The sequence below is a fragment of the Hyla sarda genome, chromosome 1, assembly GCF_029499605.1.
Source record: "Hyla sarda isolate aHylSar1 chromosome 1, aHylSar1.hap1, whole genome shotgun sequence".
Lineage (NCBI taxonomy): Eukaryota > Metazoa > Chordata > Amphibia > Anura > Hylidae > Hyla > Hyla sarda.
In genome coordinates this window covers 264,478,760-264,722,552 of record NC_079189.1, presented here as the reverse complement: position 1 = coordinate 264,722,552, position 243,793 = coordinate 264,478,760, and the positions used below count along the sequence as shown (strand labels likewise).

The following is a 243,793-nucleotide window of genomic DNA, read 5'->3' as shown; positions in this document are numbered from 1 at the left end:
TGCAAAATCTGTGTTTCTGCTGAGCACTGCTTGAGAACAGGTAAGGAATTTGTTCAGTTGTTTGGTATTGTGTGTTTGCTAATAAGCCTAGCTCATTAAGGTGTTACATTTGTTTTTGGGGGAGGAGCTTGTTTTTACTTTTTTTTGTAAGAGACGAGGCAAGTGCTCTCTATCACCCAAAGTGCAAGAAAAAGTGCAAACGTGTCATACTAAAAAACATGCACAAAGGATGCGGTCTATCCCTAAGCCCTTCTCCAACTGGAGAGAGGCCCCCAACAAACCTACCCTTCATCTCCAGGCCAAAAGGCACCTGCAAGGATCCAGGTTCGATGCCCCTTTTTGCCAAAACTACTAAGATGCCGAAAATGCACCTGGCTACAACCTAGGCATTAACCAAGGTATCAGCCGAGTAGACGTATACTGAAGGTATCTTGACCAAAGCCAAGATGCCCAGGGGTTGCAGGGAGGTGAGGAACCTAATGGCCACTCACACCTCCCCTAGACCGCCAGGAGGGACACCCAGAAGGGCTACCACATCCTGACAATCCTGTGTACAAACAAAAACACGCAACGTAGCACGGTGACATACAAAAATAATAATTAAGTGAATGAGTGCAGATATACTGCCCGGTCATCCAGGATCGATAAAAATGACCCTGATCCTATCCAGAAGGCCGGGATACCAAGGGTGAGTGCCAAAGGTGAAGAGTATATGGTGCAGTGCGTTCACTCAGTGAGTTATAACATCCAGTGAGTTTCAGCACCTTAGGGTCACCACTCCCCGAGGCACAGAAGTGCCTCAGCTCTACACCCCCCAACCTCATGGCGAGACCTGGAGGACATAGGTGACATCAGGACAGCTGTTGAGCTGGTTACGTGGCACCTGCCCCCTACCATGCAGCACCCATGCCTACCAGCTCCATACTGGAGTTGTATGGCCAACCAGTATGAAACTGATAAGAACAGATACTACACTTGATCTTAGCCAAAAGGCTGAGAAGTGACAGTTGTTGTTGGGGAGGAGCTTGTGAGTGAGTGTGTGTATATATATAAGCTCTGACTCATTAGCTGGCCTGATTCAGTAGCTGCCATATTCATAGTGCTGTTGTTTCTAAGTGCATTGGAAAGATATTGCAGGAGACTGACTTGGAGATTTCAACTGCAACATCTGTGTTTCTGCTGACCACTGCTTGAGAACAGGTAAGGAATTTGTTCAGTTGTTTGGTATTGTGTGTTTGATAATGAGCCTAGCTTATTAAGGTGTTACATTTGTTGTTGGGGGAGAAGCTTGTGAGTGAGTGAGTGTATATCTATAAGCTCTGACTCATTAGGTGGCCTAATTCATTAGCTGCTATATTCAAGTGCTGCTGTTTCTAAGTGTATTGGAGAGATATTGCAGGAGACTGAATTGGAGATTTCAACTGCAACATCTGTAATTCTGCTGACCACTGCTTGAGAACAGGTAAGGAATTTGTTCAGGTGTTTGCTATTATGTGTTTGCTAATGAGCCTAGCTCATTAAGGTGTTACATTTATTGTTGGGGAAGGAACTTGTGAGTGTGTGTAAATATAAGCTCTGACTCATTAGCTGGCCTAATTCATTAGCTGCTATATTTAAGTGCTGCTGTTTCTAAGTGCATTGGAGAGATATTGCAGGAGACTGACTTGGAGTTTTCAACTGAAAAATCTGTATTTCTGCTTACCACTGCTTGAGAACAGGTAAGGAATTTGTTCAGGTTTTTGGTATTGTTTGCTTGCTAATGAGCCTAGCTCATTAAGATGTTTATTTGTTGTTGGGGAGGAGCTTGTGAATGAGTGTTTGTATATATATAGGCTCTGACTCATTAGCTGGCCTAATTCATTAGCTGCTATATTCAAGTGTTGCTGTTTCTAAGTGCATTGGAGAGATATTGCAGGAGACTAACTTGGAGTTTTCAACTGCAACATCTGTGTTTCTGCTGACCACTGCTTGAGAACAGGTAAGGAATTTGTTCAGGTTTTTGGTATTGTTTGCTTGCTAATGAGCCTAGCTCATTAAGATGTTTATTTGTTGTTGGGGAGGAGCTTGTGAATGAGTGTTTGTATATATAGGCTCTGACTCATTAGCTGGCCTAATTCATTAGCTGCTATATTCAAGTGTTGCTGTTTCTAAGTGCATTGGAGAGATATTGCAGGAGACTAACTTGGAGTTTTCAATTGCAACATCTGTGTTTCTGCTGACCACTGCTTGAGAACAGGTAAGGAATTTGTTCAGGTGTTTGGTATTGTGTGTTTGCTAATGAGGCTAGCTCATTAACCTGTTCAGGACACAGGGCGTACTTGTACGTCCTGACACCCTGGTACTTAAAGGGGTACTCCCACCCTAGACATCTTATCCCCTATCCAATTGGGGGCGGAGTCCTGACGTCACAGACTTCCTTTCCCGTAGTTGCGACTCAGACCCTCCAGCGCTTCCGCACAAACAGGTGGGTGCCGCATGCAATACCGCGGGGGTCCCCAGCGGCGGGACCCCCGAGATCAGACATCTTATCCCCTATCCTTTGGATAGGGGATAAGATGTCTAGGGTGGCAGTACCCCTTTAAGGACCCAGGACGTACCTGTATGCCTGTGGGAATTGTGGTCCCCACCGCGCAGGGCCTGGATCGGACCGGGGTGACTGCTAATATCGATCCGCAGGTACCCTGCGCAAATGCCCAGGGGGGGGATCATTACACCCCCCCCCATGTCGGCGATCGCGGCAAATCGCAAGTGAATTCACACGTGCGATTTGCGCAATCCTGGCTCATTATGGGTCTATGGTGACCCCGTGACCCGGAATATACCGGAATATAAGGGGGATCGCAGTTGTTCAAGACACCCACGATCCCCCTGAAGGGATTGGAGTGAGATGGCAGGGGTGCCGCCTCTCCTATCTCTGCTATTGGTCGTATAGCCGGGACAACCAATAGCAGATCAGGGGGGGGTTACTTTTTGTTTCCCCGTTCTGCCCACCCACAATAGGCGGGGCAGGACGGGGAAACCGACAGGGACCTGTGCAGAAGGTCACTTACCGATCTGCGGAGGCTGCGGGCGACGGTGATCGGTGGGCGGCGATGTCGTGCGGCTGGCTCCCTGGATCCTACGGAAGCCGGTGAGTAGCCTAGCAACATCTGGAGGGCTACAGTCTGAGACCACTATACAGTGGTCTCTAAACTATAGCCCTCCAGATGTTGCAAAACTACGACTACCAGAATGCCCAGACAGCTGTTTGGGCATGCTGGGAGTTGTAGTTTTGCAACCGCTGGAGGTCTATAATTTAGAGACCACTGCACAGTGATCTCCAAACTGTAGCCCTCTAGATCTTGCAAAACTACAACTCCTAGCCAGTGGCGTTGCTAGGGTTGGTGTCACCCGGTGCGGTAGAAAAGGGTGTCACCCCCATACCTACCCCCTCCCCCCAGTAAGTTTTTAGCCTGTTGTGACAGACACCACTGTTGTAGCGCATTGTGAGAAATTCCAGTATAATAATCAGATATACCAGTTGCCACAGAATAGGAAAGTGTTAAAGAAGTTTTCACCATTTAAATATACAGCTCCCAGAATTACTTAAAGGGATACTCCCCTGGAAAACATTTATTTTTAGATCAACTGGTGCCAGAAAGTTAAACAGATTTTTAAATTACTTCTATTTAAAATCTTAATCCTTACAGTATTTATAAGCTGCTGTATGCTCCACAGGAAGTTGTGTAGTTCTTTCCAGTCTGACCACAGTGTTATTTGCTGACACCTCAATATCAGGAACTGTCCAGAGCAGGATAGGTTTGCTATAGGGATTTGCTCCTACTATGGACAGTTCTTGACATGGACAGAGGTGTCAGCACAGAGCACTGTGGTCAAGAAAAGAAATTAAAAAGGAAAATAACTTCCTGTGAATCTCTTATACAGCAGATAATAAGTGCTGGAAGGATTAAGATTTTTAAATAGAAGTAATTTACAAATCTGTTTAACTTTGTAGCACCAGTTGATAAAAAAAAAATGTTTTCCAGTAGAGTACCCTTTGAGCAGTGCTGAGGTTATGCTGAGAGTTGTAGTTTCACTGACCTAACTGTAGAACTGACAAGCGACTACAGCTCTGATAGGACATAGTGAGGAGAATGCACAATGATATCAGTGACTACAGGTGACGTCTTCTCTATAGTGAGGAGAATACACAATGATATCAGTGACTACAGGTGACGTTTTCTCTATAGTGAGAAGAATACACAATGATATCAATGACTACAGGTGACGTCTTCTCTATAGTGAGGAGAATACACAATGATATCAGTGACTACAGGTAACGTCTTCTCTATAGTGAGAATACACAATGATATCAGTGACTACAAGTGACATCTTCTCTATAGTGAGGAGAATACACAATGATATCAGTGACTACAGGTGACGTCTTCTCTATAGTGAGGAGAATACACAATGATATCAGTGACTACAGGTGATGTCTTCTCTATAGTGAGGAGAATACACAATGATATCAGTGACTGCAGGTGACGTCTTCTCTATAGTGAGGAGAATACACAATGATATCAGTGACTACAGGTGACGTCTTCTCTATAGTGAGGAGAATACACAATGATATCATTGACTACAGGTGACGTCTTCTCTATAGTGAGGAGAATACACAATGATATCAGTGACTACAGGTGACGTCTTCTCTATAGCAGGGATGTGAAATTTCTATCGCCAGACGCCCGGGACTAGCAGTTTTGGGCGCCGGGCAGGTGAATTTGTCCGGCCCTTAGCCCGGCTTTGGGAAAGCAGGGCCGGACCTGACAAGTGCGGCGGCGGCGGCGATCTGCAGTCTGCATGGAGCGGGCACCAGACTCCTGCCCGCTCCATACTCTGCAGCCTGTGTAAGCCGAAGCAGAGCAGGGGAGATGAGAAGCTGTGTATGTCTCCTCTCCCCTGCTCTGCAGACGTGCGGGGGGAGATGAGGGGGCGTGGCTTCTTGCTCCCCGTGCAGACCTGCGTCCTTTGCCTTCACTCCCCCCAGCTGTAGCTTCGGAGAGCTGAGGGGAAGAGGCGCGTCTGCACGGGGAGATGCTTGCGACGCTCTGCAGTATGTATGGAGCAGGCTCAGGATTCCTGCCCGCTCCATACTCTGCAGACCCCCGGCTGTTCTCAGTAGCCGGGGGCCGCCGCTAATAGCCAGCATGCGGCGATCGCCGCGGCTGGCTATTAACCCTTTAGATCGCCGCTGTCAAAGCTGACAGCGGCGTCTAAAGGGAAATGTGAATGCTCCCTGGTGGGCTAGTGGGGTGGATCGCCCCCCCCCCCCCCCCGCAGCGCGATCGCAGGGGGGCGATCCACTATGGAGGTAGCCGGAGGACTTACCTCTGCTTCCTCCAGTCCCAGCTCTGTCATTGATAGATCCTGGCTGGACCAGGCTCTATCAATGGATCACAGAGCACACAGATTAATAGAGTTCAATAGAATCTATTCATCTGTCTGAGGAATCTAATGATTCCTCCTATAAGTGTAATAAAGTGTAAAGAAATAAATTAAAAAAGTTTTAATAAAAGTTTGAAAGACACACATTAACCTAGTTGTCTTCAAACTGTGCCCCTCCAGATGTTACAAAACTACAATTCCCAGCATGCCAGGACAGCCGTTGGCTGCGGAGTGTCTTGGTGTCACCCCATTAGGTTGGTGTCACCCGGTGCGGGCCGCACCCCCCGCACCCGGGTGGCAACGCCACTGCTCCTAGCATGCCCACACAGCAGTTTGCTGCCTGTGCATGCTGGGATTTGTAGTTTTGCAACATCTGGAGGACCACAGTTTGGAGATCACTGTGCACTGGTCTCTAAGCTCTAGCCCTTCAGATGTTGCAAAACTGCAAATCCCAGCATGCCCAAACAGAAAACAGCTGTCTCGGCATGCTGGGAGTTGTAGTTTCGTACCGCCAGCTGTTACATAACTACATCTCCCAGCATGTACTGATCGCCGAAGGGCATGCTGGGAGTTTTAGTTTTGCAACAGCTGGAGACACACTGGTTGGAAAACACTGAGTTAGGTAACAGAACCTAACTGAAGGTTTTCCAACCAGTGTGCCTCCAGCTGTTGCAAAAGTACAACTCCCAGCATGCACGGTCTGTCAGTATATGCTGGGAGTTGTAATTTTGAAACAGCTGGAGGTCTGCTCCCCCCCATGTGAGGTTTACAGTAAGTTTCCGGTTTGAGCTGTGGCAAATTTTTCGCTGCTGCGCAAACTCCTAGCGGGAAACTCACCGTAACCTGCCAGTGCGAATGTACACTAAAAACACTACACTACACTAACACATAATAAAGCTTAAAACACTACATATACACCCTCTTACACTTTCCCCCCAATAAAATTGAAAAACGTATTGTATGGCAGTGTTTCCAAAACGGAGCCTCCAGCTGTTGCAAAACAACAACTCAAAGCATTTCCGGACAGCCACTGACTGTCCAGACATGCTGGGAGTTTAGCAACAGCTGGAGGCACCCTGTTTGGGAATCACTGGCGTAGAATACCCCTATGTCCACCCCTATGCAATCCCTATGCAGTCCTCAAATGCCCATGGCGCTCTCTCGCTTCAGACCCTGTCATACTTCAAGGAAACAGTTTAGGGCCACATATGGGGTATCTCCGTACTCGGGAGAAATGGCAATACAACTTTTGGGGGGCTTTTTCTCCTTTTACCCCTTATGAAAAGGAAAAGTTGGGGGCTACAATTAAATTTTTTACACTAACATGCTGGTGTTGCCCCATACTTTTTGTTTTCACAAGTGGTAAAAGCAAAAAAAGACCCCCAAAATTAGTAACACAATTTCTCCTGAGTACGGAAATACCCCATATGTGGGCGTAAAATGCTCTGCGGACACGCAACAAGGCTCAGGAGTGAGAGTGCACAATGTACATTTTAGGCCTAAATTGGTGATTTGCACAGGGGTGGCTGATTTTACAGCAGTTCTGACATAAACGCAAAAAAAAAAAAAATACCCACATGTGACCCCATTTTGGAAACTACACCCCTCATGTAACGTAACAAGGGGTATAGTGAGCCCTAACACCCCACAGGTGTTTGACGAATTTTCATTAAAGTTGGATGGGAAAACGAAAATATAAAAGTTTTTTTCTCACTAAAATGCTGGTGTTACCCTAAATTTTTCATTTTCGCAAGGGAAAATAGGAAAAAAGCCCCCCAAATTTGTAACCCCATTTCTTCTGAGTAAGAACATACCACATATGTGGATGTAAAGTGCTCTGCGGGCCAACTACAATGCTCAGAAGAGGAGGAGCGCCATTGGGATTTTCAAGAGAACATTTGTCCGGAATTGAAGGCCACGTGTGTTTACAAAGCCCCCATAGTGCCAGATCATTGGACCCCTCCCACATGTGACCCCATTTTGGAAACTACACCCCTCATGTAATGTAATAAGGGGTACAGTGAGCATTTACCCCCCACAGGTGTCTGACAGATTTTTGGAACAGTGGTCCGTGAAAATGAAAAATTAAATATTTCATTTGCGCAGCCCACTGGTCCAAAGATCTGTCAAATGCCAGTGGGGTGTAAATACTCACTGCACCCCTTATTAAATTCTGTGACGGGTGTAGTTTGCAAAATGGGGTCACATGTGGGTGGTCCACTGTTCTGGCACCACCGGGGACTTTGTAAATGCACATGGCCCCCGATTTCAATTCCAAATAAATTCTCACTCTAAAAGCTCAATGGCGCTCCTTCTCTTCTGAGCATTGTAGTTCACCAGCAGAGCACTTGACATCCACACATGGGGTATTTCCATACTCAGAAGAAATGGGGTTACAAATCTTGGGGGGCATTTTGTCCTATTATCCCTTGTAAAGAGTTTAAATTTGAGGGAAAGCTAGCATTTTAGTTGTAAAAAAATCATTTACACATCAAACGAAAAGTCGTCAAACACCTGTGGGGTGTTAAGGCTCACTGGACCCCTTGTTACGTGCCTTGAGGGGTGTAGTTTTCAAAATAGTATACAACGTGTTTTTTTTTTTTTTGCTGTCCTGGCACCATAGGGGCTTCCTAAATGTGACATGCCCCCCAAAAACTATTTCAGAAAAACTCACTCTCCAAAATCCCACTGTCGCTCCTTCCCTTCTGAGCCCTCTACTGCGCCCGCCGAACACTTGACATACACATATGAGGTATTTTCTTACTCGAGTGAAATTGGGTTACACATTTTAGGAAGATTTCTCTCCTTTTACCCCTTGTAAAAATTCAATAAATGGGTCTACAAGAACATGCCAGTGTAAAAAATGAAGATTTTGAATTTTCTCCTTCAATTTGCTGCTATTCCTGTGAAACACCTAAAGGGTTACCAAAACCTTTTGAATGTCATTTTGAATACTTTGAGGGGGTGCAGTTTTTATAATTGGGTCATTTATGGGGTATTCCTAATATGAAAGCCCTTCAAATCCACTCCAAAACTGAACTGGTCCCTGAAACATTTCGATTTTGAAAATTTTTGAAAAATTGGAAAATTGCTGCTATACTTTGAAGCCCTCTGATGTTTTCCAAAAGTAAAAATATGTCAACTTTATGATGCAAACATAAAGAAGACATGTTGTATATGTGAATCAATATATAATTTATTTGTAATTTTCATTTTCCTTTTTAGCAGAGAGCTTCAAAGTAAAAAAAAAAATTCAAAATTAAAAAATTTTTCATCAAATTTTGGAATTGACAACATGTTACCACTAACATAAAGTAGAATATGTCACGAAAAAACAAATCTTGGAGTCAGAATGAAAGGTAGAATCATCCCAGAGTTATTAATGCTTAAAGTGAAAGTGGTCAGCTGTGCAAAAAATGGCCGGGCCCTACAGTGAAAATTGGCTGGGTCCTTAAGGGGTTAATAATAATACAAATAATACAAGATTTGGCAGTCAAATTGGATTGCGCAATATTCTGCAAACCTAGTTTTCTCAAAAATTGCTGGTCGTAAAAATTTGAAAATTAGCACACATGTTCGTGATCACTTTTTGTACCACATTTCATCACAAAATTTGGCTGCCCTATTGGATTGTGCAATATTCTGCATACATATTTTTATTTTAAATTACAGGTTGAAATGTGAAAATTAGCAGACATGTCCATGATCACCTTCTGGGGGTCACAGCAATCATGTGCAATAACCCAGCTGTGCCCCTTCGGCCACCTGTATTGCTGCTTGCAGTTATATTTTAATTAATTTAGTTAATATTTTAATTTTAAAAAAATGTCCATGTTGGTAAAAATAATGCAGAAATAACTCTTTATTGAAATGTGTTTTTTAATGTAAGGCTGTGATTTATTAATTTATTAATAATGATGAAACACATCTGTTTGCCGTAAACGTATACATTTTACATTTAGGAAAAACAAACATACTAAAATATCAGGATGATCACATTGCTGTGACTTTTGGCTCATCGTTTTCTTTTTTATCCCACTTGCCCATGGCTTTCATGTTTCCTTCATGTTCTTTTAGCTTGTTTTCAAATCCTTCTTCATCAAGTCCATCATTGTCATAGACATTCATTTGAGCTCTAGAAATGGTATACAACAATTGTTGTTTAAAAAGGACCAATGGACATGAGAAATGTAATTAATATTATACATATATATTTAGTGGTGTTGCTAGGATTGATGTCAGCCGGTGCTGTAGAAAAGGGTGTCACCTCATACCACCAAAGTAATTTTTCTGCCTGTTGTTACAGACGCCAGTGGTATAGCGCCTTGCAAAATTTTAATTGGCAAGTAAAGGGAAAGCACTAAAGATGTTTTTACCATGTAAAGCTACAGCTCCCAGTATGACCTAATTATAAGTAATGGTATGTTGGGAATTATTGTTTCACTCATCATTACTGCAAAACTTACAAGTGACTACAGCTCTGATGGGACATAGTAAGGCAGAATACAAAATGATATAAGTTCACACAAGGTAAAAAGAAATGCATGCTGCAACTCCCCCCATCTGGCGTGAAATATTCTCTTTATTCAGTAACTTGTGTACAAAAACTTTTTAAAACACTCTTGACACGAACAACAGACGCTGGGAGGTGAGAGGTGACGGCAGGGAAGCTTCTTTTGACCAGATAAAGCTTCTTTTGAAGAGAAACAGGCTGTCATCCCCTCCCAGCATCTTTTGTTCTGTTCGTGTCAAGAGTGTTTTAAAAAGTTTTTGTACACAGGCTACCGAATAAAGGTCATTTTTCACGCCAGATGGGTGAGTTGCAGCATGCATTTCTTTCTACCTTGTGTGAATAGTTATATTTCGAAGTTCTTGCCGCACGCTAGCACCACCCTGACGCGATTGAACTGTTGTTGAGGAAGTTAACCATTATCAGTACCGGCTGTGCTCAGGGTCCTTACCTCTATACTATACTTTGTTACAATGATATCAGTGACTATAGTGACGATATCTTCTATAGTCTTTCCTTATTTAATTAAGCTGGTACATACCCCCATGACTTGTTCCAGCTAAATCTCTCTGCAGAACTTTATGCCCAGATGACACTGGCTCCTCACTTTGTCAGTAGATTCTAATATTTTATTTGAAAACTATAAATAATATACTGCCACAAACTGCCCCCTATGAATATAATACTGCCACACACTGCCCCCTCTGAATATATTCTTGTCATACAGTGCATCCTCTGAATACAATACTGCAGCATACTGTAGCCCATAGAAACTGTACCAACCCAGAAATATTCACTATACCTATGTAATGTAAAAGTAAAACACACTGTGCCCCACAAATAATTATACACTAGTGCCTCCTCCATAAAATATACTGTGCCTCCATAGTACATACTGTGCCTCACACTTCACTTTATATACTGTGCCGTCACTGCCTCAGGCTTTATATTATATACGGTGTCTCATGACAACCTGCCCCCTCCCATTGCATATATTGTGCCTCAGGTCAGCCTCCCCCCGCCCATTACTCTGCCTACTGCCTCATTTCAGCATCTCAAACATCACAACCCTTACATTACTGTACCCCTGCCCCGCCTCAAGCACCCACAATACTGTGCCTCATGTCCACCTGCTCAAGACCCCACACACACAGCTATGCTATTTTTACTGCGCGCACACACACAAAGCTCTGCTACAATCACTGCAAACACACAGCTCTGCTACATGCACAAAGCATGCACTACACACACAGCTCGCTACATGCACTGTACACACGCACTGCTCTCTGCATGCACAACATCCACAGTAGTCAATACCTGTACACTTCCTAGAAGCTACTCACTCTCCTCAAAGAGTACCACAGCCTGACTCATCCCGCACGTGACTGATCACATGGTTGTAACTTCATGGAAGATCCTATAACACAGCAGCCTTTGCAGAGTTGTTCTCCTGCTGCTCTGAGTGTTGGTGATACAGGGTTGTCAGGTAGGAGAGTTCCGAGGTGAGCAGGGGTCAGGACGGTATGAGCGTAAGTATGATTATTCATTTCTGTGGTGATAGATGCGTGGGGTGGGGAAGCACCACCAGGGGGTGTCATCTGGTGTGGTTTCCCCCCCCCCCTGCACCTCCCTAGCAAGCCGCTGTATATAATTTCTCAAATATCTTATGTACTGACATCAGTAAGGAAAACAATAAAACAACTATGTTAACCTGTAATGGCTATATTTGTGCGAGAGGCATGGGTATAAAACATCCTCTGCACCCCTAGGTGGGGGTTTACATTGCTGGCAGAAGCTAGCATCAGGCATTCGAATCTCCTGCCACTTCAGAAGATCCGACAGATGCTCACACTCTCTGAGCCTCGCTGTTCTGGAGTCATTAGGTGACGCAGTCCTGATATTTTATGTAGTCCTCTGACTGTTGCAGCGAGATGCTTGGCTGCCTCCACCACTTTGGTAGCTCGCAGCATACCTACAGTGTTGAGGCTGCTGATGTATGGTTCAAGGAGGTACAAAGTGGGGGCCTGGGTTCGGGGAGGAGCAGGGAGGGGTGAAGGGACACTGCGCCCCTCCTAGTAGCTCAGTTTGCAGTTGGTCTAAGGGCAGTACATGCTCCCACATAATCGTCTGCCAAGAGCCAACTTTGGTTTAAATTCCTGACGGAGAGAGCTGTGCTTTGGGTGCTTGGAGGAGCCCCTGTATGTTTTGTCTCTAGCACCCAATATATCTTACCTTGATGTTCTATGAATAAAACCACCATCACTTTTGCAAAGAGCGGGGTGAGTGCTGCATTATTCTTACCTTTCTTAATGTACGGTTTTAGAATGTGTTGGTGCCATTTTCAGCTATGGGGTAAGCAAGCTCAGGCAAATTATCAGGTAGTTTTAATATAACTTACTTTTGTATTTACAACAGTCGGTTTTGGTATTTAGGTTGGTACGTTTTGGTTCTTGTATGCTAAGCTTGGGTTTGTTGATTTCTAGGCTGTTGCAATCTAGTACTATTTTGTTTCTACTATATTCAGTTTAGGTAAAATTTTAGATGGTCATCGATAGCATTTTCACGCTGGTATGCACACACATTCATGTCTTTGGGCTGTCACAATGTCATCACTGTCTGTCTATTTTTTCCAGGCCTGTTATACTCTGTTTAACCTTTATACTTGCATCACTTCTGCTGCTCAGGTTGTTTGTATTATTACTGTCACTTTTCGTCAGGTAGGGTAATCACGCCTGTACAGGCATGATGGTACCGCATAGACCTGTCATGTCACAGGCACAATGGTTACGCTTAAGACCTTTGACTCATACACGTATGATGGTTCTGCATAGATCTGTCACCCATACAAGCACAATGGTTAGGCAAAGACCTGTTATGTCTACAGGCACAATGGTTGCAAACAAAAAAAGACCTGTCACCCATACAGGCAAGATGGTTACACAAAGACCTCTCACCTGTACATATATCTGTTGCATCTACAGGCGTGATGGTTGTGCAAGGAGCTCTTACACAAAGGACTGTTATGTCTATAGACATATAAATTACATAGGATTTGTCATGTTGACAGGTGAGGTTGGTTAAAAAAAATCTGTTGTGTCTACAGGCGAACTTGCTGTAGAGTTTCAGAAAACAGACATTCTACAGGCAAACTGACTGTACTAAGATCTGTCTCTGTAGGTATAGGAATGAAGAAAAAATCCGGGTACCTGGCGCGATCCACTGTGGAAGGACTTAGTCTAAGCAGGTGATATTGAAAGATAACATTTATTAGCCTGTGAGCACAGACTCGTTTCGAGATGGCAACCTCTTTCTCAATGTGGTTATGGCATTACTTTTTTTGGGCGCAGGAAATAGCACGGTAATGGTAAATATAGACCTGATGTCTAGGTTGTGATAGGAGGCTGGATATGTAAATCGAGGAATAGACTCTTCCTTCTGTAGGGATGCATGCCCGTGGCGACATGTCTTCCCAGGGTCACTGAAAACATCTCCTACAGAGGGGTTATCTGTTCCCTTGTAGAGGAGTATAAGGCTGTCTCCTACTTTTGCTGACTCCTGTGTGATGAGTGATGGTGGTCATTTCAAAAGATAAATAGCTGACTGTTGATAAATGCATACTGGGGTATTGAATCCCGTAGGAAGAGAATACAGATGTTATAATGAGATGTGGTTAAATGCCTATGTTCTCCATGCATTCATTAAGTCTGGGAGGACTCAGTGTGTTAATTTTGAAGATCCAATAGTTTTCTCTTTTTTTGAGTCCATTGAACCTATCTTCTACTTCCTCTGGGGTTTGTTCAATGGCAGGGATTTTGAAATCCTTCATTTCACTGTTGTGAGAGATGGTGGCATGTCAGGATACGCTGTTCTTCGGAAAATTGTGTAGTATGTTGAACCTGTGTGTCAGGATTCGGCGGCTGGAGGTGGATCCTCTGTGTCAGAGAGGGATTGGCGTGGACCGTACCGGTGGACCGGTTCTAAGTTGCTACTGGTATTCACCAGAGCCTGCTGCAAAGCGGGATGGTCTTGCTGCGGCGGTAGCAACCAGGTCTTATCCACCGGTAACGGCTCAACCTCTCTGACTGCTGAGACAGGCGCGGTACAAAAGGACAAGGCAAGAGCAAGGTCGGACGTAGCAGAAGGTCAGGGCAGGCAGCAAGGGTCGTAGTCAGGGGCAACAGCAGAAGGTCTGAAACACAGGCTTGGGACATACACAAAACGCTTTCTCTGGCACAAGGCAACAAGATCCGGCAAGGCTGGGAAGGGGAAGTGAGGTTATGAGCAGGTGGAATCTAATTAGACTGATTGGGCCAGGCACCAATCATTGGTGCACTGGCCCTTTAAATCTTAGAGAGCTGGCGCGCGCGCCCTAGAGGGCGGAGCCGCGCGTGCCAGAACGTGACAGCCGGGGGCCGGGACAGGTAAGTGACTTGGAATGCGATTCGCGAGCAGGCGCGTCCCGCTATGCGAATCGCATCCCCGTCGTCAGTGTCAGTGCAGGGCTCCCGGTCAGCGGGTCTGACTGGGGCGCTGCAGAGAGGAGAACGCCGCGAGCGCTCCGGGGAGGAGCAGGGACCCGGAGCGCTCGGCGTAACACTGTGTTTATTGGTCCGACTCCAAAATGTCTGAATGGTTCGTCCTATGTACTGAAGTCCACAAGTACATTCCAGTAGATATATTATGTACGTGGACGAGCAATCCATTTAGTTTTTTATGGTAAAACTTACACCAGTTGTACGGCTTTTTTTTTTGTTTGCCTGGGTTGGTGTTAATACTTTTTTTTTTCTTTCAGGCGACTGGGGGCTAGGGTATTCTTGATAGTGGTAGCTCTCCTGAAGGTAATGTTGGGGTTCTGAGGGATATTATTTTTTAGGAAGGGGTCATGAAGAAGGATGTTCCAGTGTTTTTTCATGGTGTTTCGGACCACTTGGTGTGATGCCGTGTATCTTGTAATGAAATTGAGATGGTATGGATTTTGTTCTGGACCCTCATGGCGCATTGGGGAATTGGAAAGGGTTTTATTCCGTTTGTTCTTTGTAGGTTCTGTTTTCCTTTTGATGTTCAGGGCTTTTTGGTATGCTGCTTTAATAATTTTACTTAGGTAACCTTTATTTTTGAGACATGTCTTGATTATTTTGCTTTGTCTGATGTAGTCGCTGACTTTGGAGCAATTTCTTTGGATCCTGAAGAATTGTCCAAATGGGATATTAAAGCTTCCACTTTTTGTAGTGGTTGCTTTTGAAGTCCAGGAGACTATTGCAGTCTACTTCTTTGAAGTATGTGGTGGTAATAATTCTTTTGCCTTCAGAAGATAATTCCAGATCTAGATATTCAATTTTGGATGTTTAACATTTGCCTGTCAATATTATGTTCCATTTTTTCCTGTTCAGATGTTGATTGAAGTCTTTGAATGACTCTTCGGATCCGTTCCAGATGAAAATAAATCATCTATGTACCGTTTATACAGGATAACATTTTGTTGCCACGGGAGGTTGGTGTAAATGAATTGGTCCTCAAAGGCGCCCATATATAGATTTGCTAAAGAGGGCGCAAATCATATCCCCAGATTGCAGATATAGACCAGAGTTGAATTTGAAGTAGTTGTGGTGTAATATGAATTTTATGCTGTCCAATATAAATATCTTTTGTTCTGGTGGCATGTGAGGGTTAGTGTCCAAGGTGTTTTTAATGACATTCAGGCCCAATTGGTGCGGAATATTTGAGTTTCCCTTCTTCTTTTCCAAGAATATTGATAAGTGATTTAAGTTTGATGACATATTTTTGCAGTAAAATGTCAACATACTGTGATAAGTTGCTGGTGATAGATTGGATGCCAGATATTATTGGGCGGCCTTGGGGGTTCTTCTGATCTTTGTGAATTATGGGTAAATGGTAGAAAATAGGAGTTCTGGGATTCACAATCTTGAGATATTCTTTTTATTTTTCGGTAAGGATCCTGTAATTGAATGCTGTATCAATCAATCATTTTATGGCAGATTTCTGTGATTTTTTTTAGTGGGGTCTTCTTTTAGGCTGATGTAGTAGTCAGTGTTTGTGATGATATGTAGTGCTTCAGCTAGGTAGGTGTTACGGTCTTGAATAACAATGCCACCACCCTTGTCGGCGCTTCTGATAGCGATATTGATATTGTTGGCAAGTGTCTTGAGGGCTTTGGATTGTTCCTTGGACATGTTAGATTTGTGTTTCTCCCGGCTTCCTATATTCCTGAATTCTTCCGAAACCAGACTGTAGAATGTTTCGATATATTGCCCTTTCTGGTGTACTGGAAAAAAGGTGGAAGGGGGTTTGAGGTGACTTGGAATAGGTGGCGGTCCAATTCAACGGCCAAGCCAGTTTGTGGGGCTATTTCTTTGTTTAGGTGTTTATTCATGGCGAAGTGTCTGGCAAGGGTAAGTTTGCGTATGTATTTGTTCAGATTGACAAATAGTTCAAATTTGTTAATAGAGTCTGTAGGCCAAAAAGATAGACCTTTTTGCAGGACTTCTCTTTCAGATTGGGAGAGTATCTGTGTGTATAGTTTGAATATTTTTAGAACAGCTTTTTGTTCTTTTTGGTTTGTGGTTTCTGGGTTTGTCCCCCTTTTCCTCTTTCCTCTGCATCCTGCCTTTGTTCTTCTTCTTCTGGGTGCTTCCTCTTCTGTCTCGCCGGACTGTAATATTGGGTAATGAGTGTATTCTGGGGGTTAATTTTCGTATGATAAGAAGATGTTGGTGTGAGTGCTTGGGGTAGCCCTAAAAAATCCGGTGACTGTCTGGGATTGGAGGTGCAGACATGATGCTGTGGTGTTCCTATGGGGGTTTCCTGGATGTTATCCATATCCGTTGTGGTGGGTTCATATCTCTATGTGTCATAGACAGTGATGGTTGATATGTTAAACGGGGTCATGGGTGGTGACCCTTGTTCTATTATTGTGGTGGTCTCTTGGGTATCTCCAGGGTCAGGGTCATGCTTGGAAATAGAGTTGGGGGCAATGAGAGTGAAGTACACTCTCATGCTTGTTGCAATAAGATGTCAGGTCTTGGTCTGATTGTTCCAGGTCAGTTGCTAGAACCATGGTATTTGGGTGGTTGGCTTGTTCTTCGTTCCCTGTGGGTTTATCTTGTACGTTGTCTTGATATTTCCAGAGTTGCGTTGTTAGATCTGAGATTTTACTGTCCAGGTCCTTGCATAGTTGTTTTCTTTTTTTTTGCAGAGCTTCTGCATCATTCCCCTTCTTGTACAAATGTGGGATCATTTTTGAAGGTGGGTTCAGGGCGGAGACGGAGTCCCCTTGGTAGGATCTTTTAACCCCTTGGGGACGGAGGGTTTCCAGTCTTTGCCCTTTCGTTTTTTCCTCCTTACCTTTTAAAAATCTTAACCCTTTCAATTTTGAAGCTAAAAATTATGGCTTATCTTTTGCGCCACCAATTCTACTTTGTAATGACATCAGTCATTTTACCCAAAAATCGGCGGCGGAATGGGAAAAAAAAATCATTGTGCGACAAAATTGAAGAAAAAATCTCATTTTGTAAATTTGGGGTCTTCCGTTTCTATGCAGTAAATTTTTCGGTAAAAATGACACCTTATCTTTATTCTGTAGGTCCATATGATTAAAATGATGCCCTACTTATATAGGTCTGATTTTGTCATACTTCTGGAAAAAATCATAACTACATGCAGGAAAAATTATACATTTAAAATTGTCATCTTCTGACCCCTATAAAACTTTTTTATTTTTCTGCGTATGGAACAGTATGAGGGCTAATTTTTTGCGCCGTGATCTGAAGTTTTTAGCGGTACCATTTTTTGTACCATTTTTATGTATGGATAGGACTTTTTGATAACTTTTTATTAATTTTATATGGAATCTTTCTTGCACGTACGCCATTGACCATGGAGTTTAATAAACAATATATTTTTATAATTTAGACATTTCCACACATGGCGATACCACATATGTTTAATTTTATGTTTATTTACACAGTTTTTTTTTATTGGGAAAGGGTGATTCAAACTTTTATTAGGGAAGGGGTTAAATGATCTTTATTCACTTTTTTTTTGCAATGTTATAGCTCCCATAGGGGACTATAACACTGTACACTCTGATCTTTTGCATTGTTCAATGGTTTCTCATAGGAAACCATTGATCAATGATTCTGCCGCTTGACTGCTCATGCCTGGATCTCAGGCACTGAGCAGTCATTCGGCGATCGGACAGCGAGTAGGCAGGTAGGGACCCTCCAGCTGTCCTGTAAGCTGTTCGGGATGCCACGATTTCACCGCGGTGATCCCGAACAGCTCCCTGAGCTAACCGGCAGTGCTTTACTTTCACTTTAGATGCAGCGTCTAAAGGGTTAATAGAGCGCAACACATTTATTAGCCAGTGAGCACAGACGCGCTCGAGATGGCAACCTCTTTCTCAATGTGGTTATGGCATTACGTGATGCCATAACCACATTGAGAAAGAGGTTGTCACGTCGAAACGCATCTGTGCTCACTGGCTAAAAAATATTATCTTTCAATATCACCTGCTTGGATTAAGTCCTTCCACAGTGGATCACGCCAGGTACCCGGATTTTTTCCTCATTCCTATACCTACAGTCTACACTTCGGCCCGGAAGATCCGTGATGCCGACTACCGGGAGGCAGCACCACTAATATCTATGCGCTATAAGTTGTTGTGTCTTGGAAAACATAACAACTAAAGGTGAGCAGTTTATTCAATGTAATAACATCTGCATCACTTTTTTTTTTTTTTTTAACAATACTACTCTATGGGAAGCTCTGCTTATCTCTTTTACCTATAGCTCTCTATATTACATCGGCCTGCAAGTTGGTTACCGAACGGTTACAGCAGTGAACAGTCTAACCTGTCTGACTCCACCTAACTCCTGGATTTCAGATAGGACACCCAGCACTCTAAACTTAACAGTAAAGCATTGCAGCATCCCACAGGAATTAAAGTACTATTTCCCCCTCGTTCTTATCTCCATCTGCGCAGAAGATTGCGGTGACTTCCATCACGTCTACACACATTTTTGAGCGATCATTGGGAAAGTAACATTTCCACCACACAGAGACTTTTTGAATCTGGTTCACCATCACCTATTTTGACTAGAATACGCACTGTTTCTTTCCAGGTGATCTATTCATACAGAAGCCAACATCACTGTACATTTTTTTTTTATTGAGTTTTCACCTCAACAGATGCATATAATCAATGCTATATCTATGGGCAAATTGTATTAACTTTGTCTTATAGTAATAAGACAAAGTTAATACAATTTGCCGATAGATATAGCATCTATGTTTTTATTCAACCACAGTGCATTGCATTTATTGTATATATCTCGGTCGTCTCATATATGCATATCTAAAGTTGTTTATATGTTCCGACATGCGCCGGAATGCATTTGTGGTGAGCTGGGTGAGGCAATGATGTAGCAGGGTCTGGTGGTATTAACCCTTAGTTTGTCGTGACGCCAGGGTGGGGTTGTTTTGTATAGAAGGCCCTGCCGAAAACCGGTCCACAAACGGCAGGATAATAAATGGAGTGTCCACAGCAGAATTTACAAGATAACTGGAGGGTTTACTGAACTTCCTATGCAAACAGTCTTTATCAACATACAGTTTCTCTTGAGGTAACCAGGATGCAGGTTCCTCACAGGCTTTGCTGGGACTAGTAGTCTTTAGCTTTAAGCAGGCCACTGTGCTACTAATTGTATGAGTTGAGTTGAATAGTAGTCACAAGAATTTAGTAAACAGAGCTTTATAACTCACGGTTTTAGTGGCTGCTGGTTCTTTAGGCTTTGGCCTAGTTGCAATTGTGCTTGACATAGTATTGCTGAAGTGTACAGGATGATGAGCAGGAGCCAAGAGAGTGAATTTGGAGAATACAGCCCCTTACATACTAAGGAGGCTGGACTAATCCCATTGGCTGCAAAGCCTGTAGGTCCTGAACCCAGAGAACTCTGGGTACATCACATGACCCCGAAAGATCCTAAATATCTGTACAACCATTATAATTTATCACGTGACCTAGGTAGGTCCTATACATTTGTACACTATACAAAAATACATTTATATGAGGCAACCAAGGGGCAAGCCCTGCAGGAGAGCCCTGTGGAATGGAGGGACTCTAACTGAGGGGACTTTAGACAGGGACAGGACAAGGTCCTGTACCAGGACACCACAAACCCCCGAACTTAAGATGAGTCGTACTCGACGTAGGTCACCTGAGGTAGAGGGACGGAATGGCCATAGGGCCGGACGCAGTCCTGAAGCATTAATACAAATTTCCAAGTCCAGGCTGGTGATAATAGAAATGAACAAAAATATATATATAGAGTCTCTGTGCATTTAGGCAATGTCCATAAATGCTCTAAAGCTGATATACAAACAAGATTTGTTTGTGAGTTGACTCACGAGCAGGATAGCATTAATCCCTATTCATGGACAGGATGAACAGTATAGGATGAGCATCTTTTTTTATACCTTTGGGTATCTCCATTTTACCTAATTTTATGAGACTATGCATTCACTGACTAGGCATGAAATGTAATTATATACTAGCTATAACATCCGTCTATAACTGAAAATTTTATTGACAGTCACATAAGACTGTAAATTCCCTGGTTGGACTTGATGGACGTATGTCTTTTTTCAACCATACTAACTATGTAACTATGTAACATTTGATGGATGTCTGACATTTAATCCTGACTGACATATAGACTTGACTGGAAATATGTATAAGGCTTCTACATACTGTAATTAATCTCACTGTTATTTTTTTTCCATAAATTTGATACAATACCACATATTATTTCCATTTGTTATACACTGGTTGTGGATTGGATTGCCTGAGGATTTCTGCCCAATGCCTTAGCTACTAGGGTCTATCAGTACTACACACTTACCCCTAAAACTTTTTGACCTAGATAACAATTAAGCATACTGTTACCTTACTGGATACATGTATTTTTAGTTAGCTATCGGTATACCTTCTGGTCAGGAAGAGCATCCTGAACACGTAAAGACAAAAGAACATATTAGTGCATGACACTTGTGCATAACAGTGGTATGGACTGATATAGAACATTGTTACAGTCCCTAAGACTTAGTTTTGTATTTGATGTTGAGATATATTCATGTACCTATTTTTTTCTTTGTGAGCATAGGTTATTAGTGATGTGTACTGAACTTTCTGAATGTACACTACTGAATTATGTATGTGTATGGAGTCAGTCTTGATACCTGATTGGTATGTTTCCTTGTGTCGACCTTTGAGACCGACGTAACACCACCTCTTGGGTTTCAGGAGTGCTTTCTTCTGCCGGAACTGGACTGAGGGGATCCATGGGGATCAGTGAGGTTTGAGCTGGTCTTACAGGAGTTGCCACGGGAGACAGGCTTACAGTAGGCGAGGAGACCAGAGACGGCTGTGCTGGAGCTGGATAGGGCATTGCACAGAACACTGCAGGCTGATTGGACGAGAACATCGGAATGTCCATCAACTGATGGATCCCTTCTCCTGGGACATATTCCCTCACAGGTCTAGCAGCAATTGGAGCAGGAGTAGGAGGACGTTCCGATAAATACTCTGAGGCACAATTTGATCCGGTTCCGATAACCCACCTGCGGCTCAAATCCAGTCTTCTGGACTTTGTAAATGTCTGAATCTGGGTACGGCACAGCATTTATAGTATAAGGTTCCGTCTCCCAGATGGAATCTAAATTGTGTGTTCTGGGGAACTTCCTTAGCCTTACCCTGTCTCCCAGTTGTAACGGCTTAGCAGATGCGTGGCGGTTGTAGTCTCTCTGCTGACGTTCTTGGGCCTCGCCCATTTTCTTTCCAACAATCTCCTTAGCTTCCTGAATTCTCCTTTGATGATCAGAGACCCAGTCTTGTGAGGCTTGTGGAGAGTTGTTGAAGGGTGCTTGCAACCCAAATGCTCGGTCCTTGGGAAGTTGCCGATGTCGTCCCATCATTAGGAAGAAGGGAGTGTACCCCGTGGAACAATGGATGGCATTGTTGTATATCTCCAACAGTTCAGTAGCTGGGGCCACTCTTCGTGCTTGGACACTGACGCTGCTCGCAGCATATGCATGAAGACCTGGTTGATGCGTTCACACAATCCATTCGCCAGGGGGTGGTAGGCTGTAGTCTGGAACTTCTTACAGTTGTAAAACTGGCACAACTCTTGGAACAGTTGGGCTTCAAAAGCTGTTGCCCGGTCCGTGAGGACAGACTCCGGACATCCCAGGGTCTGGACCCAGCTGGAATAGAACATCTGCGCAGCAGTCTTCGCCATGAGGTCCTTGACAGGCACTACCACTACCCACTTGGAGTAGTGGTCTACCATGGAAAGGGCGTAGGTGTATCCAGACCATGTAGAGGACACCTTCACATGATCCAAGGCGAACAGCTGGTTGGGCTGGGATGAAGGGGTGCTTTCGTATCCTTGCGGAGATTCATGGTGACATTGCAGACAGTACAATCACCGCACCCCTTTTCAATGTCTCCTCTCATCCCTATCCAATAGAACCTCTGTCTGATGGTGGCTTCGGTTTTGTGGATCCCAAAGTGTCCCGACTGATCATGATAGGCATTTAGGACCATTGCAGCATCTCTTCTAGGAATCAGGATCTGATGGAGTCATTCACTAGAGACTGGATCCAGCGAGTTCCTGTACAGCAGCCCTGTGTGGATAAACAGTCGGTTTCTTTGCCGCCACAACCTCTTCAATTCATACTCACATTGAGACCGGCGCAGACGGGTTGGTACCTTTTTCAGGAGTAGGTAGACCAACAGATCCCCCATGACTCTACTTTCTTCCTGTGGAGTGTTCCATGTATAGAGGTCCTCAGGAACCTCGGTAGAGCCAGGTTCACTGTCTTCCTATGTAGTCAGGACATTCTGACTCATGAAGCTCTGATAGAATGGGGGCATCTCCCCGTATTCCCACTCTTCCTCAACAGGTGGTTCTTCGCCAGGGGCCATGTGGGACAGCATATCAGTGTGTTCACATTAGACTTGCCACTTCAGTATTTAATGTTGAAGTCGTAGTCGGACAGTCTGGAGGCCCAACACTGCTCAACGGCTCCCAATTTTGCTGTATTCAGATGTGTCAATGGGTTGTTGTCTGTGTACATGGTGAAAGGGGTGGCTAATAGATAGTCCTTAAACTTTTCGGTCACTGCTCAGACCAAGGCGAGGAGCTCCAGCTTGAAGGAACTGTAGTTGGAGTCGTTCTTCTCCGGCATAGGCTATCAACCTTTCTTTACCGTCTTGCACCTGGGATAAAACGGCTCCCAGGCCTTCGAAGCTTGCTTCTGTGTACAACCCGAAGGGCTGGCCATAATCAGAATATGCTAGGATAGGCGGCTCGGTGAGCAGGTACTTCAAAGCCCGGAACGCGGTTTCTTGTTCCTCAGCCCACTTGATCAGGAGTCTTCCGTTATAGTTCTCCTTCGCAGTACCCCTGAGAAGAGCTGTAAGGGGTCCAGCAATCTGTGCGAAGTGAGGGATGAAGTGCCGGTGGTGGCCAGCGAATCCCAGGAGGCTTCTGATGTCCCTCACTGTGCGGGGGTAGGCCAGTCCTTGACGACACTCACTTTTCCTGGGTCTGGCTGGACGCCCTCTGCGCTGACCAAATGGCCGAGATAATGGACCCGTGGCTTCAGTAGATGTCACTTAGAAGGTTTTGATCTTTAGTCCATGTTGGATCAGGACTTGAAACACCTACTTCAAATGGTCCAGATGTTCTTGATAAGTCTTGGAGTAGACAATGACATTGTCCAAATACAGTAATACACTCTGAAAGTTGAGATGTCCTAGGCATCGCTCCATTAGGCATTGAAAAGTGGCCGGGGCGTTGCACAGACCAAAGGGCATACTTTTGAATTCGAAAAGCCCCATCGGTGTCACAAACGCCGTCTTCTCACGATCTTCTGCCATTGGCACTTGCCAATATCCAAGTATAGAGTAGAGAAGTAGGCAGCTGATCCCAGGGCAGTCAGGGATTCTTCAATCCGAGGTAGAGGGTAGGCATCTTTGTGGGTGACGTTATTCAGCTTCCGGTAATCCACGCAGAAGCGGATGGTCCCATCTTTTTTCTTGACGAGGACCAAGGGAGCGGCCCAAGGACTTTGGTTCTCCCGGATGACGTCAGCCTCCTTCATCTCAGTCAGCATTTTTTTCACTGTCTGGTACATTAGGGGCCACTGGGCGATGCCTTTCCTTGATTGGAGGACTATCACCTGTTAGGATCCGATGTTGGATCATCGTGATCCGGCCAAAATCGGTGGGGTGCTTGCTGAAGGCCTCCTGATATTGTTTGGCCACTTGGATGACTCTGCCAACCTGATCACAGGGGGTATTCTCATCCCCTATCTGCAGCTGGGTCCACCATGGTTCTGGACAGCTGTTATCGGCTCCGTGAGTAGTCTGGGCAGTCCACTGTCGAGCTACTTGCGGCTTAGTCAGTACGTCCTTGGGCCCATGATGGTATAGCTGAGCAACAGGAGTATACTTGGGTAGCCTGGTGGCGACATCCGACAAGTTGACTACTCGGACCGGGAGCATTCCGTTAGACACAGTAACTAGGTTCCTCGCTGCACGGACCAAGGGGTAGTCTTCCAGCTGAATCGGCTCCAGCAAGGCCTGATAATCCTGGTTCTTCACCTCTGGTCGGGCACGGCACCAGATAATTATCTCTGTCTGTGGCTGGAGGGTCACAGACGGTATATCCTGAATCCTCACTCGGCAGATCTCCCCTTGGCGGTTGAGGAATTTCTGTTTGGCTTGCAGAGTCTTCCAATGGTGTTGTGCAGCTCGCCGGCCTGAGGGTGACATGTGAGGGAAAGATGCATTCAAGGACCCTACGATCTCCTCAAAACAATGCCTCATAATGGTCATTCCTAGGATGAACTCTGCTGCCCCTTTATCAATTACATTCGTTATAATGACACCTTGTCCACGGAGGACATACTCTCCCACTTGTATGGTGGGCTCTCAGTACCCATGCCTGGGTACTGGTTTCCCGTTCCCTGTCATCACTTTAAAGTCCACATCATCTGGTTCACACAATAATTCAGGCCCCCAATATCTATAAATCTTTAGGAATAGTGGATATGAGGGCCTCTAACTGCACCCCCTCCACAATAACCTTCAAGTAAGGGCATGGGGCGACATACAGGGAAAGTCCTGACTTGGTGCATGTTGCATCTGGACCTAGAGATGATGCTCCTGAGGGGCGGTCCTCGACTTCAGGGGGATTCCCATTTACAGCCCAACACTGACTTTTCCAATGCCGGTTTTATTGAAATGATTGCAGAAGGGTCTCAGAGTCCCTGGTGGCCTAACAGGGGGGTAATGAAGTGGATTGGCAGGATGGGGAGAAGGTTTTCTGGGTGGCAGTGTCTCTTGACCAGGTGGACTAGGCCTGCTCGCTAGTTCTTTAACGACCTTTGTTAACTGATCAATGTCCTGTCATCCACTCTGTAAGTCCACGGGCAGAGGGCTTGTAGGGGCAGGTATTGGCGCAGGAGCAGGTAGTGAGGGTTGTGCTGGCCTGGCAGAGGTTCTACTGTTTCAGTGGAAGGGGAACTAACTTCTTCTGCCTCAGACCCTGACTCAATGACTTTTATGGCCAATCTCTTAAAGGCAGGGAAAGATATGTCAGGGTTCTGCACCGCTACCATTCTAAGTTGGGCCTTGTCCCATTTATTTTGTGCCCCATCTATGAATCTATCCATGAGCACCTTGTTACCCTGCTCGGGTGTAATGCCATCTAACCTCTGTACAGTCTCTAACGCATTTTGCAACGCTACAGCATAGGGCCCGAATGGTCTCACCTGGTTTCTGACGTCTTTCGTACAGGCGTAGACGTACCTCAGATAGGGAGTGAGACTTGAACACTTGGTATAGTCCCTCAAAAATCTGCTCCACTGTGGCCTTGTCAGCGGCTGGCTAGGTGCGGACCTTTTCCAGTGCAGATCCCTGTAGCTCTCCCGTGAGTAACTGCACCTGCTGGTTAGGGGGAAAAGAACAGAAAACAAAAAGACTCTGTATCTTCTCCATGAAGTCTCGCAGGGTGAAAGGATCCCCATTATAGGTAGGGAGCACTGGGTGCCCCAAGAATACAGGTCCGGATACAGGAGCTCCCAGGTTGTAATGTTGGGTGAAGAAGGCAACATTCCCCTTGCAGACTGTGGTGGCCCCTCTGACGGGGTTGCAGGAGCACCACCATCCTGTGGGTCAGGTGGTGGTGGTGGTGTAGGCGCTGACATCGTGTAGATTTGATTGGGTATGCTGGCCCTTTAAGAGAAGTTTGAATGCGCTGATTTGAAGCTTGAGTGCACTGTCTTGAAGCTTGGTGCGCTGTCTTGAAGCCTGAGTGCGCTGTCTTGAAGCTTGAGTGTGTGGTCGCTCCTGGGCAATTAGGGTACGCTGGTCCTTTAAGATGGACCGCAATCTGTGTGACCGCAATCTGTGCGGCTTGCTTTTGCAGTTTCTGCTGACCGCTGTGCTGTCCGGACCCTCGTCCCGATGTCTGCAGAGTCTCCATAGCGGAGGTGCACTATAGCAATGCGGGCGCGGCTGCCAGAGCTTCCGGTTTAGTCTGGGCAAGAAGTCCTTCCCCTCAGCGACACGGAGGGGAACTTTTCTTTCCTTCCGGCCAGCACTGGAGGCATAACTGCGGAGGATCAGCGGGGTGGAGCCGCAGCTTTTCGCGCGCGCGGGAAGGCCCGGCACCGACTTTAACCCCTTCAGATATGACAGCAAACACACAGAATTCTTCACCTCCCCCCTTACTTTTTCTTGCACCCCGGCCAAGCACAACTTCAGCAATAAAGTCCCGTACACTTCTGGGCGCAATTTCGTGCGCAACTTGCGATGATCCCGGACGGTTCAGTATGCACAGTTCTGAATACGGGGAGGACTATGGCTCTTGCAATTATAGTATACACCTATTTTTTGTTGCGGGTGGTCAGGGTAACTGAAGTTATTAACCTCTTAAGGACCCATGACGTACACGTACGTCATGAGTCCGCTCCCGATCTATAAGGTGGGGCCACGGCGTGCCTGGCCTCTAACAACGGCCGGGACCCGTGGCTAATAGCGCGCGGCATTGATCGCGGTGCCGCATGCTATTAACCCTTTAGACGCTGCGTTCAAAGTTGAACGCCGCGTCTAAAGTGAAAGTGAAACCATGCCGGTTAGCTTAGGGAGCTGTTCGGGATGGCTGTGGTGAACAGCTTACAAGACAGCTGGAGGTTCCCTACCTGCCTCCTCGCTGTCCGATCGCCAAATGACTGCTCAGTGCCTGAGATCCAGGCATGAGCAGTCAAGCGGCAGAATCATTGATCAGTGGTTTCTTATGAGAAACCACTGATCAATGTAAAAGATCAGTGTGTGTGCAGTGTTATAGGTCCCTATGGGAGCTATAACACTGCAAAAAAAAGTGGAAAAAAAAGTGAATAAAGATTATTTAACACCTCCCCTATTAAAAGTTTGAATCACCACCCTTTTCCCATAAAGAAAAACAGTCTAAATAAAAATAAACATATGTGGTATCGTCGTGGGTGGAAATGTCCGAATTATAAAAATATATAGTTAATTAAACTGCACGGTCAATAGCGCACGCGCAAAAAAATTCCAAAGTCCAAAATAGTGCATTTTTGGTCACTTTTTATGTCCGATCAATGAAAAAAATTGTACCGCTAAAAACTTCAGATCACGGCGCAAAAAATTAGCCCACATACCGCCCTATATGCGGAAAAATAAAAAAAAGTTATAGGGATCAGAATATGACAATTTTAAACATATACATTTTCCTGCATGTAGTCCAGAAGTACGACAAAATCAAACCTATATAAGTAGGGTATCATTTTAATCGTATGGACCTACAGAATAAAGATAAGGTGTCATTTTTACCGAAAAAATGTACTGTGTAGACACGGAAGCCCTCAAAAGTTACAAAATGCCGTTTTTTTTTTCAATTTTGTCTCACAATTATTTTTTTTTCCATTTCGCTGTAGATTTTTGGGTAAAATGACTGACGTCATTAAAAAGTAGAATTGGTGGTGCAAAAAATAAGCCATCATGTGGATTTTTAGGTGCAAAATTGAAAGAGTTATGATTTTTTAAAGGTAAGGAGGAAAAAACGAAAATGCAATAACGGAAAAACCCCGGGTCCTTAAGGGGTTAAAGGCACACACCCGTATCCTGTTCGTAGGATGCCAAAAGCTATGTGGTGAGCTGGGTGAGACAATGATGTAGCAGGGTCTGGTGGTATTAACCCTTAGTTTGTCGTGACCCCAGGGTGAGGTTGTTTTGTATAGAAGGCCCTGCTGACAACTGGTCCACAAACGGCAGGATAATAAACGGAATGTCCACAGCAGAATTTACGAGATAACTGGAACTTTTACTGAACTTCTTATGCAAACAGTCTTTATCAACATACAGTTTCTCTTGAGGTAACCAGGATGCAGGTTCCTCACAGGCTTTGCTGGGACTAGTAGTCTTTAGCTTTAAGCAGGCCACTGTGCTACTAATTGTATGAGTTGAGTTGAATAGTAGTCACAAGGATTTTGCAAACAGAGCTCTATAACTCACAGTTTTAGTGCAACTAATATATCACATGACCTAGGTAGGTCCTATACATTTGTACACTATACAAAAATCCATTTATATGAGGCGACCAAGGGGCAAGCCCTCAGGAGAGCCCTGTGGAATGGAGGGACTCTAACTGAGGGGACTTTAGACAGGGACAGGACAAGGTCCTGTACCGGGATACCACACATTATATACTGTGACCAATTATTCCTACCAGCTATCATTGAACGACTGCCACTGACCCCCACAGGGCACTATACACGTCCAACCAACTCAATACCACTATTGTGGTCCCCGATATCACCCAAAAAAAACATCTCACACTCCCCCAACTTTTCTCTTTTCACTTCATCCCCACATACCTACCTACACTCTAGTCCTCTGTCAAGATGGACTATTACCTCAACAGGCTTGCCGAAAGAGAGAGGCTGATTGAACTGACGACAAAACCGATCATAACAGGTTTACCGTTCAGTCAGACCTCACCCACCAACATAAACACCAATGACTTGCTGGACCTCCCCAAATTATTTGTGGACTTGAACGTCTGCTGAAAAACGAAATAAAGCACCACTTGGATTTAAAATTCATGAGAATTTATATACAAGAAAATATCCTACCAAGGGGACTCCGTCTCCGCCCTGAACCCGCCTTCAAAAGTGATCCCACATTTGTACAAGAAGGGGAGCATATGATGCATGGATTCTCGATCAATATGATGAAGAAGCTCTGCAAAAAAAGAGGACAACTATGCAAGGACCTGGACAGTAAAATCTCAGATTTAACAACGCAACTCTGGAAATATCAAGACAAACGGGACTTTACAAGATCCGATAGACTACTCACCACTAGGATTCTGCATGCTGAGAAAGACACCTTGGAGAAGAAATCCTCCAAACTAAGCAGAGACAAATTGGACTACGAAACTAACAACATCAAGTACTAGCAAAAGGAATGGAAGGACGAGAACATGGACAGACAAAAGCGTGACACACCAAACCAACGTCCTCTAAGAAGCCCTCCAAGAATAACACACATCTGGCAGAAACCTGGTGGTCACAACAAGACTCCTAGTGATACCCATAATAACTAAAGGAATTTTGCAAACAGCAGGTTCCATAACCCAAGTGATACACTGGGACAAAGAACCCAACAACTAACTTCACATAATGTCAGAACCAACATACGGACACCTAGGAGCAAACCCACCGTTTCCAATCACAACCAGTCCAATAACGGCGATTTAGCAAAATACCCATTTTTGATGAAGAAACTATCAGACAACCTACAAGACAATCCCACAGGGAATGAAGAACAAGCCAACCCCCCAAATACCATGGTTCTAACAACTGACCTTGAACAATCAGACCAAGACCTGGACATCTTATTGCAACAAGCACGAGAGTGTACTTCACTCTCATTGCCCCAACTCTATTTCCAAGCATGACTCTGACCCTGGAAGATACCCAGGAGACCACCACAATAATAGAACAAGGGTCACCACCCATGACCCCGTTTAACATATCGGCCATCACTGTCTATGACACATAGAGATATGAACCCACCACAACGGATATGGATAACATCCAGGAAACCACCATAGGAACACCACAGCATCATGTCTGCACCTCCAATCCCAGACAGTCACTGGATTTTTTAGGTCTACCCCAAGCCCTCACATCAATATCTTCTTATCATATGAAAATTTACCCCCAGAATACACTCATTACCCAATATTACAGTCCGGCGAGGCAGAAGAGGAAGCACCCAAAAGAAGAAGAACAAAAAGAGGAGGCAGAGGAAAGAGGAAAAGGGGGACAAACCCAGAAACCACAAACCAAGAAGAACAAAAAGCTGTTCTAAAAATATTCAACCTATTCACACACATACTCTCCCAATCTGAAAGAGAAGTCCTGCAAAAACTATTCGAACTATTTGTCAATTTGGAACAAATACACACGCAAACTTACCCTTGCCAGACACTTTGCCATGAATAACCACCTAAACAAAGAAATAGCCCCACAAACTGGCTTGGCTGTTGAATTGGACCGCCACCTATTCCAAGTCACCTCAAACCCCCTTCCACCTTTTTTCCAGTACACCAGAAAGGACAATATATTGAAACATTCTACAGTCTGGTTTCGGAAGAATTCAGGAATATAGGCAGCTGGGAGAAACACAAACCTAACATGTCCAAGGAGCAATCGAAAGCCCTCAAGACACTTGCCAACAATATCAATATCATTATCAGAAGCGCAGATGTTACGCCGAGCGCTCTGGGTCCCTGCTCCTCCCCGGAGCGCTCGCGGCATTCTCCTCTCTGCAGCGCCCCGGTCAGACCCGCTGACCGGGAGCGCTGCACTGACACTGCCGGCGGGGATGCGATCCGCATAGCGGGACGTGCCGGCTCGCGGGTCGCATCCCAATGTACTTACCTGTCCCGTTCCCTGGCTGTGATGTCCTGGCGCGCGCGGCTCCGCTCTCTAGGGCGCGCGCGCGCCGGCTCTCTAAGATTTAAAGGGCCAGTGCACCACTAATTGGTGCCTGGCCCAATCAGTGTAATTAGCTCCCATCTGCTCCATGCCTATAAAAACTCTTCCCCCTTCCCGTCCTGGCCGGATCTTGTTGCCTTGTGCCAGTGAAAGCGTTTTCTGCGTTTGCCTTGCCAGTGTTACCAGACCTTCTGCCGTTGCCCTTGACTACGTACCTTGCCGCCTGCCCTGACCTTCTGCTACATCCGACCTTGCTCTTGCCTTGTCCTTCTGTACCACCCCAGTCTCAGCAGTCAGTGAGGTTGAGCCACTACCGGTGGACACGACCTGGTTGCTACCGCCGCAGCAAGACCATCCCGTTTTGTGGCGGGCTCTGGCGAATACCAGTAGCAACTTAGAACCGGTCCACTGGTACGGTCCACGCCAATCCCTCACTGACACAGAGGATCCACCACCAGCCTGCCGAATCCTAACAGCAGACAAGGGTGGTGGCATTGTTATTCAAGGCCGTGACACCTACCTAGCGGAAGCATTATGCATCATCACAAACACAGACTACTACATCAGCCTAAAAGAAGACCCCACTAAAAAAATTCACAGAAATCTGCCATAAAATGATTGATACAGCCTTCAATGACGGCATCCTTACCAAAAAAGAAAAAGAATATCTCAAGATTGTGATTCCCAGAACTCCTATTTTCTACCACTTACCCAAAATTCACAAGGATCAGAAGAACCCCCAGGCCCAGGCCGCCCAATAATATCTGGCATCCAATCCATCACCAGCAACTTATCACAGTATGCTGACATTTTACTGCAAAAATATGTAATCAAACTTCCATCCCACCTGAAAGATACACCATCACTTATCAATATTCTTGGAAAAGAAGAATGGAAACCAGGCTACAAGTGGGCCACCCTCGATGTTTCTGCCTTATACTCAAATATTCCACACCAATTGGGCCTGAATGTCATTAAAAACACCTTGGACACTAACCCTCACCGGAACAAAAGATATTTATATTGGACAGCATAAAATTCATATTACACCACAACTACTTCAAATTCAACTCTGGTCTATATCTGCAAACAACCGGTACTGCAATGGGGACACGATTGCGCCCTCTTTCGCAAATCTATATATGGGAGCCTTTGAGGACCAATTCATTTACACCAACCACCCATGGCAACAAAACATCATCCTGTATAAACGGTACATAGATGATTTACTTTTCATCTGGAACAGACCCGAAGAATCATTCAAAGACTTCAATCAACATCTGAACAGGAACAAATGGAACAGAATATTGACAGGCAAAATGCATACCATCTGAATTTCATTACAAGATAAACGACATCACACCAAGTGGTCCGAAACACCATGAAAAAACACTGGAACATCCTTCCTCATGATCCCTTCCTAAAAAATAATATCCCTCAGAACCCCAACATTACCTTCAGGAGAGCTACCACTATCAAGAATACCCTAGCCCCCAGTCATCTGAAAGAAAAAAAAGAGTATTAACACCAACCCAGGCAAACAAAAAAACCCTTGCAAGTTATGCCAGAACATCACCAATGGTACCACATCTATTACCAGCCGTACAACTGGTGAAAGTTTTACCATAAAAAACGAAAATGGATTGCTCCTCCACGTACATAATATATGTACTGGAATGCACTTGTGGACTTCAGTACATAGGATGAACCATTCAGACATTAAGGAGTCGGATCAATAAACACAGGTTCAACATACTACACAATTTTCTGAAGCACAGCGTATCCCGACATGCCACCATTTCTCACAACAGTGAAATGAAGGATTTCAAAATGACCGCCATTGAACAAATCCCAGAGGATATAAGTCTTGGAAAACACAACAACTAAAGGTGAACAGTTTATTCAATGTAATAACATCTGCATCACTTTTTTACAATACTACTCTATGGGAAGCTCTGCTTTTCTCTTTTACGTATAGCTCTCTAAGATCGGTCTCTGACACAGGAAAGGTTGCATTCCACTGGGCTTGTTTCTCGGAGCATCTATCTAGTAGCGTGAGTTTCACATTCTTCTCAAAAACACCATGAGATGAGTTCACCTCATGTGGACCTTCAGGTGGACAGATGACAAGCATGCGGGTGGATGCAGCCGGTGGGCGACGGTCCGTTATCGAGCCTTAGCGCTTTGTCAGGCCCTGACGAAGGGGGCCTGATGAAGCGCTAAGGCGTGTTAACGGACCGTCGCCCACCGGCTGCATCCACCCGCATGCTTGTCATCTGTCTACCTCCCTGCTATCTTGTGTACAGCAACATGTTCACACATCTCTTTGTTCATAATACGTTTGAAGTCTGCATTAGATTGTGAAGCACAACCTACACCAACAGGTGTCTCCTTCTGAGAGATACGTGAATCTATACAGTGCCAGGTCTATCTTGTTTTGAGATTTGTAAATTACTTCTATTAAAAAATCTTAATCCTTCCTGTACTTATTAGCTGCTGAATAATACAGTGGAAATTATTTTCCGTTTGAAACACAGAGCTGTCTGCTGACATCACGAGCACTGTTCATTTTAGGAAGTGTCCAGAGTAAAAGGAAATCCCCATAGCAAACATATGCTGTTCTGGACAGTTCCTAAAATGGACAGAGATGTCAGCAGAGAGCACTGTGCTCGTGATGTCAGCAGACAGCTCTGTGTTTCAAAAATAAAAGAATTTCCTCTGTAGTATTCAGCAGCTAATAAGTACATAAAGGATTAGGATTTTTTAATAGAAGTAATTTACAAATCTGTTTAACTTTCTGGCACCAGTTGATTTAAAAAAAAAAAAAAAAAAAGTTTTTCACCGGAGTACCCCTTTAACCCCTTAACGCCGCGATCCCGCATCATATCGCGTCGGTCCCGGCGCTCATCAACGGCCGGGACCCGCGGCTAATACCACACATCGCCGATCGCGGCGATGTGCGGTATTAACCCTTTAGAAGCGGCGGTCAAAGTTGACCGTCGCTTCTAAAGTGAAAGTGAAAGTGACCCGGCTGCTCAGTCGGGCTGTTCGGGATCGCCGCGGTGAAATTGCAGCGTCCCGAACAGCTGACAGGACACCGGGAGGGCCCTTACCTGCCTCCTCGGTGTCCGATCGGCGAATGACTGCTCCGTGCCTGAGATCCAGGCAGGAGCAGTCAAGCGCCGATAACACTGATCACAGGCGTGTTAATACACGCCTGTGATCTGTGTAAAAGATCAGTGTATGCAGTGTTATAGGTCCCTATGGGACCTATAACACTGCAAAAAATTTTTTTTTTAAAAAGTGTTAGTAAAGGTCATTTAACCCCTTCCCTAATAAAAGTTTGAATCACGCCCCTTTTCCCATAAAAAAAATAAAGCAGTGTAAAAAAAAAAAATAAATAAACATACGTGGTATCGTCGCGTGCGTAAATGTCCGAACTCTAAAAATATATCATTAATTAAACCGCAAGGTCAATGGCGTATGCGCAAAAAAATTCCAAAGTCCAAAAAAGCATATTTTGGTCACTTTTTATACCATTAAAAAATGAATAAAAAGTGATCAAAAAGTCCGATCAAAACAAAAATCATAGCGATAAAAACATCAGATCACGGCGCAAAAAATGAGCCCTCATACCGCCCTGTACGTGGAAAAATAAAAAAGTTATAGGGGTCAGAAAATGACATTTTTAAACTTATAAATTTTCCTGCATGTAGTTATGATTTTTTCCAGAAGTGCGACAAAATCAAACCTATATAAGTAGGGTATCATTTTAACCGTATGGACCTACAGAATAATGATAAGATGTAATTTTTACCGAAATATGCACTGCGTAGAAACGGAAGCCCCCAAAAGTTACAAAATAGCGTTTTTTCTTCGATTTTGTCGCACAATTATTTTTTTTTCCGTTTCGCCGTGCATTTTTGGGTAAAATGACTAATGTCACTGCAAAGTAGAATTGGCGACGCAAAAAATAAGCCATAATATGGATTTTTAGGTGGAAAATTGAAAGGGTTATGATTTTTAAAAGGTAAGGAGGAAAAAACGAAAGTGCAAAAACGGAAAAACCCTGAGTCCTAAAGGGGTTAAGGACACATCACGTACTGGAACGTCATGTGTCCGCTCCCGATCTATAACGCGTGGCCCATGGCGTGGCCCCGCGTCATAGCGGGTCGGGCCCAGCCTCTAACAACGGCCGGGACCCGTGGCTAATAGCGAGCGGCATTGATCGTGGTGCCGCACACTATTAACCCTTTAGACGCGGCGTTCAAAGTTGAACGCCGCGTCTAAAGTGAAAGTATGCCGGTTAGCTCAGTGGGCTGTTTGGGATAGCCGCGGCGAAATCGCGGCATCCCGAACAGCTTACAGGACAGCAGGAGGGTCCCTACCTGCCTCCTCGCTGTCCGATCGCCGAATGACTGCTCAGTGCCTGAGATCCAGTCATGAGCAGTCAAGCGCCAGAATCATTGATTCTCATAAGAAGCCAGTGATCAATGTAAAAGATCTGTGTGTACAGTGTTATAGGTCCCTATGGGAGCTATAACACTGCAAAAAAAAGTGGAAAAAAAAGTGAATAAAGATCATTTAAACCCTTCCCTATTAAAAGTTTGAATCACCCCCCTTTTCCCATAAAAAAAAAAACACAGTGTAAATAAAAATAAACATATATGGTATCGCCGCGCGCGGAAATGTCCGAATTATAAAAATATATCGTTAATTAAACCACACGATCAATGGTGTACGCGCAAAAAAATTCCAAAGTCCAAAATAGTGCATTTTTGGTCACTTTTTATATCATGAAAAAATTATCAATAAGTCCTATCAATGCAATAATGGTACCGTTAAAAACTTCAGATCACGGAGCAAAAAATTTGCCCTCAGACCGCCTCATACGCGGAAAAATAAAAAAAGTGAAAGGGGTCAGAAATGACAATTTTAAACGTATTAATTTTCCTGCATGAAGTTATGATTTTTTCCAGAAGTACGACCAAATCAAACCTATACAGTGACCCCCCCGACCTACGATGGCCCCGACACATGATCAAATCGACATACGATGGCCTCTCAGAGGCCATCGCATGTCGATGTCAGCATCGACATACGATGCTTTTTTATGTCGGGGCCATCGCAGTAAGTGCTATCCGGCAGCGCAAAATGCTTAAGCTGCTGCCGGATAGCAGCTTAATGTTCCCCGTGTGGTGCGGTAAGTTCTCCGGGTCCAGCGCTGGTCTTCCGGTGTCTTCTCGGCCCTCTCCAATGACGTCATTACGCTTCTGCGCACGTCATCCAATAAGAATGGTGTACGCAGCGGCGTAATGACGTCGCTACTCAGGCCCAGTAAGGCCTTGCGGAAGAGAGCGGAGGACCGGAGAAGACAGCAGAGGACTGGAGAAGACACTGGAGGACTGGAGATGACCAGGAGAGCCCAGCGGAGGCCCGGGGTCACCATCGGGAGCGGCGGGGACACCATCGCGAGCGGCAGGGACAGGTGAGTACAGCTTCCTATACTTTACATTGCACGAATCCCTCAACATAAGTGGTTATACAGTGGTTCCTCAACATACGATGGCAATTCGTTCCAAACGAGCCATTGTTTGTCGAATCCATCGTATGTTGAGGAACCACTGTATAAGTAGGGTATCATTTTAACCGTATGAACTTACAGAATAAATATCAGGTGTCATTTTTACCGAAAAATGTACTACGTAGAAACGGAAGCCCCCAAGTTACAAAACTGCGTTTTTTTTTCAATTTTGTCTCACAATGATTTTTTTTTCCGTTTCACCGTAGATTTTTGGGCAAAATGACTGACGTCATTACAAAGAAGAATTGGTGGTGCAAAAAATAAGCAATCATATGGATTTTTAGGTGCAAAATGGAAAGAGTTATGATTTTTTAAAGGCAGGGAGCAAAAAACAAAAATGCAAAAACGGAAAAAAACCTGGTCCTTAAGGGGTTAATGCTTCCAGCTCTTCAGCACTGGGAGTGTATATAAAGCCTCTTTAGGCGCTGCTCTGGGCTGGTAATTTCACCTGTTACTCTGACCATGTTTCTTTATGTACCTTTGTCTGTCTGAGCACATTTCCTGAGTTCGACCATGGTTATCTGTCCTGTCTGTTTTTGGATCGTGGATTTCCTAGGACAACAGCTTTATAATTCCTCAGGGAGTCAGGCCAACAGTCGCACCAGTAGTCTGTGCTTATGTCGCTCATTTGGTTGACAGCTGGTATACGCATTGCCTGTTGGCCTGACTCCTAGAGGAATTATAAGAGTACGTTCACACATATAGGATCCTGCGCAGATTTCATGCGCAGGATTTGTAACTGTCGATTAGAAGCTGTACTCAGTCATTTAGTTAAAAAATGAGTTTGATTACTGCAGCAGAAAATCCTGTGCATCAAATCTGCGTATGCATGAACATACCCTAAGGGTGCGTTCACATGTGCGTATTTTTGCTGCAGATCTTGCTGCTGCAGATTTTGATGCCCATTGACTTTAATGGGCAGCAAAATCTGCAGAAGCAAATCTGAAGCAGATCTGCAGCAAAAATACGCACATGTGAACGCACCCTAAAGCAGTTTTTTGTAAGTATAAGGCAGCTTAATTTATTTATAACAGTATGCCTATAATATGCTTGTGAAGCCCTGTGCACTGTGTGCAACTTCAAAAGTTTATCTTTGGTGACAATTGGGCTTTCATATATTGTCCTACTGGTTGTCTGTTTGATTCTGGCAAATGTTCAAAAATGTGAAGTAAGTGTACAACAACCTTGACCCACTGTATTCGATTGCTGCTCTCAGCCTTATCAAAACTGTAACCCAAACTGGCTCATGGAAGGAAGGGAGTTTCTCCTAATTGGGCATATAGATATGCCTTGTCTTTAAAGGAGTACTCTGATATAAAAAAAAATGGCACCATAGCGAAGTGCTCTTGAATACCTTTCATTAGAGGTACTGATCGGCAAAATCGGTCCAGCCGTTATCCTGCAATCCTTCCCGGTAATTTTGCTCACTTCCGGGTACTGTAAGCATGGCCTTGACGTCACCAATGACGTTTTCCCAGCATGCTTACTTCTCTTCTTCCGCTCCCAACCCCTCCCTCACTCCTGTTCCCTACCCTACAAATTATAATATGTAATGCCCCAAGCTGCCTCCCCTTCTTGCGATCCCCACCCCCTGCCGCTACGCCATCTCCTCCCACTCTGCCTCCGCCAATACTCCGCTGCAGTATTGGCGTAGGATGCTTTGTGAATATAACAGACAGTTACGGCGGCGTAACTATCTGTTATATTACTGGTTGAACAAAATCACATGTCCGGTCCTTCTGTGCTGGCGAGTGCGCATGCGCGCGACTCGCCAGATGATAGGTGGAAGGTTAAATAGACGTTTACTCAGCCCAGCGAATGCCGGCTGAGTAAACGTACAGCATTATGAATATGCAATTTGGGGCGTCACATAGGCGCACTGGATGGGGAGGGCTAACTGAGGGGAGGAAAGGAGAAACGATGACGTATCGTTTCAGAAATGGCCGCTGACACGCACATACTGTGGAACGAAAGTCATAATGCTGTGAGGGAGGCTGCACTTCCGGATACGCAGAAACACATGGATTCTTACACAGAAGGCAATGGAGGTAATTGGGAGTATTATATAACTTTGTAAATCCTAGCTAATGGTGTAAAAAAGATTTAGGTTAGAGTACTCCTTTAAGAGACACAACTTATTTCAGTAGAGCAACTTCTTATAGAGGTCATAAAAGTAATGGTGTAAAAAAAAAACAAAAAAAAACAAAGGGGAGTTTAAAACACTTTGAGGCTCAGTTTCCATTGAAAAGAAAAATCACAAAATTGCACGAAAATGAATTGACATTTTTTTCTGGCAAAATAACAAGTGGAAACCTAGCATAAAAGGGTTGTCCAGATAAACTTGATGCTCAGCTGGTTCCATGGTTCTCAATAATTAGAAAAAGAGAATATGCCTGGAAACCCTTTTACTACTATATATAGGGCCACATTTATTAAAATGGGGCTGCATTTTGAATAATAACACTAATTGTTTGTCACAACGTGCACTAAATTTTCAAACCAAAATCTTACCTGTTAATAAATTTACTGCATACAATTCGCTTTAAACTTCCCTGCATATACAACTGAGGGTATACTGCATTTTTTCAAATCAACTGGTGGCAAAAATTATGCCGATTTGTAAATTACTCCTGGAATCTCATGCTTCAGAGGAAGTTGTAGAGTTATTTCCAGTCTCCTGCTCTGGCCAGTTCTTGACACAAACAGAGGTGGCAGCAGAGAGCACTGTGGTCAGACTGGAAAGAACTATACAACTTTCTCTGGAGCATACAGCAGCTGATAAGTACTTATACTGGTTTAAGATTTTTAAATAGACGTATTTACAAATCTGTATAACTTTATGGCACCAGTCGATTTTAGGGGAGAAACTGAAAGAAGCATTTTTGTCTAATAAGATATATTACAAAGTTTTTTTTTATATTTTCTTGTGCAATTGGTTTATGCAAAGTTTGTTAAACGATAATGCTCACACCATGGATTTTTCATTTTGCATAGTGAAGGTTTTGCTGGAGTTTTGGATATGTATTTAGCCTCATATATGTCACTTACATTTTTCATACAGCACAGATTTCATAAAGCGCAATTCTTTAAAAAAACGTTTTTCTTTTCTTCTGAGGCTTTATACACCTTTTACCATGTGGTAAAAACAGCATATTAACTTTATTTTACTGGTCAGTATGATTACAGCAATATCACATTAATAAAGTTTTGTTATGTTTTACTACTTTACCTTTCTCTTTTATTGTCTTCCTCATCAATGTTACTCCTGTAAAATATTATGCAATCCATATTAGTTTAAGATGAACCAGTTTTAAGTACATTATTAAAATGCTAAAAATTGTGTTTGTGCACAACACTAACTTTTTTTCTGTGTGCAGTTTTGCTGCAAAAAACTTGCAGTATGGATTTATTGAGGATTCTGACTTCCCCACTGATCTGCTGCTTTATGGATTTTAGATTACATTTTCTATACAAGTATTCTGACATCTGCTAGGAACAAACTCTGGTATGATTATCAATGGCAAAGATAAAGGGGTTGCTGCACTCAATGATCTACACTCGAGACTATTTACTACAAAACAGTGCATTGTTGTGGTACAAATCCCATATGGCATATCTTATCTACTAATCTAAAAGAACATTACAAAACTACAACTGTTAATTGTCTAACAACCAATCTTTAGCAAACATAAAAATACCTTTGAAATGTAACAATAATAGTGAATAGGCTACCATGTTATTTTGACCACCTGCTGAGACCCTTTGGTATTACACTCTTATTTACAGGTGGCGCAGTCTACACTGCTTATCTTAGTATGTACACTATGGCTTCCGATTACCTAAACCCGAACCCATGGTGTGTCAAGGAGATAGCTGCAGTGTAGCACATAAGTAAGGGAAGATTGCTCCACAAAGGTAGATTACACACAGAGCTTTGCTGCAGATTGTGGCAGTTTTTCAAAAGTGGGACCAACGTCATTACTTTATATTTCCTGTCCTTTTAAATCTATTTCTGACTCAAAATTTTATAAAAACTGCCACCTCCTATCGTTTATAAAAATATATGGTGTAGATCGAGGACTCACACTATGAGGTAGAGTGAACCAAGGTTAACTGCTGGGAACTTATACCCCAAGGGGGAGATTTATCAAAACCTGTCCAGAGGAAAAGTTGCCCAGTTGCCTATAGCAACCAATCAGATCACTTCTTTCATTTTTAACAAGACCTCTGCAAAATGAAAGAAGCGATCTGATTGGTTGCTATGGGCAACTGGGCAACTTTTCCTTTGCACAGGTTTTGATAAATTTCCCCACAAGTGCCTGTCTTAGGGTGTGTGCACATGTGTGGATTTTTGCTGCAGATTTGCTGCTGCAGATTTTGCTGCACATTAACTTCAAAAACACACATGTAAACGCACCATAAAAGAGTAAAACTGGTTAAAAAGGTAGTGCAGTCCTCAGGTGTTCTACTATGGGATAAATGGAAAGCTGGGTGAGTGGAGAAAAGGAGGAAGGGGGGAGGGGGAAAGGTAAAAAAAAGAGGGTAAAGCTAAGGAAATTGAACAGGAACAAGAGAAGAGAGATAAAAAAGACAGAGGTATAACAATTGTGGTAAAAATTGTGGTAAAATTGGCAATATTTATTTAACCTATACAATGGTGGAATCAAGTGAAGGGAGTGTGCTGGGCCCTAGCGACCACCCACCTAAAAACCTATTACAATTATAAATAATAGAGATGAGCAAATCGAATCTGACTAATCCGAATTCATTACGAATTTCATGAAAAATTTGCAACGAATGCAAATATCGCAAATATCATTAAACTTCATTTCACTTCATCATCACTTCCAGGCTCCAGGGCATCTTAAATGGCGGATCCATGTGTGAGGGTAGGCGGGATGACCCTGAATCACATGCAGGATCAGCAGCCAGTCTGTGATGTCACAGCCCTATATAGTCAGCAGCGATATTCCAGCTAGTCACTTTATCCTTTCACTGCAGAGAGATAGGGCAGATAGCGCTGTTTGTTACACAGAAAAGCTTTTTCCAGCAGTTTTTCAGCTCCTAGTCACATCAGCGTTCTGTTGGACAGAGAGCAGTGCGTTTTTCCCAGAAAATAATCCCTCCCAGTCATTGTCTACAGCATTGTATTACAGAGAGGGGCAGAGAGCTATGTGTTGCCTCATACAAGCTGGCTCAGCTAGAGAAACGTTAGCAGAGAAGGGAGAGATACATTTTTAGCGCAACTCTGCGTCTTTGTTCCACAACAAATGGTCTGCTGGTTATACTAGTCTGTAGACGGTATAATACATACCCAGCAGTCCATTCCTAATAGTCTGAGAGAGAAAGTGCAATTTTGGGTTAAGAACACAGCAACTGTGTGCTGCAGCACTGTAGAGCATTTTTCTGCCCTCATAAGTGCATACCACATACCTACATCTAAGTAGTGTACTATTTTGTTCCTGATAAAGTCTTAAGGGTCTAGTTACTGTGTAAGGCAAGCCAAAAGTACACACCTGTTTCTGTTCTAGACAAATACTGTTTTAAAGCATAGTGAAGCGTATTGTACTCCCCTCATTTACACACTAAGTATGTCAGGAAGAGAAATGCCAGGATGTGCACAGAGAGTGGTAGAGGACTAAATTCATCAGGCGCAAACAGAGGTCGCAGCAGACTAGGGGCAAGCATTTGCCAGCCTTCAGGGTCCTGAAGCAGACACTGTTAAGGAACCCGAGGAGGACATCAGTGATGTGCAGATACAATTCGATGATGATGAAGCCGATTGCACTTGAGAGCCAGGTGCAGAAGGGGCTTCATCATCCTCAGGAAAAGAGGGTTACAGGTTGCCCTTGAGGCAGCAGCTGAGCCAGCAAGGTGGTAGCATGGTTGGCATTCAGCATGGTGGCAGAAGTGGAAAGCCTGGCGTCAAACTTGCCCAGGGGAGACCACCTGCTTCGCGGCAGCCTACCTTCCAATGAGGTAGTGGAAAAGGGGTTCCTGGAGATGGCGGCAGTAGCAGTCAATTAGTGCGGACTGTTGCAGTCAATTATATGCTCCTGCTCCTTCTTCTTTTAGTCAGTCATTCCGCCAGCAATCCATTGGCGAAGCCATGTCCAAGATACAGCAATATGCGCCCACTCATCCAACGGCACAGAAGCTGAATGTGCTCCTGTCCAAGTTGCTGGTGCTGCAGTCCCTCCCTTTTCAAGTGGTGGGCTCTGCATCTTTCAAAGAACTGATGGCTTGTGCCAAGCCGAGATGGAGCGTGCCAAGCAGTCATTTCTTTGCGATGAAGGCAATACCAGCCATGCAAAATTTTGTGGAAGAGAAGGTGGGCCGGTCCTTGAGCCTGTCGGTGTGTAACAAAGTGCACGGCAGCACCGACGTCTGGAGCTGTAACTATGGTCAGGGACAATACATGTCCATTACAGCCCACTGGGTGAATGTGGTTCCTGCACAGCCACAATACCAACTTGGACAGGTCACGCCGCTTCCTCCTCCACGCTCTCAGGCCGTTGGTCCTGTGACAGTGTGTGACTCCGCCTCCTCATCCTGCAACGTGTCCTCAACCTCCACTGCACGGACAAGCCTCAGTGCTCCTCCAGCATACCATGTGTGCAGGGCACGGCGGTGTCCCGCTGTTCTTCACGTGGTTTGCCTTGGCAAACTGAGTCACACAGGGGAGGAACTGCTAAAAGTCATTCATAAAGAAATCGGAGCATGGCTTACTCTATGAAAACTGGAAATGGGAACATTGTGACTTAAAATGGGAAGAGCATCTTGTCTGCGCTGCTACAAGGTAGGCTGAGCCATGCGCCCTGCATGGCACACATGTTCAATCTGGTTGTCAAGCTGTTCCTGAAGCGTTCCCCCCATTTGCAAGACATCCAACAATGGGAAGGAAACTTTGCACGCACTTCAGCCACTCATACACCACAAAGCACACCCTCCTTGAGCTTCAGCGTCATAACGGTATCCCCCAACATAGTCTGATTTGCGATGTTGCCACAGGTTGGAATTCCACCCTCCATATGTTGGACCAACTATACAAACAGAGAAAAGCCATTACAAATTTCTTGATGATCCAAGCAGATAGGGGTACTCCCCTGTGTAACTTCAATGTTAACCAGTGGCAGCTCATATGTGACACCTGCTGTTTGCTCAGGCCCTTTGAGGAAGCCACATTATTAGTCAGTCTCCAGGATTACAGGATGAATGACATCATTCCATTGCTTCATTTCATACAACACGTGTTGGAAACTATGGCTGGTAAGGGCACTGGATAGATTGCGCCTACATCTCATGGCCACATGAGCCCTGTGGGGCTGAACTGGAGGAGGAGGAGAGAAGGGGGAGGGGCACAGTGGAGCACAGTTTAGGTCTTGCGAAATGGGCGGTTTTTCTAGCCATCTGACAGGAGAGGAGGAGCAGGAGCAGCCAGAGGAGCTAGAGGGTTATGAGGAAGGCGAGACAGAGGCGGAAGATGGCGGAAGGGAGTCCCTCCCAGTCACTTGCACAAATGGCATGATGCGTGCTCAGTTGCTTGCGTAGTGACCGCCGAATTGTCACCATTCGGCAGCGGGATGACTTCTGGCAACTTATTGGACCCTCGCTTCTGGCACAAAAGGGGGGCCTTTTTTACACCCACTGAGAGGGAGGACAAACTTACCTACTACAGGGACATCCTATGTAGTCAATTGGCCGATGCCTAACGGTGCCATCATCCATCCTCTCGCAGGTCTAACTCAGGGGGCCCTCTGCGCTCACCTTCCACTTCCATGGCTGCTGGGGAGGGGTGGGGTTGCAGGAACAGTACCAGCTCCATCAGCAGCAGCCTGAGTCTACAGTTGATGATGAGTATCTTTCTACACCCGCATGGTGAAGCAACTCATCAGCAGCAGGTAGACCTGGAGCAGGAACTGAAACAGCAGGTGGTGGCATACCTTGACGCTTGACCGGCCAGTAGCGTGCCATCAGAGTGGGTGTTTATTGCAGCGGGGACCATATTCCCCCCCAAGGAGAATTCGTCTGTCCACGAAAATGTGGAGAGACTGACCTTTGTGAAGAATAATCAGGCATGGATCAGCCAGGATTTCCACCCACCAATGCCTGATGCATCAGAGCATATTGACCATGGTGCCACACCAACACTTCACAAATATGGATAGTGCCAAACAGATTTAAGGCGCTGCTCCCCAGTTACAAACATTCCTCTGCATCAGACCTTTTTTCACCCACCTTCATCACCGGGTACTGGTATTGCCACCCACCGCACCATTCTGTCACCGGGTCACTTTCAGGACTCCTGATGCTGCTGCCACCTCCAGGCTGTTTCATTCAGCCACTATTTTGTCTCCTTATGCTTCTGCCAACTCCAGGCTGTGCCATCCAGCTACTATATGGTCTCCTCATGCTGCCGCCACCTCCACGCTGTGTCATTTAGCCACTATATGTTCTACTCATGCTGCCGCCAACTCCAGGCTGTGCCATTTAGCCACTATATGTTCTCCTCATGCTGCCACCAACTCCAGGCTGTGCCATTCAGCCCCTATATGGTCTCCTCATGCTGTCGCCACCTGCACGCTGTGTCATTCAGCCACTATATGTTCTATGCATGCTGCCACCACCTCCAGGCTGTGCCATTCAGCCACTGTATGTTCTCCTCATGCTGCCGCCAACTCCAGGCTTTTCCATTCAGCCCCTATATGGTCTCTTCATGGTGTCGCTACCTCCATGCTGTGTCATTCAGTCACTATATGTTCTACTCATGCTGCCGCCAACTCCAGGCTGTGCCATTCAGCCACTATATGGTCTCCTCATGCTTCAGCCACCTCCGTGCTGTGTCATTTCAGCCACTATATGTTCTACTCATCTGCCGCCAACTCCAGGCTGTGCCATTCAGCCACTATATGTTCTAATCATGCTGCCGCCAATGCCATGCTGTGCCAGACAATATATGGTCTCCTCATGCTGCCACTACATCCACGCTGTGTCCTTCTGCCATTATATGTTCTACTCATGCTGCCGCCAACTCCAGTTTGTGCCATTCAGCCACTATTTGTTCTACTTTTGCTGCCGCCAACTCCAGGCTTTGTCAGTCAGCCGCTATATGGTCTCCTCCTGCTTCCGCCACCTCCAGGCTGTGTCATTCAGCCACTATATGGTCTCCTCATGCTCCTGCCACCTCCAGGCTGAGTCATTCAGCCACTATATGGTCTCCTCATGCTTCTGCCACCTCCAGGCTGAGTCATTCAGCCACTATATGGTTTACTGATGCTGTTGGACCTGGGACATTACCTAAGATTTTTTATGGTAGCACTAGCTACCATAAATCTTCAATTTAAATTTGAAAATTCATCTTTTGATCTAAGGGATTGTGAAGCCCTATTGTCTCCTCATGCTGCCGCCAGCTCCAGACTGTGTCATTCAGCCACTATATGGCTTACTGATGCTGCTGGGCCTGGTACATTACCTAAAACATTTTATGGTAGCACTAGCTACCATAAATCTTCAATTTATAATTGAAAATTCAACTTTCAGTCTTAGAGATTGTGAGGCCTTATGGTCTCCTCATGCTGCAACCAACTCCAGGCTGTGTCATTCAGCCACTGTGTGGTCTCCTCTTCCTGTCACCACTTCCAGGCTGTGTCATTCTGCCAGATTATGGTCTCCTCAGGCTGCTGCCATCCCTAGGTTCTGTCATTGTGCAGCCATGTGACTCCTTGCTAGGTTGGGTTTTGTGGTCATACAGTATTAGTTGAAAGTAAACACCGGGACATTAAACTTGAGAATTTTATATAAATCTTAATTATTATTTTTTTTTTAAATCGATGTAATATTTTCAAGACTGAGGCCCTATGATCGTCGACTTCATATCACCTGTGGAATTATCACAAGAATCCAAGGAACCATAACTGATTAAATTAAACATTCGCACTTTCACAGTCAAGAGGGCGCTGAGAGACAGGGGCTGGAACAGGCAGTATCTCGCCTGGCGGAGGACCGCCAGCTCGATGCTCACCAGAATGGGTATTCAAAAAATTTAAATAAATTAAATTAAAGTTACATAAAAAATCTGCCACATCCAGATGCTCTGTGGCAGTGATTCTAATGGCAATGCCTGTAATCTGCATGTCATACTGAATAACAGATTATTTCACTAACACAGCACACTCCCTATGCGTGTTAGGACAATGCAAAGTGTTCTACACCCCTATTAAGCCTTTCTGTAGGCCAGAAATAGGAGTTTTTAATAGTGATTTGCCGCAAATAAATTCGGTCCAAAAAGTTTTTTTCGGAAAATTCTGCGAATCGGCCGAATCGAATTTTTCAGAAATTCGCTCATCTCTAGTAATCTTTACAGTCTCTCGTGTTTAGTTTAAGACATACCTTTTATTGCACCAGAGTCTGTTTACAATCATTAAGATAAACACAATAAAAAGGAAGACAACCATGGCTGTAAGACCAAGCAACCATGGCTGAAGCCCACCGGAGTTTGAACTAGACGATTCTTGACGCACATCTGCAGGAGAAGAAAAATATATTAGACTTCCAAGAGAGAACAAAATAAGCAATTTACAAGGGAAGTCTACTACAGCAGTAGTCACTGATGTGTTAAGAAAAAAAATATTCAACTCAGGTATTGAGATTTACCATGACAGTTTTATTCAGTTTTATATTCCCAAAACATCCGAAAATTTGTATTTTTATGGCAACCGCATGTTCATAAACAAATCGTGTATGAACATTTGCTAAGTTTTAGGTATCAATATGTTGTTTTGGAATGCATGTGTATTTTTCCAATATTAACATTGTGTGTTTTACAAGTGCTTTACAAGTGCTTTTCCATGGGTGTGAGCTGTTGTATAACTATATCTCCAATCATGCCCTTCGGCATGAGTACATGCTGGGAGTTGTTGTTTTGAAACAGCTGGAGGCACACTGGTTGGAAAATACTAAGTTAGATAACAGTACTTAACTGAAGGTTTTCCAACCAGTGTGCCTCTAGCTGTTGCGAAAGTACAGCTCCTAGCATGCACGGTCTGTCAGTGTATGTTGGGAGTTGTAGTTTTGCAACAGCTGGATGTTTGCCCCCATCCCCATGGGAATGTACAGGGTACATTCACACGGGCGGGTTTACATTGAGTTTCTTGTTTCAAGATTGAGCTGCGGCAAATTTTCTGCCGCAGCGCAAACTCCTAGCGGGAAACTCACCGTAAACCCCAGCCTGTGTGAATGTACCCTAAAAACACTATACTAAACTAACACATAATAAAGGGTAAAACACTACATATACACCCCCTTACACTGTCACCCCCCAATAAAAATGAAAAACTTATCTAGGGCTGCAGCTAACGATTATTTTAATAATCGATAAGTTGTCGATTATTTCATCGATTAATCGGAAAAAATGTAAAAATGCCAAAAAAGGGGTTCAGCTGATTCTACTTAATTCTAAATTATGTACAATGGCCATATTAAAAGTTTCTAGCATGTGATGTGACCAAACAGCAGCAATCTTGGACTTTTTTTTTTTTTTTATGTTTATGCAGGTTGCTGTACAGGATCATTATTAATGATCCTGTACAGAAACCAGCGTAAATTTGATATTGCCGCATGGGTAACTATCTGAACTATTAAAATAAAATGTTAATGATTTACTAAAATTAAATATTAATAGTTCAGACAGTTAGCCATTATCAGATATGTAAAAACATTTTTTTTTTTTTTTTTTTGGATAGCAATAGGAAAAGGGGAAGCAAATTTTTATTGGTGGAGTTGTTTATTTACATTTATTTTTTTAAACTTTTTTTTATATAGCACTTCTAGACACATGGGGGTATGTGCAGACTGCAGGGCATTGTACCCGACCCATGTCTGTAGTACAGACTCTGTAGTACTACAAACACTAGGATGCAATGCTCTGCACATACTACCATGTGTATAGCAGTGTATATGTACTACATACACACTGCTTTACCTATGGGGCTATGTGCAGAGCATTGCACCCTTGTGTCTGTACTACAGGCACAAGGGTGCAATGCTCTGCACATACCCCCATGGGTAAAGCTGTGCGCACTGCACACACTTTAATAAGTAGGGCCATTATATAACCTCCCTCTGATGCCCCCTGTGCCATTATATAACCCCCCCTCTGATGCCCCCTGTGCCATTATATAACCCCCTGTGCCATTATACCCCCCCTCTGATGCCTCTTTCATTATATCCCCCCTCTTTCATTATATTGCCCCCTCTGATGCCCCCTCTTTCATTATATTCCCCCCTCTGATGCCCCCTGTGCCATTATATAACCCCCCCTCTGATGCCCCCTGTGCCATTATATTACCCCCTCTGATGCCCCCTTCATTATATCCCCCCTCTGATGCCCCCTCTTTCATTATATTCCCCCCTCCGATGCCCCCCTCTTTTATTATATTCCCCCCTCTGATGCCCCCTCTTTCATTATATTCCCCCCTCTAATGCCCCTTTTTTCATTATATTCCCCCCCCTCTGATGCCCCCTCTTTCATTATATTCCCCCCTCTGATGCCCCCTCTTTCATTATATTCCCCCCCTCTTATGCCCTGTGTCATTATACCCCTCCTCGGATGCCCCCTGTGTCATGATATTTCAGCCCAACCCCCTCCCCTCTCCTGTACCACATTATTACCAAACTTCCTCTGATCCCCTGCTACCTGTACTCCGGCCCCATGTGTGCTCCGACAGCCTCAGGGGCTCGGCGGTTATTGTCATTACTGGACCGCATCCTCGATCCGGATGGAGGTGTGCGCGATGAGTGACGTCATCACACGCACCTACGCCAGGACGCTGTCGTCCTGTGCGGTTCGCTATAGGCTGCAGCGCACCGCTGCAGCCTATAGGAGTTTAGTTACAGGGCAAAACCGATTGCCCCGTTATATGTGAATTCCTCAGGCATTTGGCCCTGCTTGCCCGAAGCAGGGCTAAATGCCTGAAGAATTCACCTGACTGGCACCCTGAACTGCATGTCCCGGACATCGGGCGATACAATTTCCACAGTGAATCACTGAGGCTGCTGCGGGATTTTCAGGACTCGCCCTGACAGCAGCAGTCTCCCGGCTGCAGACAACGAATCGGGCGATTATTCGATGATGGGATTCGTCGACAACGAATCCCGTTATCTAATTTAATCAATTTTATCGATTAATCGTTGCAGCTCTAAACGTATCGTATGGCAGGGTTTCCAAAACGGAGCCTCCAGCTCTTGCAAAACAACAACTCCCAGCATTTCCAGACAGCCACTGACTGTCCAGGCATGCTGGGAGCTTAGCAACAGCTGGAGGCACCCTGTTTGGGAATCACTGGCGTTGAATACCCCTATGTCCACCCCTATGCAATCCCTAATTTAGTCCTCAAATGCGCATGGCGCTCTCTCACTCCGGAGCCCTGTTGTATTTCAAGGAATCTCCGTACTCGGGAGAAATTGCACTACAAATTTTTAGGGCTTTTTCTCCTTTTACCCCTTATAAAAAGGAAAAGCTGGGGTCTACACCAGCCTGTTAGTGTAAAAAGATTTTAAAAAACTACACTAACATGCTGCTGTTGCCCCATACTTTTTATTTTCACAAGAGGTAAAAGGAAAAAAAAGACCCCCAAAATGTGTAACGCATTTTCTCCTATTACCCCTTGTAAAAAATTTCAATTTTGGGGAAAAACCAGCATTTTAGCGAAAAGTTGTCAAACACCTGTGGGATGGCTCACTGTACCCCTTGTTACGTTTCTTAAAGGGTGTAGTTTCCAAAATAGTGTGCCATGTGTTTGTTTTTTTTTTTGCTGTTCTGGCTTCCTAAATGGGACATGGCCCCCAAAAATCATTTAAGCAAAATTTGCTTTCCAAAAGCCAAATGTGACTCCTTCTCTTCTGAGCATTGTAGTGCGCCCGTAGTGTACTTGATGTCCACACATGGGGTATTTCCATACTCAGAAATGATGGGGTTACAAATTTTTGGGGACATTTTCTCCTATTACCCCTTGTAAAAATGTAAAGTTTGGGGGAAAACCAGCATTTTAGTGAAAAAAATAAAAAATTATTTACACATCCAACTTTAACGAAAAGTCGTCAAACATCTGTGGGGTGTTAAGGCTCACCGTACCTCTTTTTACGTTCACTTAGGGGTGTAGTTTCCAAAATGCCCCCCAAAAACCATTTCAGCTCTGGAATAAGGCTGACACTCAGAAAGCACTAATAAAGTTAAGGGAAGCAACATGCCTTTCAGACTGTTCTGGAACCATCAACCTTATGGTGCTTCTGTTGTGTTATACCAGATAGTACACACATCACACATATAAAATATGAATTAACCCCTAGATGGCATCTCACATAAATATATGTCCAGGTGGCTTGGTACTTAATGCACCATGACTTACAATTATGTCTTGAGGGGGCATTCCCATTATGAAGAGTGAAAAGGAGATGCAATCATTTCATAGATGGTGGGTCCCTGCTGATTGTGGACATCAGTGATTCCAGCCATTATACAGTAAACAGTAAAGCACCTTTCAGCAACAGATCTTGTGATTTCTGACTGGCAAAACAACTCTCCCAGTCAAGAATCCAGCTTTCCCATGTGGAGAAACATGTACTTGTACAATAGACCCCAAACCTCTAGAAGGAATCAGAGAAATCTAAGGAGCCTACAATTCTTATCTTTTTGTGCTCTGAAAAGTGTTGTTTCCTAGCGTCCCTCTGCAGCACAATATGGGGTGTTTACGCCCCTGTTAGCTAATTAAGACATAGGAATTTTTTATAAAATACAAAAAAGAACAGTCTTGGTACCTCCCCCAGTACCTATATAAAGGTCCTCATACACACAGACAGTGAGTTTTTTTTCTGTCCTGTGTGTGAGCTGTACTTGCTGTCCCCTGCTATCTGAGTATTATCCTGTTCCGCCAATACAAGGAAACAAATGGCGACTAATTATAGATCTCAGATACCTGAACAGACATGTGGTCAAGACTCGGTTCCACAAGTCCATAATACTCAGAGACGATTACATGACATCATTGGATCTCAAAGACACCTATTTCCATATCCCCATTCTGCAGTCTCACAGAAAGCTTCTTCGGGTGGCCGTTTACATAGACAGAGTTCTTCACCACCTTCAGTTCCGGGTCATACCCTTTGGCATAACATTGGTCCCCTTCATTTTTATGAAAGTGGTTTTATCCATGATGCCAATCCTGAGGGTTCATGGGATAAGAATCATACCATAACTAGATGAATGATTAATTCTAGACAGGTCCTTGAACAAGCTTCTTTCACATACAACACTTACTGTAATTAGGTTGTTAATAAACTGGGACAAATCTGTTTCAATCCAAGACAAAGACCTTTCTGTTTTTTTTTTTTTATAGATTCCCAGGAGATGAAATTTTACCTATCTCTGGCAAGTAAGGACACAATATCCAAGGGATATCAATTGCTTTGTGTCCCCCACAAGGTGTCTTTAAGGACCTTAATGAAGTTCATAGGCCTTCTATCCTCCTCTACGGAGGCAGTCCCTTGGGCACTCTTGCATCTAAGACTTCTTTAGTCAGAGGTACTCCAAGTATGGAAAAGAAGCGTTTCTTCTACGTACTCTATTCACAGATTGTCTCCTCCAGTTTGAAGATACGTTGCCTGGTGGGCTATTCCCCAGGACGGACTGTCTCTTCTGGATCCAGTCTGGCAAATTTTAACAACAAATTCCTCTGGATCTGGATGGGGAGCACATCTTCTAGGCAAGAAAGCATCAGGAAGATGGACTCAGGAGGAGGAGCTTCTGTCATCCAATGTCAGAGAACTGATCGCGATCTACTATGCTCTTCTCCATTTTTCTACTCTCTTGATAAGACAAGCAGTGAAGGTAAAAACCGACAACATGGCTTCAGTTTATTACAAGGGAGGACGAGATCTGTGACACGTCTTCATGAAGTGAGGAAGATCTTTTGTTGGGCAGAAGCCAGTATACCGATGTTATCCTCTGTCCACATAAAGGGAGCTCACAATATCCTAGAACAGGGGTACTCAACTTTTTTTAATAAGGGTCCGCTTATCCAGGTCTGCCATCCGGTGGAGGTCCGAGCTGAAAGCTAAGGCCTGGTTCACACCTAGCAGCCTCAGTGCTATGAAGGAAATAGCAAACGAGCAACTAAAGTGTGGAGGATGTATGACCTGAATACTGCCACACGCTGTAACCCTAAATATAATACCACCACAAACTTTGCCCCTGAATATAAAACTGCCACACACTCTGCCCCCGGTATATTAATGCCACACACTGTACCCCCTGTGGCAGTGTGGCAAGGAAAGGGTGTATTACCCTTGCTATCTCTGCAGAATGCTCCACCTGTGGCCTGATTAATGAGGTATCAGGAAGGGAAAAAGTGTGTTTAAAAGGAAAAGAAACAGAATAGTTGGGGCTCTCCTTGGGTAACAGCATGTCGCTGTAGGGGGAGACACACGGACCCTGTTGAGGAAACACACAGCGAACTGTGAGCGGTCCAAGAAGTGAAGAAGTGGTATGAACTGTGAGTAACAGGTTGCAGGGGCACATGTTTTATGCTGGCTGAGGGTAGCTCACCAGATAGTAGTCAGGGCATGCTGATATGTGTAGTCAGTGACCAGACGGTCTAGGTCTTTGGTTTGTTCCTGAGTTATGTTTTGTTTTACCTGCAACCTGTCTAAATAAAGCTGGCAAGGTGCCAGGCTTGCATGAATAACCGTTGTCTGCGGGTTTATTGAGTGGAAACGTGTCCCGTGGCAGTGTCCAGGACGATCCCGGAGCTAATCCCCAAGGAGGAATCCTTACAATTGGTGTCGGATGCGGGCAAACACGTTGCTATGAGCAACCAGTGGTAGAGTTGCAGTGAAGTTGTTGCCAAGAGAAAATAATCGTGCATGTTGCAAGTGGGAACTCTTTTTCTCAGAGAGGAGACAGTGGAACGAGCCCAGCTGTGGAGTACAAGAGCAGGACTGAGCCTGTGGTGAAGTTGTTGCTAAGGGCAACAGATCGCATCAAGCGAGTGGGCGCTCTTTCTCAAGTAAGGAGACAGGTGGACGGGCCACCTGCAGAGTGCAGGTTACGTTTTGAAACTGTGTATAAAGGCGTTGCCAGGGGCAACGGAAAATTTTGTTGGCAAGCGGCTGACATTTCGGCAGAGGACTGTGCTGTGCTTGCAAGGTTTGAAGTGTTGCAAGATGGATGTCCTGATAAGTGCTTTGTAGCAGACTGCTGCAGCGCAAGAGGAAGCAAGCTTTGCAGAGTTTGAAAAGATTGCTACGCATGAGGCATGGCCCAAGACACACTGGGGAAACTTGGTGTATGGATTCATTGGAGGAGAGGCCCAAAAAGTTCTTTGTGAACTGGATCCAAAGATCTTACGGGACTATGAGAAAGTCAAGACAGAGATCCTGACTCAAGTGGGAGTAAGCCAAGCTGCAAGACTACAGTGTGCACTGCAGCCTAACAGTGATGCTGGGTTTAAAGTTGCAGAGCTACTTAAAGAGCAAGTGGAGCGATGTTCTGCAGCAGAGAAGCTGGTGAGAGGTGTCCAGCGCCAGCCCTTAACCGATTGGACGGCAAGAGATTCTGGTAAGACTGTTCCAGGGGTTATGAGAGCCATGTTTAGAGACTATGAGACTGTACATAAGAATGATGGGACTGTGCATAAAAATGCTGAGGCGGAGGGTGGTGTTTCCCTAGTTGACTGTGTGAAGAGTGTTAAAGGTGGTACCAACCTATGTCCAGTTGCAAAATCATGTGAGGGTGGGGAACCCCTCATGAAGACTGATGGGACTGTTCACACTGTGCAGATCGGATTGAAAAAGTCTGGTGAACAGAAAATGTTAAATGCAGGACTGGGAAAAAATGTAACAAAACACACTTTGCCTGAGTTAGGTCCTAGTGCTATGAACTGTCCTGTAAATTTTGAACATGTACAATCTGATAATGTTTTTGTTGAAAAACTTATGTTGTGTTCAGATGTAAAGAGAACTGCTGCCACCTCTGACAGGACAAAAGAAAACATGTGTGAGCTGGAAATAGAAGGTAAAAAGATGACGGTTTTGTTAGACCCTAGATGTGTAATAAGTCTGGTAAAGTCCAGCAGGAGAAAGCCAGACCCCGCTATAGTGTCTATGCCGGCTGGTATTTGGGGTTATAAAACGGTTAATGTCTGTATTTCTACTCCCTATGGTACTATAGGTCACAAGGTTGCAATAGAGCCCTCCTTCGAGTATGATGTAGTACTGGGGACGGATTTTCAATTTTTTCAGCAATTATGGGAAGACTGTCGGGTAACTAGAGCAGGTACACTTGATAGGCCCACAACACTTGACTTGCACCACACACTAGTGGAGAGTTACTCAGCAGAAGCTGAGGACGGGGAGTGTCAGCAGTCACTAGATGTAGGTCAGATAGGGGTCTGCCAGACTGCTGGGGGAGCTGAAGACCAGACCGTGAGTCAAGTCCAAGAGGATCCAGCGACTCAAGTGACAAGTGTGCCTCTGACTGAAACAGAATCTTCAGTGAAACCAGAAACTGATCAGGTACAGGAACATGGGTTCCATCCGCCAGCTGAAGATGAGCCCAAGGTGGGGCTAGAGTTGCGCTGTCACCTGGAAGAAGTGAATGAGACTGTAAAAGAGGAAGCTATGCTGAACCTTGTAAATAAAGATGAGCCAAAAGGGGAGTTGAAATTGCGGGGTCATCTGGAAGAGGTGACTGGAAAAGAAGCTACAGAGATGTCTGTGGACAATGCAGAAGTACTGAAGAGAGTACATGTGGAGCTGGGTGCTGCGCTTACTGTCACAGACAGAGTCCTGAGTGAAGGAGATGTGACGTCTGGACCAGAGATGGATCGTGACCAGGAAGGTCGAACCACTGGACCAGATGTTGTTGCGGACGCAGGAGCCCTAGACCTTTCTGCTGGGCAGCAGAGAGACAGTGTTGAAGTGAAAGAGAAGTCTGCTAGTGAGCAGAGAGACAGTCCAGAGAGACTGTCCAGGAACTACCCAAGTGACCAAGACCCTTGAAAAGGGGGAGACTACTCCTAAAGGTGGAGAAGAGTCTGAACGAGTTGGCTTGAAGGAAGAGACAGGCCAAGGACAGGTGACTGTCAGAGGACAAGAGAATGTCACAAGGTCCAGCAGCGAGAGTAAGGAGACCGCTGTAAGTAAGAGATCTCGGGAAAAAAAGGGAGCAGATCCAGAACCTTGAAGAAACCTTACAGATGGTTTCTGCTGAATTGTCTCAAAAGGAAGAAGTAGTTCATCACCTGACAGAGGAGAAAGAAAAAAATGCTTGCAGACTTGAATAAAGAGCAGGAAGCGAAGCTTCAGCTGCAGAAAGATATGGAGCACCACAAAAGGGAGTTTGCGGCTCTGCAGGATGAACTGTCCCGCTCCCAGGGTCTTATGACCAGCAAGGAGAGAGAATTGGAGATTCTGGCCAAGCAGATCTCATTCAAGGACGAAGAAGTGAATGTCCTGTGTGGGGCATATCTGGCTCTACAAAGTGATCACAAGGCTAGAAAGTGGTAATGGCTCATAAGGTGCAGAGCCTGGAGGCGCAGAACGAAACGCATATTAAGTCTCGCGCAGCTGCCTTGGATTCACTGGGTACTCAGCTCTCTGAACAAGAGGCTCAGCTAAAAGTCTATGAGCAGAAAGTGTCCAAGATGGCGCAACTGAATAAAGACAATGAGCAGATGAGAGAACAACTGCTGTCCCTGGAGGATACTGTCAAAAACTTGACAGAATTGCTGGAAAGTGAGAAGAAGAACTCTGCTAAGCTCAAGAGTGAGCAGCAGAAATGTTTAAAGCTGGAAGGGGACATGAAGGTCCTAAAAGAAAGCCGTGACCAAGCTATAGTAGAACTGGCTAACGAGAGGTTAAAAGTGTCTCAGATGGAAACTGAGGCCAAAGCCACAGCCACAGCCACAGAAAAACTGCTTGTGGGGCAAAAGCTACTGGAGACAGGGATGCTTTCTCTAAAAAAGGCGGAGTCTGAACTATGGACGCAAGAAACAGTAGAGTCTGAAGACCATGAGGAGAAACCATATGGGAAGTCCTCTGAAGCTGAGACTGAGGTGAAACCATATGGGAAGTCCTCTGAAGCTGAGACTGAGGTGAAACCATATGGGAAGTCCTCTGAAGCTGCAGAGATATTGACATTGGATGGTGAAAATTCTGAGGCAGAGAAGTTCTCTGAGGTAGAAGTTAAACCAGAGATAACTGCAGAAGCTGCAAGTAAAGTCAGTGACACATCTGAAGGTGCAGGTGAAAAACTGCCTAAAGGAGCAAAGAGTTCTCAGCCTAAAAATGAGCCTGTGAAGGTTGGTGTCCCTAAAGAAAGGGCTAATAAGAAAGCAGAGTCCTTAAAAAGAGGTCACTGTGATAGAAGACTGGGTCGTGGTAGAATCCCTGAGAGGCGCTGGATTAGTTCCAGAAAACATCGGAAGAAAGTCCGCAGAAGTAGAATTTGGAGAAGAGTCCGTCTCAAGGAGAAGATGGACAGGTGCATTAAAGGGAAGCCTCCTGAAATTGTGGAGGATGACTTAGAAGACCTGCAAATGGGTGATACAGGCTCGGTTGGCCACCAGCAAAGTTTGTGCAATGGTCATACCAGTGACAGAAGAAGACAATGGCCTAGAGCATCTGCCTTGTCCGCACCTAGAGTCCAGAGCACTGCACAGACCAAGATGAAGAACCTGGTGTTAGAAAGGTGTGACATGAATGGAGCTTTTTACAAGGAATTTGTCAAAGGTGACCAAAAGTCTTGTGCTCGGTGGCTGATGAAAGTGCGAATAAAAGAAGGGTGCACCATTGAAGTGGTGCAGATAAAATCTACTGATGAAGGAAGCCAAGTGCCTCAAAACCTGTTGGACGTAGTTGTTCAAGGAAAAGGAAAGGCAGTTGGACTCTGCCTTTTGAATACAAGTGCTACTTCCCGGTGGTCTGAGCAGAGGGGGGGGGGGGGGGGGGGAAGATATGTGGCAGTGTGGCAAGGAAAGGGTGTATTTCCCTTGCTATCTCTGCAGAATGCTCCACCTGTGGCCTGATTAATGAGGAATCAGGAAGGGAAAGTGTGTTTAAAAGGAAAAGAAACAGAATAGTTGGGGCTCTCCCTGGGTAACAGCATGTCGCTGTAGGGGGAGACACACGGACCCTGTTAAGGAAACACACAGCGAACTGTGAGCAGTCCAAGAAGTGAAGAAGTGGTGTGAACTGTGAGTAACAGTTTGCAGGGGCGCATGTTTTATGCTGGCTGAGGGTAGCTCACCAGATAGTAGTCAGGGCATGCTGATATGTGTAGTCAGTGACCAGACGGTCTAGGTCTTTGGTTTGTTCCTGAGTTATGTTTTGTTTTACCTGCAACCTGTCTAAATAAAGCTGGCAAGGTGCCAGGCTTGCATGAATAACCGTTGTCTGCGGATTTATTGAGTGGAAACGTGTCCCATGGAAGTCCAGGACGATCCAGGAGCTAATCCCCAAGGAGGAATCCTTACACCCCTGAATATAATACTCCCACACACGGGGCCCCTGGTATATTACTGCCACTTACTATGCCCCTGTTATATTACTGCCACACACTATTTCCCTGCAATATACAGTGGGGATAAAAAGTTTGGGCACAAGAGGTAAAAATTTTTATTAATGTGCATAAAGAAGCCAAGGAAAGATGGCAAAATCTCCAAAAGGCATCAAATTACCGATTAGACATTCTTATAATATGTCACCAAAAGTTAGATTTTATTTCCATCATTTACACTTTCAAAATAACAGAAAAGTTTGGGAACCCTGCAGAGTTAATATCTTGTACTGCCCCCTTTGGCAAGTGTCACAGCTTGTAAACGCTTTTTGTAGCCAACCAAGAGTCTTTCAATTCTTGTTTGAGATATCTTTGCCCATTCTTCCTTACAAAAGTCTTCCAGTTCTTTGAGATTTCTGGGCTGTCTGTCACGCACGGCTCTTTTAAGGTCTATCTATAGATCTTCAATTATGTTGAGGTCAGGAGATTGTGAAGGCCATGGCAAAACCTTCAGTTTACTTGATGTAATCCCCCGTGGATTTCGGGGTGTGTTTAGGATCATTATGCATTTGTAGAAGCCATCCTCTCTTTAACTTCAGCTTTTTCACAGATGGCATCAAGTTAGCATCCAAAATTTGCTGAAATGTTATTGAATCCATTTTTTCTTCTACTCGTGAGATGTTCCCTGTGTCACTGGCTGCAATACAACCCCAAAGCATGATTGATCCACCCCCATGCTTAACAGTTGGACAGAGGTTCTGTTCATTAAATTCTGTTCCCCATCTTCTCCAAATGTACCTTTGCTCATTATGGGCAAAAAGTTAAATTTTAACCTCATGCATTAGGCTTGTCTATATGTTCATTTGCAAAGTTCAAATGCTGATTTTTGGGGCGAGGATGTAGAAGAGGTTTTCTTCTGATGACTCTTCCTTGAAGACCATACAGTAACTGCCACACGCTATGCCCCCAAATACATTTTCAACAAATACTGTGCCCTGTACCGACTAATTGTACCTCTGTGCCCCAAATAATTGATGACACTGTGCCCCCAGAATTCATGATGCTACTGTGCCCCAGAGTTATTTACACCACTGTTCCCCCAGAATTAATGATGCCACTGTGCCCCAGAGTTATTTATGCCACTGTGCCCCCCAGAATTAATGATGCCACTGTGCCCCAGAGTTATTTATGCCACTGTGCCCCCAGAATTCATTATGCAACTGTGCCCCAGAATTAATGATGCCACTGTGGCCCCAGAATTAATTATGCCACTATGCCCCCAGAATTAAGGATGCCACTGTGCTCCCAGAATTAACCCCTTAAGGACCAAGCCCATTTTGACCTTAAGGACCAGGCCAATTTCATTTTTGCATTTTAGTTTTTTCTTCCTCACCTTCTAAAATCCATAACTCTTTTATATTTCCATCTACAGACCCATATAAGGGCTTGTTTTTTGCGTGACCAATCGTACTTTGTAATGAAACCTCTCATTTTACAATAAAATGTACGGTGAATCCCAAAAAATATTTTTTAGGAAGGAAATTTAAATGAAAACCAAAATTTTGCACATTTTGGAGGGTTTTGTTTTCACACTGTACACTTTACGGTAAAAATGACATGTGTTATTTATTTAGTGGGTCAATACAATTAAAATGATACCCATGGCTAGATACTTTTATATTTTTGTACCGCAAAAAAAAATCTTAAACTTTTTGTACAAAATCAGTCATATAAAATCGCCATATTTTGACCACCTATAACTTTTTCATTTTTCTGCATATAGGGCGGTATGAGGGCTAATTTTTTGTGCCTTCATCTGTACTTTTTATTGATACCACATTTGCATATATAAAACTTTTAGATAATTTTGAAAAAAATTTGGGGGGAATAAAATGTGACAAAAAAAACGTAATTTTTTTATTTTTTACTTTATCTCATTCACTGTACGGGATCATTAACATTATATTTTGATAGTTCGGACATTTTAGCATGCGGTGATACCAAATATGTTTATTTAAAAAAATTACGCTTTTTGGGGGGGAAATGGAAAAAAAGGAAAATTTTCATTTTTATTTGGGGGGGGGGGGGGTTGTTATTTTTTTTTTTTTTACACTATCTATGGAAATCATTTGATTGCTAATGCTGTTCAGCTCCGATGCTCGCGGTCATACACAGGAAGTAAATATACATCCTGGTGCACGAAGTACCGCCAAACCAGGACGTACATTTACGTCCGTGGTCATTAGGGGGGTTAATGATGCCACGGTGCCCCCAGAATTAATGATGCCACCGTGCCGCACAAAAAGAATGTTGCCGATGTGACCCCAGAATTAGTGATACCCCTATGCCGCACAGAATTAGTGATACCACTGTGCCCCAAGAAGTAATTATGCCACTGTGCTACACAAAATGAATGATGCCGCTGTTTCCCCAAAATTAGTGATGCCACTTTGCCCCCAGAATTATGCCACTGTGCTCCAGAATAAATGATGCCACTGTACCCCCAGAATTAATTATGCCACTGTGCCCCCAGAATTAATGCCACTGTGCTCCAGAATTAATGATGCCACTGTTCCCCAGAATTAATTATGCCACTGTGCTCCTGAATTAATGATGCCACTGTTCCCCAGAATTCATTATGCCACTGTGCCCCCAGAGTCAACCCCTTAACAACTACAGACGTATATTTACGTCCGTGGCCGGCTCCCGATCTGTGAAGCGCGCTTATAAGCTGAGCGCGCTTCGTATCTGTGGGGTCCCAGTTGCTATCAGTAACCAGGACCCACGGCTAATACCAGACAACGCCGATCGGGCTGATGTCCAGTATTAACCCTTTAGACGCCAAAGTTGATCACAGCGTCTAAAACAGGAGAAATCTATACCGGCTAGCTCAGCGGAGCTGTTCGGGACCGCTGCAGTGAAATCGCGACATCCCAAACAGCTGAGAGGACAGCAGGAGGTGCCTTACCTTCTTCCCAGCTGTCTGATCGGCGTTTGAATGCTCCAAGCCTGAAATACAGGCTTGAGCAATCAAGTGCAGAAAACACTGATACTGCCTCTAATCAGTGTGTGCAATGTTATAGCCCCGGGGGGGGGGGGCTATAACACTGCATAAAAAAAGTTAATAAATGTGATTTAACCCCTTCCCTAATAAAAATAAGAATCACCCCCCTTTTCCCATTTTTAAATAAGTGTGTAAATAAAAATAAAAAACAAACATGTTGTATTGCCGTGTGCGTAAATGTCCGAACTATAAAAATATATCATTAATGAAACCTCATGGTGTACGCGCAAAAAAAATCCAAAATAGCGTATTTTTAGTAAATTTTTATGAATAAAAAGCGATTAAAAAGTTCGATCAAAACAGAATCAAAAAGTTGTAGGGGTCAGAAGATGACAATTTTAAACATATTAATTTTCCTGCATGAATTTATGATTTTTTCCAGAAGTTTGACAAAATCAAACCTATATAAGTAGGGTATCATTTTAATTGTATGGACCAACAGAATAAAGATAAGATGTCATTTTTACCGAAGAATCATTGCGTGGAAACAGAAGCCACCAAAAGTTACAAAATGGTGTTTTTTCTTCAATTTTGTCGCATACAGATTTTTTTTTCCATTTCTCTGTAGATTGAGTAAAATGACTAATTTAATTACAAAGTAGAATTGGTTGTGCAAAAAAAAAAAGCCATCATATGGATTTTTAGGTGCAAAATTGAAAGGCTTATGATTTTTAACATGTGGAGGAGGAAAAAATGAAAGTGCAAAAACTGAAAAACACTTGGAAGAAGATTTATCATTCTTTTCACATGTATTGCTTTTATATGACAATTTTTTTAACTTACATTTGCTTAGTCACACGACCTTGATAGATAAATCACACGTAAGAAAAAAACGGGAAACCCGCTTACAAAAGCATTTTTTAAATCAGAAAAGTTTTCCCTTATGTTAATAGCTGAAGTTCTTTATCTACCCTTTATTACCAGAAGCATTGCTAGAGAGTGCATGCCCACACAGCTAATTGACTGATAGTGGGTTGCGGGTGTCCGTGCAGAGGGACAGACCCAAAAACCAACTTGTGTGCGGCGCTTCTCTGGCGATTTTGGCAGAGATGCAGTGTAAACTTTTTATTTCTCAATGTACAGTGGTAACAAGAGAAATATAAGTTACACAGGTACAGGACAACGCATTTCTAGAGGAGAATCCTCTCTTCCTCAGGTCCATTTATTTTGTGTAAATTGAAAGTATTTATACAGTGTGGGGGCTTCAAACTTTTCAAATTTTGGCGGGTAGCTGAGGTCACTGGGAGCTGGTTTGTGACGTCAGTTCCCGTGACCTCAGCTATAAATGCTTAGGGCTTTAGCATGGTATATCTATAACCATTTAACCCAATTAAACCAATTAAGCCAATTTGACCTATTTAGGTCTATGGCAGAGCTGGCTGGCTTCACGTCGAAGTTGGGCAGCTTTAGGTCTGTCTAAGTCTTGGATGGAAGACCAGAGGAACACGGTGTTTGAATGGGATGTTTGTGGCTGCATTAGAACATTCAATTAATTGTGATTGACAGATGTGGGAAGTTATTTATAGACTTCAAGGTAACAGTAGATTAAAGTAATATGGGCAGGTTTAGAAGTGATGGAGTTGTAGTGATTGTATTTGACCAGTAAGGGCCGTTGTTGTATAAGTGAAATGGTGTGTTTAAAGGGGTACTCCGGTGCTTACACATGATTGCAGGAGTCCCGCAGGAGTCCCGCAGCTGGGGACCCCCGGGATCATGTGATAGCTAAGTAAGGACTGATTACAAACAGGGTCCCCAGCTGCGGGACTCCTGCGATCAGGCATCTTCTCCCCTATTCTTTGGCTAGGGGATAAGATCTGTAAGCACCGGAGTACTCCTTTAAATGGGTTTGTGTTGTATTGTGATGGGTTTGGGAGGTGGAATTTGTATTGATGTTTTATGTTCTTGGGATGGGAACTTTAGGACAGACTATGCCCATGATGGGAGTTATAGTCCATGGGCTTAGGTGCAGATTGCAGCAGGTCATTATCCAGAGACCCGCTACGATCTGCATTTATTAAGTTAACAAGCCGACGGTACATGCGGCTCCACTGTGCTGCCCGCCGACTCCTGTATACACAGCTCATAATTCACAATCCCCACCACTGGGAGAGGGGAGCTCTGATTGGTGAAAAGCTTTTAACCAAACAGAGCTACCAGCTATTACAGTTAATAAATTCTGATCGCAGCGCGTCTCTTGATAATGACTTGCTGCGATCTGCACCTAAGCCCATGGACTATAATTCCCTTCATGGACAGAGTCTGTCCATGATGGGAGTAGTAGTCCTAAAATGTGTGTTGGTCCCCCATGTCCCCTGCTGCGCTATCTGTGAAGTATACTATCAGCAGCACATCTGCTGGCCGGGAAGAGGGCGGCTTTGCGCTGCCTTCCCCGGCCAGCAGCATAACACACTGCTGGAAGTATACTTTACAGATAGCGCTGCAAGGGATACAGTGGTCCCTCAAGTTACAATATTAATTGGTTCCAGGACGACCATTGTATGTTGAAACCATTGTATGTTGAGAACATAACTCTATGGAAACCTGGTAATTGGTTCTGAAGCCCCAAAATGTCATCCAAAAATAGGAAAATGTGAGGATTAAAGAAAAATAAGTAGATAACTAATACAGATAAAGCAAGATTGTATATATAAAAGTAAGAAAGAGCTGCTGGGAGCTGTAAATCCCTGTCAGTGTTTCCCAACCAGGGTGCCTCCAGCTGTTGCAAAACTACAACTCCTGAGAGTTGTAGTTTTGCAACAGCTGGAGGCACCCTGGTTGGGAAATGCTGGTCTGTGTAGAGGACAGGAGCTTCTTCAGGGTTCTGTACAGAAGACACAATGTCCTAAAAATAACATGGAGCCGCCCTCACCTGGTGTCCAAAGGAGCAGCTAACCCTGGCACAGGTAAAAAGTAGTACAGAACATGTAGTACCTCCCTGTACTGTAGGCGCTACCAGACACCAGTCAGTGCATACACTTCAGTAATACAGGTGTTTTACAAGAAAATTGCCCATTCTGATTCGTCGGTTCTTCCAGCCATTGACATGTTTCAGAGATCTGGACTGTCTGTACATTGTATGTTGAGTCTGGTTTCAAGTTACAATGGTCCACAAAAGAACATTGTATGTTGAAACTATTGTATGTTGAGGCCATTGTAAGTTGAGGGATCACTGTATATGAATGCGCTCGCTGGGGGGGGCACATATAAGCACGACTGGGGGCAATATATATAGGTAGCGTAGCAGGTGTGGGCAATATATATAGGTAGCGCAGTGGGGAGTGTTAATTAAAGTGGGTGTTCATTTACTTTTCTGTAAGCCAGGTTGCGACCTGGAATACATATGCGACTTTTAATCTTTATAAATAGCGACTTTCGCATCTGATAAATACATGACCACTGCAAAGTATAAAAAAAAAAAAATTTACTATGTGAGCAAATTTCAGAAATGTGTGTTGGGATAAGAAAAAATCAAAACAGTCAAAGCATGTATAGGAAAGTCGCATGTGTGATTGACAAACTTTCGTTAAAGTGGGACGTAAAAATTAAAAATAAAACATTTTTCAATAAAATGCTGGTGTTACCCCAAATTTTTCATTTTTACAAGGGGTAATAGGAGAAAAAGCTCCCAAAAATGTGTAACCCCATTTCTTTAGAGTATGGAAATACCTCATATGTGGATATAAAGTGCTCTGCGGGCGAATTACAATGCTTTTGGAGAGAGAATTTGGTTGGAATGGAAGTCGGGGGCCATGTGCGTTTACAGAGCCCACATGGTACCAGAACAGTGGACCCCCCACATGTGACCCCATTTTGGAAACTACACCTCTCACGGAATGTAATAATGGGTGCAGTTAGCATTTACACCCCACTGGCGTTTGACAAAACTTTGGAACAGTGGGCTGTGCAAATGAATAATTTAATTTTTCCTTTTTACAGACGACTGTTCAAAAAATCTGTCAGACACCTGTGGGTGTAAATGCCCACTGCACTCCTTATTACATTCCGTGTTTTTTTTTTTTTTTGCGTTCATGTGAGAACTGCTGTAACTCAGCCACCTATGTGCAAATCAATTAGACCTCAAATGTACATGGGCTCTCTCACTCCTGAGCCTTGGTGTGCGTCCGCAGAGCATTATACGCCTACACATGGGGTATTTCCGTACTCGGAAGAAATTGCGTTACAAATTTTGGGGGTCTTTTTCTCCTTTTACCTCTTGTGAAAATGAAAAGTATGGGGCAACAACAGCATGTTCGAGTAAAATTTTTTATTTTTTTATACTCACAGGCTGGTGTAGCCCCCAACTTTTCCTTTTCAAAACGGGTAAAAGGAGAAAAATCCCCCCAAAATATGTAACGCAATTTCTCCCGAGACATATTGGGGGACATTTACTAATCTAGTCTATTCTGGGTATGCTTATAGACCAGCGTATGTGGTAGTCTATTGTACTCCTAATTTATCAAAGGTCTCACAGCCCTTGATAAATTCTGTGCTCAGACTTCAGGGTCTACAGCTTAAACTGCATTTAGACCTGCTCCAACATGGTCTGACATTTCAGCGTATTTTGGGCAGATGCGACTTGTCACACATGAGGCGCACTTGATAAATTCAGCACTAATGCATTTTCCAATGCATTTCTGTCTAAAATAGACTTGCATGCATCATGTTCCAAAAATCCTCTACAGCAAAAGTCGCAGAAAAGTCGCACATATTTAGACTGCGACTTTCTGTGCGACAAATTTAGACAGGAAAAACCAGTCTAAATCGTTTGATAAATCTCCCCCATTGTATTTGTGAAATAATGTATAATTTATGTTGAATATACATTTTCCTTACAAGTAGAGAGTTTCAAAATTAAAAAAATGAAATTTTGGGATTTTTCACCAAGAAAGAATGCAAGTATCGCCTAAAATTTACCACTATGTCCATGTTAGGAGCTGTCCAGAGTAGAAGCAGTAGTTTTGGTCCGTATTCTATTTAATATATTTAATAATGGCCTTGGTCAAGGGATTGTATAGTAAAGTAACAATCTTTGCAGATGATACTAAGCTCTGTAAAGTAGTTAACACAAAAGAGGACAGTGCACTGTAACAAATAGATCTGCATAGGTTTGAGGTTTGGGCTGAGATGAGGGTCAACACTAATAAATGTAAGGTAATGCACATGGGGAGGATTTATGTATTACATTTATTAAATGGGAGCACACTTGGGACTAGTGACATAGAAAAGGACATAGGAGTCTTAGTTAAAAGGGTACTCCGGTGGAAAACATTTTTTCTAATCAACTGGTGCCAGAAAGTTAAACAGATTTGTAAATTATTTCTATTTTAAAATTGTAATCTTCCAGTACTTATCAGCTGCTGTATGCTACAGAGGAAATTGTATTGTTCTTTTCTGTCTGACCACAGTGCTCTGTTTACACCTCTGTCCATGTCAGGAACTGTCCAGAGTAGAAGTTTGCTATGGGGATTTGTTCCTGCTTTGGACAGGTATAAGTATATCAGGGGGCAGTACAGATATCTCTCCCATGACCTATTTATACCCAGAACTGTATCTATAATAAGGGGACATCCTCTACGTTTAGAGGAAAGAAGGCTTCCACACCAGCAAATACGTTTTTTTTTTGTTCTTTTTACTGTAAGAGCAGTGAGACTGTGGAACTCTCCTCCTCTGGAGGTAGTCATGGTGAACTCTGTAAAAGAGTTCATAAGTGGCCTGAGTGCATTTCTGGAGAGTAATAACATTACAGGTTATGGATACCAGATTTATGGGGACAGAATGTTTATCCAGGGATTTATTCTGACTGCCATATTTGGAGTCGGAAAGGAATTTTATCCCTAGTATATGGGTTTTTGTCTTCCTATGGATGAACTCAGCAGGGACTTAATAGGGATTTAGGTTGAACTTGATGGGCTCCGGTCTTTTTTCAACCTTATGAACTATGTTACTATGTTATCTCAGGAACGTTATATATGTATATCTAATATAGCTCACAAAAATGAGTAACTTAATAAGATTTTAGTTAATTAATGTTCTATTTGTCGATATTGTTATCCCTCATCCACTTTTTCCTAAAATATGGCAAATGAACAAGCTAATAGAAAGCCAGGGCCGACCTTTCTGAGGCAGCAAAGGAATATGAATTCCTTAATGAAGAACATTTTCAGAATATTCCGAACCAGTCTGTAAATTAAACTGTCCAGTCTGCAATACGGACTGCAATATCTTCTATGCAGGACTTCATTGTCAGGTCAGTAGCTTTATCCATCTCACAAGCAGGGTCCCCATACCCCTTTGGACCTTTTCTGATCCCCTAAGGATTCTACCTCACAATTAGTTAGGAAACCTGGGAAGGTCACCCAGAAGAGGCATTATTTTGCTTTGACGATTCCTTTATCAAGGAAGTTAGCAAATGCGTGAGCTTATTCATTAGACAAAGCCCAAACCTCACAAAAAAAAGTTTAAAAAGAAAATAAATAAGATACTTTTCAATCCACTCCTTTCTTCCCATCATGAGGACATCCATGGAGGGCCAAAAGTAACCATGGATATTCTAAATCCAGACCCTCTAGAGGTTAATTCAATACCCCCCTTTTCCTCTTTGTCCAAAGGCCGCACAGATGGGTTATTTAATCCCCCAGACCCCACCCTAGACCATCCACCTAGCAAGATAAATCAATAAATTAGCATAGTTATTGCTGACCTGATAAGAACCCTCTCCTACAGATCACCCATGTTTTTAATTTTGTCCTTGTTCCACCAGCAGAAGATGTTACTCACCTGCTCCTGTCCGCCGTTGCTTTTCCTTTTGTTTTGGCTGTTTCTGGACTTACAGCTCTTCTGTCCAGTCTTGAAAGGTCCTGGCTGCAACTATATTATGGTGCCAGTGGGTGTCCCTGGCCATGACCTGGTTTCAGAGTATGTTCTGAGCTTCATGCCTTACCAGCTCATAGTCCTGGTAATACCTGTGCCAGAGTCCTCTTAAGAGTCATATGTCATAGTTTGTCCTGGCCAACTCATACTGGTTCCGTAAGTATAACCAGTATATGGCACCTGTTTACAGTATATCCAGTTTGGGGTTCCTGGTGAATACTGAGTCGCGCCTCATGCCTCCTACCACAGTTTATCCAGTGCGGGGCCTGGTGAATACTGGAGATTTCCATGAGGAGCAAATTCTTCATACACTTTGCTGGCATCAGGTATGTTTCATGCTTTGAGCGGTTTCCTGACATTACATATGTGGGTGGTATGTAAATAAAATTGCATTATCAAGTGCATCACATGCCACGCGGTCCTTGCAGCAAATATGTTTCACACCTTTGCAGTCTTCACTGACCAGAATTATTACTATAGCCCCTGTATTACTTTAATACCTGACATATGCAATATGTTTTTTCACTGCCTCAAGGGTACCACTCTGTGGGTCGAATGCCAAGGGCCAAGTCCACAGAGTCTAAGGAGGAAAGGAATGATGTATAGGATATACATATACAGGGTGCAGAGCATCACTGCTTACCTCCGCTAGCTGAATAGTGTACAGGGGTGCATAGTGTACCCATGTATACTATACAGGAGCCCAGCAAGGAAAAAGTTAACCCACGCTTCTGCTAAGCAGTTCTGGGTTAAAGGGGTACTCCTGTGGAAAACTTTTTGTTTTCTTTTAATCAACTGGTGCCAGAAAGTTAAACAGATTTGTAAATTACTTCTATAAAAAAATCTTAATCCTTCAAGTACTTATTAGCTGATGAATACTACAGAGGAAATTGTTTTCTTTTTGGAACACAGAGCTCTCTGCTAACATCATGACCACAGTGCTCTCTGCTGACATCTCTGTCCTTTTTAAGAACTGTCCAGAGCAGGAGAAAATCCCCATAGGAAACATATGCTGCTCTGGACAGTTCCTAAAATGGACAGAGATGTCAGCAGAGAGCACTGTGGCCATGATGTCAGCAGAGAGCTCTGAGTTCCAAAAAGAAAACCATTTCCTCTGTAGTATACAGACCCTAAAAAGTACTGAAAGGATTAAGATTTTTTGATAGAAATGCTTTACAAATCTGTTTAACTTTCTGGCACCAGTTGATTAAAAGGAAAAAAAAAAAAGTTTGCCACGGGAGTACCCCTTTAAGTCTTTGTGTGCTACCCTGCATATACAGCTGTCTACAGATGACTGTATATACAGAATACAGTAGGCAGACAACAATTGGAGGCTCCCTGTTTAGGAACACCCCAGGGGAGAGCGCCAAAAATGTAATGTATTGTATATCATTTCAGATACGTGAATGTGGAGGACTACGTCAAATTTGGTGGACTGCAACGATGACCAGCTGTTTTTTAAATGTCAATAAAAGAGTTAATGAGGGCCGTGGGGGAGTGTTTTTTTTATAAACATTTTTTTTCAATGTGTCGTGTTTTTTTTATAATTGAATTTTCAGGCTTAGTAGTGGTAGCCGTCTTGTTGACAGAATCCATTACTAAGCCAGGCTTAGCGTTAGCCCCAAAATCAGCTAGCACTAACCCCCAATTATTACCTCGGTACCCACCGCCAAAGGGGTGTCAGGAAGAGCCGGTACCAACAGGCCAGGAGCGTAAAAAATGGCGCTCCTGGGCCTAGGTGGTAACAGGCTGGCGTTATTTATGCTGGGGAGGGCTAGTAACAATGGTCAGGGTGTTGTGCTTGGTTGGTATCTGGCTGATGCTGAAAATTGGGGGAGCCACAAACGTTTTTTTATTTATTTACAAAAAAAAAATGCATAGGGTTCCCCCTATTTTCAGTATCAGCCAGATACCAACCAAGCAGCAACAGCCTGTCATTACCAAGGACCATTGTTACTGGCCCTCCCCAGCCTAAATAATGCTAGCCTAATACCGCCTGGGCCCAGGAGCGCCATTTTTGATGCTCCGGGCCTGTTGGTACCGGCTCTTCCCGCCACCCCTGTGGCAGTGGGTACCTGGGTAATAATTGGGGGTTAGCACTAGCTGTTTTTGGGGCTAACGCTGAGCCCCATCTGTCTACAAGACGGCTTCCACTACTAAGCCTCAAAATTAAATTATAAAAAACACGACACATTGAAAAAAATGTATATAAAAAACACCCCCCCATAGCCCTCGTTAATCTTTTTATTCAAATAAAAAAAAAACGCTGATCATCGTCGCAGTCCACTGATAATGACGTAGTCCTTTGCATTCACGTATCTGAAATGAGAAGAAAAGACAAACCACAAATATGGGTTAGTACACATATTGTGCTCTCCCCTGGGGAAAGCGCACATAATGCAGCATGTTCTTAAACAGGGAGCCTCTAATTGTTGCTAAGCTACAACTCCCATCATGGGGGGGCTGTAGTTAAGCAACAGCTAGAGTCTCCCTGTTTGGGAACACACTACCAGAAAGGCTCTGTTCCCATTATGCGAAACGCATAATGAGAAAAGAGCCACACTTACCACCCTGGCTTCAGGCTTGGACGGTTTAGCTCCACCCCTAATGAGGTCATCACTAGGGAGCAGAGCAGTAAAGGTCGCAGGGGGTCTAAGGTGTGAGACCTGTCCCTTTACCCTTGGACTACTACTCCCATCATGGGACAGAGTCTGTCCCATGATGGGAGTAGTTGAAGTACCGAACACAACAGAATTATCCAGCACTTGTGTCGGTTAATTCACGTGGATTTATTAAACAGATTCAAAGATAGGTACAGACCAGGTGACGCGTTTCGGCTGCTAGTTCTCAGCCTTAGTCATACAAAGGATAAAACACACTGAGGTTACTTAAATAGGAAGGGAAGGGGAGTAGACAATGATAGGTAATACATTGCACCTGTCACAGGTGTAAAACAATCCTCCACTTCTCAGCCTTCTTCCTGTGGTATTAACATTCAGAGATATAACAGAAAATACAAGGTATAGTTCACAGAAATTGAAAACACATAAAATCAGCAGATAAAAAAAACAGAATAAAATGATTATCTTGTATGGGGAGGTGGCAGTATATTACGGGCAACAGCATTTGCAAAAATAGGTGCAAAGAATAACAATAGTAATAATAATGGCACCTAAAAATAGAGAGAAATATATAAACCCCGGGAAATTATGTCAGTTGCCTAAAAAAATGTACACAGAGTTTCAGCTGTAGTCACTAGCAACTAGAAAAGATGTTTATAATATGACTCCATTGCATAAAATATCTTGATTTGGAATGTAAAATTAGTGTTCAATGTCACACATCCTGTGTATATATAATCATTAACAGTCATCTATGTCTCAATAGTGCAGGATGACATCCTGCCTACGATTGAGACCATCCGGAAATCTGTTTTTTAACTTTATAATCCAGAAGATTTCCCTATCTAATAGTTTTTGTTTGGCATTCCCACCTCTAACCGGGGGAGCAACTCTCTCAATACCCTGTATATAAAGTGTGGAGAATTTCCCAGACATTTCTCACTTTTCTTCCCGTCATGTCTCTATGGCAACGAGGCATTGTGCCGAGAAACATGATGGGAAGAAAAATAAGGAATGTCCAATAAATGTTTTCCAATTCTTGTCTTTAGGGTATTGATGGTACAGCCCACGTATTGGACACAGCATTCTTGACAAGTAATTAGATAAATAACATTTGCAGTGTTGCAGTTAATGAACTGTTTCACTGCAAATGTTTCTCTAGAAACACAAGAGGTGAATGAGTTGGTAATTTTCATAACAGAACAATAGGTGCAGCGAAGGTGTTTGCACTTAAAATTTCCCACAGTAGTAAGCCATGTTTTGGGTTTCTCTATTCGGTCAGTAAATAGACTTAGGGAGACTCTCTGACCTATTGTCTTGGCCCGCCTCGAGACACATTTCTATCCCCCCTCAAATACCCCTCTGTATGCAGAATCACGTATTACCATGGGTAAAAAAATGTGTATAATGGAGGAAATATGCTTGAACTCCCAACTATAGGGTGTTGAGAACACTATAGGTTTGATGACATCATCTTTTTTGGGGTATGTTTGCCGAAAATAAGAGTGTTACAGTCCCTTTGTTCACTAATGGTTCTGGCCCTATTAATGGACCATTGTTGGTATCCCAGTTTTCTTAACCTAGAACCAATTAGCTCCGTCTCATGTAAAAAAAATCTTCCTGTCAGGTACAATTTCTATGCGCTTGTATAATTTCCCCAACAGGGAGATTTTTTATAACATGTGGTGGATGACATGATGTGGCTTCCAGGATCGAATTAACGGCCATTTTCTTTCTAAAAGTTTTGTTATATATATTCCCCAAGGTGCTATCCTGTGATGTCACAGCCCTATATAATCGGGCTCCTCACTTCATTACAATACACTGCAGAAGGATCATAGGATGCAGAGCCTGTGTGTGCTACAGCAGAGAAAAGCGTATCCCAGCAGCGTTTAACATCCTCCTAGTCACATCAGCGTTCTCGTGAACGGAGAGCATAGTTTTTTTCAATGAAAAGGATTTTTACTGAAGCTGCAGGCATTAACCTCCCAATCACTTTCTTGAGCATAGTATTACAGAGAGGGGCACATAGCTGTGTGTTGCCTCATACATTTCAACAAGCTGCCTCAACTTCATAAACCTTAGCAGAGGAGGCAGGAATAATTTTTTCAGTGCAATTCAGTGTCTTTGTTCCACAAAAAATCATCTACTGGTTATACTAGTCTGTAGACGGTACAATACCCAGCAGTCCATTCCTAATAGTCTTTGACAGAGTGCAATTTTGTGTTTAATACACAGCTTTTTTTGGCTGCAGCACTGTTGTGTACTGCTGGTGTTTTACAAAAATATATATTTTTTAAGGGTACTGTAGCGTATTTTTCTGCCCTCATCAGTGCATACCACATACGTACATCTAAGTAGCGTACTACTTTGTACCTGTTAATCTGTCAAGGACCTACATACTGTGAAAGGACAGACAAAAGTAATCACCGGCTAGTGTTTATAAAAATACAGAGTTTTTAGGTGTACTGTAGCGCATTTTTCAGCCCTCCTCAGTGCATACAGCATATGTACATCTAAGTAGTGTATACTATGTTGAGGGGCCTCCAGGGCGGTATGACGTTATCCGCACTACTCCCGTCTCTCCGGCCCCTCCCCTCACTGCCTCCTCCCTCCCCCAGGCTGAATGTTGGGTGAATGCCCGCTTCTGGTGCCGACCCTGCTGGACTTACCAGACCTCTTGGCGATGCCGGGAATGAGAAGAGGAGCTAATTAAACCACAAAAGCCCCCAGGAGGTGCCAGGGCTACAAATATGTCACAACAACTTTAGGAAAAACCCCCAAAGAGGTGCCCTAAACTAGGTCCCTCCCGACTAAAATATAACTTTTATTATTATGAATTAAAATTGAATGTAAACTATTAAGGTGCAGTTAGCAAAAATGTCCACTCGATGTCAGGACCACTCAGTGATTAAAAACACAGCCCCAGTCCTCTAATAGTGTAACTGAAAACCACACTGTTAGTATCGGGTGCTCTATAGTAGTCTGGCCCCTTCTTATATTAGCGCTATTGTTGGTTGTGAGTGAGGAAACTGTAGTGCTGCAATTTAAAACCTAATATAGCCTATGCCTTAAAGGGGTAGTCCAGTGGTGAAAAACTTATCCTCTATCCTAAGGATAGGGGATAAGTTTGAGATCGCAGGGGGTCCGACCGCTGGGGCCCCCTGCGACCTCTCTGTACGGGTGCCAGGCTCTCCGGCCAGATAGCGGGTGTCGACCTCCGCACGAAGCGGCGGCCGACATGCCCCCTCAATACATCTCTATGGCAGAGCCGGAGATTGCCGAAGGCAGCGCTTCGGCTCTGCCATAGAGTTGTATTGAGGGGGCGTGTTGGCCGCCGCTTCATGCGGAGGTGCACACGCCCACTTCCCGCGGGCTGTCGGGGCCCCGTACAGGAGATCGCAGGGGGCCCCAGCGGTCGGACCCCCTGCAATCTCAAACTTATTCCCTATCCTCATGATAGGGGATAAGTTGTTCACCACTGGGTTAACCACTGGACTACTCCTTTAATGTTTCACTGGAACCCCAGCTTCATCAGAAAGGTCTATGTGGTCCTGACATCTAGTGGACATTTTTTGGTAACTGCACCTTAATAGTTTACATTCAATTTTAATTCATAATTGTTACGCCGAGCGCTCCTGGTCCCCGCTCCTCCCACTCGCAGCGCCCCGGTCAGACCCGCTGACCGGTAGCACTGCGATAGTGTCTCTAGCAGGGATGCGATCCGCGATGCGGGACGCGCCCGCTCGCGGTTCGCATCCCAGCCTGCTTACCAGACCCGTCCTCCGTCTGTCCAGTCCCGGCGCGCGCTGCCCAGCTCCCTAGGGCGCGCGCGCGCCGGCTCTCTGTGATTTAAAGGGCCAGTGCGCCGCTGATTGGCGTCTGGCCCAAATTAGTTATTTCACCTGTGCACTGGTCTATATTACCTCACTTCCCCTTCCCTGTATTGCCGGAACTTGTTGCCATTGTGCCAGTGAAAGCGTTCCTTGTATGTCCCAAGCCAGTGTTCCAGACCTCCTGCAGTTGCCCCTGACTACGATCCTTGCTGCCTGCCCTGACCTTCTGCTACGTCCGACCTTGCTCTTGCCTAATCCCTATCTCAGCAGTCAGTCGGGGTTGAGTCGCTATCGGGTGGAACGACCTGGGGGTTACCTGCTGCAGCAAGTCCATCCCGCTTTGCGGCGGGCTCTGGTGAATACCAGTAACCCCTTAGACTCCATTCCCTTGGTACGGCCCACGTCATCACCCCACTGACACAGAGGATCCACCACCAGTGTCCTCTCAGTACCCGGATCCTGACAATAATAATAAAAGTTATATTTTAGTCAGGAGGGACCTAGTTTAGGGCACCCCTTTGGGGGGTTTCCCTAAAGTTGTTGAGAAGAGGAGCTGACTCACATGAAGGGGGCAGGGTGGTGGATGCTGCCGGAGAACCCTGTGGGCTTTGTGGAGCTATGCTGAAGCGATGGCTGGGGATGTGGGATGGGTGGGGGAGAGCCTTGAGAAGTATGGAGCTACCTGTTGGTGAAACGCTGTAGCCTTGGGAGATGGTCAGCTATGGTTGAAGCTGTGAGCTGACAGGCAGCATTTGAGGGTTTAATGCAGTTGCTCCTCCTGGCTCCTGGACTGAATGCTGTGCATAATCTTTAGCCGACCAGGAATTACGGCTGGGGATGCTGGGAACTGACTGTTGAAGGCAGTGGCGTACCAAGGGGGGGGGCCCGGGTGCCACTCACAAGGGGGGTGCCAGGGGTGGACTGACACTCAGCAGATCTGGGACACCCCAGTAGACAGCGCTGCCTTCTCCTGTATGTGCGTGTATCGCGTGTAAGGCGTCCCCTCTGTGTGATCCGCATCTGCAGCTTACACAGAGGAGACGTGACCTCCGCCCTCACGCAGCACGCAGTACAGGCGCCGGTGACGTCACTCATCGGCGTCTGTACTGTGGAGGGGAGAAGACGCGGGCCCTGCAGCTGAGGAGATCGCTGCGTGGGATATCAGGTGAGCATCCTTTTTTTCCCCCCCCCCTCAACTCTGCCTATACCTATGGGGGGGGGGGGGTTACTCTCCATATACCTATGGGCAAGAGGGGGGTGGTTACTCTCCATATACCTATGGGGAAGAGGAGGGGGGTTATTCTGCATATACTTATGGGGAAGAGGGGGTGGTGGTGGTGGTTACGATCCATATACCTATGGGGAAGAGGGGGGGGGGGGTTACTCTACATATACATTTGGGGAAGAGGGGGGGTATTCTGCCTATACATTTGGGGAAGGGGGGGGGTTACTCTGCATATACCTATGGGGAAGAGGGGGGAGGGTTACTCTGCATATACCTATGGGGAAGAGGGGGGGTTTACTCTGCATATACCTATGGGGAAGAGGGGGGTTACTCTGCATATACCTATGGGGAAGAGGGGGGAGGTTATTCTGCATTTACCTATGGGGAAGAGGGGGGCTTACTCTGCATATACCTATGGGGAAGAGGGGGGGGGGTTACTCTGCATATACCTATGGGGAAGAGGGGGGGGGGTTACTCTACATATACCTATGGGGAAGAGGGAGGGGGGTTACTCTGCATATACCTATGGGGAAGAGGGAGGGGGGGTGAAACTGCATATACCTATGGGAAAGAGGGGGGTGTAACTGCATATACCTATGGGAAAGAGGGGGGGGGTGTAACTGCATATACCTATGGGAAAGAGCGGGGGGTGTAACTGCATATACCTATGGGAAAGAGAGGGGGGTGTAACTGCATATACCTATGGGAAAGAGAGGGGTGTAACTCTGCATATACCTATGGGAAAGAGGGGGTTAACTGCATATACCTATGGGAAAGAGGGGGGGTGTAACTGCATATACCTATGGGAAAGAGGGGGGGTGAAACTGCATATACCTATGGGAAAGAGGGGGTGTAACTGCATATACCTATGGGAAAGAGGGGGTGTAACTCTGCATATACCTATAGGAAAGAGGGGGGGTGTAACTCTGCATATAACAATGGGGAAAGGGGAGGAAAGGGGAGTGGGGTAACTCTGCCTATACCAATGGGGAAAGGGGGGGGGAACTCTGCATATTCCTATGGGGAAAGGGGGAGTTAACTCTACCTTTACCTACAGGAAAAAAGGGGTTTAACTCTGCTTATACCTATGGGGAACGGGGGGGGGGGGGGAAGGGGGGTTGACTCTCTGTTCCTATACCTATTGGGAAGGGGGTTTAACTCTGCTGCCTATACCTTTGGGGAAGGGGGGGTTAACCCTGCAGCCTATACCTACAGGGAAGGGGGGCTACCTAACTTTATACCTGGATGCCTAACTGCTTACCTACATACCCAGCTACCCGACTATGTACATACCTGGCCTTCATACATGGCTGCCTAACTACCTAGCTAGCTCCCTACCTACCTAACTTGTCACCTACCTACGGAGGGAGGGGTTAGAATAGTTAATAGGAATAGGCTTCATAGGAAAATAAAACTTACACCCTTGAATCCCATTAACCCCAATAACAAAGGATGGAAATGTAAAGTGTATGTTCACAAATGCCAGAAGCCTAGCAAATAAAATTGGGGAGCTTGAGGCCTTGATACTGGAGGAACATATTGATATAGTTGGGGTCACTGAGACATGGCTGGACTCCTCGCATGACTGGGCTGTCAATCTGCAGGGGTTTACATTGTTTCGCAAGGATAGAATGACCAGAAAAGGTGGTGGAGTCTGTCTGTATGTAAGAAGTGGTATGAAAGTCAGTGTGAACGAGGCCATAGTGTGTGATGATTCTGAGGAGGTGGAATCACTGTGGGTAGAATTACAAAAGGAGGGAAATACTGAAAAAATAGTATTTGGTGTAATCTACAGACCCCCTAATATCACTGAAGAGATAGAAGTTTGGCTTCATAAACAAATAGTGAGGGCCGCCCGGGCAGGTACAGTGGTAATAATGGGAGATTTTAACTATCCAGATATAGATTGGGGTCCGGGGTTGGCTAAAACTACAAAGGGGCGACAATTCCTAAATTTATTGCAGGATAATTTTATGGGCCAGTTTGTGGAGGACCCAACAAGAAGTAATGCCTTGTTGGATCTGATCATTTCCAACAACGCAGAGCTGGTTGGTAATGTAACTGTGCGGGAAAACCTTGGTAATAGCGACCACAATATAGTTACTTTTGACTTAAAATGTAGAAAACAAAGACAGGCGGGGAAGGCAAAAACATATAACTTTAAAAAGGCAAACTTCCCTGGGCTGAGGGCTGCACTACAGGACATAGACTGGGGGGAGGTGTTGTCAAATACTGATACAGAAGGTAAATGGGACATCTTTAAATCAACTCTAAATAACTATACAGCTAAATATATACCAAAGGGGAACAAATATAAACAACAAACTAAATCCTACATGGCTGACAAATGATGTTAAAAGAGCAATAAACAACAAAAAAATTGCCTTCAAAAAATTCAAATCGGATGGGTCAGCTATAACATTTAAACAGTACAAAGAGCTTAATAAAATCTGTAAAAATGTAATAAAAAAAGCAAAAATTCATAACGAGAGACAGGTGGCCAAAGAAAGCAAAACTAATCCTAAATATTTTTTTAGATATATAAATGCAAAAAAAACAAGGACAGAGCATGTAGGACCCCTTAATAATGATAATGGGGAGGTTGTCACGGGCGATCAAGAGAAGGCGGAGCTACTGAATGGTGTCTGGTATTGTGCCAAGGGACTGGCGCAAGGCGAATGTGGTGCCAATCTTCAAAAAGGGCTCTAGGTCTTCCCCAGGAAACTATAGACCGGTAAGTTTAACGTGCATTGTGGGTAAATTGTTTGAAGGACTTATAAGGGATTACATACAGGAATACATAGGGGATAATTGTATTATAAGTGACAACCAGCATGGGTTTACTAAGGATAGAAGTTGTCAAACCAATCTAATTTGCTTTTATGAAGAGGTGAGTAGAAGCCTTGATAGAGGAATGGCTGTGGATATAGTGTTTCTGGATTTTGCTAAAGCGTTTGATACTGTCCCTCATAGACGTCTGACAGGTAAGTTAAGGTCTTTGGGTTTGGAAATTTTAGTTTGTAACTGGATTGAACACTGGCTCATGGATCGTACCCAGAGAGTGGTGGTCAATGATTCGTACTCTGATTGGTCCCCGGTAATTAGTGGTGTACCCCAAGGTTCTGTACTGGGCCCGCTGTTTAATTTATTTATCAATGATATAGAGGATGGCATTAACAGCTCTGTTTCTATCTTTGCAGATGACACCAAGCTTTGTAGCACGGTACAGTCTATAGAGGATGTGTGTAGGTTACAAGATGACTTGGATAGACTAAGTGTCTGGGCATCCACTTGACAAATGAGGTTCAATGTGGATAAATGTAAAAAGTTATGCATCTGGGTACTTATAACCTGCATGCGTCGTATGTCTTAGGGGGGATTAAACTGGCAGAGTCACTGGTAGAGAAGGATCTGGGTGTACTTGTGGATCATAGACTTCAGAATAGCATGCAATGTCAGGCTGCTGCTTCCAAAGCCGGCAGGATATTGTCATGTATCAAAAGAGGCATGGACTCTAGGGACAGGGACATAATACTCCCCCTTTATAAAGCATTGGTACGGCCTCACCTGGAATATGCTGTTCAGTTTTGGTCGCCTGTACATAAAAGGGACACTGTGGAGCTGGAAAGGGTGCAGAGACGCGCGACTAAACTAATATGGGGCATGGAACATCTTAGCTATGAGGAGCGATTAAAGGAGTTACAATTGTTTAGTCTTGAGAAGAGACGTTTAAGGGGGGATATGATAAACGTATATAAGTATATTAATGGCCCATACAAAAAATATGGAGAAAAACTGTTCCAGGTTAAACCGCCCCAAAGGACGAGGGGGCACTCCCTCCGTCTGGAGAAGAAAAAGTTTAGTCTCAAGGGGCGACACGCCTTCTTTACCATGAGAACTGTGAGCTTATGGAACAGTCTACCTCAGGAACTGGTCACAGCAGGAAAAATTAACAGCTTTAAAACAGGATTAGATACATTCCTGGAACAAAATAACGTTAATGCTTATGAAGAAATATAAAATCCCATCCCTTCCCCAATATCGCGCCACACCCCTACCCCTTAATTCCCTGGTTGAACTTGATGGACATATGTCTTTTTTCGACCGTACTAACTATGTAACTATATCTGGCTTCCTGATCTACCTACCTAGTTACCTATTTACCTGACTACCTACCTACCTGCCCTTTTACGGTGCAGGACACCAAGGAGGGCATTATTACAGTTTGTGGGCCTATAGATGAAAAAATTATGTAGAGGAGGGGAGAGCACTGGAAAAAATGCAGTCTGACATGTTTTTCCTGCAGATGTTAAGAGATCCACATGGTGGTCTTATCCGGATGGAGAAGAAAAGGAAAGAGGACGCCACTGATCCAAAAATACGTAATTGTGAGTCCCAAAATGTAACTGTAATCGCTTATATTGTATACACATCCCGTGTACAGCTGATATCTACCGCCATATGGTCCTGTATATAATCACTTATATTGTATACAGATCCTTTATAGTATACTGGTCTGTGTATAGTGGTTTTTTTCAATACAGTATGACGGTATTATCCAGTTATTGTGTGGTGGTATATATTTACTCCTTGTATACCAGTATTATTGGTCATGGAAATTTACCTACGTTAAAGTGTTTCTTACATATATACATTTTAGTTTATTGTGTGTGGGGGATTTGGGTGGAATAGGGGCGTGGCAGAAGATTGACAAGCTGCAGAGCCTAGCAGGGTCCCTTGCCTTCTTTTGGTCCGAGGGCCCCGAGGTCAAGTGGCAGGTAACTTCTTGGGGAAGAGCATAAACTCTGTTGTGTAAATAGTGCCAGCCACTAGCAAAGTAAAAAGGGCTGATAAGAACAAGAGCTCCCCTGCATAATCTGAGATCTAGGAGAATCCTTTAGCAACAAGGTCAGCTGTTATGGGGTTGGATGTTTTTATTCTGCATCTACAATATTTGAAGGCGGATACAGACTGTAACTAAATGATAAAAGACTGCAATTTTTACAGCTATTTAATTTTTTATGATACAATGTCTGCAAAAGTACATATGGACTGAAGTGAAGTTTACTGTTTATTGCTTTTTTTTTGTAGATATGATTTTGTGACTTCCCGCCTGTTTTACTTTATGACAGAGGCAATTTAAGATGGCGCAGTTATATTCAACTGCAATTTCTTGTTGAGGTCTTCTTAGACAGGAGAGTTAGAGACAGTTACTTCATCTGGGTCGAATGTGGAACTGTCTTTTTGCTCCTGACTCAAGTAAGGCTGCATTCACACCACGTTTTTGCAATACAGTTCCCGTATCAGGTTTTTGAGGAAAAACGGATTCTTCAAAACCTGACTAAACTGAATCAAAACGTGTGTACAAATTTTAACCCGTATACAGTTAAAAACCGTATATGGTTTGAAAAATGACATCTGGTTGCATCCATTTTTAAGAAAAAAACGTATACGTTTTTAACTTCTCACTCAATTTTGAATAAAGTTTTACTAGTTTGATTGAAATTCCAAGAAAAAAACTGTGCAAAGTCAAAAACCGTATGATGAAAACCGGATGGAACTGTATGCACATACAGTTCTGTACGGTTCCCATTGACTCCCATGTTTAAAAAAAACGTATACGGTTTAATACAGTTTTTCAACCGGACCTAAAACTGTGGTAGACTGTGGTTTTGGGTACAGGAAAAAAAACTGACAGAACCGTACAGGTCGCCAAACGGACACAACCTGATGCATCTTTTGGCATACGGTTTTCAATGGAGAGTCAATGCATACGTTTTCCAATACAGTTCCATACGGTTTTCACATAGAAAACGTATACGGGAACTGTATTGCAAAAACATGCTGTGAATACACCCTAATATAGTTTTAACTGGGGAGATATAACTGTAAGCAAAATGGGGCCAAAAAACAGAAAAAGTATGTCTTGGGGAGGAGGAGTCAGCGGAGCTGGAAAGGAATAAAAACATCAATACCAATATACTGAAGGAGACACAGCTTTGTAACGCAGGTTTGAAGGAGCTAAAATTACAAGTTGGAGGCCTTTCTACGGATATTATGCTAATGCATGAAGACATGAATACTTTGCGTGCCAGAGTGGTGGCAACGGAGAAAGCTATCCCCGATATTAGTCAGGACTTGATCAAACTTAAACAAGAGGTGATGAAGACAAAGCAGGAAATGTCCTTCCTAAAGCAGAAGTTGATGGACTCAGAGGATCGATCAAGGAGATAAAATGTCTGTATTTTAGGTCTCCCTGAGGGTACTGAGGGGGGCTGACCCGTTGGAATTTATCAATAAATGGCTGCTGGACAAGTTTAATCATTTAGGTCTATCGCCATTTTTACCCATCGAGAGGGCACATCGGATTTCAGGAAAATCTCTCCCTCCGGCCCTCTACCTTTAAAAAAATCATAACTCTTTCAATTTTTCACCTAAAAATCCATATGATGACTTATTTTTTGCGCCACCAATTCTACTTTGTAATGACATCAGTCATTTTACCCACAAATCTACGGCAAAACGGGAAAAAAAAATTATTGTGAGACAAAATTGGAAAAAAAAAACGCCATTTTGTAAATTTTGGGGGCTTCCGTTTCTACACAGTACATTTTTTTGGTAAAAATGACACCTTTTCTTTATTCTGTAGGTCCATATGATTAAAATGATACCCTACTTTTGTAGGTTTGATTTTGTCGTACTTGTGGAAAAAATCATAACTACATGCAGGAAAATGTATATGTCTAAAATTGTCAACTTCTGACTCCTATAAAAACTATTTAATTTTTCCGCGTATGGGGCGGTATGAGGGCTCATTTTTTGCGCCGTGATCTGAAGTTTTTAGCGGTACCATTTTTGCATTGATAGGACTTATTAATCATCATATTGATAATTTTTTCATGATATAAAAAGTTACCAAAAATACACTATTTTGTACTTTGGAATTTTTGTTGCCATTGACCATGTGGTTTAATTAAGGATATTTTTTATAATTCGGAAATTTCCGCACGTGGCGATACCACATATGTTTATTTTTATTTACACAGGTTTTTTTTTAAATGGGAAAAGGTGGGTGATTCAAACTTTTATTAGGGAAGGGGTTAAATGATCTTTAATCACTTTTTTTTCACTTTTTTTTTTTTTTTTGCAATGCTATAGCTCCCATATGGGGCTATAACACTGCACACACTGATCTTTTACATTGATCAATGGTTTCTCATAGGAAACCATTGATCAATGATTCTGCCGCTTGACTGCTCATGCCTGGATCTCAGGCACTGAGCAGTCTTTCAGCGATCGGACAACAGGAGGCAAGGTAAGGGACCCTCCTGCTGTGTCACAGCTGTTTGGAATGCTGCGATTTTGCCGCGGACATCCTGAACAGCCCCCTGAGCTAACCGGCAATGATTTACTTTCACTTTACAGTTTCAACTTAATTCCTTGGGGAATAAATCCCCTCAGGGATAACCCTGACTAAAGACTCCCAAAATTATACTTAAAACGTAACTTTTATTGTTACAAATGATAAGAATTTGTGCTCTGTGACCACTAGGCGACAGTAACATTTTAAAATTACAGCACTGTGTGTACGTTTTTTCACATTTGTAAGTTACACTATGTAGTGTGCATAGATTGAATAGCTTGTTGTATTGGATGTTATTAGCTGGCTTGGAAGAGCCAGTATATTCACTTTTTATTCAAACCATGCATCCATCTATCTGGCTTATTGATTATTCATCTTTTCTGGCCAGCTAACTAACCAGCATTCTCTAGGCTATTCCTGAACCATATCTCACAGTGCTGAGCTAAAATAAGAACCCTCTGTCAGGATCCGGATACTGTGAGGATACTGGTGGTGAATTCTCTGCGTCAGTGGGGTGATGATGTGGGCCGTACATACAGGCTTGGGACATACAAGGAAACGCTTTCACTGGCACAAGGCAACAAGATCCGGCAATACTGGAAAGGGGAAGTGAAGTTATATAGAGAGGACACAAGTGTGAGCACTAATTGGGCCAGGCGCCAATCAGTGGTGCACTGGCCCTTTAAAATCGCAGAGAGCCCGTGCGCCCTAGGGAGCGGGGCCGCGCGCGCCGGGACTGAGCAGTCGGGGAACAGGACAGGTGAGGAGACCAGGATGCGAGCCGCGAGCGGGCGCGTCCCGCTACGCGGGTCGCATCCCCGCCGGTATCATTAATGCAGCGCTCCCGGGCAGCGGGTCTGACCGGGGCGCTGCAAGAAGTTGAACGCCGCGAGCGTAACACCCTCCTTGCTGACGTTTTGCCATTAAATGGCTTCATCAAAGCGCGAGGTTGTCTGGGATACGGACTTTGCGCTTATTTATAGATACGTAGCTTATTTCTAAATTGTTCAGCGTCTTTCGCATCCAATCTGCTTTTGAGGATCTCAGGTGACATCATTTACCTATGCCCATTGGTGCATCTGACATCTGAGATGCACCAATGAGAGCTGCATCTCCCCGCATGTCAGTGGACTTAAGAGTCAGAATAGATTTACTTATTTGTATGGGCGTGCGCCTTTAGCTGCGCTTGCGCAGTGCGCATTTATGATAGCATATCTGCGCTTGTGCTTTAGAACTCGGAGATCAATAAGATCTATTCTAATGTGTGCATGTGCCTTTTTCAGTGCATGCGCTATACATATTTGGTTGCCTTCTGTGCATGCGCTGTGTGTTATGTTTATGTTTTAACTGGTACCTGTTTTAGTTAGTACTGCGCATGCTCACCATTTCGCGCATGTCTTTAGATTTAGATTCTGACATAGTGTTACCGCATGATCTGCGCATGTTTTTGAACTTAGAAAAATTTCCTCTGTTGTCATTATCTCTCAACTGCAACGACTGTGTTTGGAGGCTGAGCGTTTCAAAGCATCCAGACTATGTATCTCACTTATGTCCATATATTCAAGTTTCTCACTCTGTGGTCAGTGTTTTTCAATTAAGGCCATATATACAAATTTCTGGCATGTATACACTTATGTTTGTATCCTAGCCCAGCATACAAATATTTGTAATCATGATTCATACATATACGTATATATGTGTATACTTACACATCATATCCTGGAGCCCCAGGTGTAGAATTATTTTAATAGGAAATATCCTGATAGAAATATACACATGCTTAAGTTTAAGTCCTGATATATGTTTATACTTTATTTTCTAGCCTATATGTTGTATATTTAAAAAATTTTATTCATGTCCTGGAGCTTCTGGGTTAAAATGGTTGTTAATAATGTGAATTACCCTGGTAATGATGCATAATGACTCATATAATCAATACACATTACTAAATACATTTTCCTTGTAGGTCCACAAGAGACCTCACCCTATGGCTCTCCACATCCATCATTCTTCATAAGTAAGTGCTATTATTTATTTTGTTTTATGCGTATACCGTATATACTCGAGTATAAGCCGACCCGAATATAAGCAGAGGCCCCTAATTTCACCCCAAAAACCAAGGAAAAGTTATTGACTCGAGTATAAGCCTAGGGTGGGAAATGCATCATCCCCCCTGTCATCATCCAGACCCCCGTCATTAACACCCTCATCATCATCACCCCGTCATCATCCCCCCTTCATCATCACCCCATCATCATCCCCCCCTTCATCATCACCCCGTCATCATCCCCCCCTTCATCATTACCCTGTCATCATCCCCCCTTCATCATCATTACCCTGTCATCATCCCCTGTGCGTCATCGTCAAGGCAACGCCATTATTCGGGGGCCGGGCCCGAAGCGCGGAGAAAAGGCACCCCCGGTGAAGATGGACAGCCCGGAACGACTATCCCCCCCCCCCCCCACCGGACGGTTCCTGCAGCACAGATGGCCCGGACAAGCTCACCCTAACGTCCCGCCGAGCGGAGGTGAGTACAAAACTAAAGGGGGGGGGGGAGGGGGTCTGGATGACGACAAAGGCCCGGGCAGTGGTCTTCAATCTGCGGACCTCCAGATGTTTCAAAACTACAACTGTCCGGGCTTGCTGGGAGTTGTAGTTTTGAAACATCTCGAGGTCCGCAGGTTGAAGACCACTGAGGGCGGAGAGTTCACTCGAGTATAAGCCAAGGGGGGTGTTTTCAGCACGAAAAATCGTGCTGAAAAACTCGGCTTATACTCGAGTATATACGGTACTTATACTCAATACTCCAAACACCAATCGATACTATGGCCCTCATTTACTATTCTAAACCCGACTTGTTTTGTCAGGTTTTTTTGGTGCATCTTTGTCTGCGACATGTCGCAGACATCGTGCGCCAGTCTGAGACACGATGCAAAATTTTTTCCCGACGGACCCGATGTGGATTCTCCCAAACCCGAAAAAGGGGCGTAACCCAACATTTCTGAGCTTTCCCACGTATTTATAAAGGTTTCCAACACAAATTTGTTGAATTGTTGTGGATTTTTTCCCGACAACTCAGAGGAGTTGGAAACCAAAACCAACAAAACCCACGTGCGACAAACAGGATGCAACATAATAATAATAAATACCAGGGGAAAAAAGCAGTCGGGTAAGAAAGCAAGATAGACTTACAACCCGATTTTCTAAGTAAATGAGGGCCTATGTGTGTTATTGCTTTGATGACATGAACATTTTTAACCCCTTGGGGACGGAGCCCATTATGACCCTAAGGACGGGAGCATTTTTTGCAAATCTGACCACTGTCACTTTAAGCATTAATAACTCTGGAATGCTTTTACTTATAAATTTGATTCCGAGATTGTTTTTTCGTGACATATTCTACTTTATGTTAGTGGTAAATTTTCGGCGATAATTTCATCCTTTCTAGGTGAAAAATGCAAAAATTTCATGAAAAATTAGAAAATTTTGCATTTTTCTAACTTTGAAGCTCTCTACTTATAAGGAATATGGATATTCCAAATAAATTATGTATTGATTCACATATACAATATATCTACTTTATGTTTGCATCATAAAGTTGACATGTTTTTACTTTTGGAAAACATCAGAGGGCTTCAAAGTTCAGCAGCAATTTTCCAATTTTTCGCAAAATTTTCAAAATCGAAATTTTTCAGGGACCAGTTCAGGTTTGAAGTGGATTTGAAGGGTCTTCTGGTTAGAAATACCTGATAAATGACCCCATTATAAAAACTGCACCCCTCAAAGTATTCAAAATGACAATCAGTAAGTGTGTTAACCCTTTAGGTGTTTCACAGGAATAGCAGCAAAGTGAAGGAGAAAATTCAAAATCTTAATTTTTTACACTGGCATGTTCTTTTGAATTTTTACAAGGGAAAAAAATCCTCTCAAAATTTGTAACCCAATTTCTCTCGAGTAAGAAAATACCTCATATGTGTATGTCAACTGTTCGGCCGGTCCACTAGAGGGCTCAGAAGGGAAGGAGCAACAATGGGATTTAGGAGAGTGAGTTTTTCTGAAATGGTTTTTGGGGGGCATGTCCCATTTAGGAAGCCCCTATGGTGCCAGGACAGCAAAAAACCCCACATCGCACACTATTATGGAAACGACACCCCTCAAGGAACGTAACAAGGGGTACGGTGAGCCTTAACACCCCACAGGTGTTTGACAACTTTTTGTTAAAGTCGGATGTGTAAATGAAAAAAAAATATTTTTCCACTAAAATGCTGGTTTTTCCCCAAATTTTACTTTTTTACAAAGGGTAATAGGAGAAAATGCCCCCCAAAATTTGTAACCCCATTTCTTCTGAGTATGGGAATACCCCATATGTGGACGTCAAGTGCACTGTGAGCGAACTACAATGCTCAGAAGAGAAGGAGCACCATTGAGCTTTTAGAGAGATAATTTGTTTGGAATGGAAGTCGGGGGCCATGTGCATTTACAAAGCCCCCCGTGGTGCCAGAACAGTGGACCCCCCACATGTGACCCCATTTTGGAAACTACACCCCTCACGGAATGTAATAAGGGGTGCAGTGAGCATTTACACCCCACTGGCATTTGACAGATCTTTGGAACAGTGGGCTGTGCAAACAAAAAAATAACATTTTTCATTTTCACAGACCACTATTCCAAAAATCTGTCAGACCCCTGTGGGGCGTAAATGCTCACTGTACCCCTTATTACATTCCGTGAGGGGTGTAGTTTCCAAAATGGGGTCACATGTGGGTATTTATTATTTAGCATTTATGTCAGAACCGCTGTAAAATCAGCCACCCCTGTGCAAATCACCAATTTCGGCCTCAAATGTACATGGTACGCTCTCACTCCTGAGCCTTGTTATGCGCCCGCAGAGCATTTTACGCCCACATATGGGGTATTTCCGTACTCAGCAGAAATTGCGTTACAAATTTTGGGGGTCTTTTTTTCCTTTTACCTCTTGTGAAAATAAAAAGTAAAGGGCAACACCAGCATGTTAGTGTAAAAATATTTTTTTTTTTACACTAACAGGCTGGTGTAGACCCCAACTTTTCCTTTTCATAAGGGGTAAAAGGAGAAAAAGCCCCCCAAAATTTGTAGTGCAATTTCTCCCGAGTACAGAAATACCCCATATGTGGCCCTAAACGGTTTCCTTGAAATACGACAGGGCTCCAAAGTGAGAGAGCACATGCGCATTTGAGGACTAAATTAGGGATTGCACAGGGGTGGACATAGGGGTATTCTACGCCAGTGATTCCCAAACAGGGTGCCTCCAGCTGTTGCTAAACTCCCAGCATGCCTGGACAATTAGTGGCTGTCCGGAAATGCTGGGAGTTGTTGTTTTGCAACAGCTGGAGGCTCCGTTTTGGAAACACTGCTGTACAATACGTTTTTTATTTTTATTGGGGGGGGGGGGGGGGGACAGTGTAAGGGGGTGTATATGTAGTGTTTTACTCTTTATTAGGTGGTAGTGTAGTGTAGTGTAGTGTTTTTAGGGTACATTCACACTGGCGGGTTACGGTGAGTTTCCCGCTAGGAATTTTCACTGCGGCAAAAAATTTGCCGCAGCTCATACTTGAAGCAGGAAACTTGCTGTAAACCCGCCCGTGTGAATGTACCCTGTACGTTCACATTGGGGGGTGGGGGGGGGGGGGCAAACCTCCAGCTGTTTCAAAACTACAACTCCCAGCATGCACGGTCTGTCAGTACATGCTGGGAGTTGTAGTTTTGAAACAGCTGGAGGCACACTGGTTGGAAAATACTGAGTTGGGTTCTGTTACCTAACTCAGTATTTTCCAACCAGTGTGCCTCCAGCTGTTGCAAAACTACAACTCCCAGCATGCACGGTCTGTCAGTACATGCTGGGAGTTGTAGTTTTGAAACAGCTGGAGGCACACTGGTTGGAAAATACTGAGTTGGGTTCTGTTACCTAACTCAGTATTTTCCAACCAGTGTGCCTCCAGCTGTTGCAAAACTACAATTCCCAGCATGTCTGATCACAGAAGGGCATGCTGGGAGATGTAGTTATGCAACAGCTGGAGGTACGCAACTACAACTCCCAGCATGCCGAGACAGCCGTTTGCCGTGTGGGCATGCTGGAATTTGTAGTTTTGCAACATCTGGAGTGCTACAATTTAGAGACCACTGAACAGTGATCTCCAAACTGTGGACCTCCAGATGTTGCAAAACTACAACTCCCAGCATGCCCAGACAGCAAACAGCTGTGTGGGCATGCTGGGAGTTGTAGTTTTGCAAGATCTAGAGGGCAGTATAGAGATCACTGTGCAGTGGTCTCTAAACTGCAGACCTCCAGCTGTTGCAAAACTACAAATTCCAGCATGCCCACACAGCAAACAGCTGTGTGGGCATGCTGGGAGTTGTAGTTTTGCAACATCTGGAGGGCTACAGTCTAGAGACCACTATAGTGGTCTCAGACTGTAGCCCTCTAGATGTTGCTATGCAACTACTCACCGGCTTCTGTCGCATCCGGGAGCCGTCCTCTTCTGCCGCACGCCGCCGCAGATCTCAGTCGCCGCCGCCGATCCCCGTCGCTCCGCTGCCTCCGGAGGGGTAAGTGGACTCCGGCGCCCGCTCCTCTTCGTTTTCCCCGTTCTGCCCCGCCTATTGTGGGAGGGCAGGACGGGGAAAACGAAAGTAAACCCATGCCACCTCACTCCTATCGCTTTAGGGGGATCGTGGGTGTCTTAGACACCCGCGATCCCCCTTCTATTCCGGGTCACCGGGTCACCATAGACCCGTAATCGGCGCAAATCGCAAGTGTGAATTCACTTGCGATTTGCGCCGATCGCCGACATGGGGGGGTCTAATGACCCCCCTGGGCATTTGCACGGGGTGCCTGCTGATAGATATCAGCAGTCACCCCGGCCCGGTCCCCGCGCGGCGGAGGCCGAAATTCCCACGGGCGTATGGATACGCCCTTCGTCCTTAAGTACCAGGACGCAACGGCGTAGGGAGTTAGGGTTTTGGAGCTTGGGGGGGGGGGGTCAAGGAGTGGATAGGAGGATGGCTAAGAGTCTTGGAACTAGATATTCTATGTCTAGGACAGCTTGGATTGGTGGATTGAGGGGAGGATGTCCGACTCTCGGGGGGGGGGGGGGGGGGGCATTTTTTTTTTCTTTTCTCTCTCTCTCTTTTACTAATTAAATGATTACATTTCTTTCTTGGAATGTGAGAGGTCTGGGTGACAGGGTTAAGAGATTTTCAGTATTCCAACAGATATTCATACACTTGCCAGCAATAGTGGGGTTTACTGAGATGCATTTCTCCAAAGACACCAGTGGACTGCAGACAAAGCAATGGGCCGGTTTCCAACTACATGCGTCATACTCCGCATATTCAAGGGGGGTATCGCTGTTTATTTATTGACAAATTTCGTTTGTGTTGGATAGGAAATGTATAGATCAATTTGGTAGGTACATTTTTATACATGGAGTATTGGAACGGGTGGAAGTTATTATTGCATATGTTTATGTCCCGTAGAGTTGCATAGATCTGCTGGGCGATCTAATGGGTCTTCCAGCGGCACGCAGCTATCTAAATTTATTGCAGTGGTGCAGTTGCTTGACGTCTGGAGAGAAAAATTTGAGCCAAGGGAGGGATATACATGTTTTAATACGTCAAATAAATCTGCCTCGAGGATTGATATGTGCGTGACTAACTTGACAGATAGCAGACTGGTAACGTGTATTAAATACGAATCTCAAATCAGTATCCGATCATGTTATGTAGGAACTGGAGGTAGATTTGACTGGTAGTAAGCCCACAGGTAGAAGGAGTTTTAGGTTAAACTCTCACTGGTTAAATATAATGGATAAAGATGAGGGGCTGGTGGTGGATATTAGTGCTGGGCGGTATGACAAAAAATACATATCACAGTATTTTTGTAAATTATGACGGTTCCATGGTATTTAACGATATCCCTCCCCCTCCTCCTCCCTGGGGAACTAATCATGTGTGACTATGGCGCTGCTCTGAGATGTCGGCCGCATGCGCTATAAATGGTTAACGTGCTGGCTGCATGCGCTATAAATTAATAAGATTCCGGCTGCTTGCGCTATAAATGGTTAAGATACCATCCGCCTGCGCTATAAATGGTTAAGATGCCAGCCGCCTGTGCTATAAATGGTTAAGATGCCGGCCGCCTGCGCTATAAATGGTTAAGATGCCGGCCGCATGCGCTATAAATGGTTAAGATGCCGGCCGCATGCGCTATAAATGGTTAAGATGCCGGCCGCATGCGCTATAAATGGTTAAGATGCCGGCCGCATGCACTATGAATGGTTAAGCTGCGCTCGTGGCGCTGGAAATGATTAAAAGAAAACGGTCAGATATTTTCTCCCGCACTATCCTGGTGGATAGTGCGGGAGACGCCGATTCCAACGAGCCCTACCTTACCCAGATCCGCCCAGCCGTTCTCCCGCAATTGTAGTTTTATTCTACGTGTATATCTTGCTGTAACTGGCACAGGCGGGGCTTCTGCAGGTTAACTGGCACTGACGTCAGTGCCCCTTATGAATATTCATCCCCCCTCCCTCCAGTTAGGAGCGGTGAAGAGAGGGAGAACTGGAGGAAGGGGGGGGATGAATATACATAAGGGGCACTGATGTCAGTGCCAGTTAACCTGCAGAAGCCCCGCCTGTGCCAGTTACAGCAAGATATACACATAGAATAAAACTACAATTGCGGGAGAACGGCCAGGCTGATCTGGGTAAGGTAGGGCTTGTTTTAATTAGCGTCTCCCGCAATATCCACCAGGATAGTGCGGGAGAAAATATCTGACAGTTTTCCTTTAAGTTGCGAGCGGAAAGCTGTCAGCTCCCCATGCAAGCGCTAAAATCCAGGCTTTCAGCGCTTGCAGGGGTAGATGACAGCTTGCCGCGGCCACAACTTATTAATTTAAAGCGCGGGCGGCTCACAGGATTATGATGATTATTATTTCTCCGATGTGAGGACAGCTGCTGTGGCTGATAATTCATTCATTTGAGGGGGAGAGGCCCAACCGGTATTGCAGTATGGGAAAAATTCATATCGGCCAGGGGAAAAAAATTCGGTATTCAGTATGAACGGTATACCGCCCAGCCCTAGTAGATACATCCCAATTCTGGAGGATAAACTTAGGATCGGCAAGTACAATTGTGGTCTGGGACACTCTAAAAGCCTATATAAATAGGGGTTCTGTTTAAAGATATATCATATCGGAAAAAGGGGTTAAGGGCAAGGGAAACCTTGCTGCTGGGAAAAGTGGAGTCACAGAGGAAGGTATATGAAAGTGTGAAAAATGAGGAGAATTTTGTTCTGCTGAAATGGTCACTGTCAGATACAAAAACTTTTGATATGTTGTAAAGCATGCAAAACCAATAGGTTTTGCAATTGCTTTCATTAGAAAATTCACAGTATTTCATACTGAAAAAGAGAGTCAAACAACTGTCCCCCTGCCTGCTTGGACACATACTAGTCCTGCTGTGTCCATGCATCATCACCTATGTCATGGACACACTTCGTTGATTGACAGCTGTGAGCGCACTGTCAGCTTGTGTGCCGCCACTGTCAGTGAGGACAAGCTGGGAGTTGTAGTTTTGCTAATGCTAGGAGAGATGTGAGCAGACAGCATACTGAGGGAGGGGGTGAAGAACTGCACAGTGAGGCCACGCCCCCTCCGTTTGAGAGGAATGCAGACTACGGTAGTGAGCTAAATTAAAAGTGTAATAAAAAAAGAAATAAAGGTGCTACACACATAAAATACATGGTCAGGATTAGGTACTGAATGATATATTTAAAAAAAAGTTTTTTGTTGGATCTGACGGGTGCGCTTTAATGATGCACAAGATGAACTTGCTAGGCATCAGGTAGAAAGAGCGCAGAACCGGCTGTTTTTCTTGGGGCAGAAACAATTCGCTGAGAATTGTAAGCCCTTAGCACTTTTGGCAACCGTGATCAAAACTCAAGGGGAGAGATCTGGATTAGATAGTATTATGAACCACAGGGGACAAGTAATTAATGATCCCCAGCAGATACAACAAACGGTTGTCTCATTTTCTCAAATCTATATACCTCAGAGTTGCAAGCATCAGAGAAGGAAATTGAGGAACACTTAGATCGCATTGCTCTTCCCAGGCTTACTCAGTCCGTGAGAGCGTATTTGAACCTACCTATCAAATTAGAAGAAATAGTTGAAGTTATTAGATCTTCTCCTTTAGGTTCAGCGTCTGGACCAGATGGGCTCCCATTTGAGCTATATAAAAGATTGGGAGAGGTCCTTGGGCCCCTATTGTGGGAGGCAAAGGGAGAATCTGTGAGGGTAAGCTGCCACGCTCCATGTTAGAAGCTAAAACTGTTCTGATTCTCAAAAAGAATAAAGATCCCCTCAAGATAGAAAACTATAGGCCAATATCTTTGTTGAATGTAGACGCCAAGATTTTTGCGAAAGTCTTGGCAAACAGGTTAAAGCGGGTAGTCGCCCGCCTTTGCCTGGTAGGCAAAGGTAGGGTTTTTGCCTGGTAGGCGGCTTTTTGATAATTTTGAACAGACTTCTATTTATATAGTCTGGTGTAGACGACCTCCGCTCCATCCTGTCACTGAACGCCACAAAAGCGTTTGACAGGGTGGAGTGGAGGTTCCTCTGGATTTTGTTAGGTAAATTTGGGTTTGGCCCAGGTTATGTGGGTGTGGTTAAACTGCTGTATTCTCACCCGTCTACTAGACTGTTGTTGGGTAGGGACTTAACGATGCCATTTGAGCTTTTTAGGGGTACCTGACAGGGCCTCTATATTGAACTGCATATCTCTCAATATCTCAGTGAGCGGGAGTTGAGGGGGGTTTGGGAGTCGGGGGGGGAGGACAAGATTGCGTTATGTGCAGACGACTTGTTGTTATACGTACAGGATCCGATGAGCACTGTACCTACATTGAAACAAGTTTTTCAGGAGTTTGGAGGGTGATCGGGCTTGGAAATAAATAGGCAACTGAGGGATAAGGTTTGTTATAAACTCCTGACATTCAATCCACTCAACAAATACAAAGAGGAATTGGCTGTTATTTTAGAACAAACAGTGGAAAAGGGATTGCTCACTAGGAAGCAATTCAGGTGTCTTTTGCCCGAACATCCTACGGTTGCTACTTTATATTTGTTACCGAAAGGGCACAAAGCATTGGAACAACCACCGGGAAGTCCTATTGTCTCAGGCAACAATTAATTATCTGAACCGCTATGTCGGTATATAGACTATTCTTTGAAACCGATTGTTGAGTCTTGCGAAGTGGAAGCACTCTATACCTCCATTCTATGATGGACCTGGACCCGGAACTATGTAAGTTCATTATGCAATTGCTCTAGCGACGACCAATAGCAGATCAGGGACGGGGGGGGGGGGGTGTTAACTTTCGCTTTCCCCGTCCTGCCGACCCACAATAGGCGGGGCAGAACGGGGAAACAGAAGAGGACCGACGGCAAGAGATCCACTTACCCATCCGGAGGCACCGGGCGGCGGTGATCGGCGGGTGGCGATGTCGTGTGGCAGAAGAGTACGGCTCCCTGGATCCTACGGAAGACGGTAAGTTGTCTAGCAACATCTGGAGGGCTACAGTCTAACCTGTAGCACTCCAGATGTTGCAAAGCTACAACTTCCAGCATGCCCAGACAGCTGTTTGGGCATGCTGGAATATGTAGTTTTGCAACAGCCGGAGGGCTACAGTTTGAGATAACTATACAGTGGTCTCTAAACTGTATCCCTCCAGATCTTGCAAAACTACAACTCATAGCATGCCCAAACAGCTGTTTGGGCATGCTGGGATTTGTAGTTTTGCAACACCTGGAGGGCCACAGTTTGGAGATCACTGTGCAGTGGGTTATAAACTGTAGCCCTCCAGATGTTGCAAAACTGCAAATCCCAGCATGCCCAAACAGGGAGTTTTAGTTGCGTACCTCCAGCTGTAGCATGCCCTTCGGCGATCAGTACATGCTGGCAGTTGTAGTTTTGCAACAGCTGGAGGCACACTGGTTGGAAAATACTGAGTTAGGTAACAGAACCTAACTGAAGGGTTTCCAACCATTGTGCCTCCAGCTGTTGCAAAAGTACAACTCCCAGCATGCACGGTCTGTCAGTACATGCTGGGAGTTGTAGTTTTGAAACAGCTAGGGGTTTGCCTCCCCATGTGAATGTACAGGTACATTCACACGGGCAGGTTTACAGTAAGTTTCCTGCTTCAAGTTTGGGCTGCGGCAAATTTTTCACTGCAGCGCAAGCTCCTAGCGGGAAAGTCACCGTAACACGCCAGTGCGAATGTACCCTAAAAACACTGCACTAACACACAATAAAGGGTAAAACACTACATAAACACTCCCTTACACTGTCCCCCCCCAATAAAAATGAAAAACATATTGTACGGCAGTGTTTCCAAAACGGAGCATCCAGCTGTTGCAAAACACAACTCTCAGCATTTCTGGACAGCCACTGACTGTCTAGGCATGCTGGGAGTTTAGCAACAGCTGGAGGCACCCTGTTTGGGAATCACTGGCGTAGAATACCCCTATGTCCACCCCTTTGCAATCCATAATTTAGTCCTCAAATGCGCATGGCGCTCTCTCATTTCGGAGCCCTGTCATTTTTCAAGGAAACAGTTTAGGGCCACATATGGGGTATTTCCGACTCGGGAGAAATTGCACTACAAATTTTGGGGGGGCTTTTTCTCCTTTTACCCCTTATGAAAAGGAAAAGTTGGGGGCTAGACCAGCCTGTTAGTGTAAAAAAATAAAAAAAAAATTACACTAACATGCTGGTGTTGCCCCATACTTTTTATTTTCACAAGCAGTAAAATGAAAAAAAGACCCCCAAAATCTGTAATGCAGTTTCTCCTGAGTACGGAAATACCCCATATGTGGACGTAAAATGCTCTGCGTGAGAGCGCACCATGTACATGTGAGGCCTAAATTGGTGATTTGCACAGGAGTGGCTGATTTTACATCGGTTCTGACATAAACGCAAAAACATAAATACCCACATGTGACCCCATTTTGGAAACTACACCCCTCACGGAACGTGACAAGGGGTATAGTGAGACTTAACACCCCACAGGTGTTTGACGAATTTTCATTAAATTTGGATGGGAAAATGAAAATAAAATCTTTTTCACAAAAATGCTGGTGTTACCCTAAATTTTTCATTTTCACAAGGGTAAATAGGATAAAAGCCCCCCAAAATTTGTAACCCCATTTCTTCTGAGTAAGAAAATACCCCATATGTGGATGTAAAGTACTCTGCGGGCGAACTACAATGCTTCGAAAAGAAGGAGCACCATTGGGATTTTGAAGAGAAAATTTTTCCGGAATTGAAGGCCCTGTGTGTTTACAAAGCCCCTATAGTGCCAGAACAATGGACCCCACCACATGTGACACCATTTTGGAAACTACACCCCTCATGTTATGTATTGAGGGGTGCAGTGAGCATTTACGCCCCACAGGTGTCTGACAGATTTTTGGAACAGTGGTCTGTCTAAATGAAAAATGGAATTTTTCATTTGCACAGCCCACTGTTCCAAAGATCTGTCAAACGCCCGTGGGGTGTAAATAGTCCCTGCACCCCTTATTAAATTCTGTGAGGGGTGTAGTTTCCAAAATGGGGTCAAATGTGGGGAAGTCCACTGTTCTGGCACCACGGGGGGCTTTGTAAATGCACATGGCCTCTGACTACCATTCCAAACGAATTCTCTTTCCAAAAGCTCAATGGCGCTCCTTCTCTTCTGAGTATTTTACGTGCTAACATGGGGTATTTCCATACTTAGAAGAGATGGGGGTTACAAATTTGGATGTCATTTTCTCCCATTAACCTTTGTAAAAATAGTAAATTTGGGGAAAAATGAACTTTAGTGAAAGATTTTTTTTTTCATTTACACATCCGATTTTAACGAAAAGTCGTCAAACACCTGTGGGGTGTTAAGGCTAACTGGACCCTTGTTACGTGCCTTGAGGGGTGTAGTTTCCAAAATGGTATGCCATGTGGGGTTTTCTGCTGTTCTGGCACCATAGGGGCTTTCTAAATGTGACATGCCCCTCAAAAACCATTTCAACAAAATTCACTCTCCAAAATCCCATTGTTGCTCCTTCCCTTCTGAGCCCTCTACTGCGCCCGCCGAACACTTTACATACACAGATGAGGTATTTCCTTACTCGAGAGAAATTGGGTTACAAATTTTGGGGTGCTTTTTCTCTACAACAACATGAGAGTGTAGAAAATGAAGATTTTGAATTTTCTCCTTCACTTTGCTGGTAACATAGTTCATAAGGTTGAAAAAAAGACCATAGTCCATCAAGTTCAACCTATAACCCTAATAAGTCCCTACTGAGTTGAGTTGATCCAGAGGAAGGCAAAAAAAACTACTCATACTAGAGGTAAAAATTCCTTCCTGACTCCAAATATGGCAGTCAGAACAAATCCCTGGATCAACGTTCTGTCCCTATAAATCTAGAATCCATAACCAGTGATGTTATTATTCTCCAAAAATGCATCCAGACCCCTTTTATATTCTTTTACAGAGTTTACCATGACCACCTCCTCCGGGAGAGAATTCCACAGTCTCACTGCTCTTACAGTAAAGAACCCCCGTCTGTGCTGGTGTAGAAACCTTCTTTCCTCTAAACGTAGAGGATACTGTAATAGATACAGTCCTGGGTATAAATAGATCATGGGAACGATCTCTGTACTGTCCCCTGATATATTTATACATAGTTATTAGGTCTCCCCTAAGCCTTCTTTTTTCCAAACTAAATAATCTTTCTTGTACACTGGTGCCCTGTACTGTACACAGTATTCCATGTGTGGTCTGACTAATGATTTGTACAGTGGTAGAATTATTTCCTTTTCATAGTCATCTATGCTCCTATGGATGCACCCAATGATTTTATTTGCCTTGGCAGCAGCTGCCCGACACTGGTCACTACAGCTAAATTTACTGTTAACTAAGACTCCTAAGTCCTTTTCCACGTCAGTCGTCCCAAGTGTGCTCCCATTTAATACATAATCCCAGCTCGGATTTTACTTTCCCATGTGCATTACCTTACATTTATCAGTGTTGAACCTCATCTGCCACTTCCCAGCCCAAACCTCCAACCTATCCAGATCCATTTGTAACAGTGCACTATCCTCTATTGTGTTTACCCCTTTACAGAGTTTAGTATCATCTGCAAAGATTGTTACTTTACTATTCAACCCCTCTACAAAGGTCATTAATAAATATATTAAATAGGACAGGACCCAATACTAACCCCTGTGGTACCCCACTAGTAACAGTCACCCAATCAGAATACGTACCATTAAATAACAACCCTCTGTTTCCTATCACTGAGCCAGTTACTTACCCACTTACACACATTCTCCCCCAGCCCAATCCCTCTCATTTTATGCACCAACCTTTTATGTGGAACCGTATCAAATGCTTTGGAAAAATCCAGATATACGACATCCAGCGATTGCCCCTGGTCCAGTCTGGAGCTCACCTCCTCATAAAAGCTGATCAGGTTAGTTTGACACGACTGATCCCTCATAAATCCATGCTGATACGGAGTCATACATTTATTTTTATCAAGATATTCCAAAATAGCATCTCTTAGAAAACCCTCAAACAATTTACATACAAACGAGGTTAAACTCGGTAAAACACCTAAAGGGTTAACACACTTACTGAATGTCATTTTGGATACTTTGAGGGGTGCAGTTTTTATAATTGGGTCATCTGTGGGGTATTTCTAATATGAAGGCCCTTCAAATCCACTTCAAATCTTAACTGGTCCCTGAAAAATTCCGATTTTGAAAATTGTGTGAAAAATTGGAAAATTGCTGCTGAACTTTGAAGCCCTCTGATGTCTTCCAAAAGTAAAAACATGTCAACTTTATGCTGCAAATATAAAGTAGACATATTGTGTATGTGAATCAATATATAATTTATTTAAAATGTCTATTTTCCTTAAAAGCAGAGAGCTTCAAAGTTGGAAAAATGCTAAATTTTCACATTTTTCACCAAGAAATGATGCAAGTATCTACAAATATTTACCACTACCATAAAGTAGAATATGTCACGAAAAAAAACTCTCGGAATCAAATTTATAAGTAAAAGCATCCCAGAGTTATTAATGATTAAAGTGACAGTGGTCAGATTTGCTAAATGCTCCCGTCCTTAGGGTCATAATGGGCTCCGTCCCCAAGGCGTTAAAGGGGTTATCCAGGCAAAAACTTTTTTATATATATCAACTGGCTCCGGAAAGTTAACCCCTTAAGGACCAATGCAAATAAACCTGTACGCCCCTGAAAGACCAGGCCTGTTTTTTTCAAATTTGGGATGTCTGTCTTTATTAGAGAATAACTGGTAAAGTTTTGCCAATCACGATAATTCTGACATTGTTTTTTTGTCACAAGTTGTCCTTCATGTACATAGTAAAAGTAAGCCGATATCATTTGTAGTTTTTTTTTACAATGCAAAAAATCATGAAATTTTTACAAAAAATTAAAATTTTTTGCTATTTTAACACTAATTGGTTGCATATATTTATACTTACTGACCAAATAGTTTATGAAACTTATACTTTCAGATGTCTACTTTATTTTGACGTCATTTTTTTAGTTTTTAATTAACATTTTAAATTACCGTATATACTCGAGTATAAGCCGACCCGAGTATAAGCCGAGACCCCTAATTTCAACCCAAAATCCCAGGAAAAGTTATTGACTCGAGTATAAGCCTAGGGTGGGAAATACCTCATCCCCCCCTGTCATCATCCAGACCCGTCATTAACATCCTCATCATCATCCCCTTGTCATCATCCCACACATCCCCCCTTCATCATCCCCTTATCATCCCGCACATCCCCCCTTCATCATCCCCTTGTCATCATCCCACACATCCCCCCTTCATCATCCCCTTATCATCCCGCACATCCCCCCTTCATCATCCCCTTGTCATCATCCCACACATCCCCCCTTCATCATCCCCTTGTCATCATCCCACACATCCCCCCTTCATCATCCCCTTATCATCCCACACATCCCCCTTCATCATCCCCTTGTCATCATCCCACACATCCCCCCTTCATCATCCCCTTATCATCCCACACATCCCCCCTTCATCATCCCCTTGTAATCATCCCACCCCCCTTCATCATCCCCACACCCCCCCTTCATCATCCTCTTCTCATCATTCGCCCTCAGTGGTCTTCAACCTGCGGACCTCCAGAGGTTTCAAAACTACAACTCCCAGCAAGCCCGGGCAGCCATCGGCTGTCCGGGCTTGCTGGGAGTTGTAGTTTTGAAACCTCCGGAGGTCCGCAGGTTGAAGACCACTGCGGCCTTCAACATCATCCAGCCCCCTCTCACCCCCTTTAGTTCTGAGTACTCACCTCCGCTCGGCGCTGGTCCGGTCCTGCAGGGCTGTCCGGAGAGGAGGTGGTCCGGTGAGGAGGTGGTCCGGGCTGCTATCTTCACCGGGGGCGCCTCTTCTCCGCGCTTCCGGCCCGGAATAGATGCGTTGCCTTGACAATGACGCAAATGACGCACCTCTGCGTCGTTGTCACGGCAACGTGACTATTCTGAGGCCGGGCCCGAAGCGCTTAGAAGAGGCCTCCCCGGTGAAGATAGCAGCCCGGAACCACTATCCCACCGGACCACCTCCTCACCGGACAGTCCTGCAGGACCGGACCAGCGCCGAGCGGAGGTGAGTACTCAGAACTAAAGGGGGTGAGAGGGGGCTGGATGATGTTGAAGGCCGCAGTGGTCTTCAACCTGCGGACCTCCGGAGGTTTCAAAACTACAACTCCCAGCAAGCCCGGACAGCCGATGGCTGCCCGGGCTTGCTGGGAGTTGTAGTTTTGAAACCTCTGGAGGTCCGCAGGTTGAAGACCACTGCGGGTGGGGGAGTTCACTCGAGTATAAGCCGAGGGGGGTGTTTTCAGCACGAAAAATCGTGCTGAAAAACTCGGCTTATACTCGAGTATATACGGTAGTTAGAACCCTAACAATTTAACTTGAAATTTTGAAAATTTTGAATATTTGAAAAGTACATCTTTTTTTATGTGCTATGCAAGGTTTGCAGAAATTTAAAGGTAGTAGAATATAGGAACACCCCCCCAAATGACCCCATTTTAAAAACTAGACCCCTCAAGGTATTCGCTAGGGGGTACAGTGAGTATTTTAACACCATAGTTTTTTGGCAGGAATTATTACAAAGTCAGTGTTAAAAATTAGAAAATTGCAACTTTTCACAAATGCATCATTTGGGGGGCATATTTTTTGTACATCACTTCTGATATTGAAAGAAATGCACCCTATATTTTATTTAGCTGCTTGTCCCATGTTCGGAAATACCCCCGCTTTGGCCATATATGGTTCCTTGGCCGTGTGGTAGGACTCAGAAGGAGAGGAGCGCCATTTGGCTTTCAGGGCAGAACAGTACCCCCACCCCCACAAGTGACCCCATTTATATACCGCACCCCTACAAGTTATTGGCTGGTCGGCTGGCAGTATAACGCGTCTGTCTGTGACAGTTAAGGCTCCTGATGGATATATCCGCCATGTTGTGGGAATAAGCACCCGTTCATGGCGAATATATCCATTACTGCTGCGGCTGGGTAGCTCAGTGTGTCCGCTCATGACTGCTGGCGGGAAATCCGCCGCTATGAGTGGACGCACAAAGCTACCCAGCTGCAGCAGCGAGCTCATTACCGTGACTGCTGCATAATGTGTGGGATCACATGGTGGACATCCGCAGCATATTACATGCTGGGGATGTCCGCCAATGCGATCTTACACATTATGCATTTTTTTTATTAGATTCATTTAATAAATGTATTTTTAATATATATATATTTTTTACACTTTTATTACATTTGTATTTATTTTTACACTTTTATTTTATTTATTTATTTATTTTTACACTTTTTAATGCTTTGGAATACTTAGTATTCCAAAGCATTGCAGTTATATGCTGCCTGCCAGTTTTCACTAGCAGGCAGCATATCAGGGACAGGCAATACCCAGGGCAGACCTGGGGGTCTTTGTAGGACCCCCGGCAGCCCAGGTATGCAGCAGACCCCGCGATGCTCCGGGGTGCTGCAGGAGAGACAGAGGGAGCCCCCTCCCTCTGTCAGAACTCCTTACAGCGCGCGGTCACTTCTGACCGCGGCTGTAAGGGTTAAACTGCCGGGAGTGAAGTGAACTTCACTCCCGGCAGTGCGGCAGGCCCCGGCCAGCCGCGTATTACACTCAGCACTCAGGTGCTGCAGAGGAGACAGAGGGAGCTCCCTCTGTCATAACACTTACAGCCCGCGGTCACTTCCGACCGCGGCTGTAAGGGTTAAAACTGCTGGGACCGAAGTTTACTTCGGTCCTGGCAGTGCAGCAGGGTCCCGGCTGTGTGTTACAGCCGAGTCCCTGCCGCGATCTCGTGGGTGCACTGAGCAGCACCCACGAGAAGAATGGACGAGTATAGACGTCCAGCTGCGGGAACGCCCGCCAACCTGGACGTCTATACTCGTCCATGGTCGTTATCGGGTTAAACAGATTTGTAAATTACTTCTATTAAAAAATCTGAATCCTTCCAATAGTTATTAGCTTCTGAAGTTTTCTGTCTAACTGCTCAATGATGATGTCACGTCCCAGGAGCTGTGCATGATGGGAGAATATCCCCATAGGAACTGCACAGCTCCCGGGATGTGACATCATCATTGAGCAGTTAGACAGAAAACAACAACTCAACTTCAGAAGCTAATAACTATTGGAAGGATTCAGATTTTTTAATAGAAGTAATTTACAAATCTGTTTAACTTTCCGTAGCCAGTTGATAGATAGATAGATAGATAGATAGATATATATATATATATATATATATATATATATATAAAAAATTTGGCCTGGAATACCCCTTTAGGACGCAGGACGTAAATGTACTTAACGCACCAGGACGTACATTTACGTCCTAAGCATAACCGCGGGCATCGGAGCGAGGCCCGTGTCATGCGCGGCTGATCCCGGCTGCTGATCGCAGCCAGGGACCCGCCGGCAATGGCCGACGCCCGCGATCTCGCGGGCGTCCGCCATTAACCCCTCAGGTGCCGGGATCAATACAGATCCCGGCATCTGCGGCAGAGCGCTGCTGCGGGGATCCGATCATTCATAACACCGCACGGAGGTCCCCTCTCCTTCCTCCGTGCGGCTCCCGGCGTCTCCTGCTCTGGTCTGTGATCGAGCAGACCAGAGCAGAAGATCACCGAAAACACTGATCTGTTCTATGTCCTATACATAGAACAGATCAGTATTAGCAATCATGGTATTGCTATGAATAGTCCCCTATGGGGACTATTCAAGTGTAAAAAAAAAATGTAAAAAAAATGTAAAAGTAAAAGTAAAAAAAAAAGTGAAAAATCCCCTCCCCCAATAAAAAAGTAAAACGTCCGTTTTTTCCTATTTTACCCCCAAAAAGCGTAAAAATTTTTTTTTATAGACATATTTGGTATCGCCATGTGCGTAAATGTCCGAACTATTAAAATAAAATGTAATGATCCCGTACGGTTAACGTCGTGAACGAAAAAAAAAAAAAAAAAAAGGCCAAAATTCCTACTTTTTTAATACATTTTATTAAAAAAAAATTATAAAAAATGTATTAAAAGTTTTTTATATGCAAATGTGGTATCAAAAAAAAGTACAGATCATGGTGCAAAAAATGAGCCCCCATATCGCCGCTTATACGGAAAAATAAAAAAGTTATAGGTCATCAAAATAAAGGAATTATAAACGTAATAATTTGGTTAAAATGTTTGTGATTTTTTTTAAGCGCAACAATAATATAAAAGTATGTAATAATGGGTATCATTTTAATCGTATTGACCCTCAGAATAAAGAACACATGTCATTTTTACCATAAATTGTACAGCGTGAAAACGAAACCTTCCAAAATTAGCAAAATTGCGTTTTTCGTTTTAATTTCCCCATAAAAATAGTGTTTTTTGGTTGCGCCATACATTTTATGATATAATACGTTATGTCATTACAAAGGACAACTGGTCGTGCAAAAAACAAGCCCTCATACTAGTCTGTGGATGAAAATATAAAAGAGTTATGATTTTTAGAAGGCGAGGAGGAAAAAATGAAAACGTAAAAATTTAATTGTCTGAGTCCTTAAGGCCAAAATGGGCTGAGTCCTTAAGGGGTTAAGGATAAGGAAGATTTGGTATGGTTGGAGAAGAGAATAGAGAGAGAAATAAATGAATAAATATGAATCCTGAAATTTCCTATGCAAAATTTACAAATGTTTATTTATTTTTTGTCCTTCCCGGGAGTCAGTTTTATGGGGCGGATAGTTGGGGTGGGGAGTGTAATGGGCTAAAGATTTTGGATTATTCTGTGTGTCCTTTTGTATATGGATTAAATATGTTGTTGAAAATAAAGATTTAATAAAAAAAATAATATAAAAAAAATGAATAAGAAAATACCACACCCCAGTTTTTAGTGACATGTTCGAGTCCGAGTGGGAGGAACTTCTAACGGACTCATCCATCAGATTCATGAAGTTAATGATTAAACATGAAGAACATCAAAATCCAGGACTTACTAGCCTCCGTTGCAAAATTTGAATCACACCCTGCATTTATTGAAATGGATTACGGATAATCTGGCCAAACTAAAAAATGCCATTTGCGAAATTAAGGCGAAAAAATTCCTCTGTGACTTACAGGAGTATAAGTAGATAATGTTTATGAATGGCAAAACACCACCAAAGGCCCTACAACACCACGTTCCATCCTCAAGAGTAACCACAAAAAATAATAAATATAATTAGAGATGAGCAAATCGAAGCAGACGAACCTGAATTCGTTGCGAATTTCAGGAAATATTTGATTTGCAACGAATGCGAATTTTGCCAGTATTCTATCGTGCAAATCGCTTCATTAAACTCCCTTTTACAGCGTTCCAGGGTCCAGGACACCTAAAATGGCGGATCCACATGTCAGTACAGGGGGCAGGGGATGCTGGGATGGCGGGAAGGCAATGCGGGAAGGGAGGTAGGCGGGATGACCCTGAATCACATGCAAGATACAGCCTATCAGCATTCAGTTACCCCTGTGATGTCACAGCCCTATATAATCGGCAGCCATTTTGCAGCTGCTCATTTCATGCCATACACTGCAGAGGGATAGGATGGACTGCGTGTCTCTGTGTTACACAGACACGCTGAATTGATCATAGCTCAGCGTTCCACTTCCAACTGCTATTCCCATCAGCATTGTGGACAGAGAGCAGTGCAGTGCTTTGCTTGTTCTCACTGAGAAGGATTTTTACACCAGCCATTAACCTCCCAGTCACTTTATTCAGGATTTTATCAGAGAGGGGCAGACAGCTTTTCGTTGCCTCATACATTTCAACAAGCTGCCTCAACTTCATGAACCTTAGCAGAGGAGGAAGGAATGATTTTTCAGTGCAATTCTGTGTATTTTTCCACAAGAAATCATCTGCTGCTTATACTAGTCTGTAGACGGTATAATAACCAGCAGTTCACTCCATTCTTAATACTCTTTGACAGAGTGCAATTTTGGGTTTAACCCCTTAAAAAGACGTTGATGCATTTTCATTTTTCCTCATCACCTTCTAAAAATCATAACGCTTAAAATTTTGCATATAAAATTCCATATGTGGCTAATTTTTTGCACCACCAATTCTACTTTGCAGTCACATTAGAAAATTTTACCCAAAAATCCACAGCGAAACGGAAAAAAAATCATTGTGAGTAAAAATTTAAGAAAAAAATGCCATTTTGTAACTTTGAGGCTTCCATTTCTACGCAGCCAATTTTTCAGTAAAAATGACATGTTATCTTTAGTCTGTAGGTCCATACGGTTAAAATGATACCCTACTTATATAGTTTTGATTTTGTCGTACTTCTGAAAAAAAACCCATCATAAATACATGCAGGAAAATGTATACGGTAAAAATTCTCATCTTCTGACCCCTATAACTTTTTTTTTACTTTTCCATGTAAGGGCCGGTATAAGGCTCATTTTTTTTGCGCCGTGATCTGAAGTATTTATTGGTACCATTTTTGTATTGATCGGACTTTTTGATCGTGTTTTATTCAATATATGCTATTTTAGACTTAGGAATTAATTTTTTTGCGCATAAGCCATTGACCGTGCAGTTTAATTAACCATATATTTTTATCATTCAGACGTCTCTGCACGCGGCAATACCACATATGTTTATTTTTACTTTAATTTACACAGTTTTTTTAATGGGAAAAGTGGGTGCTGTTTCAAATTTTTATTAGGGAACTAATTCCACTTTTTTTTTTGCAGTGTTATAGCTCCCATAGGGGGCTATAAGACTGCACACACTGATCTTTTACACTGATCACTGTAAAGCCATAGCTTTGCATTGATCAGTGTTATAGGCGTCGTGAATCTCAGTCTTGGAGTAATCAATCGCCGATCGGACGCGAGGCAGACAGGTGAGGGGACCTCCGCTTGCGTGCTAGCTGATTGGGCCATCGTGATCTGACTGAGCTGCCGGGAAGCTTTTACTTTAATTTTAAACATGGCGATCAACTTTGATCGCCGAGTCTAAAGGGTTAATAATGCGATGAGGAAAGTGACGTGGGAAGCGGTGTTGCCAGGGTTCAGTGTCCTGAAGAAGACACTGTTGAGGAATCTGAGGAGGACATCAGTGACATGCAGACAAAACTCGATGATGAATTCCATCGCAATTGGGAGCCAGGTGCAGAAGGGGCTTCATCATCATCAGGAGAAGAGAGTTGCAGGTTGCCCTTGAGGCAGCAGCGGAACCAGCAAGGCGGTAGCATGGTTGGCAGTCAGCGTGGTGGCAGAAGTGGAAATTCTGGAGTCAAACAAGCCCGGGGGAGACCACCTGCTTCGCGGCAGCCTACCTTCCCGGGAGGTAGTGGAACAGGAGTTCCTGGAGATGGCGGCAGTAGCAGTCAATTAGTGCAGACTGTTGGTGGGCTATTAGCTACTCGGCGGTGTGGCAGCTTTTCGTCAAGCATCCAGAGGAAGTTCACATAGCCACATGCAAGATATGTCAGCAGAAGGTGAAGCGTGGCAAGGGTCCCAATGTTGGCACCACTACCCTGTGTTATCACATGCTTCGCCACCATAAAGCGGCCTGGGAGAACCGTGGCTCCAGCCTACTTCATCACCCAGTGGCATTCCACTCCCACTTTCAGCCAGCCAAAGCTCCACCACCTCAGCCGAAGGGAGGTGTGTCTTACCCTCCTTCTGTGACTCCAGATGCTTCTGCTCCTCCCACTTTTAATAAGCCATTCCACCAACAATCCATCTGCGAAGCCATGTCCAAGAGACAACAGAATGCGCCCACTCATCCAATGGCGCAGAAGCTGAATGTGCTCCTGTCTAAGTTGCTGGTGCTGCAGTCCCTCCCTTTTCAAGTGGTGGACTCTGCACCTTTCAGAGAACTGATGGTTTGTGCCGAGCCGAGGTGGAGAGTGCCAAGCCGTCATTTCTTTGCGAAGAAGGCAGTATCAGCCCTGCACAATTTTGTTGAAGAGAAGGGGGGCCACTCCTGGAGCCTGTCAGTGTTTACCAAAGTGCACTGCAGTGCCGAGGTCTGGAGCTGTAACTATGGTCAGGGACAATACATGTCCTTTACGGCTCACTGGGTGAATGTGGCTTCTGCACAGCCACAACCCCAATTTGGACAGCCTGTTGGTCCTGTGACAGTGTGCAACCACGCCTCCTCATCCTCCACCGTGTCCTCAGCCTCCACTGCCCGGACAAGTCTCAGTGGCCCTTCAGCATACCATGTGTGCAGGGCACGGCGGTGCCACGCTGTTCTTCACATGGTTTGCCTTGGTGAAAAGAGTCACACAGGGGAGGAATTGTTAATGTCATTCATAAAGAAATCAGAGCATGGCTCCCCCCATTTGCGAGACATTCTATGAATGGTAAGGAAACTTTGCATGCACTTCAGCCACTCATACACCGCAAAGCACACCTTCCTTGAGCTGCAGCATCAGAATAGTATCCCCCAACATACTCTGATTTGTGACTCTCCATATGTTGGACCGACTGTATGAACAGAGAAAGGCCATCGCCGATTTCTTGATGATCCAATCGTATAGGCGTACTCTCCTGTGTAACTTCAATGTGAACCAATGGCAGCTCATACATGACACCTGCCGTTTGTTCAGACCCTTTGAGGAAGCCACATTATACGTAAGTCGCCAGGATTGCGGGATGAACGACGTCATTCCACTGCTTCATTTCCTGCAACAAGTGTTGGAAACGATGGCTGGTAAGGGCAATGGAGACTTGTGCCTACATCTCATGGCCACATGAGCACCGTGGGGGCTGAACTGGAGGAGGGGCACAGTGGAGAAGTTTAGGTTTGATGAGATGGGTGGTGTTTCTAGTCATCTGACAGGATAGGAGGAGCAAGATCAACTAGAGGAGCTAGAGGGTTACGATGAAGGCGAGACAGAGGACCCAGACACACCGTGGCAGTATCCAGTGAAGCAACTCATCAGCAGCAGGCAGACATGGAGCAGGACCTGAACCAGCAGGTGGTGGCATACCTTGACATGGCCATGCCAACAAACATTGAAGATCCGCTGGACTTCTGGGCAGCCAAACTTGATTTATGACCACCACTAGCAGAGTTTGACCTGGAAAAGCTGTCCTTCCCAGCCAGTAGTGTGGCATCAGAGCGGGTGTTTAGTGCTGCGCGGGCCATAGTCACCCCAAGGAGAACTCGTCTGTCCACGAAAAGTGTGGAGAGACTGACCTTTGTGAAGATGAATCAGGCATTGATCAGCCTGGATTTACAGCTACCAATGCCTGATGCATCAGAGTATATTGACCATGGTGCTACACCAACACTTCACAAATATGGATAGTGCCAAACCGATTTAAGGTGCTGCTCCCCAGTTACAATCATTCCAGCCACCTTCATCACTGGGTACTAGTATTGCCACTCACCGCACCACTCCGTCACCGGGTCAATTTCAGGACTCCTGATGCTGCTGTTGCCACCTCCAGGCTGTTTCATTCAGCCACTATTTTGTCTACTTATGCTTCTGCCAACTCCAGGCTGTGCCATTCAGCCACTATATGGTCTACTCATGCTTCAGCCAACTCCAGGCTGTACCATTCAGACACTATATGGGCTCCTTATGCTTTCCCCACTTCCAGGCTGTGTCATTCAGCCAACATATTGTTTTCTGATGCTGCTGGGACTGTCTTGGCTATTACCTACAATTTTTTTTATGTTAGCACTAGCAAACATACATGCTCAATCATGAGTTCAACATTGATCTTTTAATGTTAGGGGTTGTGAAGCCCTCTTATGTACGCATCCTGCGGCCTGATTCAGGATGTGTGTTTCAGGAACTACTTGGCTTATTGTTGCTGCTGGGTAGACTTGGGCACGACCAAAATTTTCGCTTCGCTTCGTTTTTTTAGGATAAAATTTTTTCGGTTCTGTTAAACCTTCGGGATACAGTAAATCGTTTTATTCTGTTTTCGGACGCACTAGTATATTTTTTTCAGTTTTATTGAGAAACTGTTCGGCTGTATTAGTTATTTTGGATCTATTCGTTATATATATATATATATATATATATATATATATATATATATATATATATATATATATATATCTCATTCTTTTCACCTTTGTTTTCGGACAATTTCGTTATTCGTTAGCTTATTTCTAACGCTTATTTCTAACGCAGGCCTTACTGATCCTCTCTTGTTAAAAATAGCAGGTGTTACCTTAGCTTGTTTTGCAGTTGTCTCTGTGCCAAAAGCCAAATTTTCCTCAGGTAAACTGTCCATTTCTGCAAATCCAGTGACTCCACACTCCAGTAACACCAGGCAAACTCTCATAGGACTACCTCACAACTAATTAAAACAGCCTTACGGTCCGTGATACAGTAGGGATTGACTTGGATAAGCTAATTGGCTAAAAAGTATCATGTAACAATGAACTCTGATCATGTGACCTCCCAAGGACCAATTGAAACAAATTGAATTATTTACTTTCGTTTTATGTTTAACGAATGCATTCACTATCTTACATTAATCTGATGTTCGTATTATCGTGGTTATTCAGAAATGCTCCAAATATTTTTTCGTGCGTTCGGATCACTCCGAATGCCCGAAAACGGTAACATTTGTAGAAATTAGCATTCGTGCCGAAACGAATTGCACATGTCTACTGCTGGGCCTGTGCCTAAAATTTTTTGATGTTAGCACTAGCTAACATACATCTTCTATACAGATTTCAAAATTCACCTTTTGAAGTAAGGGGTTATTAAGCCCTCTTGTGTACTTCTGCTACTGCCTGATCCAGACTGTGTGTTTCAGCAACTATATTGTTTAGTGATGCTGCTGGGCCTGTGTCTAAAAATTTTTGATGTTAACACTAGATAACATACACCTTGTACACAGATTTCAAACATTAACATTTTATTGTTAGGGGTTGTGAAGCCCTCTTGTGAACTCATGCTGATGCCTGCTTCAGGCTGTGTGTTTCAGTAACTACTGTGCTTAGTGATGCTGCTGGGCTTGGGCCTTAAATTCTTTGATGATAGCACGAGGAAACATATCTCTTCAATAGAGATTTCAACATTGATCTTTCAATCTTAGGGGTTATGAAACCCTCTTGAGTAATGCTGCTGACTGCTCCTGACTGTGTGTTTCAGGAACTACTTTGCTTACTGATGCTGCTGGGCTTGGGCCTTAAATTTTGGGATGGTAGCACTAGCCAACATGCATCTTCAATAGAGAATTCAACATTCACCTTTTAATGTTAAGGGTGGTGAACACCTCTTGTGTACTCATGCTGCTGCCTGCTCCTGTCTGTGTAATGACAACTACATGGTTTAGTGATGCTGCTGGGCCTAGGACATTACCTATATATGCTTATGGTAGCACTAGGTACCATACATCTTCAATGGAAATTAAAAAATTAATCTTTTATTCTTAGAGATTGTGAGGCCCTATTGTCTCCTAATCTGCTGCCAACTCCAGGCTGTGCCATTCAGCCACTATATGGTCTCCTCCTACTGATGCCACCTCCAGGCTCTGCCATTGTGCTTCCATGCGACATGTGACTCCTTGTTAGATTTGGCCCTTTGTACCCACATGCCAGGGCCGGGACACTAAAACTTGGGAGTTAAAAGTTCAATTTCAAAATCCTTAATTTAAATTTCAAAATCATACATTTCAATTGTCTCCTCATGCTTCTGCCAACTCCAGGCTGTGGTCATTCAGCCAATATATGGTTTACTGATGCTGCTGGGCCTGGGTCTGGGCCTAAAAATGTTGGTTTATATTTCAAACTTCCTCTGTTTTTTCTTAGGGATTGTGAAGCCCTGGGGTCTCCTCATGTTTCAGCCAACTCCAGGCTGTGTAATTCAGGCAATATATGGTTTACTGATACTGCAGCACTAGCCACCCAAAATCTTTGGCTTAAATTTCAGAATTAATTTTATCTTAGGGATTGTGAAGGCCTAGTGTCTACTTATGCTGCTGCCAACTCCAGGCTGTGCCATTCAGCCACTATATGGTCTCCTCATGCTTCAGCCAACCCCAGGCTGTGTCATTCAGGGAATATATGGTTTACTGATGCTGCTGGGCCTGGGTATAAAAATTTTATTATGGTAGCACTAGCTACCCAAAATCTTCGGTTTAAATTACAGAATTTTGTAATCTTAGGGATTGTGAAGGCCTCCTGCCAACTCCAGGCTGTGTCATTCAGCCACTATAAGTCTTCACATGCTGCCAACAACTCCATGCTGTGTCATTCAGCCACTAAATGGTCTCCTCATGCTGCCAACACCTCCACGCTGTGTCATTCAGCCACTATATGGTCTCCTCATGCTGCCAACACCTCCACGTTGCGTCAGCCACTATATGGTCTCCTCATGCTGCCAACACCTCCACGCTGTGCCATTCAGCCACTATATGGTCTCCTCATGCTGCCAACAACTCCACGCTGTGTCATTCAGCCACTATATGGTCTCCTCATACTGATGCCACCTCCAGGCTCTGTCATTGTGCTGCTCTGTGGCAGTGATTCTAAAAGCAATGCCGGAAATCTGCATGTCATTCTAAATAACAGTATTATTTCACTAACCCAGCACACTCCATATGCGTGTTAGAACACAGCAAAGTGTTCTACACCCCTATTGAGGCTCTCTGTAGCCCAGAAATAAAGGTTTTTTATATAGATTCGCAGCAAATAAATTTGGATCGAAACAAATTTTTTTGAAAAATTCGGCAAATCATCCGAATCAAATTTTTCAAAAGTTCTTTCATCTCTAAATATAACAGAAAACCTTCTAAAGTCAGCTTCAATGACACAGATCCAGAAATGGAATACAGAGAACCTTCATCCTGTCCATTTTCTCGGGAGGCCATGTCTTCCCCTCTTGCCAAACAAAAAACTCCCAGCAAGAAGTATGCGTCATCAAAAAACGATGCGCAGGACGCAAACACCGGTAAACCCAGGAGAACCACGAGACACACACCAACTCGGAAATATCCACCATCTTCAATCTGTCCGCCTCCATTTTGACAACATCCCAGATCACCATCTTGTCCACAGGTTTGTCATTTTCACCTTCTTGTCATTTTGATTTTTACAAAACCATGTTGGATATCAATATGTTTTGCATTCTATAACTGTACGCAAACATTTTCTAAAGATACAAGAGCTGGAACGTAATGAAAGACAGACTCTTTCCTATAATCTGGACTCTGGATATTGACACTGAGGGTAATACTTTGGACATTAATGCTTTGCTTGATTTGTCTGTTAATGATAATGTGAAGGATCATATAAATGCTCTGCATAATAATTTACAAGTGTCTGATGTCATAAATAATGATAATATTTCAGCTGGTACATGTTTCACATTCCGTGAACTCACAGTTCTATCAGAGCTGCAAATGAACCAGACTATTTCAAGTTAAACAGTGATGCCTAGATTTAACACGATTAACAGTTATGTTCAGGACCCCGGTACTTGATCAATTTCAGGAATATGCAGAACAGGAGTTGATCCACCTTTCACAGCGACATTCTGCCCCAGTAACGCCATTAAAGAATTTGAATGTGCTAGGCACATTGTTATAAGGGGAGCGGACAAAGGTGGGGGCGTAGTGGGGTTAGATAGCGGTCTGTACTGCAAATTGAATGAAGAGATATTATTAGATGCCAGTACCTACAGACAATTTGCTAAAAATCCTACCAGTGTTTTTCAGGCTCAACTTAAATCTATTGTGGACTCGGGAGTGAGTGGAGGAGTCCTAACTAAAAAGGAAGCAGAGTTTATATCTGTTAGGGATCCTATAATTCCTATTTTCCACTCACTCCCCACAAAATTCACAAAAATCTATTTCCCTTGTTAAATATTTATACCGGTCATAGTTTATGACACGGTCACCATTAGAGGAATAAGTGAGCAACTTGCTTGTATATAAAACATACATTTATTTGTAAGCTTCTAGACATCATGACAGACAGAATAAAACAAGAAATGTTATGTAAAAACAGTCCTTGCATAAGTAGTACAGTAGGAAGGGTAGGCATGTCCTCACAATTGTCTCACCAACTGAGGTTTATGTGAGCTGGATCAATCTTGGGAAGTCCTAAAGGTAGATACCTCTGTTAGCATCCTTCATCAGGCTGGCTTGGTCTGGTCTGCTTGGCCCCGCCTTCCTTCCTCCTTGGTTTCTTCTGTTAGCCTAGCCTCTTCATTAGCTTCTTCCTATATAATGTAACTATGGGTGTGTTTACTATGATTGAAGTGTGTCCTTCACATATGAGGGTGTGTTCATCCTAAGTAAACCTGTGTCTTCTATCCATAAATATACCTATATAGTATATATCTTCTCCTAGTGGGTTGGCTTGAATATATCTTTAACTTATGTAATGATTACCTTGTTATCTGATTGGATACTATTAACCTTACATATATGGTACTTCTAGTCTCAACCTTGACTACGTGACTATTCTCCAAATAGTATATAGTATGTCATGAGATTCCTCTTGCTTAGCTATTTCTATCTATAGGATACAACTAGCTCAATTGAACTCTTCCTAAATGTCAGGTCAGCCATGTTATTTTGTATATCCTTAGCTCAATACCTTGACCCACAGATTACACATTGTATATTAAAAATACATAATATTTTACATCCCCACAAAACGGGACCCGTAGTTGCTGGCATTGTTTCATTAAATGAGTGTTTAGAAGAATGGGTGGATGCATATCTAAAACCCCTTGTCCCCTTGTCTTCCGGCAGCAGAAATTATGAAATGTGTCCCTCACCAATCAGAGCTCCCGTCTCCTGGTGGCGGGGATTATGAAATGTGAGAGCTGTATACAGGAGCCGTCAGGGAGCGCAGTGAAGCCGAATGTGCAGCCGCCTTGCATTGTTAATAAATGCGGATCGCAGCAGGTCTCTGGAGAATGACCTGCTGCGATCTGCCCCTCAGCCCCTGGACTATAACTCCCATCATGGGCAGAGTCTGTTCATGATGGGAATAGTAGTCCTAACTGTCCCAAAAGAGTCCCACAGCAGGGGGATGTGCAAGTGCCGTCCCTCAGCGCTGCAGTACTACAACTACTCCCATCATGGGACAGACTCTGTCCCATGATGGTAGTAGTTTAAGTTTAGCAGTGTTGAGGGACAGCTCCTGCATCCCCCAGCTGTCTCAGTAGAACACGTTCCTACTTTTCGATGGTGTATTTTTGCATTAAAAAAAAAAACAAGCACATGATAAATTAGTATCCAAATGCAACATGCATTCCACAATCCACAAAAAAATAGACCACTTGCTTTTTGCTCAAAAAAGACGCAAAATAACTCACTGCGCAAAAATTTTCGTTACATATAGAAAAGAAAAAGCTTCTACCACTAAGGATAAATTCCCCCCATAGTCTGCATATAGGGGGACATGTATCATTAGGTGTCTATTGTAGACACAGATCTACCCCTTTACACTGCTTGTCTAATTTACACTATTGCTCAAGATTTATTAAAGTTGTGCACTCCTTTAATAAATTTTGTACAAATACAGAACCCCCCCCCCCCCCCCCCTCGCTCTACTGTGCACTCCTTCTCTACCGCACACTTCAGAGCTGTGGCATTTTCCTGCTGTACACTGCTCACATAGCTAGAAGTGCCGGAGCAGCAGTGTGGGCCGAACAAAACTCTGCACAATAGTGAAATCATAAATCTTTATAAAGTACACAGAGGGGGAGATTCTCAAAGAATTTTGCTCCCCCAAAAAAATAAATTTATTTTGGCGCGAATCGACCACATATTCAAAGAGCTTTGTGCCGCAGTTTACACTGTTCATGTCAGTTTTGTCTGCTTTACATGATATTTTCAAAGGGGTGAGAGTCCATAATTTCACACCAGTTTTTGATGGTGTAGAAATCACAGAAATGGTTTTAGTTTTATTATTTTGTGTTTTTTTTTCCCACCTTTTTTTTATTTTTTTTTGGGGGGGGGGGGGGGGGGTTATGTAAGTAATTATTAAAAAGAAAAAATGTTAAAAAAAAAAAAAAAAATATTATATATATACACATACCGTATTTATCGGCGTATAACACACTTTTTAGGCTAAAATTTTTAGCCTAAAGTCTATGTGCATGTTATACGCCGATACACCCCCAGGAAAGGCAGGGGGAGAGAGGCCGTCGCTGCCCGCTTCGCTCCCCCTGCCTTTCCTGGGGTCTAGAGCGCTGCTGCCGGCCCTTCTCTCCCCCTGGCTATCGGCGCCGCTGCCCGTTCTGTCCCCCTGACTATCGGTACCGGCGCCCCATTGCTGGCGCCGATAGCCAGGGGGAGAGAAGCGGCGCCGACAGCCAGGGGGAGAGAAAGGGCAGCGGCACCCATTGCCGGCGCCGCTGCCCTGTTGCCTCCCCCCATCCCTGGTGGCATAATTACCTGGGTCGGGTCCGCGCTGCTGCAGGCCTCCGGCGTGCGTCCCCGGCGTCGTTGCTATGCGCTGCGCACTGACGTCACGCGCCGTGCATAGCAACGACGCAGGGGACGCGCGCCGGAGGCCTGCAGCAGCGCGGACCCGACCCAGGTAATTATGCCACCGGGGATGGGGGGAGGCAACGGGGCAGCGGCGCCGGCAATGGGTGCCGCTGCCCTTCTCTCCCCCTGGCAATGGGGCGCCTGCACCGATAGTCAGTGGGACAGAACGGGCAGCGGTGCCGATAGCCAGGGGATGAGAAGGGCCGGCAGCAGCGCTCTAGACCCCAGGAAAGGCAGGGGGAGAGAAGCGGGCAGCGACGGCCTCTCTCCCCCTGCCTTTCCTGGGGGTTTATCGGGGTATACACGCGCACACACACACCCTCATTTTACCATGGATATTTGGGTAAAAAACTTTTTTTTACCCAAATATCCTTGGTAAAATGAGGGTGCGTGTTATAGGCCGGTGCGTGGTATACCCCGATAAAATATGGTATGTATGTATATATATATATATATATATATATATATATATATATATATATATATTTGTTTGTTAATTTTTTTTCTTGGTCACTGCACCTGCACTCACATTTAAGCTCAGGAATGTTTTATTTATACAGTTATCTCTTGTGTGGGCACTAGGAACCATGGAATATGCAAAAATCGACAATTTTGGCACAAAAACTTCAGGTTTTTGGCGCAAAGAAAAACCAATATGGCTGAAACAAGAAAAAAATTTTGGTGTAAAAAATAAAAAAGTGGTGCAAAGATGAATTTTCACATATTTTCAAAAAACAGCAAAACAGACCTTTGCAAATGTGAGGAGAAAAAAAAAAAGGTGTGAATAATATCGCTGGAACAGAAATTACTGCAGTTTTTGAGAATCTCCCCAGAATGTCTGGGTTTAAAAAATATGTAATTTTGCTGAACAATTTCTCCCCTTACCTCTATATAAGTGTTTACCAACCAGAATGCCTCCCAAGTGTTGCAAAACTTGGCATGCTGGGAGTTGCAGTTTTGCAAAAGCTGGAAGCACCCTGGTAGCAGAAATTAGTGTGCCACATGGGTATGCAGCAGAGATGAATGTGTGATTCTGTGTAAGCATAACCACGCACACACTCAACTCTGCTACATACACCTGATCACACACTCATCTCTGCTACATACACCTGATCATATACTAAGCTCTGCTACATATACACACCCACACTCAAATCTGCTACATGCACACTCAACTCTGCTACATATACACACACACTCAGCTCTGCTACATATACACACATTCAAACACTCAACACTGCTACATACACACATTCACACACTCAGCTCTGCTAAATACACACTCACACACTCAACCCTGCTACATACACACAACACACTCAACCCTGCTGCATACACAGACTCTGCTCTGCTACATACACACACACACTCAACTCTGCAACATCTACACACACACTCAGCTCTGCTACATATATACACACACACACACACACACACACACACAACTCTGCTACATACACACATTCACACACTCAGCCCTGCTACATACACACATACACTCAACGCTGCTGCATACACAAACACAGACCTAACAGCTGTACCTTCTTTTCCCTCCCTGCACATTACAGTGGTATATTCTTAGCTGTACGGTCACCATGGTTACACTATACAGGTGCAATCTCCTGCTCTCATCAAAAACAGCGGGGAGTTTGAATTTTACAAAGTCGAAGTATGAACTGTGTCGGGAAGTATTTCACCCACACTATAACCAGGTGTATTATCCCGGTGTATGGGGTTAGACTGCGGGTGAAGGGTGATCACAAGCAGTCCATAAATATTGCATTGTTTTTAAAAAAGGTACATGGAAAGGTTTTAAGTATCCCAGAGATAATCTGACTGGTGGCAGAGGTATAGTAATCTCCTTGGAATCAATGATTTAGATCATCTTGCTACCTGCAGTCCAAGAAGGCTTATATTTGCATTTAAAATATGGTCATTGCGCAAGATTTTTGCGGGTAAATGAAATGTATGCAGTTAATAAATTTGTGTGTATTAAATATGTCACTCCAAGGTACATCGAAACCTACACATCTGGAGGAGATGCTCCACCAGAATGTGCTAAAAAAAGAGACACAAAAAAAACAGTTTGTGCAAAATTTTGCGCGGAAATTTTACACACAAAACAGGGGTAAAATCTTTGATACATATCCCCCATAGTGTGTAATGTAACACTTCTGAATACAAGATAATGGCAGGCATTTATCATTAAAAGTGTACTGTACTCTTTTTCTAACGCTTTTTTTTCCTTCTAAATTATTGTGTATCAGCATGTAATTTATCATCTATGTCTACCCTCCTTAATGAATTCCCCGCCGATGTACACGTTTTTTTAATGCTCTAACTTACACCGTCTTTTCCTCAGAATCCCGCACTCTCGTGTGGTTTTATACACCACCCCCAACTTTCGCGGGTTTAGTCAGTCTGCCCGCCAGACAGTCTGGTGCCATATCCACTCCCAGCACGTTCGGTAAAATGCCCCGACCGTCATGTGAAGAGGTCCTAGTCCCCAACACAGAAGAAATAGTAGATCCCCCAGAAACATCGGAAAGCCTCCCGATGTCCCGAAAGCGTGGCCGCAAGAAGAAAAATTTCTCAGAAGGCGAAACCGAAATTATAGTTGATGAGGTAAGTTAACCCCTTACACCACCGCTGTCAAAAATGACAGCGGGGTCTAACGGCACTTTAAAGTCTCCTTGGTGGTCGAGTGGTGTGCATTGTCCCCCCCCCCCCCCCGTAGCCATTGCGCTTACCTCCTCCCCGACGACTGTCCCTGCTCTGATTGATATAGCCTGGCTTAACCAGGCTTTATCAATCATGTGCAGAGCATTATCCACACCCATTAATTATAAAAAAAATAAATGTGCCTCCAGCTGTTGCAAAACTACAACTCCCAGCATGCACAATATGACAGTGCATGCTGGGAGTTGTAGTTTTGCAACAGCTGGGGGTACACTTTTTGGAGAACCTTCACTTAGTTTCTGTTAGAGTACTTTTCCTCTGGACAGGTTTGGTAATTCTCCCCCCTTGTTTTGCAAAGGGTAGAGTGGTTTGGTACGTGTCCTATTGGTATGCGTACTAATGCGCCCGGAATTCGGAGTTAGCGCAATAATTAGCGACTTTTAGTAAAAGTCGCATATGATAAATAAGGGTGCAGTGCATGTCTAAAACAGAAAACGGTGTACTGATACACCAAACGCTCGGAAACTTCTATTGCAAAAGTCGCATATAAGTCGCTATTTTTCCTTATCTGCGACATTCAAGCGACAAGGATAGACGGAAAAAAACGTCTATATTGAATGATAAATGTCCCTCATTTGTTCTCTGTTGTGAGCCATATAGTCTGCATATAATGTGTAATGCTTGTGATGACAAGCTATTGCTCTTTTTGTCAGTCATATAGGGGGAGATTTATCAAAACCTGTGCAGAGGAAGAGTGGTGCAGTTGCCCATAGCAACCAATCAGATCGCTTCTTTCATTTTCCACAGGCCTCTAAAGAGGCCTGTGGAAAATGAAAGAAGCAATCTGATTGGTTGCTATGGGCAACTGCACCACTCTTCCTCTGCACAGGTTTTGATAAATCTCCCCAATAGTCTGCAAAAAGCCCTGTATTGCTTGGAAATATAAGCTTTTGCTCTCTGTCGTTAGCCATATAAACATTTAGTACTAGTATGTAGTGCTTGTGTATATCAGCTATTGTTCTGTTAGCCATATAGTCTGCATATAACATTTAGTACTAGTATGTAGTGCTTGTGTATATCAGCTATTGTTCTGTTAGCCATATAGTCTGCATATAACATTTAGTACTAGTATGTAGTGCTTGTGTATATCAGCTATTGTTCTGTTAGCAATATAGTCTGCATATAACATTTAGTTCTAGTATGTAGTGCTTGTGTATATCAGCTATTGTTCTGTTAGCCATATAGTCTGCATATAACATTTAGTACTAGTATGTAGTGCTTGTGTATATCAGCTATTGTTCTGTTAGCAATATAGTCTGCATATAACATTTAGTACTAGTATGTAGTGCTTGTGTATATCAGCTATTGTTCTGTTAGCAATATAGTCTGCATATAACATTTAGTACTAGTATGTAGTGCTTGTGTATATCAGCTATTGTTCTGTTAGCAATATAGTCTGCATATAACATTTAGTACTAGTATGTAGTGCTTGTGTATATCAGCTATTGTTCTGTTAGCCATATAGTCTGCATATAACATTTAGTACTAGTATGTAGTGCTTGTGTATATCAGCTATTGTTCTGTTAGCCATATAGTCTGCATATAACATTTAGTACTAGTATGTAGTGCTTGTGTATATCAGCTATTGTTCTGTTAGCCATATAGTCTGCATATAACATTTAGTACTAGTATGTAGTGCTTGTGTATATCAGCTATTGTTCTGTTAGCAATATAGTCTGCATATAACATTTAGTACTAGTATGTAGTGCTTGTGTATATCAGCTATTGTTCTGTTAGCAATATAGTCTGCATATAACATTTAGTACTAGTATGTAGTGCTTGTGTATATCAGCTATTGTTCTGTTAGCAATATAGTCTGCATATAACATTTAGTACTAGTATGTAGTGCTTGTGTATATCAGCTATTGTTCTGTTAGCCATATAGTCTGCATATAACATTTAGTACTAGTATGTAGTGCTTGTGTATATCAGCTATTGTTCTGTTAGCAATATAGTCTGCATATAACATTTAGTACTAGTATGTAGTGCTTGTGTATATCAGCTATTGTTCTGTTAGCAATATAGTCTGCATATAACATTTAGTACTAGTATGTAGTGCTTGTGTATATCAGCTATTGTTCTGTTAGCAATATAGTCTGCATATAACATTTAGTACTAGTATGTAGTGCTTGTGTATATCAGCTATTGTTCTGTTAGCAATATAGTCTGCATATAACATTTAGTACTAGTATGTAGTGCTTGTGTATATCAGCTATTGTTCTGTTAGCAATATAGTCTGCATATAACATTTAGTACTAGTATGTAGTGCTTGTGTATATCAGCTATTCTGTTAGCAATATAGTCTGCATATAACATTTAGTACTAGTATGTAGTGCTCGTGTATATCAGCTATTGTTCTGTTAGCCATATAGTCTGCATATAACATTTAGTACTAGTATGTAGTGCTTGTGTATATCAGCTATTGTTCTGTTAGCAATATAGTCTGCATATAACATTTAGTACTAGTATGTAGTGCTTGTGTATATCAGCTATTGTTCTGTTAGCCATATAGTCTGCATATAACATTTAGTACTGGTATGTAGTGCTTGTGTATATCAGCTATTGTTCTGTTAGCAATATAGTCTGCATATAACATTTAGTACTGGTATGTAGTGCTTGTGTATATCAGCTATTGTTCTGTTAGCAATATAGTCTGCATATAACATTTAGTACTAGTATGTAGTGCTTGTGTATATCAGCTATTGTTCTGTTAGCCATATAGTCTGCATATAACATTTAGTACTGGTATGTAGTGATTGTGTATATCAGCTATTGTTCTGTTAGCAATATAGTCTGCATATAACATTTAGTACTAGTATGTAGTGCTTGTGTATATCAGCTATTGTTCTGTTAGCAATATAGTCTGCATATAACATTTAGTACTAGTATGTAGTGCTTGTGTATATCAGCTATTGTTCTGTTAGCAATATAGTCTGCATATAACATTTAGTACTAGTATGTAGTGCTTGTGTATATCAGCTATTGTTCTGTTAGCAATATAGTCTGCATATAACATTTAGTACTAGTATGTAGTGCTTGTGTATATCAGCTATTCTGTTAGCAATATAGTCTGCATATAACATTTAGTACTAGTATGTAGTGCTTGTGTATATCAGCTATTGTTCTGTTAGCCATATAGTCTGCATATAACATTTAGTACTAGTATGTAGTGCTTGTGTATATCAGCTATTGTTCTGTTAGCAATATAGTCTGCATATAACATTTAGTACTAGTATGTAGTGCTTGTGTATATCAGCTATTCTGTTAGCAATATAGTCTGCATATAACATTTAGTACTAGTATGTAGTGCTTGTGTATATCAGCTATTGTTCTGTTAGCAATATAGTCTGCATAAAGCCTGTTGTACTTGTGAATATAAGCTATTGCTATCTGTTATCAGCCATATAGTCTGCATAAAGCCGTAGTGCTTGTAAAGGCAAGCTTTTGCTGCCTGTTGTTATTCATGGACTGCAGAAAGCCTTTAGTGCTTGTGAATACAACCTATTGCTCCCTGTTAGGCTGGGTTCACACCACATATTTGCAATTTGAAAACTGTACAGAACCGTATTGAAAACCATATGCAGGGGGTCGTGGCCTGCTGCTGGAGAGAGCGGATTCAGGCTAAGGCTCTCTCCCCTGCACCCTGCCTTTAGCGGCTCATACCGGCTATTTGTCCACTAGAAAACACTTTTTGCTACCCACCAAAGCACCCTGCAGATTGAGAGGCACATTTTGATACCTCCTGTGCCCAGCTCCAGATCCTAAGCACCACGAGGGCGCCGGCGCCATTTCCCCTCCACAAAGAAGGCTGCAGAGTCCACCGCTTCATGCACCACCAGCGCACTTTATGACAGCAGTGGCACCCGTGGCAGGGAAGATCCCGGGCTCCCACCATTACAAGTTCACTGACCTGAGGTAGGACTTTGCTTCAGTCTCCTCCCCGGCCCCTGCCGCCATCCAGGAGCCTTATCTGGGTCAGCTCACCTCCTGTTCAGCTGTGCAGTAGCTGGGTCCTGGCCCCTGCATCTCCCCCGCTCCTGACACCAGCACTAAGTGGAGAATTAACCCCTGCATCTCCCAAAGAAATCTAATTGCTCAAAACCTGTTTCTTCACCTGCAATTTTATGTGCAAAACACTAGATGTGCAGCAGAGACACGGTCTCTATATAACACTGCAAGGAGCACTGAAAGGTTGTAGCAGGGCATGCTGTGAGTTGTAGTTAGTGAAAGGTTGTATCAGGGCATGCTGTGAGTTGTAGTTAGTGAAAGGCTGCACTAGAGTTCTCCTTTATTATTGTTTTATTCTCTTTCTTTCTTATCTCCTTCTTCTCGTTCTCAGTCTCCTCAAGGTCGTGTTCCTAATAAGTTACATTTCCTGTAACTAAAGTTGCTTGCTAAAGAATTTCACTATCTGCTAATTGGCGCTATGTACCCTGGGAAGAAGTGTGTAAAATCAAAACAATTATATCACCTTTTAGATGTGTCCACATTTTTATTGGTCAATGTAAATACGCTTTTTATCCATGTCTACATTTTTATTGGTCAATGTAAATACGCTTTTTATTCGTGTCTACATTTTAATTGGTCAATGTTAAATACGCCCTTTGCCTTTTTATACTGATGCTTAATGCAATAAACTAGAGTTTTTCCCTCATAATTTTTTCTTTTTGTCTGTTATCTTTTCCTATGAGGGATACACTCTCCTGGTACCAGAGAAGGTTACACAAACCAAGGTAGAACAAAGGCGCTATATGCCAGGGGTATATAGTGAGGAGTTGCAGATCCTTTCAAGCACCATTACAGCAAACCCTTATCCCTGGTGTGGCACTACAACATCCAGCAAACCAGCTTCTCAGCACCCTGTTGTCTTATCTCAGTGCCCTGTGAACATTGTGCACACAGCTGTTGAACTATAGGAATTTCTACATGAATACAACTTCTGTGGACTTTTATTTTTTCTACTGCATAAAATAAATTAAGGGGGACCCCCTGATAGAGACAAGGCCACCTCTGGCTCCACATGCTATTTTGCTTTCTTACTTATTTTGCCGCCTTTCCCATAATATCCTACACCTTCCTACACCAGTAATTTCCAGTGTGAGTTGCCTTATCCAGTCTCACCACCAGAGGGCAGCATTGCTCCACTGCAGCCTTATATGTCAGTACACTGGCACTAGTTCTCGATCTACACTACCAATCTACTTTAAAATGGACTTTCCATGTTTCAAAGGAGTTGTACGCTTCTATTTTCACTAATTGGTGTACTAAATTATGTCAAGTAGACGCTCAAAGAGACAACAACATCTTAAATTGACGGAGTTCTATTCCCTCAGAAACAAGTTATCTCCTGCGTATTCACCAACTGAAGAGGTACTTCCTACTCCGCTTAACTCTACTGATCAGACTGAGGGATTGCCCGTTTCTTCCTCCCTTGCAGACTCTCGCTCATATTCGGAGTGTTTGAAAGCCCCTGTGAAAATCTCTTGAGCTCCGGGAGCAACTACTTTACCTGATACTATATCCTTGCAGAGTTCGGACAAGGACAACCCTGCTGGCAAAGCAAAAACACCATCCAACACTCTGTTCTCTTTTAAAAGAATTTTAAGAATCTCTCCAACACAATTTTATGTCCTCCTTGAGTGCATTAACCAAAGAGGTTAATCAGCTAGGTGAACGAACCATCCACCTGGAAGATAAAATGGAGAAGTTCACGGTGGCCCACAACGGTGGCCCCAGAACGAAACCGCTGATGACTTGTTTTCTGTACAATTGAAGTTGGCAGACCTAGAGGACAGGTCCAGAAGGAATAACATTTGCTTCAGAGGCATACCTTGAGTCCGTGTCCAGTTCGGACCTTCGGAGAATTCCTTACGGACTATTTCAGCGTCCTTCTCCCTCAAGCTGACCAGAGAGACTTGCTAATAGCAGAGACAGAGTCCACAGACTCCCGAAACCTCCTCAACTTCCTCGCGAAGTTCCCAGGGATATCCTGGCGCGGCTTCACTTCTACCATTTTAAAGAAGATATTCTCAGAGCAGTGAAAAAACCTCCACACCTTCCAGAACGGTTCTCCAACATAACTCTCTTTGCTGACTTGTCAGCCGCTACCCTGTGGAGATGAGAGGCATTTTCTACATCTACTGGAATTCTGAGAGAAGAAGCGATACCATATAGGTTGGGATTCCCAGTAAAATTGCTAGTGACTAAAAATGGTGCCACTCAAGCTTTCCTTACACCTAAAGAAGATCTCCATGCAATTAGCAAGTGGTTCCCTGATCTAGTTAAGTCCTCCATGCTGGAATCTCCCAAAAAGAAGCCTGTCACCTTGCATCAGGAATGGACCACTGTTCGAACCAATTCACCAAGATCCTCCACTAAAAGTCCAAGCGGATCTCAGCCTCGATCAAGATACATACAACACATCAAAAAAATAGTTTGGATTTGGTCAGAACTGAAGTTATCTGCTCCATAACAAGACGATGCCTTGATTGAAGCTTCCCACCTTCATACTTGTTTCTTTTTTCTCCTCCCCCTTCTCCTCTTCTTTTACCCTTTACTCCCTCTCCCCCTCTCTTTTTTTCTCCCCATATTCCCATCCCTTTGCCCTTTTCTTCTTTTCTTCTCACACCACCCTACCTCTTAGATCTTCTATCTGAAAGGGCAATGTTGTAGTTTTTGTATGCAAGCAACTTTTCTATTTTTCCCAAGAACTTCCCAAGATGTCGGCTGGGAATTGCCTTGTGCTCTTGAATTGTTCAATGATTGGTTAGTAATGGGCTCATACTATAGTCAGGGTGAGATAAATGTACATTCCTATATCTATTTAGCCTTCTGAAACTATGAGCATATTTAGTATAACCAACCCCTCAATAGCCATTGGGAACCTTTTGTGTTCAGGCTTGTTCTATTAGAACAGAACTGTTTAGTATTTGTTATATATTTTCTGTTTGTTTTGCACCAAGCATGTATGATAAGTGGATAAATGAGGTTCATCCTACTGCACAGCTCATCTCACAAATCTATCTGTGCGTCGTGCTTAGGCAGCAAACTCTTATACCTTTGGGTTATGGTACTTAAAATCTCTACATTGAATGTAAAGGGTCTGAATAGCCCTTTTAAACGCAGTTTATTTTGGAGAGAATGTCGCAAATTGAATTGTGATATCATCTGCGCACAGGAGACGCATCTGCTGGAGTCAGACACACATAGAGTTAAACACAGAATGTTCCCTCATATTTTCTTTACCCCTAACATACACAAAAAGAAAGGTGTCTTTATAGCTATCATAAATATGACAGCGTTTAAAGTGATTGATGTTATATACGACCAGGGCCGGCGTTAGGGCGGGGCAACCTAGGCAATTGCCTAGGGGCCCCATCTCCAAAGGGGCCCCCGTGTCAGGAGCGGACTCCATCTTCATAAGGGCCCCTGTGTCACGCCGCCTTTGCTGCCTGTCCTCATTGAAAGCAAGCTGTCAGGCACAGCAAAGCACAGCAGCAGTGATAGGAAGAGGGTAAAGCCGCTCCTCCTATTCACTGTGCTGTGCAGAAACAACTGCAGCAGGGACCGACACGCGCACTGTCAGTGGCTTCTTTCTCCCCTACCCGTCCCCTCCCCATCCCCCTTCAATCCCTACATACTTGCTCTGACTGCTTCTCACTCTGATGTTCTGGCCCCTCCTCCTCCAGATGATAATGTTCCCTGAGCTCCGTCCTGTCACCACAGCACAGACTCAGTGGTGTAAAGCAGACGCAGTGCGGCCTCAGGGAGCATCAGTCAGCAGAGCCAGGTCAGGCTGGTGGTCCAGCAGTATCAGGAAGCCAGTGGCAGTTCAGGGACATTACAAGGTAAGTGTTACAGTAAAAAAATAAATAAAAGGTTATAGGGGTCAGAAGGACAATTTTATTTATACAAATTTTCTCACAAAAAGTTATCATTTTTAACCCCTTAACGACAACGGATGTAAATGTACGTCCTGATGCGCTGGTACTTAAAGGGGTATTCCAGGCAAAAAAAACATTTTTATGTATCAACTGGCTCCAGAAAGTTAAACAGATTTGTAAATTGCTTCTATTAAAAAATCTTAATCCTTCCAATAATTATCAGCTGCTGAAGTTGAGTTGTTCTTTTCTATCTGGTAACAGTGCTTTCTGCTGACATCTCTGCTTTTCTCGGGAACTGCACAGAGTAGAAGAGGTTTGCTATGGGGATTTGCTTCTACTCTGGACAGTTCCCAATACAGGTGTCATCAGAAAGCACTTAGACAGAAAAGAACAACTCAACTACAGCAGCTCATAAGTACTGAAAGGATTGATTTTTTTAATATTTTTTTAATAATTTTTTAAGTAATTTACAAATCTGTTTAACTTTCTGTAGCAAGTTGATATATAAAGAAAAAGTTTTTTCCTGGATAACCCCTTTAACGCACCAGGATGTACATTTACATCCTGTACAAGAAGCGAGCACCAGATCATGCATGCTCGCTATATGCATGGTGGGTCGCAGCTGGTATCAGCAGCCAGGGACGCGTCGGTAATGGGGGACATCAGTGATCGTGCTGATGCCCGCCATTAACCCCTCAGATGTCGTGATCAATAAAGATCACGGCATCTGCCGCAGTGCGGCACTTTGAAGAGCTGATTGAATCACCTACAGCACTGCTGCGGGGATCCTATCAGCTAAGATGGCGGCTGGAGGTCCCCTCACCTGCCTCCGCTGCCTTCCTGGGGTTTTTGAGGCGATTGCACGAATCAGTGTTATGCCTATGCATAGCACTGATCTGTATTAGCAATCAAGTTATTGCTATAAATAGTCCCCTAATGGGACTATATATAAGTGTAAAAAAAAGTTTTAAAAAATGAATAAGCCCCTTCCTCCCCCTTTTTTTTTTTTTTTTACAAAAAAAGGTTTAAGTTAAATAAATAAACATATGTGATATTGCCGGGTGCGTTAATGTCCTAACTTTAAAAATATAATGTTAAAGATCCCTTACGGTGAATGGCAAAAATGTAAAAAATATATATATATATAGCCAAGATTGCTGCTTTTTGTCACATCACATCAAAATTTATTAAAAAGTGATAAAAAAAAGTCACATATACGCATAAGTGGAACAAAAAAAAAAAATTACAGATCATGGGCCAAAAAATGACCCTCATACAGCCTATTCTGACCAAGTTATAGGGTGTCAGAATAGGGCAATTTGAAACATACTATTATTATTGGAAAAGTTAGATTTTTTTTTTTAAGTGGTAAAACATGTAATCATGGGTAACATTTTAATCATATTGAACCACAGAATAAAGAGAACATGTAAAGTGTAAGTGTAAAGTGTACTGCATCAAAACGAAATCCTCCAAAACGTGCAAAATTTAGTTTTTTTCTTTTCAATTTCCCCACAAAATAATATTTTTTTGGGTTGCGCAGTACATTTATGGTAAAATAAAAGGTGTCATCACAAAGTACAATTGGTCACGCAAAAAACAAGCCCTCATATGGGTCTGTAGATGGAAAAGTTGAAAAATGGAAAAAATTATGGATTTTAGAAGGCGAGGAGGAAAAAACAAACAAAAAAAAACGTAAAAATGAAACTGGGTGCGTTATTAAAGGTCAAAATGGGCTCAGTCCTTAAGGTGTTAAATGTAAAATAAAACAAAACCTATATGAATCGGGTATCGTTGTAATCGTATGGGCCACATTTTTAATTGGTCGAATATTAATATTTGGGGCCCCATTTTTAGGTTTGCCTAGGGTCACACTTTGTCTAAAACCGGCCCTGTATACGACACTTATTGTACATATATACTGTTAAATTGTGATCTAAACTCGGTGAAGTACACAATTGTAGCGCTTTATGCCCCTAATAGGAAACAGGGTAGATTTCTCTCACATGTTCTACACGTTGTCTCTAAAAACCACTATGGAACCTTGGTACTCGCTGGAGACTTTAATAAGGCGTTATCACCCCGATATCACCTATATGATTCACGGAGGGCCCTAAATGCGAATGACAAAGATTACACATTTTTTCCCCACTCCCACCATATGTACTTGCGTATTACATAGTTACATATAGTTAGTACGATCGAAAAAAGACATATGTCCATCAAGTTCAACCAGGGAATTGAAGGGTAAGGGTGTGGCGCGATATTGGGGAAGGGATGGGATTTTATATTTCTTCATAAGCATTAATGTTATTTTGTTCCAGGAATGTATCTAATCCTGTTTTAAAGCTGTAAATTTTTCCTGCTGTGACCAGTTCCTGAGGTAGACTGTTCCTTAAGTTCACAGTTCTCATGGTAAAGAAAGTGTGTCGCCCCTTGAGACTAAACTTTTTCTTCTCCAGACGGAGGGAGTGCCCCCTCGTCCTTTGGGGGGGTTTAACCTGGAACAGTTTTTCTCCATATTTTTTGTATGAGCCATTAATATACTTATATACGTTTATCATATCCCCCCTTAAACGTCTCTTCTCAAGACTAAACAATTGTAACTCCTTTAATCGCTCCTCATAGCTAAGATGTTCCATGCACCATATTAGTTTAGTCGTGTGTCTCTGCACCCTTTCCAGCTCCACAGTGTCCCTTTTATGGACAGGTGACCAAAACTGAACAGCATATTCCAGGTGAGGCCGTACCAATGCTTTATAAAGGGGGAGTATTATGTCCCTGTCCCTTGAGTCCATGCCTCTTTTGATACATGACAATATCCTGTCGGCCTTGGAAGCAGCAGCCTGACATTGCATGCTATTCTGAAGTCTTTGATCTACAAGTACACCCAGATCCTTCTCTACCAGTGACTCTGCCAGTTTAATCCCCCCTAAGACATATGACGCATGCAGGTTATTAGTACCCAGATGCATAACTTTACATTTATCCACATTGAACCTCATTTGTCAAGTGGATGCCCAGACACTTAGTCTATCCAAGTCATCTTGTAACCTTTACACCTCCTCTATAGACTGTACCGTGCTACAAAGCTTGGTGTCATTTGCAAAGATAGAAACAGAGCTGCTAATGCCATCCTCTATATCATTGATAAATAAATTAAACAACAGTGGTCCCAGTACAGAACCTTGGGGTACACCACTAATTACCGGGGACCAATCAGAGTACGAATCATTGACCACCACTCTCTGGGTACGATCCATGAGCCAGTGTTCAATCCAGTTACAAACTAAAATTTCCAAATCCAAAGACCTTAACTTGCCTGTCAGACGTCTATGAGGGACAGTATCAAACGCTTTGGCAAAATCCAGAAACACTAAATCCACAGCCATTCCTCTGTCGAGGCTTCAACTCACCTCTTCATAAAAGCAAATTAGATTGGTTTGACAACTTCTATCCTTAGTAAACCCATGCTGGCTATCACTTATAATACAATTATCCCCTATGTATTCCTGTATGTAATCCCTTATAAGTCCTTCAAACAATTTACCCACAATGCACGTTAGACTTACCGGTCTATAGTTTCCTGGGGAAGACCTAGAGCCCTTTTTGAAGATTGGCACCACATTCGCCTTGCGCCAGTCCCTTGGCACAATACCAGACACCAGTGAATCTCTAAATATCATGAACAGGGGTACAGATATTACTGAACTTACCTCTCTAAGAACTCTTGGGTGCAATCCATCTGGCCCTGGAGATTTGCTTACATTTATATTACTTAACTTACCTTGTACCATCTCTACATTAAGCCAGTTCAGTACATTACATGATGTGTTACCAGCACTGACCTGTCCAATGTCAGCTCCTTCTTCCTTAGTATATACAGAACTAAAGAACCCATTCAGTAGCTCCGCTTTCTCTTTGTCGCCTGTGACAACCTTCCCATTATCATTATTAAGGGGTTCTCCATGCTCTGTCCTTGGTTTTTTTGCATTTATATATCTAAAAAAATATTTAGGATTAGTTTTGCTTTCTTTGGCCACCTGTCTCTCATTTTGAATTTTTGATGTTTTTATTACATTTTTACAGATTTTATTAAGCTCTTTGTACTGTTTAAATGTTATAGGTGACCCATCAGATTTGAATTTTTTGAAGGCTATTTTTTTGGTTGTTTATTGTTCTTTTAACATCATTTGTCAGCCATGTAGGATTGAGTTTTAATCGTTTATATTTGTTCCCCTTTGGTATATATTTAGCTGTATAGTTATTTAGAGTTGATTTAAAGATGTCCCATTTACCTTCTGTATCAGTATTTGAGAACACCTCCCCCCCCAGTCTATGTCCTGTAGTGCAGCTCTCAGCCCAGGGAAGTTTGCCTTTTTAAAGTTATATGTTTTTGCCTTCCCCGCCTGTCTTTGTTTTCTATATTTTAAGTAAAAAGTAACTATATTGTGGTCGCTATTACCAAGGTTTTCCTGCACAGTTACATTACCAACCAGCTCTGCGTTGTTGGAAATGATCAGATCCAACAAGGCATCACTTCTTGTTGGGTCCTCCACAAACTGTCCCATAAAATTATCCTGCAATAAATGTAGGAATTGTCGCCCCTTTGTAGTTTTAGCCAACCCCGGACCCCAATCTATATCTGGATAGTTAAAATCTCCCATTATTACCACTGTACCTGCCCGGGCGGCCCTCTCTATTTGTTTATGCAGCCGACCTTCTATCTCTTCAGTGATATTAGGGGGTCTGTAGATTACACCAAGTATTATTTTTACAGTATTTCCCTCCTTTTGTAATTCTACCCACAGTGATTCCACATCCTCAGAATCATCACACACTATGGCATCATTCACACTGACTTTCATACCACTTCTAACATACAGACAGACTCCACCACCCTTTCTGTTACATAGTTAGTATGGTTGAAAAAAGACATACATCCATCAAGTCCAACCAGGGACTGTTCATTCTATCTTTGCGAAACAATGTAAACTCCTGCAGATTGACAGCCCAGTCATGCGAGGAGTCCAGCCATGTCTCAGTGACCCCAATTATATCAATATGTTCCTTCAGTATCAAGGCCTCAAGCTCCCCAATTTTATTTGCTAGACTTCTGGCATTTGTGAACATACACTTTACATTTCCATCCTTTATGTTATTGGGGTTAATGGGATTCAAGGGTGTAAGTTTTATTTTCCTATGAAGCCTATTCCTATTAACTATTCTAACCCCTCCCTATGATCCACCCCCAGGTACATTTATAATTCCCACCTCTCTATCTACACTATCTTCCCCCTCTTTGCTGTAGGTTCCCTCCCCCCCAAGTCCCTAGTTTAAACACTCCTCCACCCTTCTAGCCATCTTCTCCCCAAGCACAGCTGCACCCTCCCCATTGAGGTGCAGCCCGTCCCTACGGTAGAGCCGGTAACCGACAGCGAAGTCAGCCCAGTTCTCCATGAACCCAAACCCTTCCTTCCTACACCAGCTTCTGAGCCACTTGTTTACCTCCCTCATCTCCCGCTGCCTCTCTGGTGCGGCTCGTGGTACTGGTAGTATTTCAGAAAATACTACATTGGAAGTCCCTGAAATCATTTTTAAGGACACTCCACATACCTCTTACTTTGTCATTGGTGCCAATATGTACCATGACTGCTGGGTCCTCTCCAGCCCCACCCAGCAACCTGTCAACCCGATCCACGATGTGCCGAACTCGTGCGCCAGGCAGACAACACGCTGTTCGGCGATCCCGGTCTTTGTGACAGATCGTCCTGTCTGTCCCCCTAATAATTGAGTCCCCTACCACTAGTACCTGTCTGGCCTGCCCTGTACTCCTCCCTCCCTCCTTACTGGAGCAGACACCCCCCTGGCGGTCAGAGGCAGTATCCTGCTGCAGTTCTGCTAGCTCTGTAATGGCAGCCCCCTCATCTGCCAAGCGCGCAAACTTGTTGGGGTGTGGCAGTTCAGGACTAGCCTCCCTGACACTTTTTCCCCTACCCCACTTTCTAACTGTAACCCAGCTAACTGCCTGACTGTCCTGCAACTCCGTCCCACTGTAATCCCCCACCTCTACTCCCGAGAGTGCCTGCTCAGTAAGCAGGAAACTCCTCTCCATGTTGTTAAGGATTCTCATTGATTCCAGTCGCCCCTCTAGATGCAGGATCTGGGCTTCCAAACTGACAACTAGCACACATCTCGCACAACAATATGCACCCTCAAACTGTTGTTCAAGGATTGCATACATTGAACAGGGTGTACATTGGACTGCATTTTTCAACATGGAGGCCATCTAGTTATGGGGATTTCACAAATGTATAGGCAAAAACAGACAGTCAAAATTACACTTCAAATTTTTTGTAGGCCTTGTGGGTTCAGAAATTAACACTCACAGCGATCTCAACCTCCTGCTTTCAAACTCCTGTTTTTGAAACTCCTCTTTCACGCCCCCTCTTATACAGCAACACTCAGAAGAGCAAGCTCTCAATAAGAGTCCCAAGCTAAGATTTATACACCTGTGCCCAATCTACTCCTCCTCCCCCTAGTCTGTGAGTATTGAAGATCCTCCTAAACTTAAGAGACACATTGATAAAATTATTGCTGTTAAGAGGTATTCCCATTCTGCAGGTGCAGGCGTGGTTGGGGCATGACTGAGGGTGTGGTTAGGGGTGTGGGTGTGAATGTGGTCAGGGGTGTGGCTTGTCTCTCTTTGCTCTCAACAAAAGTTGGAAGGTTAGCATCTGGCCTGTGTACTATCTCTAGGTAAGCGTATGATCTATGGGAAAATGCAGGGTGTACATTCTTCTGGGGCAGTGTGTATCCTCCTGATAATCATCCACCAGGTTTACCTACAGGTGTCATGTATCAAGGGGGGTTTAACTAGAGGGGGCAGGGTTACATACAGGGGGAAGCTATCTGTGGGGGAGGTCTGCATACAGGGGGCAGCTATCTAGGGTGATCTACCTACTCGGGGCACATATGTGATGGGGGAAACTAGAAGAAGGGACCTGTCTACCTACAGGAGCAATCTAACTATCTAATGGGAGGGACTCTTCCCCAACCCATTTATCTACCCACTCTACTATGAGGGACACAAAGGGGGTTATTATTACTGCTTGGAGCACTATAGGTGCTGGAAAAGTGTGGAGCCTAAACTGTTCATCTGGCAGGTTCTGTGGAGATATTGTGGTTGGAATAAATCATCATGACGGTCTGGGCTGGATGGAGAAGAAAAAGGAAAGTGAACAACTTCAATTAGAGAAGACGTCACCTCTAAGTTACCCATTGTAACTTTATGTAATCACTTATATGGTCTGTCGTGGTGATGATGATGATGGGAGTTGTTGTCAGTCTGTCAGTTTATGAGGTCCTCCTAAACTCAGGTGACAGGCTGACAGCATAATTGTTAAAGAAGTATTCCCATTCTGCATGTACGATGTATTATAAACAGCAGTGGAAGAATATTTAAGGAGGCTGGGCATGGTTAGGGTGTATTTATGGGGGTGGATAAGGGCATGGTTAGGGGGGTGATTGAGGGCGTGGCTTGTCTCTCTTTGCTGTAAGCAAAAGTTGGGAGGTATGCTTTGATATGCCAGCCGCCTCCTGTTGGCATAAAGACTTCAAGAAAATGGCGGCTGACTCCCCTTTTATTTTAAATAGCCTGTGTTATGCATGGGTCCAATAAGCAGTCTATGCTTCCCTTAATAGATCAATGCAATTTAATGACACCTTTTTTTTAAACTTTAAAGCGTACCTGTCAAATCCCACAAAAAAAAAACTGTTATATGTTGCTCAGTACATATCAATACATATCATGTACATATCATTTTTATTTCTCTTTCACTGATATTTCACTGAAAAATTGCATTATACAACTGTTCAATGTCTTTTCAAATGTCTCGAAGGGAAGGGGCATGTCCTTCTCATGCCTGCACTGTGATGACTCTTCCCCCCTCTCTCTTTGCTGACTCATTGCTTTTGGAGGAGCATGGCAGCCCTGCTCAGTAACCCTTTCCGCTCTGTTTCATGCTGTATACACACATACACACACAATGATTAATCCTAGTTCAGCAGAACACCTGGCACTGCTTCAAATGGTTAATTCAGCATGTGCTGCTGTCAACAGGTACTGCGCTCATTCACATCAGTTAGGTTATCGGTGGTGCTCAGGCTAGCAACGTTCAATGAAACAAATATTCCAACAAGAGAGAAAGAAGTAGGCGGATCACTCACCGGTCCGATGCTGTGCTCTTTATTTGAAAAAGCGATTACATTGGCTATATACAGATAGATGAAACATAGTAACATAGTTCATAAAGTTGAAAAAAAGACCAGAGTCCATCAAGTTCAACCTATATCCCTAATGAGTCCCTACTGAGTTAATCCAGAGGAAGGCAAAAACCCTCATACTAGAGGTAAAAATTCCTTCCCGACTCCAAATATGGCAGTCAGAATAAATCCCTGGATCAATGTTCTGTCCCTATAATTCTAATATACATAACCAGCAATGTTCTTACTCTCCAAAAATGCATCCAGACCCCTTTTAAATTCTTTTACAGAGTTCACCATGACCACCTCCTCCGGGAGAGAATTCCACAGTCTCACTGCTCTTAGAGTAAAGAGCTCCCCCCCGTCTGTGCTGGTGTAGAAACCTTCTTTCTTCTAAACATAGAGGATGCCCCCTTGTTATAGATACAGTCCTGGGTATAAATAGATGGTAGTCCTTGGTCAATTCTGGGCCTGAAGAAACGGCCAGAGGGCATGAAACGGTGCCGTCGCTTCGGATGGGGCCCTGTAACACCTCCTGCCCTGCTGTTCCATCTATCTGTATATAGCCAATGTAATCACTTTTTTGAATAAAGAGCACAGCATCGGAATGGTGAGTGATCTGCCTTCTTCTTTCTCTCTTGTTGGAATATTTGCACACAGAATGATTATTGGAGATTGCCTGTACTTTACCGCCAAAGACAATATGGTGAGTGTATAACTTACATCTTCATATTTCATTCATGTGTGTCATTCTTACACAGCCCTGTAATGCTGGGACTGGTAGTTTTGGAATAGTTGGTGGTACAGTGTTTGGATAACTTTTTTTTTACAGCAGTATTGCCTTCAGATGTGTGCCTACAGCTTTTGCAAAACTACAACTCCCAGGATGCCCCTTTGAGGATGATCCTTTGACTGTACAGGCATGCTTGGAGGTGTAGTTTTGCTATAGCTGGAGGCACATGTTTGGTAAAACTCTGTTACAGTAGTGTTGCTGCAGGCTGCATTCCTCCTGCACCCTTGTCAATCAGCCATCTCGTGTCCATGACCTTTGGACACACTTATGCTGCTGTGGGACTCATCAGTGTTCCAAAAGGTATGGGGATAGTTTTCTTTACTAAAATTCAAAAAAATTTTGATATATTAGAAAAACTATTGGCTTGCCAAGATGTGCAACATATAAAAAGTTTTTTTTATATCTGACAGTGCCTGTTTAAGGGGTTAAGTACACAGAAAGGATCAGCACCAGTTAAAGAGTAAGTCAGGGTCTTTTTTTATTAATTTTTTTTTTTATTATTATTAATCTTGTTACAGTTACACTTAAAGTGCAATGCAACACTCTCCACTACCTGATACATATTATGCATAATGCAAACCTTTTACTCTCAGCCACTGGAACATACAGGTGTGCCTTGGATGCCTGGTACTTGGTGCACCAGAGCATACATGTACATCCCAAGAGGCATCTGGACTATAAAGCGAGCGCAGGAACATTGCTAGTTTCACCAACCATGGGTCCTTGGCTACTATCAGCAGCTGGGGACCCGCAGCTAATGGCAGACATCAGCAATCATGCTGATGCCTGCAATTAACCCTTCAGATGCCATGATTAATACTGATTGCAGCATCTGAAGGATTAGGGGAACTTTCTGAGATGGATTGGACCAACTGTAGTGCGATTTTACAAATATAGTTTAAAAAAAAAAAAGTAAACATCTATGGTATTGCCGCGTGCGTAAATGTCAGAACTATTCAAATATAATGTTAATGATACTTCATGGTGAACAGTGTAAAAGCAAGAAAATACCAAAGCAGTAATACAAAGAACCATTGGTCCTCCCATAGGTCTGTGGATAGAAATATCAGAGAATTATGGCTCTTAACAAGCGAGAAGATCTGCCAACATGGGCTGTATCCTAAAAGGGATTAACCTCTTAAGGACCTGGGCGTATGGATACGCCCTCACACCCTGGGCCTTAAGGACCCAGGGCGTATCCATACGCCCTGGCATTTTCCGGTCTCTGCCGCGCGCCGGGCAGAGATTGGAACTGGATGCCTGCTGAAATCTTTCAGCAGGTATCCAGGGCAAGCGCCGAGAGGGGCCATGTAGGCCCCCCATGTCGGCAATCGCCGCAAATCGCAAGGGAAATCGCCCTTGCGATCTGCGGCGATACCGGGCTGATCGGGTCTCTTGGACCCGACCGCCAGGTAATTTCGCATGATCCTGGCTGTCACAGACAGCCAGGACCATGCTAACGTATAGGAGCGAGGTGGCAAGCCTGCCACCTCCTCCTATACCCTGCGATTCTTCGGTTAGTTAACCGACCAATCGCAGGGGGGGGGGGGGGGGGGGTATGGGGGGCGGTTACTTCCTCCCGCCCTGCCCGGCCCCTGAAAGTCCGGAGAGGACGGGAGGAAGACCGGAGGACGCGGCGGGGGACGGGGGAGTGCTGGGGACCGGCCCCGGTACTTACCTCGTCCCTGAAGACCCGAATCCCGGCGTGAAGATGGCGGCGGCGACAGGTGAGTGGATCTTCAGCCGCGGTCGGGCCCTTTACAGCAATGCACGTCGCCGTAAAGTGACATACATTGCTGTAATGGGACCCTGTAAACTACAACTCCCAGCATGCCCAGACAGCCCTTGGCGTCTGGGCATGCTGGGAGTTGCAGTTTTGCAACATCTGGAGGTCCACAGTTTGAAGACCACTGTGCCCTTCCAGATGTTGCAAAACTACACATCCTAAGCATGCCCTTACTGTCCAGGCATGCTGGGAGTTGTAGTTCTGTAACATCTGGCCCTTCAGATGTTGCAGAACTACAACTCCCAGCATGCCTGGACAGTTTTGGCATACTGGGAGTTGTAGTTTTGCAACATCTGGAAGGGCACAGATTGGGAGCCACTGTATTAGTGGTCTGCAAACTGTAGTCCTCCAGATGTTGCAAAACTACAACTCCAAGCATGCTGGGAATTGTAGTACGGCAACATCTGGCTCTAAAGATGTTGCCGAACTACTACTCCCAGCATACCTGAGAATTTTTGGGAGTTGTGGTTTTGCAACAGCTGGAGGCACACTGGTTGGGAAACATTGTCTGTTTCCTATCTCAGTGTTTCCCAACCCGTGTGCCTCCAGCTGTTGCAAAACTATAACTACCAGCATGCACTGATAGACTGTGCATGCTGGGAGTTGTAGTTTTGCAACAGCTGGAGGTCCCCCCTGTGAATGTACAGGGTACATTCACATGGGCAGGGGGCTTACAGTGAGTATCAGGCTGCAAGTTTGCGATGCAGCAAATTTTGCTCGGCAGCTCAAACTCGCAGCGGGAAACTGTAACCCCCCGCCCATGTGACTGTACCCTAAAAACACTACACTACACTACACTAACACAAAATAAAAAGTAAAAAAAACACTAGATATACACATAAAAATGAAAAACGTCTGGTACGCCACTGTTTCCAAAATGGAGCCTCCAACTGTTGGAAAACAACAACTCCCAGTATTGCTGGACAGCTGTTGACTGTCCAAGCATGCTGGGAGATTTGCAACAGCTGGAGGCACCCTGTTTGGGAATCACTGGCGTAGAATACCCCTATGTCCACCCCTATGCAAATCCCTAATTTAGGCCTCAAATGCGCATGGCGCTCTCACTTTGGAGCCCTGTCGTATTTGAAGGCAACAGTTTAGGGTCACATATGGGGTATCGCCGTACTCGGGAGAAATTGCCTAACATATTTTGGGGCTTTTTCTCCTTTCACCCCTTATGAAAATGTGAAGTTGGGGTCTACACCAGCATGTTAGTGTAAAAAAATAAATTTTTTACACTAACATGCTGGTGTTGCCCTATACTTTTCATTTTGACAAGAGGTAAAAGGGAAAAAAGCCCCCCAAAATTTTTAATGCAATTTCTCCCGAGTATGGAGATACCCCATATGTGGGCGTGAAGTCCTCTGGGGGCGCACAACAAGGCCCAGAAGGGAGAGTGCGCCATGTACATTTGAGGTGATTTGCACAGGGGTGGCTGATTGCTACAGCGGTTTTGACAAACGCAAAAAAAAAAAAAAAACCACATGTGACCCCATTTCGGAAACTACACCCCTCACGGAATGTAATGAGGGGTGCAGTGAGAATTTACACCCCACTGGTGTCTGACAGATCTTTGGAACAGTGGGCTGTGCAAATTAAAAATGTTGTACAGACCACTGTTCCAAAGATCTGACAGACACCAGTGGGGGTAAATGCTCACTGTACCCCTTGTTACGTTCCTCAAGGGGTCTAGTTTCCAAAATGGTATGCCATGTGGGGGTTATTTTACTGTCCTGGCACCATAGGGGCTTCCTAAATGCGACATGCCCCCCGAGCAAAATTTGCTCTCAAAAAGCCAAATATTACTCCTTCTCTTCTGAGCATTGTAGTTTGCCCGTAGTGCACTTCAGGTCAACTTATGGGGTACCTCCATACTCAGAAGAGATGGGGTTTCAAATTTTTTGGGGGATTTTTTGCTATTAACCCTTGCAAAAATGTGAAATTTGGGGGGAATATTCTCAAGCTTTTAATCATGTTACATTATTGACTATATTACTGAAATTTCTCCCTTTTTCCCCTATAGATCTATGCACAGATGAAGGACGACACCACCAAAAGTTTCAATTCATTTATTAAGATTTTTTTTATTCAGGACATCAACATGGAGAGACCAATGTTTTATGTTCATGTTCACACCTGTGCGATTCTAGTGCGGTTCCAGTGCGGTTTCTTTTAATACAATAGAGCTCGGTTACGGCCACTGTCCCGGAGTTGTGTGATGGCCCACCCCCCGACGAGCGATCTATGGACGGCTACACTGCCCACGGTCCGGATCGGAGTGACAGTTGCCTGGGACAACGCCGGTTCCCTGTGGTGCCCTGGGCTAACTTTGTGGCTGCCATTCACACAGAGGGACTTGCTGCGGCTGGGGCTTCTATACGAACATTGCTTTGCCCTTTTCCTGCACTCGGTAACAATGCACTTTGCCCTATACCAAGATGGTGTCCGTGACTTTCCTTTTCAAAATGCGCATGTGCTTGGGTATGGACGCTTTGACATCACGCTACATGCACTCATTATCTCTCCTGATGTGTATTGTCCTGTATTGTGCGACGGCCCACGTGGGTCGCAGTGCCCTCGTTAGTGTGCCGGGACGCTGTTTTTCCATTTTGGTGAGTGCATCCTAGGCATAATTATGTTTTTAATACACCTGATATTAATTATGTTTTGTACTCATATAGCACTGTTGTCACTTTACTGTACAGATCCATATGTACCTTATATGATGCACTTTATTATGATTACGTCACTGTCTCCCTTTTGCTGCATGGGAGTTTTACTGTATTCACATTATGATGCTTTTTATATTAATTGTCATTGATTGCACTTTTCTGTACCACCCCCCTATATATATGTTGCACATTCACTGTGTTGTCATGCTTGAAAATGGTCGCATGTGGCGAGCGAAACATCGCATTTTGGATGGAATAAAACCACTCTAAGTTTTTTCACCTGAACCTTGAGTGCTGCAATCTTCTTTGTATATATCTCCAATTGTAGTAGTGACCCGGCTTTTTTGGATTGCGTGCACCTGCATCTATTCACATTGGTAGTGCTGCTCTAGAACCTCTTTGCTATATATATATATATATATATATATATATATATATATATATATATATTTATTTAATTTTTAAGTCCAGCCCAGATCCCATCTGTAAAATGCACAAAACCTATATTAACATACAATTGTAGTCATTCTAATCTAGAATTTGTTTTCTGATCGAACACTATTATGACATTGAAGCATAAACACCTTACAGAAGGTACTTAACCATCTTAAAGGAGATGTCCGGTGCTCACTTTTCTTATTTTATCCGTTCCGGGCTGAAAAAGAAAAGAAAACAAACTTTCTCTTACCTGCCTAGGCTCCCCCGGTGCTTCAGTACAGGTGTTCGGTCCCCGGGCTGTATTCTTCTTACTTCCTGTTAGCCCAGCACATCACACGGAGCTTCAACCTATCACAGGCCGCAGCGATGTCCCGCCTCGGCCAGTGATAGGCTGAAGCTCCGTGTGACATGCCGGGCTAACAGGAAGTAAGAAGAATACAGCCCGGGGACCGAACGCCTGTACCGGAGCACCGGGGGAGCGTAGGCAGGCAAGAGAAAGCTTATTTTCTTCTTTTTTGTAGCCCGGAACGGATACAATAAGAAAAGTGAGCACCGGACATGTCCTTTAATCTCATGCCTGAATATCATGTACAACCTAGAAAATGTTTGTATAAAATCGCTGCCACCCACATCACATTTTTTGTGTACTTTTGGAATTACAGAAATTAAAGGGGTACTCCGCCCCTAGACATCTTATCCCCAATCCAAAGGATAGGGGATAAGATGTCAGATTGCCGGGGTCCCGCTGCTGGGGACCCCGGGGATCGCTGCTGCAGCACCCCGCTATCATTACTGCGCAGAGCGAGATCGCTCTGCACGTAATGACGGGCAATACAGGGGCCGGAGCATCGTTACGTCACGGCTCCACCCCTCACGATGTCACGGCCCGCCCTCGTCAATACAAGTCTATGGGAGGGGGCGTGGTGGTTGTCACGCCCCCTGCCATAGACTTGCATTAAAGGGATGGGCCGTGATGTCATGAGGGGCGAGCCATGACGTCACGCTGCTCCGGCCCCTGTATCGCCTGTCATTACGCACAGAGCGAACTCGCTCTGTGCAGTAATGATGGCGGGGTGCCGCAGCGGCGATCCCCGGGGTCCCCAGCAGCGGGAGCGCGGCGATTTAACATCTTATCCCCTATCCTTTGGATAGGGGATAAGATGCCAGGGGCGGAGTACCCCTTTAAGGACTATGTTGAGCCATAGAAGAGGGCAATTGCCTTACATGTTGAGGCTCATATACATTCTTCAGATATGCTGAACACTGGAAAAATAGAAAACCTGTTATTATATAGCTGAAAAGCTTTGAATGTCCAAATGTTGTCATCATTCTCAAAGATTACTTATGGCAAGAACTACAAGTTTCTTTCTTTCCTGTAGTGTTTATGATGATACATTTTGTTGAATACATAGCAGATAATATCTATGTATAAACAGTTGCACATGTACAATTAATAATTGGTAAGTAAAGGTGTATTATGTTGCGGCCAGAAGAAACAAATTGAAAGAATATAATGTGACCAAAAATAAATATAATAGGTAATGTTTTTAATGTATTTTCATCCTATCTGCAATACAATAGTCTATTCATCTCCAAACAGATCTCCAACTGTTAATCCACACACTTAAAGTTACTTACATCTGTTACACAAGACTTACCTTGCTGTGCATTTGTAGATATAAAAAACAGCAAAGCAACAATCATTTTGCATGCGGTGGTCATAGTGAAGAATTGTTGAAAAAGGTAATTCTTTGGAGAAACCTTCAGCTTGAAAGCAGTAATCCAACTGGCTGTTGTCTGTTTTGATCCACACACAGAATATATTCCTTGTTCTGCCTCTTTCTTAATACACCATTAGTCACTCAGTTATCTGCATTTTATGGCGGCTCTGGGGGTAAAAGCCACTAACTTTGAGTTCTGTAACATGATATTCCATCTCCTCCCAGACTTATGTAACAAAGCAAGTTCACTACAGATTCAACCACAATTAACACATTAAAATAACATAACACTGCAGGAGTTGGATGTGGGACTCACTGTTTATTATAATAGGCATTTACGGAAAGTACACACTATAATAAGCTATATGTACATTTAATATTTATTATGGAGTACACCTACATTTTAAGCACCAATATGAAACGTACCACAGGGCTCACTATATGACAATATGATGCTACCTAACTCTATAATATTTAGCTCAGTCCCTTATGTGAAGGCCTAAGACTACTATTTATCCTGTATTTTCTGTAATATTGTAACAACTTATTATATGGTTAGTTATGCCAGGCTGTCCACAGGCTGCATTTACTGCTGCTATAAACCGATTAAAGATTTCATTGTTGGACTTTGCCTGGTAAGTTACTGATTTCTGCCGTGAGCATTTTAAAGTGTAAGCCAGTATTATGCAGTAATCTTTTCTTATATGTGGCTTCTTCTGTTTACCTGCTTGGGTAAAAGCATGCTTTTGTGCTTAACATCTGTGCTCTTCCTTCTTTTTCTTCCCATTTGTTACTGTTATTGGATAGTTTGTTACTATTTTGGTTCTAATAACTAATAATATTTATTGATGTTACTTTTTTACATTCAGGAGTTACATTGTATTTTACATTCAGGAGTGTGTTCAGTATTACATTAAATAAAATTCCAAATCATATTCCATCATGTTTTTTTATGGTTCTTGAAGCCTTCCAGAGTTCTTTTACTAGTGCATATCAGAAGAGCTTGCTGCGGCTGACTTCTTTAAAGGTGATCAGAGAAGGCCGGTGGGCTGAATGTGCAGGTAATGGATCTCTATCCAAGAATGGTAGGTCTCCAAATTGTATTTCCCCTCCATCCATGCTTAGTGTAAACTCACCAGCATGTCTTTCACTCTCATCTTTGAAGCCTCTTTCCCCAGGTTTCTGGTCCTCTATCTTTGGTCCAAATGCCCAATCTACAGAATAAATAAAAAAGCCAAAATACTTTATTGTCATGTACATAATGAATGCTAAATGGATAGATGTTTTACGCCCCACTCTCCTCCTGCCAAGGCCAGCTTGACTCACACCCTGAGTGCAGGGAGAAGCCCTGTCAGGCTGTAAGGTTGTCTTTAACCTCTTCCCATCGCATCTTATTTTTTCCCTTTGCATTATAAAGCCATAACTTCCCTATCTTTCTATCCGCAGAGCCATGTTGTTGTTTTTTGCGGGAATAATTGTACTTTCTAACAACAACTTTTATGTGTTTTAATGCTATGCAAGTTATGGTAAAGCTGAAATGTTATCTGTATTCTGTGGGTCAGTACAATTACAATGACATCCAATTTATAAAGCTCTTGTTTTATTTTACTACTAAATTTATAAAACTCTTTCTTAAAGTGTACCGGTCGTTAACAAAAACTTTATATGTAGCTAATACCATTATATGTATATTTATAATATACAGTGCATAATGAAAATATGTGCTCTGTGCAGTGAGGACAAGCACGACTCTGTGCACTGAGGACAAGCAGGGCTCTGTGCACTGAGGACAAGCAGGGCTCTGTGCACTGAGGACAAGCAGGGCTCTGTGCAGTGAGGACAAGCAGGGCTCTGTGCAGTGAGGACAAGCAGGGCTCTGTGCAGTGAGGACAAGCAGGGCTCTGTGCAGTGAGGACAAGCAGGGCTCTGTGCAGTGAGGACAAGCAGGGCTGTGTGCACTGAGGACAAGCAGGGCTGTGTGCACTGAGGACAAGCAGGGCTGTGTGCACTGAGGACAAGCAGGGCTGTGTGCAGTGAGGACAAGCAGGGCTCTGTGCAGTGAGGACAAGCAGGGCTCTGTGCAGTGAGGACAAGCAGGGCTCTGTGCAGTGAGGACAAGCAGGGCTCTGTGCAGTGAGGACAAGCAGGGCTCTGTGCAGTGAGGACAAGCAGGGCTCTGTGCAGTGAGGACAAGCAGGGCTCTGTGCAGTGAGGACAAGCAGGGCTCTGTGCAGTGAGGACAAGCAGGGCTCGGTGCACTGAGGACAAGCAGGGCTCGGTGCACTGGGGACAAGCAAGCTCTGTGCACTGAGGACAAGCAGGGCTCTGTGCACTGAGGACAAGCAGGGCTCTGTGCACTGAGGACAAGCAAGCTCTGTATAGTGAGGCTCTGTGACATGACCCCGGCTCACACAGCAGGATGATTGACAAGCGAGGAGCCTGTACAAGGCAAGGCTTGAAATTGCCCTATTCTGACCCACAACTTTTTCATTCATTCTTCTGTCTATAAGGATGTATAAGAGCTGTCATTTATAGATTTTATCTGTATCATTTTGATTAAGTGGGACTTTTTGATCTCTTTTTATTTATTTTATCCTGATACATGATGTGACCAAATGTATGTAATTATGGTGTTTGATGTTTTTGTTTTGTTTTCTCTGTTCACAGTGCAGGATGAATCATTTTAATAGTTCAGACAATACTACATGCAGCAATACCAAATAGGTTTCTTTTTTGTTTTATGTTTCTTTTTTGTTTTGTTTACATTTTGTATTTCGAAAATGGGAAAGGGGTGGGGGGTGACATACATTTTTATAAGGGAAAGGGCAATTTTTTTTTATATTTTCAAAAATGTTTTAGATTTTTTTTACACTTTTTAAGCCCTTCATAAGATCATCGCTCAGTTAAATGTGCTCTTTTCTGAGGCAGGCTCTACAAGCAATCTTCTATTAAAGGCCTCTGGCTTCCATAGTAACTGATTGGCAGCCCACAATCACCTTATGGTGTTGCTGATTGGACACCCTACAACTGTCATTTTACTATTTAAATGCTGCAGCATTGCAGTATTCACCAATGTGGGTCATTAGAGGTGAGCGCTGGCTGCTGATAGCAGACGTTACTTACAGCTTTACTTACAGCTAAACCTGTTCAAATTGTGAGGGTGCTTTATACACTCCAGCCCACATCCCGATGTATCAGGAACGATTGATTTCATCCCATCAATGGAATGTCTGTTATGTGTCTAACCGGTTTCATTCACCTTGTGCTTACTTGAGTATAGAATTGGACAATGTTTCCAAAAGTTGTCCTTAAGGGGAATGTGTCATCAGAAAATGACCTATTGTTTAGGTTGAGTTTTAAAAATTACAACTTACAGTGGTCCCCCGACATATGATACTTTCAACATACGACGGCCTCTCAGAGCCCATTGCATGTTGAAGGCAGCATCAACATACAATGCTTCTGTGTGTCGGGGTCATCGCATAAATGGCTATCCTGCAGCACTGACTGCTTCAAAGGATACAGCAACCAGTGTATGGCCATGCCGGCTGGCTTCCAGCTGATTCCTGTAGCTGGGTGCTGGGGTAATTAGCAGACATGCGGTGATTGCCACGGTCAAATATTAACCCTTTAGATCACTGATGTCAAAGCTGACACCAGCGTCTAAAGGGACATGTAACATAGTAATATAGTAACATAGTTCATAAGGTCCAGAGTCCATCACGTTCAACCTATAACCCTAATGAATCCCTACTGAGTCGATCCAGAGGAAGGCAAAGAACCCTCATACTATCAAAAACCCATTGCTCAAAACGCATGCAAAAAAATGATAAAACTAAACCCTATAGATTCTGCTTTGTCTTTCAACACAGCCCTCTGTTCAATACCATCAATCAAACAATAGAAAAAAACTGGTATTTCATCCAAAATGACCCCGCCTTGGCAGATTACAGTGCACAAAAACCTATTGTTGCATTCAAATGGGTCCCTAATTTGGGAGATATCTTAACCAAGAGTAAGTACTGTGAAAAGAAAAATGAGAATTGGCTAAAAAAGTCCCTACCTAATGGTAACCACAAATGTGGTAATTGCAAGTGGTGTTATCAGTTAGATGCCAGACCCAATTACACTTTAGGAGGTGTAGATATTACAGTTAGGGATTTTATTTGCTGCCACACCAGTTTTGTAGTTTACGCAATGGTGTGTAAGTGTGGGCGATTTTATGTGGGCAGCACCACTCGCCCTATGCACACACGGTTCCGTGAGCACTTATATTCATTGAAATCAATGAAGGGTTCCCCCCGTGTGATTCAACATCTACATCACACTGAGAAAATCCTGCATCCCTAAAGTTTTTTGGTCTGGAAAAAAACCCAGTAATAGAAGGTATGGATAGAAAAAAACGTTTGCTTAAAGCCGAAGCGGTCTGGATACTCCGCACCATGGCCCAGGGTCCCCTGGGCCTTAACGATAAGATTGATTTTGGAGTTTTTTGTAATTAATACATTTTTGTAACTACTATACTGTTCTGCATTAACTGTGCTAATGTTTTTATCATGGTTTTAATCACATGATCTCTTTGTAACACCTGATCAGTGACGTAACACGGGCGGGTATTTTACCTGTCCTGGCGTCATTGACAGGTGTGGTCTGAAAAAGCCCACATGCGCGGGTGAAACGGCTGTTACCGTCACGCCTGCGGCGTCCTGCACCCTGTGCCCTCCACACGCTGTTTTTATGTCTCTTCACCGGCCCTGAATAAATAAGAAAGTTTGTACTTGCTACTGCGGTGAGTGCATCATTTTTCCTACCACTATTACATGATTTACAAATCTGTTTAATTTTCTGGAGCCGTTTTTTTCCCCTGGAATACCCCTTTAACCCCTTTTTTTATGTGCATTTTTTGCACATCTGACCACTGTCACTTTAAGCATTAATAACTCTGGGATGCTTTTACTTAAGAATTTGATTCAGAGATTATTTTTTCATGACATATTCTACTTTAACATAGTGGTAAATTTTCGTCGATACTTGCATCATTTCTTGGTGCAAAATTTCACGAAAAATTTCAAAATTTGGTATTTTTCGAACTTTGAAGCTCTCTATTTCTAAGGAAAATAACCAATATAAAATGTATTTAAAATGTGTAACATATACAATATGTCTACTTCATGTTGGAATCATAAAGTTGACATGTTTTTACTTTTGAAGACATCAGAGGGCTTCAAAGTTCAGCAGCAATTTTCCAATTTTTTACAAAATTTTCAAAATCTCGACGTAAAATGATCTGTGGGCGAACTACAATGCCCAGAAGAGGAGGAGTCACATTTGGCTTTTGAAAAGCAAATTTAGCTGAAATGTTTTTGGGGGCATGTCACATTTAGGAATCCCCTATGGTGCCAGAACAGCAAAAAAAAAAAAAAAAAAAAAAAAAAAAAGTGAGCCTTAACACATCACAGGTGTTTGATGACTTTTTGTTAAAGTCGGATGTGTAACTGAAAAATATATTTTTTTTTACATTTTCACAAGGGGTAATAGGAGAAAATGCCCCCAAAATTTGTAACCCCATTTCTTGGAGTGTGGAAATACCTCATATGTAAAGTGCTCTGCGGACGAACTACAATGCTCAGAAGAGGAGGAGCGCCATTGAGCTTTTGGAGAGAGAATTTTTTTGGCGTTTGACAGATCTTTTGAAAAAAATAAAATTTTTAATTTTCACGGACCACGGTTCCAAATATCTGTCAGACACCTGTGAGGCGTAAATGCTCACTGTACCCCTTTTTACATTACCTGAGGGGTTTAGTTTCCAAAATGGGGTCACATGTGGGGGGGGTTCCATTGTTCTGGCACCATGGGGGCTTTGTAAACACACGTGGCATTCAATTCCGGACAAATGGCGCTCCTTCTCTTCTGAGAATTGTTGTGCACCCACAGAGCACTTTACATCCACATATGGGGTATGTTCTTACTCAGAAGAAATGGGGTTACAAATTTTGGGGAGGCTTTTTTTCCCTATTTTCCCTTGTGAAAATGAAAATTTAGGGTAACACCAGCATTTTAGTAAAAAATTTAAAAAAATTTCATTTCTGAAAAATTCATCAAACACCTGTAGGGTGTTAAGGCTCACTATACCCCTTGTTACATTCCATGAGGGTTGTAGTTTCCAAAATGGGGTCACACGTGGGTATTTATTTTATTGCGTTTATGTCAGAACCACTGTAAAATCAGACACCCCTGTGCAAATCACCATTTTAGGTCTCAAATGTACATAATGTGCTCTTACTCCTGAGCCTTGTTGTGTGTCCACAGAGCAATTTACGCCCACATATGGGGTATTTCCGTACTCAGGAGAAATTGTGTTAGAAATTTTGGGGGTCTTTTTTTGCTTTTACCTCTTTTGAAAATAAAAAGTATGGGGCAACACCAGCATGTTAGTGTAAAAATGTACATTTTTTTTACACTAACAGGCTGGTGTAAACCCCAAATTTTCCATTTCATAAGGGGTAAAAGGAGAAAAAGACCCCCAAAATTTGTAGTGCAATTGCTTCCGTGTACGGAAATACCCCATATGTGGCCCTAAACTGTTTCCTTGAAATACGACAGGGCTCCGAAGTGAGAAAGCGCTGTGCGCATTTGAGGACTAAATTTGGAATTGCATAGGGGTATTCTATACCAGCGATTTCCAAACAGGGTGCATCAAGCTGTTGCTAAACTCGCAGCATGCCTGGAAAGTCAGTGGCTGGGAGTTTTTGTTTTGCAACAGCTGGAGGCTCAGTTTTGGAAACACTGCTGTACGATACGTTTTTAACTTTTATTGGGGGGGAGGTGGGGCAGTGTAAGGGGGTGTATATGTAGTGTTTCACCCTTTATTTTGTGTTAGTGTAGTGTAGTGTTTTTAGGGTACATTCATACAGGTGGGGATTTACGGTGAGTTTCCTGCTAAGCAGAAAACTCACTGTAAACCCACCCGTGTGAACCTGTACATTCACATGTGGGGAGGGGGGGGGCAACCTCCAGCTGTTGCAAAACAAAAACTCCCAGCATGCACTGACAGACTGTGCATGCTGGGAGTTGTACTTTTGCAAGAGCTGGAGGCACAATGGTTGGAAAACCTTCAGTAAGGTTTCGTTACCTAACTCAGTATTTTCCAACCAGTGTGCCTCCAGCTGTTGCAAAACTACAACTCCCAGCATGTACTGATCACCAAAGGACATGCTGGGAGATGTAGTTATGCAACAGCTGGAGTTATGCAACTACAACTCCCAGCATGCAGAGACAGCAGTTTGCTGTTAGTGCATGCTAGGAGTTGTAGTTTTGCAAGATGTGAAGGGTCACAGTTTAGAGACCACCGCACAGTGATCTCGAAACTGTGGCCCTTCAGATGTTGCAAAACTACAAATCCTAGCATGCCCGGACCGCAAACTGCTGTGTGGGCATGCTGGGAGTAGTAGTTTTGCAAGATCTAGAGGGCCACAGTTTAGAGACCACTGCACAGTGATCTCCAAACTGTAGCCCTCCAGCTGTTGCAAAACTACAAATCCCAGCATGCCGAACAGCAAACAGCTGTCTCTAATATGTAGCCCTCCAGATGTTCCAAAACTACAACTGTATAGTGGTCTCCAAACTGTAGCCCTCCAGATGTTGCAAGGCAACAACTCACCGCCTTCCATAGGATCACCGCACCAGGGAGCCGCATCGACATCCTTTGCCGCCCGCCGCTGGTAAGTCACCTCTGGCGCCGGTCACATCACGATTCCCTTGCTCTACAGTGGGTGGGCAGAGTGAGGAACCAAACTTTAACCCCCCCATCCCCGATCTGCTATTGGTCGATCGCTTCTGACCGACCAATAGCAGGTATACGAGGGGTGGACAACCCCAATCCCCCTTATTTTCCGGGTCACCGGTGATCCGTATCACCAGGAATCGCTGCAGATCGCCGGTCTGAAGGTGTCATGGAGGTGTCTCAGGACCTCCCCAGGGGATTGCACAGGGTGACTGCTGAATGATTTCATCAAGCATCCCGGTCTGGTCCCCGCCCGGTGGGCGGCGGGGACCGGAATTCCCACAGGCGTACAGGTATGCCTGTATACAAGGGAGCCAGGGCGAACCCTTGGTCCCTAAAAGGGTACTCCCATGGAAAACTTTTGTATTTAAAATCAACTGGTGCCAGAAAATTAAACAGATTTGTAAATTAAAATTTACAAAAAAAAAAATGTGAAAAAAAGTTAAAATATTTACAGATGTGGTATCGCCGGATGCACAAATGTCCAAACTATAAAAATATATAGTTTAATTAAACTGCACAGTCAATGGCATATACATAAAAAAAAATACTAAAGTCCAAAATTGCTTATTTTTGGTCCCTTTGTATACCCTAAAAAAATTATAAAAAGCGATCAAAAAGTTCCATCAGAACTAAAATGGTACAGATAAAAACTACAGACTACAGCGTAAAAAATTAGCCCTCACACATCCCCATATCCAGAAAAATAAAAAAGTTATAGGGGTCAGAAGATGATCATTTTAAACATATAAATTTTTGTGAAAACAGTTAAATTTTTTTAACAGAACTAAAGTAATATCAACCTATATAACGTGGGTATCATTTTAATGGTATGGACCTACAAACACTCAACATCGTCCCGGAACCAATTATCAGTTTTCTATAGACATATGTACTCAACATACAATGGTTTCAACATACAATGGTCCTCCTGGCACAAATTAATATCGTATGTTGAGGGACCACTGTATCTTTTTTATGTAAGTCCATATGTTGTGGCCCAGTACAGGAGTTGCACCCCTGTACCCTTGCTGTCCTGTCAGGCAGACTCTATTGCAGTGACCCGAGTCCTCCCTTAAGCTGAATAGTGCAAATGGTTAATAAGTGCCTATGTTATCTATTGTAATGTATATACTGTTATGTGCCTTTAAATACTGTTAACAAGTGTTGTAACTAAGGAAGGTGCCAGTTAGAGAGGATCGCACTTAGAGTGATTCGATTTGTCACAAACTTCTCGGCTCAGCGTTTGCTGACTTTAGCCTGCATAAATTAGTTCAGCTTTCAGGTGCTCCGGTGGGTTGGAGACTCTCTCCTAGGACTGTATCCACCTTTTCCAGCCCACTGGAACACCTGAAAGCTGAACTAATTTATGCAGGCTAAAGTCAGGTGACGAATCGAATCACTGTAACTTCGCTCATCTCTATCAGCAACTGCCGAGCCGAGAAGTTTGTGACGAATCGAATCACTGTAAGTTCGCTCATTTTTAATACCAGTGATTACGTGACTTATAGGTTGACCTATGGGACCCCTCCAGAGTCTTCTCCATATGAACCCTGGGAGGAGCTAGTTAGTCAGATTAGATTAGAGTTTGCTGAAGATCAGTAAAGTCAAGTCCTGAGGAGACCCAAGGCCTACCACACAGCCATGCTTCCACTAATCCAGTACTCCAGGTGAATGTCAAAATCTGGTAAGCTACATACAGGGTGAAGTAAGTCAAGTCAGTCAAGATCAGTCTGTATACAGTCAGTGTGGGCCTGCAGCAAAGTGTCCAAATCCACTACAAGTCACTGGTCACCTCCTTGGGCCTAACTTATACTATTACACCTGTCTACCTCAGCAAAGCTGCCGTTGTTCCGTAACTTGGCATCGGAGTCATTATTTGCCCCAAGCCTAGCCTAGGATACAGCGATCATACCTTCGGGTGGTTTAGAGGTTGAACCACACCCTGACATCACGAATACAAAGGGTTCATGCCATCTGGCCTCATCACACCCTCACCACACATACAATTAAAACAATATCCAATTTATATAGATTTTGTTTTATTTTACTACTTTTAAAAAATTCTAACTTTTTGCATGAAAATTTGTGTGCATAACATAGTCATCTTCTGACACCTATAACACTTTACTTTTTCTGTATACTAAGCTGGATGAGGGCTCATTTTTGTTCCCAAATCTATTGTTTTTATCAGACTTCTTGATCGCTTTTAACAATGGTACATTTTAACCCCTTAAGGACCCTTGACGTACGCGTACGTCATGACACCCTGGTACTTAAGGACCCATGACGTACGCGTACGTAATGGACAATTCCGGTCCCCGCTGGGCGGGGATTTGACTGGCATGCCTGCTGAAATCATTTGCACAGGGGGGTCATTAGACCCCCCCCATGTCGGCGATCGCAAAAAACTGCAAGCGAATTCACACTTGTGCCTTGAGGGGTGTAGTTTCCAAAATAGTATGCTATGTTTTTTTTTTTGTTTGTTTTTTTTTTTTTTTTGCTGTTCTGGCACCATAGGGGCTTCCCAAATGTGACATGCCCCCCAAAAACAATTTCAGAAAAACTAACTCTCCAAAATCCCACTGTTGCTCATTCCCTTCTGAGCACTCTACTGCACCCGCTGAACACTTGACATACACATATGAGGTATTTCATTACTCGAGAGAAATTGGGTTACACATTTTAGGAAGATTTCTCTCCTTTTACTCCTTGTAAAAATTCAAAAACTGGGTCTATAAGAACATGCCAGTTTAAAATAGGGTAATTTGTGGGGCATTTCTAATATGAAGGCCCTTCAAATCCACTTCAAAACAGAACTGGTCCCTGAAAAATTTTAGATTTTGAAAATTTTGTGGAAAATTGCTGCTATACTTTGAAGCCCTCTGATGTCTTCCAAAAGTAAAAACATGTCAACTTTATGATGCAAATATAAAGTAGACATATTGTATATGTGAATCAATATATAATTTATTTGGAATGTCCATTTTCCTTATAAGAGCTTCAAAATAAATAAAAATGCAAAATTTTCACCAAGAAATGATGCAAGTATCGACAAAATTTTACCACTAACATAAAGTAGAATATGTCATGAAAAAGCAATCTCGGAATCAGAATTAAAGGTAAAAGCATCCCAGAGTTATTAATGCTTAAAGTGACAGTGGTCAGATGTGTAAAAAATGGCCGTGTCCTACACTGACAATTGACTGGGCCCTTAAGGGGTTAAAAGTTCAGACAATTACGTACAACACATTACTAAATATGTTGATCTTTACTCCCCACCTACTCCCTGCCCAGGGACGTGCACACAGAGCAGAAAGGGGGCTCTTTTGATGCCTTCTCCTTCAGGTGCCCTTTTTCTGCAGGTGTGACGGACAATGACCTGATGATGCACAGGAGTGTATGGAGGCAGGGCTGGTACATGAGGTGACTTAGAAGAACCAGTAGCAGCAGTGACAGTGAGTGATCATCAGCAGAGTCTGTCAGGCTGCCGAGTACTGTAGGGAGGATGGACTGTGTGAGGGCCCCTGCTGAAGCTGCAGCCTGGCTTCCTCTGTACAAGCAGCGTCATTAAAATATAGTGGTTTATTTATTTATTTAGTTACTTTTTTTAAAACTTATTTATCATGCTATACACAATGTGGGAGATTTATCTTTTCTGTTAGAGCATTTTTTTTTGTCCATGTTTTGGCGCAGTTCAGGTGCAAGCAGCATATTTAGAGACTTTCATGCGTGTTTTGATATTGACAGTTTCACTCTTTTTTTCCTACTCGTTGAACTTTTTCTTTTTGACCATGCAGTGGTCACGTATTTATAATTTGCGACTTTTTGTCAAAAGTCGCTATTTTGTGTGCAAAGGTACTTTTTTTTAGGCGCAAAGCTACACCACCTACCAGTAGGCATGAGAATCACTTCTATCTTCCACAATTCAACCTTTAACCTCTTGTGGACGACAGCGTCCCACTCCCCTTCTATAACACATGCTCAGGAGCTGATAGCGGGTCATAGCTGGGTGGTCCTGGTGGCTATCTGCCACCAGGACTCATCTCTAATGCCAGATATCACTAATCACAGTGATGCCCGGCTTAAATCCGATTAGACACCACAATCAAATTTGATTGTAGCGTCTAAAATGCAAGTAAAAATGTCTCGGAAGCTCTTTGAAATTAAGTAAAAACATCTAACCTTCCAAATTCAGGACCGGGGAAAGGGTCTACTTCCCTCCCTCACAAGCGTCTAGTAAAAGTGTATGTGGTAGAGCATTTCCCACCACAGCAGAGCTGCGCAAAATTCATCATCCTGCTGCACCTTCTTGATAAATAAAATGCACGCTAGTCACACCTACCACCCAAATAAACGTGGGGAAATAGCTCTACCAGACATTCTTTGATAAATCTGGGCCAATGTGTCCCACTACCTACTTTACCTGAAAAGCTCAATCCAGGATAGTTGTCCTTTCCCTCCTTATAAATCAATAATGTTACCCACCTGGGCCCCCATAATGCAATTCTAACATCTGTATCTTCCCTGGCTTTGTTCCCCACATTATTAGTCCCCACAATCTTTATATTCAAGGATTTTACAAGACAATAACTTTTTGAGTTATTTAGAGGCTATATTGGTATTGACTCTGTATAATAGTTATTTGTCATTAATAGTGGAGTTGCACTTTAAATGTAAACACAAAAATGCAGAGTGAATCCAGCCATAGGCGTTTTGCTGCAGATTTTTTGTTGCACAACTTATGCAGATTTGAAGTTGCTAATTTTACAAAACAATCAGTTTATTAGTATGATAATCAAAATACAGAAGAATTGCCTTGTAAAATCCACATTTGCAGATCCACAAATGCATATTTCACAACTTCAAATCTGCAGGTGATCTGGTGTGTGTAAATGCACCATGTGGTTCACACTTGCATATTTTGCTGCAGAATTTCTGCTGGTAAGTCAGTGACAAAATCCACATTATAAAATCTGCAGCAAAATCCCTATGGTTGGATTCACACTGCATCTGTGTTTACATTTAAAGCACAACTCCGGTTTTTATGATAAATGTGTGCTGTCCCGGTACAGGTTATCATCCTACAGTCCCATCAGGCTGAGTCCCTGTACATCCTCAGGGCTCACCTGCAGTGTTCCCCCATAAGGTTGTATATAAAGTGTAAAGGACCTTTGAGACCTTTCATATGGTCATATGATTGTTAGTCACATGATAATGGTGGTCACATGTTTAAGTCATATGTTTTGTTACAAGGAGAGCACCAGGTGACCCGCAGTTAGCCTATGGGCTCCTTGCTCAGCCCCCCTTTTTAAGAGGGGGAGGTACTAAAATCTCTCTCTTGTGTTTCACTTTCTGCTTTGGTCAAGTCCAGTCCATCTGGAGGCCTCAAGCCAAAATTGCAGAAGTCAGTAAGTCAAGTCAAGTCAATATATTATCTGTCATCATCTTCAGTCAAGTGAATTGTAGTCAGCGTTGCCTTCACCTATAGTCTGTCAAGTCACTGCAAGTCCCAGCAAGCTGTGAGGTCCCCCATGTTACTGATAACCTCTTTGGGAACCCTACTGCCCTGTAAAGACTGTTATATCTGTTGAACCTCAGTAAAAGTTACCGTTAATCTTAACCTGGCCTAGGACTATTATTTACCCCTGCCTAACCTTGGGCTAATGGGATTACCTTCGAGTGGTTACATAGGCAAACCACGCCCTGGTGTCACAAACACGAAGGGGTTAATACCATCTGCTCCTTACGCCTCACACCATGACACTACAAATGACTATTGTGCAGAACCAATTCAACTTCTAAATACCTTAACAGGGCTCCTTTCTCCCCACTTCTGGAACTGTCCACTGCTCATAACTGAGCAAAAGTCCATATGCAGCTCATGCAGCACAAGACCCAATATGGGGTGTGGACAGCACTGGGAGCAGGAAGAAAGCAGCCTGAAGCTAGGATTCCACTGAGGTTTTTTCCCACCAGCAAAAATGCCAGGAAAAACTGCCTTAGCAGGTACCACTCTGTGGGTCGTATGCTGAGCACCCGGTCCACAGAATGTAAGGAGATGAGGAGTGATGTATAGCATCACTACTCACCTCCCCAGGCCATATAGTATACAGGATGTATAGTGTACTCGTGTATACTATACAGGAGCCGGGAATCCCCTCACCAGACTGACAGGACTCCCTGCTCCTATAGCCCCTTTGGGCGGTATACAGAATATACAGCTATCTATAGATAGCTGTATATAGTGTATACAGAAGACTAGGTCCGCTTACCACCCTTGCTCCCTGTCTCCGCCAGGTCAGTGTAGCTCCGCCCCCTAGTGATAACATCATTAGGGGCGGCGCTACAGGCAGGAGCCAGGCTGGTAAGGGTGTGAAGCTCTGTTCACATTGTACATTTTGCATAATGTGAACAGACCCTTCTGCCAGTGTCTTCCCAGAGAGGGAGACTCCAGCTGTTGCTAAATGAGAACTCCCAGCATGCCCAGACAGCTAAAGGCTGTCTGGGCATGCTGGGAGTTGTAGTTTTGCAACAATTGGAGGCTCTCTGTTTAGGAAGACATTGCATTATGGGCGCTCTCCCCAGTGGAGAGTGCCACAAATGTCCTAATCCATTTTTTGTGTTTCTTTTTTATTCTCGTTTCAGATCCGTGTATGCAGAGGATTACGGCGGATTCAGAGGACTACTGCGTATGAACTGGATTTTATTTCCTTTTAATAAAATGGCTAACGAGGGCTGTGGGGGAGTGTTTTTTTAAATAATTTTTCCAATGTGTCATTTTTTTAATTTATTTTTATTGAATTTTCAGGAAGCTGCCTTATTGACGGAATCCATTCTAAGTCGGGGCTTAGAGTCAGCCCCAAAAACAGCTAGCGCTAACCCCCAATTATTACTCTGGTACCCACCGCCATAAGGCCAGTAACAATGGCCCTGGTAACATCAGGTTGTTGCTGCTTGGATGGTATCTGGCTAAAAATATGGGGAACCCTATGCATTTTTTTTAAATGTATTTATTTATGAAAAAAAAACACATAGGGTTCCCCGTATTTTCATTCACAGTCAGATACCAACCAAGCAGCAACAGCCTGACGCTACCAGGGTGGGCTAGGACCATTGTTACTGGCCCTCCCCCGCCTAAATAATGCCTGCCTGTTACCGCCTAGGCCCAGGAGTGCCATTTTTGACGCTCCGGGCCTGTTGTTACCGGCTCTTCCCGACACCCCTGTGGCAGTGGGTACCGGGGTAATAATTAGGGGTTAGTGCAAGCTGTTTTTGGGGCTAATGCTAAACCCCGGCTTAGTAATGGATTTCGTCAATAAGACAGCTTCCACTACAAAGCCTGAAAATACAACAACAACAAAAACGACACATTGGGAACATTTTTTTTTTTAAATGCTCCCCCACAACCCTCGTTAGCCATGTTATAAAAAGGAAAAATAATCCAGTTCATCCGCAGTAGTCCTCCGAATCTGCCGTAATCCTCAGCATACATGGAACTGAAACCAGGAGAAAAAAGAAACACAAAAAATTGGTTAGGACATTTTTTTGGCGCTCTCCGCTGGGGAGAGCGCCCATATTGCAATGTCTTCCCAAACAGGGAGCCTCCAATTGTTGCAAAACTAAAACACCCAGCATGCCCACACAGCCTTACCCTACAAAATTTAACAAAAAAGGTATCTCCATCACTTTTTTGGATCACTAAAGTCCAAAAAAAGAATAAAAACCACTTGTAAAAATACCAAAGTTAAAACCCACATGGCATTTTTCACATGGCAAGATTTTCCCCCCAAAAATGCCATACTCTGAATTTGAGGACGAATTTGAAAACCAGCCCAAAAGAGCTGAAAAATTACCAAAGGATTAAAAAAAACGACAAAATGAAAAACGCCAAGTGGATCTGGCATTTTGCAGTTCACTATTGACTAGCAGCTAACAAACGCTGTGTGGAAAAATGGGCATTTTTATCTGTGTTTTTTACATGAAAAACCTCAGTGTAATTCTAGCCTTAGGCTTCTTTTTTTTTCTGTCCCCCCCCCCCCTCCCCAAAAAAAAAAAAAAAAAAAAAAAACGCAAGAAAAAATGGCAGGAAAAAAAGCCACAACATTTTCCTGCATTTGGCATTTTTTTTCTTGTGTTTTTTTCTGCCATTTTTGCCTTTGCCTATTTTTATTTAAAATTTTTAGGTAGTACTACTACTCCCAGCATGGAACAGAATGTTCCATGATGGGAGTAGTAGTACCTGTACTAATAGACAGATCGCCGCGGGTGTCACTTCTGACACCCACTGCGATCCTCCTATTTAATGTATAGAAGCAGGCAGCACTGTATTCTGCGATGTGAAGTTATCTTCACATCACAGATTCATATTTCCTGCAGAGAGCAGTGATTGGCGGGATGGTTTCAGCCAATCACAACTCTCAGCGGCAAATATGAATAGGTATATATACAGCATATACTACAGTGCAGGCGACCAGAAAAGAGCCGCCTTATCACCCGCATCTATACATTATACACGACGATCGCAGCGGGTGTCAGAAGTGACACCCACTGTGATCTGTCCTTAACCCCTTAAGGACCAAGCATTTATCTGTTTTTGCACTTTAGTTTTTTCCTCCTTACCTTTTAAAAATCATAACCCTTTCAATTTTGCACCTAAAAATCGATAAATCCATATGAGGGCTTATTTTTTGCACCACCAATTCTACTTTGCAATGACATCAGTTATTTTACCAAAAATCTGTGGCGAAATGGAAAAAAAAATCATTGTGCGACAAAATTGAAGAAAAAACACCATTTTGTAAATTGTGGGGGCTTCTGTTTCTACACCATACATTTTTCAGTAAAAATGACACTTTATCTTTATTCTGTAGGTCCATACGATTAAAATGATACCCTACTTATATAGGTTTGATTTTGCTGTACTATTGAAAAAAATCCTAACTACATGCACGAAAATGTATACATTTTAAATTGTCCGCTTCTGACCCCTATAACTTTTTTATTTTTCAGCATACAGGGTGGTATGAGAGCTAATTTTTTGCACCGTGATCTGTAGTTGTTATCGGTACCATTTTTGTTTTATCAGACTTTTTGATCACTTTTTATTCCTTTTTTATGGTATGAAAAGTGACCAAAAATACGCAATTTTGGACTTTGGAATTTTTTTGCGAGTACAGCATTGACTGTGCGGTTTAATTTACAACACAGTTTTATAGTTCAGACATTTACTCACGCAGCGATACCATATTTGTTTATTTTTATTATGTTTATATATTTTTATATTGAATTTGGGAAAAGGGGGTGATTTAAACTTTTAATAAGGAAGGGGTTAATGTGCTTGTTTTTAAACTTTTATTTAACTTTTTTTTTACACTTTTAGTCCCCTTAGGGGACTTATAGGAGGAATCATTTGATTCCTCATACAGATCAATGGGACTACATACAATCCCATTGATCTGTGTGCTCTGCACTCGATTGATAAAGCGGCGATCTAAAGGGTTAATAGCTGCCCGCGGCAATTAACGCCGGTCCCCAGCTACAAGAATCAGCTGGGGGCCAGCTGGTATGACGCAGGCTCCTGACTCGAGTAATGGCCATTGGACGTTACCCCGGTGTCAGGCCCAGGCCTGAGTATTAAATCATATATGTGTTTTATAATTGCATCTATGTATAAACTAAGACCTGAGGGGTGAGGGGTCATTCAGATGGTGTATCGTTTGTTTTGGTGTATTGCAGTCAATTGGGGCCTGTCTGCTGTTTTCCTCTTTTGAAGTCAAAGGCCCTTTGAAGTAGCAGGATGTAAGGGGTCTCTGGTCCCATATATGAGATAAGAGATGCCCCCCCTGGTGGGACCAGAGGGGAGGGGGGAATGGAGTCCCTCCAAAAAGGAGATAGATATATTTAAAAACAATGCTAGACTCAGGTTGTTAAGATCTGTGCCCCAAGCTGACAAGACCATCCTAAGAGCAGCTGGAGACTCACTCTCATGCACTGTTATACTATTACACTGTAAGAACTTCATTTTTGCTTTCTGAACTTGCTAAACTCTTTTATATATTTTTGTAACTGTATGTCATTTTTTTCTGTATTTTTATATAGTCAGCACTGTGATACCTTTTATCAGATTAATGTGATTAATTAATGTTTAATTAATCAGCTCTGGTCTTTGATCTCTAAATATATGAGCTCACCTTTCTGAAGGCAGCTCGGGTGAAACACGTTTATCTAAGGGTTAATTTGGTGACTTGCTGGGACTAGTAGTGGATACCCAGAGGTCTGGCGGCTTTAACCCTTGCACCATCACACTCTCTCTAGCGTCTTGGCTGGACCGATGGGGTGTGATCGTGACACCCGGTAATGGCCATTGGACGAGCATTGCAAGCCTCTCTGATAAAGAAATGACTAGTCATGAACAATTGATTAAAAGCAATACACTCCCTTTACGAGAAAGACGTGTAGAGGAAGATGCAAGGGAGGAAATAGAAAGAAAAACGCATCACAAAATGGAAGAATATAACATGGAGACTATAGATGACATTAACGTTATAAATCTAACTAATGACATACTCGCCCCAGAATGTATTAGTGCTCTTTATCTAAAGGATAAAATTTCGGCTTGTTGGAATCTTTTGATTACATACAATTTGAAATAGATCTATTCAAATCATTACAAAAAATGTATTTGTTTAAGTTTTTTTTCAAAATAAAGACAAGAAATTTGACAATATAAAACAAAAAATTACACAATCAGAAAATCAATGCAAGATAGGTCCTCTTAGGTTAAGTGTTTTACATGGGTGCACCACACAAGACTGGGATAATGTGAAAATATTAGCTAATTTGACAGATAGCAAAGACATTAACCCCTTAAGGACGCAGGACGTAAATTTACGTCCTGGCGAGGTGGTACTTAACGCACCAGGACGTACATTTACGTCCTATGCATAACTGCGGGCATCGGAGCGATGCCCGTGTCATGCGCGGCTGATCCCGGCTGCTGATCGCAGCCAGGGACCCGCCGGCAATGGCCGACGCCCGCGATCTCGCGGGCGTCCGCCATTAACCCCTCAGGTGCCGGGATCAATACAGATCCCGGCATCTGCGGCAGTTTGCGATTTGAATGAATGATCGGATCGCCCGCAGCGCTGCTGCGGGGATCCGATCATTCATAACGCCGCACGGAGGTCCCCTCTCCTTCCTCCGTGCGGCTCCAGGCGTCTCCTGCTCTGGTCTGTGATCGAGCAGACCAGAGCAGAAGATGACCGATAATACTGATCTGTTCTATGTCCTATACATAGAACAGATCAGTATTAGCAATCATGGTATTGCTATGAATAGTCCCCTATGGGGACTATTCAAGTGTAAAAAAAAATGTAAAAAAAATGTAAAAGTAAAAGTAAAAAAAAGTGAAAAATCCCCTCCCACAATAAAAAAGTAAAACATCCGTTTTTTCCTATTTTACCCCCAAAAAGCGTAATTTTTTTTTATAGACATATTTGGTATCGCCGCGTGTGTAAATGTCCGAACTATTAAAATAAAATGTTAATGATCCCGTACGGTGAACGGCGTGAACGAAAAAAAAAAAAAAAGTCCAAAATTCCTACTTTTGTAATGCATTTTATTAAAAAAAAAATTTAATTAAAAGTTTTTCATATGCAAATGTGGTATCAAAAAAAAGTACAGATCATGGTGCAAAAAATGAGCCCCCATACCGCCGCTTATACGTAAAAATAAAAATGTTAGAGGTCATCAAAATAAAGGGATTATAAACGTACTAATTTGGTTAAAAAGTTTGTGATTTTTTTTAAGCGCAACAATAATAGAAAAGTACGTAATAATGGGTATCATTTTAATTGTATTGACCCTCAGAATAAAGAACACACGTCATTTTTACCATAAATTGTACGGCGTGAAAACGAAACCTTTCAAAATTAGCATAATTGCGTTTTTCGTTTTAATTTCCCCACAAAAATAGTGTTTTTTGGTTGCGCCATACATTTTATGATATAATGAGTGATGTCATTACAAAGGACAACTGGTCGCGCAAAAAACAAGCCCTCATACTAGTCTGTGGATGAAAATATAAAAGAGTTATGATTTTTAGAAGGCGAGGAGGAAAAAATGAAAACGTAAAAATTAAATTGTCTGAGTCCTTAAGGCCAAAATGGGCTGAGTCCTTAAGGGGTTAATCCTTATCAAGAAGAAGAAATTACAGAAATTTTCACGGGAGGGATACCATCTAAATGTAACCCCGCACTTTTGCCAGGAGGAGCTATTGAATCCTTTAGTCGAGCTGTACTAAAGGATTTAAAATGTTTAATTTACCCAGAAACCAAAAAGAATTTGCCCGAAAAAGAAAAACAAGCTTTAAAATGGTTAGCTGAACAGGAACATTTATTGGTCAGCCGAGCCGACAAGGGAGGCAGTATCGTAGTATGGAATAAAACACAATATAAAGAAGAAGTGGATAGACAATTAAATGACCCCACAGTATATGAGAAAATTTTAAAAGATCCAACCAGCGTGGTATTATCAAGACTATGTACCCTCCTAAGGAAAAATATAGAGAGGGGAGTCATCAGCGAAAAAATGGCAGACCGTCTATTACCGTCCAACCCGGCCAAACCAAATTGGTATTTAGTGCCTAAGGTGCACAAGTCGCAGAGTCGCCCCCCTGGACGCCCTATTGTGGCGGTGGTCGACTCTGCGACAGTGCACCTATCTAGGTACATAGATTGGATGTTACATCCTCTATTAAAAGTAATGCCATCCTATTTAAAGGACACAGGGGATGTGGTCAATTTTTTTGAGGACTTCTGCTGGCAGAAAACATACACATTGGCATCTGTAGATATTGAGAGCCTGTACAGGCCATCAGAACCCTGCCAGCATGCCAGGAGTTGTAGTTTTGCAACATCTGGAGGTCCACAGGTTGAAGACCACTGGTATAGGAGGTAATAATAACATTTCCCCGCCGCTCCGGACCCGTCACCGCTTGTCACTGCTGCCCTGGATGTCGCCCTCCATCACTGTCGCTGTGTCCCCGGGGTGTCCCCGTCACTCCGGAACATCTCTGCTGCCCGTATCCTCACTCTCAGTCGCCGCCATCACGTCGCTACGCACGTCGCTCCTATTGGATGACGGGACGGGACGGCACGCGTGATGACGACGAAGGAGAGCGTCTGCCATGCAGGGGATCCCGGCACGGAGCAGACATCGAGGAGGCAGGTAAGGTCCCTCCCGATGTCCTGTAAGCTGTTTGGGACACGTCTGAAGAGTTAATACAGGGCATCACCGCGATTGGTGATGTCCTGTATGAGCCACGGGTCCCGTCCATTGATGGCCGCAGGGACCGCCACGATAGGACAGGGTTTTAATGTGTATTTGCCGTATAAGACGCACCAACTTTTCCCACCCAGTTTTGGGGAAGAAAAAGTGCGTCTTATACGGCAAAAAATACGGTATTCTTGGCAATGATAGAAAAGAAATGTATCTATTCAACAGAAAATCCTGTTGTAAGTAAAATAAAAATATACCACAGATACGTGGATGATGCACTCATTGTATGGGAGGGAACAAAACAGGACTTTGCGTCTTTTGTAGAGTACCTTAATAGAGAAAATAACGTTAATATGTTTTTTACCTATGTCTATGGCCATAAAGAATTGGAGTTTTTGGACATTAAATTAATAGCAGATAACAAATCAATAGCAGATAATAATCAAAATCCAAGGATACAGGAAAATAATAGCGAAAAACTGATTGTTACATTACTCCAGCTCCCATCCTGTACATGTAAGAAACGGAATTCCATTAAGCCAGCTCATACGATTAAAAAGAAATAACAGCAATCATGAACAATATTTCATACAAGCGGATGATTTGAAAAAACGCCTGGAAAAAAGGGGGTATCCCACACCCATTATTGAGTTGGCTTATGAGGAAGTTAGTAAAATGCCCAGATCAGATTTAATAAAAGGTTCAAAGAAAAAACATGAAAAAACGGAAAAAAAAGATGAATTTTCTAATTTAAAAATACTCAAATGAATTGTTCAATAAATACAGTAATAAGAAAACATTGGCATTTAATAGAACAGGATCCAGAACTAAAAGAAATAGCAGATCGTAAACCAATCATTACATACAGGAAAAATACAACCATAAAAGATTTTATAAAGAAGACAGCTGAATAATACAAATAAGAAAGAAAATTGGTTAACAAAAAACTTTCCAAAAGGAAATAAAAAATGTGGACACTGCAATGTATGCCGCTACAATGTGAACGAGAGCATATGTACATTGGGAGGAGTACATCATGAAATCAAAGAACTCATTACCTGCAAATCAAATGACGTGGTCGATTACATCATATGCCCGTGCCAGAAATATTATATTGGTAAAACAATAAGGCAACTTTAAAGAACACATGCATTCAGTTAAAACAGGTATAGGAGCAGCCCGCCTTATAGACCATGTCAGAAAAGAACATGAAAAAAAAACAGAGGTACTAAAGTTTGGAGGGTTGGAAAGAGAGAGTTCCACCTAGTGGCGATCGACATAGCCTCCTGTTAGAAAGGGAGGCTAGATGGATCCTTAAATTAGACTCACAAGGGCCGGCCGGTCTAAACGATAGGATCGATTTAATGCCCCTATTATAAAAACATAACTAGGTCCTCAATGTTCATCAAAGTAAATCACAACAAGATGTTTTCTATTAATCTTAATTTAATATATTGAAATTTAATAAAGTACAAACTTGTCTTTTTATAACACGCCTACCTGGTTGACGATGTTCAAAAGGTGCAGTGACGTTAGTGAGGCCGGAAGAAGCGCACGGCTGTGCGTGAAAAAGGCTGTTAGCCTCTGAGCACCCTCATCCAGTCGTCTCCCAGCACTACGGAAATATCCGAAATACAGACTACCACAGGATCGGTGAGTCCGAGTCTCCTTGTTACTGCATATATATATATATATATATATATATATATATATATATATATATATAAAATATATCCAGTATATATGAGGAAGCAGCACAACCTCCAAGGTATTATATTCACAGGCTGGTCAGTCTAGCCAGGTAGAGAAGAAAATGTCCAACAGCACTTGCACTGAAGAGACTTTAAGTCGAGAAGGTCTACTAAATCCCCATAACAAGTATGGCCTCCATGTTGGAAAATGTTGTCCGGTGTACATCCTGTTCAATGTATGCAATCCTTGAACAGCAGTTTGAGGGTGCATATTGTTGTGTGAGATGTGTGCTAATTGTTCGTCTGGAAGCCCAGATCCTGGATCTAGAGGAGCGACTGGCAACATTGAGAAGCACTGAAAACATGGAGAGGAGTCTCCTGCTCACTGAACAAGTACTCTCTGGGGTAGAGGTGGGGGAGGATAGTGGGTCAGAGGTTCAGGACAGTCAGGCAGTTAGCTGGGTTACAGTTAGAAAACAGGGTAGAGGGAAAAGTGACAGGGAGGCTTGTCCTAAACTGGCACAACCCAACAAGTTTTCCCTGTTGGCGGATGAGGGGGATGCCATTTCAGAGCTAGCAGTACTGCAGCAGGACTCTGCCTCTGACCACCAGGGGGGTGTCTGCACCAGTAAGGAGGGAAGGAGGAGTGCAGGGCAGGCTAGACAGGTACTGGTAGTGGGGGACTCAATTATTAGGGGGACAGACAGGGCGATCTGTCACAAAGACCAGGATCGCCGAACAGTGTGTTGTCTTCCTGGTGCTCAAGTTTGGCACATCGCGGATCGGGTTGACAGGTTGCTGGGTGGGGCTGGAGAGGACCCAGCAGTCATGGTACATATTGGCACCAATGACAAAGTAAGAGGTAGGTGGAGTGTCCTAAAAAATGATTTCAGGGACTTAGGCCGCAAGCTTAAGGCAAGGACCTCCAAGGTAGTATTTTCTGAAATACTACCAGTACCACGAGCCACACCAGAGAGGCAGCGGGAGATCAGGGAGGTAAACAAGTGGCTCAGAAGCTGGTGTAGGAAGGAGGGGTTTGGGTTCATGGAGAACTGGGCCGACTTCACTGTCTGTTACCGGCTCTACCGCAGGGACGGGCTGCACCTCAATGGAGAGGGTGCAGCTGTGCTCGGGGAGAAGATGGCTGGAAGGGTGGAGGAGTGTTTAAACTAGGGACTGGGGGGGAGGGAACCTGTAACATAGAGAGGGAAGACAGTGTAGATAGAGAGGAGGGGACTTAGTAATGTACCTGGGGTGGAGCGGAGGGGGGGGCGAGGTTAGAATAGTTAATAGGGATAGGCTTCATAAGAAGAAAAAACATACACCATTGAATTGCATGATGACTAATGCCAGAAGTCTCTCCAATAAAACTGACAAACTGACAAATTGGAAAATTATGACATAGCGGGTATACCAGAGACTTGGTTGGATGATAGCTGTGACTAAGCGGTCAACATACAGGGTTACAGTCTATTCAGGAAGGATCGGACAAAACAGAAAGGGGGAGGAGTTTGTCTGTATGTGAAATCAAGTCTGAAGACCGCGGGAGGATATATGGGAGGGAGACGATAATGTGGAGGCATTATGGGTAGAAATATATGGAGATAAATATAAAAAAAATTCTGATAGGGGTTTGTTATAAGCCACCAAACATAATGGAAGAGGCAGAAGATCAATTACTGAGGCAAATAAACAAAGCAGCAAATTAAAATGATGTGATAATAATGGGGGACTTTAACTCCTGATATAAACTGGGAGACTGAGACCTGCCAATCTCATAAAGGAAACAGGTTTCTGACTATAGCTAAAGACAATTATCTGTCCTAAATGGTGCAGAGTCCGCCCAGAGGGGATGCCCTACTAGACTTAATATTAACCAACAGACCTGACAGAGTAACTAATGTGCAGGTAAAAGGACTCCTGGGAAATAGTGATCATAATATAATACATTATAACTTAGTCTTCAATAAGGGAATCACTCGATGGGCCACAAAAACAAAGAACTTTAGGAAGGCAAAGTTTGATCAGCTCAAAGAAGCCCTTAACAATATAAAATTGGATATTGTCCTCAAAAACAAGAATACTGACACTAAATAGGAGACTTTTAAAGATATCTTAAATTATCACTGTAATAAATATATACCTTATGGGAATAAAAGTGTCAGAAATAAAATAAAACTAATATGGATAAATAAAAACATTAAAGGGGCAATAAAGGACAAAAATAAAGCATTTAAAATACTAAAACAGGACGGCAGTAAAGAAGCATTACAAAGCTATAGAGAAAAATGTAAAATAAAAAAAAAATAAAACAGATAAAAGCCTCAAAAATATAGACAGAAAGACTCATTGTCAAAGAGCGTAAAACTAACCCCAAAATGTTCTTTAACTATATAAATCGCAAAAAGGTCAAAAATAAAAGTGTGGGCTCCTTAAAAAATGATGAGGAAGAAATTATAAAAAAGGGATCCCTTATAAAAGGGATCAGGAAAAAGCAAATATATTAAACAAATTCTTCTCCACTGTGTTCACTGATGAAAATGAAATGCCAGGGGAAATACAGTGTGATAAGGTAAACTCCCCAGTACAGGTCACCTGTCTAACCCAGGAAGAAGTACAGTGCCGCCTATAAAAAAATCAAAACAGACAAATCACCAGGTCCAGATGGCATTCACCACCGTGTTCTAAAGGAATTAAGTAATGTTATAGACAGACCCCTATTTTAATATTCCGGGACTCTATAGTAACAGGGACTGTTCCCCAGGACTGGCACATAGCAAATGTGGTACCAATATTTAAAAAGGGAACAAAAGGTGACCCAGGGAATTATAGGCCTGTTAGTTTAACCTCCATTGTATGTAAATTGTTTGAGGGTTTTCTAAGAGATGCTATTTTGGAGTATATTAATAAAAATAAACGTATGACCCCATATCAGCATGGCTTTATGAGGGATCGGTCCTGTCAAACTAACCTGATCAGCTTCTATGAGGAGGTGAGCTCCAGACTGGACCAGGGGCAATCGCTGGATGTCATATATCTGGATTTTTCCAAAGCATTTGATACGGTGCCTCATAAAAGGTTGGTGCATAAAATGAGAAGGATGGGGCTGGGGGAGAATGTGTGTAAGTGGGTAAGTAACTTGCTCAGTGATAGGAAACAGAGGGTGGTTATTAACGGTACTTATTCTGATTGGGTGACTGTTACTAGTGGGGTACCTGGGTCCTGTTCTGTTTAATATATTTATTAATGACCTTGTAGAGGGGTTGAATAGTAAAGTAACAATCTTTGCAGATGATACTAAACTCTGTATAGCGGTAAACACTATAGAAGACAGTGCACTGTTACAAATGGATCTGGATAGGTTGGAGGTTTGGGCTGGGAAGTGGCAAATGAGGTTCAACACTGATAAATGTAAGGTAATGCACATGGGGAGGAAAAATCCGGGCTGGGGTTATGTATTAAATGGGAGAACACTTGGGACGACTGACATGGAAAAGGACTTAGGAGTCTTAGTTAACAGTAAATTTAGCTGTAGTGACCAGTGTCCGGCAGCTGCTGCCAAGGCTAATAAATAAAATAATTCTACCGCTGTACAAATCACTAATCAGACCACACATGGCAAACTGTGTACAGTACTGGGCACCAATGTACAAGAAAGATGTAATGGAGCTGGAGAGGGTTCAAAGATGCCAGAGTAATACAGGGAATGGGAGGACTACAGTACCCAGAAAGATTATCAGAATTAGGGTTATTTAGTTTAGAAAAAAGAAGGCTTAGGGGAGACCTAATAACTATGTATAAATATATCAGGGGACGGTACAGAGATCTCTCCCATGATCTATTTATACCCAGGACTGTATCTATAACAAGGAAACATCCTCTACGTTTAGAGGAAAGAAGGTTTCTACACCAGCACAGACGGGGGTTCTTTACTGTAAGGGCAGTGAGACTGTGGAATTCTCTGCCTGATGAGGTGGTCATGGTGAACTCTGTAAAAGAGTTAAAAACAGGTCTGGATGCATTCTTGGAGAGTAATAACATTGCTGGTTATGTATACTAGATTTATAAGGACAGAACATTGATCCAGGGATTTATTCTGATTGCCATATTTGGAGTCAGGAAGGAATTTTTACCTCTAGTATGAGTTTTTTTTTTTTGCCTTCCTCTGGATCAACTCAGTAGGGACTGAGGTTGAACTTGATGGACTCTGGTCTATTTTCAACCTCATGAAATATGTTACTATTTTGCTATGTTACCTGCCACCAACTAAACTTTTAATATATTGTTCCTTATGTAATTATAAGACACTTTGCTACTTACTTGCTATTAAAATTCTTAACCTTTATGTGTTTTTAATGTGATTGAAAAAACAGCCACTAGGTGGCCCTGTTATGTTCCATGCTGCAAATCTAACAGCTAGTTTGGTCTCCTCGTGACCTGGCAGTGAGCATCCGGCGGCCCAGGTGATTTCAGTAGCTGGGGGCTGCCGCTAATAGCTGATATTGCAGCGATTGCCATGGGCGGCTATTAACACTTCAGATCGCGCTGTCAAAGATTGTGGCATTTGAAGGGACCTTTAATCTGTCCCTGGTGGGCTAGTGGAGTGGAACAACCCCCCCCCCACCCCCCCAGCCAGGCTCTATCAAATGCAGAGCTGGGACCAGCAAGAAAAGAGAGGTAAGCCCTCCGGCTACCTCCACAGTGGATCACCCCTCTGCGATCCACTGTGGAGGTAGCCGGAGGGCATACCTCTCCTTTCTTCCTGGTCCCAGCTCTGCTTTTGATAGAGCCTAGCTGGACCTGGCTCTACCAAATGAGCACAGAGCACACACATCAATGTAGTTCTATGGAACTACATTGATCTGCATGTGGAATCTAATTATTCCTCCTAAAAATCCCCTAAGGCACCAGTAAAGTGTAAAAAAAAAGTTAAAGGTTTAAAAAAAACACCCATAAAAGTTTGAATCACCCCCTTTTCCCATTTTCCAAATAAAAAACACGTCAGGAAAATAAAAATGAACATATTAGGTATCCCCACATGCTTAATTATTTGATCTATCATAATATAACATTATCTATCCCTTACGGTAAATTACGTAAACGTAAAAAAATACTAAACCCCAGAATAGGATTTTTTGATCATGCCACATTCCAGAAAAAAAGTAAGGTAAAAAGCGATCGAAAAGTCAGATCAATACCAGAATGGTAGCGTTAAAAACAACAGATTATGGCGCCTTCATACAGTGCGGTATACAAAAAAATAAGAAAGTATAGGGGTCAGGAGAGGAAAATTTTATGCATATTAATTTTCATACAAAAAGTTCTAATTTGTTAAAAGTAGCAAAATAAAGCAAAACCTATATAAAAAGGTATTGTTTTAATCATACGGACCTACAGAATAGAGATAATGTGTCATTTTTACCGAAAAGTGCACTGTGTAGAAAAGGAAGCCCCCAAAAGTTTACAAATGGCAGTTTTTTCGTTCAATTTTTCCCCACAAATCTTTATAAAAAATAAAGATTTGTGGGGAAAAATTGAACGAAAAAACTGCCATTTGTAAACTTTTGGGGGCTTCCTTTTCTACACAGTGCACTTTTCGGTAAAAATGACACATTATCTCACTGTAAATTTTGTAGTAAATGAGTGATGTCTTAATATAATTTGTGGTGCAAAAAACAAGTCCTCATGTGGATCTGTAGGTGGAAAAATGAAAGCATTGTGGCTATTAGAAGGCAAGGAGGAAAAACCAAAAGTGCAAAAATTTTAAATCCCTTTTTCCTTGAGGGGTTAAAGCCACCGCTTCTGGTGAGTGGTGTGCCATGCTGCATGCAGGCACGCCAGAGGACGCTAGCCCATCGCAGTGATGTCACGTTTTGTTTGCCACCGCCGCCGACAAGGAGCAGAGCACTAGCTGCCGCATTGTTCCACAACCATGGTGCCCCAGATGTTGCAAACTCCCAGCATGCCAAAGGCTTGCAACAGCTTAAGGTACATTGGTTGGGGAACACTGCCATAGCTGGGAGCTGCTACCCCTCTATAGTAAAGCTGGCGGTGAGGAGGTACAGGTGTGCCTTGGTGCGTTAAGTCTTAGATGGAAAACATGTACCTGTACCTCCTGCATTCTGTGCCAGAGCTCTGCTACGCCCCCCCCCCCTAGTGACGTCACATCATGTCCCCTCCATTTGTGTCTATGGGAGGGAACATGCTGGGGGCTGCACCAAGATCGTGGGGGTCCCCTTTGGATAGGAGATAAGAGGTATAAAGCTACAATACCCCTTTAATGCACCAGAGCGTACCTGTACCACCTCACCGCCATCTTTTCTCCCTCTGTAGCTTCCAAGGCAGTGTTCCACAGCCAATGTGCCTCCAGATGTTGCTAAACTACAGGCTTCCCAGTTATAGTGTTACTAGTCAGTGGTAATGGGGGTGGTGGTCATGGTATGGCGGTATTATTTGTCCTTACTGGTAACACACAAAACTAGCAGTGTGCATGATGTTTTTGTACTAGTAATATTGGTAATACTGGTCTTAGTTTTGGTTAGATATGATCCGTAACAGTATGGCGGTAATATGTATGGTGATAATATTCACCCTAGTATACTGGTATTGTTGGATCTATAATATTCTGATATATTGATCGCTATATCTATACTCATATGCCTTTGCTAAATGCTATATGCTATTGCTAAAATATTGCAGAAAAACTTTGTTTTCCTTAATTCAAAACATTTCAGCTTGCTCTTTGCCTGTAATTAAGATGAGAACCTTGGATGGGGCCAAGATACAAGAAGTAAGCAGTTGAAGTCAAAACATTGGGCTTTTGTGGAAGGATGGAAAAATCTCAAGATAGAGAAGATGCAACATGAGTGACCTATGCTATGCCATGCTCAAATGACCAATCAGCATATAAAAGGATGATTTAATGCGATAGTTTTACCCTCCCCTTTTTGTCAATTGTAAAAACGAATGTGATTTTCTAATAAAGGGCAGAGCTCCTTGGGAGTCAGTGCTGGGAAGGGGATATATACCAACATTGTCAGGTGTGAATTTGCTTATGTCGACACTCAGCAAAATAGCACAGCAGTAGTCACTCACAGTTTAAGGTCACACCTTTAGGCATCCTTTACAGTATTATTGGTAATATTGGTCTCAGTATACAGGATTTGGTAAGTAACAATATGCTGGTAATATGTATGGTGATAATATTCACACTTGTATACTGGTATTATTGGTAATATGGTCTTAGTATACAGGATTTGGTTAGTAACAGTACGGCGGTAATATGTATGGTGATAATATTCACCCTTGTATACTCGTATTATTGGTAATATTGGTCTTAGTATACAGGATTTGGTTAGTAACAGTATGGTGGTGGTAGTAGTGTGATTGCTGCAACCACACTGTACAGTTGCCTGCTTGTAATAGGGAGTATATCGAAGGAGGAAGCTGTGCGCAATTGGGCTTGAATGAGGGTGTGGTTAGGGGCATTACTGGGGTGGGGCTAGGGGCGTGGCTTGGGCTATGGGCTCTAGACCTAGCAATGCCCCTGCCTTTACTGAGACACACACACACACACACATATATTTGGTATCCCCACATTTATAATGACCTACAGTCATGGCCATAAATGTTGGCACCCCTGAGATTTTTCAAGAAAATTAAGTATTTCTCACAGAAAAGGATTGCAGTAACACATGTTTTGCTATACACATGTTTATTCCATTCCCTTTGTATGTATTGGAACCAAACCAAAAAAGGGAGGAAAAAAAGCAAATTGGACATAATGTCCCACCAAACTCCAAAAATGGGCTGGACAAAATTATTGGCAAAATTGTGGAAAAATAAGATTGTTTCAAGCACGTGATGCACCTTTAAACTGACCTGGGGCAATACAAAGATCCCACACTAAGCATGGACAACAAAAAGAGGAGAAGAGAACTGTCTGAGGACTTGAGAACCAAAATTGTGAAAAAATATCAACAGACTCAAGGTTACAAGTCCATCTCCAGAGATCTAGATTTGCCTTTGTGTGCAACATTATCAAGAAGTTTGCAACCCATCACATTGTAGCTAATCTCCCCGGGCGCGGACAGAAGAGAAAAATTTATGAAATGTGTCAACGCAGGATACTCCGGATGGTGGATAAGCAGCCCTAAACAAGTTCCAAAGATTTTCAAGCTGTCCAGCAGGCTCAGGGAGAATGAGTGTCGACATTTAAATGAAATGAAACGCTATGGCAGGAGACCCAGCAGGACCCCACTGCTGACACAGAGACATAAAAAAGCAAGACTACGTTTTGCCAAAATGAACTTGAGTAAGCCAAAATCCTTCTGGGAAAACGTCTTCTGGACAGTTGAGACCAAGATAGAGCTTTTTGGTAAAGCACGTCATTCTACTGTTTACCAAAAACGGAATGAGGCCTACAAAGAAAAGAACACAGTACCTACAGTGAAATATGGTGGAGGTTCAATGATGTTTTTGGGTTGTTTTGCTGCCTCTGGAACTGGGTGCCTTTAATATGTGCAAAGCATCATGAAATCTAAGGATTACCAATGGATTTTGGGTTGCACTGCACAGCCCAGTGTCAGAAAGCTGGGTTTGCGTCTGAGATCTTGGGTCTTCCAGCAGGACAATGACTCCAAACATACATCAAAAAGCACCCAGAAATGGATGGTAACAAAGTGCTGGAGAGTGGAAGTGGACACAATGTGGAAGTATATATGTTACAACTTATTCCATTCTATGTATGATGAACAATAGACAGACAAAAAGCACATAGCAAGCAGGTTTAGGATATATATAATGGTACATACCGTATATACTCGAGTCTAAGCCGACCCGAGTATAAGCCGAGACCCCTAATTTCAACCCAGGAAAAGTTATTGACTCGAGTATAAGCCTAGGGTGGGAAATACATCATCCCCCCCTGTCATCAATCCAGACCCGTCATTAACATCCTCATCATCATCCCCTTGTCATCATCCCACACATCCCCCCTTCATCATCCCCTTATCATCCCACACATCCCCCCTTCATCATCCCCTTGTCATCATCCCACACATCCCCCCTTCATCATCCCCTTATCATCCCGCACATCCCCCCTTCATCATCCCCTTGTCAACATCCCACACATCCCCCCTTCATCATCCCCTTGTCATCATCCCACACATCCCCCCTTCATCATCCCCTTGTCATCATCCAACACATCCCCCCTTCATCATCCCCTTGTCATCATCCCACACATCCCCCCTTCATCATCCCACCCCCCCCTTCATCATCCTCTTGTCATCATCCCACACCCCCCCTTCATCATCCTCTTCTCATCATTCGCCCTCAGTGGTCTTCAACCTGCGGACCTCCAGAGGTTTCAAAACTACAACTCCCAGCAAGCCCGGGCAGCCATCGGCTGTCCTGGTTTGCTGGGAGTTGTAGTTTTGAAATCTCCGGAGGTCCGCAGGTTGAAGACCACTGCGGCCTTCGACATCATCCAGCCCCCTCTCACCCCCTTTAGTTCTGAGTACTCACCTCCGCTCGGCGCTGGTCCGGTCCTGCAGGGCTGTCCGGAGAGGAGGTGGTCCGGTGGGATAGTGGTTCCGGGCTGCTATCTTCACCGGGGGCGCCTCTTCTCCGTGCTTCCGGCCCGGAATAGAGGCGTTGCCTTGACAATGACGTAGAAAGTACGTTGGCAATGAACGCACCTCTGCGTCGTTGTCAAGGCAACGTGACTATTCTGAGGCCGGGCCCGAAGCACTTAGAATAGGCCTCCCCGGTGAAGATAGCAGCCCGGAACCACTATCCCACCGGACCACCTCCTCACCCGCCGAGCGGAGGTGAGTACTGTACAGAACTAAAGGGGGGTGAGAGGGGGCTGGATGATGTCGAAGGCCGCAGTGGTCTTCAACCTGCGGACCTCCGGAGGTTTCAAAACTACAACTCCCAGCAAGCCCGGACAGCCGATGGCTGCCCGGGCTTGCTGGGAGTTGTAGTTTTGAAACCTCTGGAGGTCTGCAGGTTGAAGACCACTGCGGGTGGGGGAGTTCACTCGAGTATAAGCCGAGGGGGGTGTTTTCAGCACGAAAAATCGTGCTGAAAAATTCGGCTTATACTCGAGTATATACGTTATGTAGATTCCTTCTTTGTTGGAGGTCTCCAAAGATGTATTCGGCATCCAAGAAACCCTAGGAGGTTGAGGTATACTCTCCAGGGGTAATTTTAAAATCTAAAATGCAAAAGCAAAAAACAGGAGAAGGCAGGTGGACAAACACATGTTAACATATAAAGCATAACAGACAAACTAAACTAAGCAAAGCAAGCCAGGACACATTTAAAATTATCCCTGGAGAGTACACATCAACCTCCTAGGGTTTCTTGGATGCCGAATACATCTTTGGAGACCTCCCACAAAGAAGGAATCTACATATGTACCATTATATATATCCTAAACCTGTTTGCTATGTGCTTTTTGTCTGTCTATTGTTCATCATACATAGAATGGAATAAGTTGTAACATATCTGCCTCCACAATGTGTCCTGGGCTTAAGTTGTAACCCCTGATGAACCATAGATTTATTTAACCTAGGGGGAAACGCGTTGGGTATAAAGAGGGTGTAAAATAGGGGATTGACCCTGGGTAGAGTCTTCTTACTTTGAGACCCATGACTCTGTATTCATTTTATAGTGATTTTGTTATAGGTTTTAATATGTCTTCAATAAAAGTTGTACATTTCTAGCTATTCTTGGTTGGTTTTCAGAGTTCTGAAGTGGCCAGCAATAAGTCCAGATCTAAACCCCATTGAACACCTGTGGAGAGATCTTAAAATTACTGTTGGGAAAAGGCGCCCTTTCAATGAGAGAGACCTGGAGCAGTTTGAAAAGGAAAAGTGGTTTTTTTGGCTGAGAGGTGTAAGAAGCTTATTGATGGTTATAGGAAGCAAATGATTTCAGTATTTTTTTTCCAAAGGGTGTGCAACCAAACATTAAGTTAAGGGTGGCAATAATTTTGTCCAGCCCATTTTTGGAGTTTGGTGTGACATTATGTCAGATTTTCTTTTTTTCTCTCCCTTTTTTGGTTTAGTTCCAATAAACGGAAAGGGAATAAACATGTGTATAGCAAAACATGTGTTACTGCAATCCTTTTCTGTGAGAAATACTTAATTTCCTTGAAACATTTCAGGGGTGCCAACATTTATGGCCATGACTGTATAATGGCCTATGAAATCAAATGAAAAGTAATAAAAAAAACATTACATATACCCAACAATAGCACCACTTCATCAATTCATCCTGCAATATATAAAAAAAAATAAAAAAAAATTGCACATCTCTGTTGGTGAATAAATAAGTAGTTATGGCTCTCAGAACATGGTAACACAAAAACAATATTTTTTACAAATTTTTTTTTAGAGCGAAGATGTAATAAACCATAAAAAAGTATATAAATTAGGTATCGCCATAGGCATACCAACATGCCAAATTAAAGGGGTACTCTGCCCATAGACATCTTATCCCCTATCCAAATAAGATGCCCCGCTGCTGGGGATGTGGGGTGGAGACTCACTGCCACACCCCCTCAATGCAAATTTATGAGAGGGGTGTGTCAGTTATACAGCATGAATTCATTGATTTTTTTTCTTCATTTCACCTGATGGAATGGAACCATAATCGACAAATGTCATATGTACTCCAGTATGATACCAATGAAAACATCAACTTGTCCTGCAAAATTATTTTGCCACCCCAAGACTTCATCAACTTGGGGTGACAAAATGACCTAAATAAAAGAAAGCCCCAAAAATTTTCAGATGCTCCTTCGTGCTTGAGGCCTGAGTTTAAGTCGTGTAGTAGTCTAGGGCCATATATGGGTATTTCTAAATTCTTCAGAATTAGGGCAATAAATATTGAGTTCTCTGTCAAACCCTGCTCTGTTACTGCTGTGTTACATAAAAAATGGACTAAAATGGAAAAAAAATGTTTTATTTCACCTCCACTTTTATTTCTGTGAAACACCTACTGTAAATGGTTCTAATGGGGGTTGGTTACATACAACCCTTTTAAATCCACTTCAGAACTGGTTTTGAAATGTTATTGAAAATTTGGAAAATAGTTTACTACTTTCACAAAAAAATAGAATAAATAATGACAACATATAGTATGCATGTGAATTATTTTAATATGGTGTGATTACCCTTTTAAACAAGTAGAGAGTTCCAGATTTACAAAATTGCTAATTTTTCATGAAATTTTAGAGTGAGACAAATACCTCTAAAACATAGAATGTGTTGGCAGATAAGAACCATTTGGCCCATCTAGTCTGCCCAATAATCTGAATACTATGAATAGTCCCTGGCCCTATCTTATATGAAGGATAGCCTTATGCTTATCCCATGCATGCTTAAACTCCTTCACTGTATTTGCAGGGACCACTTCTGCAGGAAGGCTATTCCATGCCTCCACTACTCTCTCAGTAAAGTAATACTTCCTGATATTACTTTTAAACCTTTGCCCCTCTAATTTAAAACTATGTCCTCATAGAAACATAACCAGTAACGACTACATTGGACCTCATTTACTAAGCTGAAACTGACCAGTTTTTGCCTGGTTATTTTGGTGCAGAGTGTCTGAGACATGTCTGCGCCAGTTTGCGAAGGTGTGCGCCTGGAAAATCCAACAAACCCGACATTGCACTATGAAAAGCTGAAACGGGGGCGTGGTCTGTCACAAAGGGGGCGTGGTTGGCCCAAAAAGGGATGTGGTTTCACAACCCGACCGATTTACTATTGAATTCACAGAAATTCCTGTGGGTAAATGGCTGGAAATATTCACCTAGAAAAAGCTGGTCAGAAAATGTAATAGTAAATAGAGAGGAATCCTGCATGTCTGAAACAACTTTTCCCACTAGTAAAAACCCGAAACTCTTAGTAAAGGAGGCCCATTGTGTCTCAAAAAAAGCTCTCTCAGAATAACTTAAGTAAATTATAAGCAATATAAAGCTATAACAACATGAAGATACTCATGTCAAATCTGAAGAACAGAGCCCCTTTGTTATTAAAAAAAAAAAAAAAAGATGGCAAGGGGTTAATAATAGTCTCAGATAAGGCTGACATACCATCCTTCCTTTAACTGGGATGAGTCAAGCTATTAAAATAGAAACATACATCTGTTGTTGAGCTATTATTTGCACATAATATCAGTTTTTGGGTTGTCTTTTACTTTTAAGTAAGAAGGGTCCTAACCGTGATCCACAAATAGTTTTTATGGGCTAAGCCTTTGTAAGTAGATAGATAGATTAATAGATATCATACATAATAATAAAAATAATTTTTTAAAAAATAACTCACTCTTTGCCATCCACAGTTTTCTATTTTATGGAATATCTCTATAATAAATACCAGAATAAATAATGTTTTTTAATGTAATCTATCGTTACTTAGCACATTTTTACTTTTATCCAATGTTGTTTATTTGTCAGATTTAAATATATATATATATATATATATATATATATATATAACAAAACCTCTAGTTTAATACAAAGGTCAGGTAAATGTTTAAACAGAGTAATGTGTTGCTTACCTGCAAAATCATGTAGAAGGTCTTTCATTAAATGGCCCACAATTGCATATGCGACCACAATAACTACAAGCGCTGCCATCAACAAATATAGGACATATTTTGGCAACTGGATAGCATCCAATGCTGGTGGTTTGTAGTCTTGATACAATGGTTCTTCTGTTTCTTCCTCCATAGAGTAGTATGTCAGCATTTGAACTTCCATTTTCCAAAGCCTCACTGCTTCAATATGTTGCTACTCTGATTCAAAGCTCCGTCCTTCAAGCATTTCATTTCTCTGCTGAGAAGTGTGCTGCGATTCATATTAAACATTCTTCTCTATTCAGGATTTTATACGAAATCCCAGTTTCTTTGGCGCAGCTTTATTTAGCTTACATCAATATTCCTCCATCTACTGGATTGTTTTTGAAATGTGTGCTTCCTTATGTCTCATATGTCCAGATTGTGATGCCAAGCTGTTCCCAGTGTTCCTACAAATCATAAGATATGTTAATACCCTTCTTAATATCTAAGCAGGTGTTTCTTCTTATCATGTTGTAACTGTCAACTTCATAACAACCATATTTCTATTCTACAGTAGCCTCCTCTTAACCCAGACTCTGAGCAGATGATCCCATGACATAACCAGTGCCTACTGTGCATACATTAAGGTTAATACCTTAATGTATCAAAAAGCATCAGCTTTTTTTTTTTTTTTCTTTTTTAAAGGAAATCCCGTGCAGAAAAGCTGAATAAGGAATCTGGATGTATAAGGAATGCTTAGCAATGTTTGGTAATACAAGGATTTTTTAATCTTAATAACAAGCAAAACACTACAATACTGTAAAAGGGCTCTACTTATAAACCCAGTACCATATAGCTTTAAACTTAACAATTTCTTTCAAGAAATTGTAAGAAATCATTGTATCATAAAAAATAGCCTTACTGTGTACAAGCAAATAGAAATAGGTCTATAATATACAGCAGGATATAAAAAAATAAAAATAAAAAAGAAGCCTTGCCTGTACCAGTGTTGCCTTCACAGAAGAAGCCAAGTAGTTAACAAAACATTGGTAGGATATGAGGGGATTGTTAATCATATAAGAGGATTAGGGCAGAGAGAAAAGGGGATTGGTGAAGGTGACGTTCGGCATCAGGTAGACTTTTCAAGCCGCACAGACATACTAGAGATAGGGTTTTATAGAGAGGTCATGCTCTAATATTTTATATTAGATTTTTATGTAAAATATTTTAACCAGCGTTAACATTTTACACTGTTTCTTCAAGAAAGATTTCTTAATACAAAAAATTAATAAAACTAGTAGAGTAACTTATCATCTTTGAGGCAAAGGATTTCCTAAAACATCTCTCAGCACAATTTAACTTACACTGTGCATTGACATTATATGGCTATCTCCACCAAAAACAGACATTAAAGGGGTTCTCCCTTGTTTATACTGTTTTTGTTATTATGTTTGTGTGTTATGTGTGTATAAGTATGTGTTTTTTTATGTGTGTTGTGATTATGTATATATGTATTTTCTTACCTTTTGTGAAGATCCGGAAGCTGGCCCCTTTTTCTTCCATTGGCTTGCTGTGTACCTCGGCCTCCGCCATGTTGTGTTCAGTAAGTGGGATGTCGGGGGGTGTGTTCTTGCTTCTGTCCTTCCTATCTTCTGACGTCCATGGCGAATCTTTTCTTCTTGTTTCTTCCGTGGCTCAGCGACGAATCTGCAGCCTCTTCCGTCACATGCGCAGGTATTTTTTTTTTTTACCAATAAAGTTTTTTTTGCCTAATTGAAAAACTGTCTGCGCATGCGCGAGTACGCAAGTGCTACGCTAATAGTGTAGCGTACATCAGGTCTACGCTTATAGTGTAGCTTCGCGCAAGCGCAGACAGTTTGTCAATTAGACAAAAAAATCTTTATTGGTAAAAAAATAAAAAACAAACTACCTGCGCATGCGCCGGAAGAGGCCGCAGATTCGTCGCTGAGCCATGGAAGAAACAGGAAGAAAAGATTCGCCTCGGACGTCAGAAGATAGGAAGGACAGAAGCAATAACACACCCCTCGACATTCCACTTACCGAAAACAACATGGCGGAGGCCGAGGTACACAGCAAGCCAATGGAAGAAAAAGGGGCCAGCTTCCGGATCTTCACAAAAGGTAAGAAAATACATATATACATAATCACAACACACATAAAAAAACACATACTTATACACTAACACACAAACATAATAACAAAAAAACAGTATAAACAAGGGAGAACCCCTTTCACTTATTCTCCTCCTCCCACCCCCACCTCCCATAAAAGAACATGAATGTTTAGAGGGAGATTGCATAAATAGCTATCTAATGGCCAGTATTGGGGTCAAAACTCTATAGAATAATTTGCATTTACAAGGACAACAGAGGAATGGGAGTTTTAAATCCAAAATTAGTGAGCTGTGTTTCCCCTGACCTTGGATGACTCTTTGCTTCCAAAGATCCTTGACCAGTCCAGCAGGAAAAATAAATCTACTGTCTTAGGACAGCTATATTTTTTTTTATAATTTTGTGACAGGTAGGTGTAGTGGCAGCCCCCTTTAGGTATATATATATATATATATATATATATATATATATATATATATAGAGGTAGCCCTCTTTAGGTACAAGTAGTAGCAGACCCTTTAAGGTATATGTAATTGAAGCCCCCTTTAGGTAGAGGTAGTGGAAGCCCCTTTAGGTAGATGTAGAGGCAGACCCCTTCAAGTAGATGTAGTGGCAGCCCCCTTTATGTTGTTGTAGTGATAGCCCCCTTTAAGTAGATGTAGTAGCAGCCTCTTTTAGATAGGTGTAGTGGAAGCCTCATTTAGGTAGTTGTAGTAGAATCCTCTTTTAGATAGATTTAGTGGAAGCCCCCCTTTATGTACTTGTAGTGGCAGCCCCCTTTAGGTAAATGCAGTGGCAGATCATTTTAGGTAAATATTGTAGCAGACCCCTTTAGGTAGATGTAGAAGTAGCCCTCTTTAGGTTGATGTAGTGGCAGCACCTATTGTTTAAAAAAAATAAAAATAAATAAAAATAAAACACAACATACTGCCTCCCATAGTTCACAGCACAGCCGGAGCACAGAGGAAGGATGTTTGGCCTCTTATGGCTGTCTGCATAATGCGGGCGGCCACATGAGTGATTGACAGAGACAAGGGTTCTCCGCTCTGTCAAACAGAGCCACATTTAACTATAAACAACATAAGATCGCTAATCATCAATCATTAATACCTTCTTTTTTTTTTTTTTTTTTTTTTATATCCCCACCCTAAAACATAATGTTTATTTGTGTTTCAGAAACAGTACTGGTATAACCAAAAATTAAAAACACCTGTGTCACCAGTCACTGATAGCTATGTAATATCACTGCATTTGCTGTATTTGCACTTGGTTTCAAAGCCCATAGACATAGAAAATTTACTTTTACATCATATATAATCCTTTTTGGCTGCAGTCCAAACAACAGATGATAAAAATGGCTAGCAACAATGGCTTATTAAAAGCTCAGACACATAGCCACCTGACATGTTTCACTCCTGAGAGCTTCATCAGAGGTCTGGACTAATGGCACTACTGCTGTTATTACATAAAGGGGGCTCCTGCTATCACTACTACCTTTATGGGACTGCTCCTGTTACTACATAAAGGGGGCTCCCGCTATCATTGCTACCTTTATGGGACTGCTGCTGTTACTACATAAAGGGGACTCCTGCTATCACTACTACCTTTAGGGCACTGCTGCTGTTATTACATAAAGGGGGCTCCCACTATCACTACTACCTTTATGGCACTGCTCCTGTTACTTCATAAAAAGGGCTCCTGCTATCACTACTACCTTTATGTGACTGCTGCTGTTACTAAATAAAGGGGGCTCCCGCTATCACTATTACCTTTATGGTACTGCAGCTGTTACTACATAAAGGGGGCTCCTGCTATCACTACTACCTTTATGGGACTGCTGCTGTTACTATATAAAGGGGGCTCCTGCTATCACTACTATCTTTAGGGCACTGCTGCTGTTACTCTGTTACTACATAAAGGGGACTCCTGCTATCACTACTACCTTTATGGCACTTCTGCTGTTACTACATAAAGGGGGCTCCTGCTATCACTCCTACCTTTATGGGACTGCTGCTGTTACTACATAAAGGGGGTTCCTGCTATCACTACTACCTTTGTGGCACTGCTGCTGTTACTCTGTTACTACATAAAGGGGACTCCTGCTATCACTACTACCTTTATGGCACTGCTGCTGTTACTACATAAAGGGGGCTCCTGCTATCACTACTACCTTTATGGCACTGCTGCTGTTACTACATAAAGGGGACTCCCGCTATCATTGCTACCTTTATGGGACTGCTGCTGTTACTACATAAAGGGGACTCCTGCTATTACTACTACCTTTACGGCACTGCTGCTGTTTTTACATAAAGGGGGCTCCTGCTATCACTACTACCTTTATGGCACTGCTGCTGTTACTACATAAAGGGGGCTCCTGCTATCACTACTACCTTTATGGGACTGCTGCTGTTACTACATAAAGGGGGCTCCTGCTATCCCTACTACCTTTATGGGACTGCTGCTGTTACTGCATAAAGGGGGCTCCTGCTATCACTACTACCTTTATGGGACTGCTGCTGTTACTACATAAAGGGGGCTCCTGCTATCCCTACTACCTTTATGGGACTGCTGCTGTTACTGCATAAAGGGGGTTCCTGCTATCCCTACTACCTTTATGGGACTGCTGCTGTTACTGCATAAAGGGGGCTCCTGCTATCACTACTACCTTTATGGGACTGCTGCTGTTACTACATAAAGGGGGCTCCTGCTATCACTACTACCTTTATGGCACTGCTGCTGTTTCTTGTTAGAAATATCAGAATCAAGAAAACACTTCTTATCTACAATGGAGAAATTATCATGCCAGGCTTCTATATAAAAAGTGGATTATTTATTAACTAATGAGTAAATATGGCACTTACAGTATTTTTCGCACTTTTTCTTCCCCAAAACTGTGGGGAAAAAGTCGGTGCGTCTTATACGGCGAATACACCCCTATCGCGGCGGTCCCTGTGGCCATCAACGGCCGGGACCCGCGGCTAATACAGGACATCACCGATCGCGGTGATGCCCTGTATTAACCCTTCAGACGCGGCGATCAAAGATGAAGGGAAAGTGACACTAACCCGGCTGTTCAGTCGGGCTGTTCGGGACCACCGCGATTTCACTGTGGCGGTCCCGAACAGCCCGACTGAATAGCCGGGTTAGTGCTTACAGGACACCGGGAGGGACCTTACCTGCCTCCTCGGTGTCTTCTCCATTCAGGGATCCCCTGTATGGCCGGCGTTCTCCTTCCTCGTCATCACGTTGTCGTGTACGTGCATCGGCGTTGCAAAACTACAACTCCCAGCATGGTTGAAGACCACTATTGGGTTCAAAATCTTTATTTTTTTAGATTTTGCACCTATAAATTGGGTGCGTCTTTTATGCCGGTGCATCCTATAGGGCGAAAAATACGGTATACATGCATAGATATACTATATCTTATTACAATGATTAGTTTATATACTATGTAGGAGTTTTCTTAGGAATGGTAGAAGTGAATGTCAGGATAATCCTATCTCACCATCTCAGGCCAAGTCAGTCCATACAAAATAATGAATTCATCTTGCTTCCTTGTCTAAGATGGCCGCCTTCTTCTCCCATCTGGTCAGATGTCCTAGCATCTTCATCCATGCCTCCTCCAGGTTGGCTTGGTCTCCTGAGTTTCCTTCCTCCGTGCACCCGTTGGCTTTCTCTGGAGCCACTTATGCTCAGATGATGGGTGTGTTTATGATGACTGAAGGAGTGTCCTTTATAAATGTGGGTGTGTTTATCCTAATTCAGGATGTATTCCCTATCTATAATTATACATATATGGTTTACCTTGTGGGTTTGTTAAGTGATAAGCCTATCTGGCTGTGTTTTGAGAGGGGCGTGGAATACTCAACGCATGCCCCCCGTCACATCAGGTGTGTGCATGTTTATGGGAGGGGCCTTGTATATTTAAACGCACTCTTCCTGTCTCACAGCTACGGGCTTGGCGTTTGGCGAAATGGGTTACCGGGCAACGCTGTTAGTCTGTACGGTCCCCTCTTGGAGTCCGTGGTCTCTGTGACAGAGTCTTTCGGGCGTTTGTATCCAGTGTACGGGTGGTAAGTGCCGGTATCCGGCGAGGAGAATTGGTCATTTCGTTATGCGAGTATGCGTTACCAGTACGGTGGGTGGGCCGGGAGCAGTGGGCTACAGCGCTGCCGAGCGTTGCTGCGGGGGCCTTGAAGGACTGAAGTGGTTTGGGGATTTTGGGTTGCCAGCTACATGTGCAATGTTTCCTTGCCGGTCACTTACCGGGTGCGGCAGTTTCACGGCATCCCGGGAGTTGGGCAGCTGCGGGTCTTGGTGAGGTGTCAGTGCGGCTGGCCAACTGCAGTACACGGGCGCCGACATCAGATTGTGCTGCGGACGCACGTGTGTTGACAGTCGGTTAGTTCACATAAAGTAAAAAATAAAAAATAAAGAGGAAGAGATGGATGTGGGTATAAGTTTATGTATATATGTGTATGTAGGTTTATATGTATATATGATAGGTGTGCAAGGGTATCCAGATGTGTGTATGTATGTGTATATATATATATATATATATATATATATATATATATATGTGGTAGCGTTAGGGGATAAAGCCTTGTGGGGTGTAGGGTAGTTAGGGTGTTGCTGTTCAGGATAATAAAGGGCGCTGTTAACCCTTGTCACTCATGACGCCAGGGTAAGGGTTAAATACTGTAGTCTTGATATTGCCACCCTTCCCAAGAGCAATAGGTGATGCAGAAATAAAGGATTGTCCACAACCACTGTTAACTGAAAACTTGCAGGAACTTTTACTGAAGAATTTCTGTACATGCAGCAATAGTAACAGTCCAGATAACAGAGTCTCTACAGATATAGCTGAGCAGCGATTGACAGTTGGTTGGGATCAGATAAGCTCAATTTATCTTCTTAGGGATTGTGTAGCATAGATCCGCTAGATTTAAGGATGCGTTTAGGTCCAGTGATCTTGTGGAGGGTAGCGGAGAATTGTTTAGTATATCCGCTTTGATATAGGCCGAGGCTGCAAGCCTTTTGCCTAGTAAATCGTCTTGTAAGCTTCGGAGGTCCTACCTCACCCAGAATCAGCAACCCAAGAGAGCGATCAAGATGGCGCAGCTCCCTTATATGGGCAGGGGCTGGCCGTTTTGGATTGGTCCATAACAACTGTCACTCACCGTTACATTGCATTGTGGATGAACACGTCATGGGAACCTCCAAAGATCCTGTAGCAAAACTATAAATTTCTAAGCCTAATCACGTGACCCGCAGGTCCTGCTATGCTGAACAGGTAGGCAACAAAATATATACATATTTATACGTATATAAATTTCTATACAGATATAGATTAACTGAGGGGTGACAAAGGGATAACTACAAAAGAGGGACCCGACGTTCCTAGGGACTCTGACTATGGGGACCTCTATAAAGGTAGCGTATGAAATACGGTACCGGGACACCACATATGTATAAAATATTTGTCAATAATAAAAAATAAATTATGTATTTGAAAAAAAAAATGTGTATATAGTTTTATATATAGGGGAGGTGGTGAGTAGCATTAGCAGGTATCAATCGAAGTATATGTATGTATTGGCCCTGGTCTATTATAGAGATACCCGCTTAGGTCAGGTGTTAGTTCCTTGGTCTGTAGGCCTTACACGGTACATTCGTTCAATATTGTACATTGCTTAGTTATAGTTCCTTCCACAGTACAGTCATTAGTGTCATGTGCGGTACGTACAGGCATTGTGTGTATACGGTAGTTATATTGTTGTTTGTATGGGCAGCGTTGTATACATATATTATGACTGTGTTCGCTGGTACAACGTTGTACATGGTACATGCGCACAGGGCTATATGTAGAGTATGCGGTTATGGGTATGCTTTCATTCCATAAGTTCATAGCAATTCGTACGGTATTACGGTTATAACAGTACATTAGGCAGACAGGGTATTGTATTATAGCACGTTTTTGCTCATCTATAGGTGGCTTTTACTGTTATAGCAAACATAAGGTATTTTCATGGTAGCATTTACAGTGCGTAAGGGTCATTTATTCAGTTTATATGGGATACTGTTACAGTGCACTTACCTTTTGTAGATACATTGTCGTATTGCTGTGCAATGCATCATTTTCACACCTTTCCCTTTTTTTTTTTGTTTCAAGTTATCTTATGTTCTTGTTACTATTTATTTTTCATGGTGGATATATGTATTATTATATGTTTTTTGTATCCAACATATTGGTGTGGTTTTTTTAGTATGCATTATGTTGTTAATCTGTCTCTGTGTAGGGGGGTGGCTCCACCCTCATCCACTCAGGTGTTTTCACCTGGTGGGGGGTGGGGCTTCTATCCCCTATAGAGACCAGAAGGATCTTAACATTTCTTTGTACGATTAAGGCGAGAGAGTTTGCCGAAACGCGTCCCCCTGTGATCCCCGTTATGTGTCCGTGTGTCATTATACAATAAAGCATCTTCCTTGCTTTGGACCTGCAGTGCTGGATTCTCCTTGTTTATGTCTGCACCTACACGTGTAGTCCACAAGTTTCCGTGCACTGGAATCAGGAGTGGTGAGCTGAACACTGGTGGAGTGTGTTTATATATGTCTGTAGTGTGTCTGTAAGTGTATGTCTGTAGTGTGTGTATGTAAGTGTATGTCTCTATTGTGTATCTGTAAGTGTATGTCTGTAGTGTATGTCTGTAAGTGTATGTCTGTAGTGTGTGTATGTCTGTAGTGTGTCTGTAAGTATATGTCTCTAGTGTGTATCTGTCTGTAGTGTGTGTCTGTAAGTGCGTGTCTGTAAGTGCGCGTCAGTAGTGTGCGTCTGTAAGTGTATGTCTGTAGTGTGCGTCTGTAAGTGTATGTCTGTAGTGTGTTTCTGCAAGTGTATGTCTGTAGTGTGTTTCTGCAAGTGTATGTCTGTAGTGTGTGTCTGCAAGTGTATCTGTCTGTAGTGTGTGTCTGCAAGTGTATCTGTCTGTAGTGTGTGTCTGTAAGTGTGTGTCTGTAAGTGCGCGTCTGTAAGTGCGCGTCTGTAAGTGCGCGTCTGTAAGTGCGCGTCTGTAAGTGTATGTGTCTGTAGTGTGTGTCTGTAGTGTGTGTCTGCAAGTGTATCTGTCTGTAGTGTGTGTCTGTAAGTGCGTGTCTGTAAGTGCGCTTCTGTAGTGTGCATGTCTGTAGTGTGCGTCTGTAAGTGTATGTCTGTAGTGTGTGTCTGCAAGTGTATCTGTCTGTAGTGTGTGTCTGTAAGTGTGTATCTGTAAGTGCGCGTCTGTAAGTGCGCATCTGTAAGTGTATGTCTGTAGTGTGTGTCTGCAAGTGTATCTGTCTGTAGTGTGTGTCTGAAAGTGCGCGTCTGAAAGTGCGCGTCTGAAAGTGCGCGTCTGAAAGTGCGCGTCTGAAAGTGCGCGTCTGAAAGTGCGCGTCTGAAAGTGCGCGTCTGAAAGTGCGCGTCTGAAAGTGCGCGTCTGTAGTGCGCGTCTGTAGTGCGCGTCTGCAGTGCGCGTCTGCAAGTGTATGTGTCTGTAGTGTGTGTCTGTAAGTGTATCTGTCTGTAGTGTGTGTCTGCAAGTGTATCTGTCTGTAGTGTGTGTCTGTAAGTGCGCGTCTGTAAGTGCGCGTCTGTAAGTGCGCGTCTGTAAGTGCGTGTCTGTAAGTGTATGTCTGTAGTGTGTGTCTAAGTGTGTGTGTCTGTAAGTGTATCTGTCTGTAGTGTGTCTGTGTGTGTCTGTAGTGTGTGTCATTAAGTGTGTGTCTGCAAGTGTATGTCTGTAGTTTGTGTCTGTAAGTTAATCTGTCTGTAGTGTGTGTCTCTAGTGTATGTCTGCAAGTGTGTCTGTAAGTGTATGTCTGTAGTGTGTGTCTGTAGTGTATGTCTGTAAGTGTATCTGTCTGTATTGTGTGTCTGTAGTGTGTGTCAGTAAGTGAGTGTGTCTGTAAGTGTATCTGTCTGTATGTCTCTAGTGTGTGTCTGTAAGTTTATATCTGTAGTGTGTGTTTGTAGTGTGTGTGTCTGTAAGTGTGTGTCTAAGTGTATGTCTGTAGTGTGTGTGTGTCTAAGTGGATCTGTCTGCAGTGTGTGTCTTTAGTGTATGTCTGTAGTGTGTGTCTGTTAGTGTATGTCTGTAAGTGTATGTCTGTAGTGTGGGTGTCTGTAAGTGTATGTCTTTAGTGTGTGTCTGTAAGTGTATGTCTTTAGTGTGTGTCTGTAAGTGTTTCTGTCTGTAGTGTGTGTCTGTAGTGTGTGTCAGTAAGTGTGTGTGTCTGTAAGTGTATCTGTCTGTATGTCTGTAGTGTGTCTGTAAGTTTATATCTGTAGTGTGTGTTTGTAGTGTGTGTGTCTGTAGTGTGTGTCAGTAAGTGTGTGTGTCTTTAAGTGTATCTGTCTGTATGTCTGTAGTGTGTGTCTGTAAGTTTATATCTGTAGTGTGTGTTTGTAGTGTTTATGTCTGTAGTGTGTGTGTGTGTGTGTGTGTGTGTGTGTGTCTAAGTGTATCTGTCTGCAGTGTGTGTCTTTAGTGTATGTCTGTAGTGTGTGTCTGTTAGTGTAAGTCTGAAAGTGTAGCTGTCTGTAGTCTGGGCGTCTATAAGTGCATGTCCATAGTGTGTGTCTGAAAGTGCATGTCTGTAGTGTATGTCTGTAGAGTGTGTCTGAAAGTGTATGTCTGTAGTATGTGTCTGTAAGTGTATATCTGTAGTGTGTGTCTGTAAGTGTATGTCTGTAGCGTGTGTATGTAAGTGTGTGTCTTTAGTCTGGGTGTCTGTAAGTGCATGTCCGTAGTGTGTGTCTGTAAGTGCATGTCTAAGTGTGTGTCTGTAGTGTGTGTGTCTGTAAGTGTATCTGTCTGTAGTGTGTGTCTAGTGTATTTTTGTAGTGTGTGTGTGTCTGTAAGTGTATCTGTCTGTAGTGTGTGTGTCTGTAAGTGTATCTGTCTGTAGTGTGTGTGTCTGTAAGTGTATCTGTCTGTAGTGTGTGTCTAGTGTATTTTTGTAGTGTGTGTGTCTGTAGTGTGTGTGTGTCTGTAAGTGTATCTGTCTGTAGTGTGTGTGTCTGTAGTGTGTGTGTCTGTAGTGTGTGTGTCTGTAAGTGTATCTGTCTGTAGTGTGTGTCTAGTGTATTTTTGTAGTGTGTGTGTCTGTAGTGTGTGTGTGTCTGTAGTGTGTGTGTGTATGTAAGTGTGTGTATCTGTGTATGTCTTTGGTCTGGGTCCTTTTATATTTAATCGAAAATTGTTCACCTGTATGAGTACTGGAAAACGTTTTTTTTTTTTTTGTGTTCTATTGTTGAGCAGCACAAACAGCGTAGCCTTTTACATCTATAAGCCCCTATATTGGAAGATATACAATTATAAGATGGAATGTCTTTTGTCATTTTTCTACTGCGACTGGGTGCGATAATATTCCGCAAGGATGGTGCCCTCCGGAAAGTTAGGTAATACTAGAAAAAAATGGGTCAGCCTTTAAAATACCCCAGTATTTGTTTAGAATATTTCTGATCTGCTGCTGATGTTTTCTGTGATATTTTTGGGTTTTCTTTATTTCCTTTTTTCACTGTTACTTCTCCTCCCGATATTGACTCTAATGTGTCAAGGGTAACAGAAGACAGGCAAGCATCCTGAGTGAGTAGTGTTGTTTTAAAAAGGGCATCCTCTACTAACTTTTTTGGGTATCTTTTCTCCAAAAAACAGGTTTTTAAAACTTCGGCTTGTTGTAAAAAAGTAGACGTAAATACTTGAATAAGAAATTGACTTGTTGTTCAGGGATCTGTTGGTCAGTTTCTAAGGTGACCTGTGTGCTTCTAATGCCAAGATGGTGTTTAATATTGCTGTAAAGAGCTATAACATCTAGGGTAAAAATATCAGGCCTTCTTCCCATGTCATGTCTTTCAGGATCACAATTAATTAGTCTGAATTTTTCAAATAACTTGGCAGCTTTTGTAAGTTGGTCTGTAATATTATATGAAGGTATTGAGAAATATTGCCAGTGGCACTATTAATACCCGAAATGATGGGTCATCTAGGGGGGTGATGTTCATTCTTATGAACCTTTGGAAGATGATAATAAAAAGGAACTGCAGGATTTGGAATTAATAAATATTTTTTCTCTTTTTTTGGAACCGATTTTTTGGGTGAAACCTTCATGTAGGAGGGATATTATGTCTTTTTGCAGCTGTGGAAAAGGGTCATAGTTAATCTTTCTGTAATATTCAGTGTCTCCCAGGATTTCGCATGCTTCACTGTGGTAATCTAAATGATCCTGGATAACTATGCCCCCCCCCCCCTTGTCAGCGGGGCGAATTATAATCTCTTCGTTGCCTCTGAGAGAGAGGACAGCTTCTCTTTTGTCAGATGACCTTCCTTGGTGGTATTCGGAAAATGGTTTGGAAGGTTTCTAAACTCATTAGCGACCAATTCGTCAAACGTTTTTATACAATGGCCCTGGCTATCCACAGGATAGAATTTAGACTTGTATTTAAGCTCGGGGTGTAGCCCTGGTAGTGTTTTTTCTTGAAAAACAGAAAGAGGTTGGGTATTGGGTAACGAAGTGGCGCTTTAGGGTTAACCGGAGGGTAAATTGATGTAGATCTAAATCTAGAGATTTTTTGTTCCCCAGGATTTCAGATGACGTAATTCTGGGTGAAATCTCAGGAGGGGTGATCATTAATTTTTCTTTGGGATTTTTCCGTTTGTGAGAATGGGTTCCCCCTCTCTGGCCTCTTCTCGTCTTCTTTTTAGGGATTTTTTGGGGGATGAAAAAAATCTGTTATAGTCTTCAATTTGATGGGAGGAGATGGACGGCCCCCTAAAAAAGATAGTTGGGATGAGGTAGGAGGAGTGGAGAGTGCTGGGAGATGAGACTCATTGTTGGTTTTGGTATAAATAGATATTGCCCCGCCAGGACTTGTCACCTCATTCGTGGACTGGACTGGATATCTCAGGAGAGGCTGGTTGGTATATCCATGCTTGAACTGTAAAACAGCACTTATTAACAGTGAGGGGTTTTAAAAATGGAACTGACACTTCAGTTCCTGCTTCTGTATTATCAATAATAATGGAAGATCCGTTCTGGTTTGGTGAGTTATCCTGACCATTATCCTGTATGGTGAATAACGTATTATTCAACAAAGTATTGGACTGTTTGATGGGTGAAGGAGATAGATATAATGACGCGGATGTGGTGTAATCCACGTCAAATATGTTTCATTTTAATTTTGCCTTCAAGCGTTGAACGGTATTCCTCAGGTCTCCCAAAGGATCAACGATGGTCAGATGAGTGTCTGAAATGTAGTGCTCAAGGAAATGTTTTCAGCTGGGAAAGCTAAGGTTTCTAAAGATCCGATAGGACTCGAATCCTTTAACCATGGGGTACCTCGGGGGATGTTGGCCATAGCGATGGTGGAGGTCCTCGTAGGTACAGTGGGGTTCATGTCTTTTATCCTTGGAGGAAGGGGTTCTGATGTGGAGCTTGGAATTTTCTTAGGAGGTAGCCTTACATTTTCCTAGACCCTTTGATTTTCCTAGTACATATTTGGAGTTCCGCCAGGTGTTGGAAGGATTATATCGGCGATGGGTTGAATCCGTCCTGGTTGCATAATCAGGCCCTCTATTGGGGTAGGAGTGTTTCCGTGTTTTCCAATGAGAAAAGTTTTGATTGGCTGGATATGGATTTGTGTCAGGTGCAGTGGTTATGCTGGCCGCTGCAGAATCAGGGATCTCTCCCTGGTTTGCCACATTGTTGTACGTTTTTTTATTATTAGGTTTTTTATTTTTCTGCCAAGTTCTGTAGATACCATTAGTTTTGTCACTCCTATCTCTCCTCAATTTGTATGCCTTTTTCATGATAAGTTCTTTTTGTGTTTTCTGTATGCAGAAATTCTCGTACGCAGTGGGTGCGGCATATGGCCCTAGTTTTTGTATCAAATTATTCTGTAATGACTCTCTTAACCATGATGTGTGAAATCAACATGTGAGAATATTTACTCAATAAGTCAACCCATTCCTTTACATAAATCTCGTCATTTTGAAAGGTAGGGTCCATGGTTAGTCTGAGACCCCGTGGGGCTAGGTTTTCATTAATATAAACCTGTAAAAAGTCCACATCTACACTATGTTTGAGTTCTAGATCATTAAACTATTTTGTTTAAATTTTCTTTACAATGTACCTCCAATGATATGCGGTCAGTCTCTGGATCACATCTTGGATCACAGGCAGTGAGTACCATCATAAGTCCATTCGGTTTAGCAGATCGTCTGCTAAAATATTCAATGATGGACGGCAAAGTGCAGAAGATGTCTGCCTGGAACAAGTCCAAAGTTCCCATTCCTAAGATCGATAGGCCGGTCTGTATAAATGTAGAAAGTAAAACAAAAAGACAGCAAAAGCACAGCAATGTGCCGTTATCATACATAATAATGGTGAGGATAACTCTCCATACCAGAGCGGATCTTCAATTATTATTGATAATACTGAATCGGGAACTGAAGTGTCAGTTCCATTTTTAAAAACCCTCTCTGTCAATAAGCGCTGTTTTACAGTTCAAGCACAGATACACCAACCAGCCTCTGCTGATATATTCGCAGTCCAGTCCAAGGATGAGGTGACATGTCCTGGCGGGGCAATATCTATTTATACCAAAACCAACAATGAGTCTCATCTCCCAGCACTTTCCACTCCTTCTACCTCGTCCCAACTATCTTTTTTAGGGGCCGTCCATCTCCTCCCATCAAATTGAGCCATAACAGATTTTTTTCCTCCCAAAAAATCACTAAAAAGAAGATGAGAAGAGGCCAGAGAGGGGAAACCCATTCTCACAAATGGAAAAATACCAAAGAAAAATTAAATGATCATCCCTCCTGAGATTTCACCCAGAATTACGTCATCTGAAATTCTGGGGAACAAAAAATCTACTATTAAGATTTTTAACCTTTCTTAACACACTCTTAATAGGGGAGAAATCTCCTTATTTCAAAAGGGCTTGACCTATTGCCCTCATTACCAACCTAAAAAATTTGATGTCTTTTTAGATCTACATCACTTTACCCGCCGGTTAACCCAAAAGTGCCACTTTGCATTACCCAATACCCAACCTCTTTCTGTATTTCAAGAAAAAAACACTACCAGGGGTTCACCCCGAGCTTAAATACAAGTCTAAATTCTATCCTGTGGATAGCCAGGGCCATTGTCTAAAAATGTTTCACGAATTGGTCGCTAATGTATTTAGAAACCTTCCAAACCATTTTCCGAATACCACCAAGGAAGGTCATCTGACAAAAGAGAAGCTGTCCTCTCTCTCAGAGGCAACGAAGAGATTATAATTCGCCCCGCTGACAAGGGGGGGGGGGGGCATAGTTATCCAGGATCATTTAGATTACCACAGTGAAGCATGCGAAATCCTGGGAGACACTGAATATTACAGAAAGATTAACTATGACCCTTTTCCACAGCTGCAAAAAGACATAATATCTCTCCTACATGAAGGTTTCACCCAAAAAATCGGTTCCAAAAAAAGAGAAAAAATATTTATTAATTCCAAATCCTGCAGTTCCTTTTTATTATCATCTTCCAAAGGTTCACAAGAATGAACATCACCCCCCTAGATGACCCATCATTTCGGGTATTAATAGTGCCACTGGCAATATTTCTCAATACCTTCATATAATATTACAGACCAACTTACAAAAGCTGCCAAGTTATTTGAAAAATTCAGACTAACTAATTTTGATCCTGAAAGACATGACATGGGAAGAAGGCCTGATATTTTTACCCTAGATGTTACAGCTCTTTACAGCAATATTAAACACCATCTTGGCATTAGAAGCACGCAGGTCACCTTAGAAACTGACCAACAGATCCCTGAACAACAAGTCAATTTCTTATTAAATTGTTTACGTCTGATCTTAGAAAATAACTTTTTTTTGTATATAATGAGACCACCTTCCATCAAATGAGAGGGACAGCGATAGGGACCCGTATGGCCCCATCGTATGCCAACCTCTTTATGGGGCAGTTTGAAGATAATTTTATCACATGTAACCCCCTGTTTATAAAAGATATATTGACGATCTGTTCCTGCAATGGCAAGGCACTACTGAACAAATTGATTCACTAAGTCAACAAATTAACAGTATTGACTGGGGTATTTCCCTCACCCCTAACTATTCCACAGAGTCCATAGAATTTTTGGACTTGGTCATTGGACATGAAGATTACCAAATTATCACATCTACATATTTAAATACTTTTTTACAACAATCCGAAGTTTTAAAAACCTGTTTTTTGGAGAAAGGATACCCCAAAAAATTTGTAGAGGATGCCCTTTCTAAACAACACTACTCACTCAGGATGCTTGCCTGTCTTCTGTTACCCTTGACACATTAGCGTCAACATCGGGAGAATTAACAGTGAAAAAAGGAAATAAAGAAAACCCAAAAATATCGCAGAAAACATCAGTAGCCAAAAAATGTGGATAGAAATATGATACCAATTTTATAACCACCTACTCAGGGGGCCACCACAAGATCAGAAATATTCTAAACAAATACTGGGATATTTTAACTCCTTGGGGACAGAGCCCATTATAACCCTAGGGACAGGAGCATTTTTTGCAATTCTGACCACTGTCACTTAAAGCATTAATAACTCTTGGATGCTTTTACTTTTCATTCTGATTCCGATAATGTTTTTTTGTGACATATTCTACTTCATGTTAGTGGTAAATTTTTGTCGATACTTGCATCATTTCTTGGTGAAAAATTCCAAAATGTTATGAAAAAATAGAAAACTTAGCATTTTGAACTTTGAAGCTCTCTGCTTATAAGGAAAACAGACATTCCAAATAAATGATATATTGATTCACAAATACAATATGTCTACTTTATGTTTGCATCATAAAGTTGACATGTTTTTACTTTGGAAGACATCAGAGGGTTTCAAAGTTCAGCAGCAATTTTCCAATTTTTCACAAAATTTACAAAATCGGAATTTTTCAGGGACCAGTTCAGTTTTGAAGTGGATTTGAAGGGCCTTCATATTAGAAATACCCCATAAATGACCTCATTATAAAAACTGCACCCCTCAAAGTATTCAAAATAACATTCAGAAAGTTTGTTAACCCTTTGCGCTGCATATCGAGGGATGCTGCGAGCGCTCCGGGGAGGCAGTGGGACCCGGAGCGCTCGGCGTTACACATATGATAGAAACATATAATGAAATGTACAATAAAAATACAATATAAGTTATAATACAAGAAAGCTATCGAAAATAGAAATCTAAAAGTAAAGATGAAAAAATGAAATAAAAAAAATAATAAATATGCAGTATAAATAATAATGTAAAAAATATTATTAAATAAGAAAAAGAACAAAAAAGAACAAGAGAAAAGAGGACGGTCGTATAATCAATGAGCATTCTCTATGGTCTCATTCAGACCATGCAGTATTAATGTGGATAGAGTAAAAATCCAATATGATTCTCGGTTAATTAAATATTCAAAACGGTTAGGTTTAGTGGGGGGGAATAGATTCTAAAATAGTTATGTCGTTTTTATGAACAAGAGTAAAATGATGGGACACACTATGAAGTGTGAATTTGTTCTTAATGTTAGACAGATGTTTAGACATGCGACTGTTTGAATCGTGCGTCCATCATATTGTAAATTACAGCTACATGAAAGCAGGTATATTGCATATTGAGTATTACAATTCAAACATTGGTTAATATTAAAAGATTTTTTCGTATAAAATGAAAAAAATTTATCCGTGAATGAATCCATCATACTGCAACATAAACACAGTTTTTTTTGCATGGTGAACAACCACGAATAGTAAGGGGAGAAGAAGACATATTTGTAGATGAAATATTTTTTTATCTATTGGGGGCAAGTAAATTTTTACGATTTTTCGATCTTCTGTATGTAATGCCCGGTTTGGTGGGGACTATATCCTTGAGTATCGGATCACTACGAATGATATGCCAATTGCGTATCAAAATGTTATGTATTACAGAAGCAGCTCTATTGTAGTTAGTGATAAAATTATATTTAAATTTGTTATTGACTTTCTTATGTATAGTGTCTTTTTGTTCATTAGTAGTCACAAGATGAATCTGTCTTTTGTCTTTCACTCTATGGTATGCCTTTGTGAGTAATGAGCTAGGATAACCCTTGGACAGAAAACTATTTTTTAAAACCTGTGCTTGTGTAGAAAAATCATGATTAGTGGTACAATTTTTACGAATTCCAAGATATTGTCCATAGGGGACCACTTTTAGCCAACTCGGGTAATGAGCACTGGTATACTCCAAAAAACTGTTTACATCAACAGATTTAAAGTGAGTCCTAGTGTGTATTTGTCCCATATAATTAATAATTTCCAGATCTAGAAAATTAATAGTAGTGGAAAAATTTTAAGTAAATTGTATACCCCAAAAGTTAGAATTTAAATAATTAACAAAATCTATTGCTTGATTTTCTGTGCCCGTCCAGAGAAAGAATAAATCTTCTATATAACGCCGGAAAAAGAAAAGACTGTGCTATGTAGATGGCCTTGATCTTGATAAAGTATGAAAATTTATGTAAGGCAGAAATGCAACATAACATTGATGTTTTATTTTTAGAAAGATATCTTGCAAATATGAATTTGAATTTTCTTTCCCTGAAGATCTTGAATTTTCACAGGAATGGGATAAATACTCTGAATTATGCTCCCAAGGTTTTATGACTAGACTTGTAGCAAAGAGAAGAGACCTTGCTTCTTGAAACACACATTAGAGTTGTACAGTTCTACGGCTGAATGTAAAAAATTGATTCCTCTGTATATAATCGTTTACATAAGCTAGAGATTGACACTATTAATAAAGATCACAAATTCCATAGGGATAAATATGACTATTCTTGCGGTCAGATTCACAAATGGCCTAGAAATAACCTCCATACTAAGCATTCCAACACCACTCCTCATTCAGAGAATGACAATAATGATCAGGCATTTGCACCAGTCAAACCTAAAAACTCTCTTTTTAATAATAATACAAGTTATGTCAATACTAGAGTTATTAAAAATTCTGTTCGGACCAATGCGGTCCGCTCTAATCAGTCTGTTAATCCAACCGTATCGGTCCCAGTTCACAAACCTACATCCTCTACCACTTCTCGTTCAGCAATTCAGCCTACATCACTTACTCATTCTCACTAGAGATGAGTGAATCGAACTTGACGAACCCAAATTCGTTACGAATTTCATGAAAAATTCGATTTGCAACGAATGCGAATATCGCCGTGATTCTATCGCATGAATCGCTTCATTAAACTCCATTTTACAGCGTTCCAGGCTATTTTAGAGCTAAGATGGCGGATCCACATGTGAGTACATGGGGCAGGGGATTATGGGAGGGCGGGAAACAGCGGTGGGAATGAAGGTAGGCGGGCTGACCCTGAACCACATGTGAGATGCATCAGTGTTCACTGACCCCTGTGATGTCACAGCCCCTATATATTCGGCATCCATCTTGCCTCCCTGCATTTCATCTATGCACTCAGATGGAGAGGACGGGACTGTGTGTGTGTGAATAGCTCATACCACAGCGTTACACTGCAACTGCTAGTCACATCAGCATTAGGGAAAGGCAGGAGTGCAGAGTGCTGTGCTGTTACTCTGAGAAGGATCATTGATAGCTAAACCTCCTATTCACGTTATTGAGCATTGCAGCAGATAGCTGTTAGCTGCCTCATACAGATCTCCAAGCTGCCTGAACTTTCTGAAGCATCTTATCTCCTAATTTTTCAGCTCTATTGAGTTTTTTTTTTTGCTCCACAAATCTTCTGCTGCTCAGAATTGTGTGACAGAGTGCAATTTAAGGTTTAATCCCTGGATTTTTTTTGGTGGTGCTGCACTGTTGGGTGCTGCTGCTGTTCAGAAATAAGTAATATTAGTGTGGACTTTAGTGCCTTTTTACCATTTTTCTCCTGTTACTCTGTCTCTGTGCTAAATTCAGTGTTATACCACACGTTATACACCTGCCAGTGTATTAAAGAAAAAAAAAGGTTTTCCTGCGTAAAAATACACTTAACAGTGGCCTTATCATTGCAAAGGGCCTAAATTCAAGCAAATAGCGTACCATATACCACCTTTTTTCTGTCTCTGTGCCAAATTCAGTGTTATACCACACGTTATATACCTGCCGGTGTATTAAAGAAAAAAAAGGTTTTCCTGCGTAAAAATACACTTAACAGTGGCCTTATCATTGCAAAGGGCCTAAATACAAGCAAATAGCATACCATTTACCACCTTTTTTTCTGTCTCTGTGCTAAATTCAGTGTTATACCACACGTTATACACCTGCCAGTGTATTAAAGAAAACATTTTTTTTTCCTGAGTAAAAATACGCTTAAAAGTGGCCTTATCATTGCAAAGGGCCTAAATATAAGCAAATAGCGTACCATATACCACCTTTTTTTCTGTCTCTGTGCTAAATTAAGTGTTATACCACACATTATACACCTGCCGGTGTATTAAAGACAAAAAAAGGTTTTCCTGCGTACAAATACGCTTAACAGTGCGCTCATCATTGCAAAGGGCATACATACAACCAAGTAGTGTACTATTTAGTACCTGTATTTCCGTCTCGGTGCTAAATTCAGTGCTATTCCACACATTAGTATACACTGGCTGGTGTATACAACAAAAAAAAGAGTTTTTTTCTGCGTATAAATACACTTAACAGTGCGCTCACATACAACAAAGGAGTGTACTATTTAGTAACTGTTATTCTGTCTAGGGCCTATATACTTTGAAAGGACAGCCATAAGTAATCGCCTGCTGCTGTTCTATACCCTCATAAACGCACTAAGTATGTCAGGCAGGGAAGTGCCAGGACCTGCACAGAGAAGGGGCAGAGGCCTACATACGTCAGGCAGAGTTGGCAGCAAGCTTGGGGCGAGTGGCAGCTGGTGTCGCAGCAATAGGCCTGAGCTCCCGTTAACACCCAGCGGTCGTGTCGTCAACCCATCTCTCCTCGTCAATTGGTTTGCACACTCATCCCCATCATCACAAGCGACATCTGACAACCCCAGTCAAGAGTCGGTGGGTTCCTCAGACACAACCCTCAGTTGGCATGGCCCGGGAGCAGTCCCTGTAATCCCATTGCCTTTGTCCTATGCTGTTCCCTCTCTAAAAGAAGTCTCTCATACTTTCGGTTCAGCTCCACTATTTAGCAAGGACGATGTAATAGAGGCCAGTCAGCATTTAATGGGCAGCCAAGAATGTGAGGAGACATGTGTCCCTTGCTCCGCAAGGCAGCCAAGTAGTGATGCGGAGAGTGACGTGGGAGGCGGTGTTTCAATTGCTCAGGGTCCTGAGGCAGACACTGTTGTGGAACACGAGGAGGACATCAGTGACGTGCACACATCTTTTGATGATGATGAAGCCGATCGCAATTGGGAGCCGGGTGCAGAAGCCGGGGCTTCATCATCATCAGGAGAAGAGATTTGCTCTTTGTCTATGAGGCAGCAAGGCAGTAGCACGGTTGGCAATCAGCGTGGTGGTGGCAGAAGTGGAAATTCAGGAGCCAAACGTGCCAGGGGGAGACCACCTGCTTCGCGGCAAGCTACCATTCAGGGAGGTAGTGGAACAGGGGTTCCTGGAGACGGCACCAATAGCAGTGAAATAATGCGAACTACGGTTGGGAAAATCAGCTACTCTGCGGTGTGGTTGTTCTTCATAAAGAATCCGGAGGACCTTAGCGTAGTCACATGCAAAATCTGTGGGCAGAAAGTGAATCGTGGCCAGGGTCCCAATCTCGGCACCACGGCCCTGCGTCAACACATGATTCACCACCATAAAGCGGCCTGGGATAACCGTGGCTCCGAGGTAGTTGTCCAGCCTGCCGCATCACCCAGTGGCCATCTGCTCCCTCCGTCATCCAGCCAAGGCTCCACCACCTCAGCCGAAGGGAGCATTGTGTCAAACCATCCTTCCTGCGCTCCTTCTTCCTCCGCTCGTAGTCAGCCATTCCGCCAACAATCGATCGGCGAAGCCATGTCCAAGAGACAACAGTATGCGCCCACTCATCCAACAGCGCAGAAGTTGAATGTGCTCCTGTTCAAGTTGCTGGTGTTGGAGTCCCTCCCTTTCCAACTTGTGGACTCTGCAGCTTTCAGGGAATTGATGGCTTGTGCCGAGCCGAGGTGGAGAGTCCCAAGCCGTCATTTCTTTGCGAAGAAGGCAGTACCAGCCCTGCATAAGTTTGTACCAGAGAAGGTGAGCCAATCCTTGAGCCTGTCGGTGTGTTCAACAGTGCACCGCAGCGCCGATGTGTGGAGCTGTAACTACGAGCAGGGACAATACATGTCTTTTACGGCCCACTGGGTAAATGTTGTTCTGGCACAGCCACAGCAGCAACTTGGACAGGTCACACCGCTTCCTCCTCCACGCTCTCGCTCCCAGGCAGTTGGTCCTTTTACAGTGTGCGCCTCCTCCTCCCCCGTGTCCTCGGCCTCCACTGCACATCCAAATCTCAGTGGCCCTTCATGGTATCACGTGTGTAGGGCACAGCGGTGTCAAGCCGTCCTTCACATGGTTTGCTTTGGCGAACGGAGTCACACAGGGGAGGAACTGCTGAAGTTCATTAGGGAAGAAATCAGAGTATGGCTTACTCCACGAAATCTGGAAATGGGAACCATGGTGACCGACAATGGGAAGAACATTGTGACCGCGCTGCGACAAGGAAGTGTGAACCATTCGCCCTGCATGGCACACGTGTTGAATCTGGTTGTCAAGAAGTTCATCACGTCTTCACCCCATTTGCAAGACGTCCTGACAATGGCAAGGAAACTGTGCATGCACTTCAGCCACTCATACACCACCAAGCACACTTTGCTTGAGCTGCTGCGTCAGAACGGTATCCCACAACATAGTCTTATCTGTGACGTTGCCACACATTGGAATTCCACCCTCCATATGTTGGACAGACTATACAAACAAAGAAAAGCCATCACAGATTTTTTGATGATACAAGCAGATAGGAGTACTCCCCTGTGTAACTTCAATGTGAACGAGTGGCAGCTCATATGTGAAACCTGCCGTTTGCTGAGGCCCTTTGAGGAAGCCACATTTTTTGTTAGTCGCTCGAATTACGCCATGAACGACGTAATTCCACTCCTACATTTACTCCAAAAAATGATTGAAAACATGGCTGTTCACGGCAATGGAGATGTTGCGCCTACATCAGAAGGCTACATGAGTCCTGTGGGGGATGAACTGGAGGAGGATGATGAGGGGCAGAGCGGAGCACAGTTTACGGTGGATGAAATGGCCGGTGTTTCTGGTCATTGGACAGGAGAGGAGGAGCAGGAGCAGCCAGAGGAGCTGGAGGGTTATTACGAGGGAGGCGAGACAGAGGACCCAGACACACCGTGGCAGTATGCAGTGGAGATGGAGGCAGGTAGTCCCAATGAGTCACTGTCACAAATGGCACGATGCATGCTGAGTTGCTTGCGTACCTCTGAATTGTCAAAATTCGTCAGCGCGATGACTTCTGGATCTCCACCTTATTAGACCCTCGCTACCGGCCCAGAATGGGGGCCTTTTTTACACCCACTGAGAGGGAGGACAAACTGACCTACTTCAGGGAGCTTCTACGTAGTCGGTTGGCCGATGGTCCATCCACTCACAGGTCTGACTCGGGGGGCCCTCTACGCTCACCTTCCACTGCCACGGCTGCTGGGGAGGGGAGGGATGGCAGGAGCAGTACTGACTCAATCAGCAGCAGCCTGAGTCTACAGTCGCTGATGAGTAGCTTCCTTCAGCCGCATAGTGAAGCTACTCATCAGCAGCAGGTGGACATGGAGCAGGACCTGAACCAGCAGGTGATGGCTTACCTCGACATGACCCTGCCAACAACCGTTGAAGATCCGCATGACTTCTGGGCAGCCAAACTCGATTTATGGCCGCAACTAGCAGAGTTTGCCCTGGAAAAGCTGTCCTGCCCGGCCAGTAGTGTGCCATCAGAGCGGGTGTTTAGTGCGGCCGGGGCCATAGTCACTCCAAGGCGAACTCGTCTGTCCACTAAAAATGTGGAGAGACTAACGTTTGTCAAGATGAATCAGGGATGGATCAGCCAGGATTTCCAGCCACCAATGACCGATTGGTCTGAGTAGATTGATCATGCTCCTACAACAAAATTTTCTCTATTGTGGATGGTTATGAAACCCTCTGGGGCAGACCTGGGGATTGTACGGCCCGCTTGACACATACAGCCCTTTGATTGGCTCTGACCGGCCCGCGCTGATTGGGGACAACTATGCTGCCTAATCTGGGAGACATCTATGCTGCCTAATCTGGAGGACAAGTATGCTCCTAATCTCGGGGACATCTATGCTGCCTAATCTGGGTGACATCTATGCTGCCTACTCTGGGGGACAACTATTCTCCTAATCTGGGTGACATCTATGCTGCCTAATCTGAGGGACAAGCATGCTCCTAATCTGGGGGACATCTATGCTGCCTACTATGGGGGACATCTATGCTGCCTAATCTGGGTGACATCTATGCTGCCTAATCTGGGGGACAACTATGGTCCTAATCTGGGGGACATCTATGCTGCCTAATCTGGGGGACAACTATGCTCCTAATATGGGGAAAACTGAAGCTTCTGGCCTTGGGCCTATAATTTTTGGAAGTTTAGCAGTAGCTAAATACATGCTTAATGCAAATGTCAACATTGATCTTTAAATGTAAGGGGTTATGAAACCCTCTTGGGTACTGCGAATGACTGCTCCAGACTCATTCTGTCTCTTTCAGGAACTATATGCCTCCCTGGTGCCTCTGGCCTTGGGCCTTACATTTTTGGATGTTTAGCAGTAGCTAAATACATGCTTAATGCAAATTTCAACAATGATCGTTAAATTCTCGGCGCTCTGCCAGGGCCTTCTCCTACCCCGCCTGGGCCGATTCGAGGACCTCAATAACCAACTCACTAACTAATCCAATCGGGCGGTGTGTACAAAGGGCAGGGACTTAATAAATGCCAGCTTATGACTAGTGTTGAGCGGCATAGGCCATATTCGAATTCGCGAATATATGGACGAATATTCGTCATATATTCGCGAATATTCGCATATTCGTAATATTCTCGTTTTATTTTTGCATATGCGAATATTGGCGTGTGCGAAAATTTACATATGCGAAAATTTACATATACAAAAATTAACATACGCGAAAATTCACGTATACGAAAATTAGCATATGCAAATTTTCGCATATGCGAAAATTCGCACACCAGTCTCACACAGTAGCATTAGAGTATTCTTTACACCACACAAGCTGGAAGCAGAGAGGGATGATCACTGTGATGTGTACTGTGAAAAAAAAAACGAATATTCGTAATTACAAATATATAGCGCTATATTCGCGAATTCACGAATATGCGATATTCGCGAATAAAATTCGAACTGCGAATATTCGCGAGCAACACTACTTATGACCCTCACTTACTGGTAATTCCTCGTTTTAAGATTAAATAATTGCAATCACAGGTCCCTATCACGAACTGGTTTCAGCGTGCAACACGCACCTGTCCTTGAAAGATAGAGAGACGCTAATCCGTTCAGTGGAGCGCTAGTGCGGCCCAGGACATCTGAGGCCATAACACACCTGTTATTGCTCGATCTCGCAATTGATCGGGCAAGGTAAGGGGTTATTAAAGCCCCTTGTGTACTGCTGAGGCCTACTCCTGACTGCTCCATGTGCAATGTATGGGGTAATTAAACACTCTTGGGTAGTGTTATTGTTAAATTTACTGGTAATTTTATCAGTAATAAAATTGAATTTATATTGAAAATAAATTGAAATAAAGTAGATGGAGAGGGATTAACTCTGCTTAATCATTTTTGGCGAATAGAATCCTTTTTACATCTGATTTTTTGGAGACAGATGCACTTACACACATGTAATAATTTTTTTAACCAAATTTCAAACATTGTGTGGTTTATTACTTTTGAGAAGAATGTCTTTGGGTGGTCCACCACCCTGCATTATAGAGTCTTCTGAACTTCTGTATATGCACAAGTTTAAAAAAAAAACAAAACAAAAAAAGGTATTTTGTCCGACAATTTCGATAAAATTTTGCTGTTTTTTGGGGTGGATTGTGAAGCCTAGGTGATGGGTGTGTAGTGTGTACTCGTGCATCAGTCAACTCTAGTCTGTGTCCGTTAGGCAATATATGGGTTACTGATGCAGCCTTGGTCTTGGAATTTTAATTATTTTAAAAAATTAAACATATTGTGTGGTTTATTATATTATAGAAGAATGTCTTTGGGTGGTCCACCATCCTGCATTATAGAGTCTTCTGAACTGCTGTATATGCGCTTGTTTTAACAAAAAGGTATTTTGTCAGACAATTTCAAATAAATTTGCTTTTTTTGGGGTGGATTGTGAAGCCCGGGTGTGTACTCGTGCATCAGCCAACTCCAGGCTGTGTCTTTCGGGCAATCTATGGGTTACTGATGCAGCTGAGGTGGGGCCTGGGTCTAGGAATTTCCTTTTTTTTTTTTTTCTTATTCAACAATTGTGTGGTTCATTATTTTTGAGAAGAAAGTCTTTGGGTGGTGCACCGTCCTGCCTTATAGAGTCTTCTCAAATGTTGGATATGCGCTTGAGCTTACACAAAGTTGTAAATAAAAAAAAAATGTATACAATTTTGTTGATTTTGGGGCGGATTGTGAAGCCCTGAGTGTACTGGTGCATCAGCCAACTCCAGGCTGTGTCCTTCAGGCAATAAATGATGCCGCAGAGGTGGGGCCTGGGTTTGGGAATGTAAAATTTTTGGATTGCAGGTACTACAAAAAAAGATGGACACACCCTAATCCGTTCAGTGGAGCGTGCCTGCGGCCTCGGACATCTGAGGGCATAACACACCTGTTATTGCTCGATCTCAGGAGAAGGGGGTTCATCATCGGGAGAAGAGAGTTGCAGGTTGCCCTTTAGTCAGCAAGGCGGTAGCACGGTTGGCAGTCAGCGTGGTGTGGCAGTAGTGGAAATTCTGGAGCCAAATGTGCCCGGGGGAGACCACCTGCTTAGCGGCAGCTTACATTTCCCGGAGTTAGCGGGTTACCATCGCCTGTCGATGAAAGATAGAGACACGCTAATCCGTTCAGTGGAGCGCGCCTGCGGCCCCGGAAATCAGAGGGCATAACACACCTGGTATTGCTCGATCTCGCAATTGATCGTGCAAAGGTAGGGGGTTATTAAAGCCTCTTGGGTACTGCTGAGGCCTACTCTTGACTGCTCTTGGTGCAATGTATGGGGTAATTAAACACTCTTGGGTAGTGTTTTTTTTTTTTTTTTACTTTACTGATAATTTTATCAGTAATAAAATTTTATTTTCCAGAATGCTAATCGTTACACAACAGAACGCTTGTTGCGCGTGAAATAAAAAATACAGACAGGGATTAACTCTGCTTCATCATTTTGGGCGAAAAAAGTCCTTTGGTGATCTGATCTTTTGGAGACAGATGCGCTTACACACATATTGAATTAGTTTTTATAAAATAATTTCAAACATTGTGTGGTTTATTATTTTTGAGAAGAATGTCTTTGGGTGGTCCACCGTCCTGCATTATAGAGTCTTGTGAACTGTTGGATATGTGCTTGTTCTTAAACAAAGGTATTTCTTTAAAAAATTTCTAAAATGTTGTTGTTTTTTTGAGGGGATTGTGAAGCCCCGGTGTGTACTGGTGCATCAGCCAACTCCAGGCTGTGTCCTTCAGGCAATATATGGGTTTCTGAGGCTGCAGAGGTGGGGTCTGGGTCTGGAAATTTCAAATTTTTGGATAGCGGGTGCTACCAATGAGAAATCTTTGACAAAAATGTAATATATTGTGTTGGTTTTTGGCGGGGGATTGTGAAGCCCTGGTGTGTACTGGTGCATCAGCCAACTCCAGGCTGTGTCCTACAGGCAATATATGGGTTACTGATGCCGCAGAGGTGGGGCCTGGGTGTGGAAACTTCAAATTTTTGGATAGCGGGTGCTACCAATGAGAAATCTTTGTCAAAAATTTCAAATATTGTGTTGTTTTTTTGGGGGGGATTGTGAAGGCCTGGTGTGTAGTGTACTAGTGCATCAGCAAACTCCACGCTGTGCCATTCAGCCACTAAATGGTCTCCTCTTGCTGCCAACGTGTCCACGCTATGTCATTCAGTCACTATATGGTCTCCTGACACTGATGCCACCACCAGGCTCTGTCATTGTGCTGCTGTGCGGCAGTGATACTAAGAGCGATGCCGGTAATCTGCATGCTATTCTGAATAACAGTATTATTTCACTACCCCAGCACACTCGATATGCGTTTTAGGACACAGCAAAGTGTTCTATACCCCTATAGAGGCTGTATGTAGGCTAGGAATAGCCTTTTTTAACATTGATTCGCCGCAAATAAATTCGAATCGAAACAAACTTTTCGGGAAAATTCGGCGAATCAGCCGAATCGAATTTTTAAACAGTTCGCTCATCTCTATTTACCATGACACCTCCTCCGGGAGAGAATTCCACAGTCTCACTGCTCTTACAGTAAAGAACCCCCGTCTGTTCTGGTGTAGGAACCTTCTTTCCTCTAGACGTAGAGGATGCCCCTTTTTATTGTTACAGTTCTGGGTATAAATAGATCATGGGAGAGATCTCTGTACTGTCCCCTGATATATTTATACATAGTTATTAGGTCTCCCCTAAGCCTTCTTTTTTCTAAACTAAATAACCCTAATTCTGATAATCTTTCTGGGTACTGTAGTCCTCCCATTCCACGTATTAATCTGGTTGCCCATCTTTGAACCCTCTCCAGCTCCACCATATCTTTCTTGTACATTGGTGCCCAGTACTGTACACAGTATTCTATGTGTGGTCTGACTAGTGATTTGTACAACGGTAGAATTATTTCCTTGTCGTGGGAATCTATGCCCCTATTGATGCACCCCATGATTTTATTAACCTTGGAAGCAGCTGCCCGACACTGGTCACTACAGCTAAATTTACTGTTAACTAAGACTCCTAAATCCTTTTCCATGTCAGTCGTCCCAAGTGTTCGCCCATTTAATACATAATCCCAGCCCGGATTTTTCTTCCCCATGTGCATTACCTTACATTTATCAGTGTTGAACCTCATCTGCCACTTCCCAGCCCAAACCTCCAACCTATCCAGATCCAATTGTAACAGTGCACTGTCCTCTATAGTGTTTACCGCTTTACAGAGTTTAGTGTCATCTGCAAAGATTGCTACTTTACAATTCAACCCCTCTGCAAGGTCATTAATGAATATATTAACCCCTTAAGAACTCAGGGTTTTTCCGTTTTTTTCCTCCTTACCTTTTAAAAATCATAACCCTTTCAATTTTCCACGTAAAAATCCATATTATGGCTTATTTTTTGCGTCGCCAATTCTACTTTTCAGTGGCAGTCATTTTACCCAAAAATGCACGGCGAAACGGAAAAAAAATAATTGTGCGACAAAATCGAAGAAAAAACGCCATTTTGTAACTTTTGGGGGCTTCCGTTTCTACGCAGTGCATATTTCGGTAAAAATTACACCTTATCATTATTCTGTAGGTCCATACGGTTAAAATTATACCCTACTTATATAGGTTTGATTTTGTCGCACTTCTGGAAAAAATCATAACTACATGCAGGAAAATTTATATATTTAAAAATGTCATCTTCTGACCCCTATAACTTTTTTATTTTTCCACGAACAGGGCGGTATGAGGACTCATTTTTTGCACCGTGATCTGAAGTTTTTATCGGTATGATTTTTGTTTTGATTGGACTTTTTGATCACTTTTTATTCATTTTTTAATGGTATAAAAAGTTACCAAAAAATGCGCTTTTTTTGACTTTGGAATTTTTTTGTGCGTACGCCATTGACCGTGCGGTTTAATTAATGATATATTTTTATAGTTCGGACATTTATGCACGCGGCGATACCACATATGTTTATTTATTTTTTTTTTACACTGTTATTTTTTTTTATGGGAAAAGGGGGGTGATTCAAACTTATTAGGGAAGGGGTTAAATGACCTTTATTAACACTTTTTTTTAACTTTTTTTTGCAGTGTTATAGGTCCCATAGGGACCTATAACACTGCACACACTGATCTTTTACACAGATCACAGGCGTGTATTAACACGCCTGTGATCAGTGTTGTCGGCGCTTGACTGCTCCTGCCTGGATCTCAGGCACGGAGCAGTCATTCGCCGATCGGACACCAAGGAGGCAGGTAAGGGCCCTCCCGGTGTCCTGTCAGCTGTTCGGGACGCCGCGATTTCACCGCGGCGGTCCCGAACAGCCTGACTGAGCAGCCGGGTCACTTTCACTTTAGAAGCGGCGGTCAGCTTTGACCGCCGCTTCTAAAGGGTTAATACCGCACATCGCCGCGATCGGTGATGTGTGGTATTAGCCGCGGGTCCCGGCCATTGATGAGCGCCGGGACCGACGCGATATGATGCGGGATCGCGGCGCGATCCCGCTTCATATCGCGGGAGCCGGCGCAGGATGTAAATATACGTCCTGCATCGTTAAGGGGTTAAATGGGACAGGACCCAATCAGAATAAGTACCATTAATAACCACCCTCGGTTTCCTATCATTGAGCCAGTTACCCACTTGCACACATTCTCCCCAGCCCAAACCTTCTCATTTTATGCACCAACCTTTTATGTGGAACCGTATCAAATGCTTTGGAAAAATCCAGATATACGACATCCAGCGATTGCCCCTGGTCCAGTCTGAAGCTCACCTCCTCATACAAGCTGATCAGGTTAGTTTGACTGGATCGATCCCTCATAAATCCATGCTTATACGGGGTCATACATTTATTTTTATCAAGATATTCCAAAATAGCATCTCTTAGGAAACCCTCAAACAATTTACATACAACCAAGGTTAAACTAACAGGTCTATAATTCCCTGGGTCACCTTTTGACCCCTTTTTAAATATTGGCACCACATTTGCCATGCGCCAGTCCTGGGGAACAGTCCCTGTCACTATAGAGTCCCTGAATATTAAAAATAGGGATCTGTCTATTACATTACTTAATTCCTTTAGAACACGGGGGTGAATGCCTTCTGGACCTGGTGATTTGTCTATTTAGATTTTTTGTAGGCGGCACTGTATTTCTCCCTGGGTTAGACAGGTGACCTGTACTGGGGAGTTTACCTTATCACACTGTATTTCACCTGGCATTTTATTTTCCTCAGTAAATACAGTGGAGAAGAATTTGTTTAATATATTTGCTTTTTCCTGATCCCCGTTTATAATTTCTTCCTCATCATTTTTTAAAGGGCCCACACTTTCATTTTAGACCTTTTTGTTATTTCTATAGTTAAAGAACATTTTGGGGTTAGTTTTACTCTCTTTGGCAATGAGTCTTTCTGTATCTATTTTTGCGGCTTTTGTCTGTTCTTTACATATTTTACATTTTTCTCTATTGCTTTTTAATGCTTCTTCACTGCCGTCCTGTTTTAGTAATTTAAATGCTTTATTTTTGTCATTTATTGCCCCCATAACATTTTTATTCATCCATATTGGTTTTCTTTTATTTCTAACCCTTTTATTCCCATAAGGTATATACATCTTACAGTGAAAATTTAAGATATTTTTAAAAGTCTCCCATTTAGTGTCAGTATTGTTCTTTTTGAGGACATTATCCCATTTTATATTGTTAAGGGCTTCTCTGAGTTGATCGAACTTTGCCTTCCTAAAGTTCATTGTTTTTGTGGCCCCTCGAGAGATTCCCTTATTGAAGAACAGGTTATAATGTATTATATTATGATCACTATTTCCTAGGTGTCCATCTACTTGCACATTAATTACTCAGGTACGTTGGTTAATATTAAGTCTAGTAGGGCATCCCCTCTGGTAGGGCCCTGCACCATTTAGGACAGATAATTGTCTTTAGTTATAGTCAGAAACCTGTTTCCTTTATGAGATTCACAGGTCTCAGTCTCCCAGTTTATATCAGGATAGTTAAAGTCCCCCATTATTATCACATTTTGATTTGCTGCCTTGTTTATTTGCCTCAATAATTGATCTTCTGGTTCTTCCATTATGTTTGGTGGTAAGGGTTTATGAAACCCTTGGGTGTACTGCTGATGCATGTGCCTGACTGCTCCTGTGTCTTTCAGGAAATACTTGGCTTACTGATGCTTCTGGGCTTGGGCCTTACATTTTTGAATGGTAGCACTAGCTAACATGCATCTTCAATAGAGATTTCAACATTCACCTTTTAATGTTAGGGGTTTTGAACCCCTCTTGTGCACTCATGCTGCTTCCTGCTCCACTCTGTGTGTTTCAGGAACTACTTGGCTTACTGTTGCTGCTGGGCCTGGGACAAAAATGTTTTGATGGTAGCACTAGCTAACATTCAACTTCAATAGAGATGTCAACATTCACCTTTTAATCTTAGGGGTTGTAATTTTTTCAAGATTGAGGCCCTTTGGCCCTCGACGTCATATTACCTGTGGTGTTATCACAAGAATCCAATGAAACATGTTGGAGCAATAGCAATGAACCATAACTGATTAAAAGAAACATTCATACTTTCATAATCAGGGGGGCTTTGAGAGGCAGGGGTTGGAACAGGTGGTATCTCGCCTGGCGGAGGACCGCCAGCTCGATGCTCACCAGAAATTTTCACATCAAATTACATTAACCCCTTAAGGACCAGGCCAATTTTGACCTTAAGGACCAGACCAATTTTATTTTTGCATTTTCGTTTTTTCCTCCTCTCCTTCTAAAAATCATAACTCTCTTATATTTCCATCCACAGAGCCATATGAGGGCTTAGTTTTTGCGTCACCAATTGTTCTTTGTAATAACATCACTTATTTTACCATAAAATGTACAGTGCAACCAAACATATATTATTTATGTGGGAAAATTGAAAAGAAAACCGCAATTTAGCAAATTTTGGAAGGTTTTGTTTTCACGCTGTACACTTTCCGGTAAAAATGACATGTTTTCTTTATTCTGTGGGTCAATACAATTAAAATGATACACATGTTATATGCTTTTCTATAATTGTACTGCTAAAAAAAAATCTCAAAAGGGTTTGCTATGCCAGGGGTTTGCTATGCCCTCCTGCCTCCCCGCCTATCACCTATACCTCAACGCTGGGACTGCTGTGTGATTGACGCACAGGTCCCAGCACATGCCCCCCTTTTGATTTTCATGTGTGCGCAGATAATGTAAAGTTTACCTTGATCCGTAAAAAAAACTTAGAGCGCATGCACAGCACTACGCTGACAGCATAGGGCTAACATAGGCAATGCTAGGAGAGTAGCACTAGCGTAGCCCTGCACATGCGCAGTTGTCCATATCGTGCAAGCAGTTTTCTAGAAAACTAAGAGTGCATGCGCAGCTTTCCTCCGCTACCTACACAGTTAGCGTAGGGAGGCTAGCGTAAGTAGGTAGGGTAGTGTAGCAGGCAGGGATAGTGGTAAACCAGCATAGGGTTAGCGTAGTTTAACATTACTGTAGCGTAGCTAGCTGAGATTGTAACATAGTTAGGGTAGCTTAGGTTTTATAGTGAAAGGAGGTAGGTTATAGGTTTTAAAGTTAAGAGACTGCAACTCCCTGCATGCCCAGGTATGCTGGAAGTTGTAGTTTTGCATGTTTTACAGTGAAGGGACCACAACTCAAAGCATGCCTAGACAGCTAAAGGCTGGCATAGAGTAGTTAGTGTAGCTTAGTATTGGTGCAGTATTAGCATTGCGCAGTGTTAGCACAGTTTTAGTGTCGTTAGCGTAGTGTAGTGTTAGCGCAGTTTTAGCGTAGTGTTAGGGCACTTTTAGCGTAGTTAGCGTAGCATAGTGTTAGCACAGTTTTAGCGTAGTCAGTGTAGTGTAGTGTTAGCGCAGTTTTAGCATAGTTAGTGTAGCATATGTTAGTGTAGTTTTAGCATAGTTAGCGTAGCATATGTTAGTGTAGTTTTACACAGGTGAAGTGTAGTTAGCATAGCATAGTGTTTGTGTAGGATTACACAGGTGTAGTGTAGTTAGCGTAGTGTTAGCACAGTTTTACACAGGTGTAGTGTAGCTAACTGATTTATATAGGCAGATAAAGCGTAGTCTAGAGAGTGTAGAGTAGGGTGTAGTTTAGTTTAGTCATACAGTGAAGGGGTCCAAGGCTGTCCAGGCAGGATGGGAGTTGTAGTTTTGCAAAAGTAGCAGAGGCAATTGCGCTCTGCTACATTAACCCCTTAAGGACTGAGCCCTTTTTCACCTTAAGGAATTAGCCCTTTTTTGCAATTCTGACCACTGTCACTTTATGCATTAATAACTCTGGGATGCTTTTTCCGATTATTCTGATTCCGAGATAGTTTTTTCGTGAGATATTCTACTTTAACACAGTGGTAAATTTTTGTCGTTACTTGCATCCTTTCTTGATGAAAAATCCCCAAATTTCATGAAAATTGTGCATTTTTCTAACTTTGAAACTCTCTGCTTGTAAGGAAAATGGATATTCCAAAGAAATTATACATTGATTCACATATACAATATGTCTACTTTATATTTGCATTATAAAAGTTGACATGTTCTTACTTTTGGAAGACATCAGAGGGCTTCAAAGTTCAGCAGCAGTTTTCCAATTTTTCACAAAATTTTCAAAATCTGAATTTTTCAGGGATCAGTTCAGTTTTGAAGTGGATTTGAGGGGACTTCATATTAGAAATACCCCATAAATGATCTCATTATAGAAACTGTACCCCCCCCCCCCCCCAAGTAATCAAAATGACATTCAGAAAGTGTGTTAACTCTTTAGGTGTTTCACAGGAATAGCAGCAAGGTAAAGGAGAAAGTTTAAAATCTTAATTTTTTTTTCACTCGCATGTTCTTGTAGACCCAGTTTTTGAAATTTTACAAGGGGTAAAAGGAGAAGAAGCCCCCCAAAATTTGTAACACAGTTTCTCTTGAGTAAGGAAATACCTCATATGTGGATGTCAAGTGCTCTGTGGGTGCACTAGAGACCTCAGAAGGGAAGGAGTTACAATGGGATTTTGGAGAGTGAGTTTTTCTGAAATGGCTTTTTGGAGGGCATGTCCCATTTAGGAAGCCCCTATGGTGCCAGAACAGCAAAAAAAAAAAAAAAAAAAACAATGCGTCATACTATTTTTTGAAACTACACCCCTCAAGGAACGTAACAAGGGTCCAAGGAGCCTGACAACTTTTTGTTAAAGTTGGATGTGTAAATGAATTTATTTTTTTTTTTAACTAAAATGCGGGTTTTCCCCCAAATTTTACATTTTTACAAGGGGTTATAGGAGAAAATGTTTAACCCCATCTCTTCTGAGTATGGAAATACCCCATGTGTGGACGTCAAGTGCACTGCGGGCGTACTACAATGCTCAGAAGAGAAGAAGTCACATTTGGCTTTTGGAAAGCAAATTTAGCTGAAATGGTTTTTGGGGGGCATGTCGCAATTAGGAAGCCCCTATGTTGCCAGAACAGCAAAAAAAAATAAATACATGGCATACTATTTTGGAAACTACACCCCTCAAGGAATGTAACACACCACAGGTGCTTGACAAATTTCTGCTAAATTTGGACGTAAAAATGAAAAATTTGATTTGTTTCACTAAAATGCTGGTTTTACCCCAAATTTTTCATTTTCACAAGGGGTAATTGGAGAAAAAGCCTCCCAAAATTTGTAACCCCGTTTCGAGTATGGAAATACCCCATATATGGATGTAAAGTGTTTTGCGGGCAAACTACAATGCTCAGAAGAGAAGGAGCGCCATTGAGCTTTTGGTGAGAGAATTTGGTTGGAATAAAAGTGGGAGGCCATGTGCATTTACAAAGCGCCCCGTGGACCCCCCCCCACATGTGACCCTATTTTGGAAACTACACTCCTCACAGAATTTAATAAGGGGTACATTGAACATTTACACCCCACTGGCATTTGACAGATCTTTGGAACAGTGGGCTGTGCAAATTAAAAATTAAATTTTTCATTTTCACGGACCACTGTTCCAAAAATCTGTCAGACACCTGTGGGGCGTAAATGCTCACTGTACCGCTTATTACAATACGTGAAGGGTGTAGTTTCCAAAATGGGGTCACATGTGGGGGGGGCACTGTTCTGGCACTATGTGGGCTTTGTAAACACACATGGCCTTCAATTTCGGACACATTCTCTCTCCAGAAGCCCAATAGCGCTCCTTCTCTTCTGAGCATTGTAGTTCGCCCGCAGAGCACTTTACATTCACATATGGGGTATGTTTTTACTAGGGGAAATGGGACTACACATTTTGGGGGGCTTTTTTCCTATTCTCCCTTGTGAAAATGAAAAATGTAGGGTAACACCAGCATTTTAGTTTAAAAAAAAAGTTTTTTTCATTTTCACATCAAACTTTAATTGAAATTTGTCAAACACCTATGGGGTGGTAAGGCTCACTTTATCCCTTGTTACATTCTGTGAGGGGTGTAGTTTCCAAAATGGGGTCACATCTGGGTATTTATTGTTTTGCGTTTATGTCAGAACCACTGTAAAATCAGCCACCCCTGTGCAAATCACCAATTTAGACCTCAAATGTACATGGCACGCTATCACTTCTGAGCCATGTTGTGCGCTCGCAGAGCCCTTTATGCCCACATATGGGGTAGTTCTGTATTGGGTTACAAATTTTGGGGGTCTTTTTTTCCTTTTACTGTTCGTGAAAATTAAAATTATGGGACAACACCAGCATGTTAGTGTAAAAATATATTTTTTTTTACACTAACATGCTGGTGTAGACCCCAACTTTACCTTTTCATAAGGGGTAAAAGGAGAAAAAGCCCCCCAAAATTTGTAGCGCAATTTCTCCCGAGTACAGAGATACCCCATATGTGGCCCTAAACTGTTTCATTGAAATACGACAGGGCTCTGAAGTGAGAGAGCACCATGCGCATTTGAGGACTAAATTGGGGATTTGAATTTGCCACAAAAATATCCTATGGCAGTGTTTCCCAAACAGGGTGTCTCCAGCTGTTGCAAAACTCCCGGCATACCTTGACAGTCAGTGGCTGTCCGGCAGTACTGTGAGTTGTTGTTTTTCAACAGCTGGAGGCTCCGTTTTGGAAACACTGCCGTACAATAATTATTTTTTTTTTTTTTATTGGGGGGGGGGGGGGACTGTGTAGGGGTATGTGTATATGTAGTGTTTTTACCCTTTATTATGTGTTAGTGTAGTGTTTTTAGGGTACATTCACACGGGCGGAGGTTTACAATGAGTTTCTCGCTGGGAGTTTGAGCTGTGGCGGAAAATTTGCTGCATCTCAAACTTGCAGCAGAACTCGCTGTAAACCCGCCCGTTTGAATGTACCCTGTACATTCACATGGGGGGGGGGCAAACCTCCAGCTGTTTCAAAACTACAACTCCCAGCATGCACTGACAGACCAGACATGCTGGGAGTTGTAGTTATGCAACAGCTGGAGGCACATTGGTTTGCAAAACACAGAGTTTTTTTTTACTTAACTCAGTGTTTTGCAATCAGTGTGCCTCCAGCTGTTGCAAAACTAGAACTCCCAGCATGTACAGTCTTTCAGTCTCTCAGGTAGCAAAACACTGAGTTAGATAACAAACTTTAGGTAACAAACTCTGTTTCACAACCAGTGTGTCTCCAGCTGTGTCTCAAAACTGCAACAATCAGTGTGTCTCAAAACTGCAACAATCAGCATACATTGACAGTCCAAGGGCATGCTGGGAGTTTTAGTTTTGCAACAGCTGGAGGGACACTGCTACAACTCCCAGCATGCCCTTTGGTAGTCTGTGCATGCTGGGAGTTGTAGTTATGCAACAGCTGGATGCACACTTTTTGAAAGAAAAAATTTGCCTCCAGCTGTTGCATAACTACAACCCTCAGCATGCACAGACTACCAAAGGGCATGCTGGGAGTTGTAGTTGGAACTCCAGCTGTTGCAAAACTACAACTCCCAGCATGCCCTTTGGCTGTGCATGATGCGAGTTGTTGCAAAGCAACAGCAGGAGGTAAACAGGTCTCACCTCCTGCTGTATCCTGCTGCCAGGACCGCCGCTGCTGCTGCCGCCACCGATCCCAAAGGTGCCCCCGCCGGACCAGGACATGGTAGGAGACCCCCGCCGGTGCCAATCACCGCCATCTTCGCCATTGGTCGGTCAGCGTAGTGTTGCGCATGCGCTCTTTCTACGGATCAAGGTAAACTTTACATCACCGACCGACAGGAATTTACACAGCAAACGCTGGCTCCCAAGGACAGCACTCGCTCCTGCTGTCTGACATCGCCGCCGGTACAATGTTAGAGGTAGGTAGCAAGCACTCTAGCATTGCACAGGTGCACGGAGAGGTCAAGCAGTGGGGAAGCTTTGTGGAGAAGCGATAACAGTGCCCGTTATCCTCTTCTTTGTGTGAGCCTGCATTCACTAGAGGCAGAGAGCTCACTCGCTCCGTGCCTATAGCATGCTGTCTGACACCGGCGGCGATGTCAGACAGCAGGAGTGAGTGCTGGTTGGGGGGAGCCAGCGCTTGCTGTGTAAATTTCTGTCGATCAGCGTACACATAAAAATCAAAAGGGACGCATGCCTGGACCTTTGTATCAATCACACAGCAGTCCCAGCGCTTAGGTATAGGGGATAGGAGTGGCGGCAGGAGGGCATAGCGAACCCCTTGCCACAACTGTCAGTGACTGCAAAGAAAAGTGTTTTTTGTGGAAATTATGTGATGTCCCAGTACAGGTACACGTTTCTGTACTACCTGTAGGCCCTGTCAGGTTGAGTCCCTCAGTGACCTGGGAGCTCCCCTGCAGGGACTACCCTTGTTTTCATTTTGGTTTAATAAAATGTGTGTATGTTTCTTTAAGAGCATAGACAGGATCCTTATGTCTAGATAGTATACAGGACCTGTGAGTAAGCATGTCACATGTTATGTTATGCAGTTACATGATTGGTTGGAACATGTACTCCCAAAGAGCACCAGCTTTAACCTATGACCTACAGCATCACTAATGGGCTTTAGTCCAGCCCCCTCCACTATATAAAGAGGTGGCCATCTTTATTTCACTCTCTTTGAGTTAAGTGCTCATATCTGTAACATCTAAGTCTTTGCTGAAGCACCTACCAGAGATCTCAGGACAAGTGTTCAGCATCTGGAGGTCACAAAGCTACAAGTCTCTCCAGTAAGTCTCAAGTCTATGTCTGCTGTCAGTACATTTAGTCAAGTCCAATTACATGCCCAAATCATATTTATTACAAATATTGGTCCAGCTAGCTGCGAGGTCCTCTTGGTCCTGGCCACCTCTCTGGGAATTCTGGCCTTAGCTGTGAAGAGAATTACATCTGTCTTCTACTCAGTAAATCCTCTGTTTACCCATAACTGGTTGTGGACTCTTTATTCACTACTAGCCCGTGGGATAGCGGAGAATCCGGGCGTGTGGTGTTCCGGAACCCGAAAACCACACTGGCGTCACAAACACATAGGGGTTAATACCATCTGATCCCACCACTTTCACTGCAACACTTGTGGTCCCGCCATTCACTGCAGTGGTGCACCACAATTGTTTTGGTTTCCTACGAACAAGATAAGGGTGTGTGCTTTAACCATTCAGTCACCAAGTCAAGTCCGGCCACCTATCTACAGTATAAAAGTGTGTGCCGAGGGTGAGTTGCCGCAAGTCCTTCCCCCCAAGTCTGAACTGTGTCTGATACAAAACCGCATGCAGTCGCGGAAAAGTGTGCACCAGCAAAATGAACGGGACTGTGTTACAAAAGTCTATTTTACTGTGGCGCGAATAAAAGTAGTGGGGAAGGTGAAGTGTAGTGTCCCGGTACCGTATTGCATACCGTACCTTGTATGGTGATCCCCAAAGTCAGAGAAACTACGCTAAGATAGAGTCCCTCAGGTGGGACAGCCCCTAGTCGCCTCTCTTCTACTCCAATTTCACAGTATTTATATTTACATATATAATAATAATGAATAATATAATGTATAGTACTTACCTTTTTAGCATTGCAGGACCTTCGGTCATGTGACCATGTTAATGCCTCTATGGTTTGTTAGAGGACCTTTGGAGGTCTTTGGGTCACATGTTACCCATAATTCTGTGTAAAGGTGATTGACAGCAGTATTGGACCAATTATCTCTAGTCCAGCCCCTGCCCATATAAGGGAGCTGTAGCCAATTATCGCTCTCTTGGGTTGCTGCTCTCATGGATACCGGACTAGCAGGGCGGATCTGCGCAACTTTCAAAGACACGCTAGGCCTGAAAACCTACTGGCCTCAGCAGAAACTAAACCTTGAGTTCTAATCTAATCCCCGCTAAAACTAGCGTGACTACTGGACCGCAACTAACTCCCCTAAATCCAGTGGAACAGCACATATTAGTCTAAGGACTCAAAATTGCTTAAGGTCCCAACCACTGTCAATCTTTAAGAGACTTTGCATGTATAGAGACTGTTGTGTATGGAATCCTGTGCATGGTGCCACGTGTTTGTTTTGCCAGGCAGAAAGTGCCTTAAAACATTGCGGCTTGAACCCTAGTTGGTGGCGGATAAGTCACGCAAGTCATCCGGCATTCAGAGTTCAAATACAGCAGCGTGTGGACCATTTTTAGGCCAAGGCAGGTCATCTGATCAGGCTTTGTTCAGTCAAATGTATCGCCCACTGTTAGTCCCTTCAGGATCCACCCTCATTCATCTTAAGAAAGGTGAGGTTATCCAGACTTTTTTGACCAAGGCGACTGCTCTTCTCAGTGACAATACCTCCTGCTGCACTGAAGGTCCTTTCTGACAGGACACTTGAAGCAGGACAGGCCAGAAGTTCGAGCGCAAATTGGGATAGCTCAGGCCACAGGCCAAGCCGGCACACCCAGTAGTCAAGGGGTTCATAGCTCCTCAGAGTGTCGATATCTGCGGTTAAGGCCAGGTAGTCTGCTACCTGTCGGTCAATTTGTTCTCTGATGGTGGACCCCGAAGGGCTGTGGCGATGCATAGGACTTAAAAAGCTCTGCATGTCCTCCATCAACAGTATGTCTGTACAGCTTCCTGTCCTTGCCGGTGTGTTCGTGGGAGGAGGAGGAGGATTACTTTCACCTCTTCCCCTGTTAGATCCCTGTTGTGCTGTGACAGGACCCTTATACGCTGTGTACAGCATACTTCTTAATTTATTTTGGACCTGCTGAATCCTTTCTCCCTTGCTGTAATGCGGTAACATGTCAGGCACTTTATGTTTATAACGGGGGTCCAGTAGCGTTTACACCCAGTACAGGTTGTTCTCCTTCATCCTTTTTATACGAGGGTCCTTCAACAGGCACGACAGCATGAAAGACCCCATTTGCACAAGGACGGATGCCGAGCTACTCATGTCCCGTTCCTCGTCCTCAGTGATGTCAGGGAAGGTATAATCTTCTACCCCCCAGCCACGTACACCACGGGAACCAGATAGGTGACAAGGAGTACCCTGGGATGCCTGCTGTGGTTGGTCTTCCTCCTCCTCTTCAAAGCCACATTCCTCCTCTGACTCCTCTGCCTCACAATCCTCTTCCAGCATTGCCGCAGGTCCAGCAAGCGATGCTGATAAGGCTGTTTCTGGTGGTGATGGTGTCCACAACTCTTCCTCTTCACGCTCATCTACTGCCTGATCCAGCACTCTTCGCAGGGCACGCTCCAGGAAGAAAACAAACGGTATGATGTCGCTGATGGTGCCTTCGGTGTGACTGACCAGGTTTGTCACCTCCTCAAAAGACCGTTTGAGCCTACAGGCATTGCGCATGAGCCTCCAGTAACGTGGCAAAAAAATTCCCAGCTCCGCAGATTATGTCCTAGCACCCCGGTCATACAAATATTCGTTGACGGCTTTTTCTTGTTGGAGCAGGCAGTCGAACATTAGGAGTGATGAATTCCAATGTGTCGGGCTGTCGCAAATCAAGCGCCTCACTGGCATGTTGTTTCGCCGCTGGAAATCTGACAAGTGCGCCATGGCCGTGTAGGAACGCCTGAAATGGCCACACACCTTCCTGGACTGCTTCAGGACATCCTGTAAGCCTGGGTACTTCAGCACAAAGCATTGTACAATCAGATTACACACATGTGCCATGCACGGCACATGTGTCAACTTGCCCAACCTCAATGCAGCCAACAAATTTGTTCCGTTGTCACAAACCACCTTGCTGATCTCCAGTTGGTGCGGAGTCAGCCACTGGTCCACCTGTGCGTTCAGGGCCGACAGGAGCACTGGTGCGGTGTGACTCTCCGCTTTGAGGCAAGTCAACCCCAAGATAGCGTGACACTGCCGTATCCGGGATGTGGAATAGCACCTGGGGAGCTGGGGGGGGGGGGGGGGGTGCCGGTGATGTGGAGCAAGACGCAGCAGTGGAAGATGACTCGGCCGAGGATGTTATGGAAGAGGATGGAGTAGGAGGAGTAGAGGAGGTGGCAAGTCGTGGCGGTGTCACCAACTCCTCTGCAGAGCCACGCATTCCATGCTTGGCAGCCGTCACCAGGTTTACCCAATGAGCAGTGTAGGTGATATACCTGCCCTGACCATGCTTTGCAGACCAGGTATCAGTGGTCAGATGGACCCTTGCCCCTACACTGTGTGCCAGACATGCCATAATTTCCTTTTGCACAATGGAGTAAAGGTTGGGGATTTCCTTTTGTGCAAAAACATTTTGTCCGGGTACCTTCCACTGCGGTGTCCCAATGGCTACAAATTTTTTAAAGGCCTCAGACTCCACCAGCTTGTATGGTAAAAGCTGGCAGGCTAGCAGTTCCGACAAGCTAGCTGTCAGACGCCGAGCTAGGGGGTGACTTTGAGACATTGTCTTCTTGCGCTCAAACATCTCCTTGACAGACACCTGACTGTGGGCAGATGAGCAGGAACTTCTCAAGGCAAGAGACAGAGAGGTGGATGGTTGAGAGGGGGCAAGGAGGGCAGCAGTGGTTGACCTGGCTGAAGATGCTGGTCCAGGAGAAGGATGGCGGCTTTGACTTTGTGTGCTGCTTGTACTGACGTGTTGATCCCATAGACGTTTGTGATGTGAAATCATGTGCCTTGGCAAAGCAGTTGAGCCAGTTGAGTCTTCCCACGACTCAGTTTCTTCTGGCACAGGTTGCAAATAGCCTCGCTGTTGTCAGAGGCAGACACACAAAAAAAATGCCACACTGCTGAGCTCTGTGATGACGGCATTCTGATGGTGGCAACAGCATGCGTTGATTGGCATCCCGTTTGGCTGACCCCGGGTGCCGATGCATGCTGTCTGACTGTGCCACTAGCTCCTTGCGATGATCTCCCCCTGCTTCCAACTCGTCTCCTCCTCCTCTCTGTCTTCCCATCTGAACTTTCCCCCTCTTCTTCTCTTCTAGTGGGCACCCACGGACACATCGTCATCATCAACACCTTCACCGCTATATGACACCTCAAGAAAGGAAGCAGCAGCGGGTACAACATCACCATCACACCGTATGTCCATGTGTGTAATGCTGCCTGACTGAGACACATCCCTGTTAACTACATCCTCTGGCAATAATGGTTGTGCATCAATGTCTTCAAACTGATGTGTAAATAACTCCTCTGACGGATCAAGTAAAGCTGCTGTGGTGCTAGTGTTGGTGGTGGCGGCAGGCGGGCAAGTGGTAGCATGAGAGGTGCCCGAAGCTAAGCTAGAGGAGGAGAAGGACGGTGCGTCAAGGTTCCGAGCGGAAGCTTTAGTCGTAGATTGGGTGTCTTGTGATAGCCAGTCAAAGAACTTTGGGGGTTCAGGGTATGTGGGTTCAGGGTACGTGGCCTCTGAACACTGGCCATTCTAGGGCCAAAGGGAATCCCAGCACCATGACAGCCCCTGCGGGCCTAGGTGACACAATTTGCCCTGCGGGCAGGAAAAATGGCAACTGTGACATGAACTAACAGTGACGGCTGATTTTATTTAACAGCCAAAAAAGGTATTTTTTTTTTATTTGCGCAACTGTCGCACCTAATGTGATTTGCACTAGGGTGACACAATTTGCCCTGCAGGCAGGAAAAATGGCAACTGTGACGTGAACTAACAGTGACGGCTGATTTTATTTAACAGTCAAAAAAGGTATTTTTTTTTATTTGCGCAACTGTCGCACCTAATGTGATTTGCACTAGGGTGACACAATTTGCCCTGCAGGCAGGAAAAATGGCAACTGTGAAGTGAACTAAAAGTGACGGCTGATTTTATTTAACAGCCAAAAAAGGTATTTTTTTTTAATTTGCGCAACTGTCTCCCCTAATATGATTTGCACTAGGGTGACACAATTTGCCCTGCAGGCAGGAAAAATGACAACTGTGACGTGAACTAACAATGACGGCTGATTTTATTTAACAGCCCAAAAAGTTTTTTTTTTTTTTAATTTGCACAACTGTCTCACCTAATGTTATTTGCACTAGTGTGACAATAAGCAAAAAAACTTGCCAGCGGAGTTCCCCTTTTATGCAGTGGTCCCCAACCAGGGTGCCTCCAGCTGTTGCAAAACACACAGACTGATATATTTCAGCCCTTTGAATACTGTAGTAGTTAGTTGCTTTAAAGAAAAAAAGCTTGCCAGCAGAGTTCCCCTTTTAAGCAGTGGTCCCCAACCAGGGTATCTCCAGCTGTTGCAAAACACACGGACTGATATCTTTCAGCCCTTTGAATACCGTAGTAGTTAGTTGCTTGAAGGAACTTAAATTTGATTCTGGAGTACTCCTTTTAACCAGCGGTTCCGTCCCAACCAGGACTGATATCTTTCAGCCCTAAAAAGGGCTTTTTTGGGTGCTGTCCTTAAAGCAGATGTTACACTAGTGCTTTAGGAGTAAACTGGACCCTGAATACACCACCTAGCAGCAACCTAGCTATCGCTTTCCCTATACAGCAGGAGCAAGTTCTCTAACCCTCCACTTCCTAAGCCTGCAGCATGCTGAATGAGGCTAAAATGGCGTCCGTGCAAGAGGTAGGAGGGTCTGGAAGGGAGGGACTGATGCTGATTGGCTGTAATGTGTCTGCTGACTCTGACTCACAGGGTCAAAGTTTACTGCAATGTTAAAGTATAGGGGCGGATCGAACTTCACATATGTTCGCCTGGCGATGCGAACGCAAACATGCTAAGTTCGCCGGGAACTGTTCGCAGGCGAACAATTCGCGACATCTCTAAACACCAACACTAACAGCTCCTACACAAATGAACCAAGGAATGGGCACAGTCCCTATGAATATACCATCAACAATAAGACCAATAAGCATGATGACTCAACCACACATGCCTTTTTTAGGGGGTGCACAGATTGGACCCATGAACTCAGCAGTGGGGCAACCATTTCGTTTGACATAGAAAATGCAACTAATCAGGCGAATAATCATGCCAATATAGAAGAAGGAGATGACAGAATGCTAATTTTTAATCTGTAAACATATATATTAACTGAGGCAGAAGAAAAATTGCTTAAGAAAGGCTTATCTTTTACACCAATTCCTAAGTTTGATGAATTTGAGTGGGTAAAAGCCGTAAATTTCTTCGCCCGAAAACTGGCACTCTATAAGTGGCATAATAATCCCAATAGAGTGGAAGAGAGACAACAATATGAAGACAGTAGAACTGTAGAAACTCTCCAATCTCTCTTAGAAGAAAATTAAACTAGTAGTAACACCAGAGTTGCACCCCTTACCGAGCTAAAACCTCACTCAAAAATGACACCGTCCATATCGTAGTACCCTCAGATAAGTACATTTTTCAATTTAGTAACTAATGATATAAAGACCATCAATCCTCAAAGACAAAAAATACAGGACAATCTAACGAAAGAAGAACAAATGGCTTTAGAAATTCTGAAGACCAATGAAACTATTACGATAAAGACATCGGATAAAGGTGGCAATATCGTAATCCTTGACACTGACAGGTACTGCAACATGGAACATTCCATCATTGACGACAAGGGAGCTTATAAATTCCTACCCAGTGACCCCACCAATGGTTACCTGCAGGAATGGAGGAATTTGTTGATGTCGGCACAATCTGAAGGTTTGCTGTCTGAAAATGAAGCAAAATATATTACATAGTTACATAGTTAGTACGGTCGAAAAAAGACATATGTCCATCAAGTTCACCAGGGAATTAAGGGGTAGGGGTGTGGCGCCATATTGGGGAAGGGATGGGATTTTATATTTCTTCATAAGCATTAATGTTATTTTGTTCCATAAATGTATCTAATCCTGTTTTAAAGCTGTTAATTGTTCCTACTGTGACCAGTTCCTGAGGTAGACCGTTCCATAAATTCACAGTCCTCACGGTAAAGAAGGCGTGTCGCCCCTTGAGACTAAACTTTTTCTTCTCCAGACGGAGGGAGTGTCCCCTCGTCCTTTGGGGGGGTTTAACCTGGAACAGTTTTTCTCCATATTTTTTGTATGGGCCATTAATATACTTATATACGTTTATCATATCCCCCCTTAAACGTCTCTTCACAAGACTAAACAATTGTAACTCCTTTAATCGCTCCTCATAGCTAAGATGTTCCATGCCCCATATTAGTTTAGTCGCGCGTCTCTGCACCCTTTCCAACTCCGCAGTGTCCCTTTTATGGACAGGTGCCCAAAACTGAACAGCATATTCCAGGTGAGGCCGTACCAATGCTTTATAAAGGGGGAGTATTATGTCCCTGTCCCTTGAGTCCATGCCTCTTTTTATACATGACAATATCCTGCCGGCTTTGGAAGCAGCAGCCTGACATTGCATGCTATTCTGTAGTCTGTGATCTACAAGTACACCCAGATCCTTCTCTACCAGTGACTCTGCCAGTTTAATCCCCCCTAAGACATACGATGCATGCAGGTTATTAGTACCCAGATGCATAACTTTACATTTATCCACATTGAACCTCATTTGCCAAGTGGATGCCCAGACACTTAGTCTATCCAAGTCATCCTGTAACTTATGCACATCCTCTATAGACTGTACCGTGCTACAAAGCTTGGTGTCATCTGCAAAGATAGAAACAGAGCTGTTAATACCATCCTCTATATCATTGATAAATAAATTAAACAACAGCGGGCCCAGTACTGAACCTTGGGGTACACCACTAATTACCGGGGACCAATCAGAGTACGAATCATTGACCACCACTCTCTGGGTACGATCCATGAGCCAGTGTTCAATCCAGTTACAAACTAAAGTTTCCAAGCCCAAGGACCTTAACTTACCTGTCAGACGTCTGTGAGGGACAGTATCAAATGCTTTGGCAAAATCCAGAAACACTATATCCACAGCCATTCCTCTGTCAAGGCTTCTACTCACCTCTTCATAAAAGCAAATTAGATTGGTTTGACAACTTCTATCCTTAGTAAACCCATGCTGGCTATCACTTATAATACAATTATCCCCTATGTATTCCTGTATGTAATCCCTTATAAGTCCTTCAAACAATTTACCCACAATGCACGTTAAACTTACCGGTCTATAGTTTCCTGGGGAAGACCTAGAGCCCTTCTTGAAGATTGGCACCACATTCGCCTTGCGCCAGTCCCTTGGCACAATACCAGACACCATAGAATCTCTAAATATCATGAACAGGGGTACAGATATTACTGAACTTACCTCTCTAAGAACTCTTGGGTGTAGTCCATCCGGCCCTGGGGATTTGCTTACATTTATATCACTTAACTTACCTTGTACCATCTCTACATTAAGCCAGTTCAGTACATTACATGATGTGTTACCAGCACTGACCTGGCCAATGTCAGCTCCTTTTTCCCTAGTATATACAGAACTAAAGAACCCATTCAGTAGCTCCGCCTTCTCTTGATCGCCTGTGACAACCTCCCCATTATCATTATTAAGGGGTCCTACATGCTCTGTCCTTTTTTTTTTTGCATTTATATATCTAAAAAAATATTTAGGATTAGTTTTGCTTTCTTTGGCCACCTGTCTCTCATTTTGAATTTTTGCTGTTTTTATTACATTTTTACAGATTTTATTAAGCTCTTTGTACTGTTTAAATGTTATCGCTGACCCATCAGATTTGTATTTTTTGAAGGCAATTTTTTTGTTGTTTATTGCTCTTTTAACATCATGTGTCAGCCATGTAGGATTTAATTTTAATCGTTTATATTTGTTCCCCTTTGGTATATATTTAGCTGTATAGTTATTTAGAGTTGATTTAAAGATGTCCCATTTACCTTCTGTATCAGTATTTGAGAACACTTCCCCCCAGTCTATGTCCTGTAGTGCAGCCCTCAACCCAGGGAAGTTTGCCTTTTTAAAGTTATATGTTTTTGCCTTCCCCGCCTGTCTTTGTTTTCTACATTTTAAGTCAAAAGTAACTATATTGTGGTCGCTATTACCAAGGTTTTCCCGCACAGTTACATTACCAATCAGCTCTGCGTTGTTGGAAATGATCAGATCCAACAAGGCATCACTTCTTGTTGGGTCCTCCACAAACTGGCCCATAAAATTATCCTGCAATAAATTTAGGAATTGTCGCCCCTTTGTAGTTTTAGCCAACCCCGGACCCCAATCTATATCTGGATAGTTAAAATCTCCCATTATTACCACTGTACCTGCCCGGGTGGCCCTCTCTATTTGTTTATGAAGCCGAACATCTATCTCTTCAGTGATATTAGGGGGTCTGTAGATTACCCCAAATATTATTTTTTCAGTATTTCCCTCCTTTTGTAATTCTACCCACAGTGATTCCACCTCCTCAAAATCATCACACACTATGGCATCGTTCACACTGACTTTCATACCACTTCTTACATACAGACAGACTCCACCACCTTTTCTGTTCATTCTATCCTTGCGAAACAATGTAAACCCCTGCAGATTGACAGCCCAGTCATGCGAGGAGTCCAGCCATGTCTCAGTGACCCCAACTATATCAATATGTTCCTCCAGTATCAAGGCCTCAAGCTCCCCCATTTTATTTGCTAGGCTTCTGGCATTTGTGAACATACACTTTACATTTCCATCCTTTATGTTATTGGGGTTAATGGGATTCAAGGGTGTAAGTTTTATTTTCCTATGAAGCCTATTCCTATTAACTATTCTAACCCCTCCCTCCGGTCCACCCCCAGGTACATTTATAATTCCCACCTCTCTATCTACACTATCTTCCCCCTCTTTGCTGTAGGTTCCCTCCCCCCAAGTCCCTAGTTTAAACACTCCTCCACCCTTCTAGCCATCTTCTCCCCAAGCAAAGCTGCACCCTCCCCATTGAGGTGCAGCCCGTCCCTACGGTAGAGCCGGTAACCGACAGCGAAGTCAGCCCAGTTCTCCATGAACCCAAACCCTTCCTTCCTACACCAGCTTCTGAGCCACTTGTTTACCTCCCTGATCTCCCGCTGCCTCTCTGGTGTGGCTCGTGGTACTGGTAGTATTTCAGAAAATACTACCTTGGAGGTCCTTGCCTTAAGCTTGCGGCCTAAGTCCCTGAAATCATTTTTAAGGACACTCCACCTACCTCTTACTTTGTCATTGGTGCCAATATGTACCATGACTGCTGGGTCCTCTCCAGCCCCGCCCAGCAACCTGTCAACCCGATCCGCGATGTGCCGAATATTTACAATCCAAAACCCACCATATCTACAATATATACATTACCAAAAATGGGACAAACCCCCTAAAAGGGGGAAACAACAACTTAACGCAAGGAGCAAGTTGCTATGTGGATAAAATCTTGGCACCGTTTGTACCTACCTTATCATCTTATTTGAAAGACACAAAGGACACAGTTTCCAAAATTCACGAACTACAAGTCACGGACACAACGCTATTGATGAGTCTGGATGTTGAAAATTTGTATAGCAACATCCAGCATACTTTGGGCACAAAAGCAATAAGCACTTTTCTAGACACGAGGAGTAGACACTTCACTAGGCACAATAGCTTTGTCACTCAATTATTATTATTATTATTTGTACTTACACACAACAATTTTTTATTTTTAAGGTTCCTTTTACCAACAGGTGAAAGGAACCGCTATGGGTACCATTTGCGCACCGACGTATGCTAACCTTTTTTTTAGGGTGGTAGGAGAGCACTGTTGTTTTTGGTGAGAATTAAATTTTATACACAAAATACATTTTATTTTGGGGTAGGTACATAGATATTAAATTTTTTTGGGACGGGCCACTTTCTTTGTTTTCTGAATTCGTAAATATACTAAACCATAACCAAGTAGGTATGAAATTTACATCGGAAATTGGAGGAAAAAATCTAAATTTTCTGGACATTACTATTTATATAGGTAATGATAACAGGATTCAGACCGAAATCTTACGGAAACCGACAGCTACAAACAATTTCCTACACTGGGAAAGCTGGCATCCAGCATCCCTTAGAAGGAATATTCCTGTAGGGCAATACCTCAGAGCGCAAAGAAACTGTTCTGAGTAATCAGCCTTTTTAACTGAGAGTGGTAACGTCATGAGAAAGTTTAAACAAAGAGGCTATCCAGCCAAATATATGTGCAAGGCCTTCAACAGGGCAAAAAGAACCAACCGTGAGGAACTACTGGATAGCAAACAACAAGAAAAGCCGAACAATGATGACATGATTATTAGGTGCATAAGGACCTTTGATGCCTATTCCGGAAAAGTTTATGAAATTTTAAGAACACATTGGCACACACTGATGTCAGATTCTGACCTAAAAAGTAAAATAGGTCTTAGACCTAGTTTAACTTGCTGTAGAGGACAAAATCTAAGGGACATTTTGGTGCATAGTCACCAAAAGAGTGAGGTGAAATACCAGTGACATGGTTACCAGCTCAACCACAGTAGAAATTGCAGGTACATACATAAAACAAAGGATTTTATTAATCCAGTGGACAGAAAGAAGTACGAAATTTGGGACTTTATTAACTGTGGAACCCAAAACATAATTTATGTAGCACAATGCCCATGTTCGAAATTATACGTCGGAAAAACAATTCAAGAATTCCGAAAGAGAGTGAGTAAACATATCAGTACCATCCGCACAAGGGCAGATACACCCTTAGCATATCACATGAATAACATTCATACTGATGACAAATATTCATAAAAATTTTTAAGCTTAAGAAAGATCAAGATTAGTGAGAGGAAGGAGATATAGTTAGATATTGTTGAAAGAAGAAACCCGATGGATCGATTAGGAAGTAAGAGTCCAAAGGGATTAAATAAAGACTTTTCATATTCAGCATTTTTGGAATAAAAAAAAAAAAACATACATGGCTATGGTAGGAAGTTAGAAAATACTGTCAGAGGACTAGAGGACCAGTCAGCATCGAGTATAATTGTCAGGATCCGGACTGGCAGGAGCTAGCAGTAGCTGGAGATGGATCCGCTGTGCCAGAGAGGTGATGACGTGGGCCGTACCAGGGGAATGGAGTCTAACGAGTTACTGGTTTTCACCAGACCCCCAGGTCGTTCCACCCAGTAGCAACTCAACCTCTCCGGCTGCTGAGATGTGGCAAGGTACAAGAGGATCAGGCAGAGGCGAGGTCAGACGTAGCAAAAGGTCAGGGCAGGCAGCAACGGTTCTCAGGCGGTAGTCAATAGCAACAGGTTCAGCAACAGGCAGGGAATACACACAAACACTTTCTCTAGGGCACTAAGGCAACAAAGATCCGGCAGGAAGCTGTGGGAGGAGATGGTACTTATAGGCAGTGCACAGGTGCAGGCCTAATTAAGTCAAAGCAGAACCTTTAACCCTAGATTAACCACTTTGGACCAGGCACCAATCACTGGTGCACTGGCCCTTTAAATTTAAGAGTCCCGGCACGCGCGTGCCCTATAGAGCGGGGACGCGCATGCCGAGACCGGGTGACCGGAGCGCTGCCTGGGGACACACGCTGTGAGCGCACCGAGGTAAGCAGGGTGCCCGGAGTGTTCAGCGTAACAGTACCCCCCCCTTAGGTCTCCCCCTCTTTTTGGTACCCAAGAACTTGAGAATGAGACTGCGGTCCAGGATGTTCTCCTCTGGCTCCCAAGATCTCTCCTCAGGACCGCAGCCCTCCCAGTCAACCAGAAAAAATTTCTTTCCCCTGACTGATTTAACGGCCAAGATTTGTTTAACGGAAAAGACATCTGAGGTACCAGAGACTGGGGTAGGAGGAAGATCCTTGGGGGAGTAGTGATTAAATATGGCAGGTTTCAGAAGAGACACATGGAAGCTGTTGGAAATCCAGAGAGATGGAGGGAGATGGAGTTGATAGGACACAGGGTTTTCTTGACCTTGTAAGGACCCAAGTAGCGGGGGCCCAATTTATAACTTGGGATCTTAAAACGTACAAATTTGGCGGACAACCACACCTTGTCTCCTGGGATGAAAACTGGAGGGGCCCGACGTTTCTTGTCGGCGTGGATTTTCATGCAGGCAGAGGCCTGGAAAAGAGAGAGACGCGTCTCTTGCCAAATGGCAGAAAAGTCCCGTACTAATTCGTCCACAGCTGGAACTCCGGAGGAAGTAGACAAAGGCAAAGGTGGTAAAGGGTGGCGGCCATACACCACAAAGAAAGGAGACTTAGAAGTGGCAGAAGATTCTTTGTGGTTGTAGGAGAACTCTGCCCACAGAAGGAGATCCACCCAATCATCCTGGCGGGAAGAGACAAAGTGCCGTAGATAGTCTCCCAAAATCTGATTGATGCGTTCCACTTGTCCGTTCGACTGTGGGTGGTAAGAAGATGAGAAGTCCAGCTTTATCTTTAGTTGTCCACAGAGGGCTCTCCAGAATTTTGAGATGAACTGAACCCCTCTGTCGGATACAATATGGGTTGGTAGTCCATGGAGGTGAAAGATGTGGCTAAGGAACGTCTCGCCAGCTGAGGCGCAGAAGGGAGAGAAGACAAGGGAACGAAGTGTGCCATTTTGGAGAAACACCACCCAAACAACAGTCTTGCCGTGAGAGGGTGGCAGATCGGTGACAAAGTCCATGGTGATATGAGACCATGGAGTCTCAGGAATTGGGAGAGAGTGCAGCAAACTGGCTGGTCTCAGGCGAGGAGTCTTGTCCCGGGCGCAGACTGCACAAGCTCGGACAAACTCAGTTATGTCCCTCTCCATGGTCGGCCACCAATACTGTCTGGAGATGAGAAGAAGGGTCTTCCGGATACCGGGATGTCCGGCCAGCAAGGAAGAATGTCCTCACTTTAGTACTTTCAGGCGACGAAGGGGGAGATACGTAAGTTTTCCCAGGAGGAAGGCAGCGTAGATCCACAGGAGCCACGGTGACCAAACGCTCAGGCGGGATGATGTGTTGTGGTGTGACCTCGACCCCCGCGACATCAGAGGAACAGGAAAGGGCGTCGGCACGGACGTTCTTACTTGCAGGCCTGAAGTGAATCTGGTAGTTAAACCGGGCAAAAAACAAAGCTTGGCGGGGGTTGAGTCTCTGAGCGGATTGAAGATAGGAGAGGTTCTTGTGATCTGTGTAGATATTAATGGGGTGAGGAGCACCTTCCAGTAGGTGCCTCCACTCCTCAAGAGCCAGCTTGATGGCCAAAAGTTCCCTGTCTCCAATGGAGTAATTCCTCTCTGCCGGGGAGAAGGTCTTGGAGAAAAAAACGGAGGAAACTGTTTTACCTTTAGCGATTTTCTGTGTAAGCACGGCTCCTGCTCCCACGGAGGCATCTACCTCCAAGTAGAAAGGTTTTGAGGGATCGGGTCTGGATAGGACTGGAGCAGAGGCAAAGGCCTGCTCGGCCTGTGGAGGCCACGACTTGGGATTAGCCCCCTTTTTGGTCAAGGCCACGATAGGTGCCACAAGGGTAGAGTAATGAGGGATGAATTGTCTGCAGTAGTTAGCGAAACCTAGAAATCGCTGTATGGCCCGTAGGCCAGAGGGACGAGGCCAGTCCAAGACTGCAGAAAGCTTGTCAGGATCCATTTGAAGACCCTTGGAAGAAATGATGTACCCCAGGAAGGGAAGGCTGGTACGATCAAACTGGCACTTTTCAAATTTATCATACAGACGATTCTTCCTCAGACGGGAGAGTACAAGACGGACATGCGCACGGTGTTGATCCAGATTAGAGGAAAATATGAGGATGTCGTCCAAGTAAACCACCACACAGGTGTAGAGCAGGTCTCTGAAAATGTCATTAACGAAGTCTTGGAAGCCGTCTAATGGTCTAACGCAACCAATTGGTTGGGTCTGTCGCTCTGAATGGGGTGGAGGGGTGCTCTTGCTTCCTTGCGCACATTCTTGGTAATGTTACCGACAGAGCAGTCACTGCACCATTTCTCAATGTCACTCCACATTCCAATCCAGTACAATATTTGCTGGACAGTGGCTTCAGTCTTATGGACTCCAAAGTGTCCCAACTGGTCATGATATGCGTTGAGAACTATCACCACGTCTCTTCCGGGAACTAGAATCTGATGAAGTCAATCACCAGAAACCGGATCCAAAAGAATTTCGGTACAACAGTCCATTGTGCACAAACAGTTGCTTCCTCGGTCGCCACAGCCTCTTCAGCTCGTAGTCATAATGGGCCCGGTGTAGACAGGTTGGTACCTTTTCTGCCAGAAGGTAGTCTAACAGATCCCCCCATAACTCGACTTTCATCTTGGAAAGTCTTCTTTAACGTTTTCAACCTGGGTTCACCGTCCATGAGGGCGATAACAACATTCTGGTGCACAAACCGTTGGTAAAATGGGGGCATCTCTACATGTTCCTACTCGTCTTCGACAGGTGGCTCTTCACCCGGGGGGGGGGGGGTCAACTGAGACAGTACACCGGCATTCACATTTGACTTGCCACTTCTGTACTTGATAGTGAAACTGTAATTAGCTAATCTTTAAGCCTATCACTGTTCAAGGGTGCCCAATTTGGCAGTGTTCAGGTGGGCCAAAGGATTATTATTCGTGTAGACATTAACCCCTTAAGGACCAGGCCCATTTTGGCCTTAAGGACCAGACTAATTTTATTTTTGCATTTTAATTTTTTCCTCCTCGCCTTCTAAAAATCATAACTCTCTTATATTTCCATCCACAGACCCATATGAGGGCTTGTTTTATGTGTCACCAATGGTACTTTGTAATAACATCACTTATTTTACCATAAAATGTACAGAGCAACCAAACAAATATTATTTATGTGGGAAAATTGAAAAGAAAACCGCAATTTAGCTAATTTTGGAAGGTTTTGTTTTCACGCTGTACATTTTCCGGTAATAATGACATGTTTTCTTTTATGGGTCGATACGATTAAAATGATACCCATCTTATATGCTTTTCTATAATGGTACCGCATAAAAAAAATCTCAAACCATTTTAAAAAAAATTAGTATGTTTGAAATTGCCCTATTTTGACCACCTATAACTTTCTAATTTTTTCGTATATGGGGCGGTATGAGGGCTAATTTTTTGCGCCATGATCTGCAGTTTTTATCAGTAACACTAATGCTTAGCTTTTACTTTTAATACATTTTTTATTAATTTTTTTTGGAATAAAATTTGACAAAAAAGCAGCAATTTTGGACTTTTTTTTTTTTTTTTTTTACTTTTACACCGTTCACCGTACGGGATGATACCAAATATGTGTATTATTTTTATTATGCTTTTTTGGGGGTAAAATAGGAAAAATGGACGTTTTACTTTTTTATTGGGGGAGAAAATTTTTCACATTTTTCACATTTTTAAACTTTTATTGTAAATTTTTAACTTTTTATTTTTTATTTTTTTTATTTTACACTTTTTATTTCCCAATAGGGGACTATTCATTGCAATCAGTTAATTGCTAATACTGTGCAGTGCTATGTATAGGACATAGCACTGCTCAGTATTATCGGTGATCTTCTGCTCTGGTCTGCTCGATCTCGACCAGAGCAGAAGACCCCAGGAGACGGCTGGAGCCAGGTGAGGGGACCTCCGGCCACCATGCTGGATGATTGAATCGCCGCAGCAGCGCAGCGGGCGATCCGATCATCCGTGCAAAGTACCGCACTGCCGCAGATGCCGTGATCTGTATTGATCACGGCATCTGAGGGGTTAATGGCAGACATCCGCGCAATCGCGCATGTCCGCCATTACCGGCGGGTCCCTGGCTGCTGATAGCAGCCGGGACCTGCCGGGCATGACGCGAGCACCGCTCCGGTGCTCGCGATCATATTGACGCGTAAATGTACGTCATGGTGCGTTAAGTACCACGTCACCATGACATACATTTACGTCCATTGTCGTTAAGGGGTTAAATGGTATGGCAGCAAAAAATCTTTGAACTTTTTTCTCATGGCCCATACCAGGGTGAAAAGTTCCAGTTTGAACGAACTGTAATTGTCATAATTCTTTTCGGCCCCTTGCAGATTCCGACTGGCGTAGGCAATCACGCTTTCTTGTCCATCTTGAACTTGGGACAGGACAGCTCTTAGACCTTCAAAGCTGGCATCAGTATATAGCCGGAATGGCAGACTGTAGTCCGGGTACGCCAAGATGGGTGGCTGTGTTAGCAGACGCTTGAGAGCTTGGAGCTGTCTCTTGCTCTTCGGCCCAATCAATAGGTAGTCTTCCACTATAATTCTCCTTCACCACTCCCCGTAGGAGAGCTGTAAGGGGTTCTGAAATTTGGGCGAAGTGTGGAATGAAACGGCGGTAGTAGTCGGCAAATCCCAGGAAGCTCCTGACATCCTTCACCGTGTGCGCTGTAGAACAGTTCTTTACAGCATCCACCTTTTCAGGATTTGGCTGAACTCCCTCTGCACTGACAACATGGCCGAGGTAGTGGACTTGAGGTCTGAGAAAGTGACACTTTGATGGTTTGATCTTCAGCCCATGTTTGATCAGGACTTGAAAGACATCTGACAGATGACTGAGGTGTTCCTAATAAGACTTGGAGTACACAATGACATCGTCCAGGTACAGGTGACTTGAGCCACACACTGTCGGGCCACTAGACGTTCAGTCTTTCGACTCTAGGAGGCACAACTGAGCCACTGAAGTGTACTTGAGAAAAACAGTAGCAGAATCAGACAGGTCTACTAACAGTACTGAGACTCTTCTGTTTGAGAAGGTGACAAGACTTCTTACAGCTCGGACTAATGGATGATCTTCTAGCTGCATGGGTTTCAGCATGGCCTCATAATCCCGATTCTTGACTCCGGGACGTGCACAGCACCATATGATGGTTTCAGTGTTGGGTTATCTTGAACTCGTACTCTGCAGATCTTGCCTTGCTTGTTGGCAAACTTCTGTTCTGCTTGTAGGACTTTCAGGTGGTGCTGCACAGCCTGCTGGTCTGCAGGGGGGGCATATGGGGAAAAGAGGCATACAAGGCATCTAGAATCTCATAATCTCATAATCCTCATAATGTTCATCCTCAATGTGAATTCAGCAGACCCCTGTTACATTAGTTACAATCACTCCCCGCCCCTGTAAGTACATGTTCACCCAATTGAATGTTTGGCTCCCAGTATCCATGTCTTGGGACTGGTTGCCCATTACCTACAACAACTCTGAAATTAATATCATCAGGCTGACACAATAGATTAGCATCCCAATGCTGATAGAAAACGTTTAGATATGGTAGACACTTGTGATCTATTAATGCCTCTAAAAGGTACACCTTCTACAATAAATGTTACAACAGGGCAGGAGGCAACATAAAGTGAGAGTCCTGATTTAGGTCGTTCGGGGGTTGGACCTGATGACTGTTTTCCTGAGGGCTGGTCCTCGACCTCAGGGTGAATCCGTTTAAATCCCAGCACTGCATTTTCCAATGGCCAGGCTTGTTACAATAGGTGCAAAAAGGCCTCTGAGTCCCCCAGATCTATTGGGTGGAGGATTATGGTAATTGGGATTGCGGGGAGCAGGGGCAGGTTTTCTAGATAAAGACAGTTCACGGTCAGGTGGAGCAGGCCGGTCGGCAAGCTCCTTAACAGCTTGAGTTAATTGTTCAATGTCCTGTTTAACACTCTGTAGATCCGAGACTGTGGTGACTGGCAGGATAGGTTGCACTGGGGCGGGAACAGGGGACTGTGATGGTATAGGCCTGGCCATCACCCCTAGTGGTCCCTGAGCAGGTGTTAGGGGAGTACAAACTTCCTCTAACTCAGTCCCGGACCCAATTACTTGGATATCCAGTCTTTTAAAAGCAGGAAATGACATGTTGGGATTTTGGACAGCTAATATTCCCAATTGGGCCTTGTCCCACTTGTTATGGACTTCATCTATAAAGCTGTCCATTAACACTTTGTTGCCCTGCTTCTGGACAGTCTCTAGAGCATTTTGTAGGGCTACAGCATTCGCTCTCAAGGTCTCACCTGGCTTTAGTCGCCTTTCATACAGCCGGAGACATACCTTTGATGGAGAATGTGACTCAAATACCTGGTACAGTCCTTCAAAAATCTGCTCCACAGTCGCCTTCTCAGATTCTGGCCAGGTGCGGACTTCCTCTAGTGCCGATCCCTGGAGTTGTCCTGTTAGCAGTTGCACCTGTTCGTTAGGAGGGAAAGAGTAAAAGACAAACAAACTCTGGATCCTCTCTTTGAAATCCCTCAGGGTGAAGAGGTCTCCATTGTAGGTAGGAAGGACAGGATTCCCCATGAATACCGGTGTGGATGTTGGAACAAATTGTTGATGCTTGCTGGAGGCAGGACACTAGGGACTGCTGGACCAGGTGGCAGGCTCAACGCTGGAGATGAACGGGTGCTGGCGCCCGGTTGATCTGTGGTGCTTGGTTCAGACATCTTGTGGAATTTTGAGTGTGCTGTCGCTTTAAGAAAGATGAGGTGCGTTCCGCTTTAAGAGAGCTGATAAGGTGGTGCAGCGGGTTGGGTTTGGATGATGGGGGTAACAACAGCAGACACTCACCCTCAATTTTGCAGGTGCCCTGTAAAAGGAGAGTTAATAACCAGACTTGAGACAATACTGGGAGAATGGTACCACACTCGGTTACCAGAGACTCTGTATTGATGATCGGTGATCAGGAATTGCAGTGCAGCGCTGACTTTGTAGGCAACAGCTGGAGATGAACGCAGCAGCCGGAACTTCAAAGATGGTGGCGCCCAGGGAACTTCCTGCTTGGGTCAGGTCAGGAAAGTCTTCCCCTGTGCAACATAGGGCAGTCCTTTTGCACCAGATTGACCCTTTCAGGTACAGATTTTACATAGGGCTGCATGACTTCCACACTGTTCACAATGACAGACAAACGTTTCTTCACCTCCCCCTCTCTTTCACAAGCGCCTTTCCACATACAAGTTGTGATGACAAAGTCCCGTACACTTTCTGGCGCAATTTCTGTTGCACGGACATGCGGTTTTCTCTGCAATACTGGACCCAGCTTAGACTGGGGGGCACTTTTTGCATAAGGCGCACACCCGCTCTTCCAGTAAAGTGCTTCCAAAAACTGCTCTTACAGTAAAGAACCCCTTCTGTGCTGGTGTAGAATCCTTCTTTCCTCTAAACGTAGAGGATAGCCCCTTGTTAGATCTCTGAACGGTCCACTGATATATTTATACATAGTTATTAGGTCTCCCCTAAGCCTTCTTTTTTTCTAAACTAAATAACCAAATTTTCCAGCGTTTTCCTGTGTTTGGTGTTTTTTTCTTGTGTTTTTTCTGGCCTTTTTTGCATTTGAGTGGAAATTGCATTTTTTGCCCCATAATTTGTTCGGTACCAAAAAAAAAAAAAAAGGATGCAGTAGTGATGGTAAAACAAATTAACGAAATAGATATTTTTTATAACGAAATTTTTATTAATTTTTAATAAAGTGGGTTTCGCTTTTTTTTCTCAATTTTTTTTTCTTTTTTAACTAGTACTTCTTTTTTTTTTTATAACAATACTAGTAGTACTTCTACTCCTAGCATGAAATAGACCTTACATTTGCGGCCCTGATAGTACAACCTATGTAAAATCGCAAGCAATGACAAAAAATAGCATATATAACATTGTTTGTTCTTCAGCATACTGCGTTTTTCAGAAAAATATTTTTTCCTCCCAATGTCACAATTTTGGCCGTGCAGGCCTGACTACACCAGTTGCAAGTATTACATTTGTACATACCTGGGCTTAAGGATTTTTTTAACCAATCTGTTTTTTGTGTAGAATTTTTAAATTTACTACTTACTAGTAGTGTTGCTCGCGAATATTCGCAAAGCGAATTTTATTCGCGAATATCGCGAATTCGCGAATATTCTCGAATATAGCACTATATATTCGTAATTACGAATATTGTTTTTTTTTTTTTCACAGTACACATCACAGTGATCACCCCTCTCTGCTTCCATCTTGTGTGGTGTAAAGAAGGCTCTAATACTACTGTGTGAGACTGGCGTGCAAATTTTCGCATATGCGTAAATTATCATATACAAATTTTCGTATATGCGAATTATTGTTTCATGCGAATTTTCGCGTATGCGAAAATAAAACAAGGGTATTACGAATATGCGAATATTTGCGAATATATGAAGAATATTCGTCCATATATTCGCGAATTCGAATATGGCCTATGCTGCTCAACACTACTTACTAGAACATTTTTGAAATTTTTACATTTCCTGAATGTAACAAAAGGTTTTTGCCTAGTGTCTTCAGCCAGTTCTGCGTCATTCTGTACTAAAAAACAATTGTTATGAACAGATTTTTTTATTTGTTCGGCCATAGGGCTGAATGATAAAGAAAAACGGAAATTGGGTTCAGATATTAATTGTTTTTCAGAGGGAATCAGAGTTTTTTTTGTATACGATCATTTAGATAGGTCAGTGGCGGCTATTTGATGTGATGGCTTTCTTTTTTATATTTTTTCTTGTTTTTATTTTTATTTTTATTCCCTTTCAAGAGTAACTTTCTGTCTTGTTTTTTGGCCTTTTCAAGTGCTTCAGACAAGACATCATTGGATAGCCCCTTGCCAATAAACGATCAAAGAGATCCTGTGCTTGACATAAAAAAAATCTTCCTCTTTGGTATTTATCCTCTTTAACCTCAAAAATTGCCCGTAGGAGACTGCTTTCTTGACGTGCTCAGGGTGGTAGCTTTTATAGTGCAAAAGAGAATTACATGTTGTAGGTTTACGGTAACCTTTAGTTACGATGTTCTCATCTTCCACCACCACGAGCACTTCAAGAAATTCAAAGCTATTCATCCCTATCTTTGAGGTAAAATATAGGTTCATGTCATTGGCCTCATTTAATCTGGATACAAATTTTAAAAAATCATCCGGTGTTCCTGTCCATACTATAAATATATTGTCTATGAAACAAAAATAACTTGCAACATATTTCAGGTACGGGTTAGTGGCAGTGAAGATATACTTTTTTTCAAACATGGCAACAAATAAATTTGCAAAGGTACAAGCCACTGGTGTGCCCATTGCAACTCCACTTATCTGTTTATACCAACTATCCCCAAACATGAAATTGTTGCAAGTCAAAATTAGTTGGAGGGAATCGCATATGAAATCGATGAATGCCTCTGTCTTACCAGATCCTGATAGCAATTCTTTGATGGCACTTACACTCCTCTCCTGGGGGATACTAGTGTAAAGACTTTCAATGTCCAAGGACACCAATATGCCGTTTGGGGGCCAGTTTAAGTCCTCTAACGAGAGGAGAAACTCATTGGTGTCCTTGACTAGTCCTGGAATCTCCCCCAGGAGAGGGTGCAAGAGCCAATCTATATATTTCGATAACGGTTTTGTAAGAGAACCCACCCCGGAGACAATTGGTCTCCCGGGTGGGGACTCTAAGGTTTTGTGCGTTTTAGGCAAAAAGTACCAAAAAGTGGGAATTGCTGGATTTGGAAGGAATAACTTTTCTGCCGTTTTTTGGGACAACAATTTTCTCTCAACGCAGGATCTCAAAAAGGTCTGTAATTTTGATGTTGTTTTAGGCAAGGGGCTATTTTTTTTTACTTCTGATAGCACTTTTTGTTGCCCAACTGTCTCTCTGCTTCAAGGAGGTAGTATTTTTTATCCATAAGCACTATGTTGCCCCCTTGATCCGATTTTTTTATTATAATCTCCTCTTGTTTTCTCAACCTCTCCAGAGCTTGTTTCTCTTTAGGAGAGAGAGGCGCTATGGATAGCACAGAAGGTGCATTTAGTGTGGGGTGCCAGGATGCAGACACCTTTTTTACCAGCTGCAATAATAAGGATGTCTTGCAAGTAATGAGCTTTAAGAACTTAGAAACAAAAGTATCGAACCTCTCAGGACGAGAGACCAGATTATTTTGGACCCCGAAATCTCTGCGGTCCTATGCAGAATGTAAAAGAGTTCCACGTGGTTTGAGAAATTACAAAGAACCCTCACAATACGGAGATGATGCAGAGTTCATGGCAGATTGGGAGAAAATCCACTTAGAATACTCTCATAACATGATGCAACTAGTAATAAATAGACTTGAAAAAGAGTATTCCATCATCACGTCTGATCTATTGAAAGCTAAGACAGAATTGAGAGTTCGCTTAAATGAACAGCAATTTTCTTTGTTTCTGAAAAAATTGGAGCGCAAATTAACCTCCCTTCAAGCTGTCCTGAAAGATATCAAAAGGGACAAGTTCCTTCGCGATAAGATAGACTTTGACACCAATAAAATATTTACTACTATCAATCAAAAGAGATGCCCTAAGAAAGACAGAGGAAGAAGAAAGAAGATGGATCTGTGGACAACAGAATCAGAATCTAGTGGCTCAGAGGGAAATACAGGAATAGACACTCCAAGAGCAGGAACAATTGATAAATCAGAAACAGCCCTCCCTTTTGAAGGAAAAGGACGAGGAGGGGACGGGGCCGGACTAAAAAGAAAATCAGTGTCAGGGAGACACTAGAACAGGAGGACAATATGTCCATCATTAATTTGTCCTCTCTAGAATTAGATGAAGCTACAAAATCAGTACTGTCTAGAGGTCTAAATTTTTGTATTACGGATACCTTTGATCTGGTTACCTTCAAAATTGACCTTTTCTAGGCTAGCCGTAAATTAAGTTTAGAAAAGTTTTTTCACAATAACGCTAGCAAAATGCATACAAGAGCAGAAGGAGAGATTCCAGTCAGTGTCGGTCCATTAGGTTTTATGGCTTTGCAAGGTGATGCAGATATAGATCGAAATGTGTTGTACGATTTAACTGATCTGCTCTTAGAGGAAGATTTCCCTTTATCTGTTCCCTCTTCTGACAGTGACACTGACAGTGACACTATTTCTGTCCCTGAATTTTTGGGAGGAAGAAAATCTAATTTCTGCCCTCCCATATTCAGCGGCAGTGGTATAGATCTCTTCCAAAAAAGAGTAATGGAAGATATAAAAGCACTATGTTACCCCCAAGATCCTCCCAACCTATCTCCTAAAGAGAAACAAGCTCTGGAGGTGTTGAGAAAACAAGAGGAGATTATAATAAAAAAATTGGATAAAGGGGGCAACATAGTGCTTATGGATAAAAAAAAATACTACCTCCTTGAAGCAGAGAGACAGTTGGGCAACAAAATGTGCTATCAGAAGTTAAAAAATAGCCCCTTGCCTAAAACAACATCAAAATGACAGACCTTTTTGAGATCCTGTGTTGAGAGAAAATTGTTGTCCCAAAAAATGGCAGAAAAGTTATTACTTCCAAATCCAGCAATTCCTAACTGGTACTTTTTGCCTAAAACGCAAATATATAGATTGGCTCTTGCACCCTCTCTTGGGTTAAAGAGGATAAATACCAAAGAGGAAGATTTTTTATGTCAAGCACAGGATCTCTTTGATCGTTTATTGGCAAGGGGCTATCCAAATGATGTCTTGTCTGAAGCACTTGAAAGGCCAAAAAACAAGACAGAAAGTTACTCTTGAAAGGGAATGAAAATAAAAACAAAAAAATATATAAAAAAGAAAGCCATCAGTTACATCAAATAGCCGCCACTGACCCATCTACACGATCGTATACAAAAAAAACTCTGATTCCCTCTGAAAAACAATTAATATCTGAACCCAATTTTCTTTTTTCTTTCTTTTTCATTCAGCCCTATGGCCGAACAAATAAAAAAATCTGTTTATAACAATTGGTTTTTAGTACAGAATGATGCCGATCTGGCTGAAGACACTAGGCAAAAACCTTTTGTTACATTCAGGAAATGTAAAAATTTTAAAAATGTTCTAGTAAGTAGTACATTATAAAATTCTACACAAAAAAACAGATTGGTTAAATCCTTAAGCCCAGGTATGTACAGATGTAATACTTGCAACTGGTGTAGTCAGGCCTGCACGGACAAAAATGTGACATTGGGAGGAAAAAATATTGTTCTGAAAAACGCAGTATGCTGCAGAACAAACAATGTCATATATGCTATTTTGTTTGTCCGTGCTTGCGATTTTACATAGGTTGTACTATCAGGGCCGCAAATGTGAGGTCTAGAGAACATATACGCTCCATTACCACTAAGAAGGGATCACCAAGGTTAATCTCACAAGTTTTGGAAGAACACAAGGGGGATACTAAATGTCTGAAGTTCTTAATTCTAGAAAAGGTTGATATGGTCTGAGGAAAAGATAAACGTAAACTGCTCCTCCAGCGTGAAGCCAGCTGGATCATTCAGACCAATGCAGAAGGAAATCTTGGTCTGAATGATCGTGTAGATATGAGCGTTTTTGCGATTAATACAGAAATCAATAAATATGAAGGTTTTTACATTTTTCTATTATCATCCTTTTCTAGATATTTATAATAATTTTGTAAGCAGAAGCTTTGTGTTTTTTTGTAATGATATTGCATATGTATTTTAACATTTCTAATGAAAGATGTGTAGTGGTGGAAACACCCTTACCTTCTGACGTAGGTGTGCAGGAAGTATTTACCTAACCCCTTACTCACAGGTAGGCGTGACCTGAGGAAGTACAGAG

General features: G+C 43.2%; 1 protein-coding gene and 1 pseudogene across 3 annotated transcripts; both read right to left on the bottom strand.

The window, feature by feature from the left end:
* Nucleotides 1-866: 866 nt before the first annotated feature.
* On the bottom strand, nucleotides 867-1,005 carry LOC130343073 (U2 spliceosomal RNA; annotated as a pseudogene).
* An 8,250-nt stretch (nucleotides 1,006-9,255) lies between these two features.
* On the bottom strand, nucleotides 9,256-179,423 carry LOC130368252 (small integral membrane protein 44-like). 3 transcript variants are annotated; one of them, XM_056571612.1, is made up of 5 exons: nucleotides 178,886-179,423; nucleotides 142,496-143,772; nucleotides 47,022-47,154; nucleotides 39,862-39,897; nucleotides 9,259-9,559 (listed from the first exon to the last, which is right to left on the bottom strand). In XM_056571612.1, the coding sequence occupies exons 2-5, from the start codon at nucleotides 142,557-142,559 to the stop codon at nucleotides 9,418-9,420; spliced, it is 375 nt and encodes a 124-aa protein (XP_056427587.1). In that variant the 5' UTR covers nucleotides 142,560-143,772; nucleotides 178,886-179,423; the 3' UTR covers nucleotides 9,259-9,417. The 3 variants fall into 3 exon arrangements, with proteins under 3 accessions (XP_056427566.1, XP_056427587.1, XP_056427576.1); XM_056571591.1 differs by lacking the exons at nucleotides 142,496-143,772; nucleotides 178,886-179,423 and adding an exon at nucleotides 122,703-122,892 and having other exon boundaries at nucleotides 9,256-9,559; XM_056571601.1 differs by lacking the exons at nucleotides 9,259-9,559; nucleotides 39,862-39,897; nucleotides 47,022-47,154 and having other exon boundaries at nucleotides 142,858-143,772; nucleotides 178,886-179,386.
* Nucleotides 179,424-243,793: the final 64,370 nt, after the last annotated feature.

What these genes read in the sequence shown, in the direction of transcription:
- LOC130368252 (XM_056571591.1), bottom strand. Translation starts at nt 122,829, where the DNA reads ATGAAGCGGTGGACTCTGCAGCCTTCTTTGTGGAGGGGAAATGGCGCC. An exon ending in AGACTCTGGTGCAATAAAAG is followed by an intron (nt 39,898 to 47,021) that starts GTATGTCTTAAA and finishes AATATTTTACAG; the next exon opens with GAGTAACATTGATGAGGAAG. An exon ending in GAAGACAATAAAAGAGAAAG is followed by an intron (nt 9,560 to 39,861) that starts GTAAAGTAGTAA and finishes TACCATTTCTAG; the next exon opens with AGCTCAAATGAATGTCTATG.